This window comes from Anser cygnoides, chromosome 1 (genome assembly GCF_040182565.1).
Source record: "Anser cygnoides isolate HZ-2024a breed goose chromosome 1, Taihu_goose_T2T_genome, whole genome shotgun sequence".
NCBI classification, from domain to species: Eukaryota; Metazoa; Chordata; class Aves; order Anseriformes; family Anatidae; genus Anser; species Anser cygnoides.
The window spans coordinates 72,735,840-72,946,540 of NC_089873.1; the positions used below are offsets into that span (position 1 = coordinate 72,735,840).

Below are 210,701 nucleotides of genomic sequence, written 5' to 3' on the forward strand. Positions count from 1 at the left end.
GGTCGTGAAATTTTCGGCTGTGAGCGCCTCTTGCAGGGAGAATGGTACTTCCAGCTGGCTTGACGGGCATCATGTATACCTAGTTAGACATCATATAATAAATTACAGCTTATTATTAACCGCAATTAAATTGTCGTCTATGCATTGTTTCTGCTCAGAGGGTGAAGAGGCGCTGGCCCTTTAAGGAGGGGGCGGGATCTAGCCTGGCGGGGAGCCGGAAGCCGGAGGCGGAAGCGGCGGAGTGGTGCCCGTGTGCGCGCTGTTGCCGTGGCTGGCCGCAGCGGCGGGGCGAGGGGGCGCCTGGCGGGGCGGAGCCGTTGGATCAAGGGCGTGTGTCCGCCCTCCCCCTCCCGGCCGGGCCGGGCCCGGCCCATCCCGTCCGTCGGCCGAGACAGAGGTGGGACAGCGCGGCCTGGCCCCGGGGTTCATTTGTTGCATGAAGCCCGCGGCCTCTGTGCTGCAGCCCAACAGCCACGGAGCGCTTTGTGGTTTTGCGAGGAGCTTTGAGCTGAGGGTGGAGCTGTGGGGTGCAGCCCTGGAAAGGGCTGCGGAGAGGTTCCAGGGAGTTGTAGGCTGTCTGAAGGCAGTACGCAGTGCTGCTTTGGGGCGTGCACAGGAATGGGCGTTAAGGGCTTGGGGGAAAGCCTGTGTCCTGTGAAACTTTAGCGTTTCTGGTACAAGCTTGCTTGCACCTGACCTAGTTGGTTTTGGGATCACGACTTCGGACTGGGAGGGCTGTAGAACTACAGAAACAGGGAGGCCAGAGTGCCTCATTCAGAGTACACATGGCCCCTCAGGTACTCAACTCCCTTTTAAAAATGAGGAGGAAATGAGAAGTTTGCAATATGTACGAGAGGTGGTAGCACAGTTTCTGAATCTGCTCAGAGAACCCCAAGAGAATACTTCCATATCTCAAAGGTGCTAAGGGTCATCTATTAAGAAGAGAGATTAATCATGTCTCTAAGGTGCCTGGGCTGGAAGGAGAGTCTGTGAACGCTGCAAAGTGACATCAAGATAAAGCCAGTTGTGTCTTTAGTCTGATGGACTGAATAATCTCTTAAACTGTCTTCCATCTGTAGGCATCTGTGAATCAAAAAATTGGATTTGTGTCTTAGTAGTTTGTTATACCAGTGTGACTCCTAGAAAACATACTGAGCATGACTCATGTAATCATTTAGGTTTTGAAAAGACCTCTAAGATTATCTAGTCCAACCTTTAATCTAGCATTGCCAAGCCCACCACTAAACCATGTCCCAAAGCACTACATCTGTGCATTTTTTGAAGACCTCCAGGGATGGTGACTCAACTGCTTCCATGGCAGCGTGTTCTAATGCTTCACAACCCTTTCAGTGAAGAAATTTTTCCTAATATCCAACCTAAACCTCCCTTGGCGCAACTTGAGGCCATTTCCTCTTGTTTTATAACATCGTGCTTGGGAGAAGAGACCGATCCTCAGTACTCACATGTTTGTGCATTAGTTAAGATTTTTCCATTAGTACTTTTCCCTGCTCTGATTTTACCAATATAACACCTTGGAGGGACTGGTAGACGTATGCAAATGCGAAGATACCATATGTTGATTAATTTTCCTTGACTGGTCTAGTTCGCAAGGTGTACTGATACAAATGCAATTTTGTGACCATAACTAATGCTACATGAAGGTGTTACGCTACTTTAGCTATGTCCTTATAATTAAAGTGATAAGAAATTAAAGATATGTAGACAGAACTTAAGTCCTTCATGCTCCAAGATGGAATGTCAAAGACATTGTTTTCCTCATGCATTAATTTCTGAGGTAAAGGGAGAAATTTGCCGGGCAAAGTAGCTGTTGTAACAGAAGGATTATTTTATATCTCATCTCAAATACGGTAAGGATGTACATCTCTACAAATAAGGCAGAGTTGCATCATCAAGAACACTGGAGAATCCCTTGAAACTTCTACTCTGCACAGATAGAGCAACCTGGGGTTGCTTGGAGGTGTTCTGACTGAAGAAGGTTTATTATTTGATGTCAATAGTAGGAAAAGATTTCAGTTATCAGCCCGACTCAGAATGGAGACTTGCTCCGCAGACTTGTTGAGGCACTAAACAGAAATAGTCTGTACATTACCTTTATGCTGGCCTTTTTGCTAAAGGAGAGTGTTTGCTGGCACAAAAATCAATGAACCAAAAAAGCTGAAATAAATGAACCAAAAAAGGCTGAAACTTTTTTTTTTTAACCCCCTCAACCAGTATAAATCGTGAGTGGGGCAATGATTGTTCTGTAATGTTCCTTTCCTCGATACCTGTTGAAAAGAACCCTTTTTACCTGCTCTTTCTGTTTTTTCCTTTTTATTGGCCAGCTGACCCGTGAAACATGCTGCCTCCAATAAGGTCATCTTCTAACTACCTAATAATTCCCTGCTAAGCCTTCTTTCCCCTCCTGTTAATTTTGTCATAATTTTTCCATTGCTCGGTTGTTACTAGTTAAACACAGGTTTATGCATATGTGCAAAAAGGAAATGTGCATTTAAATCTGTAACATAAACTTCACAGCATGCTTAAGTGCTATCTGTAGCTGTATCTGATACTTTTACAAACTCTTGACGTAAACGTATGGCCTATAAAATTTCTATCAAGACCCCATCAACTTTGCTACTTAACTAGCTCTACTCTGCAGTTCAAACTCTTCTCCTGGACCTCAGTGAGGTCTTAGCGCCATTTACACTTGCTGAACAAAGAGATCTGAAGGCAAAGAAAAGCTACTTAAATATTTATGGCTTATTGAGGTTGCTGCCAATTGTCATTGGATTTTTGATCCTCTAGGGCAGCAAGACACAACTACCCTGATTTTGCACATCTGTTCTCCTCGCATATGACCCAGTAGGAGCAGACCATCCTGTTGTGGTGAATTCTAAGATCTGTGCACCTTCATCCACCGTGAGATTTGTCAGTGTGAAAAACCTGCCTCCTTCCTGTCTCACCTGTGATGAACAGAGCAGGAAATTTGTCCAAAAGAACTTCTGGAGGGGAAGAGCATAAGCGCACATGCTTGGCTGACAGGCTGTGCAAAATACAGAACACACACACACACACACAAAAAACCAGACTGTCTGTCTATGGTAAAAGATGTCTCCCACTGTCTGATAACAAATATCATTTCTCTGTGTCTACAGAAAATCATGGAAGTGAGCCTTGATATTTATTTAGTGAGAGTATCAGGTATTGAAAGAAGCAAGTTCAGCCTTAGCTTCTGTACATGTTTTTAGGCAAAGTAATCCAAGTAATGGTTGGAAGCAAAGTCTTTCAGAGAAGAGCGAAGGGACTAACTGGAAAACATGGTAAAAATTCATGGTGGTAGTGCCTGGCTGATTTCATGTTATTTCATATCGCTACATGTCAGGAAAAGAATTTACTACATGCATAAGTGAGGAAGGCTTGAAGCTGCCAGCTCATTTCTGAAGCTCTGATTTGCACTGTAATTGGAAAAAAAAGGAAGTTTTAGAGCTCCCACCAAGTACCCTGGAAAAGAAAACTTTCTAAGGGTTAAGTGGGAGTGGGCTTCATAGAGGACATCTCTCACTTTGTTGTTTTTTCTAATGCTTGCTGTTCACAACAGCTGGGACAACAAAACTTGGGGAATGCACCTTTCAGGGGAAGAGGATGTGCCTACAAGAAGGTGGGGGGGGGCTACGTGCTTGAGAGTGTTATGCATATAGTGGGGTCAGGACTTCATTCTGTATTCTCAAACTTTCTTGAAGCAGGCAGTATGTACCCCGTACCACCCCACCCCAACAGTTCTGTGTTTTCTTTTTAAAGGTTTTGCTTTTCTCCATCACGAAGTCCTCACCTCATGGTCAGTCCTAGCAAACAGAGAGCATCAGCTACATTTTACTGGAAAGAATTCTCTTCCCTTGGTATGTTAATGTGAACATTTTCCTGGTCACAGGAAAGCTGGCGCTGGCTGTCACAGTAAGGACACTGCAGCATGCAACCCCATGTAGTAGGGGATATTTCCTTCCAGTACCAACTTGGCTTTCTGCAGAGAGATAAATCACTGAAGCTATATTTAATTCTTTCGGGATTATGTCAAGTTGCAGTGTCTTATTTCCCAATACAGTTCCCTTCTCCTGCATTTCCACCAAATCTTAGTGCTCCTATTTTAGGCTATGTAGGAAAGTGTTGCACTAAGTTTAGATTATGCTTAACCACGCTGATACTTTCACTGGTACATTTGTGGCCCAACGTAACTTCGCTTAAAGGACAACTTAAAGGGAAGCATCATCACATATATTAGTAGAGCCTTACTACCTTCTTCTTCTTCCCCACTATGGATATTAATCTAACAAAGCTATAATAGGGAGCAGCAGTTTGGAGGGAGGACGAAATCAGTTCAGGACTGGGTAGCCTATGGCTGTAGCATGCTTAGTTATTCTGGTTACACCAGAAGGGAGATTTAATGAAATCAGACCTCAGGTCTGTTTTCCCTCTTTTGGCAAGGAATAGCTGTGATCCAGAAGTGGTGTTATATTAATTGTGTTCACTTCATTGTTTGGGTGTCCTGTGTTACCTCGTCTCCACTAAGTCCCTGTAACTGCTGTGAGAAGAGAAACAAATTTCCTTGTCCTTCCTTTAATTAATTCTAGGCCATTTTATGTATAGAATGGTTAGCATGGATGATAATGATGTGTGATAAGATTTGCACTCTGCTTAGGAAAGCCAGTTAGGAGAGCAGAAGAAAGAGTAGTGAGGGGAATTGAGCAAAAGAACAGAAAAGACCATAGATAATTTCAGGGCCCAAGGAGGGGAAGGAAAGGAAGAACTAATGACCCTGCAGTTCTCCCTCTTCAAGGTTCTGCCACACAACAGAGGTCCACCACTCACTGTGCTTCTGCAGACAGACATGGAGGGATGGCTTCTACCATGCGTGCTTGGGCAACTTGCCTTTGTTTTATTCTAATTCACTCTCACTGCACAATCCACTTAGTGGGGCTTTTACATCTGAGTCACTCGTAACAGCTGGTTTGCTGAAAAAGGAATCCCCAGCAGCTACTAGCAGCACTACAGCCAAGCAGCAGGGCTGTACAGTTCCGATGTGTCCACTAGAGGACAGTGGTATATACCCAATAATTGGTGCCCTGTTCCAGCATTCCTGCGTGAAGCTGTTAAATTCTCACCTAATTTGAAATTCTTTATTAAATGCTGTCTAATTCAGAGCTGGCTGGCTGCTATGTTCCCGTAAGGAGTAGTTGGGCTAGTTGTGTTGTGTTTCTTTTTTTTTGTTTAAGTGATGGTTTCTCAGCTTTGTTAAATCATGCATTTTATCGATAGGTGCCTTTTTGAGATTAATCTTATGTTCCTAAAACCTTTTTACATTAGGAATATTTTTGATTTGCTTGTCTATATTATTCCTTTCTTTCCTCTGACACACTTCCCTGTTCAAGCACTTCTCTCCAAGTGTTCAGAAAACATGCTTTCGTATCTCTGGCCACCTCCAGGGCGAGCCCTATAATGTAGCCCCTGGCAGGGCTGTTTATCCTGCTGCCCCAGGGAGCCCAGGCTAGCTGTCATTAAACAGCAGGGCTTGGGGCCTGCTAGAGGGAAGCCTGTGTCCTGCTGTGACATCAGTTCCTTCAGAGCAGAGGGAGCACAGCAGTACCAACACCAACCTCCTGGCCTGAAGGGAGAAGTTGCTGCAACAAGTCAAGGCTTAATTCAGTCAAGTGATCTTTGGGAGAGGTAATAAGAGTAGAAGTTCCAAATGGCCATGCTTGGTGAAATTGCATTCCTGGGCTAATTCCTTACCCTGAGCCCAAGGTAAGTCAACTCAGGAAGAGCAGGGAGGCAGCCAACAGGTGACCTAAACATGCCTTCAGGGCAATAACATGAAAGAACTAGAGGGAGAGAGCTGTTCACGCGGGGATTAACTAGCAGTAAGAAGGTTCTGCTGCTTCATCTTTTAGCTGGGCAATTGGGCAATAGATGATTTTTCTGAAGGAGGTGAGTGTATTCTTGGTGCTGAAGTGTATTTAAATTTGTATCATGCCAAATGCTTCAGAATAACTTGGCATCGACCAGGCTATGAATTCAGTGGCTCCTAGCCTTCCAGCAGAGAGCACTCCTTCCCACTGAGGGTCAAGCTGTGAATATTTTAATAGGTCACCATCATCAACACTGGATATGGCAGGAAAATCTTGGCAGGAAGAAATGGGTTTAATTGGAGAGGATTAAAGGTGTGTCAGTGTTGGTTTTATTTGACATCCCTTCCGACCAAAGTCTGTGTTTGTAAGCAGTTTGTTTCTTGCATAATTACTCTAGTTTATTGGTGATTCAGAAATACACAAGTCTCCTGTGGAGTGTTAAGGGAGGCTTTAACCTTTGCATTGTAAAGACTTGTGCTAATGAGGTTTCAAGCAAAGAAAATCAGATTACTTATCTGTGCTGCTACTTTGCCACTGACCCTGACAATTTGGTGGTGATTTATTACTTCTGGCATGCCTTCCAGGCCTGTTAGCAGAATGCTCCAAGCAGAACTGCCCTGAAGTTTTTAGGAGTCCCTAGAGAACCGGACTGGGAGCCGTTTCCTTCATCCATAGGATATCATATATCAGTCACAGCATGGAGAAACACTGTTACAGCACTGCTGTCTAACCTGCACCTTTCTTTTACTGTAACTATTTCCTCAGTATGGCATCTGTGTGCTTTACCTTTTGCCATGACACGTGGGCCAACCTCATGCGTCCTGCAGCATTCTGGGCTTGACTTGGCAAGTTTCTGCTGAGCATGCTAGTTCAGTGTTTGCTTCGTAATCAAGCGTGTGTGGGTAGCTGTTGTTCTTTTCAGAAGAGCTGTGCATGTGCTTCAAGTAAGTATGTGTTTAAGTACCATGTGGCTTACAGCCAAAATGTTAAACCCTTGGCAGAATTTGGTTCTAAACAAGCTGTTCTTGAAGATTTTTTCGGTACATCCCAAACAGCCAGACATGTGACACGTTACTGGGACAACATGCTTCTTCAAAAATTCCCAAAGAAAACAGAAACATTTGGTGCCATTACTAGTGATGATTCGAGTCACTTGAGGTCACAAATTTACCTGTCATGATTATAATAGGATAAGTGTCCTTGACTTTTACCTCCTCAAGAGATCCTTCATCCTGTAATCAGTATATACTTGTTGTCTGTCAGTGTCTGTCTATCTTGACTGTGGTTTTATCCCAGAATTGCTTTTGTGCATTTGTTGTCTGACATAAAAATACGGTTCTTTAATTGCAGATGAGCTTTTTGGAAGTACCAGAAGTTTTTTGTGAGTAGGATTTTTCTGCTTGCTGGTTTAGACTGAAGCTGTGAAGCACATGCATAAACTAAAAGTTTATTACATGTCATTAAAATTCTTTCTTCAGAAGGAGAATGGCTTTACTTTGTTATATAGCAAACTTTTCTTCCAAGTGGGAACATTCACCCTGAAATCTTTGTGTGTTAATTTCACACCTTGAGTTAGTGACCTTAACTTTCCTAAGTGTTGCTGTGTAGACAAGCTCTCGGGACAAATGCCGTTCCCAATGAAATAAAACTTGGTACAGCTGTTACTAGTGACTTACAAGCTTGAAGTAAAATGGAAAGCATCATAAATTCATCTGTGCCTTGCAGGCAGGATCATATGCTTTTCAATTGGCATAGCCAAAAATCTGTTTGTACATAGATATCATTCCTTCCCAGTGGTAGTCACTGAACAGATTCTCTTCTACATTCCAGTGGTCTATAAGAGAGCAGGTGTTTCTATATCCAACACACTTCAGCTCTGAAGCCAGGGCTGTTCTTTTGACTTGGAATAAGGACACATTCATTCCAAAGTCTGTGATACCAACTGCCATAAATATCCTTTTTTGTTTTTGTTTTTCTTAGCGTTTTGCTTTATTTTAACAAAACGATCACTGTGATGGTGTTCTCTATTTAATTCAAATAACTTTCCATATTCTACCTCTATAGGGTTAATTATTTCCTCTTTAAAAAAAGAAAGTCCAAAAATTGCATAGTGTGCTAGACTGAATTTCATTTAGACAGGTCAATGTCTTGGTATTGCTACTGACTGCCAACAAAAAAGGTAACTTTAGGTATATTTGTGGGGCTTATGTTTTAAACCTAAAATGTAAGGGTCAAAAAGCAGGCTTCTTATTTGAATTTGTATAGTTTGAAGAATCCCAGTTTTAGTATACAGGGAGAAATATGTTATTATGTACACACTTTATATCTAACTGAAAAATTGGAAAGCACTTAGTTAAATTTTCTCCACATCCCTATGAGGTAGGTAAAATACATAATATCCAAGGTTTACATCACTTTGCAAAAAATGTAGTTGCCTTAGGTATTCAAGAGTTGTGTTTATTTATGAATGTAGTACCCAGCCCCGTTTGTGTTACATTTGAAGAACTCCCTGTATCACAGAAATGCCAGGAATGGCAGTGGAAAGGCTGGTGGTAAAGGAATGACAAGGTAAGGGAGATTATTCACGAAGTTAAGTTTCAGGATTTAACTGGGTAGGACTTTATGAACTAAGTGTCTGTTATGAAGCCTCTGTAACCTCTGAGGATCTTGGGGCTCCCTGTTCTTCTGGAATATTACATGACAAGTAGTCACAGCTCTACTTCACCTTGCCCCCAATTCACCTTAGCAGCATATGTCTCTAAGGATTCAGTTTCACCACATAGGGTGAGCAGAAATAGCAGCTTACTGTCATTGAAAGGGGGAAATACAGGTCCCTTATCTCAGCCCTCCCCTTCTGGCTGCGTAGTTGTGCTTCTTATCTTCTACTACTGCTAGCAGTTGTTGGATTCCTCTGCAAGCCAATTTATCCCACAGCAGGAAAAAAAAAAAAAGGCATTGAGGAAAAAAAAAAGGTAGCTCTCTTATTTTTGACTACATTAGTAACTGATGTGTTACAGTAAGTGAAACCATAGACTGAAGTATTTGATGCCAGGTATCAGCTGCCCACTCTATATGTTTCAGGGTATTTCAAGTCCTGTCCTGTAGAGTGAATGCCCATTAGTTGGGTGTTCAGGTCAGGGTGTATTAGGTGTGCTTTTGGAGCACATATTTCATGTGAGCTCTGTCTGAAACTGTCCGGTTTGTGTGCTTTAAGACTGTTCTGTGATGCAGACCAAGTGGGGACAGTCAGGCAATTAGTTCCCAAAGAACACCCCTGACCTAAGCTGAAACATAAATAGAGACACATCCTTAGTGAACTGAATCAGCTCTGCAGGGGAAGGGTATGTATGGAAAGCTAAGAAGAGGGGGAATGACCTTCTGTCCTTAGGCAGCAGGGAGCTGGATGTCAGCTCAGCTGTGAGCATGGACAGTGTAACTGCTCAGATACTGTCCAAATCTGACTTCCTAGCATCTACCTTTTGAACAGCTTGATGCCGGCGCTGGTTCACTTAAAAAAAGATGAGAGGCTTATAGCTGAAAGCTGCATGCTGTGCAAGGCATGAGGGCATTAGCTAAAACTTGACTTTTCTTACTAGCTGCAGGGTGAAAGTGTCCATTCAAGATAATGGTGCAGGTGAGCAAAGATACCTGATTTGCAAGCAAGTGAACACGTTTCATTCATGGATAGGTGCAAGTTTTGGGCACGGACGTGGTTAGCTGTGTTTGATCTGATCATGCATACACAAAAAAGTCAGTCCTAAAAGAATACGTGCCACACCACACTTTTTGAAAACTGCACAGTGTGACTCTTAGATAGTGGAATTAGTGAAGGCTAAGCTCCCAAATGGAAATCCATGGCCAAGATTTTAAACAAGTAGTATCATAAACACCAAAGCTGATGAAGGACAGCTTCTGATATTTTCTGCCTTGTATTGATAAATACACCTTTGTAGTGGGTGACCGAAATCTTTCAGTCATCTCATTTCAACCTCTCATTTATAGAAATATACGGGTATTTTCAATGAAGGTAAAGCAGAGTCTCCTTCTTCTGCCTATTTTCATAAAAGGTATAGGACCCAAACATTTTTGAGAGTACCTTCTCCACTGTCCTGTGTGGTTTGAATGGGCCAGTATTCTACCTAGATACAGGGTGATTACACAGAGAATCAGTAGGGTTGGAAAAGACCTCCAAGATCATCTGGTTCAATCACCACCCTACCACCAATGTCACCCACTAAACCATGTCCCTAAGCACCAGGTCCAACCTTTCCTTGAACACCCCCAGGGACAGTGACTCCACCACCTCCCTGGGCAACCCGTCCCAGTGCCTGACTACTCTTTCTGAGAAGAAATGTCTCCAAATTTTCAACCTAAACCTCCCCTGGCACAACTTGAGGCCATTCCCTCTAGTCCTATCACTAGTTACCTGTGAGAAGAGGCTGACCCCCAGTTCCCCACACCTTCCTTTCAGGTAGTTGTAGACAGCAATGAGGTCTCCCCTGAGCCTCCTCTTCTCCAGACTGAACAACCCCACTTCCCTCAGCCGCTCCTCACAGGACTTGTGTTCCAGGCCTTTCACCAGATTGAAGTTCTAAGTGAATAGGTGCACTTTTATATTTAGACTCCTACTCTGTAATTTCTAAGCCTATCTGAAGAATTTAGAAATTTAACTGGGACATAGGAAACCGACTTGGTTTGCGAGAAAAGATGTATTAACGAGGGTTTAAAATAGTCAATTTTCTGTTTAGTTGCAGGCATGTACTGCATTTTGGAGTTGTAAGATTTTTGCTTTTCTCATAGGTGACTTAAAGATGGATTCTCCCAAAGAACCTCAGCCTACAGGAGAGTTCAAATGTCAGCTATGTGGCTTAACAGTTCCATACACGTACTATGGGCAGAAACCACCAAACACACGCTCTATCGAGTAAGTACAGTCTTTCACATTACAGACTTCATTTATGCTATGGGCATCAGAAGCCTTGTGCTGCGGAATGATGTGCAATGTGTGAACCCAGTAATATGCCATACTGACCCTGAATAGGAGGTTTAGTACTTAGTGACCTCTTTTTTTCCAAAGGAAAAAAACAAAATAAAATTTACAGCATTGACAGCAAGGACAAATACCAACTTTATGATCCTGCTTCAGTGTCATGCAAAGATTTGTATTTAATGTATTTCCTAACCCTGCTGGCCACCCTACAATTTACCTGTGCCATAATTTACTTACTAGAATAATGTTGACTGTGTCAGCACAGCATTTCTGGAAATCGCCCTTTCCTTGTGGCCATGTCATCTGGGCAAAACATAAACACTGTATGAATTAAATATGTATGGTAAATACAGTTTTTAAGAGCTGTTTGGCATGTGGAGTTTTGAACAGCAATGCTTTCTTGCATGAATTAGACAATTCTTTGTCAGATTGTATGACATTAAAGAGTGGCAATTTAGTACATACCTACGTTTTAGGAGATTCAAGCCTTTTTCATCTCTGCTAAGTAGGGATAGGTTGACCAGAAAAAATGCAGTTACTATTTTGTCTGCAGACATCAGACTCTCCACAGAACAAAACAGCTTTAAATATGCGAGCAGCTCTGTTGAGGCCATCCCAGTCAACAAACCCATCAGGAAAACATGGTCAGGAACTCAATGGAACTGGAAGTCAGGCATGTACTCAGTGTTTCACCCCACTAAGACTGCTCGCTTTCTTACAAAATGGAAACAGCTGTTGGTCACCACCTAGTTGGGCTGAGATCAGATGTGTTATCCTGAAGCAAATGTATTTTTATCATTCCAAATTCCATAGTGCTACTGTTTTTCCCCTCTTCCACTCAGAAGAGCAATGGACCCCCTTTGATCAGGTCCTTTCATAGTGTGAATCAAAGCTGAACATGAACCTTAACTTTAGGTTATCCAAGCTCAGTTTTAGCATCTCGGCTTTATTTGAATTGCTGGGATTCAAAAAGCAAAAGAATAATGCTGAAGCATAACATTTTTGTATGTACATAGAAGAAATAGCTTTGCATTCTATCTTTATTGACTTATTTTCTGGTCCACTCATGAGGCCTAATTGCAGTGCTGCAGGAAACGTATGCCAAACCTGAAGACTTGTAAAATGGCCTGGACTCTGCACTGATGATAACTAGATTAAGACTAAATCTTGCAAGGGGAGCTTTGTAAAGATAATCCAGTCTTTGTACACTAGAAGACTTGTTGAGAAAGTGATCTGCCATGTAAAGATCCCTGATCCTTCCTAACAGTGGAAGGCTTAAGCCCTGCCACTTTTTCTTTGAATGGAGGGAAAAGGAGAAAGGAATGCACTTACAGATGCACGTGTACATACATGTGTGTGTGTATGTAGGCAATTAAAAGGTAGTATGAGTTAACAGAATACCTTTTAAATATGTATTGTACTCCACATTACTACAGAATCCAAGCTTGATGCAAGAATAAGCCAGCCTTGCAGGGTGCCCTGTGCAGACACCCACCCAACAGACTTCTGCAGTGTTTTGCCTGGAGCTCCCAGGAAGAATAATGCCTTAGTCTTTCCCAAGCAGGTTGCCAAATTATTAATAAATGCGTTCCCTTGTTACCCTGAAGCAAACAGTACAGTCTCTGACATAAAGTAAGAATATTTCAGATCATTGTAATGTTCTGTGCTAGTAGGTCCTGCTAGCAAGAGGTGGGAACCATAGCTTTACAGCGCCAACATAATTAAGAGCAGTAAAAGCTCTTTTTATTTTATACTCAGATGCAGACAGCTTCAGAAGAGAAATCCTACTTAAAGTTGTGCAATTGAGATGATAACTTGACATGGTACTGAATCCTTTGAAGGAGTGCCTGTCATAAAAATGGACCATAAGGAATACATGAAGGTGAAACATTGAAAAAAGCAAACCAACAACAAAACTAATAAGGCAATGTTAAGATTATCATCCTAATTCTGGAAGATATAAATTGCTGTATTATAGGACTGAAGGCAGTCACAGTGCTGATTGTGAAGTGGAAGGGAGTTGCATAGCTGCTACATTGCCTTGTGCAACACCAGGCTGTGCAAATCAAGAAGAGAGGGCTACCACCTTTTCAGCCTCCCCAGCTGCCTCCTTTCAACTCTTCCCATACTGCGAGATCTACCTTTAAAAACATGACATTCTTCTCTTATAGGCTTTTGGAAGACTGCTATGTCATGAAGGATCCTTTCACACCTGACAAGGAAAAAATCCTCATCCTTGGGTCTCTGTGCAGTTTGTGTGGCCGATCAGTGTGCGTTGGTACAGTAAGTAGCAATCAAAACAAGTTTCTTCAATCACTTTTTGTTCCAGCACTGGTGATCTATCAGAGAAAGAGCAAGCAACAAAAACCCAGAGAGACTATTTTTAAGGCAGGCTAATTGTATGTTCTTGTTGATTCCCCCAGATAAAGCTCTTTGTATAAAATAGAAATGATCAGCAAATTTAAGTGCGCCATTTACAGAAGAGCACAGTCTAGCTTCACAAAAACAGTTCATGCTCTTTCTACTTTATTAGCACATGAAAAGGAAGGGGAGTTCACATATTTCTTCAAGACCTTTAGGTTCCTTCTTAGAGTATATTGTACTATACCAATGGTAGATTTTTCTTCCTTAAAGGGGTTATAAACACCCGTGGATTATTAGGTTTGCATCCACAACACAGGGTTGCCATCCAATTTGCAAAAGCGTGGATGTAGAAAGTGAGCAGGGAGGAGAGTTGTGCAATGCTAGGATAGCTCTCTGAAGAAGAATGAATTTGAATAGCAGCCGGTAGGCAACCTTAAGCTATGGAATCTGAGTGCAGTCCAGAAAGGTGGTGTAAAATTACAGTTGTCTTAATAACTTCTCTTCAACGCCAAACTGATCCCTTTGTTTGCTGTGAGTTCAAAGCAAAAATGAAGACAAGTTATTACACAGTTATCAGTGTCTGGAGGCTGTTCTGTGCTTCTTTGAGGCAGCAGAATGAATTGGGAAAACTCAAGGTTCCACTCTTTTCCCTCATCAAGCCAGTTCTGTGGCTGAAAGAGACTTAGGACTCGTGCAATAGTCAGATGCATGGGTGATTCAACCCATGAGGACATGTCATCGGGTTGTTTACTTGTACAACAGCATGTGTTTGTTCAACCAGACACCACTGTGTCAGCACAGATAACAGCCAGATCCTGGCCTTCTCTACCAAAGTGGTTGTTCTTAACCTGGAGCAATGTGCTTAAATCACATGTGCCTTGGTGTCAGCTAATGTGTCATCTTTAGCAGTTTTCAAATACAACCTTTTCAGCCCATTCTCTGGCTGCAGTTGCTAGGGGCCAGCTTTAGTGACATGATACTTGATGAAAGTAGCTGGCAGCATGAGTTTAAAACAAACAAAACAACAACAAAAAAAACAGATGTGCACTTTGTAAAGGTGTGGAATTTTTTTTTTTATGGTTTCTGGTGGCCAGTTATAATTGGATGAAGGTAGGATGAAGAACACCTCTGACTAGATCAGAGCAAGAGGTGAGATGGTACGGACAACTGAGACAGTTCATATGCCAATGCCTGCCAGTTTCTGTGTTTGGGCTAGTGGAAATTCTCTTGAGCAAGAAACAAAGGGTCAAATTACACTGACAAAATTTAGAGGGTTAGACAGACACAGCTGAAGAAAATTGGCAGTCTTGAACAAGTTTAGGTGTTAACCTAACTTGCAGGGAGGTAGTACTAAGGATAGATTTGGTCTGCTGCACTAAGGAGAGCGTGCAATAGCACCTTTCTCCTGATCAGGTTTGTTTCCCTTTTCTGAAGTCACTTCTGTCATTTAAATGAGTGAAAATCACCAAAAGGTCAGATTAGAGTTTGCAACTGAGACTTGATTTTCTTTCTGGAACTATCTGAGGATTCCTGTGGGAATCAGATGAAGCCCCAGTGCTTTCTGGTTTTCGATAGCTGGGTCAAGTTTCCAGAGCCAACAAGCTTAGGGCAGTTGTGTGCGTGTGCACTGTGTGGAGGCAAAGCTGATATGTGAGCAAGATCTTCCTAGTGACAATGTCCCTGTCTTGGCTGGTAGCTGCCTCACTCCCACATGCAGCCAGAGGAGGAGCAAACATACAGGCAAGTACAGCTGGCCAGATAGTTTGGGCTTGTGAGGTTGATTCCTGTCATAACAAGTCAGGTTCATCCCTCCTTTTTAGCGGCATGGAATTAGTATTTCAGGCACATTTGGGGCAAACTTGAGCTCATTTCGCTATTTGCATTCCCAAATTAAGGGTGTTGACTTTATGAAGGATTTAACAGATATTTTTAAGTCTGACAATTAAATCTGTCAGAAGTTCTGAGTTTCAGCCTCAGTATCTTCCCACACAGTGTGCCTTTTCTGAATGAAGGTGGGCCTTTTTCTTTTAAAAGATTTATTAAAACTTTCAGTTAATCTAGGGCATGACTGTATGGAGGACATTAGCAGTGAGCCAGTAAAAGTCTCTTTTAATATTTTTGGCATTCTTGCCTATTTCGGTTATTGTAGAAATATGTCGGTCATTTATTTGTTGTACCTGAGTCTTCAAGATTCCCCTGATGGTATCAGTCAAGGCAAAACCTTGATTGTAAATTATTGAAAATAAATTCCTTACCAAACTGGCCAGGCCAGATAGTGATTCATGCATACAACTATGGTTTCAAAATCTATTTAGCAGTGCTGCTTAGGTAACATTGAAAGAGATCTGCATAAATGATAATTAATGCTTTAAACACCCACACCAAAGTAGGTAAACACATACTATTCCTCTTTCATGTAGGGAAGATTAGAGTGCAGGGAAGTAAAAACTTTCCAAGGCAGTAGAAAGAGCCAAAGTCAGAATAATATCTCTGTGGGCTGTTTTTGGCTCCTTTTTGTGCTCGACCCAAGTACATCAACTCAGCCTTACGCTGAGTGTTTCCGTAATGTTTTAACATAGGAATTGAAGTTAACGAAAATCGTTCTTTCTTGGGCCTCTGTTGCAAAGAAGCTGGACCAGTATGATGGAAAGCTTTCAGTGACAGATTGCTGTGATTTTTATGTTAATTCAAAATATTAGTAGGCTAACATGTGGTAAAAGTAAGACTTTTCTGACCATAGATTTGGCAAAGGGCTGGGATTAAATTTGCTAGCTTTTATATCAAAGGAGGCTGATCAGATTTTAGGCTTTTCTTGAGACACCCTGTGCTATCTGAAGGGTCTTCCCTTACCGTTTCCATGTCAAAGTAACTCAAGACTTAGCAACTGTTCTGCATAATGGTCATAAGCTCACTTCAAGTATTCTCTGAAGTTTCACCAAGTTCACTTACTTCAATCAGCTTGCAGCACCCATCACCCTGCTGAACCAATCATTAGCGTAATGTATTGGTAAGTGCGTTTGGTCCAAGTGGAATAATTCTAATGATTATCTGTAATGTCTTAAAACATGCCAAAAATATAAAAAGGAGGATAATAAAAATACTGGTAAAAGTCCTTAGAAAGGTCAAGTGCCCTTTTCCTGTTTCGGAAAAGGGGAGAGGAAATGTACAGCCTGACCATATTAGTCATTTAAAACAGCTTTTTCTTTTTCTTGCAAAACTTACTTAACAGAGGTTTTAAACACCTAAAAGAAGTGGCTTTTAGAGAAGAAATACAGAAAGGGAGCAAATTTCATCCCTTATTGCTCACCACAGCAGAAGCTGAGTAAACACTGATCCTGGACATGGTTGTAGGTATTAAATGATAAATGTAACACTACAGCTACTTTCCACTCAACTTTCAGTCATGTAAGGTCAGTCCTAGACAAGGTTAGGCACAACCTTTCCTTTACGTTAGAGTTTCCTTTACAAGTGTGGTTAAGATAATACCCCTATATATATATATATATAACTTTGAGATACGATCCTTGGGAAAGCAGGAATAAACTCTGGCAGTCAGCTTTGGCAGCTCAGTTTTGCCTGCACTGGACTATTAGGTTTGTAATGAAAATGCTCCCTCTTGCCTTGGTTGCAGAAGGGGTAAAACACATTAAAGAATTGAAGAGCTATCCAACTAAGGGCAGAGTCCTATCAGGATAATGATCAAAGAAGGGCTTGAGTATACACAGTAAGTGTAATTAATCAGGCTTTAAAACAACAGGTAGGCTGAATTAGCCCGTTACTGAGAGAGGGGGGGAGGATTAAAGGGGTGTGGACCCAGCATCCAGATGTGTATGGTTCATAGTGATAGTTTTGCATGAGTCCCATAGGTGGAAATCAACATAAGTTGGCAATTCATTTCACCTAAAAGACTGCAAGATGAGTGCCTGTATGTCTGTGAGTGGCTGAGTCTTAACATATCAGTTTCCCATCTGCAGAGAGGGGGGAAAAGCCTCTCCTCTCCTTTGCCATTGCTGAGCAGTAGCCTGTGGTGCAGAGTCTATCACTATGGAGCCATGAACTTAACTTGGGGGCAGGGGGAGCCGAATGCCATATTGTAACACAAACAACAATAGTAGGACTAAGTTGAAGTCTAATCTTCCCTTTTTAATCAGCAGCTTAAAGTATTAAGGATATTAAGAGACAAAAAACAATAGGCTGTGGAGGCTGGGCGACTGAAATCCGGCCTCAGACCATTCAGAGCGCTTTTTTGGAGACTGAGGTCTCACACTGCTGTGAATATGAAAGAGCCTGGCAGCCAGTGCAGAAAAGGACAGTAGGTGAAGAGAAGTTGTTCCTCAGGACTGAAAGTCACACAGAGACAGGGTGATTGTGATTTTGTTATAATCACGTGTTGCCTGCTGCTGAAGTGCAGGTAGAGGCATGGGAAACAAAAGCGAGACCAGAAATGCGGAAAGATCCAAGCCAAGCCCCCAGAGAAAGACCAGCCACAAATGACCATGGCAAGAGGAAAACTTGGCTATTTAGGTAAAACCCATGGAATCCATTACTCCCAAAAAGATGTCCTGATCCATCTGATGTCTTTATGCATAAAACCCCACGAATAAGTCCATCAGCATCACCAGCCCAAGCTTACCCGTTAAATCTTATTTGGAATTTAGTGATGGGCACAACAGGACCATGTGCAGGGCAAAGAAATAACACTGTAATAAACTTCTCCTCCAGTTGTCCAAACTCTGCACTGCAAATAGATCAAAATATTCCAGCAATTTTGCTTGTTCCTGTTGCGTAACTGTAGCATCTGGTTAGAGCTAACTGCATGAAAAATAAATTTGGGGTCTGTAACACTTGCTAACCAAATTGAATGTTAACTATGCCAGATCACAGTGTCACAGTGTTTGCCCTTAGGCCATTTTGTGGAAATTGGTGAGGAAGAACTTTCTGAGACTTTAAGTCTCAAATGCCAGTGCAGGAAGTCAAAAGATCCTCCCAGTAAGGAGAAATCTCAAAAAGCTAAATGAAGATTTAGCTTTAGAAGAATCTCTTACTCCCAGAAAGATGTTATGATCTATCTGAACTGATGTCTTTATTCTTGTGTAACTCTCCAGGGATAATCCATCAGCAACAGCAGCTCCTGCTAACCCATTAAATCCTGTTCAGAATTTAGTGATCACTCCAGGAGAATCATGGATGGTGGCTGAAGGAAAAGCCAGTTGTAAGGAAATGAGTAACTGTTTTCTATAGTAGTAAGCTGATGAAGGTCACTTCTTTAAAATGAACAACGTGATAGTTCATTTGGTTAGCAATTGTTACAGTCCAGTTTTTTATTTATCACACAGTTAGCTCTAACCAGATGTTAGAATTACTGAAAAGGAAGGAGCAAAATTGCTTTGTTCTTTAACCTGGAAGAATAATTTAATTCAGAAGAAGAATTCTAAATACAAACGTGGTTTAATGAAATTGGAATTTAAGCAGTTCCATTTTGTGTACCACTAACAATACTTATTTATTTATTTTTTTTAAACAGGAATGTAGTCTGTTCTATTCCAAAAGGTTCTGTCTCCCCTGCGTGAATGAAAACCTACAGTCTTTTCCTTTGGAAATACAAGAAGATATGGATAAAAGAAAGCCCCAGCAAAAATCCTTCCCTGGTAAAAATATGGATACAAGAACATAAATACTGAAGGACAAGAGAGAGAGACAGTTCTTTGGCTTAGCTTTCTGCTCTCTCCTTTTTAAGACTATCATGTTGCTCCTTTTAAAGAAGTGACCTTTATCAGCTCACTACTACAGAAAACAGTGACATATTTCCTTGCAGCTGGCTTGGCTTCAAGCATCATCATGCAGCAGTTGCAGCACCAGCAGTAACGCCTTAAGGTGTTGAAAAGTTAGAAAGAAAGGCAGACAAGCCTGTTGTCACATGTCAAATGCATGTAGTAAAAAACTAAACAGTGTTAAAGTATAGGAACTATGTCCAAATTTCTCATTTGTTATTTTACTGTTTTGTATTGTTCTTGACACTCCTACAGTGTTATGAAAAAATCAGGGAGATTTATCCATTTGGTATATATAATTTGGTATATGTCCAAGAAAGTTAATATATACCAAGTGTTAACCTGACAGTGCTAGCTTGGTAAGATTACAGTAGGAAATGAATTCAAAGCTTTATTTTCAAGTCTAAAATAAAACTGTTGGGAGAAAATGTCATAGATACCTACAGAAATACCTGGATTCAAGATCCTAATCTCAGTAATATCACAGCATTAAGACTTCTGAAGGTAAGAGCATTTATAATGTAATAAAAAAATTTTAAATGTGATGCAAGTCTGCAGTCACTTTCTACTCAATCTTCCAGCCCATGTCTGCACAGCAATAGGAGATGTTAAGGACCCTTACTACGTCTAGCTTAATCTGGAAATAGAAAGGTTCAGCTCCTAAGCTCAATTCTTTCCTAAACTGGGCAATTGAACAGCTACAGTAGAGATCTGAGGAACAGTTTCAGTCAAAAAAAGAAAAGAAAAAAGCATAAAAAAATTGTTAGGGAAAAAGCAATTTGTTCAGTTTAAATATTAGTTTCATGATTATCTGTGTTGACATTGACTTAATTACAAGGAAAATTTAAATTTAAAACTGTGTATCTGTTAAAAAGCAATCAACGTAATGAGATATTTTAAAGTTCTTTAAGACTTTCTAATGTCTTAAAATCCTTCATTCTGTTTTTACTGAGCCCAGGATATTGGTTTCCCCTGTTGGAGACTGGAATTTCTTGCAGTTAGTAAGAGTAGCAACGATGGACCTATTAGTACATTTTTCAAGCTCTGGTTGCTTTAAGACATAAAAAACATGTGCATCATTAATTGCCTAAAAAAGTTACATGTTAGAACTTAATATTTCAGAGTCCTTTCTGTATTATTCTTTCAAAGAAAGTGATATAAAACTTATTTAAAATGAATAGTATTAAACTTCAGTTTCATGTTAGACAACCCTCCCCCCACTTTAAAAGTTGTAGTGTATCCTCTTTGTACAAATAACAGAGGCATACCCTATGCTCAAATCAGAATTCTGAAGAGTGAGGTGCTATAAATGGAATCATATTGCCTTTCCATCTTAAAATTGTAGGTATAAGCTGACAAAAAACAACATACTTATGTGAAATCATATCATGTGTTTATACCGGCAAATGGCTTTCTCAAACATCATCTAAGTGTTTATTTCCTTTATTTCACAATGTTTGCAACAGGTTGTATTTTAACTCTCAGCCTGAAAGTAGGTTTTAAAAGCTTGGCTAGAGCAGTTCACACCTCAGTAAGAATTGAGCCTTTGGGTAGTATGGTGTGCAGGCATGCTACGGGCCTGGAAGGTGTACCCACTGTGTGCTGGGAAGGTTCTCTCTAGTCTCTGAGCTGTTTTCCCTCCCATTCAAACTTCTCTGTGCCTTTTAAGGAAAGCGCAGTTAACTCATTTATTCATAAATATTATCTTTGCAATCACAATCTAAGAATCATATAAATCCCTCAGAAATTACTCTACCTTTAAGTACTTAAGTTCAGCTGGAGGGGGGAGTAGAATCCATATTAAAAGGGGGAAGAATCTGAAACGACACAATCTTTGATTTGGCCCTGTACACCTAGTTTGTTTAAGTACAGTACAACAGAAAATGCTACGTTAAGGACACCTCTGCTTCACAGTTACCCGGTTACACACACCTTTTAGTTGAAGAAAAACTTACTTCCAAGCAAATACCACAAAATGGTATGCTCTGTGGGTGTGTGGGTGTGTGGATGGGTGAAATGTTGTGCCAAGGGTGAGGCGAAAAGCAAAGCAGCCCTGAAAGACAGGTGCTGCTGGGGATGGGGCTTCATTTCCTGTCCGCAGCACCCCCTTTTCTGCCCTTGTTGGGGGATGCGAAGGGCAGGCCAAGCAGCCTTTCAGGGGATTTGTTTTCTTTCTTTTTCCTTCCCCGGGGCTAACCGAATCTGGTAGCTATTAGCTAAGTAAATAAACAAACAAAAAAGTCAGGAAAATGAAACACAAATGCAGAAATGAAAATGGAAAGCAGTTCAATGAGAATGAACTCGAAAGAAGAATTTCCTGTCGGAGGCTTCTGTTGCAGCTCTTGGTCCTGGGGTGTTATCACCGGCCTTCTGCCTCTACAAAGCAGTTCCTCACACGCTCAGATGGGAAGGAGTTGGAGAGGAAAGGCCCGGTGTGTATCCAGATGGTACAAGTGAAATACTAGGCTGCTAAAACTCTGTTACTCTTTGTTGCTTTGCTGACTTGGTAAGATAAGGCTACGTAGGATTTGCAGTTAGAAATATCTTCAGGTGCACATAGGCACCCCCACTGGAAGAACAGAAATATGCAATGATTTCCTTTGTCATGCTGGAGCACTCCTGGGCAGCCTCCTACCCTCTCAGTAGTGCTAAGCGTTTAAAATTGCCTTTGTGTGTATTAATAACTAATACAAGGAAGAATATGCCTTTCAGGTGTATTTAGGGGACGAAGGGATGTTGATTAAAATGAGGAGACAGAAAGAGGGCTACATGGACCACATGGATCAAGACAGGTTAATTTTTAATTGATTTTAATCAAGGTTCGTTTCCAGATCTTGCATCCTTTTTTGTTGGAAAGGAAAACATCTGTGCAAGTTACTGGGGTCTTCCTGTTCAGTGAAATCACGACTTTTAGTCAAACTAAGTCAGCTTTTAACTTGTGTCTGACCAGTAGCTTTTCATTGCTTTTTTTTTCTAAATGTATTGCTAAACCACAGTTGATGAGTCATCATAGCATTTCTGGGCTGTTTCAACCTTTGACTTAGAAATGAATACTCAAGTGATATAGATTGTTGTGTGGCTGTTGGTGGCATCAAGTGGGTGCAGAATCTAGTATCCTTAGAAGATTGTTTCTCAGGACTGGCAATGGCATATTCCTGCCCTTCAGACCTTGCATTCTTATTTATTTGGTTACAAAGCAATGTGTCCTACAGTTGGGTGGTGAAATGTCTACATAAAATTGTGTAATGTAATTCAGCATGTCAGGTAAAATGTTATCACAATCTTCAGTAGTTAACTAGGGCCTAAAAGGAAAAACAGAACAGAGGTTTGAGTCTGACAGGGTAACAGGTACTTATTGGTTGAATATGTCTAGCCTTAAGGCTATATCAAATTATGTTTTTGAAGGGCAAGCTTTCAGGAAACTATTTTACTGCATTAAATTATTGCGTAGATATACCTTATTTCTCCTCATACCATTGATTTTGAAATATCTTTACAAATACATGCAAAAAATTAGAATCTCTCTTTCTTTGTAATTCATACTCACTAAACATGTTTATCTTGAGTTAGTAAGTGGTGCCAGCATTTCACTAGTGTCCTTTAAGCATTCCTTTATCCAAAACTCCAAGTTCATGAACTTCCATGGATGTTGTGGTTTGTTGTTGTTTTAAAACTTCCCACCCAGTAGAGATAACATTCTGTTGTGTTCAGTTTCATTATCTCTTTGTTTTGGGCTCTCGGACTGTTGCATCTTTCTTTACATGCCATCCCTAAGACAACATTTTACATGCACGAAATCGAGCTCATTGCAACTTCCCTCACTGCTGACGTATATCCTCTAAAATCAGCATTCCCTCCAGCTGTTCAGGTTGTGTGACTTGACTTGCCTCTTACTGGAGAGGAAGAAAGTGTGGGGCAGACAGACTTGGCTTTGTGTCTGTGCTTTCTTACAAGTGGTCTGGCCACATTTATGTTAAAAATGGGGATAATAACAGTACTGTATTTCAGAGTGATTATTCTGCTTCCTTCATACTCATGCTAATTTATTATCTGCATGTTCACAGAAGCTTTTGCCGAAGTGCTTTTCTCTCCATGTTTTTTATCAAATTGTATGTTATCTAAGGCTCTTTAAACCAACTTGACTGAAAAAGTGAACATCTGATATTTCTGTCTATTTTCTTGCAGAGCTTGTAGGTACTCTCATGACATCAGCAGCGCTGAGAACAAAAAAGTCCTAAAGACCCATGAGTTGTCTGGCCTCAGTGAGGATGAACTGCGAGTCCTGCTTCTCCAAAATGACCCTTTCTTCCTTCCCGATGTGAGTTGTTCTGATTTTTTAAGCTTTTGTTTATTAGGAATAGGAAAGGGTAAGAAAGAAGGTGGGGGTCTGATCTCAATTTCAAGCTCTTAAGTTATACCAGAAATATTAAGATTAGTCTGAATGAACTATGAATGGGAATGGCTGTCTGTGAAAGCACCAGAAGAAATGCTAAAGAGCAAGGGTTGTAGAAATGCCATGTACTGATAACTAAAAAAACATAACAGCAATAAAACTGTTAAACACAGAGGAGCATCTTGCTTGCTTATATAGCAGAAGGCCTGCACTTGGTTTAGGCCTTGTCACATATGACTTGTCAGCAGAAGAGCTACCCTCTGACAGCAGGAAACGTACAGCAAGCTTCCATCTGGCCTGTTCTGTGTGCCATTCCTCTTCCTGTTAGCCCAACAGGATGCCCATAACGTTACTCAAAACAAGCAAACAAAAGACGTCAGCAACTTCATCAGAGATTTACAGATGGTGAAGTAAGCAAGATGGAGGTGAAAGATCACAGTCACCATACATGCATACAGGGTATAAAGGCCTAGCAAAAAACCACATTTGTTGGCTCTTAGCCAAGAGATAATGGAAACTGGGAAGCAAGCAACCCTTTTCTTGTCCAGCCTACATAGGCCTGCATGTTTTGATGCTCATGGGCATAGAAGAGTGAGAAACATCTGTGAGAAAATGACCAACTGACTGCAGTCAGTTTCATGTAAAATCTGCTCCTTCAAAAGTGCACTGAGGCTTTCCTACAAAAACTGAGGTTACTTTCCTACAAAGCAACCTGTGTTCAGTTTGTATGTAAGTAATTGATTTTGTTAAGTTTGGCCGAACAATGCAATCTCTGGTTTTGTGTGCATGTGCATATGGGTAGTACAATTTTCAAAGTACTGTTTCAAAGCCAAGAGTATCCTATTCTGGCTACAGCTGTTCCTGGTTAAGAAATTACTGGAGTACTGCCTGCTGCTCTTGTCTTTTGGAAGTTATAGTCTCCGCAGATCTGTTGGCATAACAGTTCTATTGTTTTCTTATTCCCTGCTGTGACAGTGATGGACTTTGACAAAATAGAGCATTTTTTGGTGTTTTAAAATATGTCATGCTGGCAGATTCAAGGAGCATAATGGTGATGAGCAAGGAGGATTAATAATCTTCATCCAGCTCAGCTGCATCTACAACCTAAGTGTTTCTTGTTTAGTTACTCCCAGTAATGAGCAGATAGTATCAGCCATCATTGATTGGTATTACTCTTACACTCTTATCTGTAGATCTGCCACTTCTGGAGGGCATCAATAATCGCTGCTAGTAGAGCACTGTAACTCCTGTTACTGAGTAAAATAGCTCAATCAGTGGAAAACATTGACTTAGGCCATTCTACAACCTGAGAGCTGAGGCAGGGGTATGAAAGCCTGCTTCACTTTTCTTGCTTAGAAATGCTAACTGCATGTGTGCCTGCTGACAAATGAAAACCCTCAAGCAAAAAGAATCTTTTTTCTTCTGTGGACTGAACTTGGGAGCAGGGTAAGAAAAAGCAACAGTACCCCAGAATCAGGATTTTCTTATACTTTCCCTCGCCTTCTCTCTGGCTCTCCTTTTTCTTTTTGCTGGCAAATGCAAGGGGCAGTGTGTTTTCTTGCTGCAGCTAAATAGTGTGTTCTCAGTTTAATTGAGGCACAGCTTTGTTCTGGTTTTGTGGTTTATTATGATGCTTTTTACAAGAAGACATCTTATCTGTCCCTTCTGATGCTGTGGGAACATGTGACAATACAGCATCAGACAGACATCTATGGTGGGGCCATGGCATGCTGTGCAGAATCCCCATCCGTGGTGAGGTTCAACACTCTTGCTGTTCTTCACAACTTTATAGTATTTTTCCAACAAACAAACAAACAAACAAAACACTAAAGCTATTGGCCTTTTACCCATACAAAACTGAATGTTTTGTATAGTACACCAAGGTTGACCGAGAACATTATGCATTTATGCATCTCCATAGGAGCATGGTCTTATAAATGGTACATATAGGTTGTATTGTTGAAGGCAGTCCATGTTTATGTTCACAGTATGCTCTCCTGTTGCTTGGCTGTCGCTAGTGGTAACCTACAAGCCTCTTCAGCCAAGGCCTACAGGTCTAAGCTGATGAAAGAACTGGAGCATCTTTCCTATGAGGAGAGGCTGAGAGAGCTAGGACTGTTCAGCCTGGAGGCTCAGGGGGATCTGAGCAATGTGTACAAATGTCTATAAATACCTGAAGGGAGACGGCAAAGAGGACAGAGCCAGGCCCTTCTCAGTGGTGCCCAGCGCCAGGGGACAAGAGGCAGTGGGCACAAATTGGCAGACAGGAGGTTCCCGCTGGACATCAGGAACCCTTCTGTGCTATGCGGGAGACTCCACAACCTCTCTGGGCAACCTATGCCAATGAACATCACCCACACAGTACAGAAGTGCTTCTTATCAGTTTTTCTGCCATAGAAGCTGAATGCCTGTAGATAACAAAGAAAAAAATCACTGAATCTACTGTGCTTCTCCATTTTGTGTTGTATCTGTTCTCCCTGTTTATAGGTCTGCCAATTTTACAACAGAAGGGATGGTGTCTGCAACCAGAAAAACAACTGCAGCAGGCTTCATATTTGCCGACACTATCTCCAAGGGAAATGTAAATTTTTTGTATGCAAGAGATCCCATAAGCTGTTGGATGAACACCCGCGGAGAGTGTTGGAAACTGCAGGCATTGATGCGAAGATAGTTTCAAACTTCCAAATTATATATGATCACAAGCATGTGGAGTTCAACAAGGAACAGAACAAGGAGAAAAGTAAGTTGTAAGAAGAAATGGGTTTAAATAAGATTTTGAGATTGACAGACGTAGAAGCTGTTCTTTCCTTACCTCACAGCTAAACCCCATCGTCACTTCCGTGTTTACAACTACAAGCGAGTAGAAACATCGAGGAAAAAGCAGGCAGATACAAACAGCGAAGAACAGAAGCTACCTTTAGAAACCACAATGGGCTCTGGGGTGCATGTACCACCTTCGAAAGGTGAATCTAAATAAATACCAATGGTTTTTCCTATTTCACCTCTTACAACATGGAACTTTTTTTTCCGATTCTGCTGTTGATCTGCATTTGGGAATGGAGTAAGTCGTGGCTAAGTCATGTGGGAGGGAGAGCTGCCTTCTTATTGTGTGTAATATTGCTATCGAGTGGCTGCTGATAGTTGTGACTAGCTGGAATTTTTAACTGTTACTGCTGATCTGTCAGCAGTGGAGTGCCCTGTAAAATGATCTGTGCTGAATGTAATCCTCAACACACAAATCGGGATCTTGCCAGCTAGCTGAGGTTCTGTTACAGCACTGCTATTCATTCAGTCTTCTCATGCAGATCCCAGTAGCAACGAACCTCCTCAGAGCCAACCCCAGTTGCCAGCAGGTGCCAGAGGTAAAGAAGAAGGTATGGATTTTTTCTACTCTCCAGTCCTGAGATCAGGGGTTCTCACCGGGATTTGGTTTCATACAGTCCTACAGCTCCCTGTGGTAGTGGGAGAGCAGCTTATGAGCTTACCATACCATATGCAGAAAGTGTCAGACAGCCTGCAGAGGAGTGTTGAGATTTCTGCCTGAGCATTGTGCAGCATAGCCATGTGTGTGTCCAGTCTGGGGAGCAATTGGGAACAGTTCTGGGCCCATTGCTTCCTTCCTGGGAGGGAGAGGGAGTTGTGTGTCTGTGATCTTTTCCTTGTCCCCAAGGAATGGATACAGCTTTAGCAGTAGAGCGGTTATATTGATACACATTCTAGTGTGTGAATAGGAACTCTTGCATCTCCTGCCCTCCTGGGCAGAAGGGCCTTGGCTTCAAAGGCCTAATTCAGAATACAGGGATAGTCAGATCCTGAAGTGCTTGGCTTGGCTATTACAGTCAACTCCTTGTTATGTGTGGGATCAAATGTCAAATGCAGTATCTTTCTCATGGGATTGTTTTCACAGGGTAAATAAAGGACTGATGTGTTCCTTCTTGTTAGGTAAAAAAGACGATTCCTCTGCGAACACTTTGAAGGACAAGAAGGAAGATAACAGTGACGAGATCTGCTTGTTCTATGTCTGGAAGTACTGCAAACATAACGGTAAGCCTTACAAGAAATAATAGTATTTTGGAGAGCAGTGTCTGAAGAGGCACTGTCCACTCAATGGCTCTGACTAGTGGAGGCACATGGCGTGTCAGCACCTCAGCATTGTCCATGGCCAGTTATACATTCTCACTGTTTCACTTTGTTTCCAAGTCAGTAATGAACTCTGTTAGAACTGCAGACATAATCACAGGAAATTCAAGTGGATACACATAAACCCTCCCTCCTTTTGATAACATGTTTTTGGTCTATTTCAGTCACGTTGATGAGGTCATGCCTTGGGCATGATTTTCTAAAACCCTTTAACTGTTAAATGTTATACTTTCTGTAGCTATTAGATCAATTTAACAACTGGCCTTATGCTGATGGTTGATCATATGTCATCCTTTATTCCTGTTGTGTCTTATGGATGTCTGATAATAGGCGTATTCTTGCCCCATTAAGTCCTTTAAAAAGTGACCTGTTACAACGATTTAAGAAAACACAGTAGTTGTACTATGTAAGCTAAATGTGATTCTTGCTGTGGCCAATAATAGGGATCTGGGGAAAATATAAGTATAAGCAGTTGTATTCAGACACAGTCCCAGAACAGTCTCCTAAGCCTTAAGTGATTTAGGCTTCCTTGGATAAGAGGGATGTAGCATTAAATTTTTCTTCTGGTCAACTTGTCTGGTCACTTTCTAAATTTCTACTCCCTTTCTGACTTCCTGGTCTTGGCAAAAGACCATTTAACTAAGTCAGACTGTGTTCACTTTTTGCTTAGGAAGTATGTACTTAGTTGCTTGAAGATCATTTGGTCTCAGATGCTTGTGTGTGTTTAGCATTTCTGTAGTGGGTTTGTGTTCTTGTAAAGATGCAGTTCTCCCCTCAGAAGCTCCTTTTCTGAATCAAATGAGTAAATTACTCTTTCCCACTTAAGGGCTTGATAATGCCTCTTCTTCACCATTACTTGGAAGAGAGGCAGTGCTTTAAAAATAAATGATGCCTTTTATGGGTACTTTATGAACCATAGAAATGAAATCTAGCCCAGAGAGACCAAGTGTGGTTTTTTTTTTCTATAGCTTTTCAAGTTAATTTAGAGATGGTGCTTTCAAGACAGGGTGTGTTCTACCCCTATCAACAGAAAGAAGGAAAAAAAGAAAAAAGAAGTGAGTTATTCTGTTTTCATAAACAGGGCTAGTTGTCATATATTTTGTGGTCAGAAACGTCAAGGGAAAGGAATGATAAAACTTTTTGGCCCTGTCTCTGCAGCAGATACCCCAGCCTGGTATCACGTTTCTCAGACTCTCTCTGCTTCTTTAAGACCAGGCTTGAGGGTGAAGGTTATGAACTTTTTGACTTGCATGGTGTGAATGGTGTGCCCAGGCTCAAAGCGACTATACTGTGACCACCAAACAGCTAAACCCAACCACTGGAGAGTTAGTGTGTTTAGCCATACGGTGTTTGGTTCAAAAGTTGTGAATAAGAGGTTTGGTCCGTACTCAGATGTGGAGTGCGCATCAGCTACCCTAACAGGGAGGTATGGAGGTCAGACTGTGCCTGTATAGAGCAGCATGCATTCATGCAGAGACGTTAAGGTCTGAACTCAAACTCACAGACCTAAAAAAAGTCTTCCCCTTTCTGTGTAACACAGGTCCCACATATAAGGCAGCTGAAGTTGTTGCTTCCCATGTTCTGAGAAGCAAAGCAGCAATTCCAATGGTGTCTAACAGTCTTGTTAGCAGGACTGTGTGCTACATGTTCCAGGATGAATGTAGAGTCTCTCTTGCAGGATATCCTGTGGAGTATTGCAGTCCTTTATGCTGCCTCATTCGTTGGGCTGGGCCTAAAGAAAACACTTTAACAGTCCATCTTGTTAATGAGCTCAGAAGCTCTAAGGGACTGAGGGAAAGAGAAGCAACTATTTTGGAGTGCCTGTAAACTTGCCCCTTTACAGCTGAGAAACATGGTGATGTGACATATAAACACTAACTTCTTGTCTGTGGCTCTGCTTTCCCAGCTGCCAAAGTCGTGTCCCAGCAAAGAGACAGTTGTGTTTGTTTTTTTTTTTGAATACATTTGGCAGGATTTTCTAGATAATAATAAAGAAAAACACACCGCTATCGTTTCAACACATTTCTAATTTCAGTGGTCTGTCTTTATTGTTCATACCAAAGCCCAGGAGGTAAAGCCAAAGAATGCAAAAAGTGTTTGTTCCTTTTTTTTTTTTTCTTGTCTTGTTTTACTTTCTGTGATTGCAGAGCTCTTGACTAAGTCTGATCTCGTTACAGACAAATGCAGATCGATTCATTACCATTTGCCATATCGATGGCAAGTATTTAATGGGTTCACCTGGAATGACCTTTCCATGATGGAGGAAATTGAAAAGGCCTATTGTGACCCAAAAATGAACAGGTATATTCATAGTTGGACTGGTTGCTTAAAGTGCTGTGGTTGAGCCTATGAGGGAAAACTCTTGATTTCTTCTTAGAGATGTCTGACTTCCATAACTTCTGATTAGTCTGATTAGTCCTCAGAGTCTGGGAGGAATGTACAAAGATGAGGGTTTTTTTTTTCCTTTCTAAGGAGAAAAGTAAAAGTGACTGTATGGAAATATCACCCCATTTTCATCTTCTAAAGTATAACACGTCAGTATCTTGCATTTAAAACTCTGCAGAGTAATAAGAGTAAAGTGGAATTCAGTGCTTAGAGTGTTAGTATTTCAAGTAATAAATCATAACGTATTTTTACTAACTAAGTTAGGTCTCTTAACAGTAGTTCAGAGCTGGTCTGTATTATGAAATGCCCTCTCCCTTTCCCTCTCCCTTTCCCTCTCCTTTTTCCTCTCACTTTCCCAATGTATGCTAGGGTCATTAATTTTTCCTTTAACTCCTTTCTGAAATCCACACTGTAAGTCAGCTGGATTGGTAGGGGACCCCAAGTTTGCCCTTGATAAATTGACATTGTCATTTTGGCTCTTGCCTTTTAAGCCAGAAAATTATTTTGATTTGCTGCTTGACTAGGCTGCTGCGTGGTGCAAATCACAAGCAAGATTCCCAAGATGAGGCCGCCTCAAGTTAATTTTTCAAGACTGCAAAGAGTAAAATTCCATGTAGCTCCAGGCAGTGGGATTTGTAAAACTCACAGTTGTGATTGTGTTCTTTGTAACCACAGAAAAAGAACAAAGCTGATAAGCTGCAGGTGTTTTTGGCAAAGTCAGTAAAGTGCTTACCAGCTTTCATTTTTCTACTGAGAAAAATTGCTGTGTGCATTTGTTTACTGCAGAAATCTTTGCCTGTTGTGTGTGTAGCCCCAGAAAGTCTGTGAAGCTGGCAGCATGTAATATGGCTAGTGACTGAGATGATATTCGCTCTCTCACAGGCCATAGCTCACTTCTGAATGTTGGAAGCAGTTTTCAGAGCTGCCATGCATGCTGTGGAAAATACTCTTATTTCAGGCCTAATTAAGTTCAGACAGTCACATTATATTAAAGAAGATTGCACCAGATTAAACAGGGGATTAGATTATTAAAATCTGTACTTTTTACTGTAATAAACCTCTGAATTTGTCCTTACAGTACAGCAGATAAGAACATTAATTTCCAGACAATGACCTGCTCCTCTTCGTTGCTTCGACGCCTCTCTACACCATCATCTGTCACACAACCCATGTTTGTATTGACTACAAAGTGGATTTGGTATTGGCAGAATGACCAAGGCCAGTGGATTGAATATGGAGAACAGGCAAGTCAACATCCTGTACACCTTCCTCATCCTGTGCTTTGAATCACTCCTGAAGGAATGTGTGGAGCTTCTTCCCTCCACTTCCTTTTACACAAACGAGGTTAATTAAGTAAATACTTGTGCTTGAATTTTAGCATCAAATAAGGGAGGGAAGCTACAGATATTCCTAACAGATGTGGTAAAATGGTGACAGGCTGGAGGGGAAGGAACACGCCTCTTCTCCTTACAGTGAGATTCAGTACAAGCAATTATCTTTCCTTGTACCTGGATGATTTGTCAAATCTGCTTTCTTGACAAAGATCTTGATGGTGAATGCAAGAAGACAAAATACCCTTTTTTTCAGCTTACGTTGACTGTTTTTGATGATGCTTGCTGGTTTCTGTCATCAGATTCCCTTTTGGAGTTGTCCATGTCTTCTACATACTATCCCTGAGATATGTACCTTTTAAAATTATTCAGGAAGTAGTCTTGCCTGTTTTAAGCATTGCCCTTTTGCCTCAGAGATGTAAGGATTGCTGTCTCAAGTCAAACATCACCTTTTTCCTTGGGTGGGCAAATCCTCTTTAATGAGAGAGTGATCTATCTGAAAAATTGCCATCTGATGCTATGGGGACAGACAGGTTCTTTAGGGATCCTGGGCAGAATGAAGATGCTACTAAGTTGTAGTTATAATTGAAGCTTTATTATTCCGCAGAATTTTGTAATTAATGTAGCACCAGGTTTTATGATCAGCATAGCACAGTATTTTATAATCAGCATATCTTACAGTTAGTTAGTGTTTATTCTAAGCATCTGAACCCTCTGCAGGCTGGGTCTGTCACAAATTAATTTGGACAAGCTAGAACTTAACAGGAATTAGGTTTTATTAACATTTTATGGTAAACCACAGAATTAGTTTCTGTGATATTTAGGGATTTAGTTAAAGATTTGAGAATGGCAAGGTTCACATGAGACTTACTGCAAGGTACAGGGGTTTCTTAAACTTAGTTGCATGCTTTAGGGACATTTTTCTTTTTGGTGAATTACTTACCCTTTTGTTTCATCGGCGTATTCAGCAGATGATCGTTGAATCTCAACAAGTCTGGCCTTTGGTGAATTACTCACTTTCCTCTTTTTGCAGCATATGCAGCAGGAGTCTGCCCTGAGAGACATGCCAGCTTAGGGGGAGTTTTGGTTCATAGCCCACTGCTATCCTGAAGAGCTCAAGGGGCTCTTTGCTTATGACCAGTATTTACAGGATCACAAGACGATTGACTCTTAGTACTTTTACGTCCTGGTTATGAGATAGACAAGGAAAATCTGGTATTTTCCACCAACTCTGACATTCTGGTATCTTCCAGAATGTCCATTTCTGGTACTTCATAGACTCAGCTATGATCCAGGCCATAAGGGTTTGAAACATGATCAAGGAGTTTTGTACTCACCTGTTTGTACTCACCTGTTACACCTGTTGCCCATTGACAATAGAGGAATGATGTAATGTTAGTTAATCTTGAACCACAGCTGAGTTTGGGGGAAGAGCTACTCCACCAAAGGGTCAAATCCTAACACTTGGCATGCAATATAACAATCACAATCTACACTTGGAATACTTGGATTATGAGTCACTCGGTCCTTGAAGGAAGCATACCATGGTGGAGGCATCCCTGGCTGCTGGGGAATCATGGGTTTTGGCATCCAGCAGCAGCTCCAGTCCACGTCCCACTTAGGACCTGTAGCTGCTTGACTTTACAGGCAGTGCTTCATGTGCTCTTACACTTCCCTGGGCTGTAACAGGGTCACCACATCCTGTTTGGCCAAGTGCCTGGGATCTCGGAGACTGGCGGGGAGGAAAATAGTTGGCCTGATGCCCAGAGCCTTCAAGACCAGAAGGGAGGGAAGAAGTCAGCCTGGCACCCCAGGACCTTCAAGGCTAGTGAGGAGGGAGAAAAGGGGGGCTGATATATGACCAGCTCACTTACAGATAATGGCTGCTTACTCTACAAAATGGCATTAGTTATGATAACCATATTACCAAGGGTCAGGAGTAGGGGGCACTGGTCAGAGAAATGCAGGAAAATAAATAAATAAGGCATCTCTCCGTCTTCTCAGGAAGATCAGTTTTCCCTACCTGGTTCACAGTGTAGCTGCACAAACGGTTTTCTTGGCTGAACACAGAGTTGATCCAGGGACAGGGAAAGGTAGGTAGGGGAAGATGATAAATATAGTGGCTCTGGTAAAGTTGGGCCTTGATTTCAATCAGCAGCTTAGATAGAAAGTGTCTCCGTCAGCATACTCTGATGTTTTACATTGGTTTGTACACTAGAGAACTATATTTGTTACAGAGATTTATATGGGATACTTGTATGTCCAGTATTATGTATGTCCACATATTTAGGAGTGTTTGGTACTCACAATAGGCCACAACGGTTCTGGCTGGATCCCTGTTCATCCTTTTCATTGCTTCCTCTTTCCTTCTACCCAAACTAGTTATCTAAGGTTTAGTCTTGACTGTGTATAATCATTACTCTTCTCTCTCTCTTGTGTTTTTGTTTGTTCGATTTTTTCTTAAAGGGAGAAGGTGATGTTGTGAACTCGCCATCTTCTGACATACTTGAGAATTTGTATCTGGCAGATCCAGATGCCATCGTACCTTTCCAGGCTGGCTTGTATGGTTACCAGCTCAATTTTAAAGGTACTCATTTTAAAGGTTCTCATTTACAACTATGCAGGGTTTTACAGAGGTTAATTTGCAAACTATCCCAGCTTTTCAAGGCTATGCCTTTACTAATGTTACCAGATTTACTCACTGGAAATGAGGTGGTGACAGAAGTGAGGAAATTCCTTACAGAAGTACCCTTCCCCCTTACTCCTTGATGCTCTCTAGACTCACATAGGAGCAGAAATCAAAAGATCGAAGTCTTCACATAAAGTCATGGTAAACCTGAAGTGAGGTAATCTCCCCTTCTGTGCTGCTGGAGCAACTTTTGAAAAGCACGAATGACGTATAGGAGCAAGTAAGATAGGCAAAGGCTGAATAAGAGTTACAGGGAAGGACAAGAAGCTTACGTAGTCTTTGCGCAACTATTCTTCAGCAGATAGCATTGACAATGAATATGCCATTTTTCATTAATGAATGATTATCATTAATTAATGACCCTATCTGCTAGACTTATTCATTACATTTTTTCATTTTCCTTTCTCTTTTTCCCTCTAGAAATGACCCAGACAAACATTTCTTCTAAAACTAGAAGACGGGTCTGTAGGCGACCAAAGTTTGTGTCTTATGAAGAAGTGCAGAAGATAAAGCAAAGGTAAATGATGCCCTTAAGCTGTTTCATATTTGAGAAGTATTTATAAGGCAAAATTGCTGCCAGTGTAGATAGTAGTTGTGCAAAGAATTCAGCTGTTGCTAGAAGAAAACATATCCACTTGCTATATGATGAGCTGCCTGCTCGGTGCATTGCCTCATTTCTGGGATACATGTTACTCCAGGTACCACATCCACAGGATTGGTGATGGACATTCATGTCTTAAATTGGCACATGAAAGAGGACTGTGACAACTGAATGGCAGCTTACAAAATGAGTCTGTTTCCCAATTTCTCTGTGGTTTATTTTGTTTATTTTTAAATGTAGGAATTGCCCAAAGGGGATGCTGCCAAATTGAATAGTCAGAGCAGAACTAGAAATGATAACACTTTCGCACTTTCTTTCCCTTTGCTAGCAGTCAGAGGGATTCGTCTATTCCAAATCAAGCCTGTCCTCCCCACTGGGATTCATTTGCCTTGCCTGACTCAAAATACAAGGTATCTTATTTTTTAGTTTGTTTGTTTTAATTACTCACTCTAATGATATTAAAAAGTAGTCTTACTGGAAGAGAAACACAGACTGTTGAAGTCCTACAGTATACTAAAAAAATGCTTCTCGGTGTTATATTTGTCCTTTTATATACTGTTTTTGACCCTGATTAAGGAACAGTGCATCATGTTGAGCACAAGAGGTTTTACTCATTGACTGTTACAAAATCTTGTGTGATATTGATCAAATTGTATTGGCACAGACATACTGATAGCTAAGGGCAGGACAGAAGTAATACATTTTCAGACTGAGAATTCCTTCTGGCTATTTTCAATTGACATAGAGCTCCATTGCTATTCTCACTCCTTGTACTTGATTTTCCCTAGTGTTAATACATTGGGAAAGGCATGAGAACCAGAATTATCATGTCTCTTAGCTTCCATGGGCTGGTTTCTGTTACTCTGCTTTGTCCTGAATGTTTAATTTTACACTGACTACCTTCTGTTGGATTGTGCCTTACTGAATGTAATACTAGTATCTGTCTGTGTGTGTGTATAGCAAATTCATCTAAATACAGTTCTGCTAAAAAAATCAGTAGGTAAAGTTTAAGTTAATTGCTTGGTACATTAACTCCCTTCACATCGTTGTTTTTCACAATTAGTAGAAAAACAAACAGGCAAACAACAACAAAACCACTAATTTTTTCAGACTGTAAAAGTTTCAGGTGTCTAGCACCTGATGGTTGAACTAGTAAGAGTTTGTGTGGGAACCTAGCAGCCAGACCTTTTGAAGAACTGGACCTGTGATACTCTGAGCTCTGTCACAATAACAAAGACAGCTCATTGGCTCTTCCCTTGGCTTTTTAGCAGCTTATCTGAATAAAGCTTGATTTTCAACGTAGGCTTGATTTTTTTCAAAAGAATGACGGGAAGACAGGTAGCTCAGTTCCTGTTAGGTCTATGAGTTGTATGCACTTAGTGCTTCCCTTATTTACTCTGAAAGTTTCAGTCTGAAAATTTCAGTTGAGTCCATTCATTTTGATGTTTCTGGAGTCACTGAAGTGTGTGTGAGAGGCTTTGGAATGTGACATGCAGATCCATGGTATCTCTGGTGGAACTTTTGCGGATGTGTGAAATTAAAGATCATCTTGTTTTCTAGAGCTCAGTTTGCTTGTTGAGTTGGGACCTAAGAAAACTGTCTCTTAATTTACAAACTAAATGCCTTTCATATGAAAGGAAACGTTAATTCTGTACCTAAAAAATGACAGAGCCCACAGTACGTTTTGGTACTAAAAATGAAAACCTGGGCTAGATTAAATAATTCTGTGTGGCCCTAAGCATGTTTTTTGCAGTAGGTAATATTGGGACTGGCTGGGATTCTGCATGCATGTGGTGACCATCGTAACATCTGACAATTATGACCTGATGAATTCCCTTCTCTTCAGATACTGATAAATAATTCTGGCAAACCTTGCTGCACTGGAAGTGACCCGTTATAAAAAGGAACACCTATGAGATAGGGAGAGAGTCTTTCTTGCTTAAGAAGAGCAGCTCTGTTTTGGTAACATTGCTTGTTCTTTGAGTGTTGCAGTGTCTTAATCTGTAAATCATTTAGTCATAGTGCTATAGAAAGTAGAGTATATGAAAAGCATGTTAGATGTTGGTAACAAACACCAATTGGAAAATTGGTGTGAATCTCTTTGCTGTTTAACAGACAAAGTTAGTAGCTGATAAACCTTTTAAAGGCGAAAAAGGAATTGATATTTTCTCTGGGACTTCATGTTGGGTTTTGAATTGTATCTTTAATGTAGAACTGAGAAATGTGTGTGATGAAGGTGGTATGTTTTTGTGTCAGTGGATTAGTCTTCATGTGGCAGCTATGTTTCAGAATCCTGACAATGTGTGCTGAAGACTGGTGTGCTGAAGACTACTGTGCTGTATCAAGGACGGAAGCTGATGTGTCATAATGGGTTAGCAAATGGTTGTCCTTGCTAGGATTTTCCTTTTTAAGTCTGAAGACGAAAAGAGCTAAAGAAGTTTTGTTATTACTAAGCACCAACCTGCAACAGCAAGGTGGTGTTACCCTTTGTTAGTAGGGGTTGCATCTTTGGGGAAATAAAGACTATCCCAAAAGAGAGTTTATGCAAAGTAGAACTGTCTTCGTTGATTGGAAGCCATCACATCATAAAATAATTGAAGTACCCATCTTACAGTTTTAGGCATTGTACCATGTAGCTGACATTCTGTTGTACCTAGAAAGTTTACACTTCCTTAGCAAAAGATTGAACATAGCAAAAGCGTATTTTATAGTCCAAGTAAGAATCGTTTATGTATCAATAAAGGATGTAGTACTACAATATGTTGACATAATTTTCATCTTGTAGGTGACAGTGAGCTGTGGTGTCAGAAAGCATGCAGATAATAAATACTAGCTGGTCCAAATTGTTTTGTGTTGCATTGTGAAGAGGCTTTGCAAAATATTCTTGTATTAGGGCATGGGAAAAGTTCTTCAACTGTGTAAAAACTTTTTAATAAATACAAAGAAGTAATTCTTCCTTGTGCAGCTGACTTTATTCTTGATCCTTATAAGACTCTCATAAAATAAGCCTCTTCTTCATTAAGTATTTAATGCATGGGTTAGACATGATATCTAGAAAAACACTCCTTTATCTATATGCACCTGTAAAATTTAATCCCTGTTTTATCTCCTCTACAAATTTATCCTTCTAAAATGTGCAGCTTTCAACTGATAGGCTGAAGTATTGATTTCATATTACCTCCCTGAATGACCACAGCTTTCCTTCTTAAAACACGCCTTCGATAGGTGGGTTGCTGGGTCTCTCACTTTAAGTCCTCTTGATTCCTCAGTTGACTTCGGCAGCAGTAAAGTGAAAAGCGTTACTGCATGAATAAAGTAAAATGTCTTACTGCATGACATCAGTCTGCCAGCATTAGGCATTTTCATTCTAGTTTACAGAATATAAGTGCCCATTCTAGAAGATTAGAGAAAATTGGGAAAATTATTCACGATGTAAGCAGAAGAGCACAAATCATGTTTAAATTGTTTTACATTAACTTTTCTCTGGGAAAAATGTGCATTTCTTCACGGATTTTTAAACACAAAATGTGGATTAATAGACTTTGTTTTCTTTAGGAAAGGAAGAAATGTATTTGTTTACGTGGGTATTTAGTGTAACATTCCTATTAGAATCTTAATTGCTCTCATGTTTAGAAATGTAGCTTTTTTTTTTTTCCTTAAATCTATATTTAAATGCAACTTTCCAAGTTTTAGCTTTGGAAAGTTAAGGAGGTTTGATGCTTGGAGACTGCATGTGTGTTACAAATGATAATTGTTATCTAATACTTTTGTTCTTAATCAACTTTGTTCATAAAACTAATATTATCTGAAATTATCAGTCAAGTTTGCTTTTTGAGATTACTCTTTCATTGGGATTTATAGCTACCAGTGTCAACTCTTACTTGGAGATGACAAAAATTTAATTGACCTCTTCCTCACTTTCAGTGTCCTTCCTGAAGAGAGGTGAGGTGTCCTTGCAGAGCAGGAGTGACATACTGATTTACATATTTATTGTTTGTCCTAATTATTCACAACAATTTAAATCATTAAATCAACTTCCTTACGTATAGTTTGAGGGCCATTCTGAATGTTTGTCTGCCGTAATCAGGCTTCTCTGTGTTATGAGCTAACTGAAGCCTCATGCCTTCTGCTTTGGTTTATATTTTATAGGCAGTGGAGATCAGTAACATATCCTCTGAATACAAAGAAATAAAGAAGCAGTTTGAGCAGACTATGAAAACCTACAACATCGTTAGAGTACAAAGGATTCAGAATCCATCACTCTGGAAAGTATTTCAGTGGTTAGTATTTGTTTTGTCATCCTTAAGGGCAGGGGGTCTGCAAGAACTGCTGTCCTAAATCTACTTCCTGGGAAGTGAAAGAGGTTGCCACCTGTGCTTTAACTTGACTGGTATTTCCTTCTTAGGGGCAGACTGAGGAGTGAAATTAAGTGACTAAGTGCTATCAGTCTAAGATGGACCAGAGAAAGCCATATTCCTAGGGAGAGCTTCCGTTTGCATGACTCCTTCGAAGGTGAAGGAGGGGGTGACAGAAAGACATGAATGACACAAAACTGTGATGAGGATATTGACAGTGGCATGGAATTGTATATTGTCAGAGGGGTTGAACAGAAACTGCCTGTTGCACGTGCATTCTGTCTGTTACAAATGTTTATCCATTATAGTATACAAAGTACTTGTTAAAAACACTTGTTTGTGCCAAAGAGGCAGTGGGAACAAACTGGCAGACAGGAGGTTCCCTCTGAACATCAGGAACCCCTCTGTGCTCTGTGGGTGACGGAGCACTGGCACAGGTTGCCCAGAGAAGTTGTGGAGTCTCCTCAGAAACACAGAATCATCTAGGTTGGAAGAGACCTCCAAGATCACATAGTCCAACCTCTGACCTAACACTAACAAGTCCTCCACTAAACCAGATCACTAAGTTCTACATATAAATGTCTTCTAAAGACCTCCAGGGACTCAACCACTTCCCTGGGCAGCCCATTCTAGTGCCTAACAACCCTTTCAGTAAAGAAGTTCTTCCTAACATCCAATCTAAACCTCCCCTGGCGCAACTTTAGCCCATTCCCCCTCGTCACCAGGCACGTGGGAGAACAGACCAATCCCCACCTCGCTACAGCCTCCTTTAAGGTACCTGTAGAGTGCGATAAGGTCGCCCCTGAGCCTCCTCTTCTCCAGGCTGAACAAGCCCAGCTCCCTCAGCCACTCCTCGGAAGACTTGTTCTCCAGAACCCTCACCAGCTTTGTTGCCCTTCTCTGGACACATTCAAGCACCTCCATGTCCTTCTTGTAGCGAGGGGCCCAAAACTAAACACTACTCAAGGTGCAGCCTCACCAGAGCCGAGTACAGGAGGACAATCACTTCCCTAGCCCTGCTGGCCACACTGCTTCTTATACAAGCCAGGATGCTGTTGGCCTTCTTGGCCACCTGAGCACAGTGCTGGCTCATATTCAGCCGACTATCAACCAATACTCCCAGGTCCTTCTCTGCCAGGCAGCTTTCTAACCACTCATCTCCCAGCCTGTAGCGCTGCTTGGAGTTGTTGTGCCCCAGGTGCAGGACCCGGCACTTGGCCTTGTTGAACTTCATACAGTTGGCCTCAGCCCATCGGTCCAGCCTATGCAGATCCTCCTGCAAAGCCTTCCTACCCTCGAGCAGATCGACACATGCACCTAACTTGTTGTCTGCAAACTTACTGAGGGTGCACTCGATCCACTCATCCAGATCATCAATAAAGATATTGAAGAGAACTGGCCCCAGTACTGAGCCCTGGGGGACGCCACTAGTGACCGGCCTCCAACTGGATTTAACTCCATTCACGACGACTCTTTGGGTCTGGCTACCCAGCCAGTTTTTAACCCAACAAAGCGTACGCCAGTCCAAGCCAAGAGCAGCCAGTTTCTTGAGGAGAATGCTGTGGGAAACGGTGTCCAAGGCCTTACTGCAGTCAAGGTAGACCACATCCACAGCCTTTCCCTCATCCACTGAGCATGTCACTTTGTCGTAGAAGGAGATCAGGTTCGTCAAGCAGGACCTGCCTCTCATAAACTCATGCTGACTGGGCCTGATCGCCTGGTTGCCCTGCAAGTGCCACGTGATGACATTCAAGATAATCTGCTCCATGAGCTTCCCTGGCACTGAAGTCACACTAACAGGCCTATAGTTCCCCGGGTCTACCCTCCGGCCCTTCTTGTAGATGTGCGTCACGTTTGCTAGGCACCAGTCCATGGGGACCTCCCCTGATAGCCAGGACTGCTGATAAATCATGGGAAGTGGCTTGGTCAGCTCTTCTACCAGTTCTCTCAGTACCCTCGGGTGGATCCCATCTGGCCCCATCGACTTGCATACATCCAAGTGCTGTAGCAGGTCTCCAACCATTTCCTCGTGGATTATGAGGGCCACATTCTGCTCCCCATCCCCTTCCACCAGCTCAGGGTACTGGATATCCAGAGAACAACTGGTCTTGCTGCTAAAGACTGACAAAGAAGGCATTAAGCACCTCAGCCTTTTCCTCATCTCTTGTCACTAAGTCTCCCCCTGCATCCATAATACGTGTTTATGTATTTATAAAAACATTTTCTGTTATCCTTAACAGCAGTAGCCAGATTGAGCTCCAGATGAGCTTTGGCCTTTCTAATTTTGTCCCTGCACAGCCTTGCAACATCCTTATAGTCCTCCTGAGTGGCCTGCCCTCTTTTCCAAAGGTCATAAACCCTCTTTTTTTTCCCTAAGGTGTAGCCACAGCTCTCTGTTCAGCCAGGCCGGTCTTCTTCCGCGCCGGCTTGTCTTTGGGGATGTGGGGACAGACTGCTCCTGAGCCATTAAGATTTCCTTCTTGAAGAGTGCCCAGCCTTCCTGGACTCCTCTGCCCTTCAGAACTGCCTCCCAAAGGACTCTGCCAACCAGTGTCCTGAACAGCTCAAAGTCTGCCCTCCGGAAGTCCAAGACAGCAGTTTTACTGATCCCCCTCCTGACTTTGCCAAGAATAGAGAACTCTACCTTTTTGTGGTCACTCTGCCCAAGATAGCTCCCGATCACCACATCTCCCTCCAGTCCTTCACTGTTTGTGAACAGAAGGTCTGGCGGGGCACCTCCCCTGGTAGGCTCACTAACCAGCTGCGCCAGGAAACTATCTTCCAGATCTTCCTTGCAGATCTTCAAAAACCACCAGGACGTGGTCCTGGGCAGCCTGTTCTGGGTGGCCCTGCTGGAGCAGGGGTTGGGCCAGACGGCATCACCCTTCTGTGTGACTCTGTGTGAAAAAAGAAGTGGGCAAGGGTAAGGGTGCTTAGGCCCCTTTTTTTCCAGTCAGATTTTTTTAAGGCTTCTTCAAGAGTTTGAGTACCTCTTCTTAATGAAGTCAGTGTTCAGTGAGAATGGTGCATCCTTACGCTTTAAGATTATGATCTCTGTTTTCCAAAGCTCTTTTCTGGTTTTCAACATCTGCATCAGTGATCTCAAACTCTTGGTACTTGTGCCAAGACACATACCTGCAGATTGGAGCTGGCAGCAGGGACAGTGACCACGTTCAAGTGCATTTAGTAGCAGATTAAGTTGTTGCATAGAACAGTTGTCTAGTTTAAAACAAAAGCACGGATACATAATACAAGTATTCTAGGACCATTTCATTACCATTCTCAATGGTAATGAAGATGAAAAATACTTCTCAAATAAGTACTTTGACCTGTGAAGTAATTGAACCCAGGAAGTTATTGGCTAGTAATTCAATAAAACACTTCTATCTAGCAAAACTTAGGCACCTGAAAACATGTAATTTTATGTACTTTTAATCCTCCTCTGATGAGACATTTAAACTAACCAGGCAGAGTTCGACATAGTTATGAAGTTCTCTATCAACGAATTGTAGTCCATTGTTCTTATCACTTCACTAAGGCAGTTTTCAAGTTGGAAGTATTCTCCCCTCTACCTTGGTCTGTTAACTTTGTAGCTGATAACTTCCTGAAGAACGTTACTTTGTTGTCCACTTCAGCAGCTTCTGAAAATCTGTGGAAGGTCATGATGCTGTGCAGTAGTGATGGGAGATACTAGTTAAGTCTCCCATTGTGATTCCTCTTTTGGTACTGCTCATAGCTCGCCATCTGATGCTGGCCTTAAATTAATAAGGTCTTCAGTGGTGAAGGGAGGGTCAGTTTATCTCTTTCTGGTTCTTGTCTCCTCAGCAGAATTGCACGGGCAGGAGCTCAGGGTGGTGGAGGGTTATGATGGAAGGGCTGATACAGGGAATGTCAGGTGCATGCTGAAAGCTTGTCTCAGCACAGCCTTGTCCTCCTGCAGGATGATTGGCCCCATGTGCAAGGCAGTTTCAGTCTGCTGGAGGAGCAAAGAACAAGCTGCCTCTAGGCTTTATTTACTGCTGAAGCATGGAGGCTCTGGGGTTAGTACAACGTCCGCTCTGCAGCGTTTGTGTGTGTATGTGGGAAGGGACAGGAGACATTGAAGCAGAACTAGTATGACCCTGCACAGGAGCAAAAGCTGTGGGGACTGTAGTAGTGTCAATGCTTGCTTAATTCTGGCTTTTGTCAATGAATTGATCTAGAATTGCTGGGCACTGGTATTTGTAGATCATTCATCTTGCAATTTTTCATCATACTGCTAGTCTGTCTCATCTTCCAAGCTGAGGGAGGAGAAAGCAGACAGGAAATCTCATCCAGCTGATATTTACATGTACATCACGTACTTTTAATTATTTTTTAAACCCTTTCTCAGTTTTCTTCCATGGCTCATGCTCTCCCATACTGCCTTTTTCTGTTAGGAAAAAGGAGCAAATGAAGAAGGAAGCTGGAAAGAAGGAAGTAAACGAAAGGCTCCTGTTCCATGGAACCAAGGGTGCCCGCCTGGAAGATATCTGCATAAACAACTTTGACTGGAGAACTTGTGGAAGCAATGGAGCCAACTATGGAAAGGGTATGTAGGAAATGACTGAGTGTCAGACCTTAGAACCCCCTGATTTTGAAGTCTTTAAAGATGAAGACCCCCCCCCCCCCCCCCAAAAAAAAAAAAAAGTAGGAATTGGTGTTAGCATCTTCCTTCTCTCTGGGGAGGACAAGAATTTGCTTTGTGCAGGGGTATGCTTTTTCACAAGGTGTTGAGGGAATTTGAAAAAGCCCCTGTAGCTGGAGGTGGGATCTTCTAAACATTCAAGGTCATGATTTAGACTTGCCAGAGAAATAGCTGATACTCATGGCAGGGAACAAGAAGGTGTGCATTCCCTCAGCATGATCATGGAAGGTCTTTGTGTTTTCTTGTCTATCCCTCTAATAACAACACACATACCTGTAGTGTTTTTATGCCATGTTTGGTTTTTCTTTATAATTATTCCTATAATAGCAAATTCCAAATAGAAGTTCTGAGGTGAAACCCTTTCTCTTGTAAAATAAATAAGTAAATGCATTCTACAGTATTGTGTAAACTGAGTAAGAGGAGACCTGAAAGTTGGGTCAAATGCCTCCTGAAAAAGGTGATGCTCTGTTTTCACTGTCATTTTATACAAATCCCTTATAACCATATGTTTTTTTACCTTTTTTCTAGGAAGTTACTTTGCTAGAGATGCTTCATATTCCCATGAATACTGTCAGTCTACAGTGAAACCAAATGTCATGTTCATGGCTCGTGTATTGGTTGGAGATTACGTTCAAGGCAGGGCAGACTATGTTCGCCCCCCAACAAGGTCTGCTGACGGACTTTGGTTTTATGACAGTTGTGTGGACAACGAGTTAAATCCCTCCATTTTTGTTATTTTTGAAAAATATCAAATTTACCCAGAGTATCTGATAGAATATAAGGAGGCAGAAAAAAAATGTATTATATCTTGAAGTGATCAGAGCTGTTTGTATCCCTCATGTTATCTTCCAAATTGCAGGTGTTCTCATATTTCTTTTTAATACAACATTTTTGAATGTTAATCCAAAGAATTTTTGTGTTGAGGAGGACTGGCAAAACAGATGTTATATCTGTTGAGACTAATTTCCTTGTCTTCTCCCTTTCTCTCCCAAATGAAGCAAAGATATTTGGATAACCATAGCAGAAAAATCAGAATCATGGGACAGGAAATTGAATGCTACAACTTCTGTGGATAAATAATTGTAAACACATTTTCTTGGAAATAGAGTAGAGAGAATTTCTCTTTATAAACAGGTTTGGTTAAGACAATAATTAATGGTATGGTAGTTTTTAAGCTTTCTGGTTTTTAGCAGTTCTCAAGATTCTAACAGCATTTTGCAATGCTGAAGGCTTTGTAGAGACTTGAAAATTCTTTTCAGTGCAGAGTATGACTGTACTCAATCCTCTTGTCTATCATGAATCTAAACAAATCAGTGTATATAAGAATGACTTGACTTAGTTTTCAAAGTGCTGTTTGTTAATACCAGTACTAGTTTCAAGTTTAAAATGGTAAAACAAAGAATGAAAAGTTTAGTTTAATTTCATGTTGTAAATTCTCAACTGGAGAAGTTTCGTCTGTACAACGGCAGCTGCTGTTTTGATCAGGAAATTGCTGGATCAAATTCTTTTTGCAGATTTGCAGTAACTTGCTCTGTGACCTATACAGAAATGCATTTGGAGTGAAACTATGAGAATCACGACCTGTGAATAAGCTAAACTAAAATTTGGTGGTTTGGCTGCAGCTAATGGTTGTACGTACATAAAGGCTGTGTGACAGTCAGCTAGGCTTTCAAGTGAATGTGGCCATGTACTTTCTCACTGTGAACACTTGCTTAGCAAATGCTGTAGGACCAGAGAAACATCTTAAGAAACGTTGATCTTTTCAGTCCTACTTGTGTATGTAAATTTTCGTTTTTCCCAAAATAAAAAATAACCGGAAGAGACCAGTTATTTTATCTTGAGGCCAGTGGTAGAACTACTGGCCTAAGGCATTTCGTATATGTGTTTTGTTGCACACAGTGCATTCATTTGAGAATTCACTGTCAAGTGTAGTTCCTCTTAGTACTTCGAGCACAGTGATCCTGGATACTGATTAATTTGGTCCATTTTTTGGTATTTTTTTTTTGGTCTTTGTCAGTGAGGTACAACCATACTAACAAACAGTGGTTAAACCCTTTTAATTAAGTTAGATGTTTTTTCTCATCCCAAAAGGATAATGTCATATAGAGATTCTACTGAATTTTACTAATGAATTCGTAAGTAAATTGAAGAAAGTAGAAAGATATTCTTCTGCAGAAAGATATTCTGGCAGTGTAGCTATTGAGACAGAAACTGTTGCTGAGGCTAAAGAAAGACTAATGGTAATTTAAGATAAGCTTTACAATAACATGAATAGCTTCCTAGTAATTTGCATCTTGAACACTAGTCTGTCAATCCCGTGTACTACTCAAATTCTCAAAGTTACCCAGAGAATGGGAAAATACATAAAACTAGTATATCTTATTAGAATGACTGTTTTAGAACTAAATGAAAACATATCAATAATGCACTAAATGGGAAGGTTTTACCTATATTCAAATTCTCTCACTTTTGGTTTGCCTGTAGAGTTCCTAAATCACTGGGTTTTGGCATGTTTGCAAATAAAATGTGTTTTCAGTCACTTTTCATCTTGTTAATGTGCAGTTTGTCTCTATTTGTAAAAGGATGGCAAAACTCAACACATCTAGTAAACTAGCTACTTAATACATATGCTTACTGTCTTCCTTTCATCCGTGTTTCTAAACTGGGCAACTGTGTGGATGTAGTTTTGCATTTTAGTGTAGATGCTCAGCACCAAGAAGCCACTTGCTCACTCTCCCCAGGTGGGATGGGGGAGAGAATTGTAAAGGTAGAAGTTCAAGAACTCATGGGCTGAGATAAGGACAATTTACTAGGTAAAGCAAAAGCTGCACGCGAAGCAAAGCAAAACAAGGAATTCATTCTCTACTTCCCACCGGCAAGCAAGAGTTCAGCCACTTCCAGGGAAGCAGGGCTCACCACACAGAGCAGTTCCTTGGAAAGAGAAACACCATCACCCCAAACATCCCCCCCTTCCTCCTTGTCTATCCCAGTTTTAGTTGCTGAGCATGATCCCATATGTTGTGGAATATCTTTTTGTTCAGACTGCGTCACCTCTCCTGGCTGTGCCCCCTCCCAGTTCCTTGTGCACACCCAGCCTCCTTGCTGGCAGGGCAGCATGAGAAGTAGAAAAGTCCTTGGCTCTTTAAAATTAAAAACATTGGTGTGTTATCACCACTATTTTCATTAAAAAATCCTAAACATAGCATCATGCAAGCCTCTGCAAAGAAAATTAACTCTATCCCAGCCAAAACCACAATAACTGAGTATATTTATGTAAATTAACTTTGTAGCTAAGATGTCCGTGATATTAAGTACTATGGTAGTTTGGTTAGACTCCATGTAATTAACAGCTGCTAAGTCAAAACAAAAAACAAACAAACAAACAAAAAACAACCAATAAGGCAAAATAGTAGCAGAACTATTTTTAAAATGTGGGAAAAATGTTCAGGTATTGACTTATTCTAAGGATGTATTGGAATACCTAGATGAGTAACTTTCAAAGAATTGAACTAAACACTTGCAAGACACAGCGCTGCACTTCCCTCCCTCTCTCCACAACCTGCCGTAATCTGCAAGACAGGCAAGTATATGTAGAATGAAGTGAAATGCTGACAAATAAACAAGTCAGTCCAAACTACAAAATCTGGAAGGACAAGGGAAGAAATTGGAACTCCAGTGCTGTGCTTCACATTGTCAAATTGCACTTCCATAGTGTGGCAGGAAATGGGAAACATGCTGGGTAGGGCTAAAATTCTCTGGTGCACACGATACTGGCTATTTAATCAAAGGGGGTGGGGGGTCATACTGTAGATGGGAGCTGCTCTGAGGAAAGAAGATAAAAACTTCCTTGTAGGTAACTGAGCTGAAGAGAGAAGAAAGCTACAAGAACAGGCACCCAGTAATCCTTTGCCCTTTGAGCTTGTTAAAAGACCTAGTGTGGAAGAAGACAGGAATAATGTTTTATGAAACATCAGGCAGCCACAGTGCTGAATTATGTTACCAGTTGTTGCTGCAACAAGCAAGCTTCAAGGTAAGACCAAATCAAAGTGTATTCATGATAAAGTACATAATTTTGGAAACAATTATTTTCATTACTAGTGACTCTGAACAGAAGCCACGTTTGCTTATTTCTGGCAATCCTAGCATTGCCTATTAAGCCTGCCATTTGTGGGCTGTGTTCTTCATAGCATCCTAGAATGGCTTCAGTTGGAAGGGGCCCTAAAGACCATCCAGTTCCAAGCCCTTGCCATTGGCAGGGACATCTCCCATCAGATCAGGCTGCCCAAAGTCCCATCCAACCTGGCATTGAACACCTCCAGGGATGGGGCATCCACAGCTTCTCTGGGCAACCTGTGCCAGTGTCTCACCACCCTCCAAGTAACGAATGTCCTCCTTATATCTAATCTAAACCTCCCCTCTTTTAGTTTAAAGCTATTACTCCTTGTCCTATCACTCCACTCCCTGATAAAGAGTCCCTCTCCAGCTTTCCTGTAGGTGCTGGAAGGCTCCTATAAGGTCTTTTAGGAGTCAGCACGATCCTTAGTTAAGTTCTTCCTCTGGTTCTCCTATTATTCGCTATGTGTTTTGTTATTTATTTTCTAAAATGGTAATTGAAAATGGTTCAGCACAGCATGGTGAAGCAAGACAGATTGAACAGAAAGACTGGTTGGATCATTTCAAATAAGAAGGGGATGACACGGCTGAAAAACAGAAATGCTCACTTATAGCAAGATGTGTAGAACTAGCTGAATGAAAGAGCTTCTAGTCACATTCATGGAAGAAAAGAGAATGCATCCTACTACAGGTTTACAAACTCAAGTCAAACAACTCATTTAAAAGCTTCATTCATACAGGCAAAGACGTCATATACTTGCTGCTCAACTGAGGACATCTTTGAATTTATTAATGTAAAGCAGACAGAATTCTAAATCACATTATATCAGGAGTACTAAAAATATCACTCTTAGATTTATGTAGCAATGCATCACTTACACTACACACTTCATAAACAGCCAGCAGATTTCTCAGACTTTTGTTGCATAGTAAGATTTATTACATCCCTTGAGTAAAAATTTATCTGTCTAAAGTCATTGCTTGACATGCCGTGATTAAAAATTAACAGTAAAAAAAAATGCACTAACTTTATCACTGAGTGAGCCAATCACAGCCATGGCTGGACAGATAAGGTAGTGACATACCTGAAGAGCAGTGAACTATGACTGTCCACAGGATTCAAAAGGCTGCAAGCAAGGACCGAAATACCTTATATGGTTTCACAAATTATCATTTTTTTAAAACTAAGCTATTTTTTCCTCAAGTGATGGTTGGGGGAAGAAGGCAGGCAGCAAGGCACTTGCATATCTTAAGCCTCTATTATGTAGGAACTCCAGGGCAAACGTAGGGCCAGCTATGCAAGTGCTTTAGGTCAGAAGGATTGTGTGTGAAAAGGGGCTACTGTGGGACATGTGGAAGAGCCCAAGCTGGATAGGAAGGAGGAGCAGACATGTCCTGGAGTGCTTGTAGATACCAAAGCCAGAGCTTGGAAAATTAAAGGGTGTGGCATTTCTACTCAGGAACAAGAACAGAAGGCATTAGATTTGGTTTGAAAAACTATCTTCTCTCCATTAGGGATTTCTGGATTACTGTTGCAAGACAAGCTTTTAACTCTGCTACACTGCAGGAATTGAGAGGCACAAGAAATTCATGGAGCTTTATGTCTCCTATCATGACTTATTTGCAGCACCAAAGCTCATCACATCACTTGCGCCAGGACAAAGCTTTGTGACAGTTCCCATTAGCTCTCTTTCTGGGGGAGTTCCTTTGCAGTCTTCACCCGCACTGAGATGCCCCAGTGTTCCTGTAAAGCTCATGAACATTGGCTTTAAACCTTACATTGCTAAACAAAGTGTCCCATGCTGTTGAGACGACAGTAAGGCCTGAGTTATCAGAAACTAAGCACAAAGATTCCAGCCCAAATTACCATTCAGAGACAGCACTGTTTTAGCTGAAATCCAGGCTTTTTCATTTTTTCCTGAAAGATTTAAAGGTGCCAAGCAATCACCCACATCAAAATAGTCCTAACCAGCAGTCAGCCATTGTTCCTCTTGTCTGGCTCTTTCACATTTTAATTTCAAGAAGTTCTGGGATTCTATCTTGAAATCTAACATTTTGTAAGAGACAGTTTAAAAAAAAGCACCTGGAAAAAGATCCTGAGTGCAGACAGATCTGTAATGCCAGGGTAACTCATGCCTTAATGGACTGGAAGCTTGATATGGAACTCCATTTATGCCTGTATTGGCTCTGGCCCTACACTTGCCCATCTGCGATGCTGAGAAGGTCTCTTTGAATTACCTGAAATGTTTACTCACTATTTAACATATTAATGAAGTAATAAACCAGGCCAATGAATGACTGAAATCCAGGCACTGTTTCTGTACTGAATATTATCAGGGTCGAGGAAACTTTCAAGGAAATATACCAGAAAAGTAGTGCCTCAGGATGCTACAGATAGCTGTGTATTATCAGCAGGTATTCTTATTTCCTTGTAGAATCATCCAAGATATAACATGAAATGCAACAGCTTTATATCTTTTAAGGAAATTGTCATCAGATCTCTAGCTCCTAGGGTGCTCTTACTCACTGTGATTCTCTAGCATGGGCTACAGCATAGCACTCTTCCACTCCCTGCACCCAGACTTTGATTGCTAAGCACATTGCTATCTCAAGCACAGAGGACAGATTTAAGCCATTGAATGAACTGCTGCTGCCTTCCTCATAAGTCGCTCTGTCATTGGTGAATTTGGTCTCATCACGTCGCGTTCCCTCAGGAGGCATCTGAGAAAGGAGAATAGGTAGCAGATAAATGGGATGAAGGTCATGAGTACAACATCATTTTTTCCTGTAAGATCATCTGCAGTGTCCTTATAAGAGATAGAAAAGAATACCTAAAGACCTGCTCTTGAGGTGCAGATTTCCTTTATTGGAAACATTTAGCCTTGGCAGTAAGTTTAGGCAGAACAGCGTGCTTCTTAGCACTGACAAGAGACTGAAAATGAGCACTCAGGGTGCACAAAAGAATTATTTTGATTTAATATTTATGTTTCAAAGAAACTTCAGGAGGGGAACAGGCAAGGCTTTACACCGTCCTGAGGATCCATTCTTTTAAGTGCACAGGCAGGCCCAGTTGATGACTTTCAACAGAACTCCATACAGGTCAATGAGCAACATCTGTGATTTCTGCCCAGCAAGACACATATAATTTGTACTGAGGCAAGCTCACATCAGGCTCTGTTAATCACATTTCCCAGTAAAACTGATGTTATTATTATTAGGATGGACTTGACTTTCAGCAGTTTGCTGAAGTTTAGGAGTCCATTAAGTACACAGACCAGCAGGCAAGAGGCCACTGTTTAAGACAGAAACCCTCTGAAAATCAACTGCCCTTAAAAAAATATAGATAAATCATCCAGACTGTAAGAATGCACATTTGGAACCGAAAGCAATTGCACTTTTTATCTTGATAAATGTAGCAACATTTAACTATGAATGCTTGTGTGTAATTACAGCACTAATTGAGTATACTTGCTACTACTCTTGATTTTTGAAAACTATTATTTCCATAAAAAAATCAGGAAAAATACTCACTTAGCAAGGTTTTGTTTGGCTTTTGATTTACAATTTAAAGCAGCATGAATCAATAACTGGTTGAAAACATCTCTCTGAAAACAGAAAAGAAGTTAGCAAAATACAAATTAATAAGTAATTTAGACTTACATGAACATCATTACAATGGTTACAATGTCTTGTTTACCAAAAGCCCCCGAGGAAAACATTTTCTCGTTGACATGTTTGAATAGCTAACACTGTTAGTAAGTGTTTGTAAACAGGATTCAGTCACAAGCACAATTTTTCATTTTATAAGAATGAAGTGTTATTAGTAATGTAAGCATCAAAGGGAGGCTACTGGAAGAGGATTAAGTTGCATCAAAACATGTTTTATTGACCTCCTTTACCTGAGCATTACTGCCTCCTAGTTGGATTAGCTGGTAACGGATTGGATACAGCAGGTCTACTGCTTTGTCACAATTTCCTTTTTCAAACTCCATAAAAGCCTGGCACAGTGGTAACCCCAAACTAGGAGCCAGGGAAAGTTCATGGTCTTCACAAGGTGCTCTGTAGAATGAGAAAGTGGTGAACTTGCATAAATCAAATGATAAACATGCATATTTCAGTGCAAGTCTGTCACTGCCTGCAGACAGAATTATTCTTTTTACCCTGCAAAGCCTGATATTTCAGGTACAGTACTTGGATAATATTTTTTTTGTGTGGTTATGTTACCTTCACCTCTGTTACTCATTAACCAGTTTTCATTCCTCTGCACATATTTGCAAGTCACAAGCCCAATGCCTCCTGCCTTTGCAATAAATAGTTTGGGTTAAGAAAAAGGCAGAACATTCTACGCTAGTTTCTCTTCTGATCTTCTCACCAGAACATCCTATTGCTAGTTCTTTGACTGTCCTTGTCATTGCCAAAACTGGCAATCAGTCTCTTGCAGAGAGCTCCAAATATAAATCTTTCAAAACAACTTGCCACGCATCACAGTGCCTCACCATCGCTGTAATATACACTGCATTCCCAGTGACAGCTCTCAAAGTCTGCTCTCTTATTTTAACCACAATAGACTGTTTTTAGATGCAAAAACAGCAAGGGATTTTAGATAGCACTTGTTTTTCTTTTTTTTTTTTCTTTTAAATGCTTGTAACCTAACCCATCTAAGAGTGAAAGAGACATAAAGCATGACAATAAGCCTGCAGAAGTATACATTTTAGTAGACATCCTTCCCAATATTAAAAAATGTAAAAATATAAGTAGCCAAATTGTAGCCGTTTGGTCTATAGGCAATATCTGCAATGGGACAATGTGGAATTGTTTTTCCACTGCTACAGAAGGAGCTGACAGTTATCACACCTTGACACTTGGAGGCAGTGCCATTTAGGTGCCAAAAGCTTGGTTGGGAGTACCAGAAGGTGAAGAGAGCTTTTTGACCCCAGCAATACAAATTCATTTCTGAGAATACAGAGCACAGGTCAATGCTATGAATTCCATTGGTTGCTTAGAATAGATTTTTCTCTAAATTTTCAAATTAAGTCTTTAACATTGAGGAACCAGCCTAGTAACTTTAGTCACTGGTTTCTGTTTAAAGTGCTTGCAATGACAGCTGAAAGCCACACTATTGCCTTAAACTTACCAAGCCAAAAATCTGATGATACAAAACGTACACATTGCTGTAAACAGAAAGCTATGCAACACCAAAGTAAATGCCCCATTGCTACAATTAACTCCTTAGGTAAATAAATAAATAAATAAATAAAGTGTGTATCTGTATGCTTTCTCTATAAACAATCAAAATGTCTTTAAAGATCTACTTTTCAAAGCACTAAGCTTTGCCCTAAATATTCTCTTCGAGTCACTATTATAAATCTCCCTTATTGTCCTCTAGGTCAATGCTGATTTTTATGTATACAGTGTTGCCCTATGTGTTTATCATTCCTTAAAATGCATCTTCCTCTGGAAAGTTAAAAGTGTATAACAGATCTGTATTTTAAAGAAGTGGTCTGAGATAGCTGAAAATGATGAAACAATCCTTCATTTAAACGATTCTTCCAGCTCTCAGAGAAAATGCACAGACATCAAAGACTGGTTTTTACTTCCTCTTGCAATTGATCTGAAGTATTGATTCATGAAGAACAATATATGCCCCTGCATTAACTAACATTTCTATCCACGAAAATAAACATGGGATACCAACCACCAGAGAGCGCCATGGAATTCTTTTTTTTTTTTTTTTAAAAAAAGGTAATTCTTGTCAACTTTAAAGCCCCAAATGAATTTTGTCTGCGTCAGTTTTATGACTGCTTTTTAAACAAATAAATAAATAAATAAGCCACAAGTAAAACACATCTTAGATATCATTTATATGCATGAATACAATATATTCATGATGCACAAATTAATCCACTAATCCAAACCATTAAAATAATTTCTTCATCTCACAGTCAGTTTTCTGAAATGACAAAATTAAGCTTCATAATGCTTCAAATTATAGCGAAAAATGTGCAGCTCTATTACTACAAAAGGCTGAATACAGGCAAAGAGAAACGCTAGGTGGAGAGATAAGTAGTGTGTATTCATTACAGCTTTCCTGAAGTGGTGTGTGTAGTTTTACACACTTTACATATACTTACATATCAATATAATTATATGAAAGATATTCACTGTCTCCTACTTCAGTCAAATCAGACACGCTTAGGCTTGATTTGACAGATTCTTGTTTTCATAACTACTCTTAAAAATTACATTTATTTTTGGTTAAGAGGTATTATAGTCAGAAACAAATAGTGAGAATTTCAGATTCTTCTTCCTCCTTCTTTTCTAAGGGAAGGGAAGCAATAGATGCTGAAGCAGGGGAAAAACAAGTTATATGGGGGAAGAATATAGAACTGAATGAAATTTTTAACTGGCAATTTAACTGGCAATGGTTGCCATACCAGCAATCATGGGCTTGGAGCAGGGTAAGCTGAAATTCCTAAGATGTTATAGCCAGAAAGCAGGAGTGGAAAGGTGGTAGTGTAACTCAAGGAAGTGAAGCCGGGCAAACAGGGATGTTATTTGACTGCAATTTGTGACTTTACCAGCCTACCAAGCCCATAGGTCAGGTTTGTGTTCTCAGACACAATCTCTCCAGATATCAGCAGCTTTCTATTCACTTTCAGTTGTTCAGCATTCATAAATTGAAAACCATTACTTGCACTTATGTGAGAGATTTCATTAAGAGTAACTAGATATAAATTTGTATTGGGTTAAGTATTAATCTTTTTTCTCCCCCATGTTTGCCGCAGAATCTAATCAGGTGGTCTATTGTTTACAACTTTGTAAATTACTATATTTTGTACTTAAAACTATACCATTTAAACCAGTAAGTTGTTTTTAGGATCTATCACCTGCGTTTACATAATCTATAGATCAACCCCTTCAAAAGAATTACAATCATTTACAGTTATTCAATACACAAGAGAACATAAAGAAAAAACATTGTTTAGTTGGAATACTTCGATATTCAAATTTTGCACATAATTCAAAGCAAAATACTCTCTAGAACTGCTTTAGCAATATTTAAAAATTGCTTTCCTACAGAGATACTTCACAATGCACCAAATAGTAGCTATTAGAATATTGCTACCAACTAACAGTCCATGATTAAAGAACTTTTTAAAGCAGAGCAGAAGTAACAACCACAGAGAGCTAACATATATTGTGCAATGTCCTCATTACTATACGGGTGAAATACTTTACTTATTGTATGTAACATAGCTTAGTATGAACTCATCAAAAGAAAATACAAAGCAAATGTGCTTAGTGCTCATGACTTCAAATGTAAGCGATTCTTGCTTAACAAAACAGAAGCCCCTCTAGACAGTACTCATAAAAATAATTATAGGGATCTTCTAATTGTACATCAGCTGATAGTGGGACAACCAGACTTGTCCCACTAACACTCTAAGGCAGAGAAGAGTATGTTGTAACACTTCTGTGAGCCACAGGCATTACCACCCTAAAGTTCAGAGGACAAAATACTTTTGCAGTATAACATTTTAATTCATTTACTTACTTGGCAAGTTCTTGAAGAGTTGTTAAAAGCTCATTAGTAGTTTTGTGGTCTTTGGCTCCAAGGGAGGACATCAAGATGTGTACATCGTTAAACAGAAGAATGTGATCTTTGGTGTGTTTCTTTGTAATCTTGAGAACATTGTCCCACCTGTCTCCAAGCTTTATACCTATGAGTAAAAGATTTTTTTTTCAATAAAAATACCACATGCGAAAGCATCACTTTGTAATCAGCATCACACAGCACAGATAGCACTGCTACTAAACTCAGGAAAACAGACCCTGGTGTGGCAAAATTATATTATAGAGTAATGCTTAGTTACAGTCTGTCGTATCTGGGCAAAGGATTTATTGACTGTCAGTAATTTATTGCCAGTATTCTAGACTGCATTAAACAAGGTTCTGGCTTTAATACAAGATTGCTTGTGTCTTCTGGGAGATGATGTTCATAGTGAATTGCCTGTAGCAATCAAATTATACAGAGAGATAAGATGGATTCCATAAACAAACCCAATGCACCATTAGTGTTTCAGTAAAACATTATGAAACCCTGCACCCTCCAACACCATCCTTCAGGAACTCCAGTGTGCAAATTACAGCTTTAAAAAGTTGAGAAGAAATGACACAGAGTTATGCGAGTACCCAAAGCCAGAGGCTAATAGATGTGTACTAGCTATATCAATCAATATCAGAATATAAAGTATTTCATTTGAAATTTACTTAAAGGAAGCTCTACAGCGTTTTAGAGACTAATGTACTCAATTATTCAGCCTCAGATCTCCAGGGACAATATAAGTTAAATTTTCCAGAAAAGAAATATGTGACCTCTGCTAGCTTGAGCTGAATGAAATACTGTGCTGGCATGGGAAAAAAAATATCTTGGAAAGAAAAAAGGTTATGCACATGATGTAGATTAACACTGGTAGGCAGCCAAGCACCACCCGGCAGCTGGCTCTCTTGCCTTCCCCTCAGTGGGATGGGGAGAAGAACAGAAAGGCAGAAGTGAGAAAACTTGTGGGATGAGAAAGACAGGTTAATAGGTAAAACAAACGCTGTGCACACAAGCAAAGCAAAATAAGGAATTAATTCACTACTTCTAATCAGCAGACAGATGTTTACCCATTTCAAGGAAAGCTAGGCCTTGTTATGTTTAACAGTTAACTGGGAAGACAAACACCGTAACTCCAAATGTCCCCTCTTCCTTCTTCTTTCCCAAGCTTTTATTGCTTAGCATAGTGCCTTAGGATATGGGATATTCTTTTGGTCGATTAGGGTCAGCTGTCCTGGCTATGCTCCCTCCCAAATTCTTGTGCAACCCCAAGCCTACTTGCTGGCAGAGCAACATGAGAAACGGAAAAGGCCTTCATGCTGTGTAAGCACTGTTCAGTAATAGATCAAATATCTGTGAGCTATCAACACTGCTTTGATCACAGATCCAAAATATAGGACCATATGAGTTACTATAAAGAAAATTAACTCTATCCCAATTAAAGCAGAACAGCAAAATATTATAAATTTCGCATTGAGGCTTTTCTCAAGAAAAGAATTTTAAGATTTCTTCTGTAACACTGACCAAGCTTGCTCTGTAAGTATCTTTAAAAACTTCTCCAACATGCCAGGATGTGTATTGTGGGGTGAGGGTAGGGAGGGGAAGTCAAAAAGAAAACTGTTCCTCTTGCAGATTAAGAAAGAACAGTTGGATATCCTACCTTCCAGACGAAGTCTGTACAGCATTGAACAGTTATCTACTATATCCAGCATGCTTCCACTTGACAGGCACTGAGGAGCAATCTGTAATCACAGGTATTCATAAACTGCCCAACTGATGTGCTAGCAGGAACTTACTCAGATAATCAAACTTATATTCAAAGTACAGAATTAATTTTATCTTTTTATTCATCCAAAAATACCTGTCTGACAATAGCCCTAGTTGCATCTTTTCTGAATGTGGTAATTTGCAGTGACAAACACACAAATTGCTTCATTTGTGCTGTTTTACATGTTATGGAGTTAAACTCAGTAAGCACGGAAGGTCATCAAGGTGTCTTTTTTTTGTTTGTTTGCTTCCAGTATAGTGCCATAAATAGTACTTCATTTTGCCAGATTTAGTAGACCGGAATCTGCACAGCAGCTTTCTTAATGACATTATTTTTACAAACCTTACAAAGATGTTATCCTACCAAATTTGATACCACTTATTTACTAAGATTGTTTTGAAATTTATGCAGTAAAGAACCATAACATATTAAGTAGAAATAAAAAGACATGTTTTTGTTGACTTAGTAGCTAACATGCAAAAATCACTTCTTTATAAAGGTAACTTGACTATACAAGAAAATCATTTCACATCCTTTTAAAAAGTTTTTTTTTCAGGGGCATTTAGACCTACACATCATGAATAAGAGATGTGGACACCTGGAAAACAGTACCAACAGTGCCATTACAGCTCCTCCAAGCAAAAGTGTAAGAAAGGCTTGAACTGTACAATATTTGAGTATTTGGGGCATTTCACTAGTCGACAAACAGCCTTCCAAACAACAGATATAAATAATATATATGTATGGCAATTGCAATAGGTTTCAACTTCATGCAGAAGGAATAAAGTATGTATTGTGGTCTTAAGCATGTTCTCCAGTAAAGATTAAGTCCCCTACTCACATGATTGTCATAAATTGTCAAAGCAGCCTCATATTCCCCCTATAAAAGCAAACAAGGACCGTATGATTAACATTCCAGGTAGAGAAAACAAGAGTGATAGGTAGTAACCAAACATATAAATACAATAGGTGCCATATTACTTCACTGCCTCATGACTTGTTTAAAAGAAAAAAAAAAAGTCAATGAATTCCTTGAGGCCTGAAAAGAAAGAACAGAGCCTAAGATAAACTAGGCTTTACTAGGTAAAATAACCAGTATGCTTAGGTTTCATTTGATAATGAGAACTAATCCTGCTGTAGGTTACACATGAGGGAGAAAGACAAGGTGTTACCTCTTTCTAATCTTCCTTTCAGGTTTCTTTGCAAAAATTACTGCATCATAAAGTTATGCAAAGAGGTAGGAATAAAACTGATGTTAAGCAGGCTATACAAAAGCTGTATAATAGTGTTAATAGTGCTGAACATAAGCAAGTTATCTTGTTTTCTGACCAACGTATGGCACTTTTTCCATGACGTCACATTTGTCTCCCGAATGAATTGAGACCCACAAGTACAAAGAATTATCAAGTCCAAGGAAATTCTGCATTGCAGCCTGATAGGTTGGGTAAGTTGCAAATTAAAGGGTTTCAATAAATTTGATCTCTCTATAAGAACAAGAATTAGTAACATTAATAATGAATAACATTAAATATTAGTAACATTGACTAATAACATAAGCCACCAAATTTAGAGCTGTCATACTGCCTCTTTTCTAGAGTCAGCAAATTTTGAGGTCAACAATTTAGTACTGAATTTGAAGAGAATTTTATTTTTAGACAAAGTTTTTGTCTAAAAATTAGAGATCCAGGTTCATCTTTCTATAAAATAATTGTGCCAAATGTAGTTAGTGACATTATTTTATCTTTGAACATGTAATAATCTCGCAGCAATTTTTCAACATTCCAACGAAGATACTAGATCTTTGTTCAATGTAATTACAAAAAAAATTATTCTCAAAATAATTGTACTAACGAACTATCTTGTAAAAATGTCATTGTGCCATTTTACAAAAAAAACAACCCTCTAAACAGCTGAAAAAAAATTATAAATGCTAGGACTGCCTTTTAAATAGTATTAGATCAATTATCTACCTGGACCATAAAACATCTGTATGAAAATGTCTCATACCTTTTCAATGAAGTATAAAGCCCAGTGCCAGTAATTATGACAAGCAAGTATATCACTGTTCTGGAAAAAATAAAATAAAATAAAAATGTTATATACAAAATAACTTTAAATTTAAATGTATCTTGACAGATTTCTGTTTTCTTCTTCATCAAAAGTCAGTACATCAAGTGAGAGAAGAGACAAGAATTTTAAATCAGCTTGCCTACTTTAAATTTCTCAGTATGCATATGCTTCTTGAAATTCAAGGTGACATCTCAAAACCAAAGTTTTTCCCAAGTCATTTTCCAGAGGAGAATTGCACTTGGATGTCTCAGAAGAATTCACATCTTTCTCTTAGGAAAAAAGCATCTATAACAAGAGTAAGATTTGTCTAATCTAAAATTTAAGTGTCTTATTTAAAGTAACATGGCTAGGTAGTAGAGAGAGATACCCACCTTAGGAGGGCCATTCAGCCCACCCATCTAGATACCCATTTCAGACAGAGTAATCACTCCTTAAACTTATGTCCTACTACTGACTATGGAAGATACACTAGATACCAAACACACAGGCATACCAAACACATTAGATAACTAAATATCATAACTGAATATCATAAATATTCTCTGAACTGTACCAACTTTGCGCTCTACTTCTCAACTGGTACCAGAATTTTAAATATTCTTTCATAGCCTACACTTCAAAACAATGTAATTGCAGTTCACTTTTGTGAGTGCACTGAGAACAGACAGACAGGAATATAATTCCATAATCCTTTGGTGAAAATTAAGATACCAGAAAAGTTGTTCTCTCTATTCCAATTCTCTCTCAACGCTATAGTTAAATTTAATCTTCTCACAGGTGGAAAAATCTTCATTGTAATGATGAAACCTGCTTCACTTTCAGGAAGTACAAAGGTTCCCAGTGAACTTTCTGGTGCTAAGATAAATCCTCTAGTAATCTTTACTTGTTTAATATTATATTACAAAACCAATATGAGCAACTAAAGTAGTTAAGTGGTTGGCATAAACCTGATAATATCATGTTTACTACCATACCACCATACCAAATGCCATATAAACAAGAACATGGGATTACCTCACTGAATAAAACAAAACCTTTCTTCTACTGCTGATTTTGAGTTCTGAATGAGATTAAATTGCTAAGGCAGAAGTGGGCTTGCAGACTGCTAAAATAAATAAAAGCAGACTATGAGAACTCTTTGCTCTGGAGAAAAACCTTTCCCATTTAATAACCAACAGTACTGGCACAGAGGCCTCCTCTGGTAACATAATTTGCCCCTTTTGATTTTGTGCTGAAACATCCAAAAAAAAAAGGCATCTTCTTTATTGTGTGGAGAGGAACGATAAAAAATAAACTACCATGTAAAGAAAACCTTACAAATTCTTCATGACTCTTACTGGAAAGAAAGATGAATTAAAAAGAAAAGAAATTATGAATTAAAAAGAAAGAAAGATGAATTAAAAGCACCAAAAGTAGTGATGATATAGATATAGTGATAATATAGATATAGATAATATAGAGATAAAAGATCCTGGTCATTAAAAGAAGTACTAATTGTCAATTCACCAGGCCAAACATAAGCCCTTAGAAAGCCCTGCTTTTTTTTCTACGATTACATTTTAACTGGGTTCACGATGAAAAGATGGGTTCATGAAGGCTAAGATGAAAAATATTGCATAAAAGAAGTGATTATATACATTATCATTATGACAATGTCAGTCAATAAGTCTTAACTGTACTGGAGTGGGCATGAGGGTATTCTAGACAATTCCACTTACTGATCTGGCACTTTGTTTTATTTGGATAAAGGGTAGAAATCTCAGAGGCATGGAACTATTTTAAGAAACAGAGTTCAAACAGGTTCAAAAAGTCAGGGACTGATTTCAGAAATGGTTGTTGGTAGTTTTAAAGGTATCACCCAAACTGTCAGTCCCATGTATCACTGTTTCATTAACTAATATGTCAAATGACAGAATGCTTTCTAAGACATCAAAGATATGAACCTGAAGAGAAGGTTGACTTCATATCCAAGCTTGACATCTCAATGATTTAACTTAAAAAAAAAAAAAAAAGCAAAACCATCCTTCTAGCCTCGCTGTCCAGCACTGTTCTTTGGGTGACATGGAACAGTGAGCTGAGATGACTCTAAAACAAACTCTTGGGGGTTCTGTCAACTTCAAACTCCACAACCTTATGCTCTGAATATTATTATCTGCTCTTCACTTAATCATTAGGAAACGACATGCTGTTCAACACAAATAAAAATTAAGCTCCACTTACAGCAAAGGACTACATGACAACTGTTCAATATACCACTGAGAGATACTCAAATAAGTTGGATGTATGAGTAACTTGAGTAGACTAGAAAAGAGACAAAAGCATAATTTATCTTTTCTTTACAGCTGACCTAGCATCCTTCCCTATCTAGAAGTAAACAAAAACAAACAAACAAAAAATAATCAAAAAACTCATTAAATACATGAGCTTTTTGAAATGTTGCTTTGCCTGTGTTATCTCACAGCTGGTTCCCCTGCGGAAGTTTACCTAGATTCCTCAACTGACACATGTTGTTCAGTCTCAGTCTAAGCAAAAAGTTTATGAAAATAACGCTGGTCATTTTACTTCTATAAACATGCGAGTATAAATAAATCAGTTTTCATATCTAATATTTCATCTTCCAGCAACGGCCACGACTTTATGAGATATAAAATATCTAGCCAGTTCCATCTGCTTAGGAAAAAGAAACTATGGCATGTGTGTGTACAAACTACATACTTGTTGAAAAGCAGTATTTTTTTCAATATTTCTAGCTAAAATAAGTCAGTGTGAGAGGACAGACTTTTTGTGAAACATGGCCAACCAATGTGTTTGGCATTTGTGTAATCTCAGCAGTCCTAGTTATGATGGCTTAAAGTGGTGCAAAGTATGTGTCGTTCATAATATACAATTTTTTTATGCTTCAAAATTGGCACAGATAACAGCACCACAAGTGATTTTTCTCGTAATCTGGGAAATTTACATTGCTTGTAACATGTATGGGGACAGGAATAAACTAGATGAAGAAACACAGAACTTGACTGGAGGAGATAAAGAAGACCTAGGAGTTTTTTTCAGAGATGCTATGAGAAAGTTTACCTTCCAGTTGGCTTCCGTCTCCTTCATAAATGCTAACCCTTTCTTCACCTCTGCTTTCATTTCATTTATGTGAGCTATAGTATGAACAGACCAGGCATCTGTCTGATCTATAGCCAAAGCCTGTGAGTGAAAAAGGGAAAATGTGATGAACCTTACAAACTTGCAAATAAACATATTTATTATTGCTGATATAGAAGCAAGCGACTCGTATTTATTAGCTGCACGTTAAGTACATCCCTGCACTTTTCCTACTAACCATAGCTTGGAAGACTGATTTGGACAGAAAGGAAGAAAATGTTTATTGGCTGACTTCACTTCCTGACTTCTACTGCACAGAGATGAACATGCAGAACAGCTTCAGAATGCAGGCTTTAATGAAGATTATCAAATGATGTTTTATTTAAAAGGCATATATCAATATGAGCCATAAAAGAATTGCATACACAGGCATAATATAGACCATAGCATAGGTAACCATTCTTGCAGGTAATCATTCCTTCTTTAAGAACATGTCCAGCTCTGACTATTGAGCAATTTACTCTTTCTCACTCCATTTTCCAGTAAGTTTTAGCCATTTTGTAAGGTTAGTCTTTCTTGTCATTTTCAGCCACTTGATGTAACAGAACCTTGGCAAAAACACCCATTAAAGATGAATTGTATCTGAGACTCCTGGAGGACAGGGATAATCCTGAGGACTGCAGAAAATCAGGTATAACTACTGTCTTCATAAAAAGGGAACACACCAAGTAATTTTGATCCCCAGGAACATTGTAGGCTTAATTGCTCAATAATCCATGAATATGCATCTGGAAAAAAAATGGAGGAGGAACCCAAACAGGGTGGATTGTCAAGAGCAAACTACATCAAGCCAATCTAACATTCTTTAATAGGAGTAAACAGACAATTATACATGGGGGAAACAGAAAATGGGATATACATGGATTTTAGACAGCTGTTTTGATACCATCTCACATGGCACGGTTATAAGGAAATGAAGGAAATACAGTTAAGATGAAATTGCCATGGTATGGCATAGATATAGGAATCTTTCTAAGGAATATTAATCAACAGTTCCTTGTGAAATTGTGAGAATTTCCATGCTAAACTTTATCTCTTTGCTACTTCTCTTAACAACTGGGATGACGAAGTCAGTTTATAGTATCTGCACAAAACATCACCCAGAGATAAGGAGCATGACTAAGAATTCTAAAACGTTTTACCATCAATAACAGGCCGTTTACCTCAAGGGCAAGCTTCTCAGCACGATCAAAAAGGTTTGTTTCCATGAGTCCAAAAGAATAGTAGCCCTTAACGTAGCTAAGCAAAAGAGAAACGAATAATGCTTCATCCAGTTAGAACTAGATTTAAGATAGGATTGAAAAACATACCAGAACATACATTTAACTCAAAACAGTCCTTACAATGCACTTTATATTGAACCATGCAAAGAGCTCAGATCCCATCTATTTTAAATGTGTCTCTTTAACAAAAGACCAACTCTTCTTCGTGCCCAACATGTATACTAAAAACGTGTAATCTATTTATTGTGTTAGCCAGAGCATCACATGGAACTGAGAACACTGCATTTTTGATTCTGAATTGTAGAGTATGTAGACAATATTTAGACTCAATGTCTACTTTTCTGTAGGTAGTCTAAACCACCATTAGCATTTTTCAAATTCAACACATTCTGAAGCAAACTGAGTTTTACCAACAGGGGAAAAAAAAAGCACCCACAAGTGACTTAAGATTTACAGTTAGAAACGGTGAGTGGGAATGTGTCAAAACACTTTCTGGTTTGTATAAAGTGGCTATTCTGGCTCTCCCAATCCAACAGGCTGGAGATGGAAAAAACTCACTGCCAGGCTGCTGCTGCTGGTGGTAAGCCACACTCCTAATTGTAGGATTCAAAGGGTTCAAGCTTGCAGAATACAGAACAATAAGCTAGCTCTCATAGGAAATGAGAGACCAACAGACACCAGCATGGAAATCAGGAACAAAATGCACATCACCAGTGTTTTGAGAGCTGACATTTACATCTTTGGATAAACTGGAATTTAGAGTTGCAGAGAAGAATCTGATCTCTGTAACATTCATAAAAATGCAAAATTAGATGGTCAGAAGCAAGAAAATACTGCCACCAAAATTATCTGAATATCTCAAAGGCAACGCATATGACTGTAGTCTTCTGCACTTTCTCCAGTGCCGACGGAACTATAGGTAAGTGCCTTTAAGTGAAGTGGCTCTTTAAAACTGGTTAACATCATTCTAATGTCACAAGGCATCCCCATTAAGCAATAAAAGCCCAATGTAAAGGAAAATTAGGGAAGTTATATGCTTCTGTGCATGTACACGATGCGGTCATTTTAAGAAATATTTAACTGCTATTGTATTTGCAGATTTGTAGATTGCAAAACACCACAGGATACATCTCTGTTTCTCAAAGTATCTGCTGGAGTTTTGGTTTTAAACTCAGGAGGCAGAAAAAATCTACTAAAACATGTGGGGTACATTGCACCTGATTTATTTCATGGTTTGAGAGGAATAAAGGTTGATTTTTTTTTTTGGCCAAGGTATCAATTCATACGAAACTCTACATGCCTGTCAGATTGAGGACATGGGATACCTGCCGGATTTCTATACTTCAAGAAATGTTTAATATATGGGTACTTCCTGTTGCTTTACATTTAAGTGGACAACAAGTGCACTTCTGTAACACTGTGTCCAGAAAAAAATACAAAAATGCAGTCAAAACTGCTAAGGAGTCTTACTTCCCCAACAAATGACATCAGCATACTGTAGTTAAGAGAAACAAAGTATTTTGTTTTTTTCTAAATTGAGATAACACTGCTGGAAAAATGAGACATTTTGTGGGGTGCCTTAGATTCATTATTATGTTAACATTCAGTCTATATTCTTTACAGAGCTTGTAGAAGAGAAAAAGAGAAAAGATTGTACTGGATATCAAGATACAGAGCATGGGTCTACATAAATATTCACAGAATATTTAGAAAATTATGTTTGACTATGGAGGGTCTATTCTATTTCTAAATGTTAAATGTATGTGCTGATGTATAATTTGATGCAGATTTTTACATAAAGTTAGCAGCTTTCAAGTAATTTAACAGGTCTTAAAAATAATTAAAAAAATTATCCCCAAGTAATTGTTTTTATCAATTAACTGCTTGTCAGTAGATTCAGATTACCCCGAATTAACCTTGGGAAACCAAAACTTTCAGGACTTAACTAACTAAATAAAATAAATAAGAAATAAAACAAACAAACAAAAACTATCCTATGTGGTACATGATGTGCCACATTTGCTAGCAAAAATTACTAACTGACCTAAAGCTCACTTCTAAAACAAACAAACCAAAAAATCACTAACAGTATCAGCAGGGATACAGGAGAGATGTTCCAGGTGTCTATAATTCACTTGACTTCACTTACAAGCCTGTGATCTTTTCTACGTCTTTGTTCAACAGAGCCTATCCTTCAGATGTGTTTGAAGTTAAAAAGACAAAGCATGTATACATTACACCAGATAAAGACCTATTTTTAAAACGAAGCATGACCTACCTGCTTAGAGGAACATCAGGTGTCCAGAAAGGAAAAACCCGTGCAACAGAGTCTCGCATTTGTATATGATATCCCAGGTAGAAATAAGTGTCCTGGGAAAATTTGAGGGCTAGCAAGTCCGTCGGATGGCTCTGCAGAATCTGTTCCCATAGATCACAAGCTTTGGGGAGCTGGCTAGAAATATAGAAATATTGTGAACGCTGAAAGAAGGCACACAAACCCGACTCTACGGTTAGTTCTAAACTCATGCTATTCTGAAAAAGAGAAAATTCAACATCAAAAGACTTTTTTTTTTTCTTGAAGGAATTTAAGGATGTTTCTTCTGTAAGAAACAATGACATTATCTTCACTGAGTACTTTCTGGGAAATAATATAAAATAAATATTCTTGTGTTAAAAAAACAAGCTGTAAACTGCACAGAAAAAAACAGAAGCTCAACCATAAATCTAAAGATTTTCCTATGGTGTTGAACAGAGTCCTGCTGTTATCTGCTTGAGGGTAGGAAGGCTCTGTAGAGTGATCTGGGTAGGCCAAATCAATGTGCTGAGCCCAACTGTATGACATGCAACAAAGCTAAATGCCAGGTGCTGCACTTGGGTTGTAACAACCCCATGCAGTGGGATAGGCTTGGGGAAGAGTGGCTGGAAAGTTGTTCATCAGGAAAGGAACTAGGGGTGCTGGTTGACAGCTGGCTAAACATGAGCCAGCAATGTGCCCAGGTGGCCAACAAGGCCAATGGCAACTTGGCTTCCATCAGGAATAGCGTGGCCAGAAACACTAGAGGAGTAATTGTCCCTTTGTACTTGGCACTGGTGACACCACACCTTGAGTACTGTTTTCAGGTTTGGACCCGCCCACTTCAAGAAGTATACTGAGTTGATGGAGTGTGTGCAGAGGAGAACGAAGCTGCTGAAAGGATGAGAACAGATTTATGAGCAGTGACTGAGGGAACTGGGGCTATTTAGTCTGGAGAAAAGAAGGAGGAGGGGAGGAGTCTTGGCTCTCTACAATTACCTGAAAGGAGGCTGCAGCAAGGAGGAAGTTGGTCTCTTTTCTCAGGTAACAAGCGATAGAACTCAACAAAATCGTCTCAAGTTGTGCAATGTGCAACAAATTTGTGCAAATGGTCTCAAGATGTTTAGTTTGGATACTAGGAAGAATTTATTCACACAGAGGGTGGTCAACCATTGGAACAGCTTGCCTAGGGAAGTGCTGGAGTCCCCATCCCCGGAGGTATTTAAGAAACCTGTGGATGTCTCACTAAAGGACCTGGCTTAGTGATGGGACTTGGCAGGTCAGGCTGACGGTCGGACTTGATGATTTTGAACATCTTTTCCAACCTAAATGATTCTATGACTCAATAATTAATCTAGCTTCACATGCACACAGATATCTTCCCTCTCCTCTAGTGGGAATTGATCCCATAGTAACGGCTTCGGTAGCTTCCTCTTTACCTTTGCTACAAAATACATGAGGTAAACCCATGTTCACCTGTTTGTTTGACGAATAATGCAAGTGAATGATTAGCCAATACTTTCTACAGTGCAAATAAATTCATCATATTCAATGGAACAGTAAGTCTTTACAGCACTTCTGACACTGCCATATCCCATTTTTCAGAGGAAATCTTTTTTGACATAGGAAGACAACAGAGAGGAGAAGAAAGGTCTGTTATAGACTTTGCTTCTGTGGGTCCAAGTCTGTATTATATTATACTGGACATCAGAGTACTTAAATATTAAGTATCTTAGTTCTAAACCATTTACTCCACTGACAGATCTAAGACAGATTTAAAACAAGGAGTGCTTCATGCTTTAAGAGAGGCCATACAGCACTTTTCCTCCTACGGTTCTGATGGCAAACTAGTCATGGTGATACAGGTTGGGGAGATAAATTTCAGCACAGCCACCAACATTGCACATTGATCCTTCGCTAGTTGTCTAGCTAGACAGCTAGGCAACACCACTCCCCAGCATCACCTCTACCTGTGGTAGCTAAAACTCTTCCCAGTCCTTTACATGTGAGGAAAGCGACAACAGAAGAGCAAGCGGGACACGTGCTAAGGCGGTACACAGCAACAGCAAGGAGATTCTGAATGACAAAACCAGCTCCTGTCCCCTTCCCCATAGGTCTAGACACTTACCCATGGGCAAACATGTCCAGCGCTGATACGTGAAGCTTCTCCCGCTCACTCAGAGGCTGGGATTTTGACAGTGTCATCATTGTTCTCATTGCACTGTCCAGCTCTTTGTTGAGCCGCACTGAACTTCCAGTACCAATCAACTCCAAACCATTAGCGATGACATGTCCCATTGCTAGAGAAACCAGCCCATTACAACTTGAGCCATACAGAACTGTAGGAAACTCATCTCTACATAAGCATTAACACAGTTTTGTTTTGTTTTAAAATGGGACTGATCTGTAGTGACAGGGGACAGAAAGGCTTATAAGCCTGAAGTTTTCTAGGCCTTTCATGATAAGCATTTAAGAAGACTTCAAATGAAAAGAAAAACACAAAACCAAACACATCATCCCAGCCTGCTCTTGACTATAAAGAATCTTTACAGAGTTCTGCAACCCACTGCTTCCCACTTGCCTAAATGAAGCACGGTTAACACACAGAGGCAAGGAATTATGCAACACTTTCCATACTAACCATTAAAGATTATACTTACTAAAATTTGGATCTGCTGCTTTTAGCTTGGAGAGACATCCCTCAATACCCCCGAGACCCTCATCATTGGCCCAGGTTGCATACTGTAAAAGAGAGAGACTGTGTCAAGGAATCCCCAATGACATTGGGCATCTTCTCCTTCTCCCAGCCACGTGAAAGTCAGAAGCAAGACAAATGATAGCAGAGAACCTTTACATTCAAATACAATTAGCTCAGTTAGAAAACACAGAAGCTGCTTTCTTTAAGGTAGCCTGGCCACCAGCAGAACTAACAGCCTTTGTTCTCTGTGCAGCTTATGTCAAGTGTTTGATTCTCCAGGGTCCAGTGGGATGAGCACACTACCCTCCCACAGCTACAGTGTTTGGCATCACTCTCTGCTATGAGGGTTTTCTGCTGACTGCTAATGGCTGAATTCAGCCCGATTTGAAGAACACGTGTGAGAACATAACATTTCTGAGACCACAGCTTACCTGTCAGACTTGACAGCCAGTAGCTAACCAACACACATGCTACTGGAAAGAACCAATGCAGATACATGAACACAAACACACACACACTGTGATTGCCTAATCATGCCTTCCTCAAGAAACAAAACTCAGTACAGCTTCTGTCTAATCTTTCAGCTGTTAAGGAATGTAAAAATCAGCTACACCAAAGACTGTTTTATGCACAAGTCCCTTCAGACCCCATTTTTCGTCATACCTGGGTGAGCACTGCATCAAAGAGTTTACAGGCTTCATTGCTAGCAGTGGACAGGCCAAGTCCAGCATCCTGCCAGGCCTGCACAACAAACAGATGAGAAATGAAGGATTTCACACACTGAGATGACAGACTTTAAAAAGTGGTGATGTTCTGATGTTTTTCAACTGTTTATTTTTTTTTTCAAAACAGGAAAAAGCTGTGAGAACAATGTTAGCAGATGCAGACACTTTTTGTGCACCTGTACATACATCTCAATTTGTTGGGTTAGCAGTGGGGATAAAGAACCAAAAATTATACAGCCTTTCAAATTCTACAATTTATACCTTACAAGGTGAGGACTACACTTAACTCCCTGCAGACAAACTTGGGCTGGTTCCTCTGCTGAAGATACACCTTGTATGAAACAGTGACACGGGAAAGGAAGACCCCAGGTTTCTATATACAAAAGCAATACTGCCTTTTCCCAAACAGGATGGCCACACAACCACCACATTTGTCACCTCACTACCTTAGGGGCTTCCCTTCCCAACTTACTCACCTAACTAATACTGTAGTTGTCAAAACTTTTAGAGAGCCTCGCAAAGACATCTTTTCCAACAGTACTCAAACGCTTTCTTTTCTCACTGATTGGTTTAAAGGCTCACATCCCAACACTTCTAGTACTTGAGTGTCCACCTTACAAGCCTGGGAGACTACGAATCTGTGACTGAATGAAACCCAGGAGAGCCGAGTAGGTACAAGGTAGACGAAGAGCTTGTAAAGCAGCCATCACCTTCCTTTTTCACACATGCTGGCTCTGCTGTTTCCTGCGCTCATTTCCCCTCATCCTCCTCCCTAAACCCAGAACAGACTGTCTGCTGGCAGGCTTCCTGAAGGAAAGTGCAATTGCCTCCACTCCTTTTCCTGCTTTGCCTTTCCTCTTTTGGGCCAGACCAAAGCCTTGCCCTTGCTGCTGCTTTCCTGCTGACTTTTCCCTTCTAGCGGCGTCTCTGCTGCCATGCCAACCGGCTGTGAGCGATCAATCCCCTTTATTCCTCTGGTTCCGTGCGGCCGTTTCGCAGTGCTCTGCAGAACCTGCGGCACCCAGAGGAGCTTTTTGCTTTTCTCCCCCAGCCCCGGCCCCGGCCCCGGCTCCGGCCACGCTGCCCCGTGGGCTCTCAGCACCCCCGGGGCTCCTCCGGCCCGGCCCGGCCCGGCCCGGCCCGGCCCGGCCCCCCCTGGTCGCGCCGCTCCCCTCCCCTCCGCCCCGCCGGACCTTGCAGTCCCTCAGTGGGGCGCACTGCTCCTGTCGGCCACGCTGGGCCCGGCCGCCCCGGGGCGCCTCTGCAGCCCGGCGGCTTTCTTGCCCTGCCGCCGGGGCCGGGGGGCAGGGGCCGGGCTCCGCGGAGCGGGTTCCGAGCTGTGGCCGTTAGACCCCGCCGGCGGCTGGGGCTTTTCGGCTGGCTCCCGCCCTGCCGACCGCAGTGCCGGTGCTCCCCGGGGCCCTCGGGGCGCTGCCGCCATGCCTCTGCACCCTGCTCTCCTCCTTCCGCTGCTCGGCTTGTTTCTCCAAGCCCTGCTAGCCCCTGCTCCCCGCCTGCAGCCACCACCGCTGCTGCTCACCTGCCCGGGCCCTCACGTACACGTCTCCCGAGGGCATGACACTCAGGGCTGCGTTGCATGCCCGGGGAGCGGCACTGTGACACTGCGCTACCAGCCGGCCCCAGGAGCGGGACCCAAGGCCGAGAAGGGAGGGATGCAGCCGCCAGCCCCACCACACTGCCTCTGGTACCTCAACTCAGCCCGAGCGACGAGCACCTCTGGCTGGGCAGGGCAGGTCACGCTGCACACAGGCCTCCCGAGGCCTGGACACGTTCCTCTGCCCGCAGCCTCTGGCCTCGTCACGGTGCAGTGCTCGTCCAGTTTGTGCTCGGCACCCACGTGTCTTCACCGCAACATCAGTGTCGTGATGCTGTCAAGACGTGCTGTCCTCAACAGCACAGGCATGTGCAGCAATCACAGAGGAGGTGCCCCACGGTTGGTTCGTCGCTCTGCACCACCCTTCCACCCAGAAGAAGACGCAGGACTTGTGGCAGAAGGGAGCGGCACCCCGAGGGGACTCGTGCCAGCTCTCTTCAGGCTCGCGGTCAGTGATAGCACCCCGAGAACAATGGAAATGGCGGTGCTTCGACAGGCAGCAGCCTGTAAGCTAAACTCTGTCATAATTCAAAAGCCTCTTCACATGTCTGTCATACATCAGAAAAGGGGCATGACTTTCTACCTGTATGCCAGAGTGCTAGTAGACTGCAGCCTCAGCTTGTCTATAAAGCCGCAGTGGATATTCTATGCTGTTCCGGACATGAAAACGAATCCAGACTGGGACAAACCTTTAAATGTGTCCTTCCTGCACGGTGCAGACACGGTACAGCTAACTGTCCCCGGTTGTACTCTGAATTACGGCACGTATCAGGTTTATTTTACTGCTACAGTGTATGTGCTTGGGACTAAAAGATATTTCAGTCGCACGGACAGAGTTTTCCTTCAGATCGAGAGAAGTGATCTAGTGGCAAATATCGCTGGAGGCACGTACCGGACGGTGGGTTTCTCGGATCGTTGGACTCTTGATGGCTCCGCGTCCTACGACCCCGATTCGCAGGAGGTGCTCGAGGGAATCATGTTTACTTGGTACTGCACTAAAAAGGTGTCGGACTATGAGACCATGAAAGTTAGCGCAGGACAGAAATGTCATCACTCCCAGAGGGACTTGAAATGGCCAACACCTACGGGTTCCATTCAAGCAGTGCCACCAGAATTCCTCTCAGGAAACGCTGCATACCACTTCCTTCTGGTCATTCAGAAGGACAGTAGAAAGAGCTATGCCAAGCAGACCGTAGACGTGAAGCCTGGCTCCCCTCCTCTTCTGGCCGTGGCATGCCTTGAGAACTGTGGCAGCACTGTCATTCCGACGGAGAGGTTTACATTGTTGGGAAAATGCCTAAACTGTCCAACAAAGAGCCAGCCAGTCTACCTCTGGTCCCTTTGTTTGGAAAACTCTACCGAAATCCGCTTTGACTGGTCTTCCAGGACTTCAACGGGCAGGTCTGGTCCTTACCTCTCTATACATGCTCTGACCTTTACAAATACTGCACATCAGTCATACACGCTGCTCTTAAAAGTGACCACTCGGGGCGGTGGGTCAGCACTCTACAGATATGCATTCAGAGTGAATTCTCCTCCCAGGGCTGGAAAGTGCAGCATCAGCCCACACCGGGGTACAGCCTTTCGGACTAAATTTGTTGTCCAGTGCAATGGATTTTCCGACAGCAACTTACCTCTGACATATAAAGTAATAGTAGCTTCTGATGTATCCCAGACCGCCAAAATAAGCTCAGTGGAGAAAAACACTTTTGGCACCATTCTGTACATTGGCTATCAGCCTAGAACTCCTCCATCTTTCCTGCCGGTTGGCATGCCCTCTCGGAAGTCTACTTTGACCCTGTATGTTCAAGTCAGTGATTCTCTTGGGGCATTTACCCAAGTGAGCTTATATATCCGAGTGGAGAACCCTGTGAAGAGTCGACCACTAGCTGTCATCTTTCATGAAATGCTTGCCTCAGTGAGCGGTTTAAGCGCACCCATGACAGCTTATCTCCAGACCGGAGACTATTTTAATGCTGGTTATTTGGCTTATCTTGCAGCCTCAGTCCTCAACTATATTAAAGCTGCACCAACAATCCAGATACCCAAGGCTCAGTTTCGGGAAAGCCTGATTAAAACAGCTCTAAATATTTCGGTTGAGAGCATGATGGAAATCAACCAAGTAGTTGCCTCCCTTTTTCAAGTCACAGAGGAACCGGAGGAAGTGAACATTCGTTCACAAGAGATTGCCATTACAAAACTGACCGAAGTAACGAGAGTGCTGAAAATACAGAGGAATGAGAGCCACTGGTCTGAACAAACAGAAATTCAGACCAGCGGAATACTAAGGTGCTTGTCCAACATCCTGAGGGCTGCTCTTCTGCCTCGCAGGAATGTCAATGTTGGTGGAGTCATGCAAGTCTTCTCCATCATGGAAAACTTAACAGAGATAGTTTTCCAGGGCAAAGTCCCCGGAGAGACAGACACTGTCATGGAAACGAAAAACTGGAACATCACTTTGAAGAAGGATGAAAACTGGAATGTCACCAATGTGTTCTCAGCCACAGAAACCTGCAGGAATTGTTTCTATCCAACACTGCAAAAAGGACAGAATTCAAGTCTGCCCCGCAACGCTGTCATTTCCACTGCAGTTTTTGAGTTTGATGAGAATCCTTTCCCATGGCTAGGTTACACATCAGAAATTGCAACAACCGTCTTGGGCTTCAAGATGGCAGAGACCAAGGCTAATGGAGATCTGCAAGGGATCCTGCCTGAAGAAGCGGACATTCTTATTGCAAGGAAGGATACTGAATCATCAACTTTTCCATTAGCAGTGGGACCTGATAGAACAGAAACCTACACTACTGGAGGATTTAGTCTTGAAGTGAACAGAAATACCAAGATTATATACGTCCAAATCCTGACAAAATTAAAAGTGACCTTCCAGGTGGTAGTGTTTACAAACACAAACATCACTCAAGCTTTTCCCATAGCCTCTTTTGATTCTTTTCCCGATATGCCGACGGTTGCAAGCAAAACCAAGACGGCTAATGCAGACTGTAACATCAAGGCTCCTTATGTTATCTGTCTCCCAGAGTCACTGCTGAAAGCTGCAGCTCAAGGAAGTAGTGCCGAGAGTCAGAACATCTCTATTGTCTTGCTGACGCCCTACCTTGCAAGGTATCCAACCACGGGGCTGGTGAGCATCAACATTTTCAGTGACCAGTGCTTGTTTCTGGGTGGAGTTCAAAATCAGTGGAGGGAAGACCTGTGCAGGCTTGGCCCCTTGACTGACTGGCAGAGGGTACACTGCATCTGCAAGATGAAGCAGAGTCACAGAAGCCTGTCAGTTCATGTGGCCTCAAATACATCCACATTTGACATCAGGTTCCTGGCAGCCAAAGTAATAGTTACTCCCAACACTGTGGACCTGGAGAAAATGCTCATAGCAGACATCCCTAAAAATCCTGTGACACTTTTAACGGTGCTCTTCGTTCTTGCAGTCTACTTGCTCTTGTCCATCTGGGCCATGCAAAAAGACAGGGCTGACAGGGCCAGCAAAGACAAGATTATAGTTCTGCCTGACAACGACCCCTCGGACAAAGAGAGCTTTTTGGTCACCTTATACACAGGCAGTCGCTGGGGAGCTGGAACCAAAGCTGACGTTTTTCTCCAGCTTATCGGTCAGAACGGCACAAGCGATGTCCACTGCTTACAGCACCCACAGGTTCCTTCTTTCCGTCAAGGAAGCACTGACTGCTTTCTCTTGACTACCGGGGAACGCTTAGGAGACATCTGTGCCTTCAGGGTCTGGCACAATAACAGAGGCCCATCTCCTGGATGGTTCTTAAGCAGAGCCAAAGTTGAAAACACGTCCACTCGGAAGACCTGGTTCTTTATGTGCAGGAAGTGGCTTTCTCTCGACAAGGGAGATGGCTTACTGGAAAGGACATTTTTTGTCACAAACCCCAAAGATCTCCTACCCAGAAAGGACTACTTTTTGATCCATCTCTCCCATAGTCTGACAGAGGGCCATCTGTGGCTCTCGATTTTTGCCCGTGTTCTTAATGGCAATTTCACCAGGCTCCAAAGGTTATCTTCATGTTTAACAATGTTGTTATTAAAGCTGCTCGTTAACATTATGTTCTTTAATGTTGACAAGGAAGAACAATCTCCAATACACTTGAGGTACTTGAGATCGATAATAGTAGGAATTGAATGTGCTTTGGTTACGATGCCTGTGGAGATGGTTATCATTGCCTTATTTAAGTATTCCCAGAAAGACCCAACCAGAAGTCCACCCCTCCTTTCTGGAAGGCTTAAAAACTGGAAGGAACCTTTGCAAAAATGGTACCTCTCAGAAACTTCAGCACAATCCAGGAATAATAATACCCTGGAGAACTTTCCTGGTCCCAGCAATGCACAGGGCCCGCTGCCTCACCAAAGGACGAGCAACCAACGAGCTCCCCAGAACTGGAGCAACTCCCCCGTTTCTGAAAGAGATGCAAATGCAACTGGAGCTGAGGAGCAGACGGCCAAAAAGAATTCCCCTCCAAAGGCTCAGGCCTTGCAGAGAGGGCCACCATCCAATTCCAGTTTCAATAAAAACTCTGCAGAAGAAGGGGGCAACTTTTTGAAAGAAATCAAGCCGCTAAATGTCACCTCCAGGCCCTTTCGCAAGACACCACAGGTGGTTTTTTGTTGGTGGTGCGTCTACCTCTCGTGGGCATTGGTTATAGCTGTAACTGGTGTATCGTCATTTTTCATTGTACTGTATGGTTTGTCTTACGGCTACCAGACTTCAATGGAGTGGTTTTTGGCATCAGCAGCCTCCTTTATTCAGAATGTGTTTTTCCTTTCTGTCCTAAAAATCGTTTGTTACTCAGCTTTGAATACACTTCGTCCTAAATGCTGTGAAAACATTCCATGGTTAACTCAGGAAAATCATTCTGAGATTAAGCTGGACAAGGAAACACTGAGTGAAGATGAGATGAGGGAGAAGCGCTTTAAACTTGCCCAAATCAGAGGCACCAAGCAGTATAAGCCTTTAGAAGCTGATGAAATTGCAAAGATGCTGAAAAGGGCAAAAATTAAAGCCAAGGCTTTCATTTTCATACGAGATTTCATTAGCCACCTTGTCTTTTTAGCTCTGGTATTACATTTTGCCTATTCCAGTGAGAACACCAACGTTTTTCACTACAACCAATTTATTCAGAACCAGTTCTCTCCCAGACTCTCCCCTGTGGACAAGATAGAAGATATTTACACGTGGATGGATGATATCTTCTTGCCCTTGATCCACAACAACGTTCAGCCTTCCTTTCTTCCTGAGAGCTGGTCCAAAATTATTGGTTTGCCTAGGATGAGGCAAATACGGGCTAAACAGACTGAGAAAAAATGTTTCCATCCTCACAGCTTTGTAAATAAATTTGTGATCAGCGAAAGCCACTGTCTTCACAAATACGGCAGGGACACTGAAGAGAAAGGTGACTATGCTGGCAGTTGGTCAAAGATTTCCAACCAGTCTGTTTCCAAGGATGCCAGCAGTCGGCTTGGGTTTACTTACCAGCCAAACAGGACTCCGTGGAGTTATTACTCATTTGGCAATTTGCACACATACAAATCCGGAGGTTACACCTTTTACTTTTTCCCCGAAGAAGGAAGACATAATTCAACAACAAGGCTGGATTTGCTGCAAAAGAGTCATTGGATCGATGAAGATACGTGGGCTCTGATCATTGAACTAACTACATTTAACTCCGATGTGCAGCTCTTCTGCAGTATCTCAGTCATATTTGAACTTTCGCACCTGGGGATCATAAAACCAAGTTTGTCAGTACGCTCTTTTGCACTCCCCATTTTTCATCAGCAAACAAAAGGTCAACAACTGCTTTTTGTTGTTTTTGTTGCCTTTCTGTTCATTTACATTGGAGATGGCCTTTACATCATTGTGCGAGGGAAAAAAAATACTAAAACCCCTTCTAACTTAATTAATTTTGGCTTAGTATCAACATTCCTCCTTTTTGTTCTTTTAAGGGTCCTAAAGTTTAAGATGGGAGCTGATATAGTGAAGTTCTACTTACTTCACCCAAATGATTTCATTCCTTTTCATGCAGTTTGTCATTTAGATCAGATTTTAAGGATTACTATGGGCTTCTTGGCATTTCTTGTAGTTTTGAGAACTCTAAAATATTCTCAATTCTTTTATGATGCGCACCTGGCACAGCGATCAATCATGACAGCTCTTCCTGTAATCTTCTCTATGGCTCTTGTATTGGTGGTGTACCTCTTTGTATTTATGGCCTTTGGCTACCTTGTGTTTGGCCAGCATGATGACAATTACAATAGTATGATTCGCTCAGCTCAGACTATATTCTCTTACAGTGTTTTAGCTTTCAGAGATACTGACTTTTATTCCAACAGGTTGCTGGGTGGTCTGTTCCTAGCCTCTTTCATGTTCGTGATGATCTGTCTTTTTATCAATCTTTTCCAAGCTGTTATTATATCTACCTACAGAGATATGAAACAACCTGTATATGAAGAACCATCTGATGAAGCCCAAGCAGTTGCTTTTGTATTACAAATGCTTAGAAAGATACTGTGTTATCTGATCTGTAGAACAGCCAAAGCAAGTGAACCCAATCTTTTTCACAGCGTGCTCTATGGCCAGCCTCAGAAGAGATGTCAGCAACATTTAGGCCTCAAGAACAGAAAAATAAAAGGAAAAAAAATGGTTTATCTTGTCATATGAACAATGCAAGATTTCATATTCCAGGTCAACTGTACTCTGTAATACTTATGTTTACTGTTACACTTATGTTTCAAATAAATGTTCATAAATACTTTTATTTTCATAATATTATTTTCATAATAAATTATTATTATTATTTTATTTTCATATCTTTTTTTTGTATGTTTTAACATTCAACCCCTTGCTACTGATTGTGCTTAGAGTTTCTCAGCTGAGAGAAATTGTGCTGAGAATTTAACATGGTATGACCTGACAATTAAAATTATTCATATCGCTGCATTTGTATTTGCAGGCAGATGGCTTCGTTAACATCTAACTTCTGGGCATTAACATTTGGCTGCAGAATACCATTTTATAGAGCCTCATTTTTTTTTTCTTTTAGTAGAATTGTGTATTTTAAAACTCTATCCCCATACCAGTCAGTATATTACAATCTGTAGATGAAGACTAACCAAGGTAAACTGCTACAGGCAAGATGGAGAACTTGCTTTGCTCTCATCAAAAACAAAACACACAGGAAAGGAGTGGAAAACTACCAGTCAGATGCTCCTTATATCCGCAGAAGTATACTTTACAAAATGCAACTGCAACGACACACTTCACCCTCTGCTGGTGATACAGTTGATCCCTGTGGGACCACCTATAACAAAGACTCGCTTCCTCCTTACTATATATTATTTATTTATTAGTACTATTATCTAAATGTAGGCCTGCATTTTGTTAGAAAAAGTGGGCTTACCATCAAAAGCACTGACAAAACTACCTACTCATGCAGCTTCCTTGGTACTACCCTTTGGGTTTTTACAAACTATTGGTACATTATTTAACTGAGAAAACAAAACGAAACAACAAGAAAACAACAACAACAACAACAACAACAAAAAAACAAAAACGAGTGGTTTTGAAAATTGATCTTGCCATATGCAGGCAGAAAAAACAAAAAGAACCTTGCTGGTACACTTAGAAAAAAATTCTTATTCATAAGACTGGGGAATTTTCCACACAGTTTACTTTGAATACAGAAGGATCACAGCATAGATAGCCAGGCTTGTTCTATGGCCAGCGATGCACCACCTTGATTTCTTCAAGGAGGCAGCTGACCGCGTGAGAGAAATCACAAAGTCTGTGAACACACCTTCCTGATTGGGGAGAACAGCCGGACTTGTCAGCATCACTGATAAGCACCAGCCTTGGGCAAAGGGGAGTTGAGCAGCTTGTTCTTGTCTATCTCTTTCACTAACTTTGTGGATCAAGGTCCGCAAGCATAAAAATCATCTGTTTGGCAGATGATAAAATAATTGTTTCTGAACCTTGGAGACTGAAAAGGTCTCCATGGGCCGCAGCCTCCTCCAGGCCACATCCACCTGCTCCACCGGGGGCTCCTCCATGGGCTGCAGCGTGTAGATCTGCTCTGCCATGGGACCCATGGGCTGCAGGGGAAGAGCCTGCTCCACCAGGGACCTCTCCACAGGCTGCAGGAGAAATTCTGCTCTGGCACCTGAAGCACATCCTGCCCTCCTTCTGCACTGACCTTGGGGTCTGCACAGCTGCTTCTCACTCCTCCCTCCCAGCTGCTGTTTTGCAGCAGTTTTTTCCCTTTATTAAATCTGCTCCCACAGATGCACAACCAACATCGCTCACTGGATCAGCTCTGGCCAGGGGCAGGTCTGGTTCAGAGAACTGGTTCTGAATAAGTGGGTTGTAATGAACACTGTTGGTTTTCTCAGTGGAACAGGCAAAAATTAATAGCAGAGCTAAAAAGACAAGGTGGCTGATGAAATTTGTTTGAAAACAAAAGCCCTGACTTTCATTTTTGCTCTTCCCAGCATCTTTGCAATTTCACCAGCTTCTCAAGGCTTACGCTGCTTGATGTCTCAGATTTGGGCAAGCCTAACGTGCTTCTCCCTCATCTCATCTACATTCAGCATTTCCTTACCCAGCTTAATCTTGGAATAATTTTTCTGACTTAACCACGTAATGTTTTCACAGCATTTTGGACAACATTTTGGATGAATCGCTCTCATAGCTGAGACAGAAAAGGTTTTAGGATATGAAAGAAGAACACTCTTGAAAAAGGAGGTTGCTGATCCAAACAGCCACTCGATTGATGTCTGGTAGCCGTAAGACAAACCGTATAGGACAATGAAAAATGATGATACCCCAATTATGGCTAGAACTAATGCCCACGAGAGGTAGACTCACTGCCAACCAAGATCTAAGTGTGGTCTCTTGTGAAAGAGCCTGGAGGTGAGGCCTACTTGCTTGCTTCCTTTCAGAAAGTTGCCCCCTTCTTCTGCAGAGTCCTTCTGGGCCAAGGCACGAGGAGAAGGTTCCCTCTGGGAAAGTTTAAATAGGGCAACGATAATCTTTTCCAGATGCCAGGTCACCAAAAATTCCTTTTATAAGTTCCTTTTATAATGGATCTCAGGTACCTCAAGTGCATTGGAGATTGTTCATTCTTGGCCACTTTGAAGAACATGATGTTAAAGAGCAATTTCAGTAATAACATTGCTACCCAACAAGATAACCTTTGGAGCCTGGTGAAAATGCCAGTGGGAAAGTGAGCAAATATTGAGATCCGCACATGGCCCTCTCTCAGATGATTGGAAAGATGGATCAAAAAGCAGTCCTTTCTGGGTAGGGGGTCTCTGGGGCTTGTGACAAAAAATGTCCTTTCCAGTAAGCCATCTCCCTTGTCGAGAGAAAGCCACTTCCTGCACATAAAGAACCAGGTCTTCCGAGTGGACGTGTTTTCAACTTTGGCTCTGCTTAAGAACCATCCAGGAGATGGGCCTCTGTTATTGTGCCAGACCCTGAAGGCACAGATGTCTCCTAAGCGTTCCCCGGTAGTCAAGAGAAAGCAGTCAGTGCTTCCTTGACGGAAAGAAGGAACCTGTGGGTGCTGTAAGCAGTGGACATCGCTTGTGCCGTTCTGACTGATGAGCTGGAGAAAAACGTCAGCTTTGGTTCCAGCTCCCCAGCGACTGCCTGTGTATAAGGTGACCAAAAAGCTCTCTTTGTCCGAGGGGTCGTTGTCAGGCAGAACTATAATCTTGTCTTTGCTGGCCCTGTCAGCCCTGTCTTTTTGCATGGCCCAGACGGACAAGAACAAGTAGACTGCAAAAATGAAGAGCACCGTTAAAAGTGTCACAGGATTTTTAGGGATGTCTGCTATGAGCGTTTTCTCCAGGTCCACCGTGTTGGGAGTAACTATTACTTTGGCTGCCAGGAAACTGATGTCAAATGTGGATGTATTTGAGGCCACATGGACTGACAGGCTTCTGTGACTCTGCTTCATCTTGCAGATGCAGTGTACCCTCTGCCAGTGGCCAAGCCTGCACAGGTCTTCCCTCCACTGATTTTGAACTCCACCCAGAAACAAGCACTGGTCACTGAAAATGTTGACGCTCACCAGCCCCGTGGTTGGATACCTTGCAAGGTAGGGCGTCAGCAAGACAATGGAGATGGTCTGACTGTTGGCACCAGTTCCTTGAGCTGCAGGTTTCAGCAGTGACTCTGGGAGACAGATAACGTAAGGAGCCTTGATGTTAAAACCTGCATTAGTCCAGGATATGCCTTTGGTGATATTTGCCTGTAGATCAGTTCTCCAGGGAAGAGGAGCACTTCGTGGTTGCACCTCGAGTACTGTGTTCAGTTTTGGGCCCCTCACTACAAGAAGGACATCGAAGTGCTCGAACGAGTCCAGAGAAGGGCAACGAAGCTGGTGAGGGGTCTGGAGAACAAGTCTTAAGAGGAGCAGCTGAGGGAGCTGGGGTTGTTCAGCCTGGAGAAGAGGAGGCTCAGGGGCGACCTTATCGCACTCTACAGGTACCTTAAAGGAGGCTGTAGTGAGGTGGGGGTTGGTCTGTTCTCCCACGTGCCTGGTGACAGGACAAGGGGGAATGAGCAAAGTTGTGCAAGGGGAGGTTTAGGTTGGATATTAGGAAGTACTTCTTTACTGAAAGGGTTGTTAGGCATTGGAATAGGCTGCCCAGGGAAGTGGTTGAGTCACCATCCCTGGAGGTCTTTAAAAGACGTTTAGATGTAGAGCTTAGTGATATGGTTTAGTGGAGGACTTGTTAGTGTTAGGTCAGAGGTGGGACTAGATCATCTTGGAGGTCTCTTCCAGCCTAGATGATTCTGTGATTCTATGTTTCTGTGGTGGGAGGCCTGTCTGCAGCATGGCCTGCCCTGCTCAGTGAGAGGTGTTCTTCACCCAGGCTGAGTTCGGGTACCAGAGGCAGCGTGGTGGGGTTGGTGGCTGCATCTCTTTCTTCTCTGGCTGGTAGCGCAGCGTCACGGTGCTGCTCCCCAGGCATGAGATGCAGTCGTGGGTGTTGCGTCATTGAGAGACGTGTCCATGAGGGCCCAGGCAGGTGAGTAGCAGGGGTGGTGGCTGCAGGTGGGGAGAGGAGGATCGCAGGGCTTGATGGAACAAGCCGAGCAGCAAAAGAAGCAGAAAAGTGTGCAGAGACATGTCAGTAATGACCTGAAGACCAAGAGGGAGCACTGGCATTGCAGTGCTGCCTGCAAGTGGGAACCAGCCAAGGAGTCCCAGCTGTTAGTTGGTGTCCTTAGAGATCAGAACGTGCTCCATGGAGACCAGGACCTGTCCCCCTCCTCCCCGGCACAGCTGGCAAGGGGGCCTGGTACAGTTGCCATCCATGTCCCTTGGGCAGCAGCTGCCCGCTCCTGGGCTGCCTTGGCCCTGGTGTGCTGGGGCAGGCAGGAAAGCTGCCCACCAGCAGATGTTCCACCACCGTCCTTGGTAGCATACTTACAGAACAGCAGAAAGGCTGAGCCTTGAAGGGACCTGTTTCTCAACCAGGTTCACCTAGAGCAGGTTTTCCTGGACCACGCCATGGTGGTTTTGGTGATCTCTAATGAGGAGACTACACAACCTCTCTGGGCTACTTGTGCCAGTGCTCTGTCACCTGCACAGCACGGAAGGGTTCCTGATATTCAGAGGGAACCTCCTGTCTGCCAGTTTGTGCGCACTGACTCTTGTCCCCTGGCACTGGGCACTACTGAGAAGAGCCTGACTCCATCTTCTTTGCACCCTCCCTTCAGGTATTCATAGACATTGATGAGTTCCCTCTGAGACTCTGCAGAGTCCCGGCCCTCTCAGCCTCTCTTCACAGGAGAGGTGCTCTAGTCCCTTCATCAGCCTCAGGTCCCTTTGTTGGACTTGCTCCTGTATATCCACGTCTCTTTTAGTGAGGGGCCCAGAGCTGGACATAGTGCTCTAGGTGTGGCCTCACCAGTGCTGAGCAGAGGGGAAGGATCACCTCCCTCGACCTGCTGGTAATACTTAACCTAGTGTAGCCCAGGATACCACTGGCCTTCTTTGTGACAAATGCACACTGCCTGCTCATATTCTACTTGGTTTCCACCAGGATGCCCAGGTCCTTTTCTGCCACGCTGCTTTCCAGCTGGGCAGCCCCTAGCATATGGGGGTACATGGGGTTGTTTCTCCCCAGATGCAGGACTTCATGCTTCTCCCTGTTGAACTTCATGAGTAGTGCAGCCAATACAAGAGAACATTAACTTCCTGTCAGATCGTTTGTCCAGATCCCTTATCCAAGTTCCTCCAGATGGCAGCATGACCCCGTGGTAAATCAGCCACTCCTAGCAGTTCCATGTCATCCACGAACTTGCTGGGGGCGCCCTCTTCCCCATGATCCAGATCATTAATGAAGATGTTAAACGAGACTGGGCCCAGTAGTAAGCCCTGGGGTACCTTGCTAGTTACTGGTCTCCAGCTGGACTTTGTGCCACTGATCACCCCGCTCTGGGCCTGGCCATCCAGGCAGTTTTCAATCACCTCACTGCCCATCAGACTGATAACATCGGGAGCTTGTGTAGGAGGGTTTTACAGGAGACAGCATAAAAGGCCTTGCTGAAATCCATGCAGAATATATCCACTGCTTTCTCTTCATCCAACAGACCAGGCATTTCACCATATAAGTTTATAAAGCTGGTCAGGCCTGACTTCCTCTTGGTGCATCCGTGCTGACTACTCTTGATTTTCTTGTCATTCGTGTGCCTGGAAATAGTTTCCTGGGTTAGTTGCTCTATCTCTTTCCCAAAGTTTGAGGTTAGGCTGACAGGTCTGTAGTTCCCTGCCTCGTCCTTCCTGACCTTCTTGAAGATAGGGGTGACATTTGCTTTTCTCTAGTCTTCAGGCACTTCCCCAGCTGCCATGAACGATCAAAGATTATTGTGAGTGGCCTTGCAATGAGAGCAGCCAGCTCCCTCCACACTTGTGGGTGCATGGCATCAGGACCCACGGACTTTGGAATGTCCAGTTTGCTGAAGTATTCCCCGACCTGATCCTCTTCCACTCAGGGTACATCTTCCTTGCTCCAGCTGTTCCCCTGGTCTCTGTGACCTGGCATTCCTGAAGGCTGGTCTTGATAGTACAGACGGAAGCCAAGGCAGCATGAAGGGGGTAGGTTTAGGGTTAGGGTTAGGGCTAGGGTTAGGGCTAGGGTTAGAGTTAGGGTTAGGGTCAGGGTCAGGGTCAGGTTCAGTTTCCGGGTTAGGGTCAGGTTTAGGGTAGGGGTCAGGGTTAGGTTCTGTTTTAGGTTAAGGGTTAGAGATAGTATCATGGTCAGGGTTAGGGTGCAGGTCTGGGGTAGGGTCCGGTTCTGGGTTAGGTTCTGGGTTTGGATAACTGTCTGTGTCCAGGTTAGGGTCATGGTCCGGTCAGGGTTAGATTTAGGATTAGGCTTAGGGTCAGGGTTAGGGTCGGGGTCAGGTTCAGGGTAAGAGTCAGGGTTAGGGTCAGGGTTAGGCTACGGGTCAAGGTCAGGGTTAGGTTCAAGATTGGTTTCAGGTTCAGGGTTGGTGTCAGGTTTAGGTTTAGGACCTGGACCCGGACCCAGACCCTTACCCGGACCCAGACCCTAACTCCAAACCGGATACTAACCCTGAACCTAATCCTGACCTGTCTATGGGTCAAGGTCAGGGTTAGGTTCAAGGTTGGTTTCAGGTTCAGGGTTGGGGTCAGGTTTAGTGTTAGGGTCAGTATTAGGTTCAGGTTAATGTCCCGGTTAGGGTCAGGATTAGGTTTAAGGTCAGGGTTAGGGTTAGGGTTAAGGTTAGTGTCAATATTAGGGTCTGGTTAAGGGTCTGGGTTAGGGTCTGGTTAATTTCTGGGTCCGGGTTAGGGTCCGGGTAAGGGTGCGGGTCTGGGTTAGGGTCACGGTCCAGCTTAGGGTTAGGGTTAGAGTTAGGGTCAGGGTTAGGGTCAGGTTTAGGGTTAGGTTTCGGTTAAGGGTCAGGGTGAGGGTTAGTGTCCAGTTTAGGGTCCAGGTTAGAGTGCATGTTAGTGTCCGGGTCCAGGTTATGGTCAGTATCCAGGTAGGGTTAGGGTTCGGGTTAAGGTCAGGGTTAGGGTTAGGGTCAGGGTCAGGAAGAGTGTGGGGGTCAGGGTTACGGTCAAGGTTATTTTCAGGGTTAGGGTTAAGGTCAGGGTCCAGGTTAGGTTTCGGGCAAGGGTCAGGGGTAGTGTTAGTGTCAGGGTCAGGCTTAGGGTCAGGCTCAGGGTTAGGGTCAGGTTCTGTCGTTGAGCCACTTGCTAAACATGGCTCATGCCTGTAGATGTTTTCCCAGTGCTTTCCTGCACTCTTCTTACAAAGCACACCACAGAACATCTCTCATATATGCGCATCTGTAATTTATACATGCCTGAGTAGGTTTCACTTCCTTCCCTATGTATGCTAACTTCAAGTAATATATGCAACAAAAGAATTGTTTGCAGGTCTAAAACTTTCTCACCCATTCCTTTCAAAAAATACAAAATTCAGTAGATCAAATGTTCTAGGAAAATATCCTAGGACTCAGGAACACTGCAGGACAAAAGTAGTTTTACCTACTGCTGACAATGTAGAGAGGCCCACCCTTATAGCATACACAAATTTTTATGAGCCAAAGATTTATCTGTATAGCTTATAAGGAAAAGTGGAGGTGGCTGTGTCACTCAGGCATGGGGAAACTGTGGGGCATCTTTGTGCAAGCAATCCCATAGTCCCACATAGGAATTTCAACATGTGGAGAAAATAAAATAAACAGAGCCCAAAAAGCAAACCCATTAATAACAAGCAGCCCCTGGCAAAAGAGTAAACTCTCAAGCAGAATGGATGCAAGAAGTTTTTATTGCATAAAAATCGAAAATTATGGTGAAGCATCCCACAAGACCCAGGTCACTGACGTACAATCTAACGACTTTGTCAAAAGATGTGCTTAATGCAACCTGCCCCTTCTCCCAGTGCAACAGCTGTCACTTTTAAGGGGAGTTATCAAATGTTTGCCTGTTTCAGAGCCCTGCTAAAGGGCTTTTGTTGAGACAGTTTCATCAAGTTGAGTTAGTTGTAATAAGGTGACAGACATAACGGATGTGAAGTTTCTGTTGGTAAATACACTTACTGCAACAGCACTAAGATATGATACCAGTGCTAGCAAAATGCTCTCCCAGGCATTCCTCACCAAAGGGTGAAGATGCAGAGCTTACCAAGAAGGCATCCCTGTCTAGGTGGAGGAGAAGGAGCACAGCCAGTCAACTGCCTATGCTAGGTTTACAATTTCTTCTTCTGTCTCTCCCCAGCTCTACTGTTTTCCTCACTCTATTTTTTTCCCTAACGCTAACTTTTTTTTTCCTTCTTTTTCTTACACTAACTCCTATCACTCTTTTATATCCTAACCTTACCTGTTCCTTCCCTGGGGGTATGATTTGAGTGAAGAGTTGAGTGCTAGAGTCATATGTGTTTTGCATGTACTTCATTAAGCTCATTATCCTACTCATGCGTATTAACTTTAAAATTTATTTTACACATAGAGAAGCAAAAAGTTTCACTCAGGCCCTGTGGACCTCAAGACTCTGTTCTGCCACCAAAACAGGGCCGTCCCACCAACACAAGACTCCCTCCTTCAGCAGCCTCTCCTACCAACCTTGCGGACTTCCATCCACAAAGCTTGTGAAAGAGATAGACAAGAACAAGCTGTTCAACTCCCCTTTGCCCAAGGCTGGTGCTTATCAGTGATGCTGACAAGTCTGGCTGTTCTCCACAACAGCTGAAGCCTGAAATAATTAGAGCCTTAGACACTTAAAGTGCTGTATCAATCAACCTGACCCAGCCACCCTGTGATCATGACAGTGACTCTCCAATGGGATTGACCAGGAGAGGAGAAAGAACAATACCTTTACATTCTGCTGCTGCTGCTTTCCTGGGGAACTCAAAGTGCAAAAGCTGCACTGAAATGCCATGACAGTATTTTTTTATGCTGCAAATAACCTCAGAGAAGGCAGACTCACCTGTCCAGGAGTGCTCAAGAGAGAGTTACCAGAATAAAGGGCCCTGCGTTTCTCTGGAAATTTGGGAAACTGATAGCCTCCTGTCACAGATTTTCAGAAAAGAGGTCTGTCTTATCCACTCAGTGTGGTCAGCCCCTGTCTGCAACATAGTCATCTCTAAGTCCTCTTTTCCTTCCACATCTCATCCAGGTTGCACAACAGATGGCCCCAGAAAATGCTACCTTCACTCCTTGCCTAAGCATTCCCAACCATCACACCAAAGCCATGTATGACACCTTGGAAGTAACAAAGCAAATGGTTTGCAGACAGGGCTACCATGGTAAGATTTGCAGTTATTTGCAGAGGGGTGAGCTGATGGTAGGAAGAGAATTATATTCTTTCAGAAAGGTGTTAGATGAAGTTTGTGAAGAGAGGTAGTATCTTTTTCAAGACCAAAAATGTAGTTTTGTTTTTCAAAAAAAAAAGAGATTCTTTTGGGCATGAGCCTTTCTTCAGATCTTGGAGTGATTTACCAGTGTCATAGAGTGTGCCACATGGGTTAAATGGCATAATTTTTTACCTTCTATTCTTATGTTACAGAATCACAGAATCAAAGGGGTTGGAAGGGACCTCGAAAGATCATCGGGTCCAACCCCCCTGCCAAAGCAGGTTCCTTAGAGCAGGCTGCCCAGGTAGGCATCCAGACGGGCCTTGAATATCTCCAGAAAAGGAGACTCCACAACCTCCCTGGGCAGCCTGTTCCAGTGCTCCGTCACCCTCACTGTGAAGAAGTTCTTTCGCATGTTGGTGCGGAACTTCCTGTGCTCTATCTTGTGGCCATTACCCCTTGTCCTATTCCCACAAACCCCTGAAAAGAGGTTGGCCAAATCCCTCTGTCTCCCACACCTCAGGTATTTGTACACATTGATGAGATCCCCTCTCGGTCTTCTTTTCTCCAGGCTGAACACACCCAGGTCTCTCAGCCTTTCCCCATAGGGAAGATGTTCCAGGCCCCATATCATCTTTGTGACCCTCCGCTGGACTCTTTCCAGGAGATCTTTTTTTGTACTGGCGAGCCCAGAACTGGACACAGTACTCCAGGTGAGGCCTGACCAGGGCAGAGTAGAAGGGGAGGATCACCTCCCTTGACTTGTTGGCCATGCTCCTTTTAATGCATGCCAGGATCCTGTTCGCCTTCTTGGCCACCAGGGCACAGTGCTGGCTCATGGTCAACCTGTCGTCCACCAGGACCCCCAGGTCCTTCTCCTCGGAGCTCCTCTCCAGCAGGTCGTCCCCCAGCCTGTACTGATACATGCGGTTGTTCCTTCCCAGGTGCAGGACTCTACACTTGCTCTTGTTAAACCTCATTTGGTTTGTTCCTGCCCAGCTCTCCAGCTGGCCCAGGTCTCGCTGAATGGCAGCACAGCCTTCTGGCATGTCAGCCACTCCTCCCAGCTTCGTGTCATCTGTGTACTTGCTGAGGGCAGACACTATTCCCTCATCAAGGTCATCGATGAAGATGTTGAACAAGACCGGACCCAGCACCGACCCCTTGGGAACACTGCTAGTCACAGGTCTCCAGCCGGACTCTGTGCCGCCCATCACCACCCTCTGAGCTCGGCCAGTCAGCCAGTTCTCAACCCACCTTACTGCCCACTCCTCTATCCCACACTTTTTCAGCTTTGCTAGCAGGATGTCATGGGAGACAGTATCAAAAGCCTTGCTAAAGTCAAGGTAGATGACATCCACTGCTCTCCCCCCATCTACCCAGCTGGTGATGCCATCATAGAAGGCAACGAGGTTGGTCAAGCACGACTTCCCCTTGGTGAATCCATGCTGACTACTCCTCATAACATTCTTCTCTTCCAATTGCTTGGAGATGGCATCCAGAACAAGCTGTTCCAACACCTTTCCAGGGACAGAGGTGAGACTGACTGGCCTGTAGTTTCCCGGATCCTCCTTCTTGCCCTTCTTGAAGACCGGAGTGACACTGGCTATCCTCCAGTCTTCAGGCACCTCTCCTGTTCTCCAGGACCTTTCAAAGATGATAGAGAGCGGTTTGGCAATCACTTCTGCTAGCTCCCTCAGCACACGTGGATGCATCCCATCGGGACCCATGGATCTGTGTGCGTTGAGCCCACTCAGATGCTCCCGAACCACTCTCTCGTCAACCAGGGGGGAGCCCTCCATTTCCTAAGACCCTTTCTCCTCCCTCCAGGGTCGAGGAGTTCCAGGGGGGGAGTCCTTGAAGCAAAGACTGAAGCAAAGAAAGCATTCAGTATCTCCGCCTTCTCAGCATCTCCCATTACCAGGACACCCCCGTAATTCAGCAAGGGAAACACATTATCCCTAGTCTTCCTTTTACTGTTTACATACTTAAAAAAGCCCTCCTTATTGTCTTTTATCTCTTTTGCAAGCCTCATCTCTAGGTGGGTTTTCGCCTTCCTTGTCACGTCCCTGCAGGCCCTGACAACACTCCTATACTCCTCTCAAGAGGACAGGCCCTTTTTCCACATTTCATAGACCTTCCTCTTCCTTTTGATCTTATCGATGAGCTCCTTGCTCATCCACGCAGGTTTCCTGCCCCCCTTCCCCCATTTCCTACTCTTAGGGATGCACCAATCCTGAGCTTGGAAGAAGTGCTGTTTAAATGTAGCCCAGCTCTCACAAGCACCCTTGCCTTCTACCAACCTAGCCCATGAGATACCCCCAAGCAGGTCCCGGAAGAGGTCAAAGTTGGCTCTCCGCAAGTCCAGGGTAGCAATCCTGCTTTTAGCCTTACTTCTTCCACCAAGTTCCATCTTGAACTCCACCATCTCATGGTCGCTGCATCCCAAGCTGCCCCCAACCTTCACATCCCTAACAAGCCCATCCCTGTTGGTAAGGACAAGGTCCAGAAGCACCCCCTGCCTCGTTGGTTCCTCCACCACCTGCGTCAGAAAATTGTCTTCAATGCATTGAAGGAACCGTTTGGACTGCACATGCCTGGCCGAGTTGCTTACCCAACAGATGTCTGGATAATTGAAGTCCCCCATGAGAACCAGCGCCCGTGATCTTGAGGCTACTACCAGCTGCTTGTAGAAGGCCTCATTGACCTTCTCCTCCTGATCTGGTGACCTGTAGTACACCCCCCACAACAGTGTCCCCCATACCAGCCCACCCCTTAATTCTCACCCACAAGCTCTCCACTTCTCCTTCACCCTCCCCCAGGTGGAGCTGGGTACACTCTAATTGCTCCCTCACATAAAAGGCAACCCCACCCCCTCGCTTCCCCAGCCTGTCTTTCCTAAAAAGGACATAGCCCTCCATGACAGCTTTCCAGTCATGGGAGCTGTCCCACCATGTCTCTGCGATCGCAACGAGATCGTGGCCCTGCGACCGAACACAGATCTCGAGCTCATCCTGTTTATTTCCCATGATCTGCGCATTGGTATACAGGCACTTTAGGGAAGCAGCAGGCACTGTTACCCCTGGAGGGATGCAAGAAGAAGATTCTGGACGGGGTATCGGGATCATTACCTTCGCTGAGGAGCCCTCAGACAATCCTATGGGACAACTCAGAGGTTTTTCCCTACTATCTTCAACAGTGACAGCAGTGACAACTTCCCCCAGCCCTTCTCTGTCACTTTTAGCTCCCCTCCCTTCCCCCGTCAAACCTAGCTTAAAGCCCTGGTAATCAGCCCAGAGAACTTGCTCCCCAACACAATTGTGCCCCACTTGCTGAGTTGGAGTCGGTCAGCAGCCCACATACCCAGCTTCTCAAAGGACTGCCCAAGACCAAAATACCCAAATCCTTGGTCCAGACACCATCCTCTCAGCCAGTCATTCACCTGTCCCGTTCTCCTCCTTCTTTCTGGGTCCCAGTCAGCCAGCGGGAGGACAGAGGAGAGGACAGAGGAGAACACTACTTGCACCCCCGATCCCTTCAACATCCTTCCCAGGGATGGAAAGTCCTTTTTAGTATTCCTCATTTTTCTAGTTGCAGCTTCCCGGGATCCAACCTGAATGACAACAAGAGGATAGTAGTCCTCCGGTTTAATGAGCTGTGGCAGAGCCTTCCTAACATCTCTGACACGTGCCCCAGGAAGACAGCACACCTCTCTGGATAGATTATCTGGGCGACAAATGGGAGCCTCAGTGCTCCTCAGCAAGCAGTCTCCGATCACTAAGACTCTCCGCTCTTTTTTTGTGGCACCGGTTGTGATGCAGTGCTCCATCCGGCCCCGCTCCCTATGCTCAGTACTTCCCCCAATCTTGACACGCTTCTCAGGGTTGCTTCCCAGGTTCAGACTACTGTCCAGACCCTCAACCTCTTCCTTATCCTTCCTAAGAGCCTCAGATCTACTACCCAGGGACACCGTGGGGGTTGGTGGCACCGTGGGTGTCGGGGGCAGATATCTCTTTCTGCTTCAAGCTGAGACGAGGGTCCAGCTCCTTTCCTCTTGTGGGCGGTCAAGCCCTCTGTCCTGCATGTGATCAGCTGGGTCAGTTACTACCCTTTGCAGGGACTTAGGAGGGGGCTGCTGGCCATCAGCAAGGACAGGTTGACACCTCCTGTCTGTCACCCTCAGACACTCCCAGGATCCCCTCAGGCTGCCGATTTCTCGCTGCAGCCCAGCCACCTGCTCAAGGAGTTCATTGAGCAGGGCACACGTGCACCGACAGCAGACCTCTCTTCCCTCAGGACCCAGGTATGTCTCCAGATTCGGGAGCTCCCTGCAGTCTCCAGTCTGGACTGCCACTTCCCCCCTCAGGGGATCCACCTGAGTGTCCCCATGAGCCCAGAGAGGCAGTATCTCCTCCGCTTGGGTTGCCGCCTACGGACCGGCCACTGCAACGGGTGCCCACCATGGTGAATTCTAGGTTCTAAGAGGCAGAGTTCCCTGAGGAGAGGAGGGGAAGAGAAAGGGAGGTGGGAAAGGGAGGAGAGAATCCTCCTCGCACTCCTCCCTGCCCCGCCTGAACTGCCCCGCGCGAACTGCCTGCGCTAACTGCCTAGCCAGTCCTCTTAGCACGTCCTGTTGGCGGCGGCCCTGGGTCGGGGCGCTCCCTAGGCCTTGCTTTTATAGCGCCAGGGGGTGGGTGGGCTGCTGTCAGCCCTGGCTCCGCCCTCAGCACGTCAGCGCCCGCGGCGGCACAAGCACAGCTCCTGCCTGCTCGGGGGGAGCGGTCCGGGGCTGCGGCTCTGGCCAAGGGGCTCTGTGCTGCGTTGTTGGGGGGACCGGGGGGGGTTAGGGGTTGGCTCCGTCCGTCTCCCTGCCAGGAGCCCTCGCTGCAGCCGATCCGCACGAGGTCCTCGTTGAAATGGCCAATATATATTCTTATATTCTAATTTAGCAAGTTTCCCAACTTGCCCGAAACTTAGATCTTGCCTAGAAACAGGGATATTACCTCTAACACAGAGCCATAGTAACCCTGGTAAAAAAAGTAATAAAAAAACCTGATTTCTTGTACTGCGTCAGTAGAGGACAGGCTTTGCTTACATTAAAGATACCTGGGATCTATGTAGGTGGTATAGAGCTGTGTATATATTATATAGACCTGTATATATATATACATATATATTTCCTGGCTGGTCAAGTAGCCTGAGAAGCGAATTTAACGAGATCCAGTGTTACATGTCAACCAGGAAAGCAGTTAGAGACCTGAGGTTGGCTTAAGCTCAGGCTGCTCCACAGAAGCCGTATTCCCTTGTACGCCGGCCTCTCCCCAGCATTCACACCAGGCATAGACGGGTGGCAACGATTTATTAGTTAGGCGAAGACGGTCTGGGCTCCCCCGGCGGGGCGGTGAGCGCTGCCAGGCACTGTGATCATCTTCGGTCGTGAAATTTTCGGCTGTGAGCGCCTCTTGCAGGGAGAATGGTACTTCCAGCTGGCTTGACGGGCATCATGTATACCTAGTTAGACATCATATAATAAATTACAGCTTATTATTAACCGCAATTAAATTGTCGTCTATGCATTGTTTCTGCTCAGAGGGTGAAGAGGCGCTGGCCCTTTAAGGAGGGGGCGGGATCTAGCCTGGCGGGGAGCCGGAAGCCGGAGGCGGAAGCGGCGGAGTGGTGCCCGTGTGCGCGCTGTTGCCGTGGCTGGCCGCAGCGGCGGGGCGAGGGGGCGCCTGGCGGGGCGGAGCCGTTGGATCAAGGGCGTGTGTCCGCCCTCCCCCTCCCGGCCGGGCCGGGCCCGGCCCATCCCGTCCGTCGGCCGAGACAGAGGTGGGACAGCGCGGCCTGGCCCCGGGGTTCATTTGTTGCATGAAGCCCGCGGCCTCTGTGCTGCAGCCCAACAGCCACGGAGCGCTTTGTGGTTTTGCGAGGAGCTTTGAGCTGAGGGTGGAGCTGTGGGGTGCAGCCCTGGAAAGGGCTGCGGAGAGGTTCCAGGGAGTTGTAGGCTGTCTGAAGGCAGTACGCAGTGCTGCTTTGGGGCGTGCACAGGAATGGGCGTTAAGGGCTTGGGGGAAAGCCTGTGTCCTGTGAAACTTTAGCGTTTCTGGTACAAGCTTGCTTGCACCTGACCTAGTTGGTTTTGGGATCACGACTTTGGACTGGGAGGGCTGTAGAATTACAGAAACAGGGAGGCCAGAGTGCCTCATTCAGAGTACACATGGCCCCTCAGGTACTCAACTCCCTTTTAAAAATGAGGAGGAAATGAGAAGTTTGCAATATGTACGAGAGGTGGTAGCACAGTTTCTGAATCTGCTCAGAGAACCCCAAGAGAATACTTCCATATCTCAAAGGTGCTAAGGGTCATCTATTAAGAAGAGAGATTAATCATGTCTCTAAGGTGCCTGGGCTGGAAGGAGAGTCTGTGAACGCTGCAAAGTGACATCAAGATAAAGCCAGTTGTGTCTTTAGTCTGATGGACTGAATAATCTCTTAAACTGTCTTCCATCTGTAGGCATCTGTGAATCAAAAAATTGGATTTGTGTCTTAGTAGTTTGTTATACCAGTGTGACTCCTAGAAAACATACTGAGCATGACTCATGTAATCATTTAGGTTTTGAAAAGACCTCTAAGATTATCTAGTCCAACCTTTAATCTAGCATTGCCAAGCCCACCACTAAACCATGTCCCAAAGCACTACATCTGTGCATTTTTTGAAGACCTCCAGGGATGGTGACTCAACTGCTTCCATGGCAGCGTGTTCTAATGCTTCACAACCCTTTCAGTGAAGAAATTTTTCCTAATATCCAACCTAAACCTCCCTTGGCGCAACTTGAGGCCATTTCCTCTTGTTTTATAACATCGTGCTTGGGAGAAGAGACCGATCCTCAGTACTCACATGTTTGTGCATTAGTTAAGATTTTTCCATTAGTACTTTTCCCTGCTCTGATTTTACCAATATAACACCTTGGAGGGACTGGTAGACGTATGCAAATGCGAAGATACCATATGTTGATTAATTTTCCTTGACTGGTCTAGTTCGCAAGGTGTACTGATACAAATGCAATTTTGTGACCATAACTAATGCTACATGAAGGTGTTACGCTACTTTAGCTATGTCCTTATAATTAAAGTGATAAGAAATTAAAGATATGTAGACAGAACTTAAGTCCTTCATGCTCCAAGATGGAATGTCAAAGACATTGTTTTCCTCATGCATTAATTTCTGAGGTAAAGGGAGAAATTTGCCGGGCAAAGTAGCTGTTGTAACAGAAGGATTATTTTATATCTCATCTCAAATACGGTAAGGATGTACATCTCTACAAATAAGGCAGAGTTGCATCATCAAGAACACTGGAGAATCCCTTGAAACTTCTACTCTGCACAGATAGAGCAACCTGGGGTTGCTTGGAGGTGTTCTGACTGAAGAAGGTTTATTATTTGATGTCAATAGTAGGAAAATATTTCAGTTATCAGCCCGACTCAGAATGGAGACTTGCTCCGCAGACTTGTTGAGGCACTAAACAGAAATAGTCTGTACATTACCTTTATGCTGGCCTTTTTGCTAAAGGAGAGTGTTTGCTGGCACAAAAATCAATGAACCAAAAAAGCTGAAATAAATGAACCAAAAAAGGCTGAAACTTTTTTTTTTTTTAACCCCCTCAACCAGTATAAATCGTGAGTGGGGCAATGATTGTTCTGTAATGTTCCTTTCCTCGATACCTGTTGAAAAGAACCCTTTTTACCTGCTCTTTCTGTTTTTTCCTTTTTATTGGCCAGCTGACCCGTGAAACATGCTGCCTCCAATAAGGTCATCTTCTAACTACCTAATAATTCCCTGCTAAGCCTTCTTTCCCCTCCTGTTAATTTTGTCATAATTTTTCCATTGCTCGGTTGTTACTAGTTAAACACAGGTTTATGCATATGTGCAAAAAGGAAATGTGCATTTAAATCTGTAACATAAACTTCACAGCATGCTTAAGTGCTATCTGTAGCTGTATCTGATACTTTTACAAACTCTTGACGTAAACGTATGGCCTATAAAATTTCTATCAAGACCCCATCAACTTTGCTACTTAACTAGCTCTACTCTGCAGTTCAAACTCTTCTCCTGGACCTCAGTGAGGTCTTAGCGCCATTTACACTTGCTGAACAAAGAGATCTGAAGGCAAAGAAAAGCTACTTAAATATTTATGGCTTATTGAGGTTGCTGCCAATTGTCATTGGATTTTTGATCCTCTAGGGCAGCAAGACACAACTACCCTGATTTTGCACATCTGTTCTCCTCGCATATGACCCAGTAGGAGCAGACCATCCTGTTGTGGTGAATTCTAAGATCTGTGCACCTTCATCCACCGTGAGATTTGTCAGTGTGAAAAACCTGCCTCCTTCCTGTCTCACCTGTGATGAACAGAGCAGGAAATTTGTCCAAAAGAACTTCTGGAGGGGAAGAGCATAAGCGCACATGCTTGGCTGACAGGCTGTGCAAAATACAGAACACACACACACACACAAAAAACCAGACTGTCTGTCTATGGTAAAAGATGTCTCCCACTGTCTGATAACAAATATCATTTCTCTGTGTCTACAGAAAATCATGGAAGTGAGCCTTGATATTTATTTAGTGAGAGTATCAGGTATTGAAAGAAGCAAGTTCAGCCTTAGCTTCTGTACATGTTTTTAGGCAAAGTAATCCAAGTAATGGTTGGAAGCAAAGTCTTTCAGAGAAGAGCGAAGGGACTAACTGGAAAACATGGTAAAAATTCATGGTGGTAGTGCCTGGCTGATTTCATGTTATTTCATATCGCTACATGTCAGGAAAAGAATTTACTACATGCATAAGTGAGGAAGGCTTGAAGCTGCCAGCTCATTTCTGAAGCTCTGATTTGCACTGTAATTGGAAAAAAAAGGAAGTTTTAGAGCTCCCACCAAGTACCCTGGAAAAGAAAACTTTCTAAGGGTTAAGTGGGAGTGGGCTTCATAGAGGACATCTCTCACTTTGTTGTTTTTTCTAATGCTTGCTGTTCACAACAGCTGGGACAACAAAACTTGGGGAATGCACCTTTCAGGGGAAGAGGATGTGCCTACAAGAAGGTGGGGGGGGGCTACGTGCTTGAGAGTGTTATGCATATAGTGGGGTCAGGACTTCATTCTGTATTCTCAAACTTTCTTGAAGCAGGCAGTATGTACCCCGTACCACCCCACCCCAACAGTTCTGTGTTTTCTTTTTAAAGGTTTTGCTTTTCTCCATCACGAAGTCCTCACCTCATGGTCAGTCCTAGCAAACAGAGAGCATCAGCTACATTTTACTGGAAAGAATTCTCTTCCCTTGGTATGTTAATGTGAACATTTTCCTGGTCACAGGAAAGCTGGCGCTGGCTGTCACAGTAAGGACACTGCAGCATGCAACCCCATGTAGTAGGGGATATTTCCTTCCAGTACCAACTTGGCTTTCTGCAGAGAGATAAATCACTGAAGCTATATTTAATTCTTTCGGGATTATGTCAAGTTGCAGTGTCTTATTTCCCAATACAGTTCCCTTCTCCTGCATTTCCACCAAATCTTAGTGCTCCTATTTTAGGCTATGTAGGAAAGTGTTGCACTAAGTTTAGATTATGCTTAACCACGCTGATACTTTCACTGGTACATTTGTGGCCCAACGTAACTTCGCTTAAAGGACAACTTAAAGGGAAGCATCATCACATATATTAGTAGAGCCTTACTACCTTCTTCTTCTTCCCCACTATGGATATTAATCTAACAAAGCTATAATAGGGAGCAGCAGTTTGGAGGGAGGACAAAATCAGTTCAGGACTGGGTAGCCTATGGCTGTAGCATGCTTAGTTATTCTGGTTACACCAGAAGGGAGATTTAATGAAATCAGACCTCAGGTCTGTTTTCCCTCTTTTGGCAAGGAATAGCTGTGATCCAGAAGTGGTGTTATATTAATTGTGTTCACTTCATTGTTTGGGTGTCCTGTGTTACCTCGTCTCCACTAAGTCCCTGTAACTGCTGTGAGAAGAGAAACAAATTTCCTTGTCCTTCCTTTAATTAATTCTAGGCCATTTTATGTATAGAATGGTTAGCATGGATGATAATGATGTGTGATAAGATTTGCACTCTGCTTAGGAAAGCCAGTTAGGAGAGCAGAAGAAAGAGTAGTGAGGGGAATTGAGCAAAAGAACAGAAAAGACCATAGATAATTTCAGGGCCCAAGGAGGGGAAGGAAAGGAAGAACTAATGACCCTGCAGTTCTCCCTCTTCAAGGTTCTGCCACACAACAGAGGTCCACCACTCACTGTGCTTCTGCAGACAGACATGGAGAGATGGCTTCTACCATGCGTGCTTGGGCAACTTGCCTTTGTTTTATTCTAATTCACTCTCACTGCACAATCCACTTAGTGGGGCTTTTACATCTGAGTCACTCGTAACAGCTGGTTTGCTGAAAAAGGAATCCCCAGCAGCTACTAGCAGCACTACAGCCAAGCAGCAGGGCTGTACAGTTCCGATGTGTCCACTAGAGGACAGTGGTATATACCCAATAATTGGTGCCCTGTTCCAGCATTCCTGCGTGAAGCTGTTAAATTCTCACCTAATTTGAAATTCTTTATTAAATGCTGTCTAATTCAGAGCTGGCTGGCTGCTATGTTCCCGTAAGGAGTAGTTGGGCTAGTTGTGTTGTGTTTCTTTTTTTTTGTTTAAGTGATGGTTTCTCAGCTTTGTTAAATCATGCATTTTATCGATAGGTGCCTTTTTGAGATTAATCTTATGTTCCTAAAACCTTTTTACATTAGGAATATTTTTGATTTGCTTGTCTATATTATTCCTTTCTTTCCTCTGACACACTTCCCTGTTCAAGCACTTCTCTCCAAGTGTTCAGAAAACATGCTTTCGTATCTCTGGCCACCTCCAGGGCGAGCCCTATAATGTAGCCCCTGGCAGGGCTGTTTATCCTGCTGCCCCAGGGAGCCCAGGCTAGCTGTCATTAAACAGCAGGGCTTGGGGCCTGCTAGAGGGAAGCCTGTGTCCTGCTGTGACATCAGTTCCTTCAGAGCAGAGGGAGCACAGCAGTACCAACACCAACCTCCTGGCCTGAAGGGAGAAGTTGCTGCAACAAGTCAAGGCTTAATTCAGTCAAGTGATCTTTGGGAGAGGTAATAAGAGTAGAAGTTCCAAATGGCCATGCTTGGTGAAATTGCATTCCTGGGCTAATTCCTTACCCTGAGCCCAAGGTAAGTCAACTCAGGAAGAGCAGGGAGGCAGCCAACAGGTGACCTAAACATGCCTTCAGGGCAATAACATGAAAGAACTAGAGGGAGAGAGCTGTTCACGCGGGGATTAACTAGCAGTAAGAAGGTTCTGCTGCTTCATCTGTTAGCTGGGCAATTGGGCAATAGATGATTTTTCTGAAGGAGGTGAGTGTATTCTTGGTGCTGAAGTGTATTTAAATTTGTATCATGCCAAATGCTTCAGAATAACTTGGCATCGACCAGGCTATGAATTCAGTGGCTCCTAGCCTTCCAGCAGAGAGCACTCCTTCCCACTGAGGGTCAAGCTGTGAATATTTTAATAGGTCACCATCATCAACACTGGATATGGCAGGAAAATCTTGGCAGGAAGAAATGGGTTTAATTGGAGAGGATTAAAGGTGTGTCAGTGTTGGTTTTATTTGACATCCCTTCCGACCAAAGTCTGTGTTTGTAAGCAGTTTGTTTCTTGCATAATTACTCTAGTTTATTGGTGATTCAGAAATACACAAGTCTCCTGTGGAGTATTAAGGGAGGCTTTAACCTTTGCATTGTAAAGACTTGTGCTAATGAGGTTTCAAGCAAAGAAAATCAGATTACTTATCTGTGCTGCTACTTTGCCACTGACCCTGACAATTTGGTGGTGATTTATTACTTCTGGCATGCCTTCCAGGCCTGTTAGCAGAATGCTCCAAGCAGAACTGCCCTGAAGTTTTTAGGAGTCCCTAGAGAACCGGACTGGGAGCCGTTTCCTTCATCCATAGGATATCATATATCAGTCACAGCATGGAGAAACACTGTTACAGCACTGCTGTCTAACCTGCACCTTTCTTTTACTGTAACTATTTCCTCAGTATGGCATCTGTGTGCTTTACCTTTTGCCATGACACGTGGGCCAACCTCATGCGTCCTGCAGCGTTCTGGGCTTGACTTGGCAAGTTTCTGCTGAGCATGCTAGTTCAGTGTTTGCTTCGTAATCAAGCGTGTGTGGGTAGCTGTTGTTCTTTTCAGAAGAGCTGTGCATGTGCTTCAAGTAAGTATGTGTTTAAGTACCATGTGGCTTACAGCCAAAATGTTAAACCCTTGGCAGAATTTGGTTCTAAACAAGCTGTTCTTGAAGATTTTTTCGGTACATCCCAAACAGCCAGACATGTGACACGTTACTGGGACAACATGCTTCTTCAAAAATTCCCAAAGAAAACAGAAACATTTGGTGCCATTACTAGTGATGATTCGAGTCACTTGAGGTCACAAATTTACCTGTCATGATTATAATAGGATAAGTGTCCTTGACTTTTACCTCCTCAAGAGATCCTTCATCCTGTAATCAGTATATACTTGTTGTCTGTCAGTGTCTGTCTATCTTGACTGTGGTTTTATCCCAGAATTGCTTTTGTGCATTTGTTGTCTGACATAAAAATACGGTTCTTTAATTGCAGATGAGCTTTTTGGAAGTACCAGAAGTTTTTTGTGAGTAGGATTTTTCTGCTTGCTGGTTTAGACTGAAGCTGTGAAGCACATGCATAAACTAAAAGTTTATTACATGTCATTAAAATTCTTTCTTCAGAAGGAGAATGGCTTTACTTTGTTATATAGCAAACTTTTCTTCCAAGTGGGAACATTCACCCTGAAATCTTTGTGTGTTAATTTCACACCTTGAGTTAGTGACCTTAACTTTCCTAAGTGTTGCTGTGTAGACAAGCTCTCAGGACAAATGCCGTTCCCAATGAAATAAAACTTGGTACAGCTGTTACTAGTGACTTACAAGCTTGAAGTAAAATGGAAAGCATCATAAATTCATCTGTGCCTTGCAGGCAGGATCATATGCTTTTCAATTGGCATAGCCAAAAATCTGTTTGTACATAGATATCATTCCTTCCCAGTGGTAGTCACTGAACAGATTCTCTTCTACATTCCAGTGGTCTATAAGAGAGCAGGTGTTTCTATATCCAACACACTTCAGCTCTGAAGCCAGGGCTGTTCTTTTGACTTGGAATAAGGACACATTCATTCCAAAGTCTGTGATACCAACTGCCATAAATATCCTTTTTTGTTTTTGTTTTTCTTAGCGTTTTGCTTTATTTTAACAAAACGATCACTGTGATGGTGTTCTCTATTTAATTCAAATAACTTTCCATATTCTACCTCTATAGGGTTAATTATTTCCTCTTTAAAAAAAGAAAGTCCAAAAATTGCATAGTGTGCTAGACTGAATTTCATTTAGACAGGTCAATGTCTTGGTATTGCTACTGACTGCCAACAAAAAAGGTAACTTTAGGTATATTTGTGGGGCTTATGTTTTAAACCTAAAATGTAAGGGTCAAAAAGCAGGCTTCTTATTTGAATTTGTATAGTTTGAAGAATCCCAGTTTTAGTATACAGGGAGAAATATGTTATTATGTACACACTTTATATCTAACTGAAAAATTGGAAAGCACTTAGTTAAATTTTCTCCACATCCCTATGAGGTAGGTAAAATACATAATATCCAAGGTTTACATCACTTTGCAAAAAATGTAGTTGCCTTAGGTATTCAAGAGTTGTGTTTATTTATGAATGTAGTACCCAGCCCCGTTTGTGTTACATTTGAAGAACTCCCTGTATCACAGAAATGCCAGGAATGGCAGTGGAAAGGCTGGTGGTAAAGGAATGACAAGGTAAGGGAGATTATTCACGAAGTTAAGTTTCAGGATTTAACTGGGTAGGACTTTATGAACTAAGTGTCTGTTATGAAGCCTCTGTAACCTCTGAGGATCTTGGGGCTCCCTGTTCTTCTGGAATATTACATGACAAGTAGTCACAGCTCTACTTCACCTTGCCCCCAATTCACCTTAGCAGCATATGTCTCTAAGGATTCAGTTTCACCACATAGGGTGAGCAGAAATAGCAGCTTACTGTCATTGAAAGGGGGAAATACAGGTCCCTTATCTCAGCCCTCCCCTTCTGGCTGCGTAGTTGTGCTTCTTATCTTCTACTACTGCTAGCAGTTGTTGGATTCCTCTGCAAGCCAATTTATCCCACAGCAGGAAAAAAAAAAAAAGGCATTGAGGAAAAAAAAAAGGTAGCTCTCTTATTTTTGACTACATTAGTAACTGATGTGTTACAGTAAGTGAAACCATAGACTGAAGTATTTGATGCCAGGTATCAGCTGCCCACTCTATATGTTTCAGGGTATTTCAAGTCCTGTCCTGTAGAGTGAATGCCCATTAGTTGGGTGTTCAGGTCAGGGTGTATTAGGTGTGCTTTTGGAGCACATATTTCATGTGAGCTCTGTCTGAAACTGTCCGGTTTGTGTGCTTTAAGACTGTTCTGTGATGCAGACCAAGTGGGGACAGTCAGGCAATTAGTTCCCAAAGAACACCCCTGACCTAAGCTGAAACATAAATAGAGACACATCCTTAGTGAACTGAATCAGCTCTGCAGGGGAAGGGTATGTATGGAAAGCTAAGAAGAGGGGGAATGACCTTCTGTCCTTAGGCAGCAGGGAGCTGGATGTCAGCTCAGCTGTGAGCATGGACAGTGTAACTGCTCAGATACTGTCCAAATCTGACTTCCTAGCATCTACCTTTTGAACAGCTTGATGCCGGCGCTGGTTCACTTAAAAAAAGATGAGAGGCTTATAGCTGAAAGCTGCATGCTGTGCAAGGCATGAGGGCATTAGCTAAAACTTGACTTTTCTTACTAGCTGCAGGGTGAAAGTGTCCATTCAAGATAATGGTGCAGGTGAGCAAAGATACCTGATTTGCAAGCAAGTGAACACGTTTCATTCATGGATAGGTGCAAGTTTTGGGCACGGACGTGGTTAGCTGTGTTTGATCTGATCATGCATACACAAAAAAGTCAGTCCTAAAAGAATACGTGCCACACCACACTTTTTGAAAACTGCACAGTGTGACTCTTAGATAGTGGAATTAGTGAAGGCTAAGCTCCCAAATGGAAATCCATGGCCAAGATTTTAAACAAGTAGTATCATAAACACCAAAGCTGATGAAGGACAGCTTCTGATATTTTCTGCCTTGTATTGATAAATACACCTTTGTAGTGGGTGACCGAAATCTTTCAGTCATCTCATTTCAACCTCTCATTTATAGAAATATACGGGTATTTTCAATGAAGGTAAAGCAGAGTCTCCTTCTTCTGCCTATTTTCATAAAAGGTATAGGACCCAAACATTTTTGAGAGTACCTTCTCCACTGTCCTGTGTGGTTTGAATGGGCCAGTATTCTACCTAGATACAGGGTGATTACACAGAGAATCAGTAGGGTTGGAAAAGACCTCCAAGATCATCTGGTTCAATCACCACCCTACCACCAATGTCACCCACTAAACCATGTCCCTAAGCACCAGGTCCAACCTTTCCTTGAACACCCCCAGGGACAGTGACTCCACCACCTCCCTGGGCAACCCGTCCCAGTGCCTGACTACTCTTTCTGAGAAGAAATGTCTCCAAATTTTCAACCTAAACCTCCCCTGGCACAACTTGAGGCCATTCCCTCTAGTCCTATCACTAGTTACCTGTGAGAAGAGGCTGACCCCCAGTTCCCCACACCTTCCTTTCAGGTAGTTGTAGACAGCAATGAGGTCTCCCCTGAGCCTCCTCTTCTCCAGACTGAACAACCCCACTTCCCTCAGCCGCTCCTCACAGGACTTGTGTTCCAGGCCTTTCACCAGATTGAAGTTCTAAGTGAATAGGTGCACTTTTATATTTAGACTCCTACTCTGTAATTTCTAAGCCTATCTGAAGAATTTAGAAATTTAACTGGGACATAGGAAACCAACTTGGTTTGCGAGAAAAGATGTATTAACGAGGGTTTAAAATAGTCAATTTTCTGTTTAGTTGCAGGCATGTACTGCATTTTGGAGTTGTAAGATTTTTGCTTTTCTCATAGGTGACTTAAAGATGGATTCTCCCAAAGAACCTCAGCCTACAGGAGAGTTCAAATGTCAGCTATGTGGCTTAACAGTTCCATACACGTACTATGGGCAGAAACCACCAAACACACGCTCTATCGAGTAAGTACAGTCTTTCACATTACAGACTTCATTTATGCTATGGGCATCAGAAGCCTTGTGCTGCGGAATGATGTGCAATGTGTGAACCCAGTAATATGCCATACTGACCCTGAATAGGAGGTTTAGTACTTAGTGACCTCTTTTTTTCCAAAGGAAAAAAACAAAATAAAATTTACAGCATTGACAGCAAGGACAAATACCAACTTTATGATCCTGCTTCAGTGTCATGCAAAGATTTGTATTTAATGTATTTCCTAACCCTGCTGGCCACCCTACAATTTACCTGTGCCATAATTTACTTACTAGAATAATGTTGACTGTGTCAGCACAGCATTTCTGGAAATCGCCCTTTCCTTGTGGCCATGTCATCTGGGCAAAACATAAACACTGTATGAATTAAATATGTATGGTAAATACAGTTTTTAAGAGCTGTTTGGCATGTGGAGTTTTGAACAGCAATGCTTTCTTGCATGAATTAGACAATTCTTTGTCAGATTGTATGACATTAAAGAGTGGCAATTTAGTACATACCTACGTTTTAGGAGATTCAAGCCTTTTTCATCTCTGCTAAGTAGGGATAGGTTGACCAGAAAAAATGCAGTTACTATTTTGTCTGCAGACATCAGACTCTCCACAGAACAAAACAGCTTTAAATATGCGAGCAGCTCTGTTGAGGCCATCCCAGTCAACAAACCCATCAGGAAAACATGGTCAGGAACTCAATGGAACTGGAAGTCAGGCATGTACTCAGTGTTTCACCCCACTAAGACTGCTCGCTTTCTTACAAAATGGAAACAGCTGTTGGTCACCACCTAGTTGGGCTGAGATCAGATGTGTTATCCTGAAGCAAATGTATTTTTATCATTCCAAATTCCATAGTGCTACTGTTTTTCCCCTCTTCCACTCAGAAGAGCAATGGACCCCCTTTGATCAGGTCCTTTCATAGTGTGAATCAAAGCTGAACATGAACCTTAACTTTAGGTTATCCAAGCTCAGTTTTAGCATCTCGGCTTTATTTGAATTGCTGGGATTCAAAAAGCAAAAGAATAATGCTGAAGCATAACATTTTTGTATGTACATAGAAGAAATAGCTTTGCATTCTATCTTTATTGACTTATTTTCTGGTCCACTCATGAGGCCTAATTGCAGTGCTGCAGGAAACGTATGCCAAACCTGAAGACTTGTAAAATGGCCTGGACTCTGCACTGATGATAACTAGATTAAGACTAAATCTTGCAAGGGGAGCTTTGTAAAGATAATCCAGTCTTTGTACACTAGAAGACTTGTTGAGAAAGTGATCTGCCATGTAAAGATCCCTGATCCTTCCTAACAGTGGAAGGCTTAAGCCCTGCCACTTTTTCTTTGAATGGAGGGAAAAGGAGAAAGGAATGCACTTACAGATGCACGTGTACATACATGTGTGTGTGTATGTAGGCAATTAAAAGGTAGTATGAGTTAACAGAATACCTTTTAAATATGTATTGTACTCCACATTACTACAGAATCCAAGCTTGATGCAAGAATAAGCCAGCCTTGCAGGGTGCCCTGTGCAGACACCCACCCAACAGACTTCTGCAGTGTTTTGCCTGGAGCTCCCAGGAAGAATAATGCCTTAGTCTTTCCCAAGCAGGTTGCCAAATTATTAATAAATGCGTTCCCTTGTTACCCTGAAGCAAACAGTACAGTCTCTGACATAAAGTAAGAATATTTCAGATCATTGTAATGTTCTGTGCTAGTAGGTCCTGCTAGCAAGAGGTGGGAACCATAGCTTTACAGCGCCAACATAATTAAGAGCAGTAAAAGCTCTTTTTATTTTATACTCAGATGCAGACAGCTTCAGAAGAGAAATCCTACTTAAAGTTGTGCAATTGAGATGATAACTTGACATGGTACTGAATCCTTTGAAGGAGTGCCTGTCATAAAAATGGACCATAAGGAATACATGAAGGTGAAACATTGAAAAAAGCAAACCAACAACAAAACTAATAAGGCAATGTTAAGATTATCATCCTAATTCTGGAAGATATAAATTGCTGTATTATAGGACTGAAGGCAGTCACAGTGCTGATTGTGAAGTGGAAGGGAGTTGCATAGCTGCTACATTGCCTTGTGCAACACCAGGCTGTGCAAATCAAGAAGAGAGGGCTACCACCTTTTCAGCCTCCCCAGCTGCCTCCTTTCAACTCTTCCCATACTGCGAGATCTACCTTTAAAAACATGACATTCTTCTCTTATAGGCTTTTGGAAGACTGCTATGTCATGAAGGATCCTTTCACACCTGACAAGGAAAAAATCCTCATCCTTGGGTCTCTGTGCAGTTTGTGTGGCCGATCAGTGTGCGTTGGTACAGTAAGTAGCAATCAAAACAAGTTTCTTCAATCACTTTTTGTTCCAGCACTGGTGATCTATCAGAGAAAGAGCAAGCAACAAAAACCCAGAGAGACTATTTTTAAGGCAGGCTAATTGTATGTTCTTGTTGATTCCCCCAGATAAAGCTCTTTGTATAAAATAGAAATGATCAGCAAATTTAAGTGCGCCATTTACAGAAGAGCACAGTCTAGCTTCACAAAAACAGTTCATGCTCTTTCTACTTTATTAGCACATGAAAAGGAAGGGGAGTTCACATATTTCTTCAAGACCTTTAGGTTCCTTCTTAGAGTATATTGTACTATACCAATGGTAGATTTTTCTTCCTTAAAGGGGTTATAAACACCCGTGGATTATTAGGTTTGCATCCACAACACAGGGTTGCCATCCAATTTGCAAAAGCGTGGATGTAGAAAGTGAGCAGGGAGGATAGTTGTGCAATGCTAGGATAGCTCTCTGAAGAAGAATGAATTTGAATAGCAGCCGGTAGGCAACCTTAAGCTATGGAATCTGAGTGCAGTCCAGAAAGGTGGTGTAAAATTACAGTTGTCTTAATAACTTCTCTTCAACGCCAAACTGATCCCTTTGTTTGCTGTGAGTTCAAAGCAAAAATGAAGACAAGTTATTACACAGTTATCAGTGTCTGGAGGCTGTTCTGTGCTTCTTTGAGGCAGCAGAATGAATTGGGAAAACTCAAGGTTCCACTCTTTTCCCTCATCAAGCCAGTTCTGTGGCTGAAAGAGACTTAGGACTCGTGCAATAGTCAGATGCATGGGTGATTCAACCCATGAGGACATGTCATCGGGTTGTTTACTTGTACAACAGCATGTGTTTGTTCAACCAGACACCACTGTGTCAGCACAGATAACAGCCAGATCCTGGCCTTCTCTACCAAAGTGGTTGTTCTTAACCTGGAGCAATGTGCTTAAATCACATGTGCCTTGGTGTCAGCTAATGTGTCATCTTTAGCAGTTTTCAAATACAACCTTTTCAGCCCATTCTCTGGCTGCAGTTGCTAGGGGCCAGCTTTAGTGACATGATACTTGATGAAAGTAGCTGGCAGCATGAGTTTAAAACAAACAAAACAACAACAAAAAAAACAGATGTGCACTTTGTAAAGGTGTGGAATTTTTTTTTTTATGGTTTCTGGTGGCCAGTTATAATTGGATGAAGGTAGGATGAAGAACACCTCTGACTAGATCAGAGCAAGAGGTGAGATGGTACGGACAACTGAGACAGTTCATATGCCAATGCCTGCCAGTTTCTGTGTTTGGGCTAGTGGAAATTCTCTTGAGCAAGAAACAAAGGGTCAAATTACACTGACAAAATTTAGAGGGTTAGACAGACACAGCTGAAGAAAATTGGCAGTCTTGAACAAGTTTAGGTGTTAACCTAACTTGCAGGGAGGTAGTACTAAGGATAGATTTGGTCTGCTGCACTAAGGAGAGCGTGCAATAGCACCTTTCTCCTGATCAGGTTTGTTTCCCTTTTCTGAAGTCACTTCTGTCATTTAAATGAATGAAAATCACCAAAAGGTCAGATTAGAGTTTGCAACTGAGACTTGATTTTCTTTCTGGAACTATCTGAGGATTCCTGTGGGAATCAGATGAAGCCCCAGTGCTTTCTGGTTTTCGATAGCTGGGTCAAGTTTCCAGAGCCAACAAGCTTAGGGCAGTTGTGTGCGTGTGCACTGTGTGGAGGCAAAGCTGATATGTGAGCAAGATCTTCCTAGTGACAATGTCCCTGTCTTGGCTGGTAGCTGCCTCACTCCCACATGCAGCCAGAGGAGGAGCAAACATACAGGCAAGTACAGCTGGCCAGATAGTTTGGGCTTGTGAGGTTGATTCCTGTCATAACAAGTCAGGTTCATCCCTCCTTTTTAGCGGCATGGAATTAGTATTTCAGGCACATTTGGGGCAAACTTGAGCTCATTTCGCTATTTGCATTCCCAAATTAAGGGTGTTGACTTTATGAAGGATTTAACAGATATTTTTAAGTCTGACAATTAAATCTGTCAGAAGTTCTGAGTTTCAGCCTCAGTATCTTCCCACACAGTGTGCCTTTTCTGAATGAAGGTGGGCCTTTTTCTTTTAAAAGATTTATTAAAACTTTCAGTTAATCTAGGGCATGACTGTATGGAGGACATTAGCAGTGAGCCAGTAAAAGTCTCTTTTAATATTTTTGGCATTCTTGCCTATTTCGGTTATTGTAGAAATATGTCGGTCATTTATTTGTTGTACCTGAGTCTTCAAGATTCCCCTGATGGTATCAGTCAAGGCAAAACCTTGATTGTAAATTATTGAAAATAAATTCCTTACCAAACTGGCCAGGCCAGATAGTGATTCATGCATACAACTATGGTTTCAAAATCTATTTAGCAGTGCTGCTTAGGTAACATTGAAAGAGATCTGCATAAATGATAATTAATGCTTTAAACACCCACACCAAAGTAGGTAAACACATACTATTCCTCTTTCATGTAGGGAAGATTAGAGTGCAGGGAAGTAAAAACTTTCCAAGGCAGTAGAAAGAGCCAAAGTCAGAATAATATCTCTGTGGGCTGTTTTTGGCTCCTTTTTGTGCTCGACCCAAGTACATCAACTCAGCCTTACGCTGAGTGTTTCCGTAATGTTTTAACATAGGAATTGAAGTTAACGAAAATCGTTCTTTCTTGGGCCTCTGTTGCAAAGAAGCTGGACCAGTATGATGGAAAGCTTTCAGTGACAGATTGCTGTGATTTTTATGTTAATTCAAAATATTAGTAGGCTAACATGTGGTAAAAGTAAGACTTTTCTGACCATAGATTTGGCAAAGGGCTGGGATTAAATTTGCTAGCTTTTATATCAAAGGAGGCTGATCAGATTTTAGGCTTTTCTTGAGACACCCTGTGCTATCTGAAGGGTCTTCCCTTACCGTTTCCATGTCAAAGTAACTCAAGACTTAGCAACTGTTCTGCATAATGGTCATAAGCTCACTTCAAGTATTCTCTGAAGTTTCACCAAGTTCACTTACTTCAATCAGCTTGCAGCACCCATCACCCTGCTGAACCAATCATTAGCGTAATGTATTGGTAAGTGCGTTTGGTCCAAGTGGAATAATTCTAATGATTATCTGTAATGTCTTAAAACATGCCAAAAATATAAAAAGGAGGATAATAAAAATACTGGTAAAAGTCCTTAGAAAGGTCAAGTGCCCTTTTCCTGTTTCGGAAAAGGGGAGAGGAAATGTACAGCCTGACCATATTAGTCATTTAAAACAGCTTTTTCTTTTTCTTGCAAAACTTACTTAACAGAGGTTTTAAACACCTAAAAGAAGTGGCTTTTAGAGAAGAAATACAGAAAGGGAGCAAATTTCATCCCTTATTGCTCACCACAGCAGAAGCTGAGTAAACACTGATCCTGGACATGGTTGTAGGTATTAAATGATAAATGTAACACTACAGCTACTTTCCACTCAACTTTCAGTCATGTAAGGTCAGTCCTAGACAAGGTTAGGCACAACCTTTCCTTTACGTTAGAGTTTCCTTTACAAGTGTGGTTAAGATAATACCCCTATATATATATATATATATAACTTTGAGATACGATCCTTGGGAAAGCAGGAATAAACTCTGGCAGTCAGCTTTGGCAGCTCAGTTTTGCCTGCACTGGACTATTAGGTTTGTAATGAAAATGCTCCCTCTTGCCTTGGTTGCAGAAGGGGTAAAACACATTAAAGAATTGAAGAGCTATCCAACTAAGGGCAGAGTCTTATCAGGATAATGATCAAAGAAGGGCTTGAGTATACACAGTAAGTGTAATTAATCAGGCTTTAAAACAACAGGTAGGCTGAATTAGCCCGTTACTGAGAGAGGGGGGGAGGATTAAAGGGGTGTGGACCCAGCATCCAGATGTGTATGGTTCATAGTGATAGTTTTGCATGAGTCCCATAGGTGGAAATCAACATAAGTTGGCAATTCATTTCACCTAAAAGACTGCAAGATGAGTGCCTGTATGTCTGTGAGTGGCTGAGTCTTAACATATCAGTTTCCCATCTGCAGAGAGGGGGGAAAAGCCTCTCCTCTCCTTTGCCATTGCTGAGCAGTAGCCTGTGGTGCAGAGTCTATCACTATGGAGCCATGAACTTAACTTGGGGGCAGGGGGAGCCGAATGCCATATTGTAACACAAACAACAATAGTAGGACTAAGTTGAAGTCTAATCTTCCCTTTTTAATCAGCAGCTTAAAGTATTAAGGATATCAAGAGACAAAAAACAATAGGCTGTGGAGGCTGGGCGACTGAAATCCGGCCTCAGACCATTCAGAGCGCTTTTTTGGAGACTGAGGTCTCACACTGCTGTGAATATGAAAGAGCCTGGCAGCCAGTGCAGAAAAGGACAGTAGGTGAAGAGAAGTTGTTCCTCAGGACTGAAAGTCACACAGAGACAGGGTGATTGTGATTTTGTTATAATCACGTGTTGCCTGCTGCTGAAGTGCAGGTAGAGGCATGGGAAACAAAAGCGAGACCAGAAATGCGGAAAGATCCAAGCCAAGCCCCCAGAGAAAGACCAGCCACAAATGACCATGGCAAGAGGAAAACTTGGCTATTTAGGTAAAACCCATGGAATCCATTACTCCCAAAAAGATGTCCTGATCCATCTGATGTCTTTATGCATAAAACCCCACGAATAAGTCCATCAGCATCACCAGCCCAAGCTTACCCGTTAAATCTTATTTGGAATTTAGTGATGGGCACAACAGGACCATGTGCAGGGCAAAGAAATAACACTGTAATAAACTTCTCCTCCAGTTGTCCAAACTCTGCACTGCAAATAGATCAAAATATTCCAGCAATTTTGCTTGTTCCTGTTGCGTAACTGTAGCATCTGGTTAGAGCTAACTGCATGAAAAATAAATTTGGGGTCTGTAACACTTGCTAACCAAATTGAATGTTAACTATGCCAGATCACAGTGTCACAGTGTTTGCCCTTAGGCCATTTTGTGGAAATTGGTGAGGAAGAACTTTCTGAGACTTTAAGTCTCAAATGCCAGTGCAGGAAGTCAAAAGATCCTCCCAGTAAGGAGAAATCTCAAAAAGCTAAATGAAGATTTAGCTTTAGAAGAATCTCTTACTCCCAGAAAGATGTTATGATCTATCTGAACTGATGTCTTTATTCTTGTGTAACTCTCCAGGGATAATCCATCAGCAACAGCAGCTCCTGCTAACCCATTAAATCCTGTTCAGAATTTAGTGATCACTCCAGGAGAATCATGGATGGTGGCTGAAGGAAAAGCCAGTTGTAAGGAAATGAGTAACTGTTTTCTATAGTAGTAAGCTGATGAAGGTCACTTCTTTAAAATGAACAACGTGATAGTTCATTTGGTTAGCAATTGTTACAGTCCAGTTTTTTATTTATCACACAGTTAGCTCTAACCAGATGTTAGAATTACTGAAAAGGAAGGAGCAAAATTGCTTTGTTCTTTAACCTGGAAGAATAATTTAATTCAGAAGAAGAATTCTAAATACAAACGTGGTTTAATGAGATTGGAATTTAAGCAGTTCCATTTTGTGTACCACTAACAATACTTATTTTTTTTTTTTTTTAAAACAGGAATGTAGTCTGTTCTATTCCAAAAGGTTCTGTCTCCCCTGCGTGAATGAAAACCTACAGTCTTTTCCTTTGGAAATACAAGAAGATATGGATAAAAGAAAGCCCCAGCAAAAATCCTTCCCTGGTAAAAATATGGATACAAGAACATAAATACTGAAGGACAAGAGAGAGAGACAGTTCTTTGGCTTAGCTTTCTGCTCTCTCCTTTTTAAGACTATCATGTTGCTCCTTTTAAAGAAGTGACCTTTATCAGCTCACTACTACAGAAAACAGTGACATATTTCCTTGCAGCTGGCTTGGCTTCAAGCATCATCATGCAGCAGTTGCAGCACCAGCAGTAACGCCTTAAGGTGTTGAAAAGTTAGAAAGAAAGGCAGACAAGCCTGTTGTCACATGTCAAATGCATGTAGTAAAAAACTAAACAGTGTTAAAGTATAGGAACTATGTCCAAATTTCTCATTTGTTATTTTACTGTTTTGTATTGTTCTTGACACTCCTACAGTGTTATGAAAAAATCAGGGAGATTTATCCATTTGGTATATATAATTTGGTATATGTCCAAGAAAGTTAATATATACCAAGTGTTAACCTGACAGTGCTAGCTTGGTAAGATTACAGTAGGAAATGAATTCAAAGCTTTATTTTCAAGTCTAAAATAAAACTGTTGGGAGAAAATGTCATAGATACCTACAGAAATACCTGGATTCAAGATCCTAATCTCAGTAATATCACAGCATTAAGACTTCTGAAGGTAAGAGCATTTATAATGTAATAAAAAAATTTTAAATGTGATGCAAGTCTGCAGTCACTTTCTACTCAATCTTCCAGCCCATGTCTGCACAGCAATAGGAGATGTTAAGGACCCTTACTACGTCTAGCTTAATCTGGAAATAGAAAGGTTCAGCTCCTAAGCTCAATTCTTTCCTAAACTGGGCAATTGAACAGCTACAGTAGAGATCTGAGGAACAGTTTCAGTCAAAAAAAGAAAAGAAAAAAGCATAAAAAAATTGTTAGGGAAAAAGCAATTTGTTCAGTTTAAATATTAGTTTCATGATTATCTGTGTTGACATTGACTTAATTACAAGGAAAATTTAAATTTAAAACTGTGTATCTGTTAAAAAGCAATCAACGTAATGAGATATTTTAAAGTTCTTTAAGACTTTCTAATGTCTTAAAATCCTTCATTCTGTTTTTACTGAGCCCAGGATATTGGTTTCCCCTGTTGGAGACTGGAATTTCTTGCAGTTAGTAAGAGTAGCAACGATGGACCTATTAGTACATTTTTCAAGCTCTGGTTGCTTTAAGACATAAAAAACATGTGCATCATTAATTGCCTAAAAAAGTTACATGTTAGAACTTAATATTTCAGAGTCCTTTCTGTATTATTCTTTCAAAGAAAGTGATATAAAACTTATTTAAAATGAATAGTATTAAACTTCAGTTTCATGTTAGACAACCCTCCCCCCACTTTAAAAGTTGTAGTGTATCCTCTTTGTACAAATAACAGAGGCATACCCTATGCTCAAATCAGAATTCTGAAGAGTGAGGTGCTATAAATGGAATCATATTGCCTTTCCATCTTAAAATTGTAGGTATAAGCTGACAAAAAACAACATACTTATGTGAAATCATATCATGTGTTTATACCGGCAAATGGCTTTCTCAAACATCATCTAAGTGTTTATTTCCTTTATTTCACAATGTTTGCAACAGGTTGTATTTTAACTCTCAGCCTGAAAGTAGGTTTTAAAAGCTTGGCTAGAGCAGTTCACACCTCAGTAAGAATTGAGCCTTTGGGTAGTATGGTGTGCAGGCATGCTACGGGCCTGGAAGGTGTACCCACTGTGTGCTGGGAAGGTTCTCTCTAGTCTCTGAGCTGTTTTCCCTCCCATTCAAACTTCTCTGTGCCTTTTAAGGAAAGCGCAGTTAACTCATTTATTCATAAATATTATCTTTGCAATCACAATCTAAGAATCATTTAAATCCCTCAGAAATTACTCTACCTTTAAGTACTTAAGTTCAGCTGGAGGGGGGAGTAGAATCCCTATTAAAAGGGGGAAGAATCTGAAACGACACAATCTTTGATTTGGCCCTGTACACCTAGTTTGTTTAAGTACAGTACAACAGAAAATGCTACGTTAAGGACACCTCTGCTTCACAGTTACCCGGTTACACACACCTTTTAGTTGAAGAAAAACTTACTTCCAAGCAAATACCACAAAATGGTATGCTCTGTGGGTGTGTGGGTGTGTGGATGGGTGAAATGTTGTGCCAAGGGTGAGGCGAAAAGCAAAGCAGCCCTGAAAGACAGGTGCTGCTGGGGATGGGGCTTCATTTCCTGTCCGCAGCACCCCCTTTTCTGCCCTTGTTGGGGGATGCGAAGGGCAGGCCAAGCAGCCTTTCAGGGGATTTGTTTTCTTTCTTTTTCCTTCCCCGGGGCTAACCGAATCTGGTAGCTATTAGCTAAGTAAATAAACAAACAAAAAAGTCAGGAAAATGAAACACAAATGCAGAAATGAAAATGGAAAGCAGTTCAATGAGAATGAACTCGAAAGAAGAATTTCCTGTCGGAGGCTTCTGTTGCAGCTCTTGGTCCTGGGGTGTTATCACCGGCCTTCTGCCTCTACAAAGCAGTTCCTCACACGCTCAGATGGGAAGGAGTTGGAGAGGAAAGGCCCGGTGTGTATCCAGATGGTACAAGTGAAATACTAGGCTGCTAAAACTCTGTTACTCTTTGTTGCTTTGCTGACTTGGTAAGATAAGGCTACGTAGGATTTGCAGTTAGAAATATCTTCAGGTGCACATAGGCACCCCCACTGGAAGAACAGAAATATGCAATGATTTCCTTTGTCATGCTGGAGCACTCCTGGGCAGCCTCCTACCCTCTCAGTAGTGCTAAGCGTTTAAAATTGCCTTTGTGTGTATTAATAACTAATACAAGGAAGAATATGCCTTTCAGGTGTATTTAGGGGACGAAGGGATGTTGATTAAAATGAGGAGACAGAAAGAGGGCTACATGGACCACATGGATCAAGACAGGTTAATTTTTAATTGATTTTAATCAAGGTTCGTTTCCAGATCTTGCATCCTTTTTTGTTGGAAAGGAAAACATCTGTGCAAGTTACTGGGGTCTTCCTGTTCAGTGAAATCACGACTTTTAGTCAAACTAAGTCAGCTTTTAACTTGTGTCTGACCAGTAGCTTTTCATTGCTTTTTTTTTCTAAATGTATTGCTAAACCACAGTTGATGAGTCATCATAGCATTTCTGGGCTGTTTCAACCTTTGACTTAGAAATGAATACTCAAGTGATATAGATTGTTGTGTGGCTGTTGGTGGCATCAAGTGGGTGCAGAATCTAGTATCCTTAGAAGATTGTTTCTCAGGACTGGCAATGGCATATTCCTGCCCTTCAGACCTTGCATTCTTATTTATTTGGTTACAAAGCAATGTGTCCTACAGTTGGGTGGTGAAATGTCTACATAAAATTGTGTAATGTAATTCAGCATGTCAGGTAAAATGTTATCACAATCTTCAGTAGTTAACTAGGGCCTAAAAGGAAAAACAGAACAGAGGTTTGAGTCTGACAGGGTAACAGGTACTTATTGGTTGAATATGTCTAGCCTTAAGGCTATATCAAATTATGTTTTTGAAGGGCAAGCTTTCAGGAAACTATTTTACTGCATTAAATTATTGCGTAGATATACCTTATTTCTCCTCATACCATTGATTTTGAAATATCTTTACAAATACATGCAAAAAATTAGAATCTCTCTTTCTTTGTAATTCATACTCACTAAACATGTTTATCTTGAGTTAGTAAGTGGTGCCAGCATTTCACTAGTGTCCTTTAAGCATTCCTTTATCCAAAACTCCAAGTTCATGAACTTCCATGGATGTTGTGGTTTGTTGTTGTTTTAAAACTTCCCACCCAGTAGAGATAACATTCTGTTGTGTTCAGTTTCATTATCTCTTTGTTTTGGGCTCTCGGACTGTTGCATCTTTCTTTACATGCCATCCCTAAGACAACATTTTACATGCACGAAATCGAGCTCATTGCAACTTCCCTCACTGCTGACGTATATCCTCTAAAATCAGCATTCCCTCCAGCTGTTCAGGTTGTGTGACTTGACTTGCCTCTTACTGGAGAGGAAGAAAGTGTGGGGCAGACAGACTTGGCTTTGTGTCTGTGCTTTCTTACAAGTGGTCTGGCCACATTTATGTTAAAAATGGGGATAATAACAGTACTGTATTTCAGAGTGATTATTCTGCTTCCTTCATACTCTTGCTAATTTATTATCTGCATGTTCACAGAAGCTTTTGCCGAAGTGCTTTTCTCTCCATGTTTTTTATCAAATTGTATGTTATCTAAGGCTCTTTAAACCAACTTGACTGAAAAAGTGAACATCTGATATTTCTGTCTATTTTCTTGCAGAGCTTGTAGGTACTCTCATGACATCAGCAGCGCTGAGAACAAAAAAGTCCTAAAGACCCATGAGTTGTCTGGCCTCAGTGAGGATGAACTGCGAGTCCTGCTTCTCCAAAATGACCCTTTCTTCCTTCCCGATGTGAGTTGTTCTGATTTTTTAAGCTTTTGTTTATTAGGAATAGGAAAGGGTAAGAAAGAAGGTGGGGGTCTGATCTCAATTTCAAGCTCTTAAGTTATACCAGAAATATTAAGATTAGTCTGAATGAACTATGAATGGGAATGGCTGTCTGTGAAAGCACCAGAAGAAATGCTAAAGAGCAAGGGTTGTAGAAATGCCATGTACTGATAACTAAAAAAACATAACAGCAATAAAACTGTTAAACACAGAGGAGCATCTTGCTTGCTTATATAGCAGAAGGCCTGCACTTGGTTTAGGCCTTGTCACATATGACTTGTCAGCAGAAGAGCTACCCTCTGACAGCAGGAAACGTACAGCAAGCTTCCATCTGGCCTGTTCTGTGTGCCATTCCTCTTCCTGTTAGCCCAACAGGATGCCCATAACGTTACTCAAAACAAGCAAACAAAAGACGTCAGCAACTTCATCAGAGATTTACAGATGGTGAAGTAAGCAAGATGGAGGTGAAAGATCACAGTCACCATACATGCATACAGGGTATAAAGGCCTAGCAAAAAACCACATTTGTTGGCTCTTAGCCAAGAGATAATGGAAACTGGGAAGCAAGCAACCCTTTTCTTGTCCAGCCTACATAGGCCTGCATGTTTTGATGCTCATGGGCATAGAAGAGTGAGAAACATCTGTGAGAAAATGACCAACTGACTGCAGTCAGTTTCATGTAAAATCTGCTCCTTCAAAAGTGCACTGAGGCTTTCCTACAAAAACTGAGGTTACTTTCCTACAAAGCAACCTGTGTTCAGTTTGTATGTAAGTAATTGATTTTGTTAAGTTTGGCCGAACAATGCAATCTCTGGTTTTGTGTGCATGTGCATATGGGTAGTACAATTTTCAAAGTACTGTTTCAAAGCCAAGAGTATCCTATTCTGGCTACAGCTGTTCCTGGTTAAGAAATTACTGGAGTACTGCCTGCTGCTCTTGTCTTTTGGAAGTTATAGTCTCCGCAGATCTGTTGGCATAACAGTTCTATTGTTTTCTTATTCCCTGCTGTGACAGTGATGGACTTTGACAAAATAGAGCATTTTTTGGTGTTTTAAAATATGTCATGCTGGCAGATTCAAGGAGCATAATGGTGATGAGCAAGGAGGATTAATAATCTTCATCCAGCTCAGCTGCATCTACAACCTAAGTGTTTCTTGTTTAGTTACTCCCAGTAATGAGCAGATAGTATCAGCCATCATTGATTGGTATTACTCTTACACTCTTATCTGTAGATCTGCCACTTCTGGAGGGCATCAATAATCGCTGCTAGTAGAGCACTGTAACTCCTGTTACTGAGTAAAATAGCTCAATCAGTGGAAAACATTGACTTAGGCCATTCTACAACCTGAGAGCTGAGGCAGGGGTATGAAAGCCTGCTTCACTTTTCTTGCTTAGAAATGCTAACTGCATGTGTGCCTGCTGACAAATGAAAACCCTCAAGCAAAAAGAATCTTTTTTCTTCTGTGGACTGAACTTGGGAGCAGGGTAAGAAAAAGCAACAGTACCCCAGAATCAGGATTTTCTTATACTTTCCCTCGCCTTCTCTCTGGCTCTCCTTTTTCTTTTTGCTGGCAAATGCAAGGGGCAGTGTGTTTTCTTGCTGCAGCTAAATAGTGTGTTCTCAGTTTAATTGAGGCACAGCTTTGTTCTGGTTTTGTGGTTTATTATGATGCTTTTTACAAGAAGACATCTTATCTGTCCCTTCTGATGCTGTGGGAACATGTGACAATACAGCATCAGACAGACATCTATGGTGGGGCCATGGCATGCTGTGCAGAATCCCCATCCGTGGTGAGGTTCAACACTCTTGCTGTTCTTCACAACTTTATAGTATTTTTCCAACAAACAAACAAACAAACAAAACACTAAAGCTATTGGCCTTTTACCCATACAAAACTGAATGTTTTGTATAGTACACCAAGGTTGACCGAGAACATTATGCATTTATGCATCTCCATAGGAGCATGGTCTTATAAATGGTACATATAGGTTGTATTGTTGAAGGCAGTCCATGTTTATGTTCACAGTATGCTCTCCTGTTGCTTGGCTGTCGCTAGTGGTAACCTACAAGCCTCTTCAGCCAAGGCCTACAGGTCTAAGCTGATGAAAGAACTGGAGCATCTTTCCTATGAGGAGAGGCTGAGAGAGCTAGGACTGTTCAGCCTGGAGGCTCAGGGGGATCTGAGCAATGTGTACAAATGTCTATAAATACCTGAAGGGAGACGGCAAAGAGGACAGAGCCAGGCCCTTCTCAGTGGTGCCCAGTGCCAGGGGACAAGAGGCAGTGGGCACAAATTGGCAGACAGGAGGTTCCCGCTGGACATCAGGAACCCTTCTGTGCTATGCGGGAGACTCCACAACCTCTCTGGGCAACCTATGCCAATGAACATCACCCACACAGTACAGAAGTGCTTCTTATCAGTTTTTCTGCCATAGAAGCTGAATGCCTGTAGATAACAAAGAAAAAAATCACTGAATCTACTGTGCTTCTCCATTTTGTGTTGTATCTGTTCTCCCTGTTTATAGGTCTGCCAATTTTACAACAGAAGGGATGGTGTCTGCAACCAGAAAAACAACTGCAGCAGGCTTCATATTTGCCGACACTATCTCCAAGGGAAATGTAAATTTTTTGTATGCAAGAGATCCCATAAGCTGTTGGATGAACACCCGCGGAGAGTGTTGGAAACTGCAGGCATTGATGCGAAGATAGTTTCAAACTTCCAAATTATATATGATCACAAGCATGTGGAGTTCAACAAGGAACAGAACAAGGAGAAAAGTAAGTTGTAAGAAGAAATGGGTTTAAATAAGATTTTGAGATTGACAGACGTAGAAGCTGTTCTTTCCTTACCTCACAGCTAAACCCCATCGTCACTTCCGTGTTTACAACTACAAGCGAGTAGAAACATCGAGGAAAAAGCAGGCAGATACAAACAGCGAAGAACAGAAGCTACCTTTAGAAACCACAATGGGCTCTGGGGTGCATGTACCACCTTCGAAAGGTGAATCTAAATAAATACCAATGGTTTTTCCTATTTCACCTCTTACAACATGGAACTTTTTTTTCCGATTCTGCTGTTGATCTGCATTTGGGAATGGAGTAAGTCGTGGCTAAGTCATGTGGGAGGGAGAGCTGCCTTCTTATTGTGTGTAATATTGCTATCGAGTGGCTGCTGATAGTTGTGACTAGCTGGAATTTTTAACTGTTACTGCTGATCTGTCAGCAGTGGAGTGCCCTGTAAAATGATCTGTGCTGAATGTAATCCTCAACACACAAATCGGGATCTTGCCAGCTAGCTGAGGTTCTGTTACAGCACTGCTATTCATTCAGTCTTCTCATGCAGATCCCAGTAGCAACGAACCTCCTCAGAGCCAACCCCAGTTGCCAGCAGGTGCCAGAGGTAAAGAAGAAGGTATGGATTTTTTCTACTCTCCAGTCCTGAGATCAGGGGTTCTCACCGGGATTTGGTTTCATACAGTCCTACAGCTCCCTGTGGTAGTGGGAGAGCAGCTTATGAGCTTACCATACCATATGCAGAAAGTGTCAGACAGCCTGCAGAGGAGTGTTGAGATTTCTGCCTGAGCATTGTGCAGCATAGCCATGTGTGTGTCCAGTCTGGGGAGCAATTGGGAACAGTTCTGGGCCCATTGCTTCCTTCCTGGGAGGGAGAGGGAGTTGTGTGTCTGTGATCTTTTCCTTGTCCCCAAGGAATGGATACAGCTTTAGCAGTAGAGCGGTTATATTGATACACATTCTAGTGTGTGAATAGGAACTCTTGCATCTCCTGCCCTCCTGGGCAGAAGGGCCTTGGCTTCAAAGGCCTAATTCAGAATACAGGGATAGTCAGATCCTGAAGTGCTTGGCTTGGCTATTACAGTCAACTCCTTGTTATGTGTGGGATCAAATGTCAAATGCAGTATCTTTCTCATGGGATTGTTTTCACAGGGTAAATAAAGGACTGATGTGTTCCTTCTTGTTAGGTAAAAAAGACGATTCCTCTGCGAACACTTTGAAGGACAAGAAGGAAGATAACAGTGACGAGATCTGCTTGTTCTATGTCTGGAAGTACTGCAAACATAACGGTAAGCCTTACAAGAAATAATAGTATTTTGGAGAGCAGTGTCTGAAGAGGCACTGTCCACTCAATGGCTCTGACTAGTGGAGGCACATGGCGTGTCAGCACCTCAGCATTGTCCATGGCCAGTTATACATTCTCACTGTTTCACTTTGTTTCCAAGTCAGTAATGAACTCTGTTAGAACTGCAGACATAATCACAGGAAATTCAAGTGGATACACATAAACCCTCCCTCCTTTTGATAACATGTTTTTGGTCTATTTCAGTCACGTTGATGAGGTCATGCCTTGGGCATGATTTTCTAAAACCCTTTAACTGTTAAATGTTATACTTTCTGTAGCTATTAGATCAATTTAACAACTGGCCTTATGCTGATGGTTGATCATATGTCATCCTTTATTCCTGTTGTGTCTTATGGATGTCTGATAATAGGCGTATTCTTGCCCCATTAAGTCCTTTAAAAAGTGACCTGTTACAACGATTTAAGAAAACACAGTAGTTGTACTATGTAAGCTAAATGTGATTCTTGCTGTGGCCAATAATAGGGATCTGGGGAAAATATAAGTATAAGCAGTTGTATTCAGACACAGTCCCAGAACAGTCTCCTAAGCCTTAAGTGATTTAGGCTTCCTTGGATAAGAGGGATGTAGCATTAAATTTTTCTTCTGGTCAACTTGTCTGGTCACTTTCTAAATTTCTACTCCCTTTCTGACTTCCTGGTCTTGGCAAAAGACCATTTAACTAAGTCAGACTGTGTTCACTTTTTGCTTAGGAAGTACGTACTTAGTTGCTTGAAGATCATTTGGTCTCAGATGCTTGTGTGTGTTTAGCATTTCTGTAGTGGGTTTGTGTTCTTGTAAAGATGCAGTTCTCCCCTCAGAAGCTCCTTTTCTGAATCAAATGAGTAAATTACTCTTTCCCACTTAAGGGCTTGATAATGCCTCTTCTTCACCATTACTTGGAAGAGAGGCAGTGCTTTAAAAATAAATGATGCCTTTTATGGGTACTTTATGAACCATAGAAATGAAATCTAGCCCAGAGAGACCAAGTGTGGTTTTTTTTTTCTATAGCTTTTCAAGTTAATTTAGAGATGGTGCTTTCAAGACAGGGTGTGTTCTACCCCTATCAACAGAAAGAAGGAAAAAAAGAAAAAAGAAGTGAGTTATTCTGTTTTCATAAACAGGGCTAGTTGTCATATATTTTGTGGTCAGAAACGTCAAGGGAAAGGAATGATAAAACTTTTTGGCCCTGTCTCTGCAGCAGATACCCCAGCCTGGTATCACGTTTCTCAGACTCTCTCTGCTTCTTTAAGACCAGGCTTGAGGGTGAAGGTTATGAACTTTTTGACTTGCATGGTGTGAATGGTGTGCCCAGGCTCAAAGCGACTATACTGTGACCACCAAACAGCTAAACCCAACCACTGGAGAGTTAGTGTGTTTAGCCATATGGTGTTTGGTTCAAAAGTTGTGAATAAGAGGTTTGGTCCGTACTCAGATGTGGAGTGCGCATCAGCTACCCTAACAGGGAGGTATGGAGGTCAGACTGTGCCTGTATAGAGCAGCATGCATTCATGCAGAGACGTTAAGGTCTGAACTCAAACTCACAGACCTAAAAAAAGTCTTCCCCTTTCTGTGTAACACAGGTCCCACATATAAGGCAGCTGAAGTTGTTGCTTCCCATGTTCTGAGAAGCAAAGCAGCAATTCCAATGGTGTCTAACAGTCTTGTTAGCAGGACTGTGTGCTACATGTTCCAGGATGAATGTAGAGTCTCTCTTGCAGGATATCCTGTGGAGTATTGCAGTCCTTTATGCTGCCTCATTCGTTGGGCTGGGCCTAAAGAAAACACTTTAACAGTCCATCTTGTTAATGAGCTCAGAAGCTCTAAGGGACTGAGGGAAAGAGAAGCAACTATTTTGGAGTGCCTGTAAACTTGCCCCTTTACAGCTGAGAAACATGGTGATGTGACATATAAACACTAACTTCTTGTCTGTGGCTCTGCTTTCCCAGCTGCCAAAGTCGTGTCCCAGCAAAGAGACAGTTGTGTTTGTTTTTTTTTTTGAATACATTTGGCAGGATTTTCTAGATAATAATAAAGAAAAACACACCGCTATCGTTTCAACACATTTCTAATTTCAGTGGTCTGTCTTTATTGTTCATACCAAAGCCCAGGAGGTAAAGCCAAAGAATGCAAAAAGTGTTTGTTCCTTTTTTTTTTTTTCTTGTCTTGTTTTACTTTCTGTGATTGCAGAGCTCTTGACTAAGTCTGATCTCGTTACAGACAAATGCAGATCGATTCATTACCATTTGCCATATCGATGGCAAGTATTTAATGGGTTCACCTGGAATGACCTTTCCATGATGGAGGAAATTGAAAAGGCCTATTGTGACCCAAAAATGAACAGGTATATTCATAGTTGGACTGGTTGCTTAAAGTGCTGTGGTTGAGCCTATGAGGGAAAACTCTTGATTTCTTCTTAGAGATGTCTGACTTCCATAACTTCTGATTAGTCTGATTAGTCCTCAGAGTCTGGGAGGAATGTACAAAGATGAGGGTTTTTTTTTTCCTTTCTAAAGAGAAAAGTAAAAGTGACTGTATGGAAATATCACCCCATTTTCATCTTCTAAAGTATAACACGTCAGTATCTTGCATTTAAAACTCTGCAGAGTAATAAGAGTAAAGTGGAATTCAGTGCTTAGAGTGTTAGTATTTCAAGTAATAAATCATAACGTATTTTTACTAACTAAGTTAGGTCTCTTAACAGTAGTTCAGAGCTGGTCTGTATTATGAAATGCCCTCTCCCTTTCCCTCTCCCTTTCCCTCTCCTTTTTCCTCTCACTTTCCCAATGTATGCTAGGGTCATTAATTTTTCCTTTAACTCCTTTCTGAAATCCACACTGTAAGTCAGCTGGATTGGTAGGGGACCCCAAGTTTGCCCTTGATAAATTGACATTGTCATTTTGGCTCTTGCCTTTTAAGCCAGAAAATTATTTTGATTTGCTGCTTGACTAGGCTGCTGCGTGGTGCAAATCACAAGCAAGATTCCCAAGATGAGGCCGCCTCAAGTTAATTTTTCAAGACTGCAAAGAGTAAAATTCCATGTAGCTCCAGGCAGTGGGATTTGTAAAACTCACAGTTGTGATTGTGTTCTTTGTAACCACAGAAAAAGAACAAAGCTGATAAGCTGCAGGTGTTTTTGGCAAAGTCAGTAAAGTGCTTACCAGCTTTCATTTTTCTACTGAGAAAAATTGCTGTGTGCATTTGTTTACTGCAGAAATCTTTGCCTGTTGTGTGTGTAGCCCCAGAAAGTCTGTGAAGCTGGCAGCATGTAATATGGCTAGTGACTGAGATGATATTCGCTCTCTCACAGGCCATAGCTCACTTCTGAATGTTGGAAGCAGTTTTCAGAGCTGCCATGCATGCTGTGGAAAATACTCTTATTTCAGGCCTAATTAAGTTCAGACAGTCACATTATATTAAAGAAGATTGCACCAGATTAAACAGGGGATTAGATTATTAAAATCTGTACTTTTTACTGTAATAAACCTCTGAATTTGTCCTTACAGTACAGCAGATAAGAACATTAATTTCCAGACAATGACCTGCTCCTCTTCGTTGCTTCGACGCCTCTCTACACCATCATCTGTCACACAACCCATGTTTGTATTGACTACAAAGTGGATTTGGTATTGGCAGAATGACCAAGGCCAGTGGATTGAATATGGAGAACAGGCAAGTCAACATCCTGTACACCTTCCTCATCCTGTGCTTTGAATCACTCCTGAAGGAATGTGTGGAGCTTCTTCCCTCCACTTCCTTTTACACAAACGAGGTTAATTAAGTAAATACTTGTGCTTGAATTTTAGCATCAAATAAGGGAGGGAAGCTACAGATATTCCTAACAGATGTGGTAAAATGGTGACAGGCTGGAGGGGAAGGAACACGCCTCTTCTCCTTACAGTGAGATTCAGTACAAGCAATTATCTTTCCTTGTACCTGGATGATTTGTCAAATCTGCTTTCTTGACAAAGATCTTGATGGTGAATGCAAGAAGACAAAATACCCTTTTTTTCAGCTTACGTTGACTGTTTTTGATGATGCTTGCTGGTTTCTGTCATCAGATTCCCTTTTGGAGTTGTCCATGTCTTCTACATACTATCCCTGAGATATCTACCTTTTAAAATTATTCAGGAAGTAGTCTTGCCTGTTTTAAGCATTGCCCTTTTGCCTCAGAGATGTAAGGATTGCTGTCTCAAGTCAAACATCACCTTTTTCCTTGGGTGGGCAAATCCTCTTTAATGAGAGAGTGATCTATCTGAAAAATTGCCATCTGATGCTATGGGGACAGACAGGTTCTTTAGGGATCCTGGGCAGAATGAAGATGCTACTAAGTTGTAGTTATAATTGAAGCTTTATTATTCCGCAGAATTTTGTAATTAATGTAGCACCAGGTTTTATGATCAGCATAGCACAGTATTTTATAATCAGCATATCTTACAGTTAGTTAGTGTTTATTCTAAGCATCTGAACCCTCTGCAGGCTGGGTCTGTCACAAATTAATTTGGACAAGCTAGAACTTAACAGGAATTAGGTTTTATTAACATTTTATGGTAAACCACAGAATTAGTTTCTGTGATATTTAGGGATTTAGTTAAAGATTTGAGAATGGCAAGGTTCACATGAGACTTACTGCAAGGTACAGGGGTTTCTTAAACTTAGTTGCATGCTTTAGGGACATTTTTCTTTTTGGTGAATTACTTACCCTTTTGTTTCATCGGCGTATTCAGCAGATGATCGTTGAATCTCAACAAGTCTGGCCTTTGGTGAATTACTCACTTTCCTCTTTTTGCAGCATATGCAGCAGGAGTCTGCCCTGAGAGACATGCCAGCTTAGGGGGAGTTTTGGTTCATAGCCCACTGCTATCCTGAAGAGCTCAAGGGGCTCTTTGCTTATGACCAGTATTTACAGGATCACAAGACGATTGACTCTTAGTACTTTTACGTCCTGGTTATGAGATAGACAAGGAAAATCTGGTATTTTCCACCAACTCTGACATTCTGGTATCTTCCAGAATGTCCATTTCTGGTACTTCATAGACTCAGCTATGATCCAGGCCATAAGGGTTTGAAACATGATCAAGGAGTTTTGTACTCACCTGTTTGTACTCACCTGTTACACCTGTTGCCCATTGACAATAGAGGAATGATGTAATGTTAGTTAATCTTGAACCACAGCTGAGTTTGGGGGAAGAGCTACTCCACCAAAGGGTCAAATCCTAACACTTGGCATGCAATATAACAATCACAATCTACACTTGGAATACTTGGATTATGAGTCACTCGGTCCTTGAAGGAAGCATACCATGGTGGAGGCATCCCTGGCTGCTGGGGAATCATGGGTTTTGGCATCCAGCAGCAGCTCCAGTCCACGTCCCACTTAGGACCTGTAGCTGCTTGACTTTACAGGCAGTGCTTCATGTGCTCTTACACTTCCCTGGGCTGTAACAGGGTCACCACATCCTGTTTGGCCAAGTGCCTGGGATCTCGGAGACTGGCGGGGAGGAAAATAGTTGGCCTGATGCCCAGAGCCTTCAAGACCAGAAGGGAGGGAAGAAGTCAGCCTGGCACCCCAGGACCTTCAAGGCTAGTGAGGAGGGAGAAAAGGGGGGCTGATATATGACCAGCTCACTTACAGATAATGGCTGCTTACTCTACAAAATGGCATTAGTTATGATAACCATATTACCAAGGGTCAGGAGTAGGGGGCACTGGTCAGAGAAATGCAGGAAAATAAATAAATAAGGCATCTCTCCGTCTTCTCAGGAAGATCAGTTTTCCCTACCTGGTTCACAGTGTAGCTGCACAAACGGTTTTCTTGGCTGAACACAGAGTTGATCCAGGGACAGGGAAAGGTAGGTAGGGGAAGATGATAAATATAGTGGCTCTGGTAAAGTTGGGCCTTGATTTCAATCAGCAGCTTAGATAGAAAGTGTCTCCGTCAGCATACTCTGATGTTTTACATTGGTTTGTACACTAGAGAACTATATTTGTTACAGAGATTTATATGGGATACTTGTATGTCCAGTATTATGTATGTCCACATATTTAGGAGTGTTTGGTACTCACAATAGGCCACAACGGTTCTGGCTGGATCCCTGTTCATCCTTTTCATTGCTTCCTCTTTCCTTCTACCCAAACTAGTTATCTAAGGTTTAGTCTTGACTGTGTATAATCATTACTCTTCTCTCTCTCTTGTGTTTTTGTTTGTTCGATTTTTTCTTAAAGGGAGAAGGTGATGTTGTGAACTCGCCATCTTCTGACATACTTGAGAATTTGTATCTGGCAGATCCAGATGCCATCGTACCTTTCCAGGCTGGCTTGTATGGTTACCAGCTCAATTTTAAAGGTACTCATTTTAAAGGTTCTCATTTACAACTATGCAGGGTTTTACAGAGGTTAATTTGCAAACTATCCCAGCTTTTCAAGGCTATGCCTTTACTAATGTTACCAGATTTACTCACTGGAAATGAGGTGGTGACAGAAGTGAGGAAATTCCTTACAGAAGTACCCTTCCCCCTTACTCCTTGATGCTCTCTAGACTCACATAGGAGCAGAAATCAAAAGATCGAAGTCTTCACATAAAGTCATGGTAAACCTGAAGTGAGGTAATCTCCCCTTCTGTGCTGCTGGAGCAACTTTTGAAAAGCACGAATGACGTATAGGAGCAAGTAAGATAGGCAAAGGCTGAATAAGAGTTACAGGGAAGGACAAGAAGCTTACGTAGTCTTTGCGCAACTATTCTTCAGCAGATAGCATTGACAATGAATATGCCATTTTTCATTAATGAATGATTATCATTAATTAATGACCCTATCTGCTAGACTTATTCATTACATTTTTTCATTTTCCTTTCTCTTTTTCCCTCTAGAAATGACCCAGACAAACATTTCTTCTAAAACTAGAAGACGGGTCTGTAGGCGACCAAAGTTTGTGTCTTATGAAGAAGTGCAGAAGATAAAGCAAAGGTAAATGATGCCCTTAAGCTGTTTCATATTTGAGAAGTATTTATAAGGCAAAATTGCTGCCAGTGTAGATAGTAGTTGTGCAAAGAATTCAGCTGTTGCTAGAAGAAAACATATCCACTTGCTATATGATGAGCTGCCTGCTCGGTGCATTGCCTCATTTCTGGGATACATGTTACTCCAGGTACCACATCCACAGGATTGGTGATGGACATTCATGTCTTAAATTGGCACATGAAAGAGGACTGTGACAACTGAATGGCAGCTTACAAAATGAGTCTGTTTCCCAATTTCTCTGTGGTTTATTTTGTTTATTTTTAAATGTAGGAATTGCCCAAAGGGGATGCTGCCAAATTGAATAGTCAGAGCAGAACTAGAAATGATAACACTTTCGCACTTTCTTTCCCTTTGCTAGCAGTCAGAGGGATTCGTCTATTCCAAATCAAGCCTGTCCTCCCCACTGGGATTCATTTGCCTTGCCTGACTCAAAATACAAGGTATCTTATTTTTTAGTTTGTTTGTTTTAATTACTCACTCTAATGATATTAAAAAGTAGTCTTACTGGAAGAGAAACACAGACTGTTGAAGTCCTACAGTATACTAAAAAAATGCTTCTCGGTGTTATATTTGTCCTTTTATATACTGTTTTTGACCCTGATTAAGGAACAGTGCATCATGTTGAGCACAAGAGGTTTTACTCATTGACTGTTACAAAATCTTGTGTGATATTGATCAAATTGTATTGGCACAGACATACTGATAGCTAAGGGCAGGACAGAAGTAATACATTTTCAGACTGAGAATTCCTTCTGGCTATTTTCAATTGACATAGAGCTCCATTGCTATTCTCACTCCTTGTACTTGATTTTCCCTAGTGTTAATACATTGGGAAAGGCATGAGAACCAGAATTATCATGTCTCTTAGCTTCCATGGGCTGGTTTCTGTTACTCTGCTTTGTCCTGAATGTTTAATTTTACACTGACTACCTTCTGTTGGATTGTGCCTTACTGAATGTAATACTAGTATCTGTCTGTGTGTGTGTATAGCAAATTCATCTAAATACAGTTCTGCTAAAAAAATCAATAGGTAAAGTTTAAGTTAATTGCTTGGTACATTAACTCCCTTCACATCGTTGTTTTTCACAATTAGTAGAAAAACAAACAGGCAAACAACAACAAAACCACTAATTTTTTCAGACTGTAAAAGTTTCAGGTGTCTAGCACCTGATGGTTGAACTAGTAAGAGTTTGTGTGGGAACCTAGCAGCCAGACCTTTTGAAGAACTGGACCTGTGATACTCTGAGCTCTGTCACAATAACAAAGACAGCTCATTGGCTCTTCCCTTGGCTTTTTAGCAGCTTATCTGAATAAAGCTTGATTTTCAACGTAGGCTTGATTTTTTTCAAAAGAATGACGGGAAGACAGGTAGCTCAGTTCCTGTTAGGTCTATGAGTTGTATGCACTTAGTGCTTCCCTTATTTACTCTGAAAGTTTCAGTCTGAAAATTTCAGTTGAGTCCATTCATTTTGATGTTTCTGGAGTCACTGAAGTGTGTGTGAGAGGCTTTGGAATGTGACATGCAGATCCATGGTATCTCTGGTGGAACTTTTGCGGATGTGTGAAATTAAAGATCATCTTGTTTTCTAGAGCTCAGTTTGCTTGTTGAGTTGGGACCTAAGAAAACTGTCTCTTAATTTACAAACTAAATGCCTTTCATATGAAAGGAAACGTTAATTCTGTACCTAAAAAATGACAGAGCCCACAGTACGTTTTGGTACTAAAAATGAAAACCTGGGCTAGATTAAATAATTCTGTGTGGCCCTAAGCATGTTTTTTGCAGTAGGTAATATTGGGACTGGCTGGGATTCTGCATGCATGTGGTGACCATCGTAACATCTGACAATTATGACCTGATGAATTCCCTTCTCTTCAGATACTGATAAATAATTCTGGCAAACCTTGCTGCACTGGAAGTGACCCGTTATAAAAAGGAACACCTATGAGATAGGGAGAGAGTCTTTCTTGCTTAAGAAGAGCAGCTCTGTTTTGGTAACATTGCTTGTTCTTTGAGTGTTGCAGTGTCTTAATCTGTAAATCATTTAGTCATAGTGCTATAGAAAGTAGAGTATATGAAAAGCATGTTAGATGTTGGTAACAAACACCAATTGGAAAATTGGTGTGAATCTCTTTGCTGTTTAACAGACAAAGTTAGTAGCTGATAAACCTTTTAAAGGCGAAAAAGGAATTGATATTTTCTCTGGGACTTCATGTTGGGTTTTGAATTGTATCTTTAATGTAGAACTGAGAAATGTGTGTGATGAAGGTGGTATGTTTTTGTGTCAGTGGATTAGTCTTCATGTGGCAGCTATGTTTCAGAATCCTGACAATGTGTGCTGAAGACTGGTGTGCTGAAGACTACTGTGCTGTATCAAGGACGGAAGCTGATGTGTCATAATGGGTTAGCAAATGGTTGTCCTTGCTAGGATTTTCCTTTTTAAGTCTGAAGACGAAAAGAGCTAAAGAAGTTTTGTTATTACTAAGCACCAACCTGCAACAGCAAGGTGGTGTTACCCTTTGTTAGTAGGGGTTGCATCTTTGGGGAAATAAAGACTATCCCAAAAGAGAGTTTATGCAAAGTAGAACTGTCTTCGTTGATTGGAAGCCATCACATCATAAAATAATTGAAGTACCCATCTTACAGTTTTAGGCATTGTACCATGTAGCTGACATTCTGTTGTACCTAGAAAGTTTACACTTCCTTAGCAAAAGATTGAACATAGCAAAAGCGTATTTTATAGTCCAAGTAAGAATCGTTTATGTATCAATAAAGGATGTAGTACTACAATATGTTGACATAATTTTCATCTTGTAGGTGACAGTGAGCTGTGGTGTCAGAAAGCATGCAGATAATAAATACTAGCTGGTCCAAATTGTTTTGTGTTGCATTGTGAAGAGGCTTTGCAAAATATTCTTGTATTAGGGCATGGGAAAAGTTCTTCAACTGTGTAAAAACTTTTTAATAAATACAAAGAAGTAATTCTTCCTTGTGCAGCTGACTTTATTCTTGATCCTTATAAGACTCTCATAAAATAAGCCTCTTCTTCATTAAGTATTTAATGCATGGGTTAGACATGATATCTAGAAAAACACTCCTTTATCTATATGCACCTGTAAAATTTAATCCCTGTTTTATCTCCTCTACAAATTTATCCTTCTAAAATGTGCAGCTTTCAACTGATAGGCTGAAGTATTGATTTCATATTACCTCCCTGAATGACCACAGCTTTCCTTCTTAAAACACGCCTTCGATAGGTGGGTTGCTGGGTCTCTCACTTTAAGTCCTCTTGATTCCTCAGTTGACTTCGGCAGCAGTAAAGTGAAAAGCGTTACTGCATGAATAAAGTAAAATGTCTTACTGCATGACATCAGTCTGCCAGCATTAGGCATTTTCATTCTAGTTTACAGAATATAAGTGCCCATTCTAGAAGATTAGAGAAAATTGGGAAAATTATTCACGATGTAAGCAGAAGAGCACAAATCATGTTTAAATTGTTTTACATTAACTTTTCTCTGGGAAAAATGTGCATTTCTTCACGGATTTTTAAACACAAAATGTGGATTAATAGACTTTGTTTTCTTTAGGAAAGGAAGAAATGTATTTGTTTACGTGGGTATTTAGTGTAACATTCCTATTAGAATCTTAATTGCTCTCATGTTTAGAAATGTAGCTTTTTTTTTTTTCCTTAAATCTATATTTAAATGCAACTTTCCAAGTTTTAGCTTTGGAAAGTTAAGGAGGTTTGATGCTTGGAGACTGCATGTGTGTTACAAATGATAATTGTTATCTAATACTTTTGTTCTTAATCAACTTTGTTCATAAAACTAATATTATCTGAAATTATCAGTCAAGTTTGCTTTTTGAGATTACTCTTTCATTGGGATTTATAGCTACCAGTGTCAACTCTTACTTGGAGATGACAAAAATTTAATTGACCTCTTCCTCACTTTCAGTGTCCTTCCTGAAGAGAGGTGAGGTGTCCTTGCAGAGCAGGAGTGACATACTGATTTACATATTTATTGTTTGTCCTAATTATTCACAACAATTTAAATCATTAAATCAACTTCCTTACGTATAGTTTGAGGGCCATTCTGAATGTTTGTCTGCCGTAATCAGGCTTCTCTGTGTTATGAGCTAACTGAAGCCTCATGCCTTCTGCTTTGGTTTATATTTTATAGGCAGTGGAGATCAGTAACATATCCTCTGAATACAAAGAAATAAAGAAGCAGTTTGAGCAGACTATGAAAACCTACAACATCGTTAGAGTACAAAGGATTCAGAATCCATCACTCTGGAAAGTATTTCAGTGGTTAGTATTTGTTTTGTCATCCTTAAGGGCAGGGGGTCTGCAAGAACTGCTGTCCTAAATCTACTTCCTGGGAAGTGAAAGAGGTTGCCACCTGTGCTTTAACTTGACTGGTATTTCCTTCTTAGGGGCAGACTGAGGAGTGAAATTAAGTGACTAAGTGCTATCAGTCTAAGATGGACCAGAGAAAGCCATATTCCTAGGGAGAGCTTCCGTTTGCATGACTCCTTCGAAGGTGAAGGAGGGGGTGACAGAAAGACATGAATGACACAAAACTGTGATGAGGATATTGACAGTGGCATGGAATTGTATATTGTCAGAGGGGTTGAACAGAAACTGCCTGTTGCACGTGCATTCTGTCTGTTACAAATGTTTATCCATTATAGTATACAAAGTACTTGTTAAAAACACTTGTTTGTGCCAAAGAGGCAGTGGGAACAAACTGGCAGACAGGAGGTTCCCTCTGAACATCAGGAACCCCTCTGTGCTCTGTGGGTGACGGAGCACTGGCACAGGTTGCCCAGAGAAGTTGTGGAGTCTCCTCAGAAACACAGAATCATCTAGGTTGGAAGAGACCTCCAAGATCACATAGTCCAACCTCTGACCTAACACTAACAAGTCCTCCACTAAACCAGATCACTAAGTTCTACATATAAATGTCTTCTAAAGACCTCCAGGGACTCAACCACTTCCCTGGGCAGCCCATTCTAGTGCCTAACAACCCTTTCAGTAAAGAAGTTCTTCCTAACATCCAATCTAAACCTCCCCTGGCGCAACTTTAGCCCATTCCCCCTCGTCACCAGGCACGTGGGAGAACAGACCAATCCCCACCTCGCTACAGCCTCCTTTAAGGTACCTGTAGAGTGCGATAAGGTCGCCCCTGAGCCTCCTCTTCTCCAGGCTGAACAAGCCCAGCTCCCTCAGCCGCTCCTCGGAAGACTTGTTCTCCAGAACCCTCACCAGCTTTGTTGCCCTTCTCTGGACACATTCAAGCACCTCCATGTCCTTCTTGTAGCGAGGGGCCCAAAACTAAACACTACTCAAGGTGCAGCCTCACCAGAGCCGAGTACAGGAGGACAATCACTTCCCTAGCCCTGCTGGCCACACTGCTTCTTACACAAGCCAGGATGCTGTTGGCCTTCTTGGCCACCTGAGCACAGTGCTGGCTCATATTCAGCCGACTATCAACCAATACTCCCAGGTCCTTCTCTGCCAGGCAGCTTTCTAACCACTCATCTCCCAGCCTGTAGCGCTGCTTGGAGTTGTTGTGCCCCAGGTGCAGGACCCGGCACTTGGCCTTGTTGAACTTCATACAGTTGGCCTCAGCCCATCGGTCCAGCCTATGCAGATCCTCCTGCAAAGCCTTCCTACCCTCGAGCAGATCGACACATGCACCTAACTTGTTGTCTGCAAACTTACTGAGGGTGCACTCGATCCACTCATCCAGATCATCAATAAAGATATTGAAGAGAACTGGCCCCAGTACTGAGCCCTGGGGGACGCCACTAGTGACCGGCCTCCAACTGGATTTAACTCCATTCACGACGACTCTTTGGGTCTGGCTACCCAGCCAGTTTTTAACCCAACAAAGCGTACGCCAGTCCAAGCCAAGAGCAGCCAGTTTCTTGAGGAGAATGCTGTGGGAAACGGTGTCCAAGGCCTTACTGCAGTCAAGGTAGACCACATCCACAGCCTTTCCCTCATCCACTGAGCATGTCACTTTGTCGTAGAAGGAGATCAGGTTCGTCAAGCAGGACCTGCCTCTCATAAACTCATGCTGACTGGGCCTGATCGCCTGGTTGCCCTGCAAGTGCCACGTGATGACATTCAAGATAATCTGCTCCATGAGCTTCCCTGGCACTGAAGTCACACTAACAGGCCTATAGTTCCCCGGGTCTACCCTCCGGCCCTTCTTGTAGATGTGCGTCACGTTTGCTAGGCACCAGTCCATGGGGACCTCCCCTGATAGCCAGGACTGCTGATAAATCATGGGAAGTGGCTTGGTCAGCTCTTCTACCAGTTCTCTCAGTACCCTCGGGTGGATCCCATCTGGCCCCATCGACTTGCATACATCCAAGTGCTGTAGCAGGTCTCCAACCATTTCCTCGTGGATTATGAGGGCCACATTCTGCTCCCCATCCCCTTCCACCAGCTCAGGGTACTGGATATCCAGAGAACAACTGGTCTTGCTGCTAAAGACTGACAAAGAAGGCATTAAGCACCTCAGCCTTTTCCTCATCTCTTGTCACTAAGTCTCCCCCTGCATCCATAATACGTGTTTATGTATTTATAAAAACATTTTCTGTTATCCTTAACAGCAGTAGCCAGATTGAGCTCCAGATGAGCTTTGGCCTTTCTAATTTTGTCCCTGCACAGCCTTGCAACATCCTTATAGTCCTCCTGAGTGGCCTGCCCTCTTTTCCAAAGGTCATAAACCCTCTTTTTTTTCCCTAAGGTGTAGCCACAGCTCTCTGTTCAGCCAGGCCGGTCTTCTTCCGCGCCGGCTTGTCTTTGGGGATGTGGGGACAGACTGCTCCTGAGCCATTAAGATTTCCTTCTTGAAGAGTGCCCAGCCTTCCTGGACTCCTCTGCCCTTCAGAACTGCCTCCCAAAGGACTCTGCCAACCAGTGTCCTGAACAGCTCAAAGTCTGCCCTCCGGAAGTCCAAGACAGCAGTTTTACTGATCCCCCTCCTGACTTTGCCAAGAATAGAGAACTCTACCTTTTTGTGGTCACTCTGCCCAAGATAGCTCCCGATCACCACATCTCCCTCCAGTCCTTCACTGTTTGTGAACAGAAGGTCTGGCGGGGCACCTCCCCTGGTAGGCTCACTAACCAGCTGCGCCAGGAAACTATCTTCCAGATCCTCCTTGCAGATCTTCAAAAACCACCAGGACGTGGTCCTGGGCAGCCTGTTCTGGGTGGCCCTGCTGGAGCAGGGGTTGGGCCAGACGGCATCACCCTTCTGTGTGACTCTGTGTGAAAAAAGAAGTGGGCAAGGGTAAGGGTGCTTAGGCCCCTTTTTTTCCAGTCAGATTTTTTTAAGGCTTCTTCAAGAGTTTGAGTACCTCTTCTTAATGAAGTCAGTGTTCAGTGAGAATGGTGCATCCTTACGCTTTAAGATTATGATCTCTGTTTTCCAAAGCTCTTTTCTGGTTTTCAACATCTGCATCAGTGATCTCAAACTCTTGGTACTTGTGCCAAGACACATACCTGCAGATTGGAGCTGGCAGCAGGGACAGTGACCACGTTCAAGTGCATTTAGTAGCAGATTAAGTTGTTGCATAGAACAGTTGTCTAGTTTAAAACAAAAGCACGGATACATAATACAAGTATTCTAGGACCATTTCATTACCATTCTCAATGGTAATGAAGATGAAAAATACTTCTCAAATAAGTACTTTGACCTGTGAAGTAATTGAACCCAGGAAGTTATTGGCTAGTAATTCAATAAAACACTTCTATCTAGCAAAACTTAGGCACCTGAAAACATGTAATTTTATGTACTTTTAATCCTCCTCTGATGAGACATTTAAACTAACCAGGCAGAGTTCGACATAGTTATGAAGTTCTCTATCAACGAATTGTAGTCCATTGTTCTTATCACTTCACTAAGGCAGTTTTCAAGTTGGAAGTATTCTCCCCTCTACCTTGGTCTGTTAACTTTGTAGCTGATAACTTCCTGAAGAACGTTACTTTGTTGTCCACTTCAGCAGCTTCTGAAAATCTGTGGAAGGTCATGATGCTGTGCAGTAGTGATGGGAGATACTAGTTAAGTCTCCCATTGTGATTCCTCTTTTGGTACTGCTCATAGCTCGCCATCTGATGCTGGCCTTAAATTAATAAGGTCTTCAGTGGTGAAGGGAGGGTCAGTTTATCTCTTTCTGGTTCTTGTCTCCTCAGCAGAATTGCACGGGCAGGAGCTCAGGGTGGTGGAGGGTTATGATGGAAGGGCTGATACAGGGAATGTCAGGTGCATGCTGAAAGCTTGTCTCAGCACAGCCTTGTCCTCCTGCAGGATGATTGGCCCCATGTGCAAGGCAGTTTCAGTCTGCTGGAGGAGCAAAGAACAAGCTGCCTCTAGGCTTTATTTACTGCTGAAGCATGGAGGCTCTGGGGTTAGTACAACGTCCGCTCTGCAGCGTTTGTGTGTGTATGTGGGAAGGGACAGGAGACATTGAAGCAGAACTAGTATGACCCTGCACAGGAGCAAAAGCTGTGGGGACTGTAGTAGTGTCAATGCTTGCTTAATTCTGGCTTTTGTCAATGAATTGATCTAGAATTGCTGGGCACTGGTATTTGTAGATCATTCATCTTGCAATTTTTCATCATACTGCTAGTCTGTCTCATCTTCCAAGCTGAGGGAGGAGAAAGCAGACAGGAAATCTCATCCAGCTGATATTTACATGTACATCACGTACTTTTAATTATTTTTTAAACCCTTTCTCAGTTTTCTTCCATGGCTCATGCTCTCCCATACTGCCTTTTTCTGTTAGGAAAAAGGAGCAAATGAAGAAGGAAGCTGGAAAGAAGGAAGTAAACGAAAGGCTCCTGTTCCATGGAACCAAGGGTGCCCGCCTGGAAGATATCTGCATAAACAACTTTGACTGGAGAACTTGTGGAAGCAATGGAGCCAACTATGGAAAGGGTATGTAGGAAATGACTGAGTGTCAGACCTTAGAACCCCCTGATTTTGAAGTCTTTAAAGATGAAGACCCCCCCCCCCCCCCCCCCAAAAAAAAAAAAAAAGTAGGAATTGGTGTTAGCATCTTCCTTCTCTCTGGGGAGGACAAGAATTTGCTTTGTGCAGGGGTATGCTTTTTCACAAGGTGTTGAGGGAATTTGAAAAAGCCCCTGTAGCTGGAGGTGGGATCTTCTAAACATTCAAGGTCATGATTTAGACTTGCCAGAGAAATAGCTGATACTCATGGCAGGGAACAAGAAGGTGTGCATTCCCTCAGCATGATCATGGAAGGTCTTTGTGTTTTCTTGTCTATCCCTCTAATAACAACACACATACCTGTAGTGTTTTTATGCCATGTTTGGTTTTTCTTTATAATTATTCCTATAATAGCAAATTCCAAATAGAAGTTCTGAGGTGAAACCCTTTCTCTTGTAAAATAAATAAGTAAATGCATTCTACAGTATTGTGTAAACTGAGTAAGAGGAGACCTGAAAGTTGGGTCAAATGCCTCCTGAAAAAGGTGATGCTCTGTTTTCACTGTCATTTTATACAAATCCCTTATAACCATATGTTTTTTTACCTTTTTTCTAGGAAGTTACTTTGCTAGAGATGCTTCATATTCCCATGAATACTGTCAGTCTACAGTGAAACCAAATGTCATGTTCATGGCTCGTGTATTGGTTGGAGATTACGTTCAAGGCAGGGCAGACTATGTTCGCCCCCCAACAAGGTCTGCTGACGGACTTTGGTTTTATGACAGTTGTGTGGACAACGAGTTAAATCCCTCCATTTTTGTTATTTTTGAAAAATATCAAATTTACCCAGAGTATCTGATAGAATATAAGGAGGCAGAAAAAAAATGTATTATATCTTGAAGGGATCAGAGCTGTTTGTATCCCTCATGTTATCTTCCAAATTGCAGGTGTTCTCATATTTCTTTTTAATACAACATTTTTGAATGTTAATCCAAAGAATTTTTGTGTTGAGGAGGACTGGCAAAACAGATGTTATATCTGTTGAGACTAATTTCCTTGTCTTCTCCCTTTCTCTCCCAAATGAAGCAAAGATATTTGGATAACCATAGCAGAAAAATCAGAATCATGGGACAGGAAATTGAATGCTACAACTTCTGTGGATAAATAATTGTAAACACATTTTCTTGGAAATAGAGTAGAGAGAATTTCTCTTTATAAACAGGTTTGGTTAAGACAATAATTAATGGTATGGTAGTTTTTAAGCTTTCTGGTTTTTAGCAGTTCTCAAGATTCTAACAGCATTTTGCAATGCTGAAGGCTTTGTAGAGACTTGAAAATTCTTTTCAGTGCAGAGTATGACTGTACTCAATCCTCTTGTCTATCATGAATCTAAACAAATCAGTGTATATAAGAATGACTTGACTTAGTTTTCAAAGTGCTGTTTGTTAATACCAGTACTAGTTTCAAGTTTAAAATGGTAAAACAAAGAATGAAAAGTTTAGTTTAATTTCATGTTGTAAATTCTCAACTGGAGAAGTTTCGTCTGTACAACGGCAGCTGCTGTTTTGATCAGGAAATTGCTGGATCAAATTCTTTTTGCAGATTTGCAGTAACTTGCTCTGTGACCTATACAGAAATGCATTTGGAGTGAAACTATGAGAATCACGACCTGTGAATAAGCTAAACTAAAATTTGGTGGTTTGGCTGCAGCTAATGGTTGTACGTACATAAAGGCTGTGTGACAGTCAGCTAGGCTTTCAAGTGAATGTGGCCATGTACTTTCTCACTGTGAACACTTGCTTAGCAAATGCTGTAGGACCAGAGAAACATCTTAAGAAACGTTGATCTTTTCAGTCCTACTTGTGTATGTAAATTTTCGTTTTTCCCAAAATAAAAAATAACCGGAAGAGACCAGTTATTTTATCTTGAGGCCAGTGGTAGAACTACTGGCCTAAGGCATTTCGTATATGTGTTTTGTTGCACACAGTGCATTCATTTGAGAATTCACTGTCAAGTGTAGTTCCTCTTAGTACTTCGAGCACAGTGATCCTGGATACTGATTAATTTGGTCCATTTTTTGGTATTTTTTTTTTGGTCTTTGTCAGTGAGGTACAACCATACTAACAAACAGTGGTTAAACCCTTTTAATTAAGTTAGATGTTTTTTCTCATCCCAAAAGGATAATGTCATATAGAGATTCTACTGAATTTTACTAATGAATTCGTAAGTAAATTGAAGAAAGTAGAAAGATATTCTTCTGCAGAAAGATATTCTGGCAGTGTAGCTATTGAGACAGAAACTGTTGCTGAGGCTAAAGAAAGACTAATGGTAATTTAAGATAAGCTTTACAATAACATGAATAGCTTCCTAGTAATTTGCATCTTGAACACTAGTCTGTCAATCCCGTGTACTACTCAAATTCTCAAAGTTACCCAGAGAATGGGAAAATACATAAAACTAGTATATCTTATTAGAATGACTGTTTTAGAACTAAATGAAAACATATCAATAATGCACTAAATGGGAAGGTTTTACCTATATTCAAATTCTCTCACTTTTGGTTTGCCTGTAGAGTTCCTAAATCACTGGGTTTTGGCATGTTTGCAAATAAAATGTGTTTTCAGTCACTTTTCATCTTGTTAATGTGCAGTTTGTCTCTATTTGTAAAAGGATGGCAAAACTCAACACATCTAGTAAACTAGCTACTTAATACATATGCTTACTGTCTTCCTTTCATCCGTGTTTCTAAACTGGGCAACTGTGTGGATGTAGTTTTGCATTTTAGTGTAGATGCTCAGCACCAAGAAGCCACTTGCTCACTCTCCCCAGGTGGGATGGGGGAGAGAATTGTAAAGGTAGAAGTTCAAGAACTCATGGGCTGAGATAAGGACAATTTACTAGGTAAAGCAAAAGCTGCACGCGAAGCAAAGCAAAACAAGGAATTCATTCTCTACTTCCCACCGGCAAGCAAGAGTTCAGCCACTTCCAGGGAAGCAGGGCTCACCACACAGAGCAGTTCCTTGGAAAGAGAAACACCATCACCCCAAACATCCCCCCCTTCCTCCTTGTCTATCCCAGTTTTAGTTGCTGAGCATGATCCCATATGTTGTGGAATATCTTTTTGTTCAGACTGCGTCACCTCTCCTGGCTGTGCCCCCTCCCAGTTCCTTGTGCACACCCAGCCTCCTTGCTGGCAGGGCAGCATGAGAAGTAGAAAAGTCCTTGGCTCTTTAAAATTAAAAACATTGGTGTGTTATCACCACTATTTTCATTAAAAAATCCTAAACATAGCATCATGCAAGCCTCTGCAAAGAAAATTAACTCTATCCCAGCCAAAACCACAATAACTGAGTATATTTATGTAAATTAACTTTGTAGCTAAGATGTCCGTGATATTAAGTACTATGGTAGTTTGGTTAGACTCCATGTAATTAACAGCTGCTAAGTCAAAACAAAAAACAAACAAACAAACAAAAAACAACCAATAAGGCAAAATAGTAGCAGAACTATTTTTAAAATGTGGGAAAAATGTTCAGGTATTGACTTATTCTAAGGATGTATTGGAATACCTAGATGAGTAACTTTCAAAGAATTGAACTAAACACTTGCAAGACACAGCGCTGCACTTCCCTCCCTCTCCCCACGACCTGCCGTAATCTGCAAGACAGGCAAGTATATGTAGAATGAAGTGAAATGCTGACAAATAAACAAGTCAGTCCAAACTACAAAATCTGGAAGGACAAGGGAAGAAATTGGAACTCCAGTGCTGTGCTTCACATTGTCAAATTGCACTTCCATAGTGTGGCAGGAAATGGGAAACATGCTGGGTAGGGCTAAAATTCTCTGGTGCACACGATACTGGCTATTTAATCAAAGGGGGTGGGGGGTCATACTGTAGATGGGAGCTGCTCTGAGGAAAGAAGATAAAAACTTCCTTGTAGGTAACTGAGCTGAAGAGAGAAGAAAGCTACAAGAACAGGCACCCAGTAATCCTTTGCCCTTTGAGCTTGTTAAAAGACCTAGTGTGGAAGAAGACAGGAATAATGTTTTATGAAACATCAGGCAGCCACAGTGCTGAATTATGTTACCAGTTGTTGCTGCAACAAGCAAGCTTCAAGGTAAGACCAAATCAAAGTGTATTCATGATAAAGTACATAATTTTGGAAACAATTATTTTCATTACTAGTGACTCTGAACAGAAGCCACGTTTGCTTATTTCTGGCAATCCTAGCATTGCCTATTAAGCCTGCCATTTGTGGGCTGTGTTCTTCATAGCATCCTAGAATGGCTTCAGTTGGAAGGGGCCCTAAAGACCATCCAGTTCCAAGCCCTTGCCATTGGCAGGGACATCTCCCATCAGATCAGGCTGCCCAAAGTCCCATCCAACCTGGCATTGAACACCTCCAGGGATGGGGCATCCACAGCTTCTCTGGGCAACCTGTGCCAGTGTCTCACCACCCTCCAAGTAACGAATGTCCTCCTTATATCTAATCTAAACCTCCCCTCTTTTAGTTTAAAGCTATTACTCCTTGTCCTATCACTCCACTCCCTGATAAAGAGTCCCTCTCCAGCTTTCCTGTAGGTGCTGGAAGGCTCCTATAAGGTCTTTTAGGAGTCAGCACGATCCTTAGTTAAGTTCTTCCTCTGGTTCTCCTATTATTCGCTATGTGTTTTGTTATTTATTTTCTAAAATGGTAATTGAAAATGGTTCAGCACAGCATGGTGAAGCAAGACAGATTGAACAGAAAGACTGGTTGGATCATTTCAAATAAGAAGGGGATGACACGGCTGAAAAACAGAAATGCTCACTTATAGCAAGATGTGTAGAACTAGCTGAATGAAAGAGCTTCTAGTCACATTCATGGAAGAAAAGAGAATGCATCCTACTACAGGTTTACAAACTCAAGTCAAACAACTCATTTAAAAGCTTCATTCATACAGGCAAAGACGTCATATACTTGCTGCTCAACTGAGGACATCTTTGAATTTATTAATGTAAAGCAGACAGAATTCTAAATCACATTATATCAGGAGTACTAAAAATATCACTCTTAGATTTATGTAGCAATGCATCACTTACACTACACACTTCATAAACAGCCAGCAGATTTCTCAGACTTTTGTTGCATAGTAAGATTTATTACATCCCTTGAGTAAAAATTTATCTGTCTAAAGTCATTGCTTGACATGCCGTGATTAAAAATTAACAGTAAAAAAAAATGCACTAACTTTATCACTGAGTGAGCCAATCACAGCCATGGCTGGACAGATAAGGTAGTGACATACCTGAAGAGCAGTGAACTATGACTGTCCACAGGATTCAAAAGGCTGCAAGCAAGGACCGAAATACCTTATATGGTTTCACAAATTATCATTTTTTTAAAACTAAGCTATTTTTTCCTCAAGTGATGGTTGGGGGAAGAAGGCAGGCAGCAAGGCACTTGCATATCTTAAGCCTCTATTATGTAGGAACTCCAGGGCAAACGTAGGGCCAGCTATGCAAGTGCTTTAGGTCAGAAGGATTGTGTGTGAAAAGGGGCTACTGTGGGACATGTGGAAGAGCCCAAGCTGGATAGGAAGGAGGAGCAGACATGTCCTGGAGTGCTTGTAGATACCAAAGCCAGAGCTTGGAAAATTAAAGGGTGTGGCATTTCTACTCAGGAACAAGAACAGAAGGCATTAGATTTGGTTTGAAAAACTATCTTCTCTCCATTAGGGATTTCTGGATTACTGTTGCAAGACAAGCTTTTAACTCTGCTACACTGCAGGAATTGAGAGGCACAAGAAATTCATGGAGCTTTATGTCTCCTATCATGACTTATTTGCAGCACCAAAGCTCATCACATCACTTGCGCCAGGACAAAGCTTTGTGACAGTTCCCATTAGCTCTCTTTCTGGGGGAGTTCCTTTGCAGTCTTCACCCGCACTGAGATGCCCCAGTGTTCCTGTAAAGCTCATGAACATTGGCTTTAAACCTTACATTGCTAAACAAAGTGTCCCATGCTGTTGAGACGACAGTAAGGCCTGAGTTATCAGAAACTAAGCACAAAGATTCCAGCCCAAATTACCATTCAGAGACAGCACTGTTTTAGCTGAAATCCAGGCTTTTTCATTTTTTCCTGAAAGATTTAAAGGTGCCAAGCAATCACCCACATCAAAATAGTCCTAACCAGCAGTCAGCCATTGTTCCTCTTGTCTGGCTCTTTCACATTTTAATTTCAAGAAGTTCTGGGATTCTATCTTGAAATCTAACATTTTGTAAGAGACAGTTTAAAAAAAAGCACCTGGAAAAAGATCCTGAGTGCAGACAGATCTGTAATGCCAGGGTAACTCATGCCTTAATGGACTGGAAGCTTGATATGGAACTCCATTTATGCCTGTATTGGCTCTGGCCCTACACTTGCCCATCTGCGATGCTGAGAAGGTCTCTTTGAATTACCTGAAATGTTTACTCACTATTTAACATATTAATGAAGTAATAAACCAGGCCAATGAATGACTGAAATCCAGGCACTGTTTCTGTACTGAATATTATCAGGGTCGAGGAAACTTTCAAGGAAATATACCAGAAAAGTAGTGCCTCAGGATGCTACAGATAGCTGTGTATTATCAGCAGGTATTCTTATTTCCTTGTAGAATCATCCAAGATATAACATGAAATGCAACAGCTTTATATCTTTTAAGGAAATTGTCATCAGATCTCTAGCTCCTAGGGTGCTCTTACTCACTGTGATTCTCTAGCATGGGCTACAGCATAGCACTCTTCCACTCCCTGCACCCAGACTTTGATTGCTAAGCACATTGCTATCTCAAGCACAGAGGACAGATTTAAGCCATTGAATGAACTGCTGCTGCCTTCCTCATAAGTCGCTCTGTCATTGGTGAATTTGGTCTCATCACGTCGCGTTCCCTCAGGAGGCATCTGAGAAAGGAGAATAGGTAGCAGATAAATGGGATGAAGGTCATGAGTACAACATCATTTTTTCCTGTAAGATCATCTGCAGTGTCCTTATAAGAGATAGAAAAGAATACCTAAAGACCTGCTCTTGAGGTGCAGATTTCCTTTATTGGAAACATTTAGCCTTGGCAGTAAGTTTAGGCAGAACAGCGTGCTTCTTAGCACTGACAAGAGACTGAAAATGAGCACTCAGGGTGCACAAAAGAATTATTTTGATTTAATATTTATGTTTCAAAGAAACTTCAGGAGGGGAACAGGCAAGGCTTTACACCGTCCTGAGGATCCATTCTTTTAAGTGCACAGGCAGGCCCAGTTGATGACTTTCAACAGAACTCCATACAGGTCAATGAGCAACATCTGTGATTTCTGCCCAGCAAGACACATATAATTTGTACTGAGGCAAGCTCACATCAGGCTCTGTTAATCACATTTCCCAGTAAAACTGATGTTATTATTAGGATGGACTTGACTTTCAGCAGTTTGCTGAAGTTTAGGAGTCCATTAAGTACACAGACCAGCAGGCAAGAGGCCACTGTTTAAGACAGAAACCCTCTGAAAATCAACTGCCCTTAAAAAAATATAGATAAATCATCCAGACTGTAAGAATGCACATTTGGAACCGAAAGCAATTGCACTTTTTATCTTGATAAATGTAGCAACATTTAACTATGAATGCTTGTGTGTAATTACAGCACTAATTGAGTATACTTGCTACTACTCTTGATTTTTGAAAACTATTATTTCCATAAAAAAATCAGGAAAAATACTCACTTAGCAAGGTTTTGTTTGGCTTTTGATTTACAATTTAAAGCAGCATGAATCAATAACTGGTTGAAAACATCTCTCTGAAAACAGAAAAGAAGTTAGCAAAATACAAATTAATAAGTAATTTAGACTTACATGAACATCATTACAATGGTTACAATGTCTTGTTTACCAAAAGCCCCCGAGGAAAACATTTTCTCGTTGACATGTTTGAATAGCTAACACTGTTAGTAAGTGTTTGTAAACAGGATTCAGTCACAAGCACAATTTTTCATTTTATAAGAATGAAGTGTTATTAGTAATGTAAGCATCAAAGGGAGGCTACTGGAAGAGGATTAAGTTGCATCAAAACATGTTTTATTGACCTCCTTTACCTGAGCATTACTGCCTCCTAGTTGGATTAGCTGGTAACGGATTGGATACAGCAGGTCTACTGCTTTGTCACAATTTCCTTTTTCAAACTCCATAAAAGCCTGGCACAGTGGTAACCCCAAACTAGGAGCCAGGGAAAGTTCATGGTCTTCACAAGGTGCTCTGTAGAATGAGAAAGTGGTGAACTTGCATAAATCAAATGATAAACATGCATATTTCAGTGCAAGTCTGTCACTGCCTGCAGACAGAATTATTCTTTTTACCCTGCAAAGCCTGATATTTCAGGTACAGTACTTGGATAATATTTTTTTTGTGTGGTTATGTTACCTTCACCTCTGTTACTCATTAACCAGTTTTCATTCCTCTGCACATATTTGCAAGTCACAAGCCCAATGCCTCCTGCCTTTGCAATAAATAGTTTGGGTTAAGAAAAAGGCAGAACATTCTACGCTAGTTTCTCTTCTGATCTTCTCACCAGAACATCCTATTGCTAGTTCTTTGACTGTCCTTGTCATTGCCAAAACTGGCAATCAGTCTCTTGCAGAGAGCTCCAAATATAAATCTTTCAAAACAACTTGCCACGCATCACAGTGCCTCACCATCGCTGTAATATACACTGCATTCCCAGTGACAGCTCTCAAAGTCTGCTCTCTTATTTTAACCACAATAGACTGTTTTTAGATGCAAAAACAGCAAGGGATTTTAGATAGCACTTGTTTTTCTTTTTTTTTTTTCTTTTAAATGCTTGTAACCTAACCCATCTAAGAGTGAAAGAGACATAAAGCATGACAATAAGCCTGCAGAAGTATACATTTTAGTAGACATCCTTCCCAATATTAAAAAATGTAAAAATATAAGTAGCCAAATTGTAGCCGTTTGGTCTATAGGCAATATCTGCAATGGGACAATGTGGAATTGTTTTTCCACTGCTACAGAAGGAGCTGACAGTTATCACACCTTGACACTTGGAGGCAGTGCCATTTAGGTGCCAAAAGCTTGGTTGGGAGTACCAGAAGGTGAAGAGAGCTTTTTGACCCCAGCAATACAAATTCATTTCTGAGAATACAGAGCACAGGTCAATGCTATGAATTCCATTGGTTGCTTAGAATAGATTTTTCTCTAAATTTTCAAATTAAGTCTTTAACATTGAGGAACCAGCCTAGTAACTTTAGTCACTGGTTTCTGTTTAAAGTGCTTGCAATGACAGCTGAAAGCCACACTATTGCCTTAAACTTACCAAGCCAAAAATCTGATGATACAAAACGTACACATTGCTGTAAACAGAAAGCTATGCAACACCAAAGTAAATGCCCCATTGCTACAATTAACTCCTTAGGTAAATAAATAAATAAATAAATAAAGTGTGTATCTGTATGCTTTCTCTATAAACAATCAAAATGTCTTTAAAGATCTACTTTTCAAAGCACTAAGCTTTGCCCTAAATATTCTCTTCGAGTCACTATTATAAATCTCCCTTATTGTCCTCTAGGTCAATGCTGATTTTTATGTATACAGTGTTGCCCTATGTGTTTATCATTCCTTAAAATGCATCTTCCTCTGGAAAGTTAAAAGTGTATAACAGATCTGTATTTTAAAGAAGTGGTCTGAGATAGCTGAAAATGATGAAACAATCCTTCATTTAAACGATTCTTCCAGCTCTCAGAGAAAATGCACAGACATCAAAGACTGGTTTTTACTTCCTCTTGCAATTGATCTGAAGTATTGATTCATGAAGAACAATATATGCCCCTGCATTAACTAACATTTCTATCCACGAAAATAAACATGGGATACCAACCACCAGAGAGCGCCATGGAATTCTTTTTTTTTTTTTTAAAAAAAGGTAATTCTTGTCAACTTTAAAGCCCCAAATGAATTTTGTCTGCGTCAGTTTTATGACTGCTTTTTAAACAAATAAATAAATAAATAAGCCACAAGTAAAACACATCTTAGATATCATTTATATGCATGAATACAATATATTCATGATGCACAAATTAATCCACTAATCCAAACCATTAAAATAATTTCTTCATCTCACAGTCAGTTTTCTGAAATGACAAAATTAAGCTTCATAATGCTTCAAATTATAGCGAAAAATGTGCAGCTCTATTACTACAAAAGGCTGAATACAGGCAAAGAGAAACGCTAGGTGGAGAGATAAGTAGTGTGTATTCATTACAGCTTTCCTGAAGTGGTGTGTGTAGTTTTACACACTTTACATATACTTACATATCAATATAATTATATGAAAGATATTCACTGTCTCCTACTTCAGTCAAATCAGACACGCTTAGGCTTGATTTGACAGATTCTTGTTTTCATAACTACTCTTAAAAATTACATTTATTTTTGGTTAAGAGGTATTATAGTCAGAAACAAATAGTGAGAATTTCAGATTCTTCTTCCTCCTTCTTTTCTAAGGGAAGGGAAGCAATAGATGCTGAAGCAGGGGAAAAACAAGTTATATGGGGGAAGAATATAGAACTGAATGAAATTTTTAACTGGCAATTTAACTGGCAATGGTTGCCATACCAGCAATCATGGGCTTGGAGCAGGGTAAGCTGAAATTCCTAAGATGTTATAGCCAGAAAGCAGGAGTGGAAAGGTGGTAGTGTAACTCAAGGAAGTGAAGCCGGGCAAACAGGGATGTTATTTGACTGCAATTTGTGACTTTACCAGCCTACCAAGCCCATAGGTCAGGTTTGTGTTCTCAGACACAATCTCTCCAGATATCAGCAGCTTTCTATTCACTTTCAGTTGTTCAGCATTCATAAATTGAAAACCATTACTTGCACTTATGTGAGAGATTTCATTAAGAGTAACTAGATATAAATTTGTATTGGGTTAAGTATTAATCTTTTTTCTCCCCCATGTTTGCCGCAGAATCTAATCAGGTGGTCTATTGTTTACAACTTTGTAAATTACTATATTTTGTACTTAAAACTATACCATTTAAACCAGTAAGTTGTTTTTAGGATCTATCACCTGCGTTTACATAATCTATAGATCAACCCCTTCAAAAGAATTACAATCATTTACAGTTATTCAATACACAAGAGAACATAAAGAAAAAACATTGTTTAGTTGGAATACTTCGATATTCAAATTTTGCACATAATTCAAAGCAAAATACTCTCTAGAACTGCTTTAGCAATATTTAAAAATTGCTTTCCTACAGAGATACTTCACAATGCACCAAATAGTAGCTATTAGAATATTGCTACCAACTAACAGTCCATGATTAAAGAACTTTTTAAAGCAGAGCAGAAGTAACAACCACAGAGAGCTAACATATATTGTGCAATGTCCTCATTACTATACGGGTGAAATACTTTACTTATTGTATGTAACATAGCTTAGTATGAACTCATCAAAAGAAAATACAAAGCAAATGTGCTTAGTGCTCATGACTTCAAATGTAAGCGATTCTTGCTTAACAAAACAGAAGCCCCTCTAGACAGTACTCATAAAAATAATTATAGGGATCTTCTAATTGTACATCAGCTGATAGTGGGACAACCAGACTTGTCCCACTAACACTCTAAGGCAGAGAAGAGTATGTTGTAACACTTCTGTGAGCCACAGGCATTACCACCCTAAAGTTCAGAGGACAAAATACTTTTGCAGTATAACATTTTAATTCATTTACTTACTTGGCAAGTTCTTGAAGAGTTGTTAAAAGCTCATTAGTAGTTTTGTGGTCTTTGGCTCCAAGGGAGGACATCAAGATGTGTACATCGTTAAACAGAAGAATGTGATCTTTGGTGTGTTTCTTTGTAATCTTGAGAACATTGTCCCACCTGTCTCCAAGCTTTATACCTATGAGTAAAAGATTTTTTTTTCAATAAAAATACCACATGCGAAAGCATCACTTTGTAATCAGCATCACACAGCACAGATAGCACTGCTACTAAACTCAGGAAAACAGACCCTGGTGTGGCAAAATTATATTATAGAGTAATGCTTAGTTACAGTCTGTCGTATCTGGGCAAAGGATTTATTGACTGTCAGTAATTTATTGCCAGTATTCTAGACTGCATTAAACAAGGTTCTGGCTTTAATACAAGATTGCTTGTGTCTTCTGGGAGATGATGTTCATAGTGAATTGCCTGTAGCAATCAAATTATACAGAGAGATAAGATGGATTCCATAAACAAACCCAATGCACCATTAGTGTTTCAGTAAAACATTATGAAACCCTGCACCCTCCAACACCATCCTTCAGGAACTCCAGTGTGCAAATTACAGCTTTAAAAAGTTGAGAAGAAATGACACAGAGTTATGCGAGTACCCAAAGCCAGAGGCTAATAGATGTGTACTAGCTATATCAATCAATATCAGAATATAAAGTATTTCATTTGAAATTTACTTAAAGGAAGCTCTATAGCGTTTTAGAGACTAATGTACTCAATTATTCAGCCTCAGATCTCCAGGGACAATATAAGTTAAATTTTCCAGAAAAGAAATATGTGACCTCTGCTAGCTTGAGCTGAATGAAATACTGTGCTGGCATGGGAAAAAAAATATCTTGGAAAGAAAAAAGGTTATGCACATGATGTAGATTAACACTGGTAGGCAGCCAAGCACCACCCGGCAGCTGGCTCTCTTGCCTTCCCCTCAGTGGGATGGGGAGAAGAACAGAAAGGCAGAAGTGAGAAAACTTGTGGGATGAGAAAGACAGGTTAATAGGTAAAACAAACGCTGTGCACACAAGCAAAGCAAAATAAGGAATTAATTCACTACTTCTAATCAGCAGACAGATGTTTACCCATTTCAAGGAAAGCTAGGCCTTGTTATGTTTAACAGTTAACTGGGAAGACAAACACCGTAACTCCAAATGTCCCCTCTTCCTTCTTCTTTCCCAAGCTTTTATTGCTTAGCATAGTGCCTTAGGATATGGGATATTCTTTTGGTCGATTAGGGTCAGCTGTCCTGGCTATGCTCCCTCCCAAATTCTTGTGCAACCCCAAGCCTACTTGCTGGCAGAGCAACATGAGAAACGGAAAAGGCCTTCATGCTGTGTAAGCACTGTTCAGTAATAGATCAAATATCTGTGAGCTATCAACACTGCTTTGATCACAGATCCAAAATATAGGACCATATGAGTTACTATAAAGAAAATTAACTCTATCCCAATTAAAGCAGAACAGCAAAATATTATAAATTTCGCATTGAGGCTTTTCTCAAGAAAAGAATTTTAAGATTTCTTCTGTAACACTGACCAAGCTTGCTCTGTAAGTATCTTTAAAAACTTCTCCAACATGCCAGGATGTGTATTGTGGGGTGAGGGTAGGGAGGGGAAGTCAAAAAGAAAACTGTTCCTCTTGCAGATTAAGAAAGAACAGTTGGATATCCTACCTTCCAGACGAAGTCTGTACAGCATTGAACAGTTATCTACTATATCCAGCATGCTTCCACTTGACAGGCACTGAGGAGCAATCTGTAATCACAGGTATTCATAAACTGCCCAACTGATGTGCTAGCAGGAACTTACTCAGATAATCAAACTTATATTCAAAGTACAGAATTAATTTTATCTTTTTATTCATCCAAAAATACCTGTCTGACAATAGCCCTAGTTGCATCTTTTCTGAATGTGGTAATTTGCAGTGACAAACACACAAATTGCTTCATTTGTGCTGTTTTACATGTTATGGAGTTAAACTCAGTAAGCACGGAAGGTCATCAAGGTGTTTTTTTTTTGTTTGTTTGCTTCCAGTATAGTGCCATAAATAGTACTTCATTTTGCCAGATTTAGTAGACCGGAATCTGCACAGCAGCTTTCTTAATGACATTATTTTTACAAACCTTACAAAGATGTTATCCTACCAAATTTGATACCACTTATTTACTAAGATTGTTTTGAAATTTATGCAGTAAAGAACCATAACATATTAAGTAGAAATAAAAAGACATGTTTTTGTTGACTTAGTAGCTAACATGCAAAAATCACTTCTTTATAAAGGTAACTTGACTATACAAGAAAATCATTTCACATCCTTTTAAAAAGTTTTTTTTTCAGGGGCATTTAGACCTACACATCATGAATAAGAGATGTGGACACCTGGAAAACAGTACCAACAGTGCCATTACAGCTCCTCCAAGCAAAAGTGTAAGAAAGGCTTGAACTGTACAATATTTGAGTATTTGGGGCATTTCACTAGTCGACAAACAGCCTTCCAAACAACAGATATAAATAATATATATGTATGGCAATTGCAATAGGTTTCAACTTCATGCAGAAGGAATAAAGTATGTATTGTGGTCTTAAGCATGTTCTCCAGTAAAGATTAAGTCCCCTACTCACATGATTGTCATAAATTGTCAAAGCAGCCTCATATTCCCCCTATAAAAGCAAACAAGGACCGTATGATTAACATTCCAGGTAGAGAAAACAAGAGTGATGGGTAGTAACCAAACATATAAATACAATAGGTGCCATATTACTTCACTGCCTCATGACTTGTTTAAAAGAAAAAAAAAAAGTCAATGAATTCCTTGAGGCCTGAAAAGAAAGAACAGAGCCTAAGATAAACTAGGCTTTACTAGGTAAAATAACCAGTATGCTTAGGTTTCATTTGATAATGAGAACTAATCCTGCTGTAGGTTACACATGAGGGAGAAAGACAAGGTGTTACCTCTTTCTAATCTTCCTTTCAGGTTTCTTTGCAAAAATTACTGCATCATAAAGTTATGCAAAGAGGTAGGAATAAAACTGATGTTAAGCAGGCTATACAAAAGCTGTATAATAGTGTTAATAGTGCTGAACATAAGCAAGTTATCTTGTTTTCTGACCAACGTATGGCACTTTTTCCATGACGTCACATTTGTCTCCCGAATGAATTGAGACCCACAAGTACAAAGAATTATCAAGTCCAAGGAAATTCTGCATTGCAGCCTGATAGGTTGGGTAAGTTGCAAATTAAAGGGTTTCAATAAATTTGATCTCTCTATAAGAACAAGAATTAGTAACATTAATAATGAATAACATTAAATATTAGTAACATTGACTAATAACATAAGCCACCAAATTTAGAGCTGTCATACTGCCTCTTTTCTAGAGTCAGCAAATTTTGAGGTCAACAATTTAGTACTGAATTTGAAGAGAATTTTATTTTTAGACAAAGTTTTTGTCTAAAAATTAGAGATCCAGGTTCATCTTTCTATAAAATAATTGTGCCAAATGTAATTAGTGACATTATTTTATCTTTGAACATGTAATAATCTCGCAGCAATTTTTCAACATTCCAACGAAGATACTAGATCTTTGTTCAATGTAATTACAAAAAAAATTATTCTCAAAATAATTGTACTAACGAACTATCTTGTAAAAATGTCATTGTGCCATTTTACAAAAAAAACAACCCTCTAAACAGCTGAAAAAAAATTATAAATGCTAGGACTGCCTTTTAAATAGTATTAGATCAATTATCTACCTGGACCATAAAACATCTGTATGAAAATGTCTCATACCTTTTCAATGAAGTATAAAGCCCAGTGCCAGTAATTATGACAAGCAAGTATATCACTGTTCTGGAAAAAATAAAATAAAATAAAAATGTTATATACAAAATAACTTTAAATTTAAATGTATCTTGACAGATTTCTGTTTTCTTCTTCATCAAAAGTCAGTACATCAAGTGAGAGAAGAGACAAGAATTTTAAATCAGCTTGCCTACTTTAAATTTCTCAGTATGCATATGCTTCTTGAAATTCAAGGTGACATCTCAAAACCAAAGTTTTTCCCAAGTCATTTTCCAGAGGAGAATTGCACTTGGATGTCTCAGAAGAATTCACATCTTTCTCTTAGGAAAAAAGCATCTATAACAAGAGTAAGATTTGTCTAATCTAAAATTTAAGTGTCTTATTTAAAGTAACATGGCTAGGTAGTAGAGAGAGATACCCACCTTAGGAGGGCCATTCAGCCCACCCATCTAGATACCCATTTCAGACAGAGTAATCACTCCTTAAACTTATGTCCTACTACTGACTATGGAAGATACACTAGATACCAAACACACAGGCATACCAAACACATTAGATAACTAAATATCATAACTGAATATCATAAATATTCTCTGAACTGTACCAACTTTGCGCTCTACTTCTCAACTGGTACCAGAATTTTAAATATTCTTTCATAGCCTACACTTCAAAACAATGTAATTGCAGTTCACTTTTGTGAGTGCACTGAGAACAGACAGACAGGAATATAATTCCATAATCCTTTGGTGAAAATTAAGATACCAGAAAAGTTGTTCTCTCTATTCCAATTCTCTCTCAACGCTATAGTTAAATTTAATCTTCTCACAGGTGGAAAAATCTTCATTGTAATGATGAAACCTGCTTCACTTTCAGGAAGTACAAAGGTTCCCAGTGAACTTTCTGGTGCTAAGATAAATCCTCTAGTAATCTTTACTTGTTTAATATTATATTACAAAACCAATATGAGCAACTAAAGTAGTTAAGTGGTTGGCATAAACCTGATAATATCATGTTTACTACCATACCACCATACCAAATGCCATATAAACAAGAACATGGGATTACCTCACTGAATAAAACAAAACCTTTCTTCTACTGCTGATTTTGAGTTCTGAATGAGATTAAATTGCTAAGGCAGAAGTGGGCTTGCAGACTGCTAAAATAAATAAAAGCAGACTATGAGAACTCTTTGCTCTGGAGAAAAACCTTTCCCATTTAATAACCAACAGTACTGGCACAGAGGCCTCCTCTGGTAACATAATTTGCCCCTTTTGATTTTGTGCTGAAACATCCAAAAAAAAAAGGCATCTTCTTTATTGTGTGGAGAGGAACGATAAAAAATAAACTACCATGTAAAGAAAACCTTACAAATTCTTCATGACTCTTACTGGAAAGAAAGATGAATTAAAAAGAAAAGAAATTATGAATTAAAAAGAAAGAAAGATGAATTAAAAGCACCAAAAGTAGTGATGATATAGATATAGTGATAATATAGATATAGATAATATAGAGATAAAAGATCCTGGTCATTAAAAGAAGTACTAATTGTCAATTCACCAGGCCAAACATAAGCCCTTAGAAAGCCCTGCTTTTTTTTCTACGATTACATTTTAACTGGGTTCACGATGAAAAGATGGGTTCATGAAGGCTAAGATGAAAAATATTGCATAAAAGAAGTGATTATATACATTATCATTATGACAATGTCAGTCAATAAGTCTTAACTGTACTGGAGTGGGCATGAGGGTATTCTAGACAATTCCACTTACTGATCTGGCACTTTGTTTTATTTGGATAAAGGGTAGAAATCTCAGAGGCATGGAACTATTTTAAGAAACAGAGTTCAAACAGGTTCAAAAAGTCAGGGACTGATTTCAGAAATGGTTGTTGGTAGTTTTAAAGGTATCACCCAAACTGTCAGTCCCATGTATCACTGTTTCATTAACTAATATGTCAAATGACAGAATGCTTTCTAAGACATCAAAGATATGAACCTGAAGAGAAGGTTGACTTCATATCCAAGCTTGACATCTCAATGATTTAACTTAAAAAAAAAAAAAAAAGCAAAACCATCCTTCTAGCCTCGCTGTCCAGCACTGTTCTTTGGGTGACATGGAACAGTGAGCTGAGATGACTCTAAAACAAACTCTTGGGGGTTCTGTCAACTTCAAACTCCACAACCTTATGCTCTGAATATTATTATCTGCTCTTCACTTAATCATTAGGAAACGACATGCTGTTCAACACAAATAAAAATTAAGCTCCACTTACAGCAAAGGACTACATGACAACTGTTCAATATACCACTGAGAGATACTCAAATAAGTTGGATGTATGAGTAACTTGAGTAGACTAGAAAAGAGACAAAAGCATAATTTATCTTTTCTTTACAGCTGACCTAGCATCCTTCCCTATCTAGAAGTAAACAAAAACAAACAAACAAAAAATAATCAAAAAACTCATTAAATACATGAGCTTTTTGAAATGTTGCTTTGCCTGTGTTATCTCACAGCTGGTTCCCCTGCGGAAGTTTACCTAGATTCCTCAACTGACGCATGTTGTTCAGTCTCAGTCTAAGCAAAAAGTTTATGAAAATAACGCTGGTCATTTTACTTCTATAAACATGCGAGTATAAATAAATCAGTTTTCATATCTAATATTTCATCTTCCAGCAACGGCCACGACTTTATGAGATATAAAATATCTAGCCAGTTCCATCTGCTTAGGAAAAAGAAACTATGGCATGTGTGTGTACAAACTACATACTTGTTGAAAAGCAGTATTTTTTTCAATATTTCTAGCTAAAATAAGTCAGTGTGAGAGGACAGACTTTTTGTGAAACATGGCCAACCAATGTGTTTGGCATTTGTGTAATCTCAGCAGTCCTAGTTATGATGGCTTAAAGTGGTGCAAAGTATGTGTCGTTCATAATATACAATTTTTTTATGCTTCAAAATTGGCACAGATAACAGCACCACAAGTGATTTTTCTCGTAATCTGGGAAATTTACATTGCTTGTAACATGTATGGGGACAGGAATAAACTAGATGAAGAAACACAGAACTTGACTGGAGGAGATAAAGAAGACCTAGGAGTTTTTTTCAGAGATGCTATGAGAAAGTTTACCTTCCAGTTGGCTTCCGTCTCCTTCATAAATGCTAACCCTTTCTTCACCTCTGCTTTCATTTCATTTATGTGAGCTATAGTATGAACAGACCAGGCATCTGTCTGATCTATAGCCAAAGCCTGTGAGTGAAAAAGGGAAAATGTGATGAACCTTACAAACTTGCAAATAAACATATTTATTATTGCTGATATAGAAGCAAGCGACTCGTATTTATTAGCTGCACGTTAAGTACATCCCTGCACTTTTCCTACTAACCATAGCTTGGAAGACTGATTTGGACAGAAAGGAAGAAAATGTTTATTGGCTGACTTCACTTCCTGACTTCTACTGCACAGAGATGAACATGCAGAACAGCTTCAGAATGCAGGCTTTAATGAAGATTATCAAATGATGTTTTATTTAAAAGGCATATATCAATATGAGCCATAAAAGAATTGCATACACAGGCATAATATAGACCATAGCATAGGTAACCATTCTTGCAGGTAATCATTCCTTCTTTAAGAACATGTCCAGCTCTGACTATTGAGCAATTTACTCTTTCTCACTCCATTTTCCAGTAAGTTTTAGCCATTTTGTAAGGTTAGTCTTTCTTGTCATTTTCAGCCACTTGATGTAACAGAACCTTGGCAAAAACACCCATTAAAGATGAATTGTATCTGAGACTCCTGGAGGACAGGGATAATCCTGAGGACTGCAGAAAATCAGGTATAACTACTGTCTTCATAAAAAGGGAACACACCAAGTAATTTTGATCCCCAGGAACATTGTAGGCTTAATTGCTCAATAATCCATGAATATGCATCTGGAAAAAAAATGGAGGAGGAACCCAAACAGGGTGGATTGTCAAGAGCAAACTACATCAAGCCAATCTAACATTCTTTAATAGGAGTAAACAGACAATTATACATGGGGGAAACAGAAAATGGGATATACATGGATTTTAGACAGCTGTTTTGATACCATCTCACATGGCACGGTTATAAGGAAATGAAGGAAATACAGTTAAGATGAAATTGCCATGGTATGGCATAGATATAGGAATCTTTCTAAGGAATATTAATCAACAGTTCCTTGTGAAATTGTGAGAATTTCCATGCTAAACTTTATCTCTTTGCTACTTCTCTTAACAACTGGGATGACGAAGTCAGTTTATAGTATCTGCACAAAACATCACCCAGAGATAAGGAGCATGACTAAGAATTCTAAAACGTTTTACCATCAATAACAGGCCGTTTACCTCAAGGGCAAGCTTCTCAGCACGATCAAAAAGGTTTGTTTCCATGAGTCCAAAAGAATAGTAGCCCTTAACGTAGCTAAGCAAAAGAGAAACGAATAATGCTTCATCCAGTTAGAACTAGATTTAAGATAGGATTGAAAAACATACCAGAACATACATTTAACTCAAAACAGTCCTTACAATGCACTTTATATTGAACCATGCAAAGAGCTCAGATCCCATCTATTTTAAATGTGTCTCTTTAACAAAAGACCAACTCTTCTTCGTGCCCAACATGTATACTAAAAACGTGTAATCTATTTATTGTGTTAGCCAGAGCATCACATGGAACTGAGAACACTGCATTTTTGATTCTGAATTGTAGAGTATGTAGACAATATTTAGACTCAATGTCTACTTTTCTGTAGGTAGTCTAAACCACCATTAGCATTTTTCAAATTCAACACATTCTGAAGCAAACTGAGTTTTACCAACAGGGGAAAAAAAAAGCACCCACAAGTGACTTAAGATTTACAGTTAGAAACGGTGAGTGGGAATGTGTCAAAACACTTTCTGGTTTGTATAAAGTGGCTATTCTGGCTCTCCCAATCCAACAGGCTGGAGATGGAAAAAACTCACTGCCAGGCTGCTGCTGCTGGTGGTAAGCCACACTCCTAATTGTAGGATTCAAAGGGTTCAAGCTTGCAGAATACAGAACAATAAGCTAGCTCTCATAGGAAATGAGAGACCAACAGACACCAGCATGGAAATCAGGAACAAAATGCACATCACCAGTGTTTTGAGAGCTGACATTTACATCTTTGGATAAACTGGAATTTAGAGTTGCAGAGAAGAATCTGATCTCTGTAACATTCATAAAAATGCAAAATTAGATGGTCAGAAGCAAGAAAATACTGCCACCAAAATTATCTGAATATCTCAAAGGCAACGCATATGACTGTAGTCTTCTGCACTTTCTCCAGTGCCGACGGAACTATAGGTAAGTGCCTTTAAGTGAAGTGGCTCTTTAAAACTGGTTAACATCATTCTAATGTCACAAGGCATCCCCATTAAGCAATAAAAGCCCAATGTAAAGGAAAATTAGGGAAGTTATATGCTTCTGTGCATGTACACGATGCGGTCATTTTAAGAAATATTTAACTGCTATTGTATTTGCAGATTTGTAGATTGCAAAACACCACAGGATACATCTCTGTTTCTCAAAGTATCTGCTGGAGTTTTGGTTTTAAACTCAGGAGGCAGAAAAAATCTACTAAAACATGTGGGGTACATTGCACCTGATTTATTTCATGGTTTGAGAGGAATAAAGGTTGATTTTTTTTTTTGGCCAAGGTATCAATTCATACGAAACTCTACATGCCTGTCAGATTGAGGACATGGGATACCTGCCGGATTTCTATACTTCAAGAAATGTTTAATATATGGGTACTTCCTGTTGCTTTACATTTAAGTGGACAACAAGTGCACTTCTGTAACACTGTGTCCAGAAAAAAATACAAAAATGCAGTCAAAACTGCTAAGGAGTCTTACTTCCCCAACAAATGACATCAGCATACTGTAGTTAAGAGAAACAAAGTATTTTGTTTTTTTCTAAATTGAGATAACACTGCTGGAAAAATGAGACATTTTGTGGGGTGCCTTAGATTCATTATTATGTTAACATTCAGTCTATATTCTTTACAGAGCTTGTAGAAGAGAAAAAGAGAAAAGATTGTACTGGATATCAAGATACAGAGCATGGGTCTACATAAATATTCACAGAATATTTAGAAAATTATGTTTGACTATGGAGGGTCTATTCTATTTCTAAATGTTAAATGTATGTGCTGATGTATAATTTGATGCAGATTTTTACATAAAGTTAGCAGCTTTCAAGTAATTTAACAGGTCTTAAAAATAATTAAAAAAATTATCCCCAAGTAATTGTTTTTATCAATTAACTGCTTGTCAGTAGATTCAGATTACCCCGAATTAACCTTGGGAAACCAAAACTTTCAGGACTTAACTAACTAAATAAAATAAATAAGAAATAAAACAAACAAACAAAAACTATCCTATGTGGTACATGATGTGCCACATTTGCTAGCAAAAATTACTAACTGACCTAAAGCTCACTTCTAAAACAAACAAACCAAAAAATCACTAACAGTATCAGCAGGGATACAGGAGAGATGTTCCAGGTGTCTATAATTCACTTGACTTCACTTACAAGCCTGTGATCTTTTCTACGTCTTTGTTCAACAGAGCCTATCCTTCAGATGTGTTTGAAGTTAAAAAGACAAAGCATGTATACATTACACCAGATAAAGACCTATTTTTAAAACGAAGCATGACCTACCTGCTTAGAGGAACATCAGGTGTCCAGAAAGGAAAAACCCGTGCAACAGAGTCTCGCATTTGTATATGATATCCCAGGTAGAAATAAGTGTCCTGGGAAAATTTGAGGGCTAGCAAGTCCGTCGGATGGCTCTGCAGAATCTGTTCCCATAGATCACAAGCTTTGGGGAGCTGGCTAGAAATATAGAAATATTGTGAACGCTGAAAGAAGGCACACAAACCCGACTCTACGGTTAGTTCTAAACTCATGCTATTCTGAAAAAGAGAAAATTCAACATCAAAAGACTTTTTTTTTTTCTTGAAGGAATTTAAGGATGTTTCTTCTGTAAGAAACAATGACATTATCTTCACTGAGTACTTTCTGGGAAATAATATAAAATAAATATTCTTGTGTTAAAAAAACAAGCTGTAAACTGCACAGAAAAAAACAGAAGCTCAACCATAAATCTAAAGATTTTCCTATGGTGTTGAACAGAGTCCTGCTGTTATCTGCTTGAGGGTAGGAAGGCTCTGTAGAGTGATCTGGGTAGGCCAAATCAATGTGCTGAGCCCAACTGTATGACATGCAACAAAGCTAAATGCCAGGTGCTGCACTTGGGTTGTAACAACCCCATGCAGTGGGATAGGCTTGGGGAAGAGTGGCTGGAAAGTTGTTCATCAGGAAAGGAACTAGGGGTGCTGGTTGACAGCTGGCTAAACATGAGCCAGCAATGTGCCCAGGTGGCCAACAAGGCCAATGGCAACTTGGCTTCCATCAGGAATAGCGTGGCCAGAAACACTAGAGGAGTAATTGTCCCTTTGTACTTGGCACTGGTGACACCACACCTTGAGTACTGTTTTCAGGTTTGGACCCGCCCACTTCAAGAAGTATACTGAGTTGATGGAGTGTGTGCAGAGGAGAACGAAGCTGCTGAAGGGATGAGAACAGATTTATGAGCAGTGACTGAGGGAACTGGGGCTATTTAGTCTGGAGAAAAGAAGGAGGAGGGGAGGAGTCTTGGCTCTCTACAATTACCTGAAAGGAGGCTGCAGCAAGGAGGAAGTTGGTCTCTTTTCTCAGGTAACAAGCGATAGAACTCAACAAAATCGTCTCAAGTTGTGCAATGTGCAACAAATTTGTGCAAATGGTCTCAAGATGTTTAGTTTGGATACTAGGAAGAATTTATTCACACAGAGGGTGGTCAACCATTGGAACAGCTTGCCTAGGGAAGTGCTGGAGTCCCCATCCCCGGAGGTATTTAAGAAACCTGTGGATGTCTCACTAAAGGACCTGGCTTAGTGATGGGACTTGGCAGGTCAGGCTGACGGTCGGACTTGATGATTTTGAACATCTTTTCCAACCTAAATGATTCTATGACTCAATAATTAATCTAGCTTCACATGCACACAGATATCTTCCCTCTCCTCTAGTGGGAATTGATCCCATAGTAACGGCTTCGGTAGCTTCCTCTTTACCTTTGCTACAAAATACATGAGGTAAACCCATGTTCACCTGTTTGTTTGACGAATAATGCAAGTGAATGATTAGCCAATACTTTCTACAGTGCAAATAAATTCATCATATTCAATGGAACAGTAAGTCTTTACAGCACTTCTGACACTGCCATATCCCATTTTTCAGAGGAAATCTTTTTTGACATAGGAAGACAACAGAGAGGAGAAGAAAGGTCTGTTATAGACTTTGCTTCTGTGGGTCCAAGTCTGTATTATATTATACTGGACATCAGAGTACTTAAATATTAAGTATCTTAGTTCTAAACCATTTACTCCACTGACAGATCTAAGACAGATTTAAAACAAGGAGTGCTTCATGCTTTAAGAGAGGCCATACAGCACTTTTCCTCCTACGGTTCTGATGGCAAACTAGTCATGGTGATACAGGTTGGGGAGATAAATTTCAGCACAGCCACCAACATTGCACATTGATCCTTCGCTAGTTGTCTAGCTAGACAGCTAGGCAACACCACTCCCCAGCATCACCTCTACCTGTGGTAGCTAAAACTCTTCCCAGTCCTTTACATGTGAGGAAAGCGACAACAGAAGAGCAAGCGGGACACGTGCTAAGGCGGTACACAGCAACAGCAAGGAGATTCTGAATGACAAAACCAGCTCCTGTCCCCTTCCCCATAGGTCTAGACACTTACCCATGGGCAAACATGTCCAGCGCTGATACGTGAAGCTTCTCCCGCTCACTCAGAGGCTGGGATTTTGACAGTGTCATCATTGTTCTCATTGCACTGTCCAGCTCTTTGTTGAGCCGCACTGAACTTCCAGTACCAATCAACTCCAAACCATTAGCGATGACATGTCCCATTGCTAGAGAAACCAGCCCATTACAACTTGAGCCATACAGAACTGTAGGAAACTCATCTCTACATAAGCATTAACACAGTTTTGTTTTGTTTTAAAATGGGACTGATCTGTAGTGACAAGGGACAGAAAGGCTTATAAGCCTGAAGTTTTCTAGGCCTTTCATGATAAGCATTTAAGAAGACTTCAAATGAAAAGAAAAACACAAAACCAAACACATCATCCCAGCCTGCTCTTGACTATAAAGAATCTTTACAGAGTTCTGCAACCCACTGCTTCCCACTTGCCTAAATGAAGCACGGTTAACACAAAGAGGCAAGGAATTATGCAACACTTTCCATACTAACCATTAAAGATTATACTTACTAAAATTTGGATCTGCTGCTTTTAGCTTGGAGAGACATCCCTCAATACCCCCGAGACCCTCATCATTGGCCCAGGTTGCATACTGTAAAAGAGAGAGACTGTGTCAAGGAATCCCCAATGACATTGGGCATCTTCTCCTTCTCCCAGCCACGTGAAAGTCAGAAGCAAGACAAATGATAGCAGAGAACCTTTACATTCAAATACAATTAGCTCAGTTAGAAAACACAGAAGCTGCTTTCTTTAAGGTAGCCTGGCCACCAGCAGAACTAACAGCCTTTGTTCTCTGTGCAGCTTATGTCAAGTGTTTGATTCTCCAGGGTCCAGTGGGATGAGCACACTACCCTCCCACAGCTACAGTGTTTGGCATCACTCTCTGCTATGAGGGTTTTCTGCTGACTGCTAATGGCTGAATTCAGCCCGATTTGAAGAACACGTGTGAGAACATAACATTTCTGAGACCACAGCTTACCTGTCAGACTTGACAGCCAGTAGCTAACCAACACACATGCTACTGGAAAGAACCAATGCAGATACATGAACACAAACACACACACACTGTGATTGCCTAATCATGCCTTCCTCAAGAAACAAAACTCAGTACAGCTTCTGTCTAATCTTTCAGCTGTTAAGGAATGTAAAAATCAGCTACACCAAAGACTGTTTTATGCACAAGTCCCTTCAGACCCCATTTTTCGTCATACCTGGGTGAGCACTGCATCAAAGAGTTTACAGGCTTCATTGCTAGCAGTGGACAGGCCAAGTCCAGCATCCTGCCAGGCCTGCACAACAAACAGATGAGAAATGAAGGATTTCACACACTGAGATGACAGACTTTAAAAAGTGGTGATGTTCTGATGTTTTTCAACTGTTTATTTTTTTTTTCAAAACAGGAAAAAGCTGTGAGAACAATGTTAGCAGATGCAGACACTTTTTGTGCACCTGTACATACATCTCAATTTGTTGGGTTAGCAGTGGGGATAAAGAACCAAAAATTATACAGCCTTTCAAATTCTACAATTTATACCTTACAAGGTGAGGACTACACTTAACTCCCTGCAGACAAACTTGGGCTGGTTCCTCTGCTGAAGATACACCTTGTATGAAACAGTGACACGGGAAAGGAAGACCCCAGGTTTCTATATACAAAAGCAATACTGCCTTTTCCCAAACAGGATGGCCACACAACCACCACATTTGTCACCTCACTACCTTAGGGGCTTCCCTTCCCAACTTACTCACCTAACTAATACTGTAGTTGTCAAAACTTTTAGAGAGCCTCGCAAAGACATCTTTTCCAACAGTACTCAAACGCTTTCTTTTCTCACTGATTGGTTTAAAGGCTCACATCCCAACACTTCTAGTACTTGAGTGTCCACCTTACAAGCCTGGGAGACTACGAATCTGTGACTGAATGAAACCCAGGAGAGCCGAGTAGGTACAAGGTAGACGAAGAGCTTGTAAAGCAGCCATCACCTTCCTTTTTCACACATGCTGGCTCTGCTGTTTCCTGCGCTCATTTCCCCTCATCCTCCTCCCTAAACCCAGAACAGACTGTCTGCTGGCAGGCTTCCTGAAGGAAAGTGCAATTGCCTCCACTCCTTTTCCTGCTTTGCCTTTCCTCTTTTGGGCCAGACCAAAGCCTTGCCCTTGCTGCTGCTTTCCTGCTGACTTTTCCCTTCTAGCGGCGTCTCTGCTGCCATGCCAACCGGCTGTGAGCGATCAATCCCCTTTATTCCTCTGGTTCCGTGCGGCCGTTTCGCAGTGCTCTGCAGAACCTGCGGCACCCAGAGGAGCTTTTTGCTTTTCTCCCCCAGCCCCGGCCCCGGCCCCGGCTCCGGCCACGCTGCCCCGTGGGCTCTCAGCACCCCCGGGGCTCCTCCGGCCCGGCCCGGCCCGGCCCGGCCCGGCCCGGCCCCTGGTCGCGCCGCTCCCCTCCCCTCCGCCCCGCCGGACCTTGCAGTCCCTCAGTGGGGCGCACTGCTCCTGTCGGCCACGCTGGGCCCGGCCGCCCCGGGGCGCCTCTGCAGCCCGGCGGCTTTCTTGCCCTGCCGCCGGGGCCGGGGGGCAGGGGCCGGGCTCCGCGGAGCGGGTTCCGAGCTGTGGCCGTTAGACCCCGCCGGCGGCTGGGGCTTTTCGGCTGGCTCCCGCCCTGCCGACCGCAGTGCCGGTGCTCCCCGGGGCCCTCGGGGCGCTGCCGCCATGCCTCTGCACCCTGCTCTCCTCCTTCCGCTGCTCGGCTTGTTTCTCCAAGCCCTGCTAGCCCCTGCTCCCCGCCTGCAGCCACCACCGCTGCTGCTCACCTGCCCGGGCCCTCACGTACACGTCTCCCGAGGGCATGACACTCAGGGCTGCGTTGCATGCCCGGGGAGCGGCACTGTGACACTGCGCTACCAGCCGGCCCCAGGAGCGGGACCCAAGGCCGAGAAGGGAGGGATGCAGCCGCCAGCCCCACCACACTGCCTCTGGTACCTCAACTCAGCCCGAGCGACGAGCACCTCTGGCTGGGCAGGGCAGGTCACGCTGCACACAGGCCTCCCGAGGCCTGGACACGTTCCTCTGCCCGCAGCCTCTGGCCTCGTCACGGTGCAGTGCTCGTCCAGTTTGTGCTCGGCACCCACGTGTCTTCACCGCAACATCAGTGTCGTGATGCTGTCAAGACGTGCTGTCCTCAACAGCACAGGCATGTGCAGCAATCACAGAGGAGGTGCCCCACGGTTGGTTCGTCGCTCTGCACCACCCTTCCACCCAGAAGAAGACGCAGGACTTGTGGCAGAAGGGAGCGGCACCCCGAGGGGACTCGTGCCAGCTCTCTTCAGGCTCGCGGTCAGTGATAGCACCCCGAGAACAATGGAAATGGCGGTGCTTCGACAGGCAGCAGCCTGTAAGCTAAACTCTGTCATAATTCAAAAGCCTCTTCACATGTCTGTCATACATCAGAAAAGGGGCATGACTTTCTACCTGTATGCCAGAGTGCTAGTAGACTGCAGCCTCAGCTTGTCTATAAAGCCGCAGTGGATATTCTATGCTGTTCCGGACATGAAAACGAATCCAGACTGGGACAAACCTTTAAATGTGTCCTTCCTGCACGGTGCAGACACGGTACAGCTAACTGTCCCCGGTTGTACTCTGAATTACGGCACGTATCAGGTTTATTTTACTGCTACAGTGTATGTGCTTGGGACTAAAAGATATTTCAGTCGCACGGACAGAGTTTTCCTTCAGATCGAGAGAAGTGATCTAGTGGCAAATATCGCTGGAGGCACGTACCGGACGGTGGGTTTCTCGGATCGTTGGACTCTTGATGGCTCCGCGTCCTACGACCCCGATTCGCAGGAGGTGCTCGAGGGAATCATGTTTACTTGGTACTGCACTAAAAAGGTGTCGGACTATGAGACCATGAAAGTTAGCGCAGGACAGAAATGTCATCACTCCCAGAGGGACTTGAAATGGCCAACACCTACGGGTTCCATTCAAGCAGTGCCACCAGAATTCCTCTCAGGAAACGCTGCATACCACTTCCTTCTGGTCATTCAGAAGGACAGTAGAAAGAGCTATGCCAAGCAGACCGTAGACGTGAAGCCTGGCTCCCCTCCTCTTCTGGCCGTGGCATGCCTTGAGAACTGTGGCAGCACTGTCATTCCGACGGAGAGGTTTACATTGTTGGGAAAATGCCTAAACTGTCCAACAAAGAGCCAGCCAGTCTACCTCTGGTCCCTTTGTTTGGAAAACTCTACCGAAATCCGCTTTGACTGGTCTTCCAGGACTTCAACGGGCAGGTCTGGTCCTTACCTCTCTATACATGCTCTGACCTTTACAAATACTGCACATCAGTCATACACGCTGCTCTTAAAAGTGACCACTCGGGGCGGTGGGTCAGCACTCTACAGATATGCATTCAGAGTGAATTCTCCTCCCAGGGCTGGAAAGTGCAGCATCAGCCCACACCGGGGTACAGCCTTTCGGACTAAATTTGTTGTCCAGTGCAATGGATTTTCCGACAGCAACTTACCTCTGACATATAAAGTAATAGTAGCTTCTGATGTATCCCAGACCGCCAAAATAAGCTCAGTGGAGAAAAACACTTTTGGCACCATTCTGTACATTGGCTATCAGCCTAGAACTCCTCCATCTTTCCTGCCGGTTGGCATGCCCTCTCGGAAGTCTACTTTGACCCTGTATGTTCAAGTCAGTGATTCTCTTGGGGCATTTACCCAAGTGAGCTTATATATCCGAGTGGAGAACCCTGTGAAGAGTCGACCACTAGCTGTCATCTTTCATGAAATGCTTGCCTCAGTGAGCGGTTTAAGCGCACCCATGACAGCTTATCTCCAGACCGGAGACTATTTTAATGCTGGTTATTTGGCTTATCTTGCAGCCTCAGTCCTCAACTATATTAAAGCTGCACCAACAATCCAGATACCCAAGGCTCAGTTTCGGGAAAGCCTGATTAAAACAGCTCTAAATATTTCGGTTGAGAGCATGATGGAAATCAACCAAGTAGTTGCCTCCCTTTTTCAAGTCACAGAGGAACCGGAGGAAGTGAACATTCGTTCACAAGAGATTGCCATTACAAAACTGACCGAAGTAACGAGAGTGCTGAAAATACAGAGGAATGAGAGCCACTGGTCTGAACAAACAGAAATTCAGACCAGCGGAATACTAAGGTGCTTGTCCAACATCCTGAGGGCTGCTCTTCTGCCTCGCAGGAATGTCAATGTTGGTGGAGTCATGCAAGTCTTCTCCATCATGGAAAACTTAACAGAGATAGTTTTCCAGGGCAAAGTCCCCGGAGAGACAGACACTGTCATGGAAACGAAAAACTGGAACATCACTTTGAAGAAGGATGAAAACTGGAATGTCACCAATGTGTTCTCAGCCACAGAAACCTGCAGGAATTGTTTCTATCCAACACTGCAAAAAGGACAGAATTCAAGTCTGCCCCGCAACGCTGTCATTTCCACTGCAGTTTTTGAGTTTGATGAGAATCCTTTCCCATGGCTAGGTTACACATCAGAAATTGCAACAACCGTCTTGGGCTTCAAGATGGCAGAGACCAAGGCTAATGGAGATCTGCAAGGGATCCTGCCTGAAGAAGCGGACATTCTTATTGCAAGGAAGGATACTGAATCATCAACTTTTCCATTAGCAGTGGGACCTGATAGAACAGAAACCTACACTACTGGAGGATTTAGTCTTGAAGTGAACAGAAATACCAAGATTATATACGTCCAAATCCTGACAAAATTAAAAGTGACCTTCCAGGTGGTAGTGTTTACAAACACAAACATCACTCAAGCTTTTCCCATAGCCTCTTTTGATTCTTTTCCCGATATGCCGACGGTTGCAAGCAAAACCAAGACGGCTAATGCAGACTGTAACATCAAGGCTCCTTATGTTATCTGTCTCCCAGAGTCACTGCTGAAAGCTGCAGCTCAAGGAAGTAGTGCCGAGAGTCAGAACATCTCTATTGTCTTGCTGACGCCCTACCTTGCAAGGTATCCAACCACGGGGCTGGTGAGCATCAACATTTTCAGTGACCAGTGCTTGTTTCTGGGTGGAGTTCAAAATCAGTGGAGGGAAGACCTGTGCAGGCTTGGCCCCTTGACTGACTGGCAGAGGGTACACTGCATCTGCAAGATGAAGCAGAGTCACAGAAGCCTGTCAGTTCATGTGGCCTCAAATACATCCACATTTGACATCAGGTTCCTGGCAGCCAAAGTAATAGTTACTCCCAACACGGTGGACCTGGAGAAAACGCTCATAGCAGACATCCCTAAAAATCCTGTGACACTTTTAACGGTGCTCTTCATTTTTGCAGTCTACTTGTTCTTGTCCGTCTGGGCCATGCAAAAAGACAGGGCTGACAGGGCCAGCAAAGACAAGATTATAGTTCTGCCTGACAACGACCCCTCGGACAAAGAGAGCTTTTTGGTCACCTTATACACAGGCAGTCGCTGGGGAGCTGGAACCAAAGCTGACGTTTTTCTCCAGCTTATCGGTCAGAACGGCACAAGCGATGTCCACTGCTTACAGCACCCACAGGTTCCTTCTTTCCGTCAAGGAAGCACTGACTGCTTTCTCTTGACTACCGGGGAACGCTTAGGAGACATCTGTGCCTTCAGGGTCTGGCACAATAACAGAGGCCCATCTCCTGGATGGTTCTTAAGCAGAGCCAAAGTTGAAAACACGTCCACTCGGAAGACCTGGTTCTTTATGTGCAGGAAGTGGCTTTCTCTCGACAAGGGAGATGGCTTACTGGAAAGGACATTTTTTGTCACAAACCCCAAAGATCTCCTACCCAGAAAGGACTACTTTTTGATCCATCTCTCCCATAGTCTGACAGAGGGCCATCTGTGGCTCTCGATTTTTGCCCGTGTTCTTAATGGCAATTTCACCAGGCTCCAAAGGTTATCTTCATGTTTAACAATGTTGTTATTAAAGCTGCTCGTTAACATTATGTTCTTTAATGTTGACAAGGAAGAACAATCTCCAATACACTTGAGGTACTTGAGATCGATAATAGTAGGAATTGAATGTGCTTTGGTTACGATGCCTGTGGAGATGGTTATCATTGCCTTATTTAAGTATTCCCAGAAAGACCCAACCAGAAGTCCACCCCTCCTTTCTGGAAGGCTTAAAAACTGGAAGGAACCTTTGCAAAAATGGTACCTCTCAGAAACTTCAGCACAATCCAGGAATAATAATACCCTGGAGAACTTTCCTGGTCCCAGCAATGCACAGGGCCCGCTGCCTCACCAAAGGACGAGCAACCAACGAGCTCCCCAGAACTGGAGCAACTCCCCCGTTTCTGAAAGAGATGCAAATGCAACTGGAGCTGAGGAGCAGACGGCCAAAAAGAATTCCCCTCCAAAGGCTCAGGCCTTGCAGAGAGGGCCACCATCCAATTCCAGTTTCAATAAAAACTCTGCAGAAGAAGGGGGCAACTTTTTGAAAGAAATCAAGCCGCTAAATGTCACCTCCAGGCCCTTTCGCAAGACACCACAGGTGGTTTTTTGTTGGTGGTGCGTCTACCTCTCGTGGGCATTGGTTATAGCTGTAACTGGTGTATCGTCATTTTTCATTGTACTGTATGGTTTGTCTTACGGCTACCAGACTTCAATGGAGTGGTTTTTGGCATCAGCAGCCTCCTTTATTCAGAATGTGTTTTTCCTTTCTGTCCTAAAAATCGTTTGTTACTCAGCTTTGAATACACTTCGTCCTAAATGCTGTGAAAACATTCCATGGTTAACTCAGGAAAATCATTCTGAGATTAAGCTGGACAAGGAAACACTGAGTGAAGATGAGATGAGGGAGAAGCGCTTTAAACTTGCCCAAATCAGAGGCACCAAGCAGTATAAGCCTTTAGAAGCTGATGAAATTGCAAAGATGCTGAAAAGGGCAAAAATTAAAGCCAAGGCTTTCATTTTCATACGAGATTTCATTAGCCACCTTGTCTTTTTAGCTCTGGTATTACATTTTGCCTATTCCAGTGAGAACACCAACGTTTTTCACTACAACCAATTTATTCAGAACCAGTTCTCTCCCAGACTCTCCCCTGTGGACAAGATAGAAGATATTTACACGTGGATGGATGATATCTTCTTGCCCTTGATCCACAACAACGTTCAGCCTTCCTTCCTTCCTGAGAGCTGGTCCAAAATTATTGGTTTGCCTAGGATGAGGCAAATACGGGCTAAACAGACTGAGAAAAAATGTTTCCATCCTCACAGCTTTGTAAATAAATTTGTGATCAGCGAAAGCCACTGTCTTCACAAATACGGCAGGGACACTGAAGAGAAAGGTGACTATGCTGGCAGTTGGTCAAAGATTTCCAACCAGTCTGTTTCCAAGGATGCCAGCAGTCGGCTTGGGTTTACTTACCAGCCAAACAGGACTCCGTGGAGTTATTACTCATTTGGCAATTTGCACACATACAAATCCGGAGGTTACACCTTTTACTTTTTCCCCGAAGAAGGAAGACATAATTCAACAACAAGGCTGGATTTGCTGCAAAAGAGTCATTGGATCGATGAAGATACGTGGGCTCTGATCATTGAACTAACTACATTTAACTCCGATGTGCAGCTCTTCTGCAGTATCTCAGTCATATTTGAACTTTCGCACCTGGGGATCATAAAACCAAGTTTGTCAGTACGCTCTTTTGCACTCCCCATTTTTCATCAGCAAACAAAAGGTCAACAACTGCTTTTTGTTGTTTTTGTTGCCTTTCTGTTCATTTACATTGGAGATGGCCTTTACATCATTGTGCGAGGGAAAAAAAATACTAAAACCCCTTCTAACTTAATTAATTTTGGCTTAGTATCAACATTCCTCCTTTTTGTTCTTTTAAGGGTCCTAAAGTTTAAGATGGGAGCTGATATAGTGAAGTTCTACTTACTTCACCCAAATGATTTCATTCCTTTTCATGCAGTTTGTCATTTAGATCAGATTTTAAGGATTACTATGGGCTTCTTGGCATTTCTTGTAGTTTTGAGAACTCTAAAATATTCTCAATTCTTTTATGATGTGCACCTGGCACAGCGATCAATCATGACAGCTCTTCCTGTAATCTTCTCTATGGCTCTTGTATTGGTGGTGTACCTCTTTGTATTTATGGCCTTTGGCTACCTTGTGTTTGGCCAGCATGATGACAATTACAATAGTATGATTCGCTCAGCTCAGACTATATTCTCTTACAGTGTTTTAGCTTTCAGAGATACTGACTTTTATTCCAACAGGTTGCTGGGTGGTCTGTTCCTAGCCTCTTTCATGTTCGTGATGATCTGTCTTTTTATCAATCTTTTCCAAGCTGTTATTATATCTACCTACAGAGATATGAAACAACCTGTATATGAAGAACCATCTGATGAAGCCCAAGCAGTTGCTTTTGTATTACAAATGCTTAGAAAGATACTGTGTTATCTGATCTGTAGAACAGCCAAAGCAAGTGAACCCAATCTTTTTCACAGCGTGCTCTATGGCCAGCCTCAGAAGAGATGTCAGCAACATTTAGGCCTCAAGAACAGAAAAATAAAAGGAAAAAAAATGGTTTATCTTGTCATATGAACAATGCAAGATTTCATATTCCAGGTCAACTGTACTCTGTAATACTTATGTTTACTGTTACACTTATGTTTCAAATAAATGTTCATAAATACTTTTATTTTCATAATATTATTTTCATAATAAATTATTATTATTATTTTATTTTCATATCTTTTTTTTGTATGTTTTAACATTCAACCCCTTGCTACTGATTGTGCTTAGAGTTTCTCAGCTGAGAGAAATTGTGCTGAGAATTTAACATGGTATGACCTGACAATTAAAATTATTCATATCGCTGCATTTGTATTTGCAGGCAGATGGCTTCGTTAACATCTAACTTCTGGGCATTAACATTTGGCTGCAGAATACCATTTTATAGAGCCTCATTTTTTTTTTCTTTTAGTAGAATTGTGTATTTTAAAACTCTATCCCCATACCAGTCAGTATATTACAATCTGTAGATGAAGACTAACCAAGGTAAACTGCTACAGGCAAGATGGAGAACTTGCTTTGCTCTCATCAAAAACAAAACACACAGGAAAGGAGTGGAAAACTACCAGTCAGATGCTCCTTATATCCGCAGAAGTATACTTTACAAAATGCAACTGCAACGACACACTTCACCCTCTGCTGGTGATACAGTTGATCCCTGTGGGACCACCTATAACAAAGACTCGCTTCCTCCTTACTATATATTATTATTTATTTATTAGTACTATTATCTAAATGTAGGCCTGCATTTTGTTAGAAAAAGTGGGCTTACCATCAAAAGCACTGACAAAACTACCTACTCATGCAGCTTCCTTGGTACTACCCTTTGGGTTTTTACAAACTATTGGTACATTATTTAACTGAGAAAACAAAACGAAACAACAAGAAAACAACAACAACAACAACAACAACAAAAAAACAAAAACGAGTGGTTTTGAAAATTGATCTTGCCATATGCAGGCAGAAAAAACAAAAAGAACCTTGCTGGTACACTTAGAAAAAAATTCTTATTCATAAGACTGGGGAATTTTCCACACAGTTTACTTTGAATACAGAAGGATCACAGCATAGATAGCCAGGCTTGTTCTATGGCCAGCGATGCACCACCTTGATTTCTTCAAGGAGGCAGCTGACCGCGTGAGAGAAATCACAAAGTCTGTGAACACACCTTCCTGATTGGGGAGAACAGCCGGACTTGTCAGCATCACTGATAAGCACCAGCCTTGGGCAAAGGGGAGTTGAGCAGCTTGTTCTTGTCTATCTCTTTCACTAACTTTGTGGATCAAGGTCCGCAAGCATAAAAATCATCTGTTTGGCAGATGATAAAATAATTGTTTCTGAACCTTGGAGACTGAAAAGGTCTCCATGGGCCGCAGCCTCCTCCAGGCCACATCCACCTGCTCCACCGGGGGCTCCTCCATGGGCTGCAGCGTGTAGATCTGCTCTGCCATGGGACCCATGGGCTGCAGGGGAAGAGCCTGCTCCACCAGGGACCTCTCCACAGGCTGCAGGAGAAATTCTGCTCTGGCACCTGAAGCACATCCTGCCCTCCTTCTGCACTGACCTTGGGGTCTGCACAGCTGCTTCTCACTCCTCCCTCCCAGCTGCTGTTTTGCAGCAGTTTTTTCCCTTTATTAAATCTGCTCCCACAGATGCACAACCAACATCGCTCACTGGATCAGCTCTGGCCAGGGGCAGGTCTGGTTCAGAGAACTGGTTCTGAATAAGTGGGTTGTAATGAACACTGTTGGTTTTCTCAGTGGAACAGGCAAAAATTAATAGCAGAGCTAAAAAGACAAGGTGGCTGATGAAATTTGTTTGAAAACAAAAGCCCTGACTTTCATTTTTGCTCTTCCCAGCATCTTTGCAATTTCACCAGCTTCTCAAGGCTTACGCTGCTTGATGTCTCAGATTTGGGCAAGCCTAACGTGCTTCTCCCTCATCTCATCTACATTCAGCATTTCCTTACCCAGCTTAATCTTGGAATAATTTTTCTGACTTAACCACGTAATGTTTTCACAGCATTTTGGACAACATTTTGGATGAATCGCTCTCATAGCTGAGACAGAAAAGGTTTTAGGATATGAAAGAAGAACACTCTTGAAAAAGGAGGTTGCTGATCCAAACAGCCACTCGATTGATGTCTGGTAGCCGTAAGACAAACCGTATAGGACAATGAAAAATGATGATACCCCAATTATGGCTAGAACTAATGCCCACGAGAGGTAGACTCACTGCCAACCAAGATCTAAGTGTGGTCTCTTGTGAAAGAGCCTGGAGGTGAGGCCTACTGGCTTGCTTCCTTTCAGAAAGTTGCCCCCTTCTTCTGCAGAGTCCTTCTGGGCCAAGGCACGAGGAGAAGGTTCCCTCTGGGAAAGTTTAAATAGGGCAACGATAATCTTTTCCAGATGCCAGGTCACCAAAAATTCCTTTTATAAGTTCCTTTTATAATGGATCTCAGGTACCTCAAGTGCATTGGAGATTGTTCATTCTTGGCCACTTTGAAGAACATGATGTTAAAGAGCAATTTCAGTAATAACATTGCTACCCAACAAGATAACCTTTGGAGCCTGGTGAAAATGCCAGTGGGAAAGTGAGCAAATATTGAGATCCGCACATGGCCCTCTCTCAGATGATTGGAAAGATGGATCAAAAAGCAGTCCTTTCTGGGTAGGGGGTCTCTGGGGCTTGTGACAAAAAATGTCCTTTCCAGTAAGCCATCTCCCTTGTCGAGAGAAAGCCACTTCCTGCACATAAAGAACCAGGTCTTCCGAGTGGACGTGTTTTCAACTTTGGCTCTGCTTAAGAACCATCCAGGAGATGGGCCTCTGTTATTGTGCCAGACCCTGAAGGCACAGATGTCTCCTAAGCGTTCCCCGGTAGTCAAGAGAAAGCAGTCAGTGCTTCCTTGACGGAAAGAAGGAACCTGTGGGTGCTGTAAGCAGTGGACATCGCTTGTGCCGTTCTGACCGATAAGCTGGAGAAAAACGTCAGCTTTGGTTCCAGCTCCCCAGCGACTGCCTGTGTATAAGGTGACCAAAAAGCTCTCTTTGTCCGAGGGGTCGTTGTCAGGCAGAACTATAATCTTGTCTTTGCTGGCCCTGTCAGCCCTGTCTTTTTGCATGGCCCAGACGGACAAGAACAAGTAGACTGCAAAAATGAAGAGCACCGTTAAAAGTGTCACAGGATTTTTAGGGATGTCTGCTATGAGCGTTTTCTCCAGGTCCACCGTGTTGGGAGTAACTATTACTTTGGCTGCCAGGAAACTGATGTCAAATGTGGATGTATTTGAGGCCACATGGACTGACAGGCTTCTGTGACTCTGCTTCATCTTGCAGATGCAGTGTACCCTCTGCCAGTGGCCAAGCCTGCACAGGTCTTCCCTCCACTGATTTTGAACTCCACCCAGAAACAAGCACTGGTCACTGAAAATGTTGACGCTCACCAGCCCCGTGGTTGGATACCTTGCAAGGTAGGGCGTCAGCAAGACAATGGAGATGGTCTGACTGTTGGCACCAGTTCCTTGAGCTGCAGGTTTCAGCAGTGACTCTGGGAGACAGATAACGTAAGGAGCCTTGATGTTAAAACCTGCATTAGTCCAGGATATGCCTTTGGTGATATTTGCCTGTAGATCAGTTCTCCAGGGAAGAGGAGCACTTCGTGGTTGCACCTCGAGTACTGTGTTCAGTTTTGGGCCCCTCACTACAAGAAGGACATCGAAGTGCTCGAACGAGTCCAGAGAAGGGCAACGAAGCTGGTGAGGGGTCTGGAGAACAAGTCTTAAGAGGAGCAGCTGAGGGAGCTGGGGTTGTTCAGCCTGGAGAAGAGGAGGCTCAGGGGCGACCTTATCGCACTCTACAGGTACCTTAAAGGAGGCTGTAGTGAGGTGGGGGTTGGTCTGTTCTCCCACGTGCCTGGTGACAGGACAAGGGGGAATGAGCAAAGTTGTGCAAGGGGAAGTTTAGGTTGGATATTAGGAAGTACTTCTTTACTGAAAGGGTTGTTAGGCATTGGAATAGGCTGCCCAGGGAAGTGGTTGAGTCACCATCCCTGGAGGTCTTTAAAGGACGTTTAGATGTAGAGCTTAGTGATATGGTTTAGTGGAGGACTTGTTAGTGTTAGGTCAGAGGTGGGACTAGATCATCTTGGAGGTCTCTTCCAGCCTAGATGATTCTGTGATTCTATGTTTCTGTGGTGGGAGGCCTGTCTGCAGCATGGCCTGCCCTGCTCAGTGAGAGGTGTTCTTCACCCAGGCTGAGTTCGGGTACCAGAGGCAGCGTGGTGGGGTTGGTGGCTGCATCTCTTTCTTCTCTGGCTGGTAGCGCAGCGTCACGGTGCTGCTCCCCAGGCATGAGATGCAGTCGTGGGTGTTGCGTCATTGAGAGACGTGTCCATGAGGGCCCAGGCAGGTGAGTAGCAGGGGTGGTGGCTGCAGGTGGGGAGAGGAGGATCGCAGGGCTTGATGGAACAAGCCGAGCAGCAAAAGAAGCAGAAAAGTGTGCAGAGACATGTCAGTAATGACCTGAAGACCAAGAGGGAGCACTGGCATTGCAGTGCTGCCTGCAAGTGGGAACCAGCCAAGGAGTCCCAGCTGTTAGTTGGTGTCCTTAGAGATCAGAACGTGCTCCATGGAGACCAGGACCTGTCCCCCTCCTCCCCGGCACAGCTGGCAAGGGGGCCTGGTACAGTTGCCATCCATGTCCCTTGGGCAGCAGCTGCCCGCTCCTGGGCTGCCTTGGCCCTGGTGTGCTGGGGCAGGCAGGAAAGCTGCCCACCAGCAGATGTTCCACCACCGTCCTTGGTAGCATACTTACAGAACAGCAGAAAGGCTGAGCCTTGAAGGGACCTGTTTCTCAACCAGGTTCACCTAGAGCAGGTTTTCCTGGACCACGCCATGGTGGTTTTGGTGATCTCTAATGAGGAGACTACACAACCTCTCTGGGCTACTTGTGCCAGTGCTCTGTCACCTGCACAGCACGGAAGGGTTCCTGATATTCAGAGGGAACCTCCTGTCTGCCAGTTTGTGCGCACTGACTCTTGTCCCCTGGCACTGGGCACTACTGAGAAGAGCCTGACTCCATCTTCTTTGCACCCTCCCTTCAGGTATTCATAGACATTGATGAGTTCCCTCTGAGACTCTGCAGAGTCCCGGCCCTCTCAGCCTCTCTTCACAGGAGAGGTGCTCTAGTCCCTTCATCAGCCTCAGGTCCCTTTGTTGGACTTGCTCCTGTATATCCACGTCTCTTTTAGTGAGGGGCCCAGAGCTGGACATAGTGCTCTAGGTGTGGCCTCACCAGTGCTGAGCAGAGGGGAAGGATCACCTCCCTCGACCTGCTGGTAATACTTAACCTAGTGTAGCCCAGGATACCACTGGCCTTCTTTGTGACAAATGCACACTGCCTGCTCATATTCTACTTGGTTTCCACCAGGATGCCCAGGTCCTTTTCTGCCACGCTGCTTTCCAGCTGGGCAGCCCCTAGCATATGGGGGTACATGGGGTTGTTTCTCCCCAGATGCAGGACTTCATGCTTCTCCCTGTTGAACTTCATGAGTAGTGCAGCCAATACAAGAGAACATTAACTTCCTGTCAGATCGTTTGTCCAGATCCCTTATCCAAGTTCCTCCAGATGGCAGCATGACCCCGTGGTAAATCAGCCACTCCTAGCAGTTCCATGTCATCCACGAACTTGCTGGGGGCGCCCTCTTCCCCATGATCCAGATCATTAATGAAGATGTTAAACGAGACTGGGCCCAGTAGTAAGCCCTGGGGTACCTTGCTAGTTACTGGTCTCCAGCTGGACTTTGTGCCACTGATCACCCCGCTCTGGGCCTGGCCATCCAGGCAGTTTTCAATCACCTCACTGCCCATCAGACTGATAACATCGGGAGCTTGTGTAGGAGGGTTTTACAGGAGACAGCATAAAAGGCCTTGCTGAAATCCATGCAGAATATATCCACTGCTTTCTCTTCATCCAACAGACCAGGCATTTCACCATATAAGTTTATAAAGCTGGTCAGGCCTGACTTCCTCTTGGTGCATCCGTGCTGACTACTCTTGATTTTCTTGTCATTCGTGTGCCTGGAAATAGTTTCCTGGGTTAGTTGCTCTATCTCTTTCCCAAAGTTTGAGGTTAGGCTGACAGGTCTGTAGTTCCCTGCCTCGTCCTTCCTGACCTTCTTGAAGATAGGGGTGACATTTGCTTTTCTCTAGTCTTCAGGCACTTCCCCAGCTGCCATGAACGATCAAAGATTATTGTGAGTGGCCTTGCAATGAGAGCAGCCAGCTCCCTCCACACTTGTGGGTGCATGGCATCAGGACCCACGGACTTTGGAATGTCCAGTTTGCTGAAGTATTCCCCGACCTGATCCTCTTCCACTCAGGGTACATCTTCCTTGCTCCAGCTGTTCCCCTGGTCTCTGTGACCTGGCATTCCTGAAGGCTGGTCTTGATAGTACAGACGGAAGCCAAGGCAGCATGAAGGGGGTAGGTTTAGGGTTAGGGTTAGGGCTAGGGTTAGGGCTAGGGTTAGAGTTAGGGTTAGGGTCAGGGTCAGGGTCAGGTTCAGTTTCCGGGTTAGGGTCAGGTTTAGGGTAGGGGTCAGGGTTAGGTTCTGTTTTAGGTTAAGGGTTAGAGATAGTATCATGGTCAGGGTTAGGGTGCAGGTCTGGGGTAGGGTCCGGTTCTGGGTTAGGTTCTGGGTTTGGATAACTGTCTGTGTCCAGGTTAGGGTCATGGTCCGGTCAGGGTTAGATTTAGGATTAGGCTTAGGGTCAGGGTTAGGGTCGGGGTCAGGTTCAGGGTAAGAGTCAGGGTTAGGGTCAGGGTTAGGCTACGGGTCAAGGTCAGGGTTAGGTTCAAGATTGGTTTCAGGTTCAGGGTTGGTGTCAGGTTTAGGTTTAGGACCTGGACCCGGACCCAGACCCTTACCCGGACCCAGACCCTAACTCCAAACCGGATACTAACCCTGAACCTAATCCTGACCTGTCTATGGGTCAAGGTCAGGGTTAGGTTCAAGGTTGGTTTCAGGTTCAGGGTTGGGGTCAGGTTTAGTGTTAGGGTCAGTATTAGGTTCAGGTTAATGTCCCGGTTAGGGTCAGGATTAGGTTTAAGGTCAGGGTTAGGGTTAGGGTTAAGGTTAGTGTCAATATTAGGGTCTGGTTAAGGGTCTGGGTTAGGGTCTGGTTAATTTCTGGGTCCGGGTTAGGGTCCGGGTAAGGGTGCGGGTCTGGGTTAGGGTCACGGTCCAGCTTAGGGTTAGGGTTAGAGTTAGGGTCAGGGTTAGGGTCAGGTTTAGGGTTAGGTTTCGGTTAAGGGTCAGGGTGAGGGTTAGTGTCCAGTTTAGGGTCCAGGTTAGAGTGCATGTTAGTGTCCGGGTCCAGGTTATGGTCAGTATCCAGGTAGGGTTAGGGTTCGGGTTAAGGTCAGGGTTAGGGTTAGGGTCAGGGTCAGGAAGAGTGTGGGGGTCAGGGTTACGGTCAAGGTTATTTTCAGGGTTAGGGTTAAGGTCAGGGTCCAGGTTAGGTTTCGGGCAAGGGTCAGGGGTAGTGTTAGTGTCAGGGTCAGGCTTAGGGTCAGGTTCAGGGTTAGGGTCAGGTTCTGTCGTTGAGCCACTTGCTAAACATGGCTCATGCCTGTAGATGTTTTCCCAGTGCTTTCCTGCACTCTTCTTACAAAGCACACCACAGAACATCTCTCATATATGCGCATCTGTAATTTATACATGCCTGAGTAGGTTTCACTTCCTTCCCTATGTATGCTAACTTCAAGTAATATATGCAACAAAAGAATTGTTTGCAGGTCTAAAACTTTCTCACCCATTCCTTTCAAAAAATACAAAATTCAGTAGATCAAATGTTCTAGGAAAATATCCTAGGACTCAGGAACACTGCAGGACAAAAGTAGTTTTACCTACTGCTGACAATGTAGAGAGGCCCACCCTTATAGCATACACAAATTTTTATGAGCCAAAGATTTATCTGTATAGCTTATAAGGAAAAGTGGAGGTGGCTGTGTCACTCAGGCATGGGGAAACTGTGGGGCATCTTTGTGCAAGCAATCCCATAGTCCCACATAGGAATTTCAACATGTGGAGAAAATAAAATAAACAGAGCCCAAAAAGCAAACCCATTAATAACAAGCAGCCCCTGGCAAAAGAGTAAACTCTCAAGCAGAATGGATGCAAGAAGTTTTTATTGCATAAAAATCGAAAATTATGGTGAAGCATCCCACAAGACCCAGGTCACTGACGTACAATCTAACGACTTTGTCAAAAGATGTGCTTAATGCAACCTGCCCCTTCTCCCAGTGCAACAGCTGTCACTTTTAAGGGGAGTTATCAAATGTTTGCCTGTTTCAGAGCCCTGCTAAAGGGCTTTTGTTGAGACAGTTTCATCAAGTTGAGTTAGTTGTAATAAGGTGACAGACATAACGGATGTGAAGTTTCTGTTGGTAAATACACTTACTGCAACAGCACTAAGATATGATACCAGTGCTAGCAAAATGCTCTCCCAGGCATTCCTCACCAAAGGGTGAAGATGCAGAGCTTACCAAGAAGGCATCCCTGTCTAGGTGGAGGAGAAGGAGCACAGCCAGTCAACTGCCTATGCTAGGTTTACAATTTCTTCTTCTGTCTCTCCCCAGCTCTACTGTTTTCCTCACTCTATTTTTTTCCCTAACGCTAACTTTTTTTTTCCTTCTTTTTCTTACACTAACTCCTATCACTCTTTTATATCCTAACCTTACCTGTTCCTTCCCTGGGGGTATGATTTGAGTGAAGAGTTGAGTGCTAGAGTCATATGTGTTTTGCATGTACTTCATTAAGCTCATTATCCTACTCATGCGTATTAACTTTAAAATTTATTTTACACATAGAGAAGCAAAAAGTTTCACTCAGGCCCTGTGGACCTCAAGACTCTGTTCTGCCACCAAAACAGGGCCGTCCCACCAACACAAGACTCCCTCCTTCAGCAGCCTCTCCTACCAACCTTGCGGACTTCCATCCACAAAGCTTGTGAAAGAGATAGACAAGAACAAGCTGTTCAACTCCCCTTTGCCCAAGGCTGGTGCTTATCAGTGATGCTGACAAGTCTGGCTGTTCTCCACAACAGCTGAAGCCTGAAATAATTAGAGCCTTAGACACTTAAAGTGCTGTATCAATCAACCTGACCCAGCCACCCTGTGATCATGACAGTGACTCTCCAATGGGATTGACCAGGAGAGGAGAAAGAACAATACCTTTACATTCTGCTGCTGCTGCTTTCCTGGGGAACTCAAAGTGCAAAAGCTGCACTGAAATGCCATGACAGTATTTTTTTATGCTGCAAATAACCTCAGAGAAGGCAGACTCACCTGTCCAGGAGTGCTCAAGAGAGAGTTACCAGAATAAAGGGCCCTGCGTTTCTCTGGAAATTTGGGAAACTGATAGCCTCCTGTCACAGATTTTCAGAAAAGAGGTCTGTCTTATCCACTCAGTGTGGTCAGCCCCTGTCTGCAACATAGTCATCTCTAAGTCCTCTTTTCCTTCCACATCTCATCCAGGTTGCACAACAGATGGCCCCAGAAAATGCTACCTTCACTCCTTGCCTAAGCATTCCCAACCATCACACCAAAGCCATGTATGACACCTTGGAAGTAACAAAGCAAATGGTTTGCAGACAGGGCTACCATGGTAAGATTTGCAGTTATTTGCAGAGGGGTGAGCTGATGGTAGGAAGAGAATTATATTCTTTCAGAAAGGTGTTAGATGAAGTTTGTGAAGAGAGGTAGTATCTTTTTCAAGACCAAAAATGTAGTTTTGTTTTTCAAAAAAAAAAGAGATTCTTTTGGGCATGAGCCTTTCTTCAGATCTTGGAGTGATTTACCAGTGTCATAGAGTGTGCCACATGGGTTAAATGGCATAATTTTTTACCTTCTATTCTTATGTTACAGAATCACAGAATCAAAGGGGTTGGAAGGGACCTCGAAAGATCATCGGGTCCAACCCCCCTGCCAAAGCAGGTTCCTTAGAGCAGGCTGCCCAGGTAGGCATCCAGACGGGCCTTGAATATCTCCAGAAAAGGAGACTCCACAACCTCCCTGGGCAGCCTGTTCCAGTGCTCCGTCACCCTCACTGTGAAGAAGTTCTTTCGCATGTTGGTGCGGAACTTCCTGTGCTCTATCTTGTGGCCATTACCCCTTGTCCTATTCCCACAAACCCCTGAAAAGAGGTTGGCCAAATCCCTCTGTCTCCCACACCTCAGGTATTTGTACACATTGATGAGATCCCCTCTCGGTCTTCTTTTCTCCAGGCTGAACACACCCAGGTCTCTCAGCCTTTCCCCATAGGGAAGATGTTCCAGGCCCCATATCATCTTTGTGACCCTCCGCTGGACTCTTTCCAGGAGATCTTTTTTTGTACTGGCGAGCCCAGAACTGGACACAGTACTCCAGGTGAGGCCTGACCAGGGCAGAGTAGAAGGGGAGGATCACCTCCCTTGACTTGTTGGCCATGCTCCTTTTAATGCATGCCAGGATCCTGTTCGCCTTCTTGGCCACCAGGGCACAGTGCTGGCTCATGGTCAACCTGTCGTCCACCAGGACCCCCAGGTCCTTCTCCTCGGAGCTCCTCTCCAGCAGGTCGTCCCCCAGCCTGTACTGATACATGCGGTTGTTCCTTCCCAGGTGCAGGACTCTACACTTGCTCTTGTTAAACCTCATTTGGTTTGTTCCTGCCCAGCTCTCCAGCTGGCCCAGGTCTCGCTGAATGGCAGCACAGCCTTCTGGCATGTCAGCCACTCCTCCCAGCTTCGTGTCATCTGTGTACTTGCTGAGGGCAGACACTATTCCCTCATCAAGGTCATCGATGAAGATGTTGAACAAGACCGGACCCAGCACCGACCCCTTGGGAACACTGCTAGTCACAGGTCTCCAGCCGGACTCTGTGCCGCCCATCACCACCCTCTGAGCTCGGCCAGTCAGCCAGTTCTCAACCCACCTTACTGCCCACTCCTCTATCCCACACTTTTTCAGCTTTGCTAGCAGGATGTCATGGGAGACAGTATCAAAAGCCTTGCTAAAGTCAAGGTAGATGACATCCACTGCTCTCCCCCCATCTACCCAGCTGGTGATGCCATCATAGAAGGCAACGAGGTTGGTCAAGCACGACTTCCCCTTGGTGAATCCATGCTGACTACTCCTCATAACATTCTTCTCTTCCAATTGCTTGGAGATGGCATCCAGAACAAGCTGTTCCAACACCTTTCCAGGGACAGAGGTGAGACTGACTGGCCTGTAGTTTCCCGGATCCTCCTTCTTGCCCTTCTTGAAGACCGGAGTGACACTGGCTATCCTCCAGTCTTCAGGCACCTCTCCTGTTCTCCAGGACCTTTCAAAGATGATAGAGAGCGGTTTGGCAATCACTTCTGCTAGCTCCCTCAGCACACGTGGATGCATCCCATCGGGACCCATGGATCTGTGTGCGTTGAGCCCACTCAGATGCTCCCGAACCACTCTCTCGTCAACCAGGGGGGAGCCCTCCATTTCCTAAGACCCTTTCTCCTCCCTCCAGGGTCGAGGAGTTCCAGGGGGGGAGTCCTTGAAGCAAAGACTGAAGCAAAGAAAGCATTCAGTATCTCCGCCTTCTCAGCATCTCCCATTACCAGGACACCCCCGTAATTCAGCAAGGGAAACACATTATCCCTAGTCTTCCTTTTACTGTTTACATACTTAAAAAAGCCCTCCTTATTGTCTTTTATCTCTTTTGCAAGCCTCATCTCTAGGTGGGTTTTCGCCTTCCTTGTCACGTCCCTGCAGGCCCTGACAACACTCCTATACTCCTCTCAAGAGGACAGGCCCTTTTTCCACATTTCATAGACCTTCCTCTTCCTTTTGATCTTATCGATGAGCTCCTTGCTCATCCACGCAGGTTTCCTGCCCCCCTTCCCCCATTTCCTACTCTTAGGGATGCACCAATCCTGAGCTTGGAAGAAGTGCTGTTTAAATGTAGCCCAGCTCTCACAAGCACCCTTGCCTTCTACCAACCTAGCCCATGAGATACCCCCAAGCAGGTCCCGGAAGAGGTCAAAGTTGGCTCTCCGCAAGTCCAGGGTAGCAATCCTGCTTTTAGCCTTACTTCTTCCACCAAGTTCCATCTTGAACTCCACCATCTCATGGTCGCTGCATCCCAAGCTGCCCCCAACCTTCACATCCCTAACAAGCCCATCCCTGTTGGTAAGGACAAGGTCCAGAAGCACCCCCTGCCTCGTTGGTTCCTCCACCACCTGCGTCAGAAAATTGTCTTCAATGCATTGAAGGAACCGTTTGGACTGCACATGCCTGGCCGAGTTGCTTACCCAACAGATGTCTGGATAATTGAAGTCCCCCATGAGAACCAGCGCCCGTGATCTTGAGGCTACTACCAGCTGCTTGTAGAAGGCCTCATTGACCTTCTCCTCCTGATCTGGTGACCTGTAGTACACCCCCCACAACAGTGTCCCCCATACCAGCCCACCCCTTAATTCTCACCCACAAGCTCTCCACTTCTCCTTCACCCTCCCCCACGTGGAGCTGGGTACACTCTAATTGCTCCCTCACATAAAAGGCAACCCCACCCCCTCGCTTCCCCAGCCTGTCTTTCCTAAAAAGGACATAGCCCTCCATGACAGCTTTCCAGTCATGGGAGCTGTCCCACCATGTCTCTGCGATCGCAACGAGATCGTGGCCCTGCGACCGAACACAGATCTCGAGCTCATCCTGTTTATTTCCCATGATCTGCGCATTGGTATACAGGCACTTTAGGGAAGCAGCAGGCACTGTTACCCCTGGAGGGATGCAAGAAGAAGATTCTGGACGGGGTATCGGGATCATTACCTTCGCTGAGGAGCCCTCAGACAATCCTATGGGACAACTCAGAGGTTTTTCCCTACTATCTTCAACAGTGACAGCAGTGACAACTTCCCCCAGCCCTTCTCTGTCACTTTTAGCTCCCCTCCCTTCCCCCGTCAAACCTAGTTTAAAGCCCTGGTAATCAGCCCAGAGAACTTGCTCCCCAACACAATTGTGCCCCACTTGCTGAGTTGGAGTCGGTCAGCAGCCCACATACCCAGCTTCTCAAAGGACTGCCCAAGACCAAAATACCCAAATCCTTGGTCCAGACACCATCCTCTCAGCCAGTCATTCACCTGTCCCGTTCTCCTCCTTCTTTCTGGGTCCCAGTCAGCCAGCGGGAGGACAGAGGAGAGGACAGAGGAGAACACTACTTGCACCCCCGATCCCTTCAACATCCTTCCCAGGGATGGAAAGTCCTTTTTAGTATTCCTCATTTTTCTAGTTGCAGCTTCCCGGGATCCAACCTGAATGACAACAAGAGGATAGTAGTCCTCCGGTTTAATGAGCTGTGGCAGAGCCTTCCTAACATCTCTGACACGTGCCCCAGGAAGACAGCACACCTCTCTGGATAGATTATCTGGGCGACAAATGGGAGCCTCAGTGCTCCTCAGCAAGCAGTCTCCGATCACTAAGACTCTCCGCTCTTTTTTTGTGGCACCGGTTGTGATGCAGTGCTCCATCCGGCCCCGCTCCCTATGCTCAGTACTTCCCCCAATCTTGACACGCTTCTCAGGGTTGCTTCCCAGGTTCAGACTACTGTCCAGACCCTCAACCTCTTCCTTATCCTTCCTAAGAGCCTCAGATCTACTACCCAGGGACACCGTGGGGGTTGGTGGCACCGTGGGTGTCGGGGGCAGATATCTCTTTCTGCTTCAAGCTGAGACGAGGGTCCAGCTCCTTTCCTCTTGTGGGCGGTCAAGCCCTCTGTCCTGCATGTGATCAGCTGGGTCAGTTACTACCCTTTGCAGGGACTTAGGAGGGGGCTGCTGGCCATCAGCAAGGACAGGTTGACACCTCCTGTCTGTCACCCTCAGACACTCCCAGGATCCCCTCAGGCTGCCGATTTCTCGCTGCAGCCCAGCCACCTGCTCAAGGAGTTCATTGAGCAGGGCACACGTGCACCGACAGCAGACCTCTCTTCCCTCAGGACCCAGGTATGTCTCCAGATTCGGGAGCTCCCTGCAGTCTCCAGTCTGGACTGCCACTTCCCCCCTCAGGGGATCCACCTGAGTGTCCCCATGAGCCCAGAGAGGCAGTATCTCCTCCGCTTGGGTTGCCGCCTACGGACCGGCCACTGCAACGGGTGCCCACCATGGTGAATTCTAGGTTCTGAGAGGCAGAGTTCCCTGAGGAGAGGAGGGGAAGAGAAAGGGAGGTGGGAAAGGGAGGAGAGAATCCTCCTCGCACTCCTCCCTGCCCCGCCTGAACTGCCCCGCGCGAACTGCCTGCGCTAACTGCCTAGCCAGTCCTCTTAGCACGTCCTGTTGGCGGCGGCCCTGGGTCGGGGCGCTCCCTAGGCCTTGCTTTTATAGCGCCAGGGGGTGGGTGGGCTGCTGTCAGCCCTGGCTCCGCCCTCAGCACGTCAGCGCCCGCGGCGGCACAAGCACAGCTCCTGCCTGCTCGGGGGGAGCGGTCCGGGGCTGCGGCTCTGGCCAAGGGGCTCTGTGCTGCGTTGTTGGGGGGACCGGGGGGGGTTAGGGGTTGGCTCCGTCCGTCTCCCTGCCAGGAGCCCTCGCTGCAGCCGATCCGCACGAGGTCCTCGTTGAAATGGCCAATATATATTCTTATATTCTAATTTAGCAAGTTTCCCAACTTGCCCGAAACTTAGATCTTGCCTAGAAACAGGGATATTACCTCTAACACAGAGCCATAGTAACCCTGGTAAAAAAAGTAATAAAAAAACCTGATTTCTTGTACTGCGTCAGTAGAGGACAGGCTTTGCTTACATTAAAGATACCTGGGATCTATGTAGGTGGTATAGAGCTGTGTATATATTATATAGACCTGTATATATATATACATATATATTTCCTGGCTGGTCAAGTAGCCTGAGAAGCGAATTTAACGAGATCCAGTGTTACATGTCAACCAGGAAAGCAGTTAGAGACCTGAGGTTGGCTTAAGCTCAGGCTGCTCCACAGAAGCCGTATTCCCTTGTACGCCGGCCTCTCCCCAGCATTCACACCAGGCATAGACGGGTGGCAACGATTTATTAGTTAGGCGAAGACGGTCTGGGCTCCCCCGGCGGGGCGGTGAGCGCTGCCAGGCACTGTGATCATCTTCGGTCGTGAAATTTTCGGCTGTGAGCGCCTCTTGCAGGGAGAATGGTACTTCCAGCTGGCTTGACGGGCATCATGTATACCTAGTTAGACATCATATAATAAATTACAGCTTATTATTAACCGCAATTAAATTGTCGTCTATGCATCGTTTCTGCTCAGAGGGTGAAGAGGCGCTGGCCCTTTAAGGAGGGGGCGGGATCTAGCCTGGCGGGGAGCCGGAAGCCGGAGGCGGAAGCGGCGGAGTGGTGCCCGTGTGCGCGCTGTTGCCGTGGCTGGCCGCAGCGGCGGGGCGAGGGGGCGCCTGGCGGGGCGGAGCCGTTGGATCAAGGGCGTGTGTCCGCCCTCCCCCTCCCGGCCGGGCCGGGCCCGGCCCATCCCGTCCGTCGGCCGAGACAGAGGTGGGACAGCGCGGCCTGGCCCCGGGGTTCATTTGTTGCATGAAGCCCGCGGCCTCTGTGCTGCAGCCCAACAGCCACGGAGCGCTTTGTGGTTTTGCGAGGAGCTTTGAGCTGAGGGTGGAGCTGTGGGGTGCAGCCCTGGAAAGGGCTGCGGAGAGGTTCCAGGGAGTTGTAGGCTGTCTGAAGGCAGTAGGCAGTGCTGCTTTGGGGCGTGCACAGGAATGGGCGTTAAGGGCTTGGGGGAAAGCCTGTGTCCTGTGAAACTTTAGCGTTTCTGGTACAAGCTTGCTTGCACCTGACCTAGTTGGTTTTGGGATCACGACTTCGGACTGGGAGGGCTGTAGAACTACAGAAACAGGGAGGCCAGAGTGCCTCATTCAGAGTACAGGTGGCCCCTCAGGTACTCAACTCCCTTTTAAAAATGAGGAGGAAATGAGAAGTTTGCAATATGTACGAGAGGTGGTAGCACAGTTTCTGAATCTGCTCAGAGAACCCCAAGAGAATACTTCCATATCTCAAAGGTGCTAAGGGTCATCTATTAAGAAGAGAGATTAATCATGTCTCTAAGGTGCCTGGGCTGGAAGGAGAGTCTGTGAACACTGCAAAGTGACATCAAGATAAAGCCAGTTGTGTCTTTAGTTTGATGGACTGAATAATCTCTTAAACTGTCTTCCATCTGTAGGCATCTGTGAATCAAAAAATTGGATTTGTGTCTTAGTAGTTTGTTATACCAGTGTGACTCCTAGAAAACATACTGAGCATGACTCATGTAATCATTTAGGTTTTGAAAAGACCTCTAAGATTATCTAGTCCAACCTTTAATCTAGCATTGCCAAGCCCACCACTAAACCATGTCCCAAAGCGCTACATCTGTGCATTTTTTGAAGACCTCCAGGGATGGTGACTCAACTGCTTCCATGGCAGCCTGTTCTAATGCTTCACAACCCTTTCAGTGAAGAAATTTTTCCTAATATCCAACCTAAACCTCCCTTGGCGCAACTTGAGGCCATTTCCTCTTGTTTTATAACATCGTGCTTGGGAGAAGAGACCGATCCTCAGTACTCACATGTTTGTGCATTAGTTAAGATTTTTCCATTAGTACTTTTCCCTGCTCTGATTTTACCAATATAACACCTTGGAGGGACTGGTAGACGTATGCAAATGCGAAGATACCATATGTTGATTAATTTTCCTTGACTGGTCTAGTTCGCAAGGTGTACTGATACAAATGCAATTTTGTGACCATAACTAATGCTACATGAAGGTGTTACGCTACTTTAGCTATGTCCTTATAATTAAAGTGATAAGAAATTAAAGATATGTAGACAGAACTTAAGTCCTTCATGCTCCAAGATGGAATGTCAAAGACATTGTTTTCCTCATGCATTAATTTCTGAGGTAAAGGGAGAAATTTGCCGGGCAAAGTAGCTGTTGTAACAGAAGGATTATTTTATATCTCATCTCAAATACGGTAAGGATGTACATCTCTACAAATAAGGCAGAGTTGCATCATCAAGAACACTGGAGAATCCCCTGAAACTTCTACTCTGCACAGATAGAGCAACCTGGGGTTGCTTGGAGGTGTTCTGACTGAAGAAGGTTTATTATTTGATGTCAATAGTAGGAAAAGATTTCAGTTATCAGCCCGACTCAGAATGGAGACTTGCTCCGCAGACTTGTTGAGGCACTAAACAGAAATAGTCTGTACATTACCTTTATGCTGGCCTTTTTGCTAAAGGAGAGTGTTTGCTGGCACAAAAATCAATGAACCAAAAAAGCTGAAATAAATGAACCAAAAAAGGCTGAAACTTTTTTTTTTTTTTAACCCCCTCAACCAGTATAAATCGTGAGTGGGGCAATGATTGTTCTGTAATGTTCCTTTCCTCGATACCTGTTGAAAAGAACCCTTTTTACCTGCTCTTTCTGTTTTTTCCTTTTTATTGGCCAGCTGACCCGTGAAACATGCTGCCTCCAATAAGGTCATCTTCTAACTACCTAATAATTCCCTGCTAAGCCTTCTTTCCCCTCCTGTTAATTTTGTCATAATTTTTCCATTGCTCGGTTGTTACTAATTAAACACAGGTTTATGCATATGTGCAAAAAGGAAATGTGCATTTAAATCTGTAACATAAACTTCACAGCATGCTTAAGTGCTATCTGTAGCTGTATCTGATACTTTTACAAACTCTTGACGTAAACGTATGGCCTATAAAATTTCTATCAAGACCCCATCAACTTTGCTACTTAACTAGCTCTACTCTGCAGTTCAAACTCTTCTCCTGGACCTCAGTGAGGTCTTAGCGCCATTTACACTTGCTGAACAAAGAGATCTGAAGGCAAAGAAAAGCTACTTAAATATTTATGGCTTATTGAGGTTGCTGCCAATTGTCATTGGATTTTTGATCCTCTAGGGCAGCAAGACACAACTACCCTGATTTTGCACATCTGTTCTCCTCGCATATGACCCAGTAGGAGCAGACCATCCTGTTGTGGTGAATTCTAAGATCTGTGCACCTTCATCCACCGTGAGATTTGTCAGTGTGAAAAACCTGCCTCCTTCCTGTCTCACCTGTGATGAACAGAGCAGGAAATTTGTCCAAAAGAACTTCTGGAGGGGAAGAGCATAAGCGCACATGCTTGGCTGACAGGCTGTGCAAAATACAGAACACACACACACACACAAAAAAACCAGACTGTCTGTCTATGGTAAAAGATGTCTCCCACTGTCTGATAACAAATATCATTTCTCTGTGTCTACAGAAAATCATGGAAGTGAGCCTTGATATTTATTTAGTGAGAGTATCAGGTATTGAAAGAAGCAAGTTCAGCCTTAGCTTCTGTACATGTTTTTAGGCAAAGTAATCCAAGTAATGGTTGGAAGCAAAGTCTTTCAGAGAAGAGCGAAGGGACTAACTGGAAAACATGGTAAAAATTCATGGTGGTAGTGCCTGGCTGATTTCATGTTATTTCATATCGCTACATGTCAGGAAAAGAATTTACTACATGCATAAGTGAGGAAGGCTTGAAGCTGCCAGCTCATTTCTGAAGCTCTGATTTGCACTGTAATTGGAAAAAAAAGGAAGTTTTAGAGCTCCCACCAAGTACCCTGGAAAAGAAAACTTTCTAAGGGTTAAGTGGGAGTGGGCTTCATAGAGGACATCTCTCACTTTGTTGTTTTTTCTAATGCTTGCTGTTCACAACAGCTGGGACAACAAAACTTGGGGAATGCACCTTTCAGGGGAAGAGGATGTGCCTACAAGAAGGTGGGGGGGGGCTACGTGCTTGAGAGTGTTATGCATATAGTGGGGTCAGGACTTCATTCTGTATTCTCAAACTTTCTTGAAGCAGGCAGTATGTACCCCGTACCACCCCACCCCAACAGTTCTGTGTTTTCTTTTTAAAGGTTTTGCTTTTCTCCATCACGAAGTCCTCACCTCATGGTCAGTCCTAGCAAACAGAGAGCATCAGCTACATTTTACTGGAAAGAATTCTCTTCCCTTGGTATGTTAATGTGAACATTTTCCTGGTCACAGGAAAGCTGGCGCTGGCTGTCACAGTAAGGACACTGCAGCATGCAACCCCATGTAGTAGGGGATATTTCCTTCCAGTACCAACTTGGCTTTCTGCAGAGAGATAAATCACTGAAGCTATATTTAATTCTTTCGGGATTATGTCAAGTTGCAGTGTCTTATTTCCCAATACAGTTCCCTTCTCCTGCATTTCCACCAAATCTTAGTGCTCCTATTTTAGGCTATGTAGGAAAGTGTTGCACTAAGTTTAGGTTATGCTTAACCACGCTGATACTTTCACTGGTACATTTGTGGCCCAACGTAACTTCGCTTAAAGGACAACTTAAAGGGAAGCATCATCACATATATTAGTAGAGCCTTACTACCTTCTTCTTCTTCCCCACTATGGATATTAATCTAACAAAGCTATAATAGGGAGCAGCAGTTTGGAGGGAGGACAAAATCAGTTCAGGACTGGGTAGCCTATGGCTGTAGCATGCTTAGTTATTCTGGTTACACCAGAAGGGAGATTTAATGAAATCAGACCTCAGGTCTGTTTTCCCTCTTTTGGCAAGGAATAGCTGTGATCCAGAAGTGGTGTTATATTAATTGTGTTCACTTCATTGTTTGGGTGTCCTATGTTACCTCGTCTCCACTAAGTCCCTGTAACTGCTGTGAGAAGAGAAACAAATTTCCTTGTCCTTCCTTTAATTAATTCTAGGCCATTTTATGTATAGAATGGTTAGCATGGATGATAATGATGTGTGATAAAATTTGCACTCTGCTTAGGAAAGTCAGTTAGGAGAGCAGAAGAAAGAGTAGTGAGGGGAATTGAGCAAAAGAACAGAAAAGACCATAGATAATTTCAGGGCCCAAGGAGGGGAAGGAAAGGAAGAACTAATGACCCTGCAGTTCTCCCTCTTCAAGGTTCTGCCACACAACAGAGGTCCACCACTCACTGTGCTTCTGCAGACAGACATGGAGAGATGGCTTCTACCATGCGTGCTTGGGCAACTTGCCTTTGTTTTATTCTAATTCACTCTCACTGCACAATCCACTTAGTGGGGCTTTTACATCTGAGTCACTCGTAACAGCTGGTTTGCTGAAAAAGGAATCCCCAGCAGCTACTAGCAGCACTACAGCCAAGCAGCAGGGCTGTACAGTTCCGATGTGTCCACTAGAGGACAGTGGTATATACCCAATAATTGGTGCCCTGTTCCAGCATTCCTGCGTGAAGCTGTTAAATTCTCACCTAATTTGAAATTCTTTATTAAATGCTGTCTAATTCAGAGCTGGCTGGCTGCTATGTTCCCGTAAGGAGTAGTTGGGCTAGTTGTGTTGTGTTTCTTTTTTTTTGTTTAAGTGATGGTTTCTCAGCTTTGTTAAATCATGCATTTTATCGATAGGTGCCTTTTTGAGATTAATCTTATGTTCCTAAAACCTTTTTACATTAGGAATATTTTTGATTTGCTTGTCTATATTATTCCTTTCTTTCCTCTGACACACTTCCCTGTTCAAGCACTTCTCTCCAAGTGTTCAGAAAACATGCTTTCGTATCTCTGGCCACCTCCAGGGCGAGCCCTATAATGTAGCCCCTGGCAGGGCTGTTTATCCTGCTGCCCCAGGGAGCCCAGGCTAGCTGTCATTAAACAGCAGGGCTTGGGGCCTGCTAGAGGGAAGCCTGTGTCCTGCTGTGACATCAGTTCCTTCAGAGCAGAGGGAGCACAGCAGTACCAACACCAACCTCCTGGCCTGAAGGGAGAAGTTGCTGCAACAAGTCAAGGCTTAATTCAGTCAAGTGATCTTTGGGAGAGGTAATAAGAGTAGAAGTTCCAAATGGCCATGCTTGGTGAAATTGCATTCCTGGGCTAATTCCTTACCCTGAGCCCAAGGTAAGTCAACTCAGGAAGAGCAGGGAGGCAGCCAACAGGTGACCTAAACATGCCTTCAGGGCAATAACAGGAAAGAACTAGAGGGAGAGAGCTGTTCACGCGGGGATTAACTAGCAGTAAGAAGGTTCTGCTGCTTCATCTGTTAGCTGGGCAATTGGGCAATAGATGATTTTTCTGAAGGAGGTGAGTGTATTCTTGGTGCTGAAGTGTATTTAAATTTGTATCATGCCAAATGCTTCAGAATAACTTGGCATCGACCAGGCTATGAATTCAGTGGCTCCTAGCCTTCCAGCAGAGAGCACTCCTTCCCACTGAGGGTCAAGCTGTGAATATTTTAATAGGTCACCATCATCAACACTGGATATGGCAGGAAAATCTTGGCAGGAAGAAATGGGTTTAATTGGAGAGGATTAAAGGTGTGTCAGTGTTGGTTTTATTTGACATCCCTTCCGACCAAAGTCTGTGTTTGTAAGCAGTTTGTTTCTTGCATAATTACTCTAGTTTATTGGTGATTCAGAAATACACAAGTCTCCTGTGGAGTATTAAGGGAGGCTTTAACCTTTGCATTGTAAAGACTTGTGCTAATGAGGTTTCAAGCAAAGAAAATCAGATTACTTATCTGTGCTGCTACTTTGCCACTGACCCTGACAATTTGGTGGTGATTTATTACTTCTGGCATGCCTTCCAGGCCTGTTAGCAGAATGCTCCAAGCAGAACTGCCCTGAAGTTTTTAGGAGTCCCTAGAGAACCAGACTGGGAGCCGTTTCCTTCATCCATAGGATATCATATATCAGTCACAGCATGGAGAAACACTGTTACAGCACTGCTGTCTAACCTGCACCTTTCTTTTACTGTAACTATTTCCTCAGTATGGCATCTGTGTGCTTTACCTTTTGCCATGACACGTGGGCCAACCTCATGTGTCCTGCAGCATTCTGGGCTTGACTTGGCAAGTTTCTGCTGAGCATGCTAGTTCAGTGTTTGCTTCGTAATCAAGCGTGTGTGGGTAGCTGTTGTTCTTTTCAGAAGAGCTGTGCATGTGCTTCAAGTAAGTATGTGTTTAAGTACCATGTGGCTTACAGCCAAAATGTTAAACCCTTGGCAGAATTTGGTTCTAAACAAGCTGTTCTTGAAGATTTTTTCGGTACATCCCAAACAGCCAGACATGTGACACGTTACTGGGACAACATGCTTCTTCAAAAATTCCCAAAGAAAACAGAAACATTTGGTGCCATTACTAGTGATGATTCGAGTCACTTGAGGTCACAAATTTACCTGTCATGATTATAATAGGATAAGTGTCCTTGACTTTTACCTCCTCAAGAGATCCTTCATCCTGTAATCAGTATATACTTGTTGTCTGTCAGTGTCTGTCTATCTTGACTGTGGTTTTATCCCAGAATTGCTTTTGTGCATTTGTTGTCTGACATAAAAATACGGTTCTTTAATTGCAGATGAGCTTTTTGGAAGTACCAGAAGTTTTTTGTGAGTAGGATTTTTCTGCTTGCTGGTTTAGACTGAAGCTGTGAAGCACATGCATAAACTAAAAGTTTATTACATGTCATTAAAATTCTTTCTTCAGAAGGAGAATGGCTTTACTTTGTTATATAGCAAACTTTTCTTCCAAGTGGGAACATTCACCCTGAAATCTTTGTGTGTTAATTTCACACCTTGAGTTAGTGACCTTAACTTTCCTAAGTGTTGCTGTTTAGACAAGCTCTCAGGACAAATGCCGTTCCCAATGAAATAAAACTTGGTACAGCTGTTACTAGTGACTTACAAGCTTGAAGTAAAATGGAAAGCATCATAAATTCATCTGTGCCTTGCAGGCAGGATCATATGCTTTTCAATTGGCATAGCCAAAAATCTGTTTGTACATAGATATCATTCCTTCCCAGTGGTAGTCACTGAACAGATTCTCTTCTACATTCCAGTGGTCTATAAGAGAGCAGGTGTTTCTATATCCAACACACTTCAGCTCTGAAGCCAGGGCTGTTCTTTTGACTTGGAATAAGGACACATTCATTCCAAAGTCTGTGATACCAACTGCCATAAATATCCTTTTTTGTTTTTGTTTTTCTTAGCGTTTTGCTTTATTTTAACAAAACGATCACTGTGATGGTGTTCTCTATTTAATTCAAATAACTTTCCATATTCTACCTCTATAGGGTTAATTATTTCCTCTTTAAAAAAAGAAAGTCCAAAAATTGCATAGTGTGCTAGACTGAATTTCATTTAGACAGGTCAATGTCTTGGTATTGCTACTGACTGCCAACAAAAAAGGTAACTTTAGGTATATTTGTGGGGCTTATGTTTTAAACCTAAAATGTAAGGGTCAAAAAGCAGGCTTCTTATTTGAATTTGTATAGTTTGAAGAATCCCAGTTTTAATATACAGGGAGAAATATGTTATTATGTACACACTTTATATCTAACTGAAAAATTGGAAAGCACTTAGTTAAATTTTCTCCACATCCCTGTGAGGTAGGTAAAATACATAATATCCAAGGTTTACATCACTTTGCAAAAAATGTAGTTGCCTTAGGTATTCAAGAGTTGTGTTTATTTATGAATGTAGTACCCAGCCCCGTTTGTGTTACATTTGAAGAACTCCCTGTATCACAGAAATGCCAGGAATGGCAGTGGAAAGGCTGGTGGTAAAGGAATGACAAGGTAAGGGAGATTATTCACGAAGTTAAGTTTCAGGATTTAACTGGGTAGGACTTTATGAACTAAGTGTCTGTTATGAAGCCTCTGTAACCTCTGAGGATCTTGGGGCTCCCTGTTCTTCTGGAATATTACATGACAAGTAGTCACAGCTCTACTTCACCTTGCCCCCAATTCACCTTAGCAGCATATGTCTCTAAGGATTCAGTTTCACCACATAGGGTGAGCAGAAATAGCAGCTTACTGTCATTGAAAGGGGGAAATACAGGTCCCTTATCTCAGCCCTCCCCTTCTGGCTGCGTAGTTGTGCTTCTTATCTTCTACTACTGCTAGCAGTTGTTGGATTCCTCTGCAAGCCAATTTATCCCACAGCGGGAAAAAAAAAAAAAGGCATTGAGGAAAAAAAAAAGGTAGCTCTCTTATTTTTGACTACATTAGTAACTGATGTGTTACAGTAAGTGAAACCATAGACTGAAGTATTTGATGCCAGGTATCAGCTGCCCACTCTATATGTTTCAGGGTATTTCAAGTCCTGTCCTGTAGAGTGAATGCCCATTAGTTGGGTGTTCAGGTCAGGGTGTATTAGGTGTGCTTTTGGAGCACATATTTCATGTGAGCTCTGTCTGAAACTGTCCGGTTTGTGTGCTTTAAGACTGTTCTGTGATGCAGACCAAGTGGGGACAGTCAGGCAATTAGTTCCCAAAGAACACCCCTGACCTAAGCTGAAACATAAATAGAGACACATCCTTAGTGAACTGAATCAGCTCTGCAGGGGAAGGGTATGTATGGAAAGCTAAGAAGAGGGGGAATGACCTTCTGTCCTTAGGCAGCAGGGAGCTGGATGTCAGCTCAGCTGTGAGCATGGACAGTGTAACTGCTCAGATACTGTCCAAATCTGACTTCCTAGCATCTACCTTTTGAACAGCTTGATGCCGGCGCTGGTTCACTTAAAAAAAGATGAGAGGCTTATAGCTGAAAGCTGCATGCTGTGCAAGGCATGAGGGCATTAGCTAAAACTTGACTTTTCTTACTAGCTGCAGGGTGAAAGTGTCCATTCAAGATAATGGTGCAGGTGAGCAAAGATACCTGATTTGCAAGCAAGTGAACACGTTTCATTCATGGATAGGTGCAAGTTTTGGGCACGGACGTGGTTAGCTGTGTTTGATCTGATCATGCATACACAAAAAAGTCAGTCCTAAAAGAATATGTGCCACACCACACTTTTTGAAAACTGCACAGTGTGACTCTTAGATAGTGGAATTAGTGAAGGCTAAGCTCCCAAATGGAAATCCATGGCCAAGATTTTAAACAAGTAGTATCATAAACACCAAAGCTGATGAAGGACAGCTTCTGATATTTTCTGCCTTGTATTGATAAATACACCTTTGTAGTGGGTGACCGAAATCTTTCAGTCATCTCATTTCAACCTCTCATTTATAGAAATATACGGGTATTTTCAATGAAGGTAAAGCAGAGTCTCCTTCTTCTGCCTATTTTCATAAAAGGTATAGGACCCAAACATTTTTGAGAGTACCTTCTCCACTGTCCTGTGTGGTTTGAATGGGCCAGTATTCTACCTAGATACAGGGTGATTACACAGAGAATCAGTAGGGTTGGAAAAGACCTCCAAGATCATCTGGTTCAATCACCACCCTACCACCAATGTCACTCACTAAACCATGTCCCTAAGCACCAGGTCCAACCTTTCCTTGAACACCCCCAGGGACAGTGACTCCACCACCTCCCTGGGCAACCCGTCCCAGTGCCTGACTACTCTTTCTGAGAAGAAATGTCTCCAAATTTTCAACCTAAACCTCCCCTGGCACAACTTGAGGCCATTCCCTCTAGTCCTATCACTAGTTACCTGTGAGAAGAGGCTGACCCCCAGTTCCCCACACCTTCCTTTCAGGTAGTTGTAGACAGCAATGAGGTCTCCCCTGAGCCTCCTCTTCTCCAGACTGAACAACCCCACTTCCCTCAGCCGCTCCTCACAGGACTTGTGTTCCAGGCCTTTCACCAGATTGAAGTTCTAAGTGAATAGGTGAACTTTTATATTTAGACTCCTACTCTGTAATTTCTAAGCCTATCTGAAGAATTTAGAAATTTAACTGGGACATAGGAAACCAACTTGGTTTGCGAGAAAAGATGTATTAACGAGGGTTTAAAATAGTCAATTTTCTGTTTAGTTGCAGGCATGTACTGCATTTTGGAGTTGTAAGATTTTTGCTTTTCTCATAGGTGACTTAAAGATGGATTCTCCCAAAGAACCTCAGCCTACAGGAGAGTTCAAATGTCAGCTATGTGGCTTAACAGTTCCATACACGTACTATGGGCAGAAACCACCAAACACACGCTCTATCGAGTAAGTACAGTCTTTCACATTACAGACTTCATTTATGCTATGGGCATCAGAAGCCTTGTGCTGCGGAATGATGTGCAATGTGTGAACCCAGTAATATGCCATACTGACCCTGAATAGGAGGTTTAGTACTTAGTGACCTCTTTTTTTCCAAAGGAAAAAAACAAAATAAAATTTACAGCATTGACAGCAAGGACAAATACCAACTTTATGATCCTGCTTCAGTGTCATGCAAAGATTTGTATTTAATGTATTTCCTAACCCTGCTGGCCACCCTACAATTTACCTGTGCCATAATTTACTTACTAGAATAATGTTGACTGTGTCAGCACAGCATTTCTGGAAATCGCCCTTTCCTTGTGGCCATGTCATCTGGGCAAAACATAAACACTGTATGAATTAAATATGTATGGTAAATACAGTTTTTAAGAGCTGTTTGGCATGTGGAGTTTTGAACAGCAATGCTTTCTTGCATGAATTAGACAATTCTTTGTCAGATTGTATGACATTAAAGAGTGGCAATTTAGTACATACCTACGTTTTAGGAGATTCAAGCCTTTTTCATCTCTGCTAAGTAGGGATAGGTTGACCAGAAAAAATGCAGTTACTATTTTGTCTGCAGACATCAAACTCTCCACAGAACAAAACAGCTTTAAATATGTGAGCAGCTCTGTTGAGGCCATCCCAGTCAACAAACCCATCAGGAAAACATGGTCAGGAACTCAATGGAACTGGAAGTCAGGCATGTACTCAGTGTTTCACCCCACTAAGACTGCTCGCTTTCTTACAAAATGGAAACAGCTGTTGGTCACCACCTAGTTGGGCTGAGATCAGATGTGTTATCCTGAAGCAAATGTATTTTTATCATTCCAAATTCCATAGTGCTACTGTTTTTCCCCTCTTCCACTCAGAAGAGCAATGGACCCCCTTTGATCAGGTCCTTTCATAGTGTGAATCAAAGCTGAACATGAACCTTAACTTTAGGTTATCCAAGCTCAGTTTTAGCATCTCGGCTTTATTTGAATTGCTGGGATTCAAAAAGCAAAAGAATAATGCTGAAGCATAACATTTTTGTATGTACATAGAAGAAATAGCTTTGCATTCTATCTTTATTGACTTATTTTCTGGTCCACTCATGAGGCCTAATTGCAGTGCTGCAGGAAACGTATGCCAAACCTGAAGACTTGTAAAATGGCCTGGACTCTGCACTGATGATAACTAGATTAAGACTAAATCTTGCAAGGGGAGCTTTGTAAAGATAATCCAGTCTTTGTACACTAGAAGACTTGTTGAGAAAGTGATCTGCCATGTAAAGATCCCTGATCCTTCCTAACAGTGGAAGGCTTAAGCCCTGCCACTTTTTCGTTGAATGGAGGGAAAAGGAGAAAGGAATGCACTTACAGATGCACGTGTACATACATGTGTGTGTGTATGTAGGCAATTAAAAGGTAGTATGAGTTAACAGAATACCTTTTAAATATGTATTGTACTCCACATTACTACAGAATCCAAGCTTGATGCAAGAATAAGCCAGCCTTGCAGGGTGCCCTGTGCAGACACCCACCCAACAGACTTCTGCAGTGTTTTGCCTGGAGCTCCCAGGAAGAATAATGCCTTAGTCTTTCCCAAGCAGGTTGCCAAATTATTAATAAATGCGTTCCCTTGTTACCCTGAAGCAAACAGTACAGTCTCTGACATAAAGTAAGAATATTTCAGATCATTGTAATGTTCTGTGCTAGTAGGTCCTGCTAGCAAGAGGTGGGAACCATAGCTTTACAGCGCCAACATAATTAAGAGCAGTAAAAGCTCTTTTTATTTTATACTCAGATGCAGACAGCTTCAGAAGAGAAATCCTACTTAAAGTTGTGCAATTGAGATGATAACTTGACATGGTACTGAATCCTTTGAAGGAGTGCCTGTCATAAAAATGGACCATAAGGAATACATGAAGGTGAAACATTGAAAAAAGCAAACCAACAACAAAACTAATAAGGCAATGTTAAGATTATCATCCTAATTCTGGAAGATATAAATTGCTGTATTATAGGACTGAAGGCAGTCACAGTGCTGATTGTGAAGTGGAAGGGAGTTGCATAGCTGCTACATTGCCTTGTGCAACACCAGGCTGTGCAAATCAAGAAGAGAGGGCTACCACCTTTTCAGCCTCCCCAGCTGCCTCCTTTCAACTCTTCCCATACTGCGAGATCTACCTTTAAAAACATGACATTCTTCTCTTATAGGCTTTTGGAAGACTGCTATGTCATGAAGGATCCTTTCACACCTGACAAGGAAAAAATCCTCATCCTTGGGTCTCTGTGCAGTTTGTGTGGCCGATCAGTGTGCGTTGGTACAGTAAGTAGCAATCAAAACAAGTTTCTTCAATCACTTTTTGTTCCAGCACTGGTGATCTATCAGAGAAAGAGCAAGCAACAAAAACCCAGAGAGACTATTTTTAAGGCAGGCTAATTGTATGTTCTTGTTGATTACCCCAGATAAAGCTCTTTGTATAAAATAGAAATGATCAGCAAATTTAAGTGCGCCATTTACAGAAGAGCACAGTCTAGCTTCACAAAAACAGTTCATGCTCTTTCTACTTTATTAGCACATGAAAAGGAAGGGGAGTTCACATATTTCTTCAAGACCTTTAGGTTCCTTCTTAGAGTATATTGTACTATACCAATGGTAGATTTTTCTTCCTTAAAGGGGTTATAAACACCCGTGGATTATTAGGTTTGCATCCACAACACAGGGTTGCCATCCAATTTGCAAAAGCGTGGATGTAGAAAGTGAGCAGGGAGGATAGTTGTGCAATGCTAGGATAGCTCTCTGAAGAAGAATGAATTTGAATAGCAGCCGGTAGGCAACCTTAAGCTATGGAATCTGAGTGCAGTCCAGAAAGGTGGTGTAAAATTACAGTTGTCTTAATAACTTCTCTTCAACGCCAAACTGATCCCTTTGTTTGCTGTGAGTTCAAAGCAAAAATGAAGACAAGTTATTACACAGTTATCAGTGTCTGGAGGCTGTTCTGTGCTTCTTTGAGGCAGCAGAATGAATTGGGAAAACTCAAGGTTCCACTCTTTTCCCTCATCAAGCCAGTTCTGTGGCTGAAAGAGACTTAGGACTCGTGCAATAGTCAGATGCATGGGTGATTCAACCCATGAGGACATGTCATCGGGTTGTTTACTTGTACAACAGCATGTGTTTGTTCAACCAGACACCACTGTGTCAGCACAGATAACAGCCAGATCCTGGCCTTCTCTACCAAAGTGGTTGTTCTTAACCTGGAGCAATGTGCTTAAATCACATGTGCCTTGGTGTCAGCTAATGTGTCATCTTTAGCAGTTTTCAAATACAACCTTTTCAGCCCATTCTCTGGCTGCAGTTGCTAGGGGCCAGCTTTAGTGACATGATACTTGATGAAAGTAGCTGGCAGCATGAGTTTAAAACAAACAAAACAACAACAAAAAAAACAGATGTGCACTTTGTAAAGGTGTGGAATTTTTTTTTTTATGGTTTCTGGTGGCCAGTTATAATTGGATGAAGGTAGGATGAAGAACACCTCTGACTAGATCAGAGCAAGAGGTGAGATGGTACGGACAACTGAGACAGTTCATATGCCAATGCCTGCCAGTTTCTGTGTTTGGGCTAGTGGAAATTCTCTTGAGCAAGAAACAAAGGGTCAAATTACACTGACAAAATTTAGAGGGTTAGACAGACACAGCTGAAGAAAATTGGCAGTCTTGAACAAGTTTAGGTGTTAACCTAACTTGCAGGGAGGTAGTACTAAGGATAGATTTGGTCTGCTGCACTAAGGAGAGCGTGCAATAGCACCTTTCTCCTGATCAGGTTTGTTTCCCTTTTCTGAAGTCACTTCTGTCATTTAAATGAATGAAAATCACCAAAAGGTCAGATTAGAGTTTGCAACTGAGACTTGATTTTCTTTCTGGAACTATCTGAGGATTCCTGTGGGAATCAGATGAAGCCCCAGTGCTTTCTGGTTTTCGATAGCTGGGTCAAGTTTCCAGAGCCAACAAGCTTAGGGCAGTTGTGTGCGTGTGCACTGTGTGGAGGCAAAGCTGATATGTGAGCAAGATCTTCCTAGTGACAATGTCCCTGTCTTGGCTGGTAGCTGCCTCACTCCCACATGCAGCCAGAGGAGGAGCAAACATACAGGCAAGTACAGCTGGCCAGATAGTTTGGGCTTGTGAGGTTGATTCCTGTCATAACAAGTCAGGTTCATCCCTCCTTTTTAGCGGCATGGAATTAGTATCTCAGGCACATTTGGGGCAAACTTGAGCTCATTTCGCTATTTGCATTCCCAAATTAAGGGTGTTGACTTTATGAAGGATTTAACAGATATTTTTAAGTCTGACAATTAAATCTGTCAGAAGTTCTGAGTTTCAGCCTCAGTATCTTCCCACACAGTGTGCCTTTTCTGAATGAAGGTGGGCCTTTTTCTTTTAAAAGATTTATTAAAACTTTCAGTTAATCTAGGGCATGACTGTATGGAGGACATTAGCAGTGAGCCAGTAAAAGTCTCTTTTAATATTTTTGGCATTCTTGCCTATTTCGGTTATTGTAGAAATATGTCGGTCATTTATTTGTTGTACCTGAGTCTTCAAGATTCCCCTGATGGTATCAGTCAAGGCAAAACCTTGATTGTAAATTATTGAAAATAAATTCCTTACCAAACTGGCCAGGCCAGATAGTGATTCATGCATACAACTATGGTTTCAAAATCTATTTAGCAGTGCTGCTTAGGTAACATTGAAAGAGATCTGCATAAATGATAATTAATGCTTTAAACACCCACACCAAAGTAGGTAAACACATACTATTCCTCTTTCATGTAGGGAAGATTAGAGTGCAGGGAAGTAAAAACTTTCCAAGGCAGTAGAAAGAGCCAAAGTCAGAATAATATCTCTGTGGGCTGTTTTTGGCTCCTTTTTGTGCTCGACCCAAGTACATCAACTCAGCCTTACGCTGAGTGTTTCCGTAATGTTTTAACATAGGAATTGAAGTTAACGAAAATCGTTCTTTCTTGGGCCTCTGTTGCAAAGAAGCTGGACCAGTATGATGGAAAGCTTTCAGTGACAGATTGCTGTGATTTTTATGTTAATTCAAAATATTAGTAGGCTAACATGTGGTAAAAGTAAGACTTTTCTGACCATAGATTTGGCAAAGGGCTGGGATTAAATTTGCTAGCTTTTATATCAAAGGAGGCTGATCAGATTTTAGGCTTTTCTTGAGACACCCTGTGCTATCTGAAGGGTCTTCCCTTACCGTTTCCATGTCAAAGTAACTCAAGACTTAGCAACTGTTCTGCATAATGGTCATAAGCTCACTTCAAGTATTCTCTGAAGTTTCACCAAGTTCACTTACTTCAATCAGCTTGCAGCACCCATCACCCTGCTGAACCAATCATTAGCGTAATGTATTGGTAAGTGCGTTTGGTCCAAGTGGAATAATTCTAATGATTATCTGTAATGTCTTAAAACATGCCAAAAATATAAAAAGGAGGATAATAAAAATACTGGTAAAAGTCCTTAGAAAGGTCAAGTGCCCTTTTCCTGTTTCGGAAAAGGGGAGAGGAAATGTACAGCCTGACCATATTAGTCATTTAAAACAGCTTTTTCTTTTTCTTGCAAAACTTACTTAACAGAGGTTTTAAACACCTAAAAGAAGTGGCTTTTAGAGAAGAAATACAGAAAGGGAGCAAATTTCATCCCTTATTGCTCACCACAGCAGAAGCTGAGTAAACACTGATCCTGGACATGGTTGTAGGTATTAAATGATAAATGTAACACTACAGCTACTTTCCACTCAACTTTCAGTCATGTAAGGTCAGTCCTAGACAAGGTTAGGCACAACCTTTCCTTTACGTTAGAGTTTCCTTTACAAGTGTGGTTAAGATAATACCCCTATATATATATATATATATAACTTTGAGATACGATCCTTGGGAAAGCAGGAATAAACTCTGGCAGTCAGCTTTGGCAGCTCAGTTTTGCCTGCACTGGACTATTAGGTTTGTAATGAAAATGCTCCCTCTTGCCTTGGTTGCAGAAGGGGTAAAACACATTAAAGAATTGAAGAGCTATCCAACTAAGGGCAGAGTCCTATCAGGATAATGATCAAAGAAGGGCTTGAGTATACACAGTAAGTGTAATTAATCAGGCTTTAAAACAACAGGTAGGCTGAATTAGCCCGTTACTGAGAGAGGGGGGGAGGATTAAAGGGGTGTGGACCCAGCATCCAGATGTGTATGGTTCATAGTGATAGTTTTGCATGAGTCCCATAGGTGGAAATCAACATAAGTTGGCAATTCATTTCACCTAAAAGACTGCAAGATGAGTGCCTGTATGTCTGTGAGTGGCTGAGTCTTAACATATCAGTTTCCCATCTGCAGAGAGGGGGGAAAAGCCTCTCCTCTCCTTTGCCATTGCTGAGCAGTAGCCTGTGGTGCAGAGTCTATCACTATGGAGCCATGAACTTAACTTGGGGGCAGGGGGAGCCGAATGCCATATTGTAACACAAACAACAATAGTAGGACTAAGTTGAAGTCTAATCTTCCCTTTTTAATCAGCAGCTTAAAGTATTAAGGATATCAAGAGACAAAAAACAATAGGCTGTGGAGGCTGGGCGACTGAAATCCGGCCTCAGACCATTCAGAGCGCTTTTTTGGAGACTGAGGTCTCACACTGCTGTGAATATGAAAGAGCCTGGCAGCCAGTGCAGAAAAGGACAGTAGGTGAAGAGAAGTTGTTCCTCAGGACTGAAAGTCACACAGAGACAGGGTGATTGTGATTTTGTTATAATCACGTGTTGCCTGCTGCTGAAGTGCAGGTAGAGGCATGGGAAACAAAAGCGAGACCAGAAATGCGGAAAGATCCAAGCCAAGCCCCCAGAGAAAGACCAGCCACAAATGACCATGGCAAGAGGAAAACTTGGCTATTTAGGTAAAACCCATGGAATCCATTACTCCCAAAAAGATGTCCTGATCCATCTGATGTCTTTATGCATAAAACCCCACGAATAAGTCCATCAGCATCACCAGCCCAAGCTTACCCGTTAAATCTTATTTGGAATTTAGTGATGGGCACAACAGGACCATGTGCAGGGCAAAGAAATAACACTGTAATAAACTTCTCCTCCAGTTGTCCAAACTCTGCACTGCAAATAGATCAAAATATTCCAGCAATTTTGCTTGTTCCTGTTGCGTAACTGTAGCATCTGGTTAGAGCTAACTGCATGAAAAATAAATTTGGGGTCTGTAACACTTGCTAACCAAATTGAATGTTAACTATGCCAGATCACAGTGTCACAGTGTTTGCCCTTAGGCCATTTTGTGGAAATTGGTGAGGAAGAACTTTCTGAGACTTTAAGTCTCAAATGCCAGTGCAGGAAGTCAAAAGATCCTCCCAGTAAGGAGAAATCTCAAAAAGCTAAATGAAGATTTAGCTTTAGAAGAATCTCTTACTCCCAGAAAGATGTTATGATCTATCTGAACTGATGTCTTTATTCTTGTGTAACTCTCCAGGGATAATCCATCAGCAACAGCAGCTCCTGCTAACCCATTAAATCCTGTTCAGAATTTAGTGATCACTCCAGGAGAATCATGGATGGTGGCTGAAGGAAAAGCCAGTTGTAAGGAAATGAGTAACTGTTTTCTATAGTAGTAAGCTGATGAAGGTCACTTCTTTAAAATGAACAACGTGATAGTTCATTTGGTTAGCAATTGTTACAGTCCAGTTTTTTATTTATCACACAGTTAGCTCTAACCAGATGTTAGAATTACTGAAAAGGAAGGAGCAAAATTGCTTTGTTCTTTAACCTGGAAGAATAATTTAATTCAGAAGAAGAATTCTAAATACAAACGTGGTTTAATGAGATTGGAATTTAAGCAGTTCCATTTTGTGTATCACTAACAATACTTATTATTTTTTTTTTTTAAACAGGAATGTAGTCTGTTCTATTCCAAAAGGTTCTGTCTCCCCTGCGTGAATGAAAACCTACAGTCTTTTCCTTTGGAAATACAAGAAGATATGGATAAAAGAAAGCCCCAGCAAAAATCCTTCCCTGGTAAAAATATGGATACAAGAACATAAATACTGAAGGACAAGAGAGAGAGACAGTTCTTTGGCTTAGCTTTCTGCTCTCTCCTTTTTAAGACTATCATGTTGCTCCTTTTAAAGAAGTGACCTTTATCAGCTCACTACTACAGAAAACAGTGACATATTTCCTTGCAGCTGGCTTGGCTTCAAGCATCATCATGCAGCAGTTGCAGCACCAGCAGTAACGCCTTAAGGTGTTGAAAAGTTAGAAAGAAAGGCAGACAAGCCTGTTGTCACATGTCAAATGCATGTAGTAAAAAACTAAACAGTGTTAAAGTATAGGAACTATGTCCAAATTTCTCATTTGTTATTTTACTGTTTTGTATTGTTCTTGACACTCCTACAGTGTTATGAAAAAATCAGGGAGATTTATCCATTTGGTATATATAATTTGGTATATGTCCAAGAAAGTTAATATATACCAAGTGTTAACCTGACAGTGCTAGCTTGGTAAGATTACAGTAGGAAATGAATTCAAAGCTTTATTTTCAAGTCTAAAATAAAACTGTTGGGAGAAAATGTCATAGATACCTACAGAAATACCTGGATTCAAGATCCTAATCTCAGTAATATCACAGCATTAAGACTTCTGAAGGTAAGAGCATTTATAATGTAATAAAAAAATTTTAAATGTGATGCAAGTCTGCAGTCACTTTCTACTTAATCTTCCAGCCCATGTCTGCACAGCAATAGGAGATGTTAAGGACCCTTACTACGTCTAGCTTAATCTGGAAATAGAAAGGTTCAGCTCCTAAGCTCAATTCTTTCCTAAACTGGGCAATTGAACAGCTACAGTAGAGATATGAGGAACAGTTTCAGTCAAAAAAAGAAAAGAAAAAAGCATAAAAAAATTGTTAGGGAAAAAGCAATTTGTTCAGTTTAAATATTAGTTTCATGATTATCTGTGTTGACATTGACTTAATTACAAGGAAAATTTAAATTTAAAACTGTGTATCTGTTAAAAAGCAATCAACGTAATGAGATATTTTAAAGTTCTTTAAGACTTTCTAATGTCTTAAAATCCTTCATTCTGTTTTTACTGAGCCCAGGATATTGGTTTCCCCTGTTGGAGACTGGAATTTCTTGCAGTTAGTAAGAGTAGCAACGATGGACCTATTAGTACATTTTTCAAGCTCTGGTTGCTTTAAGACATAAAAAACATGTGCATCATTAATTGCCTAAAAAAGTTACATGTTAGAACTTAATATTTCAGAGTCCTTTCTGTATTATTCTTTCAAAGAAAGTGATATAAAACTTATTTAAAATGAATAGTATTAAACTTCAGTTTCATGTTAGACAACCCTCCCCCCACTTTAAAAGTTGTAGTGTATCCTCTTTGTACAAATAACAGAGGCATACCCTATGCTCAAATCAGAATTCTGAAGAGTGAGGTGCTATAAATGGAATCATATTGCCTTTCCATCTTAAAATTGTAGGTATAAGCTGACAAAAAACAACATACTTATGTGAAATCATATCATGTGTTTATACCGGCAAATGGCTTTCTCAAACATCATCTAAGTGTTTATTTCCTTTATTTCACAATGTTTGCAACAGGTTGTATTTTAACTCTCAGCCTGAAAGTAGGTTTTAAAAGCTTGGCTAGAGCAGTTCACACCTCAGTAAGAATTGAGCCTTTGGGTAGTATGGTGTGCAGGCATGCTACGGGCCTGGAAGGTGTACCCACTGTGTGCTGGGAAGGTTCTCTCTAGTCTCTGAGCTGTTTTCCCTCCCATTCAAACTTCTCTGTGCCTTTTAAGGAAAGCGCAGTTAACTCATTTATTCATAAATATTATCTTTGCAATCACAATCTAAGAATCATTTAAATCCCTCAGAAATTACTCTACCTTTAAGTACTTAAGTTCAGCTGGAGGGGGGAGTAGAATCCATATTAAAAGGGGGAAGAATCTGAAACGACACAATCTTTGATTTGGCCCTGTACACCTAGTTTGTTTAAGTACAGTACAACAGAAAATGCTACGTTAAGGACACCTCTGCTTCACAGTTACCCGGTTACACACACCTTTTAGTTGAAGAAAAACTTACTTCCAAGCAAATACCACAAAATGGTGCAGTAGCCCAGATTTGTCAGATACGTTGTCATCTGTGGTCCATGCATTAGGGTAAGAAGGCTGACCTACGTATAATTCGGTAAAGGGTTATTATCTGTGCCCAACTATTAAAACTTGTGTATTCTGCATTCTAATATTCCCAACTGAACACGGGCATTATGGTCTCTCTATCATAATGTTTTAGTATGTATGTGATTTTACAGACCAAATGCCATCATGTCTAAACTTACCAGCTATGAGGCCCTCTTTTCAAGATATGCAGAGCCTTTACAACTTGGTTTTATCAGGTTCCCGAGTACTTTCTGCTGCTGAAAACCAGACCCTCAATGCTCCAACACACAGCTGATAGAAGAAAAAAAAAAAAGTGATTCTTCACCCTCCACTGTATATTTTCTTACCAATTCAGTAAATCCCCCAATTCTTGAAGGAAACAATGCATATATATTACATACATGTTCTAACTTAAAGGATTGTCTAACAGTTAATTTGCAAACATCAACACTTTAAAGACAGAATGATATTTGAAACAGCTTTAAAGACGCTTGCAATACCTACATCTTATTTTATAGCACATGTATATAGTATTTTTTTTTAAATACTTGATGCTAACCCCCCAAAATTTGGCACCCTGCCTACCAAAGCTTGATTTATCCGCTCTTGCTCACTACTAAAATTGCATGATTACTCCCTGGTATAAAGTTAAGCAGCTAAGTGTTTTCTGAAGGAGGAGGGCATTTATATCAAATTAAGGCAAAATCATTAGAAGTCTTAATTACACTGGAAGCACACAAAACACCCATTCATGCCACTGGTATTCTCACAAGAAGAACAATGGGAGGGAGAAGAGAACCTGGGAGGATTCCCCAGGTGTGCCACCACCCAGCACTCCCCAGGTTCTGATTCTGCAAATATTTATACAAGCTATCAGTTGAGAACCTAAGTGGTTGTATATGAGTTCAGAACAGAGCTACTTGCTTGTTCATAAAAGCTATTCATGTGTGCACATTCATCAAAAGAGGGATTCAGTTAAGACATGGCCACAGCTTTGGATAAAGTACAAGAGGCAGCCAGCAGAGGGTAACAACGATGTTTGTGTCAAAACCACACCACCACCATGAGTTATTTTCCTGGAAATAAAAGATTGGCACGTGTCATTAATTTCATTTTAAAAATACTTTATTTTTTTAAACCATTAAGGCAAAAACATATTTCAAAGTAACTGTGTTTACATTCAGTCTTACAGGATGACATTTTTCTTTTTAAAGCGCATAGGTTCCTACCAGTCTCTATACAAACACTGAATCCAACCTCTTATTTTTTAAGGAGAAGTGAAAAAAAATCAGAATGTAAAAAAGAAGAAAAATGTTTACTTCAAGTTTTTTCATTCTCAATCAGTAGGCTGGTAACACTTGAGAATCCATTATCATATTTAGCTATATGTAATTTTTACATACACAAGTGAGTGACTGTCTTTCCTACAAATCCCTGTGAGACCAGGGCTTCCATTCTTTCTTGAAAATGTCATTTGCATTGCTCTGACAGAAAGAAACTTGGGAACTCGGCTTGAATTAGTGGTATTTTACTGGAAACATGCATTCCGTGAGAATTAGGTTTGACTACTCCCTGCAAGAATTGTCTGCTCTTTAAAACAAAACACACCCAAAAACTCCTATAAAAATAAAAAAGGTGGCTGGAAACAATGATTTTTTTTTTCTTTAATATTGATATCTTGATTGATATAATTAAACACTTGTTAGCTCTACTTATCAGAGTTTGGCAACACTAACCAAAATGTGCTTTTTTGTGTCATATCAGATAACAGACAATTTAAGACATGATGAAGTGTTTTAACATCATGATGTAATTAAACTGTTGTTATATTCCTAAAGAAAGAGCAATTGTAAAAATTGTGAAATAGCAGGAGCAATATGAAATGCAGCTCATCTGAGAAGCTGATAAACCAGATGTCAAACAGTAAAAAGGGGTGTTCTTGTTAAAAGCTGTAACACTAAAACTTTGATTAGCTTTGTTATTACTAAAGAAATAACTAAAGCCATAAATGTTTGTCCACTTCTGAAACCAGAGGAAAATATTTGTGGATACATGGCTTCACACATCCCGCCATCCCACAGGATTTGTTTGTCTAGGGAGCAGGGTGAATGACTCAGACGCAGCTTCCTCCCCTTCTCTGCACCACAGGACAGCAGCAGATGAACATCATCAGTCTGCTCAGTGAGGAGCTGCCCAAGGGAGCTCGTGGTGAGCACCTGCACACAGCATCACCAACAGCCCTCAACAGTGCAGCAGTACTAACTAGAAGGAGGGCATGGAATCATAGAACAAGGGCAAAGGCACTGTGTTTTCATGAAGGCAATCCCTACACTAGCCAGCTATTATGTGGCAAAACATACCTGTAGTATGCGAATGTGCAGAGGTAATAAGTCTGGATGTGAACAGCACTCGGCGTGGTTAATTGCATATGAATCACCAAGCAGTTTTGCTAATCTTACAATTCCTGCTGCACATCAATATTGAATGTTTTCACTCCTACACAGTGGGAGAATACACCATTTGCATGTTGTCAATATTTTGGTCGGTCAATATTTTCTACCACCATTTTTTTTTCTTTCAGGGGTAAAGAATGCCATAAAACTTTTTGCATTGATTATGCTCTTTTCTTCCATAACGGGGATTACTGTACATGCATACCCAACCTGAGAAAATACACCAAAATACTTAAAAATGGCTTTAAGTACCTTACGCCTGATCGTGCAGTCCAGTCCTTATTTAAAGCCGAGCCTGTAATGAGCTTAATCTCTTTTGTGCATGTAGCCTATCCCCCAAATTTCAGCTCATCTGAAATTGAGGTCCCTGCAGTAGAAATTCTGTTTTCAAACATCCTTGCAGAGGAATCTGACAAGATAGCACTAATACAATCAAGAAGATCAAGGGAAAGATGGAAAGGAAAAAAAAAACAAACAGCTTCAGAAGCTGAAAAAGCTTTAAGAACTGTAAGCACTTTAGGGAAAACAGAAGAGGAATACCCTTGCCCAGGACGGGCTTAGTTAACAGTGAATTTAGATCAAATATTTGCAATGTAAAGTGATATATCTGATGGTACCTTTTACAGGTTGTGTTTTTTCCATTGCTGCTTAAGAAATTCAGAAAAGTAGCTGTAGGTTACCACAAGAAAGTTCAGTAGAGCTTTAAAAAATTTGACAAAATCATCGTAATAGACAACATACCTGCATGATCACGCTGACCAAGTAAAAATTTCAAGCTGCAGCAATTTGGGAAATACAATTTTATCTATTAAAAATAAGATACAGTAAGTATAAATCATTGCAGGAACATTCCTGGTACATTTTGCTCCTACACCAGGATTCATTAGCGGGAGCACTGGAGGCACATATTGTCACACATGAATCACAGGACACAGAATACCCATGAGAAGGCTCTGAATTCATCTCTACTTAAAACTGTAAAGGGAACACTCCTATTGAAATACCATTATTGGCTTTCCTGTGTTTTGTTTTGCACTGCCAAATTACTTTTTAAAAACACATCTATAAGAACTGCAGATCAACCTCCATGCAGATAAAAGGAAATAATTGTCAATATACATTGTTATTTCTAGTAAACCACAGATCAGTTTCTCAGAAAATAACAATAATGCAGTACTTAGAGAATCTACCTCTTTTTAGTTCTTTTCAGTCTTTTGAGGAAAATAAACTACTATACTGTGCTGTAAAGCAAAGATGAACTTATTTATCTTTCCTGTTGGTGAACTTGAATTAAAACATTGATAATATTAACTCTGTTTTGAAATTAGAGCTCTTCCTAACCTAGACTTACTTCTATTAAGATGAAATAAAATGAAGTCTATGTTCTATGTGAAAGTACATTTTAAAATTTGGTTACAATTATCAATACCAATAATTCATAAGTTGCAGAATTTCTGATACTTCGCAAATGATAGAGGAATAAAGACTACATGGGAATAAACAGCTGTTTGTCTTTGACTTCAGGCCCACCATCCTTACCCATAAAAGTAAATCTTTCCTCACTGTACAAAAGGGTTCACAAGATAAAGTACGAAACACATATTTAAATTAAATAATTTACATATTTTTCTTAAAGCACCTCTGTAATATAATTTAGTGAAAGTTTATACCTTGCAATTATATTCTGGTATTTTACAAATTGAAACATGAAGAAACAGTATTACATTAAATTAAAATATCCCACAGTACATAATATTATCAATACTCTTAGATCAAACCCACATATAATTTAAATCTCTAGTAAGAGGATAGCAAAGCTGATTCAATCTAGACTAAAAAAAAAAAGGCAACTTATTATCAAGAAAGCACTTGAGATATAAGCAAGTATCA

The 210,701-nt window shown here is 42.1% G+C and overlaps 7 protein-coding genes across 34 annotated transcripts; 5 read left to right on the forward strand and 2 right to left on the reverse strand.

Annotated features, from left to right (window-relative positions):
* Nucleotides 1-207: 207 nt before the first annotated feature.
* Nucleotides 208-46,209, forward strand: LOC136789682 (protein mono-ADP-ribosyltransferase PARP12-like). 14 transcript variants are annotated; one of them, XM_066990299.1, is made up of 14 exons: nucleotides 16,935-16,978; nucleotides 23,211-23,343; nucleotides 25,906-26,158; nucleotides 26,238-26,381; nucleotides 26,724-26,792; nucleotides 27,361-27,462; nucleotides 29,736-29,859; nucleotides 31,022-31,191; nucleotides 33,745-33,861; nucleotides 34,384-34,480; nucleotides 34,893-34,974; nucleotides 38,714-38,844; nucleotides 43,338-43,489; nucleotides 44,114-46,209. In XM_066990299.1, exons 1-14 carry the CDS (start codon nucleotides 16,950-16,952, stop codon nucleotides 44,395-44,397), a joined length of 1,887 nt encoding a protein of 628 aa, XP_066846400.1. In that variant the 5' UTR covers nucleotides 16,935-16,949; the 3' UTR covers nucleotides 44,398-46,209. The 14 variants fall into 14 exon arrangements, 10 of the variants coding, with proteins under 10 accessions (XP_066846400.1, XP_066846399.1, XP_066846397.1 ...); XM_066990298.1 differs by lacking the exon at nucleotides 16,935-16,978 and adding an exon at nucleotides 18,926-21,817; XM_066990296.1 differs by lacking the exon at nucleotides 16,935-16,978 and adding an exon at nucleotides 18,926-21,457.
* Nucleotides 46,210-48,467: 2,258 nt separating this feature from the next.
* On the reverse strand, nucleotides 48,468-70,574 carry LOC136790595 (tetratricopeptide repeat protein 38-like; the record flags this gene model as incomplete). The annotated part of the gene is made up of 14 exons (XM_066995604.1): nucleotides 48,468-50,419; nucleotides 51,230-51,303; nucleotides 51,598-51,757; nucleotides 55,254-55,419; nucleotides 56,959-57,040; nucleotides 57,908-57,946; nucleotides 59,074-59,133; nucleotides 62,212-62,331; nucleotides 63,453-63,528; nucleotides 65,791-65,964; nucleotides 67,934-68,105; nucleotides 68,466-68,547; nucleotides 69,167-69,244; nucleotides 70,422-70,574. Coding segments are annotated over 14 exons (1,530 nt in total), but the record flags the coding sequence as incomplete, so codon positions are not given.
* LOC136789681 (polycystin family receptor for egg jelly-like) lies at nucleotides 70,568-77,619 on the forward strand. Its single transcript, XM_066990285.1, has one exon. It carries the CDS (start codon nucleotides 70,668-70,670, stop codon nucleotides 77,532-77,534), a length of 6,867 nt encoding a protein of 2,288 aa, XP_066846386.1. The 5' UTR covers nucleotides 70,568-70,667; the 3' UTR covers nucleotides 77,535-77,619.
* A 15,236-nt stretch (nucleotides 77,620-92,855) lies between these two features.
* On the forward strand, nucleotides 92,856-138,863 carry LOC106029605 (protein mono-ADP-ribosyltransferase PARP12-like). Of its 13 annotated transcripts, none has more exons than XM_066990307.1 (14): nucleotides 111,578-114,468; nucleotides 115,862-115,994; nucleotides 118,557-118,809; nucleotides 118,889-119,032; nucleotides 119,375-119,443; nucleotides 120,012-120,113; nucleotides 122,387-122,510; nucleotides 123,673-123,842; nucleotides 126,396-126,512; nucleotides 127,035-127,131; nucleotides 127,544-127,625; nucleotides 131,365-131,495; nucleotides 135,989-136,140; nucleotides 136,768-138,863. In XM_066990307.1, exons 1-14 carry the CDS (start codon nucleotides 114,410-114,412, stop codon nucleotides 137,049-137,051), a joined length of 1,917 nt encoding a protein of 638 aa, XP_066846408.1. In that variant the 5' UTR covers nucleotides 111,578-114,409; the 3' UTR covers nucleotides 137,052-138,863. The 13 variants fall into 13 exon arrangements, 9 of the variants coding, with proteins under 9 accessions (XP_066846408.1, XP_066846407.1, XP_066846409.1 ...); XM_066990306.1 differs by having other exon boundaries at nucleotides 111,578-114,108; XM_066990309.1 differs by lacking the exon at nucleotides 111,578-114,468 and adding an exon at nucleotides 114,505-115,785.
* A 2,258-nt stretch (nucleotides 138,864-141,121) lies between these two features.
* On the reverse strand, nucleotides 141,122-163,220 carry LOC106029438 (tetratricopeptide repeat protein 38; the record flags this gene model as incomplete). The annotated part of the gene is made up of 14 exons (XM_048055959.1): nucleotides 141,122-143,073; nucleotides 143,881-143,954; nucleotides 144,249-144,408; nucleotides 147,903-148,068; nucleotides 149,608-149,689; nucleotides 150,557-150,595; nucleotides 151,723-151,782; nucleotides 154,861-154,980; nucleotides 156,102-156,177; nucleotides 158,440-158,613; nucleotides 160,583-160,754; nucleotides 161,115-161,196; nucleotides 161,816-161,893; nucleotides 163,068-163,220. Coding segments are annotated over 14 exons (1,530 nt in total), but the record flags the coding sequence as incomplete, so codon positions are not given.
* Nucleotides 163,214-170,264, forward strand: PKDREJ (polycystin family receptor for egg jelly). The gene has a single exon (XM_066990284.1). It carries the CDS (start codon nucleotides 163,314-163,316, stop codon nucleotides 170,178-170,180), a length of 6,867 nt encoding a protein of 2,288 aa, XP_066846385.1. The 5' UTR covers nucleotides 163,214-163,313; the 3' UTR covers nucleotides 170,181-170,264.
* A 15,273-nt stretch (nucleotides 170,265-185,537) lies between these two features.
* On the forward strand, nucleotides 185,538-204,871 carry CDPF1 (cysteine rich DPF motif domain containing 1). Of its 3 annotated transcripts, XM_048055958.2 has the most exons (5): nucleotides 185,538-185,695; nucleotides 189,099-189,196; nucleotides 196,001-196,124; nucleotides 198,362-198,473; nucleotides 204,080-204,871. In XM_048055958.2, exons 2-5 carry the CDS (start codon nucleotides 189,133-189,135, stop codon nucleotides 204,227-204,229), a joined length of 450 nt encoding a protein of 149 aa, XP_047911915.1. In that variant the 5' UTR covers nucleotides 185,538-185,695; nucleotides 189,099-189,132; the 3' UTR covers nucleotides 204,230-204,871. The 3 variants fall into 3 exon arrangements, with proteins under 3 accessions (XP_047911915.1, XP_066846422.1, XP_066846423.1); XM_066990321.1 differs by lacking the exon at nucleotides 189,099-189,196 and having other exon boundaries at nucleotides 185,539-185,695; XM_066990322.1 differs by lacking the exons at nucleotides 185,538-185,695; nucleotides 189,099-189,196 and adding an exon at nucleotides 191,073-191,096.
* The last annotated feature ends 5,830 nt before the right edge of the window (nucleotides 204,872-210,701 follow it).

What these genes read in the sequence shown, in the direction of transcription:
- LOC136789682 (XM_066990296.1), top strand. Translation starts at nt 21,294, where the DNA reads ATGAAAATGGAAAGCAGTTCAATGAGAATGAACTCGAAAGAAGAATTT. An exon ending in TGTGACCCAAAAATGAACAG is followed by an intron (nt 29,860 to 31,021) that starts GTATATTCATAG and finishes TTGTCCTTACAG; the next exon opens with TACAGCAGATAAGAACATTA. An exon ending in GTGCAGAAGATAAAGCAAAG is followed by an intron (nt 34,481 to 34,892) that starts GTAAATGATGCC and finishes TCCCTTTGCTAG; the next exon opens with CAGTCAGAGGGATTCGTCTA.
- LOC136789681 (XM_066990285.1), top strand. Translation starts at nt 70,668, where the DNA reads ATGCCTCTGCACCCTGCTCTCCTCCTTCCGCTGCTCGGCTTGTTTCTC.
- LOC106029605 (XM_066990306.1), top strand. Translation starts at nt 113,945, where the DNA reads ATGAAAATGGAAAGCAGTTCAATGAGAATGAACTCGAAAGAAGAATTT. An exon ending in GTGCAGAAGATAAAGCAAAG is followed by an intron (nt 127,132 to 127,543) that starts GTAAATGATGCC and finishes TCCCTTTGCTAG; the next exon opens with CAGTCAGAGGGATTCGTCTA. An exon ending in TGCCTGACTCAAAATACAAG is followed by an intron (nt 127,626 to 131,364) that starts GTATCTTATTTT and finishes TATATTTTATAG; the next exon opens with GCAGTGGAGATCAGTAACAT.
- PKDREJ (XM_066990284.1), top strand. Translation starts at nt 163,314, where the DNA reads ATGCCTCTGCACCCTGCTCTCCTCCTTCCGCTGCTCGGCTTGTTTCTC.
- CDPF1 (XM_048055958.2), top strand. Translation starts at nt 189,133, where the DNA reads ATGGTCAGTCCTAGCAAACAGAGAGCATCAGCTACATTTTACTGGAAA. An exon ending in CCAAACACACGCTCTATCGA is followed by an intron (nt 196,125 to 198,361) that starts GTAAGTACAGTC and finishes CTTCTCTTATAG; the next exon opens with GCTTTTGGAAGACTGCTATG. An exon ending in GATCAGTGTGCGTTGGTACA is followed by an intron (nt 198,474 to 204,079) that starts GTAAGTAGCAAT and finishes TTTTTTAAACAG; the next exon opens with GAATGTAGTCTGTTCTATTC.